Genomic DNA, 227,749 nt, shown 5'->3' on the forward strand with positions numbered 1-227,749 from the left:
TCCAGTAAAATACTTTTAAGTTTATTCAAGAGGGGGAAAAAAAGAATAATTTTAATTGTATTTCTCTTTTCAGGACCACCCAAAGACAATGGTGGGACATGCATTTCAAGTTATACTTTAGAAGTTAGTGCAAATTCAAATGGTAAGGCATCATGATTTTTTAAAGTTTTTATTTTGAAATAATTTTATATCATCCTAAGAGTTGCAAAAACAGTATAGAGAACTCCCATGTATAATCTTCACTCTGCTGATTCTAATACCTGATATCTTATAGAACCACATGCAATTACCGAAACCAAGACATTGGCATTGGTATAATACTATCAACTGAACCCCAGAACTCACCTGGATTTCCCCAGTTTTGGGGTAGCAAATCGTGTTAACTTACTGATCTTTTATGAGTTCATGATTAATTCTACAGGGAATATAAATTTTTCACTATTATAAATAGGTCATTGGACCACAGATAATTTCCAAAACAGTCATCTCTTTGTATGTACATGAAATAACAGCAGGAAGCCACAAAATGTATAAGCTACAAATATATTAGATAAGTTTGCTTTTATCTCTTCAGTGAATTTCTGGAACATAATCTGCAACGGAACTACAAGAGAATTTCTACATGATCACCTGCAACCTGATACTACATAGAAACAGAGAGTCTTTTGCGCTTCTTCTATAAGCCAAAGCCAGGTGAGGAAACAGAGACAGAAAAGTTTTTGAATTGAGAATTGAAATGAACTGTATCATACTACCAAATGTGTTTACAAAAGTAAAATTGAATTCATTACAGTCACAAGGTGTTTGCCTTCAGACATACGGACTATGCAAACAGCACGCTTTCTCCTGCTCATTGCTGTCCCCTACCCTTGAAGGGCGAAGCAGAGTCCACACAAACCAACGTCCAGTGTGGTCAAGTGTCTTGTGTGATTTGCATAATTGTACCTACATTTCCTGTATTGTAGCCTCTGGTTTGTATACATTAAATGTTATTAAAGCAGAGCAAATGGTTTCCTTGTACAACAAAATCAAATAATGTTTAGAAAATTATTTCTGACACGGTCTTTAAAATTCGAAATTTTTTTAAATGTCCGGAGCTGAAAAAGTAAATTGATACAAATCAAGTTCAGTTCTATGTTATTTTATTGTTTCCGCAAAGAGTCTTAAATTATTTTGTACTAAAGAAGCAGCCTTAAAATTATTTGGAAAAAATGTAAATTTATTTTGTGTATTTTTATAGAGAACCCTCCTGCTAATGGAAACTCTGAAGCACTTGCATGTCAAAAAAGTGAAGGAGAACCAAGATGACACCAGAGGGCGCTCTGGCTCCAAAATGAGATGCCTGGTGAGAAAACTGGACTGGGAAGGTTACATTGTTCCGCTGATACACTTGCAGTTCGTTTCCCTTTGGATGAGTATCAGGTGTACAGATTCCCCTTCCTGTCCACGTGGGGAGTGAGCACGCCTGCACAATAACGTGTGCATTTGCTTATTTGTAGTTTGGATCTCACTCAACAAAGTGTGAAACTGCCAAGCTCAGGCCCTCCTTCTCCAACCCATGTTGTTGTTACCTGGGAAGTATGTTATCAATTTATCTTATTATTTTATTTTATTTTTAAAAGATTTTTATTTATGTATTTCTGAGAGAGGGGAAGGAAAGAAGAGAGGGAGAGACACATCAATATGCAGCTGCCCTTCATGCACCCCCCACTGGGGACCTGGCCCACAACCCAGGCATGTGCCCTGACTACGAATCAAACCAGGGACCCCCTGGTTTGCAGGCCAGCACTCAATCCACTGAGCCACACCAGCCAGGGCTCAATGCTCTTAATTTCACTTGAGCCTTTTGATGTTAATTATGGCTTTCTTATGTTTATTTCTACACTTGTCTATATCTCAGAGCATTTAATGCACTGTAATCTGTGACATTGAAAGAAACATGTCACAACTCTCCACAGTATCTAGTAAACACTGGTAGAAAAAACTCAATTTCTGTTTGCTGCATCTTTCAGACCCTCATGTAATGGTGCTCAAATCACTGGTTACAGGCTAGAATAGTGACAAATTGAAGAATCGATGCTCTTGATTCACCCTGCCCTTTGTCTAAGCTATGAGGTGCTAGGTCTCACTCCAGCAAGTACATATTTTTGCAGAGTTCAAGTAATCCTAACAGTTCTTCCAATGTAAGTGAGGCAACAGCTGGTGACTTATGTCATCCACATTTATAATACTGGTACCATTTCCAGTATAGATAGCAAGAGGGAGTCACACACTTCTAAACCTTAAAAATGTCCGATATTTAGCAACAACATTGTGATCTTTTTTACTTGGCACTTAAAGCCCCGCCTACTTTCTATTCCAGCTTCATCTGCCATTATTTCCTCTACATTTCCCTGTTTCCCAAATTTCCGTGAGTTTAACCGCCGCCACCTGAAATGCTTGTTTAAAAACATCAACTCTTGCACCTCCAGCCAGACCTAATAGAATCAAAAATTCTAAGCCAAAGATTTGCTAATCTGGTCTTTAAAAACCACCCAAAGTGATAATTATTACCAATTAGGAAAAACTGCATAAACTATTTCATGCAAACAAGTTTACGCTACCACCACCCCTAAGTATGCCTCGAACATGCATTCGCGCTGTGTTCTGCCTGTCTTTTCCCATAAAACCATGTCTTTGCATGAATGCTTCCCTGAAAAACGTTAGCCATCAGGGTCTTCCTCTTCTGAACTACTGGAATTATGACTCATAACTTTGAGGTTTGGGGAGATAGTGTTACCCAACAGCAAGTGGGGTCCTGCTGCCCCAGGCCACCCTCCAGGCAAAGTTCCAGAGGCAACAGTTTGGGGATAAAGGAAAGGAGTCTGTATTCAAAAGCTTCACAATTTTGGAATAACAGCTTTCCACAGTATTAGTCACTTAAGCCTATCACGGCTAAACTCTTTAACTCTTTAGTTCCAGCTTTAATCACTTAAGCCCATCAATTAAGGCTAAAGTCTTTAACACCTGAGTTCTCTTATCATCTTCCTGTTAGTTTTAGTTATCTTATTTCTTTAAGGTTAGATTACAAACTAAAACAACATAACACACAAAAGCTACCCGATTTTGGAAGAATAGCAGCCTTCTGCCTCAGAGCCCATCCCCTCTAGAACACCCACAGAAGAACAACCCTGCCACCCTCTGCTGGGCCAGCCTGGCCCTAGGCTGCACCCGGAGTCCCTTCCCATCCAAAACACCTTACCTTCCATTGGGAAATGCACACAGCTGCAGCACGATCATCCACGCATCCTCGAGGAAGAAAAGAGCCCCAAGAGCCCTTCTTTTAATTCAAATCTTCTGGCCCATAATTCCATGCACTCCGGAGGCATCCAGCTTCTCAGCCAATCCCGTCCTCAGCTGTTTACCGTTGTCTCAGGCAGCCTCCTCCTCCCCAGTGATCCTGTCAGAGCTCTCCATATCCCTAGTCCAAATTTAGAACAACCTGATACCTTTTCGTATAAAGTCAAGCCATCAAATCTTAGGAGTCCTAATACTGAGCATCTAAGATGCATCTCCCAGATTGCCTTTCACAACTGGGAGTAATTTTTTAAATCCTGTCAGATTTTTTCATTGTCCCTATTTTTTGTATTAGAAAAACGTCTCACGATATATATGTATTAGGTAGAAGGATAGGTAGGCTGCTGAAGTGGGAATGTGGAGATGAATGGATTTGAGAGATATTAAAGGTAAACATCAGTGGAATGGATTTATGCCAAAAGAGAGTATCGCCAACCTCCCGGGTCCTCCTTGTTACAACCAAAAAACCCTGACCGTGACACAAGAAATGAGCATAGGAAGACTCTGTACGGTGGAAAGGAAGAAAAATGTGAAAAGTAGAAGATCCTAGGGGCCTCACAACTTGAGAAACAACACAGGGGGAGCCTCCACCTCAAAACTGCCAACAGGGACAGACAGGAAAAATCCTCCAAGAAAAGTCAGTGCCTCCCCCAACCCCCGACCCAAGCAAAATGACTGTGAACATGGTAGCCCAACAACAGAAAATAATTTACATAACACCCACCTTATTGCAGCCAAACGTCAATGGAAAATCCACACACACCCCTGCCTTTCCCCACCTCTGAAGTTTTAACAGACGGAGTAGGAAGCTGAGCATCCAACTCACCCTAGAAGCAAGCAACATGCTTTAAGTTCTCCACCCAGGGGTTTCAGTTTTGGCAGAGCCACACAGGGAGTTCATCTTCTATCCCCTGCCTGGCAGAAGCATGCAGCACCGCTCTCCTTCCCCTGCAGGGATAGTGTTGGCAAGCTCAGCCTCCACTCTTACCCGGTAGCAACGGAGTGCACAAGACACTGTGGTTCACGCTAATAACACTCTACTTTCTTTCTACTCCTGTGTCAGTAGGCTCCAGTGAGAAGCTGAACCTGCATTTCGACCTACCCACACAAGACTGAAATGAGATAGGGGAAGCAGGGCTCGTTAGTACTGAGGTCCCCCGCTACCCGCTACCAGCAAGGGCCAGTGCAGAGCTTAACTTCCATCTCTACTCAACATCACAGAGAATAATCTAGATAGTTTTTTTAAAAAAAACAAAAAACAAACTATCTTGCCCTGGCTGGTGTGGCTCAGTGGATTGAGCATGAGCCTGGGAACTGAAGGGTTCATATCCCTATCAGGGCACACGCCTCGGTTGCAGGCCAGGTTCCAGGGGGTTCAACTGGGGTTGGGGGCATGAGAGAGGCAACTGGTTGATGTTTCTCTCCCTTTCTTTCTCCTTCCCTTCCCCTCCACCTCTCTCTGAATATAAATAAATTAAACCTTTTAAAAAATGCTTCGACAAACAATTATGGGTTATCTTGAAACCAATGACAAATATTTTTCAAATCTCAGCAAGGAACTATAAATTATAGAAAAGACCCAAATGGAAATTACAGAACTGAAAAACACGATAACCAAAATAAAAACTGTACTGGACAGACTCAACAGTAGAGTGGAGATCACAGAAGACAGAAGCAGAGAACTAACGGACAGATTAATAGAATTCACCCAATAGGAAAACAAGAAAAAACTTAGGAAAAAAGAAAAAAAATGAACAGTCTCAGGGACATATGGGACAATAATAAAAGACCTAATATTCCTGTTATTAAACCCCCAGAAAGAGAGAAGAGAAAGAGTGAGAATTTAAAATTATCCAAAGAAGTAAGGAAAATGTTAGGTTGGAGTCGCTCAAGAAACCAGAGGGACCCAACGAGCTAAGGAGCAGGGTTTATTAGTGGGGAGTATGAGGGAAAAGTGGGGCCAACCTAGGGGGATTGGGGAGCCGACCAAGAGAGGTTAAGATCATTCAGTTGTTCTTAGGGCAGGGTTTTTAAGTGCAAAACCCCACGAAGGGTAACTAACTGGTTGGGGTGTCAGAGTCTGATTGGCTGGAGCTGGTTGCTGGGCGCCATTTCTGCTGACCTTTGTTCTTGATGCATCTTGTCAGGCTCAAGGTAAAGCTGCATCCTGTTATGCTGGACAGGCCGACCCCGTACCCCAGTCTTAGCCGGGCATGTTTGTCCTGGGTAGGGTCGGCAGGCAGTGTCCCATGGAGGCATCTTCCCAGGCTACAGTTTCCCACGGTGTAGTTTCCCACCTGGCGATTTTCCATTCCTGCTAGGCCTACCCAGGTCTGTCAGAAAACATCCCAATTTGGGGAAAAATATAAACCATCAGATTCAAAAAAGCTGAGCCAATCTAAAATAAGAAAAAAAAAAAAAACAAAGAAATCCACACCACCAAAACACATCATAATTAAACTTCTGAAAACAAAGGACAAAGAAAAAAAAATCTCGAAAGCACCCAGAGAGATATGGTACATTACTTATAGGTGAAGCTAAGTTCAAATTAACAAAGATATCTCATCTGAAACCATGAAGTCCAGAAAGAAGTGGAACACCATTTTTGAAGTCCTCAGAGAAATCTACTGCCAACTGCAAACTACATCTAGCAAAATGATCTTTCGGGAATGAAAAGGAAATAAAGACATTCTCCTATTACCTTAAAAATCGCCACTGCAAATGAAAAAGAAATGATAAACAGAAGAAGGTTTGGAACGTCAGGAAAGTAATAACATCGGGGCTCTGTTCCAAGACGCTGACATAAGAAGCTCCAGGATGCAACATCCTCACTGACACACTGAAACTGTAGCTACACAAAGAACAATCCCTCTGAAGGAAATTCAGAAACTAGCTGAGCAACTCATAAACACTGAGCAAATGAGAAAAATACCCACATCAAAACAGGTAGCAAAGGCTGAGATACACACTCACCATAAGCACCACACACCGCAACTCCCATCTTCTCCCCTAGAAGTAAAGAGTTTGGAGCAAACATAGAGCACCTCAACTTTTAAGATTAATACCCAAGATTAATACCCTTTGATGAGCCACCAAAACAACTGACGCTGAAAGCCAATGAGGCATTTATTCAGGAGACACACAGTCTACAGTAAACAAAGAAACAGTCCTAATGGGCTTCTGAGGGTTCCCAGTGGCAAGTTCCTCAAACCTCAGCACAGAGAAATACCCACTTCTTAGTCTTTCCCCTAAAGAGGCCTATTTGCATATTTTTAAACCTATACCCTGAGGGTCAAGGTCCTTATTTAGCTCACATCTAAGGGCCAACTGCAATCTCCTTCCAGCCCACTCCAGGTCACCAGTACCTTCATGAAAACAGTTTGTGCACATGTCTGGCACCCCAGCATTTACAGGTGACACAACACTGGATTTTCTGGCTCTTGTGGCGGAGGAGCTGGCATTCCCAGAATACTGCAGCAAACAAAGAAACAGATTTTATCTGGCTATGGCCCCAGGGCTCAGTTCACAGGCAGCTGCCACGAATTCCCCTCGCCTGGTCTTCCCCCTGAAAGAAGCTGATTCCCATATGTTAAAAACTGAAGCCTGAGGTTCAACTTTCAATCGCCCCCGAATGTAGGTGCTCACTGAGATCTTTGCCTTTGGGACACTGACAGGTCTTAGCTCCCCTCAACTACTGAAAAGCACTAACAACAAAGAAGGTGGCTTGCTCAATCACGAAGGCTGGAAAGAAAAGAAGCTGGGGCCAGGCTGAACAATGAGGTCCATCTCCTGTATGAGGGCATCCCTGGAAGACCCACAGAGGTGGCTGATTTCCTTAATGCACAGAAAACAGCGCAGAGAGTCAGCGAAAACAAAGAAATCAAGGAACATGGTCCAAAAAGAACAACATAAACCTGCATGAAGTATGAAGTCCTGCATGAAATGAGAAGTCTTTTACATGATAGAGAGTTCAAAATAATTGTCATGAAGATGCTCATCAACAGCAAGAGAAAAACGTATGAAACAAGTGAGAAATTCAATGCAGAAAAAAATTTAAAAGGACCAAACAGAAATCACATAGGTGAAGAATATAATAATAGAACAAAGAAATTCAACAGAGCATTGAACAGTAGATAAGATGAAATGTAAAAAAAATGCTCAGCAAAGTTGAAACAGGGCAGTGGAACTCTTCCAATCAGAAGAGCAAAAAAGAGAAATGATGGAAAACAGTGAAGATAACCCTGGCTGGTGTGGCTCAGTGGATTGAGTGCCAGCCTGCGAACCAAAGGGTCTTGGGTTCAATTCCCAGTCAGGGCACATGCCTGGGTTGCAAGGCAACGTTTCTCTCCCTCTCTTTCTCCCTCCCTTACCCTCTCTGTAAGGATAAATAAATAAAATCTTTTTTAAAAAGTGAAGATAGCACAGAGGACTTATGAGATAACATCAATGAAATGAATATTTGCACTATATGAGTCCCAGGAGGAGAAGAAAGAGAAAAAGGCAGAAAGACTGTTCAAAGAAACAATGGTAGAAAACATCCCTAAACTGGGGAAAGAAACAGACAAGCAGATCTAGGAAGCCCAGAGTTCCAATGTACAAAAATCCACTCCATTACATTAACAATGAAATGTCAGAAAAAATGAAAAAAAAATGTCTTTTGCAGTTGCAACAAAAAATGAAATACCTAGGAATAAACTTAACAAAGGATGTGAAAGACCTATATACTGAGAACTAGAAAGCATTATTAAAAAAGATTGAAAAAGACACAATGAAATGGAAAGATATTCCATGTTCATGGACTGGAAGAATCAACATAGTTAAAATGGCCATATTACCCAAAGCAATATACAGATTTAATGCAATCCCCATCAAAACTGCAATGTCATTTTTAAAAGAAGTAGAACAAAAAATTGTCAGATTTGTATGGAACCACAAAAGACCCCAAATAAATATTCAAAGCAATCCTGAGAAAAAAGAACAAGGCAGGACTTATCACAGTCCGTAACTTTTAATTATACTATAAAGGAACAATAATCAAAACAGCATGGTATTGGCACAAAAACAGAAAACAGATGAATGGAAGAGAACTGAGAGTCCAGAAATAAATCCACATGTATATGGGCAAATAATTTTCGACAAAGGAGCCAAAAACATACAATGGAGAAAAGGAATTCTCTTCAGTAAACAGTGCTGGGAAAGTTGGGAAGCCACATGCAGAATGAATGAAACTACTGCTGTTTGTCCTCACATACTGGGTTGGCCAAAAAGTCTTGTACGTTTTGTCTACAAAGTAAAAACCACATTTTTCACTTTTACCAATAACTTTATTGACTTGGACATGTTGAGTGTGTCAGCTATTTCCTGCTATTGGGTTCCAGTGGTAGAGCCTAGGGGCGCTGCCAAACATCTTCTAATGCATAAGGCAGCCCCACAGCAAAGGCTTATTTGGCCAAAATGTCAATAGTAGCAAGAAACTTCACAAACCACTTTTGACATGTTCAATCAGTCACAGCACCTTCTCCATACACTGTACAAATCTTCTTTTGTATTTCACTTGTGTTTTTACCTTTCTTGTAATAATAAAGCATGATATGCCAAAAATGTTGCGTATTTTCTTCCATCTTCAATATTAAAATGGCTGCACAAAAATTCACCAATTTTAATAAGTTTTTTTAATGCATGCTGATACAACAGCTGTCACAATACTCTAACAAAACTTTTGAATTAAGTTAAAGACAACTAAGCACTACTAGAAACATCATATGGAAAAAAATGTAATGGGCTTTTTGGCCAACCCAGTAGAAAAATTAATGCAAAATAGATCAAATGCATCAATACAAGACCTGAAACAATAAATTCCATAGGAGAAAACATAGGTACTAAACTTATGGATGTTGGTGTTAGAGAACAGTTCATGAATTTGATCCCAAAGACAAGGGTGGTAAAGAAAACATGAAATGAATAGAACTACATCAAACTAAAAAGCTTCTGCATAGCAAAAGAAACTGTGAAGAAAGCAAACAGGCAACTAATCAAATGGGAGAAGACATTTACAAAAAACAGCTCCAATGAGGGTTTAATACGGAAAATATGTAAAGAAGTAATACAACTCAACACAAAGAATCCAATTAAAAATAGACAGAGGCCTTGACTGGTGTGGCTCAGTGGATTGAGTGCAGGCTGTACACCAAAGGGTCACAGGTTCAATTCCCAGTCAGGGCACGTGCCTGGGTTGCAGGCTAGGTCCCCAGGAGGGGTCACGTCAGAGTCAGCCACACACTGTTTCTCTCCCTCTTTCTCCCTCCCTTCCCCTCTCTAAAAATAATAAATAAAATATTTTTTAAAATATAGGCAGAGGATGTGAATCATTGTTTTATAACTACTTATTAATAACTGCTGTAGTGCCGGCAGGGCTTAACTGTGTTAATTCAATGGAGCAATTTGTTGTGATAGGTCTTGACTGGATGGAGCAATTTGGGGGAACATTTTATTGATTGTGGATTGTGCTGGGGGGCGGGGAAGAGCACAGCATGGCTGAGTGCTGGGTCACAGTGCCTTTTCCTGGGATGGAGAACTCTAGGGCATTGGTTGACCGTGGAGTAAGCAAGAGGCAGACAAAGTTTACGGACGGATGTTTTCCTAAGTTGCTGAGACTGTTCTCTAAAGAGTGAGGAAGGGCGGGCATTTGGGAGGCAAATAAGGGACAGAGAAAACTGATCAGGGCCAAGGGGCAAGGCTGGGGGGGCTCCGGTGGGGAATCCTGGTAATGGTTGTTAGGTCCGAGCTGCTCAAGAAACCAGGAGGACCCAGCGAGCGAAGGAGCAGGGTTTATTAGTGGGGAGTAAGAGGGAAAAGTGGGGCCAATCTAGGGAGGTTGGGGAGCCAACGAAGGGAGGCTAAGACTCGCTCAGTTGTTCTTAGGGCAGGGTTTTTAACCGCCAAAACTAGTGATTTTCCCTTCCTCCTAGGCCTACTACCTAGGTCCGTCAGTGGTGAAAGGCTTTAGCGTTTCATTTGTATAAAATGGGCGACCATGACAGGGCTTTCAGTGTGACCAGAGCTGATCAAAGGCCTGTTGTGTAGAGAACATGTTACAGAGTTGCCAAATTTAGCAACTAAAAGCAGAGAACGCCCTGTGAAATTGGAATGTCACATCAACAATAAATAACTTTGTAATAAAGTATTTGGGCTTATACTTATGCTAAAAATGTCCGTTGTTGATCTGATATATTCAAATTTAACTGGTGTTGTGCTCTGCACCAGGCAAACCTACCACAGCGACAGGTGGACGCGAGGCCCTTCTCTGCAGGGATTCCAGGGAAACCGAAGGGGCCAGAGTGGCAGCAGCGGAGGGGTGAGGGAGGCCCCACAAAAGACAAGGGTGGCCCTTTTGGTGCGCTTTTGCGGAGAACAGCTCTGGAAAGAGGAATCTCTCTCGGTTCTTCCAAGGGGTAGCCTCGGGCTCCGCGAGGAAGATGCACCCGCACCCTCCGAGCCCGCGGAGTCCCGAAGAGGCTGCGGGCAGGGCGGGGCAAGGCGGTCCCCACGCCTTCCGCACCGGGCAGGGGTGGAGCCAGAGCGCGCAGCCTGCCCGCATCCGTCTGTCCCCAGACGCCGAGTGGCAGGACGACGTGGAGTCGGGTAAGATGGCGCTGCCCAAGACCTCTCCGAGGGATGCCTTGGTAAGTTCCGACGGTGACAGGCGCGCGGGAAGCTCGGCGTGCCAGGAGCCGGGGCAGGCAGGCCCCGGCGGACGCCCTGAGGACGGTCTCGCGTGCCGCCTTCTGCCCGAGCTGGGCGTCCTCGAAGGAGTGGGATGCGGGTATCTGGCTGCGGGGCTCTCTCCCGCCATCCCCGCAGTCCCGCCGAACGGCGTAGGCTAGCCCGCCGGCTTTGCCTGCGGGACCTCGGGTCCCGGCCGCCGCGTCGTCTCTGCGAACCCTGACCCTGACTCTCGAGTCCACAGTTCTCACGCTCACTCCCCCCATCACATGCCGGAATGACAGCCAGCTGTAGCCGCCCCTACCTCCGCCGGGAAAACCGACCCCGACCTTTTTCTTCTCTCTTTGACCCCACCCCCGCCCCCACTCCCCGCCAAAAAAATAAAAGTTTTCAGCTAAGAGGGTTCGACGGCATTTGGTGTGTTCCTCACTCACGGGGGACGGTAAGGATAACTAAAACTTTGTGGCCCAGACAACGGGGAGCTTGTATCATAAGTATAAATACTACCTTGGGTCCAGTCTGGATTTCTAGTTCCCAGATTACACAGCTGGCGTTTTTTATTTCAATCCACAGGTAATGGCACAGATCCTGAACGATATGGGAATTACAGACTACGAACCAAGGGTTATAAACCAAATGTTGGAATTTGCTTTCCGTAAGTTAACAAAACATCAAAAAATTTGCCTAAGTTGTGAATTTCAGAAGATTGCTTTAGTCTAACAACATTTTCAACTACATTACTTTAACAGTATCATCAAATACAGCCTACAGTTGTAAAAAAAAAGACATCATCAAATAGGGGAAGATAGTATTTATACTGTGACATATTTTTAAGAGTTGACCATACACATACAGCAACTAGATACTAAAACCAAAATGCATAAACTTTCTAGAAATTAATGGACTCTTCCATTAAGAAAAGTACCCATATACCATATTATCTCACGTTTAACTGGAACATAATCAACAAAAGAAAAAAGCAAACAAAATGTAACCAGAGACATTGAAGTTAAGAACAATGTAACACTAGCCAGGGGGGAGTGGGGAGGGGATAGTGGGGAGAGGGGTTTACAGAAGCTACTACAAAGGACACATGGACAAAATCAAGGGGGAGGGTGGAGGTGGGGGAGGGAGGGGGTTCAGCTGAGGTGGGGTGGAGGAATGGGGAGAAAAGGCAGACAACAGTAATTGAATAACAATAAAAAATTTTTAAAAAAGAAAACAAAACAACAAAAAGGAAAAGTAGCCATAAATGTTAAGATATTGTCATATCTGTAAGAAAATAATGTCTTCTTCTTCAAGGATATGTGACTACAATTCTGGATGATGCAAAAATTTATTCAAGTCATGCTAAAAAACCTAATGTTGATGCAGATGACGTGAAACTGGCAATCCAGTGTCGTGCCGATCAATCTTTTACCTCTCCTCCTCCGAGAGATGTGAGCAAACTTTTATTTAAAGTTCATTTTACTTGTGATTTATTCATTGTAGGTCTAATAACAATGTTTTGTTTTTAGTTTTTACTGGATATTGCAAGGCAGAAAAACCAAACCCCCTTACCTATGATTAAGCCATATTCAGGACCCAGACTGCCACCCGACAGATACTGCTTAACAGCTCCAAACTATAAGCTGAAGCCCTTACTTAAAAAGGTAAACATTTTTTGGTCAATTGAGCTTTTGAAAAACTGAAAATGTGTTAGGGCCATTTGTAAAAAGCCAGTGTCTGTACATAGATTAAAAGCTAATTTACTAGAATTTTTGAAAGTTTACTGCTTTGCCACCGAAAGGTTGCTGCTTCCATCCCCAGGCAGGACACATGCCTGGGTTGCGGACCAGGCCCCCAGAAGACGCAACCTATCCATGTATCCCTTGCACATCAGTGTTTCTCTCCCTCTCTTTTCCCCTCCCTTTCCCTCTCTCTAAAAATAAATAAAAATCATTTCAAAAAAATATAATTACTGCTTTGAAAATACCATGTATTTTAGCTGCTTTATTAAAATATAAAATATAAGGTTTAGAGTTAAAAGGAATCTCAGTGTTTAATACAACACTTATTTTTCACATCAGGGAACTGACCCTAAGCTTATCTATTGAGTTAGTACTAAAGCTAGGACTGATTCTCAGGCCTCATAACTACCAATCTTTCCACTATACCATAGGTTTTGTAGCAAAGCCTGATAACAGACTAAATGATACACTGTCGGGAACTGGACTTGTTTTCAGAAGTACGACCTAAGGCTCCCCCACCACTGAGAAAGTTCTCACACGGGGACGCATTTGATGTCTGAAATTCCACTATAGGAGAGTTTATTTATTTGAGGGGCTTAAGATGTTGATTAGTTAATATTTTAAATTACAACAAATTTAGTTGTTACCCTAAAAAAAAGTCTACCTTAAACCAAATACTATATAAAATTATATATATATATACATACATATACCCTCATATCCGCTTACGAAAACCCTAGTTTTAACGTCCAATTTAGAACACTAGAAGGAAAAAAAGAAAACACAGGACATTCTTCCCATGCATTATCCGTGAATAATTCACATCAACAATCCTGATTTCATTCCTGGTAAGTTTAGGTGTCAAATGTGAACATTGAAACTAATTTGTTTGTTAAATCCCCTAGGGACCTAACCAGGGAAGACTAATTCCACGGTTAAGTGTTGGTGCTGTTAGTAGCAGACCTACCACCCCGACCATAGGTAAGTGAGAAAGGGAAATGCCTTTTCTGGCGGGTAACGAAGAAGTGCCTCAGCACTTGATTTTGAGCTATAATCCAAGTGGAAAGGTGAGTCAGAAATTCCCACGTGTATGTCGCCATCATTATGTTTCTTCGTCCTCTAGTAAAGCTGTAGACATACATTTTACCAGACTTGAAAACGAGAAAGCCACAAAGAGGATCCAATCCCAAATGAGTGTAAATTTGGACATTACCCAACCTTGTTGTTGGTATAAACTGCGATGCCAAAAACAGGAGTTTAAGTTGTGTTTTCAAAACATGTGACGTTGCCAAACACGCTGATGGCGGTAGCCAACTTATCAGAAATTAAAGAAATTTCAGAATATGTTGGCGAGAGAATGCAGTCAAAACAGAGTTCAGAAATGTACAAGAAGCTTAAGAATATCAAAGGGAAAAAATTCTGTTTTTAATACTAACCTTTTCAAAAGTGGTATTGATGGTCCTGTATTGCCTCTTCGTCTGTGCTTATCTGTCTCCATCACTCTGTGAGCATTTCTTGCTTTCTGGCACAAGATGTTCCAAGCTCATCTTTATTTTTAACCTCAGTCCTAGAATCAGCCATTTCTCCAAACAGCTCTGATTCCTCTCCATGGAGAACGGTGTTTAGAAACTCATTATTTCTGTCTTTTTAATGTCATTGTTTAGGTAATAAGAAAAACATAAATAATGGACTTAAGAGTTCCTGATTTTTTTTTTTTTGTCCTAAATCCTTGCTGGATTTCTTTCACAAAGTGTTTTTTTTGAAAACAGTTTCCTTCTCTTTGATCAGCATTGTTTTTTGGCTCTTACTGCTTACAACTGCGTCCTGTAGATTTCATACAGCTCTAGTGCAAGCAACATTTGATCTTGCGGGTGTGTAGGTAATCTCTCCATATTCTCAGGACGTGAATTTACATTTCAGCATTTTCAAACCAGCCTGGTATAGTATTACTTAACACACTTCTAATTACCTGCATGTGACCCTTGGGGACAAATTTGCATGTATAATTTGTGTAACTTGGTGGTCATAAACTTTATCTGTGGATTCATATTAAGCGAATACCAATTTTTTTAAAAATCTAGACTGTGGTAATCACATACACATGTTGGCAAGGTAACCAATTCTAGCTGTCAGTCATGATTTTTATTCCCAGTTAGAGCGCTTCTCAGTGTTTTTGCTGAGATCAGTAGTGTGTTCCTAGTTGGTTATTGTACGTTTTAGATATTCTTAAATCCGTAGTTGAGGGAGCTGCCAAAAACTATTAAAGGTAGAGTTTTTAACTTTAAAATTTTTTTCACTGAGTTTTATAATGCGGAAGACCTAAGCATCTACCCTGTTGGATTTTAAAGTCTCAACTGCATACTTACCTAAATGATAACAATTCCTTATAAGTAATGGCCAGGAAAACAACTACCTACCATGAATTTCCTTGACCAAATAAAGTACTTATGTCGATTGCTTCATTAAGCTTCGCCGGATTCTTTGGAGCACTCCTTAATACGTGAGAAAACTTGCCTAGGGATGGAGATATATTAAAGTCTCACTTCCGGGTTTGGGAAAGAAAGCATTAGAGACCAAGATTCCCCGAGGACCTTTGGGCTTCCTTCCCCTGGTTAGGCTTTCTTCTCCTTTGTACCTGGTGAGGAGGACAGTTGTAGGGTCGTAGGGTTTTTTCAATGATAGTTTTAGGGTTTGGGGTTTTTTTGTTGTTTTGTTGTTGTTGTTGTTTCAGTAACTCTATCTCTGGGCAGACTGCTGGTTCCAGGGGGAGGGGGTGTATGGAAAGCCTGCATCCCCAAAGGAAAAACTAGGAACATACATGTTTTCCAAAAATGCATTTTTTTTGAGGGAGCTGTGACATCGGTGTACATGCTGAGTCTTGAAAAATTCATTCATTAAGCAAATGTTCCTTGAGTGCCTGTTAGAAGCAAGGCACAAAAGACATGTGGTCACAAGAATAAAAAACACTCGCTAAACCTTATAATTTAGTGAATAATATAAGACACTACTACTAAGGCTCCTACATCGGGTTAAGGGAATTTCAGAGGTAGGCAACGACTTAGGAACAAGTCAAACATTTTATAAAACGGTGGTGGTATTTGAATTTTACCTTGGAATAAAGGGTAGAATTAAAATGAGGGGGGCTTGGACTAGTTTTATCTCCAAGATCCCTTTCTGTTGAAAAAAAGAAAAATCTAGATATAGAAAAAAACATCGTTGTGCCCACTGGGGACCCCTGTCGGCTGTATTTGGTCGGCTTTCGTTAGACACGTGTTGATTTAGCTTCATGGGCATGTGGACATCATCTAATTCTCACAAGTGACAAAGATTAAAAGTGCCACGTAGCATAATTGATAGAAAACTTGGGTCTTCATTCTGCTAGCTTATTTCAACGCTTACCTTTATGACTTCCTGTCACTAAAATTCAGTGCCAGCAGCTGTTTGAAGAGCTTTCCATGGATGGATTTTTTTGTTTAATTCTCACAAGAATCCTATGAAATAGGTACTGTTGTCCCCATTTGACAGATGAGAAAACAGAGGTACAAAAAGATTAAAGAACTGGCCCAAGGACACTCAGCTAGTAGATGATAAAACCCTGAATTTGAACACCAGGTAGGCTCCAGGGCCTATATTCTTTTTTTTTTAATCCTCACCCAAAAATATGTATATTAATTTTTTTTAGAGAGAGAGAAACATTAGTCAGTTGCCTCCCGCACCCGCTCTGACTGGGGTTCAAACCCACAGACTTTTCCTTGGTGCACAGGATGGCTCTCCAACCCGCCGAGCCGCCCAGCCAGGGCCAGCCTACATGCTTTACCAGTATACTGTCCTAAACTTTTAGCATCTAAAAGCTTATAAACACTTTTAAATCGACTTCACTCTTATATTTCTAATGATTTTTTTCTCACCTTTTATTAGTTTCCTGTGCTTTGAAGGTAGTTTCTGGTAAGCTAAGGAGGGCAGAATGTGAACCTGTATAATAAGTCACCTAACTAATACGGTCTGTTAATTACAACTACAGCAACCCCACAATCAGTGTCTGTCCCAAATAAAGTTGCACCTCCCGTGTCAGTGACAAGCCAAAGATTTACGGTTCCACCTTCTCAGCCCACACCTGTCAAACCAGGTAACGTCATATACGGGGGTGGGGGGAGATAATGGTGTAAGTGGTTCTTTTAAAATACTTTTTCTGAGTTCAAATCTCTGAGTAACATGTGATTATAGAACAGTTTGTGTTCCTGTAGCAAGAGTTAAATTGTTTTAATATCATAACAGGAAGGTGGCAGTAATGCTGCAAATCTTCAGAGGGGGGGTCTATGAGCCCACTAAAATTGTATCAAATTTTAAATATACGTACCATTTGGGGGGAGGGAGAGTATATAGTGTGATCATCAGATTCTCAAAAAACACTGAACGAAACTAAGTTAGGGCCCACAAATCTAAGGCATCTTCAGGGAAAAGCACCTGGGGCCACGTGTTTAGGTTCACATCTGAAACGGAACCACACACGGTAAACTGCTTGTATAAAATATCGGCCTGTAAGGGAAGCGGGACTCCTTACCTGAACATAAGTGTGCCTTCAGAGTGCGCTGCTTCCCATGACTAAGTACTAAGTAAAATTTTAGGTGGTTAAGTTAAAAAAAAAAAAAGCTGACAGAACTCCTTTAACCTTATCCTAGATACTAATTTGAGTATTCAAAAATTTAATTCAATTTTTAATGCAGCATAATACACAAATTTCTTCTGTGATGTAGTTGTACTTCCTGCTCTTGAAATCATTAATTATGGTCAGTCAGCTCTGTTGAATAATTTTTACCATATATTTCTGATCCTGGGTAATTCATACCTTGGGGGTGTTTCTCCTCTGTTTACAGTTCCTGCAACAACTGCAGTTCCAAATGCTCTGGTTAATCCTTCAGTGATTGGGCCCAAAAATATTCTTATTACCGCCAACATGGTTTCATCACAGAAAGCGGCCAATGAATCAAACCCATTGAAGAGAAAACATGAAGATGATGATAATGATAATGTGTAAGGAATACAGTCTAGATGCACTTCAGATGCGTAGTTGGTTTTGAGCCCAATATACTGAACTAGAACGTTCTAGATCTCAAGTTTCATCTTAGAAAACTTAAAGGTAGCCGCAATATTTTTCATATTCCTGTAAACCGTTAGATTTCTTGAGTAAGGCTGCCAATGTTTTTTCATTAGGCTTCAAGTAGAAGAAATTAAGCACTTGTTTCTTAACAGTGTCACTAATGTCCAGTCCTGCTGTGGCAGCTCTGTTTTTGGAAGCAGTTTTCTGCCATGTGTCACTGACAGCATGTACGTTTCAGTCTCTGCAGCCTGATCAGTGGACTAATCTTTAAAAGCATAATTTCTAATCTGCATTGAAATACTTCTTTCTTTGGCAAGGTAAAATAGTCACTTTTCTTGTCACCAGCTTTTTAAACCAAATCTCTCGATTTAGAAGACATTTTTGGAGAGGATAGATTTAGAAGGATTCTAAATCCAATTTTGATGTACTTATGTTGTTTTTTGGCATTTCCTAACCTCCTACCTCCTCAACCCCATACACTTTCTGCACCATCTCCTCCCCATAAGCTTGAGTTTTTGTCCATTGCTCTTAAATTTTAAAAGGCCAAAACTGGAATTTTAAAAATATCATTCCTCTAATACACTTTAGCATCACTTTTATATTTTTAAAACCTACTTGATATGCCTGCTGTTCTACAGTTCACTTTACCCTGAATGTTTCCATTTTTCCAGAGCATTTTGAATTTTATCCCTTGTTTTTTGTGCCCATTCTGCTTTTGACAGGTAGTTTTGGGTCAGTTACATTCAGTTTCAGTCTTATATTCCCAGCTGATAACCCCACCATATTTCACACTTTGAAACCTCACATAGGTGACACTGTCGCTTAAAATCTGCCTTGATAAGTATATTTGCACTAGACCGAGGCAAAACCACTAAAGAGCAAGAGTTTTTTTCCTTCTTACCACGCACAGATAGGCTTCGATCATTACTGCTTGAACCCTCCTCCTATTGGTATAACTCAGATCAATTTTCTAGCTGGTTGCTGAGGGTGTCACACTTAAGATGGGGTCACACCTGAAAGTTTTCTACTGGTTTTCCTTCCTCTAGAAGGAAAAACTACAAAAACTCAGTAGTGTGACGCGAATTGCACTTAGTAGATGCCCTCTACCTAGGGCCCCCAGTGGAAACCCATCTATAAACACCGTATTGGGAATGATTTCAAAGCTTTCAAAAACATAAGCAGGTTTGTGCAGTTTTTGTTTAATTTTAACCTATTCAACATAGGAGTACTTTTGCAGAATTTTCTAAGATTAATTTTCATATTTGAAGATGCTCCAAATTTAAAACACAAGTAAATTTCATCTTAGGATGGTGCTTAATACATCTGAGAAAAACAGTCCAGTAACAGAAGAAATGTCTCATCCTAGGTAGAGTGTTTGGGGGTGTTAGGAAAAGGCGGTAAACTTACACAAACAGATCTGATCAGCATCACAGGAGAGAAATGTTCATTATTTATAGTGTAGGATGTCATTACTTGAATGTTCTCAGGGAGGCAGCATGTCACAAGGCCTAGGTTGTAGCCCTGGCTCCATCATCTACCAACTGTGTGACCTTACTTCACCTCTGAGCCTTGTTCTCCTTACTAGGAATAGCAAAGTAACACCGACCCCGCCTACCTCACAGGGATGTTGTGAGGGTTGAACGGGTGTATGTGAAAGTTCTTTTGAGACTGTAAAATGCTGTATAACTAAGGAATTGTTAATGTGTCTTCCAAGATTATTAATAAAACTTGATGTTTATCATTTATCTTTCCTTTCTGACTTCAGAGACTCAAAGAAGATGAACAAGGCCCACTAATCCTGAGGTCCAAAAAGCAATTAACATATGTTAAATAGATGAATTAATTATAAATCAGGGAATTGCTTGCTTTTATTTAGAATCAACAAAGGACTCATAGTGAAACAAAAACGAAAGAATATACGTTTAAGTCTGTTAAAAACATGGCATGCTGTGCTCTATCTTTCATGGGAATTTGTCCGTGTACGTGAGTGTTCGTTCTCTTACTGCGTCAGCCAGCCAGTCAGTGGTTTGCCCTTTCAGATGCAAATTACATGTCCTCCAGTTTCCAGGTGGAACTTTTTAAAAAATGTACTGACGGTGACTGCGGTGAGGACATTCCTTCTACAAGGAGGAGACAAGCACCTTTGATCTGAGTATAGGAATGCAGCCACCGTGCCGGGGAATGGAAGCTATAGTTCACACTGGTCTAAGGAGTCCAGAGTGAAGGGAAGTACTCAATAGTAAAGGAAGAAAACACTATCAGAGTAGCACAAAAAAAGTTGTGTTTAATATGCCACCATATAGTATAGGGGACCGTTCTGCATGGCATGCGGAATGTAGCCCAGCCCGACTCGGAAAACCAACAGGGAGCTAGTCAGCACACAGGAGCCGAGCCCACGGATCGGTTTTCCCATGGGGAATCAGGCCTGCATTGTACCTAGGCTGCTTTGAGGCTTGCTTTTTGCTGAAACTCCCTCACCCTGAATTGAGGCAGCTTAGACTTAGAACCGGTGCAGACCGGACGTCTGAAGGGGAGTTCCAGCCAGGTCATCCCTGAGATAAGGGACAAACAGCCCCCGTGCTTTCAGAGGCCCCAGCATGCTTAGTTTTGAAAAAGGGATTTCTATTTTGTTTACATTTCTATAACTGGAATAGGGGGCATTTCTCAACCCCAAAAAGGTGTGTGGTCTCTTAAATGCATTGGTCCAAATGGGCAAGTTGCACGAATTCAGCCTTACGTCCTTCTCACCCGATTTAATATCTGGGGCAGGGACCTCCTCACTCTGGGGAATGCAAATCCCCTTACTCTAGGTGTTAACCCCAGAGAGTTGCAACCTCAAATAACTTGGCAAACAGATGTTACTCACTAACCCCCTATTCGTTTCATAATATACTCCTTAAGTCAAACATTTGGCAATCTAATCAGGCTTAAGTTTTAAGACTTATGCTTATTTTGGAATATGTGGATTATGTATGTTGTAGAAAGTTCAAGTAAGTCGTAGATGTCTGTAAGGAAGGAATTAAGATTTTGAAGGAAAGGAAAGTATAGGATTGTGAAGAAGGGTAAGAAGGAATAAAGGAAAAAAATACCACATTCCTGTGTGGTGTGGGAAGTGGACGTGGAAGGGAAATAAGAGGAATAGTAAGCATCTAAGTCTTTGAAACACTGCACATTCTAGACCTAGGAACGACCAGGTCCTGAGAACAATAAGGTAATGAACTCGCTGCTCAAACTCACTGCAGCTTGCAGAAACAGCAGGGACCTGTCTTTCCAAGCAGACACTAACCCAGGTGCTCCACAGGCCCCTCCCCTCACTGGGCAATCAGCAGAGAATGTTAGAGCTGGAGGCCTTCAGCCACTTAGGGCATCCACAAGAAATCAAGACTAATAATGGCCTGCGATATATTACACAAACCACTCAGGCTTTCTTAGAGAAATGGGGAATTCGGCATAAAACAGGTATCCCCTATAATCCTACAGGTCAAGCAATTGTTGAGAGAGCTCACCAAACCTTTAAAACATTAAACAAACAAAACAGGCGGAGTCAGGAAACATCCCCCAGGATTTTAACCATGCTGGCAATATATACGTACCATTTTTTGAATTGTGATGACAATTTAAAGTCACCCACAGACAAACACCTTGTGCAAAACAGGCCTGCATTCCCACACTCCTTGTTCTTATACAAAGACCCACTGGGGGAAGGAAAATGGGAAGCCCCAGTTGAACTATTAACTTGGGAAAGAGGGTATGCTTGTTTACTCTCCAGAAGGACCTTTGGAACTGCGGGCGAAGAGGCAGCCTCAAAGCAGCCTAGGTACAAACGCAGGCCTGATTCCCCACGGGAAAACCGATCCGTGGGCTTGGCTCCTGGGTGCCAACTTGCTGTCCTTCAGTTTTCCAAATTGGGCTGGGCTACATTCACCATGCTACGTGGAACGGTTCCCTATAATATAGTTTTAAATATATACGTAGTACACACACGCATATGCTTCTTATACGCATTAAGTAGCTCCAGCTTGAAGGAAACCAGTCTTAGATTGTTTCTAAGGTAGGAAACGCGCAGCGAGGGGACTGAGTTACAAAGGAGTCCTCTCATTCTGTACCACTTTTTAACTTTCTTATCATGTGCCACAGGGAAGGTTTGGACATAAGAAAAAGAAGGGATGCAGAAAACACTGAGCCAGAGACTGAATTAGTGTAGGACGCGACGACTATAATCTTTTCTGTGTGCAGGCATGCTCATATTATCTACGGTTTAAAAGTAAATGTGCTACACTTAAACCTAAGCATGTCATGTATCAGTAATTCATAATTCTATATTAAATCAGGAAGCACATCCTTGCACTATTCTACTTAAAATGCTCATAAATTATCCTCCTAGATAGGTTGTAAATTTCTTCAGAACATAAATGCTATCTTTTTTAAAAGATTTTATTTGTTTTTAGACACAGGGAGGAAGGGAAGGAGAGGGGGAAACATCAATGTGTGGTTACCTCTCGCACGCCCCCTACTGGGGACCTGGCCTGCAACCTAGGTATGTGCCCTAGAATGGGAATCGAACCAGCGACCCTTTGGTTCACAGGCTGGCACTCAGTCCACTGAACCACACCAGCCAGGGCCCAATGTCATTTTTTTTAAAAAATAAAACAAAAAAGCCATCAGATTTGTATGGAACCACAAAAGACCCCAAATAGCCAGAGCAATCCTGAAAAAGAAAAAAAAAACTAAGCCAGAGGTATCACAGACTTCAAATTATACTACAGAGCTACAATAATCAAAATAGCATGGTATTGGCAGAAAAACACAGACCAATGGAACAGAGTCAAAAGCCCACAAATAAAACCAAATGTATATGGACAGATCGTTTTTGACAAGGGAGCCAAAAACACACAATGGAGAAAAGAAAGCTTCTTCAATAAATGGTGCAGGGAGGTTTCCAGATCTTAGCAAGTAAGTGCCTATCAGTAGATGAGCGAATAAAAAAGATGTGATACATTTACACAATGGAATACTATTCAGCCATAATTAAGGAAATCTTACTCTTTGCAACAACATGGACGGACCTGCACAGCATTATGCTAAGTGTAATGAGCCAGTCAGAGAAAGACAAACACCAATGACCTCACTCATATGTGGACTCTAATGAACAAAATAAACTGATGAACAAAACCAAACCAGAGGCATGGACACTCGGAACTTACTGACATCTCAGAGGGGAGAGGGTGAGGAGATTGTAAGAGATTAGCCAAAGGACATATGTGCACATATGCATGGCCCATGGACACAGACAACAATGTGGGGGTGGCTGGGCAGGGTGGGGGGTGGGGGCAGGTACTGAGTACCTGGGGGACCAGAGGGGTGGAATGGGGGTATCTGTGATAGTGTCAACAGTAAAAATAAATAAAATGGTACTGGGAAAATTGGAAAGCCACATGCAAAAGAATGAAACTGGATTACACTTTGTCCCCATATACAAAAATTAATTCAAAATGGATCAAAGACCTAAATATAAGATTTGGAACAATTACATAGAAAAATAGATACTAAATTATGAACTGTAGGCTTAGAGAACATTTTATGAATTTGCCATCAAAGGCAAGGGAAGATAAAAATAAATGAATGGGACTATATCAATCTAAAAACCTTATGCAGAGCAAAAAAAAAAAAAAAAGCCAACAAAAAGGCAACCAACCAAATGGGAGATGGCATTTGTACACAGCTCCTACAAGGGGTTCATATCCAAAGTATATAAAGAACTCAACACCAAACAAACAATCCAATTAAAAAATGGGCAGAGGACCTGAATAGACGCCTCTCCCAAGAAGACAAATGGCAAACAGATATATGAAAATATATTCACAGCTTCACTAGCTATTAGGGAAATGCAAATCAAAATCACAATGAGATACCACCTCACACATTAGAAGGGCTATTCTCAAGAAGGCAAGTAGTAACACGTGTTGGAGAGGTTGTGGAGAAAAAGGAACCACATTCCCTGCTGGTGGGAATGTACACTGGTACAGCCACTATGGAAACAGTATGGAGGTTCCTCAAAAAATTAATAGTTACCACATAACCCAGCAAATTCTTCTGGGTATGTACCCAAAAGTTTGTTTAAAAAATATTTTCAAAGACATATATATGCACCCGTGTTCCATGCAGCCCTCTTCACCGTGGCTAAGACGGAGAGAAGCAAAGTGTCCTCCGATAGATGATTGGCTGAAGATGTGGTACGCATATACAATGGAATACTATTCATTCGTAAGAAAAAGTGAAATACTGTCATTTGTGACCACATGGATGGACCTTGAGAATACCATGCTAAGTGAAGTCAGACAACCAACCAGGGACCATGATTTCACTCATGTGGGACATAACACTGAGACTCATGGACACAAACAATAGGGTGGTTGCCAGAGGGAAGCAGGGATGGGGTGGTAAAGGGGTAAATATTTGGTAACGGGAGATGATTTGACTTTGGGTGGCGGGTACACAGGACAATATACAGATGATTTATTCCAAAAATGTTCAGTTGAAACCTATATGATCTTAATAACCAATGCCAGCCCAAGAAATTTTACAAAAAGGTACGTAAGTATATGTAATCGTAGCTTATGACATACATAGATCAGCTGTGAATAGTGTTTACAATCACAATGTAATCTAATCTGGAATTATGAGAAAACTGCGTTGGGAGAATGAAGAATGGGTAGTATTGTGGAAGAGGCTATAAGAGAGCTAAATCATCCCATGTAAGAAATAGATAACTTAAAAAAATCAAGAATTTAACAACATAAGCATGTTACTTAGAAACATGGCGGAGGGAAATGCCAGAAAAAGGCTAAGTTACAAGTGGTCCCTTGTGGGGAATGGGAATCACAAGTGGGAGGAATGGGATGAGGCCTATTTTTTGTTACAAGCCTTGACTTTTTAAATTATATTCATGTGTAAAAGGTAACAATAAAACTTAAAGTATCTATCACAATGTCGGGCATAAAGTAGGACCTCGATAAGAGAGTAGACGATGTTCTAACCCCCCCACCTCCCTGTCGCTGCGGCGCCATTTCTGCCATTCAGCAATGTAGTTGGATTTGATCCTTTTAAGAGTCTGTTCTCACCCAAACTAAGAAAGTACGGCGAGGAAAAAATAACCCCAGTTTCAATGAATACTTTTATTATTTATTTAATAGATTTCCAACTTCCTGTTCCTCCCTCCTTACAACTGGAATTTTATCTTGTTTTCATGCCGAACAGCAAAACAATGACAATGCTAATCAGAGTAAGTTACTCTAAGAAGAGAAATTAAGCTAACAGGTTAACAGGCAAAATATAAATATATGCGCTCTAGTGTGCACAACAGTGTAGCCACTAGGAAATGCAGATGGGACCCTGAAGAATGTAGTCAGATCCACGGTGCAGTGAGGGCGAGCTGCTGAGCTGCTGTGCTGCTGCTGTGCTGCTATGTTACGTGTTCCTGGGCTGCATCTCTTGGCCACTAGCTGAATCTTGCCAGCGGGGGAAGACTGTAGCTAATACCAAGATGTGGAAAGCACTAAGCGCAGTTAGAGGATGCGCACAGGAACCAAAAGACGGAGAAGTACTAGACATTGCTGAGAGCATCCACCCCAGGAAGGACTTTACCTGGTTTTGAGAGAGCACACACACAGAGACAGTGTTACTGTAATAGGGTCCACTAAGCCAGATCTGTCACCTTCTATTTTCCCCAATAACATGTCGGCTCTTCTTTAGCATTTATGGCCAGGAGTTGGGACCCTTTTACATTTTGGGTCCCAGGTCTATTGGAGCATAACGTCTTTGAGAAGAAGTCTTCCTATGGGCCCCTCCCCACTTCAGCCGGATGCCAGGAGCTTTAGCTTTATTTGAAGTTCCTCCATTTGTGTTGCCCAGCTAAAAGTGACTGCTAATGACAACACTGCCTACTACTACCTCCAGTCCACTACCCTCCTCTCGCTACATAATCCCCATCCTTCCCCCAAAGAGGCCAAAACACATGGAAGAACCTCACCTTCCAGGAGCTCCAAACTGGCACCACCCCCGGTGCTGACATGGCTGACTTTGTCCTCCGTGTTCCATTTGGCGCAGCAAGTGGCAGTGTCTCCACCACCTGTCGAATGAAAGCCAAGTAAAAATGGGGAAGAAGGGGAAAAAAAGGGTCGGCACCAAAACTTCAGGGCAGTACACTCTCAAGCCCAAACAGAAGCCGATGAATCCCCAACTCCATCCCGTGAAGAACCTCCCCCATGAATTATATACCTGTTTAGCTCAAGACACACCCAGTGCCAATAAACCTAGGAAGACGTGCCCATCTCCCTCCTACTTTCCTCTGACTAGAGCTCTGCCGACTCACATGTATTAGGCTCATAGAGGACCACTTACCTATGATGGTGATGCAGCCCCTGGCAGTGGCTTTCACCACCTCGTCCATGAGGGCTTTGGTCCCTCGGGCAAAAGCTTCCCATTCAAATACGCCCACAGGTCCGTTCCACACAATCTGCTTGGCCCTAGCGACAGCCTCGGCGTACTTCTTGCTGCTCTCAGGCCCACAGTCCAAGCCCTGTGGCATACAGTTAGTTAGCAGAGAGGATGAGCCACCAAGAAAAGCTACTTAGAGGAGCAAACCTCCGCCACCTGCACCAAGACTGAAACTCAAGGCTAAATAAACACCAGAGTGTCTTCTAAAACCGAGATACCCTTCAGTCTTTTAAAATTATAAACCTGTTCATGCCCCTTATGGAAGACCAAGTCTAAGGGAGAAGCGCAAAAGTTCTTTGATAAACACATTTTTAGCCACACTATTATTATGAAGTAGAGACTGGTGGTTTTCAACCAGGGTCAGTTCTGCCCCTCTCCAGGGGATATGCGGCAACATCTGTAGACATTTCTGGCTGTCACAATAGGGGTGAGGGTGGGGGGTGCTGCTGGCACCCAGCCAGAGATGCCTAAAACATCCTATAACACCACAACAGCCCTCCACAACAAAGCGAGAACCATCAGAGAAAGCAATAGTGTCGAGTGTTCAATGTTGAGAAACACTGAACAAATCAGCGCTTCGCAAACTTTCTGAGCATCAGAATCACCAGCGGGGCTTGTCCAAGTGTAACTGCTGGGCTCCACCCCCAGAGTTTCCCATTCAGGAGGTCTGGGCCCTGGAACTGGCGATTTTTTATTAATGAATTCCAAAATGGTGCTGATGCTGTTGTTGTTGGGACCACACTTTGAGAAACACTGAACTAAATAAAACCTACATGCCCCATGAAAGAAAATGACTAGGCAAACTAGCATATCAACATGCTATAATAGAGCTTGGGATGTCAAATCATGTAACTCAAATTGTTTCAGGAAAAAGGGTCACCACAGTTATATTAATATTAGGAGTACATTGAAAGTATGTTATCACTTGTGTAGATTCAAAGCCTTCACCTACTTAGTATTTTACATAGCTCTTAAAATTGAGAACACTACAATCAACTAAATTAGTCACATATATATATACACACACACACACTTCTCCCTGTTTGTAATCACTATACTTTTACTACCTTTATGTTTTTTCATAGGAGAAAGATCTTTTTTAAAAAAAGATCTTATTTAGTTTTACAGAGGGGAAGGGATGGAGAAAGAGGGAGAGAAACATCAATCGGTAGTTGCCTCTTGCGTGCCCCCTACTGGGGGCCTGGCCTGCAACCCATGCATGTGCTCTGCCTGGGAATCGAACCAGCAGCCCTTTGGTTTGCAGGCCAGCACCTAGTCCACTGAGCTGTATCATCCAGGGCAGAAGAAACATTTCTTACAGTTTTCCAGGTAGCAACATAATACAGAACGGCTCAAACCAAGAATGTACACAGCACCTCCACAGCACATAGTTAAATACGTAATAAACAATAAATAGATGAAGAAACCAAAACAATGGTAGTACCCACATTACTTACGAAGGCAACAGTGATCTGATACCACTGCTTTCCCCCCATCCTGTAGAGATTCTTTTAAAATGCTTTTTGGTTGGTTGAATGAATGATACCCAAATATTTTGGTTCACTCACACTACCAAGCACCCAAGTGACTCACCATCCAGCCAGCAGTTATGCCAGAGGCCACAGTGGCTTGGCCAGTCTTCGCATTCTCATCAAACTTGTCAGCAGTGACGAAGTCAACCGGCAAGGTAATCTTCACACCGTTCTTCTCAGCTTTGGACATCAGATCTTTGACGATCTTGGCTCCCTCTTCATCAAACAGAGAAGTGCCAATCTACACAGGGGACCAGGATGATGGAGATCAGCCTCTACACTAAGAACGTGATTATCTCACAACAATACAACATAAAGGAATAATTCCAAGCCAAAGGGCAAACAACTTGTCAAAATGAATAAAAATGGGAGTTTTTACGGCTCACACTAAAAGCTGGTTTTCTTTTAAAATTTAAATCAATTTCTCTCTCTCATCAAGAGCCGTTTCACATCCACGTGGGACTGCGTTCCTACCTCCATGTTGTTGAGCACCTTAAGGAAGGTAAAAGCCATTCCACCACCAATGATCATCTCGTTGACTTTGTCCAACATGTTATTGATCAGCTGGATCTTGTCTGCAACTTTAGCTCTAGAAGGGAAAGCGAGAATCATCACCACAAGAACAAGGGGATATCGAGGCACAGAAACAGCAAAATGTCCCACAAAGTGACAAAAGCATTGGCTAAATAAATCTGCCTATGTTTCTCTAACCCCAAAGGCCAGTTCATTACTAAGAAATCCAGTTAGCTCACAAAGAGCTAAGAAGACCTACTATCATCTAAAGGAACCATGATTTCCAAATTGGTCTATTCTGCCTCTTCCCCCCCCTCCAAAACAGTCGAGATTAATTATGCCTGAGCAAGATTGCTAACTGTGGGATTCCCAGAGCTCACTCAGAAGTGTCTTAACTCTAAAGTAAGGATCAGATTATATGAGGACTGTCCGGAAAAAGTCCAGCCACTATTAATATAATGAGAACAGTTTGCACAGCGTCGATGTAACCTGGCAGCCAAGGAGAGTGGACTGTAATGCACATGCATGAATAATGACAACTCCACTGTACTAGTCAGTGGGGGCGGTAGACGCTGCTGAATGAGCATGTGTACTGTGTGGCCATCAGATTCAAAATGACTGAGCCAGTGAAGCAACGAATCTGCATCAAATTTTGCGTTAAGCTTGAACATTCCTCCATGGAAACTATTGGGATGATTCAGAAGGCCACAGCTATGGGCAACTGGTGATTGGCAGCTTCATCAAAACAATGCACCAGCTCATGCATCACGTCTCATGAAGTTTTTTGGTGAAGCATCAAATCACCCAGGTGAGTCAGCCTCCCTACAGCCCAGATTTGGTGCCCTGTGACATCTGGCTTTTCCCAAAACTAAAATCACCTTTGAAGGGGAAGAGATTTCAAACCATTGATGAGATTCAGGAAAATATGATGGGGCAGCTGATGACAATTGGGAGAACTGTGTGAGGTCCCAAGGTGCCTACTTTGAAGGGGGCTGAGGTGTCATTGTCCTATGTACAGTGTCTCTTCAATGAATGCCTGTTTTTCATATTACGTGGCTGGATACCTTCTGGACAGACCTCGTATACCAACTGAATACATACAGAGGAAAAATAAAAAGATACCCACACTCTTAAGTCTATTCTCAGTGAGTGGAACATTCACTTTATGGCATTCATTATTCTATTGGACCATAAGATTCAATGTATTTATGAGCACCTACTACGTGCCAAGCACTGTTTTAGGTCTCTAAGAACAACCAGTTGGCAAAACCAGAGATCCCTCTGCTTTGGAGCTTATATTCTAATAGAGGGAAATACAGACTTCCCTTCACCTTCCTGTGAAAGACAAAAAAAATCTCAACTAGAGAAACAAATCCACTTGAAACACAACCTTTAAAATCTGTCACATAAAACTTTGCTTTCCACACACATTTCTATATATCAAGAATGGAGTGACTATTATATGGGGAGGGGAAGGGGAGTGATAGAGCGGGGATAAAACAAGTAAGAAAGAGTAAAGAGACTCAACCTCTTCTATACAATGTAGGATATCCCATAGCTCCAATTCCCTACTTCTTCCATAAATCAATGGCATAAAAGTACTAAAGGACAGGGGACTATTACAGAATAAAAGATACCAAACAACCAAAGGCAATGCATGGACTTCTTCTGGATCCTCATTCAAACAAACTATAAAAAGACATTTCTGAGATGATCAGTAACTTCTGAACACATTAGTAGTAATGTATAATGAGATAAAATTATTAAATTGTATTAGGCGGTTATTTAAAAGAAATTGTCTTTTCAGTGATGAGATGTATACATAAGTATTATATGATATCTAAGGCTTACTTTAAAATAACTCCTGATAACAAAGTATTAGATGATAGATGAAACCAGATTGGCAAAAATGTCAAAAATTGTTGAAGCAGAGTGACAGGTACCCAGGGGTTTATTATACTATTCTCTCAAGTTCTGTGCATGTCTGAGTGCTTCCACAACAAAGTTTTTTAATAAAAATGCAAACATTTCCCCCAAATCGTTAGTGAAGACTACACTGCAAGAAAGGTGGCAAACTTCCCCAAAACAGCTATTTCAGGCTGCGCTAAAACCTAATCATGACCACTAGGTGGCACTCACTCCCATATTCCAGGTCTACAGAAGGTTGGAGAACAAAGATCAGAGGGCTTAAATCCTCATCTCCAGGGAAGCAAAGATCAATCTGACCTTTATAACCCAGTGCATAAGAGGGGCAATGCTCCCAGGACACAGATAACTTGTCCCTGACTGAATTATTTTTAGGACCCTGAAACTGGGCTCATGAAGCCTGGAGAGCAACTATGCTCCGGGAAATTGACACCCAAGTCCAGAGTCGGCTTTCAGAGGGGAATGCTGAGTGTGTTCATTCCCATGGGGGAAAAGCCCTGCTCACAGAAGGGTCCGAGGCATCCAGTCACAAAGAGGCAGCTACCTACAGAGCCAAAGCAAGTGATAGGAAGTTGTCTTTTCCAACCAGTACCAGGTCCCTGTCCGTACTCTATCGCCTAAAGTGTATCCTGCTAGCTTCCTGACCCACAATTATTATCCACATGATACCTTTCAAATAGAAGATATAAAATGGTACATGATCTGGAGAAATGAGTTCTAGATGATATATTAAACACAAATGAGCCCTGGCTGGTGTGGCTCAGTGGATTGAGTGCCAGCCTGCAAACCAGAGGGTCGCCAGTTCAATTCCCAGTCAGGGCACATGCCTGGGTTGTAGGCCAGGTCCCCAGTAGGGGGCGCGTGAGAGGCATACAATTGATGTCTTTCTCCCGCACTGATGTTTCTCTCCCTCTTTCTCCCTCCCATCTCATCTAAAAGTAAATAAATAAAATCTTTTAAAAAATTAAATAAACACAAATGAGGAGATTCTCCTAGTTGTCCCTTGTCAGACTGAATGTATGTGAAAGCCTCAAATGCTTCAAACACTGTGGGATGAGCACCTAAGGTGGGAGTTTCCCACTGTTCCCCGCAGAACCACCTTTTATTCCTCCTCGGCCCTATTCTGTCCCAGGAAGTTGACCTGCATGGACTTCATCAAGGGACTCCCTTGCCCTGTGGCTTCCAGCTGGGTTGTAGCCAACTGGGGAGGGGGGGGCGGGGGGTAGTACGTCAGGAGGAAACTGAAGGGACATCAGAACATTTATGTCCCTGTTCCCTCCCTGCCAGATGACTGCCCCGATGTCCTTTGAGCAAAGGCTACAGTTCCTACCAGAGAGCCCTCTCCACACTACCACCCTCTCTAGATTCTCGTAACCATTCCCTCCTCCCTTTGCCCCTGCAGGCCTGGGGATGGTGACAGCTGTTGCCAACGCCAGATTACCAAAGTGTCCCTTTTGAGTTTCCCTAAAAGCCACCTACACTTTTGGAGGTAGCCCCTTCACTAAATTCTCCTGTTACCCAGTGTGATTGTGCTGTCTGACAACGAAGCACCCACGTTACGGCCTCCTGCGGGCAAACACACTACAGAAAGCATAACTGTGAAGAGTTCTTCATACCCGCCCAGGATGGCCAGGAAGGGTCGCTCCGGGCTTTCCAGGGCCTTGGCAAAGTAGTTCAGCTCCTTCTTCATCAAAAACCCTCCAGCTTTCTGGGGCAGATTGACTCCCACCATGGAGCTAGAAAAGACCAGAGACATTCGAATCATGTACCAATTCTCCCAATCCTAGAGACCGTCGTCTCCTTAGCACTGAAATACCTTCACGGTGTGTCTTCAGAGAGTATGATTTTCATCCCGAAACTGCCACAAAAATACTTAGGTGCAAGGTAAACATTCTGACCCACCAGTGCAGTGTCCAGGGGAACTAACGAAAAGCAATGACCTCACATAGATAGTAACGGACCCAATTATTAGTAGTCTCCAGGACAAGGGTTCAACCCCAATAAATAATCAGCCAATTGATGACGAGAGGATTCCTCAATTTGCTTCCTACTGACAGCGTCAGACTGATTCCACAGCATTCACAGAGGATGAGCGTTACACGCAATATCCCAACTGAGGAAGAGCGGCCACTTACGGCAGCTCAACCAAAAGCTCCACAATTCTCAGGTTTTACTTTTATTTATTTCCTCTTTGGATCAGAGACACTCAACAAGAGCCACGGTTGAATGAACTGGTAGCTCCAACTAGAGTTAGAGGTCAACAGGACCACGCTGTAATACAGAAATTTCTAAAAAGCAACCCAGAGCTTGGCCTGCTTGATAAAGAGAAGCCTTCTGCGCCCAGCTCAACATCAAACAAGACTCTTGGTACCTGTGGGCTCGGTGAGCAGTGCCAAACGCATCGTTGACATAGACATCCCCTAGCTTGGAAAGTGAGGCTCGGAAAGCTTCTATTTTAGCTGGCTCGGCTTTAACCTGCACAGAACAAAAAATGGAAAAAGCAACGACAGTAAATTTTGATGGCTGCAAAGACAACTACAAAAGCATGTCATACTGAGAGTCCTTTTGATCATCTCTAAAGACCATGAGTTGGTGGGACATCAATTTTTACAAGTAGCAACAGGGCCCGTTCTTTCTTTAAAATATTCCAGGTCTTTTGGTCATTTCTGCATGTTTCTGCTCTTCTTTGCCTTCCCTCACGTTGCAAACCAAAAATTCCTGAACCGTGACTTAACCTCTAATTCCATAAAGCTAACCACATCCTTTCTTTTTTACATCATCACCTGAGAACATTTTTTCCATTGTTTCTGAAGAGAGAGGGTGGGAAGGAGAGGGAGACAGAGACAGAGACAGAGATATTGATGTGAGAGAGAAACATCAACTGCTTGCCTCCCGTAAGCACCCAGACCGGGGATCACATGCACATGGGCCAGAGATGGAACCCGCAACCTAGCTATGTGTCCTGACCGGGAATTGAACCCACAACCTTTCAGTGTACAGGACGATGCTCCAAAACAACTGAGCCACTCGGCTAGGGCACATCCCATTTTTCACCAGCCTCTCTGCAACTGCTACAACAAAACTGTGATTATTACTGCCCCTCCTTATGTTTATTCATCTCCTCACTTTTAACATATTCTCCTTGTAAAAGAGGTGGAAGAATGCTGGCTACCAAGGCCTTTCCGCAAATGAGGCCTTCACACGTACTCATGAAAGCAACAGGGGAGGCAGATGGAAACAGGACATGAAAAAAGGACCTCAGAAACAGTTTATGTTGATTAAAAGGAGGCATTTTATACCATGAGTTCACGCATAAGTGGAATCTAATGAACAAACTGAACTAATAAGGAAACTGGGGACAGGCTGATCGATACAGGGAGGGGACATTAGGGGGTGGAGGGATTGAGGAAGAGGGCTCATGGTCATGGACAATGGCGTGGTGATTGCGGGGCGGGGGCGTGGGAGAAGGGGTATAAGGGGACTAAATGCTAATGGAAAAAATACAATAAAGGTTTAAATAAAAGCCCTGGCTGGTGAGGCTCAGTGAACTGAACACTGGCCCGTGAACAAAAAGGTTGCTGGTTCCATTCCCAGTCAGGACACATGCCTGGGTTGCGGGCCAGGCGCCCAGTTGGGGGTGTGCGAGAGGCAACCACACATTGATGTTTCTCTGCCTCCCTTTCCCTCTCTCTAAAAGGAAATAAATAAAACCTTAAATAAATAAACAAAAGGAGATATTTTATATGGTCTTTCCTGAAGTTAGGCACCTGAAAACAAACAAGAAATCATTTCTCCAAAAAAGAGAGGAACAACAAGTAGAGGTAAAACATAGGGCTTTGAAGTGTCATCTCACTATGCAGGGATCCCCCCAAAGCAGACAAGAAGCAGGATGGCAGGAGACTTAGTGAAGATGTACGGGAAGCCAGATGAAGGGAGACGTACAACCAGAGCGCACACAGCACAGAGCAGATACTCCTTTTAGTCACGGCCCACTCCCCGCCTCCTGGGCTTCGGGACGAAGGCAGTGGACATAAAGACCAGGGTGCTCCCTCTAGCAACCCAAAGAATGCGGGGCGCACTGATGCTAAAACTGAAGACTGCAGCACCCCCATAATCTCTCTAGAGAATGTCATCTGCCACTGGTGACTGAAGATGACTCGTGTAGTAATGAAACTGCCCAAATGGCCCTGGTTGGAGTGGCTCAGTGGATTGAGCACCCGACTGTGGAGCAAAAGGTCGCCAGTTTGATTCCCAGTCAGGACACATGCCTGGGTTGTAGGCCATGTCCCCAGTAGGGGGTGCATGAGAGGCAACCACACATTGATGTTTCTCTCCCTCTGTTTTTCTCTCCCTTCCCCTCTCTCTAAAAATAAATAAAACCTTTATAAAAAACCCTGCCCAAATGGCAGGAGACCTGGGCCCTAGGCCCAGCTCTGACATTAATTCCTAGTGTAACTGTTGGCAAGTTACTCTCTATCCCTGAAATCTCCCCATATAACAAAAAGACGTAACTCCTCTAGTCAGACTGTTTGGGGAAAAATGGCAAATTGAAAGCTCTTCATGAAAAAGATGGTATAGAAATTAATAGTAATAATCAGAATCAATTTCTCATTTTTTTTATTGTATGTTATTTTTTATGCTATCGCAGTTGTCCCTGCTTTGTCCCCCTTTGCCCACCCCCACCCAGCCCCCAGCCCCTCATGGTTGTCCGTGTCCATGGCTCGTGCATGTCCCTTTCTCAGTTTCCCCCTGCCAATAACCAGGAGAGAATGCTCCTAAAAGACCAATGCAGGGACGCTGGATAAAGAAAACATTTTATGCCCTCACTTTGTTTTTTTACCCATTTTAAACTCGCGGCTGGCTCCTGAAACTTCAACCATTGAAAGCCACTGTACAACTTAAATGTCAAGTTAACTAAGTCATGGACTAGCGTGGTTGGCTCATCCCTTCCTAAATGAAAGGTTTGGACTCAATTTGCCAGCCGCCTCCTGCCGTGTCTAAGCCCCAGAGTCTATGCAGCTTGAGTTTCAGTCTAAAAGGGCACCAACTTTTCGGTCAGCACTTGACTGTGACAATTATAGCAAGAACATGCCAAAGGCAGGCTAAGGCAGGAGCGGGGCCCGCAGTACTAAGAAAAGAAACTGCTTGAAAGCAGGCGCTCTGACGATCTTAAGCAACGTCAGGAGTACCATAGGGGACGGAGACACTGGCCTCAGGACATCTTGTTCCCAAGACACTGAGGACCTAAACAGTGTGAAGTACTCAGAGGGTGCCTTCAGCTTCCCTTCTACCAATAAGGCGAATTCCAATCATCCTCAAAGAGCTGGCTGTATTTAACAGCTGAATTCCAGCTGTCTGCTCAGAATAATCTGTTTTGTGGGTTACCTATGGTTGTTTTTGGATTTTGGTTTGTTTTAAACATTTTATGTATTTATTTTTAGAGAGAGGGGAAGGGAGGAAGAGAGGGAGACAGACATCAATGTGTGGTTGCCCCTCACACACCCCCGCACTGGGGACCTGGCCTGCAACCCAGGCACGTGCCCTGACCAGGAATCAAACTGGCGACCCTTTGGTTCACAGGCTGGAGCTCAATCCACTGAGCCACACCAGTTAGGGCAGCTTTCGGATTGTTTTTTGGTTCCATTTTCATTTTTATTTTTTTGTGTTTCCCCCCCTACCTACGGTTGTTTTTGTGTGACAACAGCCAAGTTGAGTAATTCCAACAGAGATCACATACGGTCGTTATTGAGTGTGTGACCCACAAAGCCTAAAATATTTACTGTCTGGCCCTCTACAGAAAACGTTTGCTTCTCTAATTGACTGAGCTACACATAAACCCCGGGACAGAAGCAGCGACTCTAACTGTAGTCAAGTGACTGCCTTTCTGAGGCTTAGTTTCTTTATGAAATGATGGTATTTGTACTTCCTTATCTTAGGGAAAAATTCGAAGAAAAATACTTTGTACTTCTTAGGAAAAATACCATCATGTACCAAAGTACAATCAACTGACCCTTTCCACTTGACTTAGTTAAGTACTTTTTCCTGCTTATAATTCTTTTATAAGGAAACCCAACTTATACCCTGGCTGGTGTGGCTCAGTGGATTGAGCGCTGGCCTGTGAACCAAGGGGCTGGCAGTTCGATTCCCAGTCAGAGCACATGCCTGGGTTGCAGGCCAGGTCCCCAGTAAGGGGGTGCACGAGAGGCAACCACACATGGATGTTTGTCTTCCTTTCTCCCTCCCTTCCTGTCTCTCTAAACACAAATGAAGAGAATCTTCAAAAAAAAAAAAATGACATAGAAGAAAAAAAATGCCAAGCTGAAGCCTTAAGTTTATTCCCCTTCTAAATAAGAACTGTCCTTCCATTAACATACTAGGGCCTATTGCTTAGAAAAGCTGTTCTAGCCTCAACAAACAACAGATGAAAAATGGGGTCTGCTGGAAGGACCCCCGAGGTAGCACGACACTGCCCCCCACAACCACCTATGAGCATCTGCTCGCAGCACCTGGGAATCACAGCCTACACCTCTGTAGGATTGTCACATACTGTCAGAAAGAAAACTCTTATGTGTGAAACAAAGGGACAATTAGAAGCAGCATGTTCACCGAATGCTCTTACAGCCAAATGGTGTTCACATATTTTTTTATCCTTACCCAAGGACACGCTTAGTGATTTTAGAGAGAGGGGGAAGGGAGGGAGAGAGAGAGGGAGAGAAACATTGATCGGTTGCCTCCTATGTGTGCCCCAATCATGGACCAAACCTGCATCCTCGGTATGTGCTCTGACCGGGGACCGAACCTGCAACCCTTCGGTTTCCAGGACAATGCTCCAACCAACTGAGCCACAACAGCCAGGCAGGGCTCAAAGGTATTTTAAGACCACCTGAGCATATGGAGGGCTTCTAAGATGCTGGCAATATTACATTCCTTGACCTAGGTGGCAGTTACCCAGGTGTTAGTTTACTTTTTGATAATTTGTCAAGTTGTACAGCTGTGTATTCATGAATTTTTATGTATTACACTTCAATAAAAGGTGTCTAAGGAAAAATAAACACGAGCTTCCTCTGTTCTTCAATCACAGTCTCTTACAGACTCAGCCCTCCTCACACCACCAACGTCAAACACCACAGGTCCTACCTTGTTCCCAGAAGCGTCTTTTCCCTTCCCTTCCTCCTCCACGTGAAAGCGAAGGTTCTCCAGCAGGATGACAGACCCGGCAGCTGGGTCAGCACAAGCTTTCTCCACTTCCGGGCCCACGCAGTCCTTCAAGAACAGGACATCCCTGGGGAGAGCATGAGATGGGGAGACGTGAGCAGTGTGAAAGTGAAGAACCAGTCACAATGTGCTTGACACCAACTCCAGTGACAGAGCCCGCCTGCGCCAGAGCTGCCACTTACTTGCCCAGCAGAGATTTGAGCTCTACAGCAACTGGCCCCAGGGAGTACTTGTCAGGCATGGGGACACCATCAGGCCGACCCAGGTGGCTCATGAGAACAACGGACTTGGCGCCATTGTCCAAGCAGAATTTGATGCTTGGGACGGCGGCCTTGATCCTGCAACCAAAAAGAGACAGCAGGTAGAGAGCAAAGTCACTCCTAGGAATTAGTGGGAAATAGTTTATCCACAACTTCATAAAACATAAGGCCCCTTTTCTTCTCCCAATTCCTTTGAATCTCCTTTCGGCAACTCAACGATGGTCCTCAGGTACGTGCTCGGGGAAGCAGTTCATTATAACGCCAACCCTCCATCTAGGATTGTACATTCTCACCATGCTTTGCCCCTGATGCAGACAACACAACACTGCTAGCAGGCCTGGAGCTGAGATCTTTAGAAGGACCTGCTTGCAAGGTTGACCCTTGGTTACTGTCTAGAACTTGGCTTTCCAAGTGGTCCCTCGGTTCTTTAACCAGCAAGGGCTGTTCACTCTTCCTAGACTGCCTATAAAAACGGCAATTTATGCTGGACGCCTGTTTCCCTCTAGGGGTCTGGCATTTTAATAGTTGCTAGGCAGAAGGTACCTATATCACCAGCTCCCAATAAAAACCTTGGAGGCCAGGTCTCTAATGGGCATAAACATTACACACAGTTGCTGCGTTTTTTTCACTGCTAGAGGAAGGAACACACTCGGTGTGGCCCCGCATGGGAGGGAGAGAGCATCAGAAGTCCATGCATAGATTTCTCCACACTCTGTCTGTCTCTTCTCGTTGCTGACCCTGCCGTGCATCCTTTCAATGTAATAAACTTCAGCAGTGAGACGATGTGCTGTGCCCTGTGAGTCCCAGCAAATCACCAGATATGTGGCTGGTCCAAAACACTACTCTTATATGACTTTGGAAGAAATACAAAATTCCTACACCCTGAAACCATTAAAGGAAGTGTAGGGAGAACTGTAGTAACTTTTCTGCACCCATTACAGATCCTAAATCACTTTTTTATTTAGGAAAAAATATATGCATTATACAGAATGTTATTTATATAATGCATCATTTACTATATTACAGTTTAACTAAAATATTATTAAACTTCTTTTAAACATTTCAAATTTTCATTACAGAACTGATTCTAACTTTCCAGTTTTGCCAGTCTTTAAGAAAGTAAAACTGATAATTAACAAAACTATTCATGTATTCAACAAATATTATTGAATACTTCTTTTATGCCAGGTCCTGTTCCAGATTCTGAGAATACAACAGAAAATAAACGTTTCTGCTCTCATGGAAGTGAAATTCTAATGATGGGAGAGATAATAGACAATAAACAAATATGACATATCTGTCTCAGATGGCGATAAGAGCTATGGAGAAAAATGAAGCCAGGTAAGGGAGGGGAATGGTGGTGGAGGGTATGTGAGATGGGGTGGCCAGGGGAAGGCTCTCTGATAAGGTGCCATTTCACCAGAGTACGGAACAAGGAAAAACCAAGTTATGTTTCAAAACTAACCTCTATTTGGCACATATAAATACTCATTTCTGCCAAATAAAGAGGAAACCTTTACTAGGTATAAAGTTTGCCCAATGAAACCAATTAATCTTCATGGCTATCCTTTATTGCCAAGTTCTATTATTTCTTTTCTTACTGCTGTTCAAATACAGTTGTCTCCATTTCCCCCCTCACTCCCCCCTACCCCAGCCATACCCACCTCCCTTGGTTTTGTCCATGTGTCCTTTATAGTTGTTCCTGAAAACCCTTCCCCCCTTATCCCCCATCACCCTCTCCCACCTCCTCTCTGGTCACTGTCAGTTTGTTCTTAATTTCAATGTCTCTGGTTCTATTTTGCTAGCGTCACACAGTTCTATTTTTCTAATGCTTCATTGTTAATCGACTCCATGGGTTTCCAAAAACGAAGAGACCTACTCAGACATGTTTCTCTGCCTTTTATTCATAAAAGACCTTCACAGGCAGGCACATTTCCAATCTTTTCTGTGTGCTACAGAAAATGATGTAACTCACGTAGGGTCAGAGCTGCCTGTACAAAGACTTTCCACGTCAGTGCAGCAGGAATGTGCCTGTCAGGCTGCCAGGCGCTACTCTGGGGCCAACATTCAAAAACGTTCTGGGTCTAGACCTGCACTGTCCAATACGGTTCCTCTCAGCCTCATGTGCCTCAAACGCTACCGATGTCACCAGCCCACACTGAGATGCGCTATAGTAAAAACACATGCAGGATCTCAAAGACTTAATACCAAAAAAAGTTAAATGTCCATTTGATTATTTTATCGAGTACACACTGAAATGATTATTTTGGACTTTCTGGATTAAATAAAATATATTATTAAAATTAAGTTCACCCATTTCTTTTTACCTTTTTCCAGTGGCATCCAGAAAATTTTAAATTATATGTGGCCCATATAGTATTTACATTAGACAACACTGGTCTAATGATTGGAAAGCGCCCTTCCAGCCCAAACCTTTCATTTAAAATTTAAAATAAAATGTTCTTTTATAATCTAGTCAAAAGCAAGACCAGAACTGTCACTTAAAATTTCTGCTTCTGAATCTAGGAGCCAAAACATTTGAAGCAGGTTAAACAGACTGAAGATATTACTTCTGATGCCTTTTCCCTTAAGTTAAAATTCTCAAAAACTGACTTTTATCTGGACCATCTGGAATAGGAGCTTGTAAAACTACATGTAAGCTTAATAATTACTCATAGTTAAAAAAATCCTTCTCTTGCAGTTTTTCATTTTGCAAATGAAGCCAAAGTACCCTGAAACTTTCACATTCTTTAAACATACATAACCCCAGCCCTTGCTGGTGTGGCTCAGTTGGTTGGAGCATCATTCTACAAATCAAAAGGTTGTGGGTTTGATTCCCAGTCAGCATACATACCTAGGTTGCAGGTTCGATCCCAGGTCGGGGGCATGGGAGAGGCAGCCAATGTTTCCCCACCTCTTTCCCCCTCCAGCTCCCCTTCTCCCTGTCTCTAAAATCAATAAGCATGTCCTCAAGTGAAGATTGAATAAATAAATAATAAATAGAAATAAAAATGTATAATCCCCCTAAATTCTTCAAATTTTCCAAACATGGAGGCATAAAAGAATCACTTTCTTAAGATGATTTTTTTCAATTTCTACATTCTCATAAGAAAGCAGACCAAGGAGCTATTGAGATCTAGCTCCCCGGCATATGTTATCAGTTTGGCTCAAATAAACTCTTATTTTAAAATCTCAGCCCTGGCTAGTGTGGTTCAGTGGATTGAGCACCAGCCTGTGAACCAAAGGATCACCGGTTCGATTCCTAGTCAGGGCACATACCTGGGTTGTGGGCGAGGTCCCCAGTAGGGGGCATGCGAGGGACAACCACACATTGATGTTTCTCTCCCTAAAAATAATTTTTTAAAAATCTAAAAAAAAAAAAAAAAAAAAAAGCAGACCAGAGGATAGGTTGGTAAAAAATCCAAGATGATATATCTTAAGTTACCACAGTTCCACAATAGGAAAGGAAAAGCATTTCATTCCATAGAGCCACACCAACGCACATCTTAAACCTAACTCAATGCTCAGCGGGGACCTTACCTCTGGTTGTTCGTTATCTGGTTGTTCTTCATAGGAACATTGAAGTCCACTCTAAAAAACAAAGAAAGTTTCAGGTTCAGAGCCATGATCAATGTATTATTCCCTTAAAAATAAGAGAGGCAGTTTTTGTAAACCAGTTGAATTAAGTTTAAAGTTCAAAATCACCTTAAAAATAATCAGTTGTATTATAAGCCAAGACAGCGACTGAATTAGGACCTCAGAGTGGGTGTCTGGGGTTCAGATAATGTTCTATTTCTTGACCTGGGTGACTGCACAAATATGCTCGTTTTGTGATAATTATTTAAGGTTATGATTTGTGCCCTTTTCAGTACGTATCTCATCCTTTAAAAGAAACTATAAAATAATTAAAAATAACACCTAACTTAAATCACAGGAACTGGCCCTGAAGACCTGGCAGCTAAATACTTGTTCTATCTAAAAAGATTTCGTGTGGGCCTCGCATGAGAGTATGGAATAACACGGGCAGCTGGAGACGTGAGGGATGAGAAGAAACACATCTTGATTCTGATTCCTTTGACATTATTTCTGGGTCCTAGTGAAGCGAACATCACTCAAAAGAAAAAAAAATTATCTGGAAAAATAAAACCCATCAAGCGAACATCTATTTTTTGGAGAAAACCTGAGGCCTCGAGACCAGAAGAAACCCTGTGTTGAAGACCAAGTTTACACAGTACCTTTTAAGCAAAACAACAGACAATAAAAATCAGATAAGCTCTTTCAAAAAGCCTGAGAGGAGTGGAGCACGTGACCCTGCCCACCAGACAAATGGGCAACGACAAAGGGAGCGGGCAATGACAAAGGGAGCGAGCAGGATGGCACAAGCAGACACTTACTACAGTGTCTCCTCTCTCACCCAAGAGATTACTGCTGTACCATTTTTAAGAGCCAGTAACCACTTCCCCCTTCTTCTGAACTCCCCGGAACCTCGGGTCTACTTCAACCCAACTAAAAACAACAAGGTGTGGTAGGTCTTCGTAAGGTCTAAGTTTGCCTGCTAAGATCCTTTTCAGGGGATTTCTTTCTCTGTCTGCAGAATGTGGATGACATTGTCCACCTCAGTTATTGTGAGAATGAAATGAATTAGTGATTTGTAAAGTGCTCAGAAGATACCTGGTGTACAGTAGGTACCATACAAGCGGTAACTATTATTATATACGTTAATGCTTCTCCCAATGGATAAAGGCAGACCAACCATTATTAATGTTAATCTAAAAATAAGAAACATTTCAAAGTGAGAGGCAACAAGCATTCACAGAGATCACTAGGAATGCTATTCGGGACTCACTCACTAAGCCGAAGCCCAGTGTTTCGATTAGGAGACAGAGGCAATGGGTGATTTGTAAGAAACAGAAGGGGAACGATTACATCAACAGAAGGAATGCATCTCTCGGTGCGCATAATACAACATAGTGATGGTAATTCTAAACAATGCTCTTAATTTTCACTGCAGTGGTCATCAGCCCCTAGCCACAATAATTGACTTCTTGTTATCACTGCAAACAGTTTTTGGGAACAAAATGTTGTTCTAGGTCCAGTCCAAAGGTTACTGTGCCCTGGTTTACACTCCAAAGATTTGAAGCACAGGAAGCGCAAGGAAGTTCCCCTGGCATGGCAGCTCCAGCTCCATTTTAAAGTGGTTCTGTTTGTATTACTCTTTACACTAAAAACAGCTGGCATCACATGCTGAGGGGCTACAGGGAAGGTATGACCCACCAGGGGTGTCCAACCTGCGTCCCATGGGCCGCAGGCGGCTCAGGATGGCTGTGAATGCGGCCCAACACAAAATTGTAAATTTACTTAATGAGATTTTTTTGGTGTGATTACGTGTCAACAACGTATTTAATGTGTGGCCTGAGACTACTCTTCTTCCAGTGTGGCCCGGAGACGCCAAAAGGTTGGACAGCCCTAAATGCTGCCATGCCTCACCATAAAGCTCCATTCCTAGTCCTTCCACTCAAAGACCGAGGCCTGGCACATGATTACGAGATCCTACACCCAGTAAGATGCCCACCCATACCCTACTCCCTAGTCCTGCACAGGCATACCTCGGAGATTGTAATGCGAGTTCCGTTCCAGGCCATCACAACACAGTGAGTATTGCAATCAAACGAGTCTCACGTTTGTTGGTTTCCCACTGAATATAAAAGTATGTTTATACTATACTGTCATCTATTAAGAATGCAATAGCATTATATCATTTTTAAATAGGGATATTTTATTTTTTAAGATTTTATTTATTTATTTTTAGAGAGAGAGGAAGGAAGGGAGAAAGAGGGGAAACATTCATGTGTAGTTGCCTTTCGTGTGCCCCCTACTGGGGGTGGGGAGGACCTGGCCCACAACCCAGGCAAGGGCCCTGACTGGGAATTGAACTGGCAACCCTTTGGTTCACAGGCCGGTGCTCAATGCATTGAGCCACACCAGCCAGGGTCAATAGCATTATATCTTAAAAAACAATGTACAAGCCTTAATTTAGGAATACATTACTGCTAAAAAATGCTGACCACCATCTGAGCTTTCAGCAAGTCATACTTTTTGCTGGTAGAGGGTCTCGCCTGGATGTAGATGGTACTAACTGACCAGATGGTGGTTGCTGAAGGCTGGGGTGGCTGCGGCAGTTCTTAAAATAGGACAGCAATGAAGTCTGCCACACTGACTCTTCCATTCATGAAAATTCCTCCGTAGCATGCAGCGCTGCTTGACAGCATCTTAATCATAGTAGAACTTCTTTTGAAATTGGAGTCAATCCTCTCAAACCCTGACCTGCTTTATCAACAAAGTTTGTGTAATATTCTAAGTGTTTTGTTGTCATTTCAATAATCATCACAGAGCCCTGGAGGGTGTGGCTCAGTGGATTGAGCACCAGCCTACAAACTAAAGGGTCATTGGTTCAAATCCCAGTCAGGGCACATGCCTGGGTTGCAGTCCAGGTTCTCCAGTGTGGGGCGCATGAGAGGCAACCACACATTGCTGTTTCTTTCCCTCTCTTTCTCCCTCCCTTCCCCTCTCTCTAAAAATAAAGAAATAAAATATTTTTTAAAAAATCATCACAGCATCTTCACCAGGAGGAGATTCCAAATCAAGAGACCACTTTCTGCCCTGGGTAGGTGGCTCAGTTGGTTGGAGCATCATCCCAAAAAGTTCTGGGATCGATTCCCAGTCAGGGCACACACTTACATTGCAGGTTTGATCCCTGGTTGGGGAGTGTAGGGAAGCAACCGATTAATGTTTCTCTCTCTAAAAATCAATAAATATATACCCAGGTGAGCATTTAAAAAAAGAAACCAGTTTATTTGCTCATCCAGAAGAAGCAACTACTCATTCATTAAAGTTTTAACATGAAATCACAGTAATTCAGTCCCATCTTCAGCCTCCACTTCTAATTCTAGTTCTCTTGCCATTTCCACTATAGTTTCCATCCATAGTTACTTCCTCCACTAAAGTCCTGAGCCCCTCAGTCATCTCTGAGGGATGGAATCAATTTCTCCCAAAATCCCATTGATGTTGATATTTTGACCTCTTCGTATGAATCATGAATGTTCTTAATGGCATTAAGAATAGTGAATGTTTTCCAGGTTTTCAACTGGCTTTGCCCAGATCCATCAGAGGAATCACTATCTATGGCAGCTGTAGCCTTGCAAAATGTATTTCTTAATAAGCCCTGAAAGTGGAAATTACTCCTTGATCCATGGGCTGAAGAGTGGATTTTGTGTGGGCAGGCGTGAAAACAACACTAACCTCACTGTACATCCCTGTTGGAGCTCTTGGACGTCCAGGTGTATTGTCAATGAGCAGTGCTGTTTTGAAAGCATTTTTTTCTGAGTAGTTCTCAACAGCGGGCTTCAAATATTCAGTGAACCATGTTGTAAACAGGTGTGTTGTCATTCAGGCTTTGTTGTTCTATTTATACAACAGAGGCAGAGTAGATTTAGCCTAATTCTGAAGGGCCCTAGGATGTTCCAAATGGTAAATGAGCCCTGGCTTCAACTTAAAGCCAACAGATGCATTAGCCCCTAACAAGAGAGTCAGCCTGTCCATTGATGCTTTGAAGCCAGGCACTGTCTTCTCCTCTCTAGCTCCGGAAGTCCTAGATGGCATCGTCTTCCAATGTAACGCCATTTCATCTGCATTGCAAATCTGTTATTCAGTGTAGCCACCTCCACTAGTTGTCTTACCCAGGTCTTCTGGAGAACCTGCTGCAGCTTCTACATCAGCACTCGCTGCCTCCCCTCGCACTTGTATGTTATGGAGACTGGTTCTTTCCTCAGACCTCATCATGAAGCAACCTCTTCCAGCTTCAAACCTTCCCTCCTCCCCTCTGGCAGCCTTCAGAGTGGAAGAGAGTTAGGACACTGCTCTGGATTAGGATCTGGCTTAAGGCAATGTTGTGCTGTGGCTGACCTGATCCCTCCAGGCCACTACAACTTTCTCCCCACAGGCCATAAAGCTGTTTTGCTTTCCTATCATCCATGTATGTGTTCACCGGAATGGCGCTTACAATTTTCTTCAAGAACTTTGCCTTTGCGTTTACAACTTGGCTGGCTGGCTGGCACAAAAGCCTAGCTTTGGCCCTATCTCAGCTTTCAGCATGCCTTCCTCACTGAGCTTAATCATTTCTAGCTTTGGATTTAAAGTGACAGGTGTGTGACTCTTCCTTTCACTTGAACACTTCGAGGCCACTGCAGGGTTATCAACGGGCCTAATTTCAATATTGCTGGGTCTCGGGGAAGAGGGAAGCTCAAGGAGAGGGAGAGAGATGGGGGAACAGCCAGTTGGTGGAGCAGTCAGAACACACACGCTATTAAGTTCACTGTCTTAATATGGGGAGTCTGTGGCACCCCAAAACCATCACAATGGTAACATCGTCATGACAAAAATAATCATGAAAATGCTTGAAATATTGCAGGAATTGCCAAAGTGTGACAGAGACACAACGTGGCCAAATGGTGTTGGCACACGGCACCCGTGTGCTTGCTCAATGCCGATTGCACAGATCTTCCATCTGTGAGGAGAACAGTGTCTGTTAAGTACAGCAAGACAAAGCGCAATAAAACGAGGTTTGCCTGGACCTCAGGCTACCTAACTGGTGGGCAGTCTTTCCAAAGGTGGGTTGAGGGGATAATTTCATATTCAAACATTTTAAATAAAGAAAGTCTTCAGAAACGAAGACAGTATCTGTATGCCTCTGAAAAAAAGAACTACGCTCTCCTTCGCTTCAAGCTACCTGATTCTGATTCGAAGCATCTTTAAATATCTTGCCAGCCAGAAAGTGCATTCCAAAGGGGAGAGAGTATCCCATTACCATGGGTCATCTTCTCCCTCTGCACCCTCCCAGCAAGCCTGTGGTCAAAAGGGCTAAGAGCAAGAGGCAGAGCACAAGCCACCCCTCACAGGGCTTACTCCCTAACCCAAGCCCTTTAGGAGGAGGAAATTCTTTGGGCAGAAACACCCAAGATTCTGTCTTATCTATCCGAGCTTACACAGCTTACTGGTGAGAACCGGGCTTGTCTTGTCTTCTCACCGCACATAGATTTCCCCTCTTATCAGCTCCCGGACTCTCGGCAACAGCTCTCCTTTTAGCCCCTCCTCTCTGTGGACCGCACCACAGAATCTGCTCTTGCCTACCCCCCCCTCCACTTGTTCCATCCTATGTAAAATCTGCATCCCTTCCTTTTCCACTTCCCTGAACACTCAGGCATGAAATCAGGTATCGCTACACACCTACCAGAATGGCTGAAATAAAAAATAATGACAACACCAAATGCTGGTGATTAATCAAGAGACTGACCACTCGCATACTGCTGGTGAGAATGTAAAATGGTGGGGCTGCTTTGGAAAACAGTGTGGAAATTCCTCAAAAGGTTAAGCATAGGATCCAGCAATTCCACTCCTAGGTGTTTACCCAACAGAAATGACAGCATATGTCCATATGAAGACTTGTGCCTGAACGAATGTCCAAGGTTCACAGAGCTTTATGGGTAGTAGCCCCAAACTGGAAACAACCCAGATATCCTTTAATAGGCTAAACTGGTAGAACACCCATACCACAGAACACTGTTCAGCAACACAAAGACTAACGGAACTACTTACTTACTGATGCACGAAACAACTTGGGGAAATCTCTTGGGGAAATCTCGAGGGCATTATGTTGAATGAAAAAAGCTAATGGCAGCCCTGGCTGGTATGGCTCAGTGGATTGAGTGCCTGCCTGTGAACCAAGGGTCGCTGGTTTGATTCCCAGTCGGGGCACATGCCTGAGTTGTAGGCCAGGTCCCCAGTTGGGGGCATGTGAGAGGCAACCACACATGGATATTTCCCTCCCTCCTTCTCCCTCCCTTCCCCTCTCTCTAAAAATAAATAAATAAAATGTTTAAAAAGAAGGCCAATGGCAGGTTAGTCATTAGCAGAGGTTAGGAATGAGGAAGAGGGACGGACCATGACTCTAATGGGGTGGCATGAGGGAGATCTTAGTGGTGATCAAAGGAAACAACCATGGTGGGAATTACACACATCTGCACATGCGCTAAAATAGCATAGAACTATATACACTTCACTCTAAAGTCAACTTTTGATACTGTACTATAATTATGTGACATGTATCCAAAGGGGAGAACTGGGTAAACACAGGACCTCTCTGCTACCTTTGCAATCTCCTGTGAATCTATAATGATTTCAAAATAAAATGTTAAAAATATTGACTTAGTAGAAATATCAAGTCTTTATCTCTTGAAATCTCAGGTGTCCAGGCCCAGTTCCATTAAAAGCTCTCAAAGGAACTATGTCCGCCCTTGCTTCACCGCCCCTGACTGGAAAATTGGGATATTATGGCTGTCTTGGAGACTTTTTAAAATCTGCTGTCCGTTTTTCCTGTTTCTTTTTCTACTACACCAAAGCTGTTGCTTAACAAGTTACAACAGGTCTGAGAACAGTGAGGCTTTTTTTTTTTTAAGTGGGGGGAGGGGCAAGCCAAAGAGAAGCGTTTTACAGACAGCAAAGGGGTGTGACTGGCATCCTATGACAGGAAGAAAGAAAATGACATCGCAAAAATAAGCAGAAGTTTCTTCAAAGGTAAGGTCAGCTGATGTCCTAAAGAACTGAGGTGGAAGCTGGTAATTATTCCATCAGGTTTCTGGCTATCTAAAGCTTTTCTCTACAACAAAAAATTTCCCCTGGCAATCAAAGCAGGAGTCAGAAGACCCAATGAACAGGAATGCCCATTTGCAAGACAAAGAAAAGAGTTAAGTGCAGCGGCCATTACTCCAGAGACCCCATTTCCAAGACACTGCCAGCAACCACCACCTAAGGGCATTGAAACAAAAAGAAATTTGAGCTGCCAAGGCATGGCCACCACGGATCCTCCAAAGAGTAGCGCTACAATGTGACTGTGTTCAAAAGAGGCCGTTAATAATCAGGGAACAAAGCGACTTCCTGCCCTCAGGCCAAAAAAAGCACAATTTACCCAAATTCCACAGGAAAAATTATAGATTGCAACCGCAGGAAACAAAAGGTCTCTTTTAATTGTCTTTGTTCACTATGTCCCAGGATTAAGAGGATCTGGTCAGTTGCCAAGGAGACCCAGTTCTAGTCCTGGCTCTGCCACCAACTTGCTAGTTCAGTGACCTTGGACAGGTAATTTTCCATTAACAAAACAGGACCAGCCAATCATTTCAAGGCTCAGGGTTAATCTGTGTCGAATGAAACTGAGTTCTTGGGCAGGAAGAGATTTCGTATTAGATCTACAGTGAGAAAAGATAAGCACCTTCTCTACTCCCACTCCCAGCCAACTCAGTGAACTCCTCAAGCCAGTTTCCCAGGGGGGAGAGCAGGTAAACCCCAAAACTGAAATTGTAGGAAGGTGACCAGTATGATGCCCCAGCATGCACCTGGAAAGGTCGGGCTTGAGCACACAGGAGAGGGGAGGAAATAATTAAAACCTAAGATCTAGTTGCCAACGTCCACCTGTTTTCCAGAGGATCTGTCTCCCCTTTCCTTAACATCCTCTGAGGGGTAGAAAGGGCCCTTGTCTAATACCAAGATGACTAATACCTACTTTGTCCAGATTGCAAAGGCCTCGGTCATTTGGGAAAATGTGGACACCAGGCTTTTTCATGGCCATAAGCTATTGAGTTCTTTTGACTATTTTCACAGCAAGGCACAGAAGGTCACTTGCAAACTCATAGTGGCCATAGAGAAATTAGAGGGAAGAGCCACGTGAATTTTAGGATACCCATAGTTTTCTAATTAATATTGCCTTCATAGTGCCTAGGGTAAAGGGAGATCTCCTATTACTTATGTGTCTGTTAATGTCCAAAAGATGCCTTTGCTTGAACCAATCCAAGTTGGGAAAGGGGCTCAATCACACCATTTACATGGCTGCCCATCAATCATTTCCCAAAAAGGACAAGAGTGCACAAGCTATCATAGCAGGTCCTTATGGTCCCCCAAAAGCACCATACTTGCATCCTCTTGAGTTATGTAACAGTCAAGTGCATCAATCACATACCTAACTCCTCATGCACTTTGCCTCTGGCATGTACATTTGTATCACGCGTTACAAGAAGAAATGTAAAAGCTCCACACACCATACTAGTAATGGAGGCAAATAAGGGTGAAGCTATATTCATAAGTGACCAGGGATCAACATGTGCAGATTGAGAGACCCCCAAAGGGCATGGGGAGCTCTCCACATTTCTAATATCCTGCTTCTCTAGCCACCTGTGGGTTGAGGCTGGAGAACAGTAAGAATGAGTAGCCACACCCTGTCTGCTTTTACGCAGCATGTGTCACGATGCTGATGCAAACCCCACTGCCTGGAGTCCAACGACCAGGTAGGGCGCAGAGGCCTGTTACATAAACTGGGAAGGGCCGCCTACGGTGCATACCACCCCTCTCCACCCTTCTATCCCCGATGTTTTAGGGGGTTCTACTCCTGAACATCTAAATCAGAGCTCTCTAGGATATACTTCCTTTAACGCATGGACGTTTGAAATATGGGCCGTTCTTCATTTGCTTGGGATGGTCTAGGGCGGCGGGGAAGGGAAAGTAACCAAATGACCTTTCAAGGTCCCTGCCTTGGGGCCTAGGATTTTGTAGACTAAGTCTTAGGTACCAACTCGCCGACTGGGAACTGGAAGAGACGGAACTGCATCGCAGGAATAGGAAAGAGGTTAAAATGGGCCCCGGCAATCTGAGCTGTGCCTCCGCGGATCCACCCCAAAAGGGCAACTACAACTCACTTAGTGGATTGAGAGAAATAAGGTTAAAAACCGTCCAACCCGGGCAAAGCCTCAGCCACAATGGTCAGTAGCCTCGCCCCGCATGATCAGAACCCAAAAGACCGAGTCCAGGACTTAACGCAACTTTGGGCAGGTTGGGAAGCATGTGGGCCCTGGCCAGAGGGCTTCGGGAGAGCCCCGAGGGCGCGCGGGCAGGTGTACGAATTACCTCATGACGACACGCTTCCCCTTCACGTCCAGCTTGTCCAAAGTCAGCTTGTTAGAAAGCGACATCTTGGCAATACAGCAGTGGCGAGCGGGCGAGAGATCGCACAACGAAGGAGACAGCAGCGAGTGTGCGCTGGGGAACGCGTGCAGACCGCTGTGATGCTCCCCGGGCCTCATCACCCGCCCCCAGCCCCGCCCTAGCCCCGCCCATTCTCGGCAGCACTACGCCGCGCGCCACTTACAGCTGCTGCTATTGGACGCAGCCGAAAAGCGCCGGCGCGCTTCCATTGCTCCAAATCTCTGTCAGTCTGTGAGAGAGGTGGTCGGACGTGTGCCTACCATTCGTCACGTACCGCACGCAGCGATCCGGAACATTCCTGACCAAGGGCACCACCGGCAGGTGGCGTCGCAAGGCCCCTGTGTAAGGAGAACGGACCCCGGTGGCGCCACGTGAAGAGAGTAAAAGGCGACTAGCTGCCGCCTCGCCCGGAGTAGCTGCATCTCCGCGCAAACCTCCATTCTGGGGAAAAGCGCCACCCCCAAGCTCATGGAATTCCCGGCAGGCATACTGGGATCGATGCTAATGGCACCTCCCTTTGGAAAATTTCTGATTTCCTGGCTGCCCAAAATAGTACAACCTATGTGGAAAACAGCTTGGCAATTTCCTATAAAATTAAACCTACACTTACAATATGACCCAGCAATCCCACGTGTTTATAGCATCTGTATTCATAATTAGTGAAAACTGGAAACAATCCAGATGTCCTTGAATGGATAGACAAACTAAGGCACATCTTACTGCTCAGCGATACAAACGGATGAACCATTGACATAAGCAACTGTTGGCGTGGCAATCATTTTGAATAAGAGAAGGCATATTCCAAGAGTTACATATTGTATAAGATTCCAAATGTATGATGTTATGGGAAAGGCAAAACTAGATGAAGATCAGATCGTTGGTGTCCAAGGACTAGGAGTGGAGGGAATGTGTGACTACAAAGAAATGCATGAGGCAGATTTTTGTGGTCATGAAACTATTCTGTGTCCTGAATGTGGTAAGGGTTGCATGAATCTGTACATGTGTTAAAACTCATAGAACTGTCCCCCAAATAAATCAAGTGGAAAAAAGAAAAATCTCTACAGGCTAGTATTGCATGACTCAAACCGAACATGTATAGCAAATGGATTCACCCCATGAGCCCTGAGGTTGTAAGTTCTGCTCTTTAGTTTGTAGTGCTGGCATTAAAGTACAGCATCTCAAAATAACCTATGGTGTTAGAAGTCAGGATAATGGTTTCTGTTGGAGAGGAGGAGTGGGTAGTAACTGACGATCTATATGAGGGCTTCTAGGGTACTGGCAATGTTCTATTTCTTAATCTGGATGGGTTAGGGTAACCAGCTTTCTGGTTTGCCCAGGACCAAGGGGTTTCCCAGGTTGCAAGACTTTCAGTGCTAAAAACAGGAAAGTCCTGGGAAAACTGGGAGGGACACTGGGCCACCCGAACAGTTATATGAGTGTGTTCACTTTGTTAAAATTCATTGTGCCATATATTTATGATTCATGCACTTTCCTGTGTGCATGCTATACAATACTTTGCCTTAAACTGGAAACAGATGAGCTCTGGTTTGCAGAGCATACAGTAGAACTGTTATTTACAGTGACCTGGACATCTATTAACTCAGCTTAAGGTTGTATTAGCACTTTCCTCAGTCATGTTGTACAACTAAACCTTGTGGTAAATTAAACCATTTTTCACATAAACTGCTATTTATTTTTTAAAAGATTTTATTTATTTTTGGAGAGGAAGGGAAGAAGACAGAGAGGGAGAGAAACATCAGCGTGTGGTTGCCTCTCGCACGCCCCCTGCTGGAGACCTGGCCTGCAATCCAGGCATGTGCCCAGACAGGGAATCAAACTGGCGACCCTTTGGTTTCCAGGCAAGCACTCAATCCACTGAGCCACATCAGCCAGGGCATGAACTGCTAAATTTCTAAACCTAAAGACAGGATTTTAGATTTTCCCTATTAAAGTTCAGCATCCTTCTGCTCTTATTCTATTACATTTTACTGAAACATATAATGGCTTTGGGGATTCAGTGTTTTACCCTGGGCCCCCACGATCTTTTGCATGCTATGAAAAGGTATGGAAGAGCTTTCTAGCCACCCAACTCTATCCCCCTTACCCACCCTTGACATTATATATCAACACCATTTTCCCCTAAGTAACACCTCCCAAAACACCAATTCAAACAAATATATGCACCCCTATGTTCATAGCAGCGTTATTTACAATAGCCAAGATCTGGAAACAACCCAAGTGCCCATCAGTAGAAGAGTAGATAAAAAAAAAACTGTGGTACATCTACACAACGGAGTACTGAGCAGCAGTAAAAAAGAAGGATTCCTAACTTTTGTGACAGCATGGATGGATGAACCTGGAGATTATTATGCTAAGTGAAATAAGCCAGTCAGAGGAAGACAAATACTATATAATCTGACTTATACATGGAATCGAATGAATGAAATAGACTAGCAATCAGAATAGAGGCAGAGGCTTGGCTGTGTGGAACAGACTGACAGCTGTCAGAGGGGAGAGAGGAGGAGGGGGACTATATGAAAGAAGGTGAAGGAATTAGCCAAAGAACATGTATATATGACCCATGAACATGGACAACGATATGGGGATGGCCTGAGGGAGGCGAGGGGAGGCTAAGTGGAAGTGGGCAAAGGGAGAAAAAGCATGGACAATTGTAATAGCATAAACAATAAAACACAATAAAAAAGAAAGAGGCAGAGATTGAAGTGATGCATCAATGAGCTCAGAAATGGCAGCCAACAGCCACCAGAAGCTGGAAAACTCGGGGTACGAACATTCTCCTCTAGAGCTTCTGCAGGGATCATGGTACTGGTCACACCTTGATTTTGGACTTCTGGCCTCCAGAACTGTGAGAGAATAAATCCCTGTTGTTTTAAGTCACCACTCTTATAGTAATTTGTTACAGAAGCCACAGGAACCGAATACAATGCATCACCCTTTTCTCTCAGTTAACACATTAGGACTGGACCGTGGGAGAGGGCAGATGTGGGTCGGAGGAAGAGGGGAGACATTGTGACTAAATAACCACCAGGTGGCAGTGTTGTGTAAGGGAGCGCATAAAAACCTGTTGTGTTACATCACGTTCTCTCTCTTCCCTGGGATATCAACTTTCATCATTCCAACCCACTGACCCCGAATCTTCTTTCTGGCTCTAAAAACTGCACGCTTGGGCCTTGGACATCCACAGGTTAGATGATAGATGTTAGGTTGAGCATGTCAGGGATTGGTAAGCAATGAAAGGAAAAATCGGACTTTTGGTATTCTATAGTTTTAAGCACTGTCAACACTATAACCTTTGGGAAAAAAACAACCCAGGATTCCCTGCAGGAATGGCCTTTAGCAAATGGTGAGGTGGACAAAGCTGGTGGCCTTTATTTTTCTAGCTGCTTCTCTTCAGTAAGCCCATCTTCTGACACCCACTGCTCTTTCTACCCCTGGTCCTTCAATCATAAGGAAAGAGAATTTCATAGCAAACATCTATGGGCCAGGCATCCTGCTAAACCCACCTGTACTTTATTCCATTTAATCCTTAAGCTGGGCTAGAAAAAGCTATTATAATTATTCTGATTTTACAGAATGAAAAACAGGTTTAGAGAGGTTGGGTAATAGGGTTATAGTTCCTAAGCGATTGAGTCAAGCTTCAAACCTTAGTTAGCTGATGTTAATTGCCATACTTAGTGCTATCTGGCTTCGATCTTTCAGTGTTAAGGCCCAGTTTCAAGACCAGGAAAGGAACAAAGGTGTGCTGTTTCCTTGAGTGGTGGGATCCAAGACACACTCCATCTCCAGGGAGGTGACAGCTCTTCAGGAAGGAACGGCTGTGTCCAGTTCAGCAAAGATGCCGTGCCAAGCATAGCTGGGGGGGGCGGGGAGCCCTCAGATTCCAGAGATCCGGCTTGGACAATGGGCATGCAAGTGGTTATTAATGAGGACCGAAGACTGGAGAAACTGCCCCAGCTTTTTTTTTTTTTGAAGAATGTCAAAAAATAAAAGGTCAGTTTTAGTTTTTGAAAACTCCTGAACGCTTCTTTTCTACAAAAGCTCTCCACTTTTTTTCCTTATGCAAGAATGTGATGGGTTAGTGTGCAAGGGTGAGGAGCCCACACCGATTTAAGGTTGAGTTTTCCACCAGTCTAGCAGAACAGGGCCTCAAAATCAGATATCATTCAATTTGAAGAAAATTAAACAATGTGATCTTTCTTGCATGGCCCATATGGCAGTTGTGAGTTATGTCCTGTTACAATGTAATATTTACCCCGTAAGCATCCAGCTGATGACATCATTTCCCACACAAATGCCCTCGCATTATTGTTTACGTTTTTTTCCAAATATTCATCCATTTCTATGCAATTCAGGAGACTGGGAAGTGTTGGAGTACACCTTGAAGGATGAACAAGATCAGCAAAATATAGGATATCAGTTATTTGGATACAGGGAATACTGAAGTGATATTTACTGTATTTTGCTGTGTCCAATGTGTACTTTTGTGCCCAAATTTTTGAGGGAAAAATAAGGATGCGCGCTATACATGGGCATAATGATTATATACCATGGGCATGATAATGCCGTGTATGATGCACACAAAAGCGTGGATGCGCGTTATACATGGCACAATGCAGTACTAATGCAGGGCTTGGATAAGCAGTTTCATTTTTGAGCCAGTTCTTCAGCTCTCACAGAACTTCCCACAGGAGGACAGTGAGAGGACGGCAGCCGCTGGGCGAGCACTCACCGAGTCTGACACGATACCAGTCTCCGTGCCCCGGATTGTTTGCTCTCAGTTTAACAAAGGTTTTGTCCAAAACATGCCGACCCCTCTTCGTTGATGTTACAGAGGCTTGGCTGGGGTCCACTGAGGTAATCATTCAGTTACCCCTGCTACTAAATATTCTCCCCTTTCGGGCCTTTTCCTCAACAAACTCTTCCCAGAGCCTTAGGGATCAGGAGAGGACTGGAGGAGGCAGCCAGCAAATAAAGACCAAGTCCTTGCGGACAGACAATCAGAAAAGTGTTGGTATGCTGCCACTTGCACTACAGGCTGACATCCTTTGGGTCCCTATGGTCCCTCTTGCTCCAGGAATCTGTAGCACTTTTCCTGAAGCGAATCCTTCCTACAGAAATTTGAAGCACTTTTGCTTAACACAAGAGCCACGGCCCCTAAGCTGGGTGTTGCTTCCACCAGGCATCACCTGCTATGGAACACTGGTTTGTGTCTGGTGCCTGAAGCACGAAGTCACTAGAGACCACGCCCCTGACGGAACTGCTCTATGAAGGCTGTTTTATCACAGCCAGGTGATCCTTTCTGCAGCCATCATTGCAGTGCTAGTTCATCAAGGCTGCTTTCCACGGGGTAAGTTGATGGGCCCAGACTAGGACTCCCTTAACTCTTGGGCTCCGATTTAAACAGAGGAAAAAGCTGACCTTTGGAATCTTATGCTCTAAAGAAGAATACACCAGAATCTTTTCTTCTCTTTGCTTTTATTGAGGTCTGTATGTGGTCTTTCTATTGTTACAGATTCATAGAGGAAGTACAATTTGTTCTATCTTGACAGGAACTGATTTGGAGAAACTAGCTGAACAATGTTCTCAAGCACCTATGATCGCCAGAGTTTCAGATGACGTGTCTCCCAAGTCTTCCCCTTTAATGAAACAGATATGCTTTCCAGAAAACTAATCCCCTAGAGTGCGGACCCCATTCCTCAAGCAGCCCCCTTCACTCTTCCAACTGCCCAATGGACGTTCACCACGTAATCTTGGGTGTGATGGCCATAAGCAGCTCAGGTCCTTTTCCCTGCAGAACGCAAACACTCTGTCACACCCTTAGTCTCTGCACACCTTGGACAACTTTGCACTTGAGGTCACCAAAACTTCCAGTCACTCAACCACAATTAGCTGCGCACTGTCCTTCTCCACAGATTTGTTGCCCAGCGCGTTTCTAATACGAGCCCAGAAGAGCGGCCTCTCATGGACGCTGTCTGGCCAGGTGATAAACGTCTGCCTGTTCACAAGTTTCCTGAGTCGGTGGTAGCTGGATAACTTATAGTTTGGGATCTCTTCCAGGAAGATCAGGATGATGACGTCCTGGTGCTCGTAGAACATCTTGATGCTGGCCAGCTGCACTTCGAGGCGGCACCATTCGCTGTGCAAATACTGGTTACTGACCACACACAAAGTCTTCCTGCTGGTGTTGATGGCGTTCTGAATGTTCTCAAAGATGTCTATCCCAGGTTCAAAGTCCCGGTGGTGAAGACAGAGCTTAAAGGTGGGCTGGCCATCTTTTTCGAGGGCTGGAACAAGCTCTTCATACACCCACTGCTCATCAGTGGCAGTGAAAGAGACGAAGGCGTCATAGATGAACTCCTTTTCTGTCCTGTGCCACTTGGCCAGGTACCAGGCTCGGAATATGTAGAGCCCGTACCATAGAGATGAAGTTATCTTGGCACCAAACCACGACAAGACCATCGTCGTGAGGACCAGACTGAAGGAGCAGAAGAAGCAAACCTTCGCCAGGTCAAAATTGCACATAGCGTCATCAAAATCTACCAACAAACTCTGGGTGTTTGGCTGCTGACAGGGGTAGCTCCGGAGGTAAGGGATGTGGACACTCGCTGTGTTTATTGACCAGTTCTTGAGCCACACGTTGTCACAGCTGCACCGAAGTTTGTTCCCATAGAGATCAAAGTATCTCAGAGACTTCAGATTCTCCAGATGACTTTGATTAATGACTTGTAGGTTGTTGAATCTTAAAGAGAAGACCTGAAGGCTTTCTAAGCCAGAGAACATGCCGGGGGTCAGTGACTCAATGTTGTTGTTCTCCAGGCGCAGCATTTGTAGTCTTTTGAGTTTTTGGAATAAGGAAATATTTAAATAGAGACCCCGGTCTCCAGATTTTGTTCCCGAGATATCCAGCTTTGTGAGATTAGTCAGGCAGTCAAATTGGAGATGGTCCAAGAATACCATGGAATTTTTGCCCAGGAGCAGCTCCTGCAAGGCGCTCAGCCCTTGGAAGAAGTTGGTTGGCACAACCTGAACCCCATGCATTTGTCCTTCTAGGTTGAGTTGTTTCAAAGACTTGAGGTTCATAAACGGGGGAAAGCTTAAGGTCCTGGTGGTTTCATATGTAATTTTATTAAAACTGAGATTCAAAACTTCTAGATTCTCAAGGCCCAAAAAAACACTTGCACTGAAGCTTGACAAGATATTGTATGCCAGGTCAAGTTTAGTAAGGTAAGTAAGACCCGAAAATGCGTTCCTCTCTATAATATTCAGGCGGTTCTGGGAGAGAATCAGAATTTGGAGTTTCTTCAGCAAATGAAAGGTTTTGGATTTTAGAGTTCGAAGATTATTGTATCCAAGGTCTAAAATCTCTAAATTTGGAAACTGAGCAAAGGAGTATTTGTCGATCTGCACTATCCAGCATCCAGCCACATTGAGCTCCTTCAAAGAATACAGCCCGTAGAAGGCCCTATCACTCAGTTCCGTGATGGGATTTTTAGAGAGGAAAAGAAACTGTAGGGACCTCAAGGGTGAAAATGCAAAATCTGGAAATCTTTTAAACTTGTTGTGACTCAGATCTAGGCTTGTCAAGTTCTGGAGGGCACTCCAGGTCTGGTTGGTGACAAAGGAAAGTTGGCAGCTGTCTAGTTGCAGCCTTTGGAGGCTGGGCATGCCATTGAACTCACTGTTATTGAGGTGAACCAGATTATTGTTTTGTCTCAGGTCAAGGGACAAAAGCCTGGTACAGTTGGCGAGGTGCTTTATGTCCCCTGCCTTAGTGACCTTTTTCCTAAAGACCAAAGCCTCTAACATGGGCAAGTTTCTGAGGAAACGACACACAGTGTAGATGTTTGAATGACTGCCTCTAAAATCCTGGGTGCTAAGGTCCACTTCTCTTAGATTCTGTAGGTGTTTGGCTGGAATCATCTCCAGTCTCACCAATGTCCCACTCAGATTCAAGCTCCTCAGCTGGGGCAGAGTTTCCAGAGACACATGCTGGATGACTGTAAGACTATTCTGAGAGACATCCAGAGTGGTCACATTAGGCAGTGACAAAGAAGAGAAATTTAATTCCATCAGCGCGTTCCCCTGCAGGCTCAGCTGGGTCAGGGAGACCAACAACCTGGGGCTGTGGTCCAAGATGCTGATGTTGTTGTTAGTGAGATCAAGGTATGCCAGGCGTGGAAGATGCTGGACTGCTTCGAGAACATTTGAGAAATTGGTAATATGGTTTCTAGACAAGCTTAAGTGTTTCAATTTGAAAAGAGGGACAAAGGCATTCTTGTGAATGTTGGTAATTTGATTATGGCTCAAGAGCAAAGTCTCCAAGTTGGACAGGCCCTCAAAGGAGTCGTTCACACTGTGAATATTGTTTTCTACCAAGTTCAAAAGGGTCAGATTTTCAAGTCCCCAAAAAGCCCTCTTCTCAATCTTCCAAATGGAGTTCCACTCCAGTCGCAAGTCCACCAGAGCGGACAGATTAGTAAAGGCATAGGGAGGAAGGGTTTGGATTTGGTTTTGTGTCAGGTTGAGGTGAGTAGTGTATCCTGGGATGTCAGCAATGGCCTCTGTCAGGTTGGTGATCTTCTTCCGAATGCAGAAAACATGGTGAATGTCCAATTCATACTGTGTACATTTACTGAATCCGTATGTCTCTGCCAAAGACAGCAGAGAAAATCCAATGAAAACGAGGCAGAGCTGCTGAGGAGGCAGGGGGCTCTCTAAGCCCATCTTGTCAGCCCTAGACTTCAGAGTTACCATCAGAAAAAATATCCCTTCCCGTGTGTGATGCTCAGTTTTGAAGAGTCACATGGTCCTTCCATGTGACTTTGCTGCAAAGAAAAAAGAGAAAGTTGTTTTGTTTAAAGTTCTCTGTCAATATCTCCTTGTTGTTTCAAGAAAATGAAACAAAAATTCTCGGCAACTTAACTTCCAAAACAAATCCATTTCTAAAGCAACTCTATGTATATCAGCAAAGACCAGTACTATTACTCCCATAATAAAAATTGTTAGCATACATACACGAATAACAATAAAATTAGAGAAGAAAAAAATTGTTAGCATACAGAGGCATAGAAGGCAATTAATTGCATATGTGATTTAATTTAGAGAATTAAGAAACTTCCCAATGCTCCTCTCACCCCTGCACAATAAAATACCCCCCTTGGTGTTTGGGCTGACACCTGAAATTCCACCACTGGAGATGCACTTTGGGTCTGTGGATCTCAGTCCAGTTAAAAGAATCATCCATGGTAGGGGGGAAAAACAGCAAGGTTGACTAAGTTTAAAGGTCGCCTCTGTCTGGGGTTTTTTTTTTTTTTTAGATTTTTATTTATTTGTTTGTTTATTTATTTATTTATTTTTAGAGAGAGGGAAGGGAGGGAGAAAGAGAGGGACAGAAACATCCATGAGTGGTTGCCTCTCACACAGCCCCAACTGGGGACCTGGCCCACAACCCAGGCATCTGCCCACACTGGGAATCGAACTGGCAACCTACCGGTTGGCGGAATAACCCTTAACCCACTGCACTACATCAATCAAAAGTAATCCTGTGCTTTTGACAAACAATTTCACCCCTCTGAACCTCTTTTCTTATCCATACGATGGGAGAATGATACCTACTCCCTCATAATGTGGTACAGATTCAACAAGACAACTTAAAGTGCCCAGCTTGCTGCCTGGTACACTGGCTAGTTCCATAAAAGGCTATTCCCTTCTTTTCACCTAAACTCTAGGCCACCACTAGCACGCCACTGTGTAGATCTAGCTTTTGTCTCAAAAACACTGCTAGTCACAGAGGAAGAAAGGAAATAGCATAGCTGCATTGCATTGTTGCCTTTCCTTTGTATGTATGTATTTTTATGGGCACACACAAATATATGCCATTGTCTAGCACTATTTTGTAAATCTAAGAATCACAAAACAAGCACCCATTATAGAAATATATACCTAATAACACAGGACTTTTTGGGATGGGTGCAATGATGATCAGCACAGCATTACAATGAACAGAATCGCAAAGCATGACTTTAAAAAGCTTTTGTAAGTGAAGTAAGCTCCTTACTGCTTACATCAGTAACCCTTGGTGCTTTCCACTTTTACAACGTTTGTAATTCTTGTGGTAGTAGGTGATATCTCATTGTCTTTGATTGACATATTTGTGAATATTTGAGATTTTAAGAGTCTTTCCATATATTTGGTAGCCATTTGGACTTTTCTTTCAGTGACCTGCTTAGGTATATCCTTTTTCCATTTATCTATGGGGTTTCTCGTATATTAATCCCTTGGTGGTTTAATGATTTAAATATCTTCCATCACTTAACATTGTCTATGATATTCTTTGTTGATCAGAAATTTGTCATCACGATGTGATAAAAGCCTTTTTTTTTTGCTTTATGATTTTGCATGTGGATTCTTTTTTTTTAATTTTTAAAAAAGATTTTAATTATTTATTTTTAGACAGAGGGGAAGGGAAGGAGAAAGAGGGAGAGAAACATCAATGTGTGGTTGCCTCTTCTGCGCCCCCCACTGGGGATCTGCCTGCAACTTAGGCATGTGCCCTGACCGGGAATCAAACCAGCAATGCTTTAGTTTGCAGGCCCACGCTCAATCCACTGAGCTATGCCAGCCAGGGCTGTGGATTCTTATTTTTTAAAAAATCATTTCCCTCTTTAGATCACATTAAGTGCTGTACACTTCACTTTACCACTTCCATTTATGTCTAGTCCATCTAAATCCCACCTTTGTATATTGTGTAAGGTAGGGATCCAGCTTTAGTCTTCAATTAGCAACATAGTTCACTAAAAACTAAAAAACAATCTGTTCCTTTTCTGATGCTTCGAGGAGCATCTTTATCATAAGGCAAATTGCTATATATACTTGAATGTATTCCTGAGCTCTTTTCTTTTTTTCCCAAGGCGCCATTGTTTTATCTATTTTTCTTTTTCAATTAAATTTATTGGGGTGACATTGCTTGATAAAATCATATAGGTTTCAAGTGCAGAATTCTGTAATACTTCATCTGTACATTGCTGAACTCTCTTTTCTGTCCCTTTGTTTACTAATTAGTTCCTAGAAGGGTACCATGCCATTTTATTACTATGGCTTTAAAGTATATCTTAATATCTAATAGGGTGAATCCTTTGCCTTTGCCCTTCTCCCTCAAGTTGATTTTTAAAGCGATAAGCAATTCATGAAATATCTCCCATTATAAACATAATTCAGTCTACCGGTTTTCCCCCAAAGTCTTGCTGGAATCTGATTTTGCACTGGATTTGCAAGTTAATGAGAGGTGGATTGATACAATTATCATGTTAAATCACCCCAAGGATGGACATGGCATATCTTCATGTAGTCAAAACTTCCCTTAATTTTAAATAGTTTTTAAATATTCCATGCACAATTGTGTGTTTTTTATGTTGTTTTCTAGAAACTTTTACATTTTATTATTTTAAGGGATATCTTATTTTTTTCCTACTTAATTTTCTAGTTAGGTATAGCAAGGGTACCATAAGTTTTGAATTCTTTGTGTTATTGTTAATCCTAAGTAATAGAAAGCTTTCTGAACTGTGTTATTAGCTTTTTAAATGTGACTGTGCAGTCTGTTAGGTTTATCTGTTAATGATTATATTCTCTACAAGTAATGGAATTTATATATCTCTTTTGAAAATTCATATTGAATACATTTCCTATGCCTTTCCTTTATGTTGGTCTTACATAATATTGGCCGCAACCTCCAATGCTATATTAAATTATAGTGATGATAGAAAATGTTTTTTGGTTAATAGGATGGCATCTATAGATTTTTCCATTAATTATTTTATTTGCTGTAGGTTTGGGTACATATCAAGTCAGGAAAGTTCCCTCCTACTCCTAATTCTTAAAGGAAGAATATAGCTGAGTTTGACCGGAACACAAACAAGGGAGGGGAAACAGAGCCATTAACTGCGGGAGACTGTACGGGGAAAAGAATTTTCTTGTACAAATGATACACTGGCTCTAATATGGCAGCATGAACATGGGCATCACTGACTCATGACACAACTCAGCAAGACCAATAATCTTAACCCTAGTTCATTTTATTTATTTTTAAATATTTTTAAAAGACTTTACTTTTTATTTTTAGAGAGAAGGGAAGGGAGGGGGAAAGAGAGAGACATAAACATCGATGTGTGGTTGCCTCTCACACGCCCTACTGGGGACCTGGCCCGCAACCCAGCCATGTGCCCTGACTGGGAATCGAATCGGTGACCTTTGGGGTCGGAGGCTAACATGCAATCCACTGAGCCACATCGGCCAAGGCTTAACCCCATTTTATACACAGGGAAGTGAAAGTTCTGAGAGAGGAACTTGCACAATATTGCACAGCTAATATGTGACAGATTCATGATTGAAATCATCTCATAACCTCATGTTCTTTCCACTATATCCTGCCACCCTCTAATTCCAAAAGGAGTCACCAAACATTTGTAACAGTGATTTTATCATAGAGATATTCGTGTTACCCATCTTGGTGATTGCTTTGAAGAATGTAAATTTGGTGTACAAATTCTAGAATATTCCAGAGAAGATGGTGTCATAAGTTTATGCTTACATTTTATATTCATGCCCATGACGGATCAAATGGAAAAGCAATGCTCTAGTGAGAGTTTCAATTTCAAGTTCAGGGGAGCCCACTGGCATAATGACTGAGAAGAATAGATTGGTTTAATGCTTTAAGGCATTTTGACTTTGTTAGGCAACATGAAACAATGGGCCAGAGGAGGAGAGATTTTACTGTAAAAGTAAATATAAGGAGAAAGAGGAAGAGGGGCAGAAGAGGAAGAAGAAGTAGTATAAGTAACCATGTCTTGCCTAAGTGTTGGGTGGTGCGGGAAACTGGGTAGAACATAGTACTGCCAGATGAACGTATTCTCTGCTCTCAGAGATGGCAAGGATACCAATATGACTCCTAAAATCTATCCCCATTTGTTACAGGAAATTTTAACTGAAGGAAAAATGTAAACATTCAAACTTGTCCAAACATCGAAATTTCCTGCCCTGATAAGAGACAGAAAGGGACAAGCCTTCTTGGTCAAGTTTCCCTGAGGACAGGACTAGTGGGAGGGATTTCTTTTACCTGCAGCTGCAGGTGTGACTGAAATCAAAGAAGCATTGAGAGCCAGGCCCAGAGCAAGCGGCTGAGCCCTATCAGCCAGAGGAGAGAAGTTCCTGAAGGTGGTCAAGATGATGGGCTTCTGGAAGAAGGTATAGAACTAAAGTTAGCAAGCTGGGGAGACGAGACCAGAGAGTAGACGGTCAAAACAGTGAATAGTATGGGAAATGGAGAAGCCAAAGAACTTATATGTACGACCCATGGACATGAACTAAGCGGAGAGGTGTGGGTAGGAGGGGAAGTGCAGGGCAGAGGGGAATAAAGGGGGGGGAAATGGGACAACCGTAATAGCATAATCAATAAAATATATTTTTAAAAAACTTAAATGTACATCTTGATACCATAAAAATCCTAGAAGAAAACATAGGCAGTCAAATCTCTTACATTACCCATAGCAATACTTTTTCTGATATATGTCTTCATGCAAGGGAAATGAAAGAAAAAATAAACAAATGGGACTATATCAAACTAAAAGGTTTTTGCACAGCAAAGGTAACCATCAACAAAATGAAAACCTACTAAATAGGAGAACATATTCACCAATGATGCATCTGATAAGGGGTTAATAACCAAAATTTACAAAGTACGTACAAAACTCAACACCAAAAAAACAAACAACCCAATTAAAAAATGGGCAAAGGACCTGAATAGACACTTCTCCAAAGAGGACATACAGATGGCCCAGAGACATATGAAAAGATACTCAATGTCACTAATCATCAGAGAAATGTAAATTAAAACCAAAATGAGATACCACCTCACACCAGTCAGAATGGCCATCATAAACAAATCAACAAACAACAAGTGCTGGCGAGGCTGTGGAGAAAGGGGAACTCTAGTGCATTGTTGGTGGGAATGCAGACTGGTGCAGCCACTGTGGAAAACAGTATGGAATTACCCAAAAAACTAAAAATGGAACTGCTTATGACCCCATGATTCCAATTCTGGGAGTATATAGGAAGAAACTGGAAACACAGATTTGAAATAATATATGCACCCCTATGTTCATTGCAGCATTAATTATAATAGACCAGATTTGGAAGCAGCCCAAGCGCCCATCAGTAGATGAGTAGATAAAAAAGCTGTAAAACAGCTTTTACACAACGGAATACCACTTGGCTGTAAAAAAGAAGGAAATCTTACCTTTTGCAACAGCATGGATAGACCTGGAGATTATTATGCTAAGTGAGATAAGCTAGTCAGTTAAAGAGAAGTACTACATGATTTCACTTATATGTGAAATCTGAAAAGCAAAATAAACTAACAAACAAAAGAGAAACAAACTCACAGATACAGAGAACAGACTGACAGCTGTCAGATTGGAGGGGGTTGGGTGACTGGGTGAAAAAGGTGAAGGGATTAAGCAAAAAACAATAAAACAAACAAAAACTCAAACACACAGACAACAGTACGGTGATGACCAGAGGGAAAGGAGGGTGGGGAAGGCAGAAGTGGGTAAAGGGGGGATAAATGGTGAGAGAGAGAGACTTGGCTTTGGTGGTGAAACAAAGAAGAAGAAAAAGGAGAAGGGGAAGAAGAAGAAGAAATGCAAAATATATTTTTAAAAAAGAAATGAAAGCAAAAGTGCCTGGTGCAAGGTCATAGACTATGTGCCCAGTGGATCTGAGAATAATTGGGAGATGATGAAGGAACTGAAGGAACTAGAGATACCTGGTTTGAAATAGAGAACAGTCAGGGACTACGGTAGTTGTATTTCAGCAACCACCACCCTCATTCCTTCTCTCTGCGGAGCCTCCGTTCCTAGGCCTGTATACAGTAAGCAGGTAATTGTTTCTTCAAGACCTCTAAGGGAGGAGAGAGAGAAGAGCGTAATAGGTAGAGACAGTCTAGCTTTCTTACCGAGAAACACGGACTGCATACTGTGCCTAGGCATTGATTCCATCACAGAGAGCGCCCTGGAGCCAGGAAATGCCTTCTAACCCAAAAATCGTAGCCTATAATCCAGGCAAAAGGGTGGAAGGTCCATGACCAAAACTCAGCGTAGTCCTGAGTAACTTGTCCGTGAGGAGAGAATGTTCTTGTGATTCTCAATCCTGCCTGAGCGGTGGAATCATCTAGGGATTAAAAACAGGTATTTCCTGGGCCTCTCTCAAGAATCTGTGTTTTAAACAAATGCCTAAGTTATGCAGCCAGGGATGAGAAGACCTTTACCCAGTCGTTCTTCAGCTTGAATCAGAATCACCTGGGGCCTTTTTTTTTTTTACTTTATTTTTATTGTTGACACTGTTACAGCTGTCCCCATTCTCCTGAACCCCCATCTGCCCAAGGCTTTTTAAAGCACGTGTTTTGGGACCAACCCCCAGAGTTCTAGATTCATTTGGTCTGAAGAGGAGCCCAAGAATTGGAATTTTACCCAGTTTCCCAGGTGATGTTGAGTTATTGGTTCAGGGACCACATTCTATGAATAACTGGCATAGCCTATCTTTTTAGAAAGATTTTATTTATTTATTTGTAGACAGAGGGAAAGGGAGGGAGCAAGAAAGGGAGAGAAACATCCATGTGTGGTAGCCTCTCATGTGCTCCCTATTGGGGACCTGAGCTGGTCAACAACCCAGGCATGAGTCTTAGACCAGCAATCGAACCCACAACCCTTTGGTTTGCAGGCGAACACTCAATCCATTGAGCCACACCAGCCAGGGCTTGTTATTATTATTTTTTAATACATGATGTTTTCTCTGTGAAATTGGGAGGAGTAGATGCTTCCATTTCTACTCTTGAAAGTGTTTTGACAGTGCTATTTTTTGAAAATGTGGCTGGGGATAGCAGAGGTGACAGAAGGGGTGATCCACAGTGCATGCTCTAGTTTGAGGGGGTCTATGGAACTTGATGCCCAGAAAAGACATCTCAAAATTGCTGAGCACTTTACAGTTTACAGCACTGTCACACAAGCTCCGTGAAGTTCTACAGAAGAGGAAAGGAGGGCCAGAGAGGTAGCGTGATGGCGCTCAGTCAGTAAATGGTATGTCTGATCGAGATTCAAGTGCAGACCTCTTGACCTCCAATCCAGGGCTCTTACCACCTCAGCACAAGCGGTCCAGGCACAGACCTTCGTGCCTGATCCCCAAGGCCGCTGCGTGGTCTGGGGGTCATGTGGGCCCAGACTACTATCTAGAATTCCACCCCTTCCTTCCAACTGCTTCCTTCTGGAATTTCTGAGGCGTGAGGAAACCCAATCACACATCCCTGCAGCGCTCAAAGCGAACTTAACTCTAAACTTCCATACGTCATCTTAGAGAGCTTATGAGATTGAGAGTGGACGTTTCAGAAGCATAGTGACAGTTCGCACAGCATATTCTGTGCCGCAGTGACGGCAGCACCTAGCTGAGGCCGTACGGGCTACGCCAAGCTTTTTTCTCGAGTTTATTGAGATATAATTGATGTGCAACGTTGTATAAGCTCGAGGGGCAGAACACAATGATCTGGTGTATGTATGTGTTTGGAAAAGATCACCACAATAAGTTCAGTTAACACCCGTCACCTCACAGTTATAAAATTATTTTCCTTGTGATGAGAATTTTAAGATACATTCTCTTAGCAACTCTCAAATATACAAAACAGTATTGTGAGCTAGGGTCATCCTGTTGCACTTGACATCCCCGGGACTTAACTTGTAACTGGAAGTTTGTACCTTTTTACCACCTTCACCCCATTCCCTCACCCTCACACCCCCACCTCTGGCAACCACAGATCTGATGTCTGTTTTTATGAGCTTTTTTTTTAGATTCCACATATAAGCAAGATTATTCAGTATTTGCCTGTCTCTGTAACTGATTTCACTCAGCATGATGTCCTCAAGGTCCACCCATGTTATTGCAAATAGCACGACTTCTGTGTTTTTTATGGCCGAATGATATTCCATTGTGCAAATATACCACATTTTCTTTATCCATCCACCCACTGTCGGACACTTAGGTTGTTTCTATGTCACGGCTATTGTTGATAATGCCGCAGTGAACCTGGGAGCACACATCCCTCTCCAGATCCCAAATTCTTAAGAGCTGCTTTAGTCACGGGGAACAAGTCTTGTTGGCCGATATGAAAACAAGTGCTATACCACCTCCACGTGGTACCACCATGTATGGTGAAATTTCTAAATAAGTTACTTTAAAGAAAACATATTATTTTCTTGATCCCTCACACTCTAGTAATGCCATCTATCTCTTGGGACAATTCTGGGAAAGGGTTTCTTTTATGACACAGCAATATACAACGTACTAATCAATGTTCAAAGAAAATGACATACCTGCAAAAAGCTCTCGGTCCACACTCCTGCCGCTCATCTTTCTGTACTCAGATTTTCTGTAAAATAAGGAAATTCTTTCTTGGGAAGTTTCAAAACTTCGAGATGATCGCTCTGAGCTCTTAAGACATGTGACCAACTAAGAAGCTTTTCTTCCTCTTCAGACTTCATGGTTTTGTGGTGTTGTTTGATTTGCTCATTTTGGGGGATCACTCAAGGAGTGTCCTCAGAAGTGCCAAAATCCTGCTTGGTGTGTGTTACAAAACACATTTTTTAGTGTGAACATGTTATCTTGTGCCCATCACAAGTTCCTCCAGATTTCTTGCTCCCTGGGAGCTCAGGGGGTTGCCCAGCTGGTTCAAGCCCTGTGTTGGGAGCAGTTCCAGCAAACTTGTCTGGAATTGCACATGGGAATGGGTGCGGAGAGGCCTCTTTTCTTCCTGGAACTGGTGTGCTTCTCCAGCTAGGTCTCAGCTATGTTTGAGCTTTGGGGTCAGGCTGTGTGACCCTGCTTATTTCCCCTCTGACTCCTCCTTTTGGCCACAAACTTGGCTGCCTGTTAAAGAGATTACCCATGTTGCACTGCATTCTCTTTACTTTGGGGTGCGGAATTTCTTCCTTCCCCTAAATTATAGTCAAGAGAAGCCTGTGAAGAGATTGAATTCTGAAGAGATTGAAGCCACACTATTATGAACTGATGCAAACCATTTATGCTTTCATTTTTGTGGGAAGAAGTAACACCACACAGAAACCCATTTCCAGGGCCAGCCTTTGCCAGAACTGAGGAATTTCTAGCCAGGCCTTGGTAGTTGAACTTCAGTACTCTGCCCTTCACCCACCTCTATAGTATCGGGGGGCGGGGGGGCGAGGTGGCCATCTACCATATGTGCCACACTCCAGAAACTTGGGTATCCACCTTCTTTTCACAGCCCAGTGCTCTTTATGTTTAAGTACTGAAACCACAACCTTTAGGTAGAGGTGCAGCTCATAAAAAGAGAAAAAGCAGAATAATATATTTTACAGTAACATCATACCGGGGAAGGGGTGGGCTATACCTGAACAGTCTTTTTTGTCCGGAGGAGGAGAGATTTCCCCCTAGCAGGATTCCTGAGACTTTTTTTTTTAATGCATAGTCCTCTCTTTTGGCTTTTTCAATACTCTCACTCATACTATGGAGCATCTGTTGAATAATAATAATAATAATAATAGTAATAATAGTTGCTGGAAAAATTAGGGAGCATTTATCCTATCCCAGGCATTGTAATAAGTGCTTTACATGTATTTAAACAGGTAACAAAAAACTTTATGAGGTATTATCACTTCTGCAGTTTTTAGATGAGGAAACTGAGACACAGAATAGTTACATAATTAGCCCAAAGTCACCCAGCCGGTAAGGAATAGAGCTGTGACGGTATCTCTGTTCCACCAGGCACACGTGTCACTTCCCTCGAGCCTGTGTACTTTCTGCTGCCGGGTTGAACTACTGTCTCCTCTTCTGGACCCTCTTGATGTGCTCTGAGGCCTCTACCTTTAAAAATATTATTTATTTTAGCTGAGACAATTTAGAAAAGCAGGGGAAAAAATGTAAACAGAAAGTCACACTAAGTTACACCACTCCTGAAACAGTCTTTTCATTCATCTTTCTGGGAGTACTATTCCCAGGAGATTTTTCCTAATAGAAAGGTCTTTATAAGGCTACCAGCAAGATAGCCTCTCCTTCCTGGCCCCTCAGAGACGGCTTCTTTACATATTTCTTTCCAGAAACCATGTATGACCAGTTCTCTCAACTGAGTTGCAAGGAAGGCAAGGGTAAAGCCTCACTCTGGCTCATCATGTAAGTAACTTATAGAAGAAATTCATGGTGCTAGTAAGCGCTGTTTTTGTGGGCAAACATACCCACAAAAACTGGTCTGGATGCTCTCTGAATCACACAAGCTCTATCAGCCAAATGGCCTATAAACCAGGGGTGTCCAACTCATTTTCACCGGGGGTCACATCGGCCTCGTGGTTGCCTTCAAAGGGCGGAATGTAATTTCAACTCCTTAACAGTTAAGGAGTAGTTACATTTATACAGTCCTAAAATTACATTCTTAAATAACAGTTTCATTCCTTTCTTCCTGCATATTGTAGCTTAAGTTGGAGGGTACCAAAAGCCTCCTCTATTCAAAACTGTTCCTTCTGACACATCCCTACAATAAGGTGTAAACCATTAATTAGTCTTTTGTGTTAAGGTGTTGACCATAAACATGGTGCCTACCTCTCATCTGCACGTTATGTGCTCAACTAAAAAATGGGATAAATGATGTCTGTCTTCTTCACAGAGTAACTGTAGGAGCCAGTGAAATGTTAAAAGCTGCATTGATGTGAGGGGTATGAAGGTTCTATCATTTGTGCTCATTTTTATTAAAAGAAAACCTTCTGGATTGTTCTCCATCAATACTGCATTTAATTATTGTAATATATTAGAAGTTCGATGTTTACTTTTCAAAACGAAATGAAATGTTAACATGTTAACAAATTACAACGCTTAACATCTATTCGTAAGGGCATGCTTTTTAGTGCCAAACCAAACTGGAAGTGGCTTTATGGGTAAGGGAAATGTACTCTCTTTCTCACACGGCAAAGATTCCTGGGAAGGGCAGTTCCAAAGCTGATTATTGCTGACATCGTCAAGCGCGAGATGGCTGTAGTAGCTCTTGGAATCATATCCTCATTTAATAACATTCAAAAATCTTGTGTCATGGTTTTTTTAACCCTCTTATTTAAAAAAATTACTTTTTAAGGGAACATGCAATAAAATTGGCTGTTTTGGTATACAGTTCTATAAGCTTTAATACATGTCAACACACCGCCATAATCAATAGGTTCTCTCACCCTCCCAAAGCCCCTTGTGCTGGAAACCACTGATCTGCCTTCTATTGTTTTAAGTTTGTCTTTTAAAAAAATGCCGTCTAATGAGTGGATAAAAGCATTGTTGTACATGTATATAATGGAATATTACTCAGTCATAGAATTGAATCTTAGCCTCTGCAACAGCATGGATGGAACTGGAAGCTATCATGCTAAGTAAGCCAGTCAGAGAAAGACAAATACCATATGATCTCACTCATATGTGGAATCCGAAGAGCAAAAGAAACAAAATGAAAACAGACTCATAGATACAGAGAACAGACTGATGGCTGCCAGAGCGGAGGGGGTTGAGGGGACTGGGTGAAACAGGTGAAGGGACTGAGAAGTACAGATTGGTAGTTCCAGAGTAGTCACGGGGATGTAAAGCACAGCATAGGGAATATAGTCACTAACACTGTGATAACTATGTACGGTGCCAGGTGGGTCCTGGAAATATCAGGGGGACACTCTGTAAAGTGTATGATTGTCTAACTTCTATGCCGTATACCTCAAACTAATACAAAATAATATTGAATGTAAACTGTAATTGAAAAAAGGTTATCTAAACAGAATCAGTCTGTAAAATTTTGAGACTGACTTCTTTCACTCAGCATAATACATTTCTGATCCAATAAATTTTTTGTGTATATTAATGGCTCTTTCCTACTTATGGCAGAGTAGCATTCCATTGTATGGATTTAACTGTTTACTTACTCACTTGCCAATTGAAAGACACTTGGGTTGTTTCTTGTTCTTGGCAATTATGAATAGAACTCCTGTAAATACTTTATTTGAACATAAGTTTCATTTTTCTATGGTTGTGGATCTCAGCCAGGGACTGTTTTGCCCCCAAAGGGTATTTGCCAATGTCTAGAGACATTTTAATTCTCAACTTGGGGCGTGGAGGCAGTACTACTGCCATCTACTGGATGCTTGTACCAGGGACGCTGCTAAACATCCTACAATGCACAGGACAGCCCCTCGCAACCAGGAACTAGCTGGCCTGAAATGGCAGTAGTGTCAAGGCTGAGAAACCTCCATCTAGTGTAAATGCCTAGGAGTGTGATCACTGGGTCATATGGTAAGTGCATGTATTCAAGAACTGGCCAAACTCTTCTCCACATTGGCTATGCCATTTTAGATTTCCACCAGGAATATAGGAGACTTCCTGTTGCTCCGTATCTTTGCCAGCAAACTTGGATAGTTTAAATAGGTATATAGTGGGATGTCACTTGTGCCACTTTTTAGGAGTGAGGAAACAGCCCCATCTGGTGTGGCTCAGTGGATTGAGTGCTGGCCTGCGAACCAAAGAGCTGCTGGTTCAATTCCCAGTCAGGGTTGTGGGCCGGGTTCCCAGTAGGGGGTGTGTGAGAGGCAACCACACATTGATGTTTCTCTCCTCCTCTTTCTCCCTCCCTTCCTCTCTAAAAATATATTTTTTTTAAAGAAAGAGTGAGGAAACCTTTCCAGAAGCCCCAAGGAGAATCCACCTCATGTCTCATTGGTCAGAACTGCATCACACACCTCTTCCTAAATCAATCACAAGCTATGGAGAAGAAAATTACGATTCACCAATGAGAATGCTTGCTGAGACTTCAAGATGTATGTTTTGTAATTTCGTTATGCCTTCCCGTATTTTCTCATGAAACAAAACAAAAAAGCATTACTTATAAGAAGCCCCATACTTTCATGCTGCTCTTAGAAGACTGTGTAGTGACACTTGCCCTGTCTGTGATTACTGTAGGGGACAACTCAGGAATTGGACACTTCCCATGTTCTTCCTGTTCCCAAAAGGAGTTATTGCAGTACCATAAGCAAATCAATTGTAAATCTGCCTTTCCCTTCTGCTTTCTTCTTCCAGATATTTGTCCAGTAGTGCAGACTTGGAAAGTGGATGGTCTCATGTCAGACTCAGGAAATGGGGGGGAGGGAGTTGCAACTGATTTAAGAAAAGGATCTGACAAAATGAATTCCTTTTATTATTTTAGGTACATAATAAAGTGCATAAAATAAATGTTCTTTGTAGCACCACACTTCACTGGTTTATAGCAGGGGTGTCAAACCAAACTCATTTTAACCGGGCCCACATCAGCCTCCTGGTTGCCTTCAAAGGGCAGAATGTAACTTTAGGACTGTGTACACGTAACTACTCCTGAACAGTTAAGCGAGAGCTCGGTGCTGCTGCCGGGACAGAAACAAGGTGCCGAGCCGGATAAAACAAGGTGGAGGCCGCATTTGGCCCGCAGGCCTTGTTTGCCACCTGTGAAGGAGACAATCTATCAAGAGGACAATTACATTCCTTTCTTTGATTCTCATCCTCACTAAATGATACATGAGTGGAGTCTGAAGGAAAATAGATTTCTTCCCTCTCACTCTCAGTGAATAAATGGTGCTCCCTCTAATCCTGCCTCATTGTTAACAGTAAAACGCCCCTCAAAACACTACAAAGGGTAGTTTGAAACTGCTGGTAGAGGTGGATGATTTAACAAACGAGACACAAAAACCATTTTTTTTTACAATACTATAATTATAAAGTTGAAGGCACATCCTTGGCAGATCAAAATATGATCAATTACATGCTCATGGAAAAACAAACTACTAAATATCTTGACTGTAGTAGATGATTATTGCACAACATCGCCCACTGCTGTTTGGGTAGCAAACAATCAATGTTTAACAATGTTCAGTTAAACATTTCTTGAACCAAAAAACATAAGGTTGAGACGCCTGGTTTTGGCTACAAAAGGCATTTACTATCGATGCCATTACAGAAGCTCTTTTGATTGAAGAACAAGAATTCGTGCTTGTGTGCTTTATCTGGCTAGTCATACCAGATAAACTTTCAGAAGGACTATGAACATTTAGTGTAAAAATAGCTAACCATTTGGCATGAATCTATATATTTTTATATTTGGTAAAATAATATTTTTAATGATAGAAAAGTAAGAATTAAACAACCAAAAAATCCAAAGGGAGTGATTCCAGGAATGTCTTTATTCTCATTAAAATAACCAGTAACCAGATGCCTCAGCCAAAGAAAATAACAGAGTAAAATAAATATTAAGAAAAACAATTTTAAAGCAAGATCCACAAGTAATGGAAAAAATTCTCTAAGAACATACATTCTTGATTTTAAGCTGTGTACATGAAAGATACGCACGCTTAAATTTTTGGAAACATCTGTCTACAGTGTTATTTAAGCACTCTGAACAAAGGAATAACTTTTAAAAAGTTACAGCACAATATAAAAGTATTTGTTCACAAGGCATCAAATGTAACACTCTAAAATGTTGACACTAAACTAGGAAAAAGAACATTTCTAGTTTCACAAATGACAACCGCACTTCTGTAGAGTACAACACTAAATACTTTAGGTGTGTTTTAACCTCTGAAGTTCAAAAGGCATCTTTGGATATTTAAGAGAAAGTGTGCCCCATAGTTGAGTCTGAACAAGCACTGAATATCAAAACATCCTGTTCACTTCAGCCTGAGGACGTGGCTGCTGAGTGAATACAGAAGAATGATACATGAATAACAAATGAAGAACTTCAAATATCAAATTCAAATACACAGCAGTCCCTACTTACCTGCGGTTTCACTTTCCCCTATCAGTTATCTACAGTCAATTGTGGTCAGAAAACCTTCAATGAGAAATTCCAAGAAAAAAGACAAGTCGTAAGTTTTGAATTGTGTGCCATTCTGAGTACCGTGATGAAATCTCACGCTGTCCCAGTCTGTCCAACCTGAGACCTGAAGCATCCCTCGGCCCTGCATCTCTGCACTGTATCCGCTCCCCACCCAGGAGTCCCTTAGTAGTCATGTCATCCATCGGATTGACGGTCATGGTGTCACAGTGTCACAGTGCTTGTGTTCCAGTCACCCTCGTACTTAATAATGGCCCCAAAGGACAAGAGTAGAGACACTGGCAATTCGGATATGCCCAAGAGAAACCATAAAGTGCTTCATTTGAGTGAAAAGGATGTATGATAGGGAAAAGTGTAGTATATGTAGCGTTCAGTATTATCCACGGTTTCAGGCATCTATGGGGATCTGGGGACATGTTCCGCATGGGTAAAGCGGGACCACTGTCAATTTAGTTTCTTTCTATATGGTAGTATGTGTGTATACATGTGTTTATATTTGTGTTTATATATATGTATGTTTATATCTGTATATGAATAGACATACACACATAGACACATTTATAAACTTTGTTCTCACTAGTAACTAGTTATTTAGCGCTAGTTACAACTGAAAGCCATGTTTTGGGTCCCCTCCATGAATTGCCTCTCTCCCCCGTGAATACAGCTGCTCTGTGAAGCTAATGGGAGTTCAAGATTGCAAACAAGACTTGTGGGAGAAAACTCAAAGATGCCTACAGACATTTAAAGCCGGATTCCTTCTAAAGAGCACGTTTTCTGCTCTGGTAGTAAGGGCTGAAATGAGATCCTTAATTTCCCCCGGACTACAGGCTGCTCCTCGCACTATCCTATGACTTGGGTCCCTTGGCAGGTGGGGCTCAAACATACAGAACAATAAAAGCACTAACCAGCTATATTCAAGTGCTTTAGAAAGAGAAAAAAATAAGAGAGTGAGTGATAGAGAGAGAGAGAGAGAGGTGGGTTTCTTTTTTGAAAAGTCTAATATATACCTGTCATATTAAGTGTTTCTTCTAGGTATGATAAGCCATTGGAATGAAAGGAAGAAAATATTAAAACTCAAACCGGCAGCATGGAAGGTAGCATCGGCATTGGTCTAAGGAGAGGCCTGGACGTACAAACTCATTCACGCTTCATTAAAATGGGTTTGCCTTTCTAGATTAATAGCACCTTCAAGAAGTTTCAGTTCTCTCTAAAATAGCTGAGATAAAAATGAGATCTTTTCCAAATCTACAAAGACAGCATGGAATAGTGTTGTAAACTTTGTGCGCGCGCACGCGTGCGTGTGTGTGTGTGTGTGTGTGTGTGTAGGAAAAGATAAGAGAAAGGAAGGAGGCTGGGAAGACACCCATCCCCCACTCCCACCTGACTGCAAACTCTGTCCTATGAAGATGATTTTTAATCTTTATTACCAACCTCAAGCAGAGAGAAAGAACTCACATGTACTGATTGCCAACTGTATGTGCAAGCCACTGTGCTAGCCACTTTACATGTGGCAGTGGGATCAAAATATTGGAAATTCGTTTATGAGGTCTCGTCACTTATGTATTTTACATATGAAATCTACCTCACAATTAACAAGGGAATTTCAATAGCAAGACAAGTATCAGATCTCTGGCCAGTAGTGTATTAACTCCCAGGCACTTACAAGGGAATCTCTAAATTTTTATGGAAATGAGAACAAACCCCTAAATTTGCCAATCACACTAATTAGCGAGTACAAATGTTTCAAACTAAAGAAAAGTAAAGATTTACCTGAAAGGTATCACAACGTAGGGAAATTCTCATTTCGGTATTACAATTTATTGTATTTTTGGTAAAAGCAGTTTTGTGTAATAGCATTATTTTAAAGTCATTTTGAGGGGTTACCTAAAACACTAAAAGACAATGAAAATCTATTAAATTATATACATCAGCTAAGGTCTCATAAAAAAAAAAAAAGGGACAAATTTAGTGAGTCCAGGTAATTTTATGACCCGTATATGTTGAACATGGTTTAAAAAAATCTTTGAAAAATCTTTGATCTTTGAAAACAACAACTGTGGAAGAGGCTCAAAATGTTCAGTTTGGGGACTGACACTGACAGAACAACCTAGCGCTGAACGCAAGAGGAGTGATCGAAAGCTTGCACTGAGCTCGGGAGTCACTGCAGGAAGAAGCTGCTACGCTTTTTACAACGGAAGGATGAGAAGCAGGGAATGCTACCTTGAAGGACATTTGAACTACAAGATAAAGAAAAGAACAAGATATTGGAAAAATTGTCAGTTATTTTTATCAATGAAGAAACCACCCACACTTAGCTTCCTCAAAGGAAAATACAAAAGAAAACATACCAAGTCATCTACGAAAGCAACCGCAAGGATAGCCTAGGTGCAGGGAGAATAAGGCGGGGGGAATCAAGCCGGTAATAATTAAGGCACATCTATGTCTAAACAGTTTGTACTGTTTTCTTTCTAAATCTAGATGCTTTATACAAGGCTTCGAAAGCCGCAGTTCCCCGATCTGGCAGGGGGATCAGGGCTTGAGAAGTTCCTCGGGATCATACTCTGAAATTTTCAAAGATTTAATTACCGTTTCTTTCAGCTTTTTTTTTTTTTTTGTCAACTAAAACAAATGATCTATCACTTTAGCAGCAGTTTGGCAATCTTCAACGGCAGGGCTTGCTGGCTTGCTGTAAAGCTCACTGGCTTACTTTACCTGTTGCTAGGGAAAACAAAACAAGAGATTGGAAATTCACTCTAAATAAAGCTGGGTTCAGAGCGCTGCTGTCCTGAAAAAGATATTGTTGCCCTCGGAAAAAATGTGATTCCAATAAAATTCCTAGTATAAGAGCATGAGACCAACAGCTAGTCCTTCCACAATATTTTGCAAGGCGAAAGTGACGGTGGCGAGTGCCGCGTCAGTGCGTAAGGACAGGTGCTCCCGGCGTTGCTGCCGCCCGTTACAACGCAGTGTCATCGTCTTCCCTGCATTCTCCCACCAGGAGTGAGTGCTTGTCGGGTTCACTGGTAGCGATGCTGGTTAGGGACCGTTTATCCGACCACAGGGAGTTGATGGAGGCTCTGCTGTAATTCACAATGCGGTGCAGCAAACCCAGTTTCGGAGAATTTCTTGAGGTGTCGTCTATTCCGACATGAACGCTGATTTCTGAAGGGCTTTTCTGTCCCATCGGGCTTCGGGCACGGGGTTCGTAATTCTCGTAAGTCGGTTTCCTGTAACTGGACACAGGCAAGGACACACCGGTTTGAAACAACCGAATGTGGACTAGATGCTTGCTACATTCAAAAATGAAAGATTTGCCCAGTATGAAATGTGCAAAGGTGGTCCCTGCTAGTAAAGCAGCTCAAAAGGCATTGTGTGGAGTCATGTGATCAGTAGTCCCGCCTCTCAGAGCCCACATACTCAATTTTACCCAACTTGGTCTTTGTGCTTGCAACGTGATAATTACGTAGCTAACATTTATATTAAGACATTTTGGGCTTAGCATTGATCAACGCAAGAACAAAACCTACCAAGACAGACTGTAGATAATAAAAGGGATATAAAATAGGAACATGAGCAAGCCATCATACTTACAGTTTCAGGAAGAGAGAAGAAAGTACTACTGAGACAGACGAAGCAGCCATTGCAGCAGACCCCATCCAGGGCTGCAGAACCAAACCAATGGGCATAAACACTCCTAGGAAACAAGGGTGGCTTAGTTAGGGCAGATACTACTAAACAGATCACTGATGTGTTTCCAGTGCTTATTTATAAATCATCTCCTTGTTTGAAATTTAGCTTCCTGTTGCTGGAGATTTGTGTGGCTGCCATTTGCCACTAGTTCAGTGTTGCTGTGAACATTCTTGGGAATGTCCCTCTGGGCATGTGTCTGAGAATCACCCCAGAGCACATACCTGCAGGGGAAGCTGCTGCCTTATAACATGGACACATGTTGAGCTTCCGGTGGATATTCCTCACTTGTTGCCCCAGGTGGTTGTACCGCATCATAATACCATCAACAGGAAATGAGAGTTCATGTTCTACAAACTCGTCCACACTTAGTTTTGACAGACATGTTAATATTTGCTCACATGATAGGGGTGACACAGACTTATGGTACTTTTAATTTTTTATGTACTTATATGTATTTTCTACTTTTTCTACAGTGATCATGTATTACTTAGATGATGTTTAAAAAATCGCTTGCTCCATGAATTAATGTCTCTGGATTTTGACTGTTCTTTGACTCTTTGTCCTCTCAGCATTTCTGTTTATCAACAGCTTTGTGATTATTCTCATGTCATTTTATGTCTTTCTTTGGCTCCCAAATCAGAGAACAAGAAGAAAGTGACGACTATTTCTCTTATGTTATTGCTAACTTCTACCAAGCCCCTAAGTAGAGGAGATTATCACGTGTTTATCAAACAATTCTAAATTGGTTTTTCTTGGTCATATTCTTTATCTCTCTCTCTCATCTGGTCCCCAAACTGAAAAAACAAAAAACAAAAAACAAAAAAAACCCAAACCTCTTGGCTATTATAACATCACACGAAGAGCAGGAATTCTCTGTAGGCTGCAATTACAAGCACGTGGCAATACAAAACCCCATGCAGAGGAAAAAGACCGGAACTACACAGACTAAAATGTTAATGGTATTTGTGTTTGGGTAGTGAGATCAATGGTAAATTTGTTCTCTTAAGCAAAAAACATATAAATAAATAGATATATATGAGTATGACAGTATATATAGAAAGAAATGAGCTAAGGTAGCAAAATATAATTAATTGATGAATTTAGGTTAAGGGCATAACCTAAATTCATTGTATCATTTGTTTCCTTGTCTACGTAAGTTTGGAATTTTTCAAAATGTAAACTGGGAGGAAAATGTAAAGTAAGATAAAATAAACCTGTCAGAATACTTATGCATTCTAGATTATAATCAACACTGCTGAAAATTAAAATTGTTGATTTTGCCCTGGCTGGTGTAGCCCAGGAGATTGAGTGTGGGCTTGTGAACCAAAGGGTCACTACTTCGATTCCCAGTCAGGGCACATCCTGGGTTGCAGGCTGGGTCCCTGGCAGGGGGGCGTGCGAGAGGCAACCACACATGGATGTTTCTCTCCCTCGCTTTCTCTCTCTCTTCCCCTCTCTGTAAAAATAAATAAATAAAATCTTTAAAGAAAAAAATGTTGATTTTAATATTACCTCTCAGTATACCAGCAGGCTACTTGCAAAACTAATAAAAAGACTTTAAAACTTCCAAAATGACAGGTCTCTAATGACTCCAGAGGAAAAAGCGATACTTGTTAACAGTCACGTACCAGCAGCTATGGGGATTCCAACCAGATTATAAATTAGAGCGAAGACAAAGTTTATCCGAATCCTCTTGACTGTCTTCCTTGATAAATCAATACTTGCCACTACGTCCAGAAGATCATTCTGAGAACAGAAATATTTGTAATATTAGTGAGAGACTCTATCTTGACTAGTAGCTTTTGCACATGCTACTGTGTATACTGAAGGTGACATGTATGCACTTTAGGTGATATGTGAATTAACTACAAATCTCAGATATTGCCAACAATTCGAGTCAGCCTTGGATGATGTTGTTCGAGAAACTTTCTCAGGGTTCTGAAAACACATTTAGGGTTGAATGCTGGAAGAGGGATTAAATGCTATTAAAATAACCTCAGTATTCATTGAAGATAATTTTATTATGTTCCCAAGTCTTGCTCTTCACTTTAGAAGCTTGTCGTTCTCATTTGCTTCACTGGATTAAATCTAGAAGTAAGTAGTAAGACTTCTCATACAACCACCACGAATTCTCCCAGACTCAACAGCTGGGAGCAAGGGAATTAGAAGAACAGAATCGTCGTGCTGGATGTACTTTCTGACACTATCCCTGAGCATGGAGAGCAGACTTACACTCTGCAAAGTTCGGGCTCCGGCACTTACCCTTATCAAAACCACATCGGCCGCTTCAATGGCTACGTCTGTGCCCGTGCCGATGGCAATTCCAACATTGGCCATGGCCAGAGCGGGGGAGTCATTGATTCCATCGCCTACCATTGCTACCCGTTTCCCCTCCTCCTGAAGTTGCTTCACCTTAGCAACCTTGTGGGAAGGTAGAACTTCAGCAAACACCTTAGTAATGCCAACCTACGTCAGGAAAAATAAACTCCAGTCAAGAAAGATGACTGAGTACCTGAAACAGAACTCGGCATTAATGAGCTATCATTTTCCACCCACTGGATGTCCAAATTTTAAAAGACTGATAATATCCAGTGATAGTGAGGACAGGGAGAGAGGAGCTCCCTTACACACTGTTGGTGAATGTGTACATTGGTACTGTCTTTTGGAGGGCACTAGAGAGCATCTATCAAAGTTTGTACATCATTTGGTTCAGTAATTCCACGTCTAGCTCTATTTTGGACATGTACACACACAAAAGAAAGGTATATCCAAGGATGCACAATACTACCCCGTTGTAACAAAATTTTCAAAACCACTGAAATGCCCATCATTAGAGAAATAGTTAAATAAATTATGATACATGCCATACCATGCAATTCCATGCACCAATGTAGAAAAATAAATAACTCTATGTTCAGACATGGATGAAGCGCCAAGGCATATATATTCTTATGTAAAAAAGCAAACTGCTAAACAATGTATATAACAATGATCCAATCTGTGTTGAAAATGCCAGAACTATACATTTATATATGAACATGTACACATATGAAATACAGTGGGGGATAAGACTTGACAGGGACCTTGGGAAAAGGGCAACAAACTTTTCACTTTAAAATCTTCTGAATTTTTTATGCAAGAATGTATTCATATATCATTTGAGTTACTTAATAGATGAAAAGACTGACATGAGAAAAGTTTTGAAGGAAAGGCAAATGTGGGGGTCAGTAGCAGAACAATTATATTGGCTTGGCCAAAAAATCCGTTAGTTTTTCTGTAAGATGGCTCTAGTGTGCTTAGTTGTCTTTAACGTCATTCAAAACAGTTTTGTTAGATTGTATTCTGACAGCTGTCATATCAGCGTGCATTTTCAAAAAATATCAAAATTGGTGAATTTTTGTGTAGCCTCTTCAATGCAGAAGATGGAAGAAAATTCGCAACATTTTTGGCATATTATGCTTTATTGTTTCAAGAAAGATGAAAAATGCAACTGAAATGCAAAAAAGCTGTGTGCAGTGTGTGGAGAAGGTGCTGCAACTGATCGAATGTCTCAAAAGTGAATTGTGCAGTTTCGTGCTGGAAATTTCTCACTGGACAATGCTCCACGGCTGGGTGGACCAGTTGAAGTTGACAGCGATCAAATCAAGACATTCACTGAGAACAATCAACGTTCTACCATGTGGGAGAAAGCAGACATACTCAAAATATTCAAATCAATAAAGTTATTGGTGACAATGAAACATGTGTCTTTTATTTTACAGAACAAACCACACGGACTTTTTGGCCAACCCCGTATGTCAAGTGGTGCATTAGGAAGTGGTGTTCAGCGTGGACCAGAGAGGGAAGTGCATGGAGCCGGCGCTGTATTTTAGGCATGAGAGGATCAGAGCCTGGCTTAGGCTGGCAGCTCTGGTGAAAACAATATGAGCAGCATTTGAAAGGAAGCATCAACAGAAACTGGTGCACAATGTCACTTAAGCATGTCATGAACTAAGCAAATAGATTTTTATTTATTACAGTAGCACACAGAGCCCAAACTCCTGCCTCAATAGCATGTTGATTCTTTAGAGAACCACATACGTCTACTCGGGCATAATGTAAGTAATAGATAATCTAAATTTTTTAGCACTGAAGGGAGGCAAGAAACGAAATGGATATGAAGAGTTAGAATTTACCGCATACCCCACCCTGACAACTAAGTAAAGCGATTACCTGAGAAGCAATAGATCTAGCTGTCTTACTGTTGTCTCCAGTCATGAGAACGACTTCTAAGCCCATAGATTTCAAGATATGGACAGCCAGCTCTGCTTCGGGCTTCACTGTGTCAGCAATAGCTATCAAGCCGCATAGCATGTCTAATATAGGAGCACAAGAAAATGGGAGTTTGGAATACAGAGAAAGCAGAATAATATTCTGAGTTCACATTTCAAAAAGAAAAGAACTTTGTGAAGATTGTTCAGGGCTTGCCTTCACTCAAAGTATCACCAAACCCACACAGAGTTGATACCGCAAACTCTGCAACAAAGCTCCCTATTTGGCCACGAAAATTTCACAGAGTAAGGGAGGGATTTTTAATGATGGTAGTCATAGGAAAATAAAAGGGCAAACCTTAGTGGATACTACAAGACCCCTTTTCTTTCCTTTGAGGAATGCTGGCCAACAGCCCAAACACTTTAGCTAATTTAAAGGCAAATGAGCCAAAGAACCTATATGTACAACCCATGGACATGAACTAAGCGGGGAAATGCTGAAGGGTGGGAGGGTGCAGGGAGGAGGGAGTGAAAGGGGACAAAAAAATTGGGACAACTGTAATAGCATAACCAGTAAAACAAATAAAGGCAAATGAAATTGAAAACTATTTTTTTTCTGATAACATTATTAGAAGTCTCTCAAAAATGCACATAAAACAGTAACTGACATCACGACACCGAGTCACAGTGTACCTCTGCAAAATCTTACCATCAACTGCTACCAAGACGGCAGTACGACCCTTTTTCTCATGTTCAGTCATGCAATCATCGACGTCACTATTAATGACGAGACCATTTCTAATCATCCACTCCCGGTTACCAATAAAGACTTTGTACTGCTGAGCATTAACAACATCTGAAAGTACAGAAGTAACATTAGTGACTCACTTAATATAATATTTATAACAACCCCATGAGGTGCATTCTTCCTGTCTAACTGTGCACACTCACTTTATTTGGTAGAATGCAGCCTACAACACAGATTTCCCAATTTTCAAGAAACATATTCTGCTCTTCCATGCCTCTGGGCCTTTGCATATGCTGTTCCCTTTGCCTGGAACATCCTTCTTCCCCCTCCTCCCCAAATACCAAATTCCATCATGTTCTGCAGGAGCCAGTTCAAATGTTTCTTTCTTGGTGATGCTTTTCTTTTGGCTTTTCCCTCTGACCTTTCAAAGCAACTGAATTAAATATTTACTGTGCATCAGCAGCTGAACGTGGTTGAACAAAACTATACAACCACACTGATGTCCCAGTGTAAACGTGTGACCATTAAGCTTAAGTGGGCCCTTAGTGCTGTCTGGCAATTCTACTATGTTTTCCTGGTCCAGGGGTGTCCAGCCTTTTGGCGTCTCTGGGCCACACTGGAAGAAGAAGAGTTATCTCGGGCTATGCATTAAATACAGAAACACCAACAAAAACTGATGAGCACAAAAAAGGTCCGTGCGTAATTTTCGTGATATCCACCACCACAGATAAGCAAAAAAGTCCTCACATAATAACCCTAATTATGCAGCAGCCCTTTCAATAATCTTTTAAAATCGTCAAATAGGTCCCAAGTTTGTCATCACTAATAGAGAAAAATGTACATATCCAAGTAATAATATGCCATTTTTTATTTTTAAAAAGATTTTATTTATTTATTTTTAGACAGGGGAAGGGAAGGAGAAAGAGAGGGAGAGAAACATCAATGTGTGGTTACCTCTCGTGCGCCCCCTACTGAGGACCTGGCCCACAACCCAGCCATGTACCTTGACTGGGAATAAAACTGGCAACCCTTTGCTTCACAGGCTGGCACTCAACCGCTGAGGCCCACCAGCCAGGGCTGATTTTTAAAATATTTTTATTATAAAAGTAAAAGAAAAGAGGGCAACCTAAAACTAGTCAGATATTTGCCATTGTATTTGAGAAACTAGTCCATCAATATCTAGTTTGACAGAAGTAGTTGCAATTCTTTCTGAGTGAGTTTTCAAAGTGCTCATCAGGTATTTTGGTTCTAATTTTACTCTTAATATGTTTCATCCTTGAAAATAGTTGCTCGCAAATGTAGGTGCTGCCAAATAGCGATGACATGAATAAGGCGTGATCATGAAGCAAGGATATCTGTTTCTGGGAAGATAGGACCTATAAAAGTCCAGTAAAGAGACACAACCAAATGTTTCTTTTAAGTTGAACGTCCATAATGTTTTAAGTTGAAAATCCCATGTTTTAAGTAAATTTACGATTTTGTGCTGCACTGTATGCAGCCCATGGCCCGCAGGTTGGACATCCCTGCCCTGGTCCATTGATTCCCCATTCCTTCTAGATGTCTTCTCCCATCCTCATTCCAGAGGATGACTCTGCCTCCTACTTCAGAAAGAAAAGCAGAAAGAAAAGCAATCAGAAGAGAACTTCTACAAGCCCTCATTGCCACATCTCCTCAGTCCCCTGTGCCTGTGTACACATGAATCTAGCTTCCCTTCTCTTATTGTAAACTGCCCTGCTCCTATTCAAGGCCAACCTCTCCACTTGGACACCAGCTCCCCCCCTGTTGCCTAGTCTAGAACATCTCTCTAACAACTTACCCCTCTCTCTCCTACATAATCAAATTTTCTGTCTCTACTATACATAGTCCTATCTTTTTAAAAAAGCAAAACCCTCTCTTGATCTCACTTACCTTTCTAGCTACCGTCCCCCTTCTCTACTTCTGTGCATATGGCAAAATTTCTCAAACGTGTTGAGTCTACTGGCCAGATATCGCCAATTCATACCTTCCCATCCTCTTGTGAATCCACTGCAACAAAGCTTTTGTTTGTGCCACTTCAAAGAATTGTTCATACAGTAAACCAGTGTGACCTTTACTTTTATTTTCACTTCTTTATGTGTTTTACCAATGACCTTTACTTTAATAAACCTAATGGCAAATTATTAGTCCTCATTTCACTTGCCCACTGGAAGCATTCTGCAGTTAATCACTCACTGCTTGCTGAAACACTTTCTTCACTTGGCTTCTAGGACACCATGTTCTTAGGAGTTACCTCCTTACTCATCAATTCTTCGCAGTCTTTTCTGATTCTTCCTCATCTCCATGACCTCTTAACCCATAAAGCTGCGGAGCTCAATCCTCCAACCTCCTTTTCCCCTCTGTCTGCTCTCACTTCTTGGCCATCTATCCAAGCTTTAAATACTTTTTATACCAGCGCTGTCCGATAGAACTTTCTTTGGTGATGGAAATGTTCTCTATCTGCTCCATTCAATGCAGCAGGCACTAAGGACACGGGGTGACCGGGCACTGAAAACGGGGCTAGTATGATTGAAGGGCTGAATTTTAAATCCGACTTAACTTTACTTAATTGAAATTTCAGAAGTCACACGTAACCAGTGGCTGCCATGTTGGACAGCATGGACCTATATATAAGTGGATCTTCCAAATCCACATCTGCAACACACTCAGTTTCCTTTAACTCCAGACATGTGCAGCCAACTGCCTCCCTGATAGGCCCTTTTATATGACACCTCCACTGCAATATCCAATAGCCACTCAAACTTCACATGTGGAAAACTGAACTCCTGATCAGCTGTCCTCTACAGTACCCACCCCCCGCTGTGGTCTCCCCATTTTATTTAAAAGGTAACTCTACCCATCTGTGTGTGGTTGGCTCTCACGCACCCCCCACTGGGCACCTGGCCTGCAACCCAGGCATGTGCCCTGACTGGGAATTGAACTAGCGACCCTTTGGTTCACAGGCTGGCGCTCAATCCACCGAGCCACACCAGCCAAGGCTCTACCCATCTACATTGCTTAGGCCACAGGCCTTGGCATAATTCTTGAGTCCTGTTTCACTTATACCCCATATGCAGTCTGTGAAAAAAAATCTGTCAGCCAGCTTCAAGACACATCTCGAAAGTGACCACTTCTTATGATCTCTACTGTTACCACACTGGTCCAAACAACCATTAGCCTTCGCCTGGACTATGCACTAACTCATCTCCCTGCTTCTGCTCTCGCCCTTCCCCCAGTAGTGTATTTTTATCACAGCAGCCAGAGCGACAATTTAAAAATGTTAAGTCATATCCCGACACTCCTACACTCCAAACTCTCCAGTGACTACATCTCAGGGCAAGAACACAAGTCCGTTCAACGTCCTTACCCGATCCAGTCCTGCACTCCCTGCCTCTCCGGTCTTATCCCCATCCCACACAATTCCTGCGCTCCAGCCACACTGTTCTTCTTGATGTTAACGTTAACTCACTCTCCTGGCTCCAGGCTTTCGCACTTACCACTCCTGTCTGGGACGCTCTTGTCACGGATACGCATATAACTTTCCCTCACCCGCCTCAGATTTTTGCTCAAATACCACCTTCTCAGCATTACCCTGCTTTATCTTCTTCCATCGGACATGCCATATACATACATACATATACACACACACACACACACATTTAAATTTCATAGCTCACTGCCTTGTGTTCTCCCCCCACGAACATAAGTTCCATGACACAGGGACTTTGTCTATTCTGCCCACCGCTGATTCTTCATTGCTTCAAACAGTGCTTAATAAAAGTGGTCACGTGAAGAAAATTTTAAAAAGTACAGGGCAGTAGAATCAGACATGTAAATAAAAGATTTTTCATGCAGAGTACCTAGTACAATAACAGAGACTGAGTATGGTTATGATTTAACAGAAGAGCAAAGAGCTCTACCTGCGTGTGTCAGTCAGTGACGGCGTCACTGAAGAGAGATGTGAGCTGAGTCTTAACAAGTTCATCAGGTAGATGCCATTGTGGCCAAGGACATTACCCAGAGAAAGTAGCAAATGAAATGATCTAATAAGCATGAAATGACATGATATAAGGAGCAGCTATAAGTAGCTTCATATGGACGGAACACAGATGCCACGGGAGGGGGAGGGGCAGGCAGTGGAAAAGACAAAATGGGTGGTGCGCGGAAGCAGGAGACGTACCATTACAAAAAATATTGTGAACAAAGTCCAGAAAGACTCGGTCCTGCAGGAGACAAAGGGCCAGGAAAGCTGGGATCATTAACACAATTCCTTGGATGAGCCCTGGCTGGTGTGGCTCAGTGTATTGAGTGCCAGCCTGCAAACCAAAGGGTTGCCAGTTCGATTCCCAGTCAGGGCACATGCCTGGGTTGCAGGCCAGGTCCCCAGTAGGGGGCACACAAGAGGCAACCACACATGGATATTTCTCTCCCTCTTTCTCCCTCCCTTCCCCTCTCTCTAAAAAATAAATAAATAAAAGCTTTAAAAGAAAAAGAATTCCTTGGATGGGCTTTAGGATGTATGCAAACCTCCAAGAAGAAAATTTTCTGACAGGTGAGCATAACTATTATCAAATTCGTCTAAAGGTAGATGATTTAAAATGGGTTATAAGCCACCACAATAAAATGTATTAGAAATTAGTATCATCAATCAGATTTGTATGCTAGGAAAATCACTTGAGCACAAATGGGTGGGGAGGTGCTGGAATACTTAGGTGGGTGTATCATGTTTTGGAGGAGATGGATATACCAACAAGAAACTCAAGAAACGGGCTTTGGCTAGAGATACGGACTGTGGAGTGGGAGTGGAAGCGCACATGTGGCACAGTAACCAGTACGCGTGCATTAGGTTGGACAGAGAGAACATGTAAGATGAGAGAGAGGCAAAGAACAAAACCCTGACAGCAGGAGAAAAGAGGCATCCGAGGAGGATTAGAAAGAACAGCCAGGTAAATGAGAGGAGAATCTCGAGAGAGCAGGGTCATGGAATAGGAGGAGGAAAGAGATTTAGGAAGGAAGAAATGGCCATCACTGTCACGGCTTCAGCAGTATGGATGGGGCAGAATCCAGAGTGTGCAGTGAATAGGTGAACTCAGCGAGCCTAGGCTACTGTTTCTAGACGCTTGGCTATAAAGGTGAAAACAGATAGGACGAAATGCAGATGGAAATACAGTGATTTTGATGGAAGATATGTTTATATGTTTAGGAGAAGAAGCCACTACAGAAAGAGAGTTGAGAAATGAAGAAGCAAGGGGACATTAAAGAGAGGGAGGTCCCTGAGGAATCAAGAGCGGGTGGGACCCTGAGCAACAATGAGGGGATTCATTAGACAAGATGGGGGATAAATCTTCCCCTGAAAAAGGAATAAATGTGGGCCAAAAAAAAATGGAAACAGCAAGTGCCTCGGAGCCTTAATTTTCTATGTGAAAAGTAGTAAGTCAGATAATTTGCTTGAGAAACTAGGGGTAAGGGCCACAGGGTCGTGTGAGGGATATAAATGGTTTGGAGGAGCTGCAGGGAGAAATAAAAGAAAGAGAACTGAAATAAGATGGCAGCTAAGGTTAGACTTCATCACCCTATAGGGGAATCAAGGAGCACAGCTGGAAAATGTTTTCCAGGAACTCGAGCGAAGTGATCAGAGGCCTATGGTAAAATTGATTGGCGAGGATGAAACCAAAAGGCCAAGGTTTGTGTCTTACATAACAGGTCAGGATTATCAAGTTAGACATCGGTTAATAACTGCCCCGTAATTGGCACTACAAAGAAAATCAGCTTACTTGCGAGCTGGGCATCAATAATCATGGAAGACGAAGTTGATGACTGTTCATTACTTGCATCGATCTGAACCAGGGATGCATTTTTCACATTATTTTCCTCGATCTTCCAGTTACTGTTTTGTAGCAAGCCTTCGATATTGGTGACTTTACAGCTAATACCACAGCCTGGCACAACCTGGAAGTCTATGCAGGTACCCAAGGTTTCAGTGGCCAGCTCCTAACAAATAGAAACAGAAGAATTTCTCTGCTGTTCTAATAATCCAAGGTCATCATTAGCAAGATCAAAGATTACTGCTGGTTAGCTATAAATGTTTAGAATAAAATGATCACTTAGCACTGTGTATTTGATAGCGCGTTTTAATAAGCACGGAGGACCGGAGTGTGGAGTATAACGTTCAAAGTTACAGGCGAACTTCAGAATCGTTTGTTTTAATCCCACTCTCTAAAATGTACGCCAAGCTCAGGGAAAGAAAACATGGAAGGTTATCAATATTTTCTGCCCTTTCCAGTGGAGAATGACAAGTGAAAGATTCAATTCTACTGTCATGTCAGATTTTCTGTTCAGCAGAGGGCAAAGGGTAATGAAGAACAGGCCTTTATCACTAGAGCGCCTCTCTAGAACAATTCTGTGTCCTCGGTCAGCCAGGGAATTCTGGCTCTTTGTATCTTCATCCTCTCGGTTGTTCCATGCGGGTGTAAAGAAGCCCAGTCAGTAATAGTTAATAGGTAAAAAGGAAAAAAAAACAAAAAAAAGGCAACGTCAATGGTAGAAATCGCCACATTTTAACTATAAAAGTATGTGGATAACTTGCAAAGAACTTGTACAGAGCAATGAGAAAGAGGTAAACAATCGTTTGGAAAAACGGGCAAATGGTTCAAGTAGACAGGTTACAGAAAAAGAAATTCACATGGCTAATACACATATGAAAAGATGCTCAACCTTAGTCATAATTAAGGAAATGAAAAGCAAACCATCAATGAGTTAACATTTTGTACTTATTACACTGGAAAAAAATAAAGTGTTGGTAGGAATGTGAGGAAATGGGCAGTCCCAACTTCTGGGTAAGTACACACCAGTACAACCTTCCGAGTGGGCGTTGGTAATAACACCCGGCACATGTGCATTGGAAATACTCATCAAAATTTAACTGCAGGTATTCTTTATCCTTTGAAGTAGCAATTGCATTAACAGGCATTTAACAGAGAGATAAACTTGAAAAGCTGATAAGGATGTCAACTGTACATTATAAGAGCCAAAAACCATCGTACAATAGAATAGAATGTAGCCATTAGAAACAATGAGGCAGATCTGTATGTCCTGATATAGAAAAATCATTTAATAAAATTACAAAACAAGGTACCAAAGATGAATCATTGTGTGACCTTTGCATGTGAAGCTCAAAAAACAATAAATGCATATATTTTGTTAAATGCATTAACAGTGGTTAACAGACATACACCAATGAATATATTACAAAGTACTGAGTTGTACACTTTACAAGGGTAAACTTTATGGTATATGAATTATATCTCAATAAAGCTGCTATTTAAAAATATCAACAGCTTAAGTCTTGTTAAACTTTGGAGAGAGGAATTATGGAAGTGAGCGGGAATGAGGCTCTCCCTTTTCTTTACGTAACACTCTGAACTACCTGAGGTTTCCTATCATAAGTATGTATTACTTCTATTTTAACTTTTTAGTCAACTGGGGTTATCTGTGTAGGATTATAATTAATTTCTGTTTTCATCTTCATATTTTTCTGTATGAAGAAACTAAGGCACATTATAAAGCAAAATAACAAAATACAAGTCTCTCTAAGCCTCATAGCAACTAGTATATACGTAAATCAGAGTCAAGCACCAGTTTGGATTTGGCCTGAATAATCCCAACAGCAGATGAGTTCATTAATATACAAGGCGGAAACCGTACCTGCTTGCAGTATTTGGTCACAGCTGCTCCCAGAGGGTGCTCACTGTGACTCTCAGCAGTTCCCACAATGGCCAGGATCTTAGTGCGTGATATTCTGTTACTTTCCACTAGAACCTTTACTTGACTCACTACTGGGGTTCCATGGGTAATGGTTCCAGTCTTATCAAACACCACTACCTTCACCTGTAACAAAGGTAAAATACAATGCACCTATGTGACTTGATAATCCTTAATATCACCGAGAAAAAGGTTTCCTTCTTAATAAACTTTGACTTCATAAACTGCCTTTGGGAGAATAAAAGGAAGGGAGAGAATAAGGGAAGAAACACTCTCAGTTACACTTAACGCCCCCTACTGTAGGCATATGTTAAAGAACTAGAACTAATTGTTAAAAGGTTGGCTGTTAGTAGTTAATTAAGAGATGCCTGTAGTGCCTCCAGAGAAAGACACAGGCTTTAAGTAGTAATGAATTACAGGTCTATAGGGGAAATATGGGCATGGGGAACATAATTACAAGAGAAAGGTAAATAATTAAGTTGAAGTGAGTGCCAGATAAGACTTGCTGGGTGGCTCTGAGTTTATTGGGTGCAGGTGAGAAGCTTGGCCTGGGAACAGACAGCTTGGGAATCAAGGAAGGAAAGGCAGCCTAGAGAGGAAAACGGAAGAGTCTGGAATTAGAGAACAGTCACCTCAGAGTCAACTGAGAATGCAAACCTTGAAAAATGACTAGCTTGAGAAGATGAGATGAAAAGATATGACAACTGAATACGAAGCATGATTCCAGACAAGAGGGGAAAAAGCTATAAAGGAAACTACGGAGACAACTGATGAGACTGGAATATGGACTGCAGATCAGATAATAGTACAGTATCAACACCGATTTCTTGATTTTGATGTTTGTACTGTGGTTTTATAAGAAAGTGTCCTTTTTCTTAGGAAACGAGCCTGATATCTGTAGTGAAGGGTATACAGAAGTTCTTTATACTATTCTTGCAATTTTTCTTTGAGTTTGAAACATGCTTTTAGTGGAAGTCAAGCAGCCTTGATTGAGGTTGTTATGAAAATCCTAATACGAGAGAGGTCAGGGGTAGGATTATATTCCTGAAGTCAGAGTTGCAAACTGTCCTCTGCTGACAGAAAGGCAAAGTCACTGCAATGGAACCACAGGCGCTGTCTCACGGCAAGGAACAAAAACAGGGAGTCACACACAGACGGGTTAGAAGTCTGAGAGACCTGGGCGAACACCTCCTCTGTCCTCCTGCCCTAAAGACTTTTCTAGTCTGAGCTGGGGTGGGACTTCCGCTTTTCCACATTGGCATCTGCTTGAAGAGATGAGGTGTCTAGCAGTTTTAGAGATCTTGGATAACTAACGTGGACCTGGAGCAGAACCAAAATAACGCCTTTCCTACCCCGACCCTTAGGATAGCGGCAGAAGAGGCTTAGATTATGGACCGGGTGGAAATAATTCAGGACTCTGTGTTCCTTAGTGGAGGTGCTACTGCCAGTTTAGATGGGACAATTTTTAGTCTGGGATATCTTACCTTATGAGCCATCTCCAGTGGCTCGCCACCTTTGATTAGTATGCCATTTTGAGCGCCTACTCCCGTGCCCACCATCACAGCAGTTGGGGTCGCCAGGCCCAGTGAGCAGGGGCATGCAATGCACAGAACTGTGATAGAGGCTTGGAAAGCAAAGCGTATTATCGTTTCGGTTTGGGAGATACTTCTGTTGTAGCCCTTTAGAAGAAACGCATGAATTTTGGTTACTGATTTAGAGCTGAACAAAGCAAAAGGAATAAAGGTTCACCATTTCAATAAAACCTCAATTTTGTAGTCACACATAATCCTACTTAGCCACCAAAGTATATGTTGTACTTACTAGTAAGAAAACTCTTTAAATTTTATGAAGATATTGTGACATAATTGGTAAACTAAGTCACGGTACCAACATCAAGATTACCATTTTACTGATTCAGAGTTACAAACTATGGAGTGAATATAAGGAACATAAAAGTCGGCCTTCTTTTGCCCCATATCGAGAGGAAGTATTTTTATTAGGAACTTTCAAAAATAGCTGCAGCACTGGCTGGTGTGGCTGAGTGGATTGAGCGCTAGCTTGTAAACCCAAAGGTTGCTGGTTCGATTCCCAGTCAGGACACATGCTTGGGTTGTGGGCCAGGTCCCCAGTTGGGGGCACGCGAGAGGCAACTAATCAGTGTAACTCTGGCACATTGATGTTTCTTGTCCTCTCTCCCTCCCTTCCCCTCTTTCTAAAATGAAGTAGATAAAATCTTTAAAAATATCTGCAACCATGGAACCTAATTCTCAACAAATTTGATCCTAAACCAAAGGAATTCTGAACCTCTATACACTGATACCATAATCTGCCTTTCACACTATTCCTGAAGACAATAGAGAAAAATCATCCAGCATGCAAAGGGAGTTTAATCATATCTCAATAAAATTCTTTAGGATGTAATAATGTGAACTGAGTATATCAGGTAGTATAGCTCTTAATGGCATTGAATACTTGCTTGTGTAGGTAAATATGATGGATTGTATTAGGGAAACACTTCTAAGATTCCCTGAACTCATGATACAAATTCCTAAATACCTCCCAGCAATCCTCTTGTCCATGTGTGCTTAACCGACATGAATCACTTAAAGAAACTTAAATATTATAGTAATAACCATGTCACGGAATGGATACACAGCTGTTATGATTCTACTTGTTCTTTAATTGAAGGGACAAACAGCATAAAAGTAGTGTGTAGAACAGGACTTTTTAAAATAAAGAAACAACAATAAGATTTTCTTAGCAGTACCTGTTTTACAGTGCTAGTTTCTTCCTGAGTTCTTAAATAAACTAAGTGATATACAGAATGGTATATATGTACAGTATATATACCATCGCTATACATAAGCAATGGTATATATACCATTAACAGAGTTACAAGGATTTTCATAAACATCTAAGTTGATGCTTTCATATATGTCAAATGTGCACGTTTTCACCTACACTGATTCCAATGTTGCAAGTTAGGTGTTATTGTCACTATATCACGGATGGCAAAACTGAGGCTGAGAAGTGACTTAAAAATTATATCTCTAGCCCTAGCTGGTGTGGCTCAGTGGCTTGAGCTCCGGCCTGTGAACCAAAGGGTAGCTGGTTGATTCCCAGTCAGGGTGCGTGCCTGGGTTTTGGGCCAGGTGCCCAGTAGGGGGCGTGTGAGAGACAACCACACATTGCTGTTTCTCTCCCTCTCTTTCTCCTTCTCTTCCCCCTCTCTATAAATAAATAAATAAATAAATAAATAAATAGTTTAAAAAAATTATATCTCTAAAGTGAGGCACAGTCCAGGTCTACTTACCCACCTTATGACACCATACTTTAGAGAGTATCAAAGGACTAGAGAGAAGCAGGAACCAATATTACCTTATATTTATAAAGCATTTGATAAATTCCTAAGTGTTTTTAATATATCATCTGATTTAACTTTCACAACAACCAGAAGTTATGCAGGATGGGATTATTAAAATCTCATTGTGTACATGAGGAAATCGAAGCTCGGAGAGAAATTAAGTTGGCTCAAGATCACGCAGATGGTGTGTGGCAGAGCTCACATTGCGAGATTTTCCTCAATATGTCTACAGTCCTTTGTGAAAGCAAAATCATGCTGGAAATGAGCCTAGGTATGAAATGTAAAAGTTCAGCACTTGCTTTGGGGAAATAACAAGTCATAATAAAAAAATTCTTTGCAAAAGGAAATCTTTTATATTTACAGAAATGCAGATGCTATTCTTATCACTCGCCTACTCCACTCTCTTAAACATAGTAGGGATTATTAAGTCTATTTTCCAATTAATGACTTACGCAAAAAATTCACAAACTGTTTAACATATGGTAAAGTATTGTCACATGTCACTTACAGGAAAGTAGGTTTCGACAACTTGAAAATGCAGAAATCCAATTATAATCCAAACCAAGAGGGTAACAATGGAAATAATAACAATAAAAGGAACAAAGTAGCCACTGAGTTTGTCTGCAAACTGCTGGATAGGAGCCTAGAATTAAATAATAATATAATAATAACAGCAACAAAAACAACAACAATATGTAAATCAAGTCTCCTTTTTATAACGAATAGAGCAAAACAGAACTATTTTAATAAACTCCATACTAACGCAAACAGAATTAATCAAAGGAAAATACAAAAACTAAATAAACATTTACACTGAATGGCCTTTAAAGAAAAGACTTTGTTTCTCCTAGAGAGGTAAGTTACCTTTGAGGTTTGTGCCTCCTCCACAAGTTTGACAATTTGAGAAAGGGTTGTGTCCGCTCCAACATGGGTTGCGCGGATGAACAGTGACCCATTCTGGTTGATGGAACCAGCAATCACTGTGCTGCCAGATTTCTTGGCCACAGGCATTGCCTCCCCTAGATGAGGAGTAAAGATAGATTTGGGGAACATAAATAAGCAGTATTCTGAAACATACCACCACTTGTTATCTGTCAAAAATATGTAGAAAGGATATTCTTTTTTCAAAAAAAGATTTTATTTATTTTTAGAGAGAGGGGAAGGGAGGGAGACAGAGAGGGAGAGAAACATCAATGTGTGGTTGCCTCTCGTGCACCCCCTACTGGGGGGACCTGGACCGCAACCCAGGCATGTGCCCTGACTGGGAATCGAACTGGTGACCCTTTGGTTTGCAGGCCAGAGCTCAATCCACTGAGCCACACCAGCCAGGGCTAGGAAAGAGATTCTGAATTTATGAAATAGAATCTGGACAAATGCCCAGGTGAAAGTTGCCCTCCTATTTCCTTATGTTAGTTCTGGACCAAATGCAGGCAGACATATCTTACACTGAAAAAACCTAATATGCTAGAAACCTAATATGCTAGTTCTTGTTGAAAGAGCCTTTTGGAGCTTCCCCCAAGCCTCAGATCTTGTTCTCAGCCTATTCCCAAGGAACATTTAGAAATGTAGGAGGGAGTTCTCATCTGTAATAACTACTAATACGGCTGCTACTCCAATTTAGTGGGCCAGGATCAAGGATACTAAATGTACTACAATGTGGAAGAGAGAATCCAGAACTCAGAACTGTCCCATCCAAAGTCGCATTAGCACCCCTTCTGAGAAACACAGACCTAAATTATTTCCTCCTTGATCTATAATCTAAGCCTCTTTCGACACTATCACTGAGGCTTGAGGTAGGAAAGGTGTTATTTTGGTTCTGCTCCAGATTGGCCTTAGTTATCTAAGATCTCTAAACTAGTACAGGTCTACTCTCCTTCCTAGGGCAGACACTGATGTGGAAAACCTGGCGTCCTGCCCCAGCTCAGACTAGAACAATGTTTAGGGCAGAAAGACAAAATAGGTATTGGGTCAGGTACATTTGCCAAAGTCTATTGGGTTCTACAGCAGAATTACACAATTTCCTTTGGTTATCCATTCCTGTAATTAACAATTCTCAGCAAAAGAGCCTTCACTAGCATAACTAAATCCACAAAGTAAATCTGCAGAAATTGATTTAGTCTTGAAAAGAAATCATATTGTCTTGGCACATTATTTACTCATTCCAGTTTCTACAGAAAGCTCTTCAACCTTCCATGCCTATTCTTCATGAACACTTTGGATTCGCTTCACTTTCATGACCTGCTGACAGAACATACCTGTGATGAGGGACTCATCTACCATAGAATGTCCTTCAATGACACGTCCATCCACTGGAAATTTGCCTCCTGGGACCACTTTAATGATGTCTCCACGTTGTACAAGTTCCACATCCACTTGTTCTTCACTGGATATGAGTGAAAATGAAAAGCATTATGACAATATGCTTCTCATGTTGATTTTCCCATGCAAGCTTTTTAGTTCATATCAAGCTTGCAGCTGCATCGTTGTTAGCAATGGTAGCTCAAACCAGCATCTGAGCTGGGAACCGCAATGCCGGTCCTGTCCTCTGGTGAGAAACAGCTTAGTGCCTGGCGTGAAGTAGGTGCTCTAAATATTTCTTACATAGTCACTGAACAAATAAATGAAAACTTTAGAAAATAATGTACTGGGTTTTATTTAACTGAACAATTTATTTATTGTATAAATCTGCCTAAATAATTTTGTAAGTCTACAAATGAGAAATACAAAAGAATGAAATCTAATCAACACTTCAGCTCTCACTTCCAGTTTACAGGGAACACAGGAGCTATAAAACAAGGTAAGTGACAACAGAAGGGAGCAAAGAGACAAACCTGGACTGTGGCATATTATATGGACAATTGATGGATGTTTCTTTAACAAGTCAACTGTATGGATATGGAGAACAGGGGGAGGACAGAGGGAGGGGAAAAGAGAAGGATGAGCTGTTCTAGAGTAAAAGAAACTATAATGACTATGGCCTTGTTTGAATTCCAGTGCAAACAATGAAACTTAAACCATTTTGGAGACAACAGGAGAGATGTGAACATGAACCGCATATGAGATGATATTAAGGAGCTTTTGTTCATCTTGTTAGATGCAATATGGTGTGACAGTTATATAAGGAAATGTTCTGCTCTGGCTGCTGTGGCTCAGTGAATTGAGCTCTGGCCTGCAAACCAAAGGGTTGCCAGTTCAATCCCCAGTCAGAGCACATGCCTGGGTTGCAGGCCAGGTCCCCAGTAGGGGGTGCACGAGAGGCAACCACACATTGATGTTTCTCTCCCTTTCTTTCTCCCTCCCTTCCCCTCTCTCTAAAACAAAATAAATAAAATCTTTTAAAAAAAGGATATGTTCTTTTTTTAGAGATACTACAGGAATATTTAGCAGTCAAATGATACGACTGGAATTTACTTTAAAATACTATTGCAACAAGAGAAACAAAAACAGAATGTACAGATGAAGTAATGGGTGGTGCATGTAAGTGTTAAATCTGGGAGATGAATTATGTACATGCATTACACTCTTCTCTCTAATTCTGTGTATATTTGATATTTTCATAAGGAGTTAAAAAAGAAAAGTGGAAAGAATGAAGATAAATACCTCAATAGGATATTATCAGAGTCAAGAGTTACAATAGTTGCTTCTGTAGCTTGCAGTGAAATTAGCTTGGCAAGAGCCTCTGATGTCTTTCCCTATAAATTAAAAAGAAAAGTCAACAATGCTAAGGAAGGAAAAGCCCAGGTCTTACCTAAAATAAAGATATAGTTCTTTAATATTTATCCAAGAGACAGGTTTAGGAATATTAATTAGTTCAAATCAGAAAATATTTCACTTCAAAAATATGAAGTAAACAAAATATAAACTGTATAATTAGCTCTAATTCATAAATAAATAATGTACATTAATAAGAAAAACATCAGGAACCCACGAGGTACACAGGCAAAGGTTATGAATAGGCAATTCACATAAGAAGAAATAAAATCCCTGGTGTGAAAAAATGTTTATCCCTGTTATTAATGGAATAAATGCAAACTAAAGCAACTCTATGATACCATTTCATGCCTACTGACTTGGCAAGAATTTAGACAGGAGTCAAAACTGATGAAGCGGCAGTCAAACTACTTCACTGACACACCTTTGCTGGCAAAAATTGTTTCACCTTGTAGCATAAACCACAGAAAGAGTTTTGTCTTTCAACCATATGCTTTGTAATTTATCCTAAGACACTGATTCAAGAAAAATGACATTAAACATGAATATGTTTAATGCAGGGTTATCTCAAATTAAAAATTGGAAACAATCTAATTGAGAACAAAACTAAAATGATTTAGTAAATGACAGCACACTTATTTGACAGAATATCACTCAGAAATGCCAAATAATTATCTAGACTGAAAAAATGGGGGGGGATCTTTATAGTGTTAAGCGTACAGAGTGGCATGGAATACTATGTTTGCCAGTCTGGAAAATATAAATGTATGTGGAACAGGATTAGAAAGTGATTTCCATTAGAGCATTAGATTATGGGTAAAAATTTTCCATCATTATTTTAAATCCTGCAGTCACATCAATTTTTTCCATTAATCATATGATAGAAATAAATAAAATAAGTTTTCAAATGCCTCTCTCAAAATAAACACAGATGTACTCGACTATCTACAATACTAATTCCATAAACGTGGTAAATCTTCTAAAAAGGAATACTTAAAATATTGCCAAGCAAAAACAAATACTTCTTTAAGTAAATGATTAGATACATAAATCAACATATATATTTCTACTAATTGGTCTAGAAACTATTATGGTCATTTATTCACCCAAGATTTTAACAAATGTCATGTTTTGTGACTTTACCTTTGCTATATGTTCCAGCCACCTGCCTAGCGCAATAAACACAAATAGCATAGGAGGTGTGTCAAAGAAAGTAATAGGGTTCACTTTGGCTCTCTCATACATTGCGACAAGAAGAATAACCAAAGAGTAGGCGAATGCAATGGTGGTGGCCAGCACGATCAGCACGTCCATATTCGCAGTTTTATGCTTTAGTGCTTTGTAGGCCTGAATGTAGAAGTACCAGCCTCCGAAAAACTGTAATAGAGAAATAATAAATCATTGCTTTAAAAAAAAAATGAAATTCAAATATATACCTCAATAACTAAGGTACAGTATCAACGTTAACTTCCTTTGCCTTCTACTTAATCCATAAACACTATAGAGAAATTTTAAGCTGAAACAACAGCTCGTATTTGAGCAGATATGTGTGTGCAAGGATTCCAGTCAGTGCATAACCTCGATGGTCCAATGGATAGTCCATAATAGAAACTCAGAAGGTTCTCAGAATTTCCTCTTTGATTCTAGCAAAAACAAGAACTAGGAAAAGAATTACATTCTTTTGAAAAGGCTTTTTTAAATATAAAACTCATCTCCACCTTTCCAAAATTCAACCTAAGTGGTATATCACAAGCTATTAGATCTGTTGGCTGGTTTTGTTAGTAAACATGACCCAAAAGTTTGTTTTTCTTATAGAGAAATATGCTAAGATTTTAAAGAAATCATTATTGCATTTTACAAAAATCAGAAAAAGGGATACATTTATCAGATGGAAGTGTTCCACAATAAGAGTTTATCTCAAAGGAAGCTTTGAAACCATACAAAAAGCAATAAATTTAAGTGCCAGGGAAAAACAATAGAACTAATAATAAAATAATTCCCATGATGATTTTATTTTATACAATAAATTAATAAAGATGTTAAAATATATTTAATATCATTAATATAAATAGAATTAATTTAAAAATATTAAACACATATTTTATTATAATTTTAAATATAAACTTATATACAATAGGAGATACGAACACCAAATTCATATCTGAATACAAATTAAACTCTTATTGTCTGCTTTATTATTAAATAATGTCTTTATGGGTTAAGTGGAATATATTATCTACTTTAACCACTCAGTTTAACATTATTTTTGTAAAACATCCAGCATAAAATGACCGCCTTCTGGCTAACATCTGCTTTCCAACTGAAAACAGCCTTGCCTGCCACATCTTAGCTATTTTTCATTATTAACAAACATACTTGTTAACATTTCACTTGCCTGCACAGGTACACACAATAAAAAGGATAGCAAATTCATAATGGACAATCCCGGCAGGATCTGGCGCTCCAGGAACATAGAAGAATGAATATTGACCATTTCTTCTTGACTCATGTTCTGATTATGGTGAAGGGAGGCAAGGTGGTGGTCCACAACCATCATATATATCATCAGCCCCATGACAGGAATACAGAAAAACAGGCTCACAAGGAAGGACCGTCTCCATCTTATGTAGAAAAAAAAAAATCATTTTAGTAAGTGGCTAATGGTTAAAGAGTGTATGTATATACGTAAACACAAGTTATGACTACTCGCCCAAGTCTAAGGATGCTATTGTAAAAACTCACATGCTCACAGGATGTTAAATTTCTAAAAAGGAGTCAAAATGTATTTTTCACTGACACCCCAACAGTACTTACTGTCTTATCTCTCGTTTATGGTCTAGGTGGCTTGCTGACCGATCCTTCTTGACCAAAGATGCTTCAAAACCTAAGCTCTAAAAGAAATCCATGAGAAAACAATTATTTCACTGAAAATATAAATATGATGTGGAGAAATCCTAAGCCATGGTATTGTCATTAAGAACAATTCAGCTGTGACCAGTGTGGCTCAGTTGGTTGGGCATCATCCCGCAGGGTGAAAGGCCACCAGTTCAATTTCTGGTCAGGGCACATGCTTGGGATGTGAGCTCAATATCTGGCCGGGGCATGCATGAGAGGCAACTGATCAGTGTTAGTCTTCCACATTGATGCCTCTCTCCTGCTATTCCTCCTTCCCTTCCCCTGTCTCTAAGAATAATTTAAATCTTTTGAAAAAAAAAAAGAAATCACAATAAACAAAGCTCAGAGCAAGTAGAAAAAAGGAAATAATCAAGATCAGAGCAGAATTAAATTACATAGAGATTAAAACAACAATTCAAAGGAACAATAAATCCAGGAGCTGGTTCTTTGAAAACATAAAATCAACAGGCCTTTAACCAGGATCATCAAGAAAAAAAGAGAACTGAAATAAATAAAATCAGAAATGAAAGAGTAGAAATTACAACTGACACCAAAGAAATACAAAGGATGTAGGAAATTACTACGAACAACTATATGCCAAGAAATTTGAAAACCTGGGTGAAATGGACAAATTTTTAGAACCTTAGAGACCTGAATCAAGAAGAAGCAGAAAGCCTGAATAGACCATAACAGCTAGTGAAATTGAAGCAGTAATTAAAACACTCCTGGCACACAAAAGCCCTGGACCAAACAGTTTCACAGGAGAATTTTACAAAACATTTAAGGAAGAGCTAACCCCTATCCTTCTCAAAGTACCCCAAAAAATCCAAGAAGAGGGAAGACTCCCAAACTCTTTTTATGAGGCCAGCATCATCCAAATCACCAAACCAGACAAAGACACAACAAAGAAAGAAAACTTCAGGCCAATATCGCTGATGAACACAGACACTAAAATCCTCAAGAAAATATTGGCAAACCGCATCCACCAATACATTAAAGAGATCATACACCATGAACTGGTGGGATTCATCCCAGGGATGCAAAGATGGTACAATGTTCACAAACCAATACATATAATACATCACATAAACAAAAGGAAAGACAAAAATCACATGATCATATCAATAGACGCAGGAAAAGCATTTGAGAAGGTACAGAACCCATTTATGATAAAAACACTCAGGAAAGTGGGAATAGAGGGAGCATTCCTCAACATAATAAAGGCCATATATGAGAGACCTACAGCCAACATCATACTCAATGGACAAAAACTTAAGAGTGTTCCCACTAAGATCAGGAAGACAAGGACGCCCTCTCTCACCACTCCTATTCAACATAGTACTGGAAGTCCTAGCCACAGCAATCAGAAAAGAAAAAGAAATAAAACGCATCCAAATTGGGAAGGAGTAAGTAAAACTGTCATTTGCAGATGACATAATAGTGCACATAGAAAACCCTATAGGCTCCACCAGAAACTACTCAACCAAATGAGTGAATTTGGCAAAACAGAAGGATACAAAGTCAATATTCAGAAATCAAAGGCATTTCTGTACGCCAACAATGAAATATCAAAAACAGAAATTAGGGAAAAAATCCCATTTACAATAGCAACAAGAAAATAAAATACTTAGAAATAAACTTAACCAATGAAGTAAAAGACCTATACTGAGAAAATTACACAACACTGAAGAAAGAAATTAAGGAAGACACAAACAAATGGAAGCATGTACCATGTTCATGGACTGAAAGAATCAATCTCATTAAAATGTCCATACTACTGAAAACAATCTATAGATTCAATGCAATTGCTATCAAAATACCAATGACATATTTCACAGATATAGAACAAATATTTCAAAAATTTATATGAAACCATAAATGACCCCAAATAACCTCAGCAATTTTGAGAAAGAACAAAGTAGGAGGGATCAGAATACCTGATATCAAACTCTATTAAAGGCCACTGTAATAAAAAATATATGGTACTGGCATAAGAACAGACACACAGACCAATGGAACAGAATAGAAAGCCCAGAAATAAACCCATTCAACATGGTCAGTTAACATTTGACAAAGGGGAGGAACCTAAAATGGAGTAAAAATAGCCTCTTCAATAATGGTACTGAGAAATCTGCACAAGTACATCCAAAAAAACGAAACTCAACCACCAACATATACCATACACAAAAATAAACTCAAGATGGATAAAAGACTTGAATGTAAGCCATGACACCATACAAGTCCTAGAAGAGAACATAGGCAAGAAAATCTAAGACATCCCACACAGCAATATTTTCACTGATATATTTCTAAGGGCAAGGGATATAAAGGAAAGAATAAACAAATGGAACTACATCAAATTAAACACCCTCTGCACAGCTAAAGAAAACATTAGCAAAATGAAAGGGAACCAACTGTATGGGCAAACATACTTAGCAATGATACCTCGGACAAGGATTTGATCTCCAAAATATATAAAGAGCTCATACGACTCAGCACCAGGAAGCCAAATAATCCAAATGAAAAATTGGCAAAGGACCTGAACAGACACATCTCCAAAGAGGACATACAGAGGGCCTAGAGACATATGAAAAGATGCTCAGCATCACTAGCCACCAGAGAGATGCAAATGAAAACCACAGTGAGATACTATGTCACACATGTCAGAATGGCTACCATCAATAAATCAACAAACAACAAGTGTTGACGAGGATGTGGAGAAATGGGCACCCTAGTACACTCTTGGTGGGAATGCAGACTTGTGCAGCCACTGTGGAAAACAATATGGAATTTCCTCAAAAAACTAAAGATGGAACTGCCTTTTGACCCAGTAATTCCACTGCTGGGACTATACCCTAAGAATCCAGAAACACCAATTTAGAAGAACCTGTGCACCCCAATGTTCATAGTAGTGTTATTTACAATAGCCAAGTGCTGGAAACAACCTAAGTGCCCACCCATGAATGAGTGGATCAAAAAACTGTGGTACATTTATACGATAGAATACTACACAGCAGAAAGAAAGGAGGAGCTCCTACCCTTCACAACAGCATGGATGGAACTGGAGAGCATTATGCTAAATGAAATAAACCAGGCGGTGAAAGACAAATACCATATGTAAGATCTCATCTATAAGTGGAACCTAATCAATAGAACACATAAATGATCAAAATAGAACCAGAGGCATGGAAATAAGGAAAAGACTGATAGGGACCAGAGGGGAGGGGGAGGCAGATAACAGGAGAAAGAAGGGAAAGGGTCAAGTCAAGGAACATGTATAAAAGACCCTCGGACATGGACAGTGCTGTGGGGATTGACTGTGGGAGTGGGTGGTTGGTCAGGGCAAGGAAGAGCAACGGGGAAAAATTGGGACAAATGTAATTGAACAATAATTTTAGAAAAAAGGAAATCTGCCCTGGCTGGTGTAGCTCAGTGGATTGAGTGTGGGCTGCAAACCAAAGGGTTGCTGGTTCGATTCCTAGTCAGGGCACATGCCTGGGTTGTGGGTCAAGTCTCCAGTGAGGGCCACGTGAGAGGCAACCACACATGGATGTTTCTCTCCCTCTCTTTCTAAAAATAAATAAAATATTTTTTTTAAAAAGGAAATCTTACTCTTAGCAACAGCATGGATGGACCTGGTGAACATTACGCTAATTGAAATAAGCTAGTCAGAGAAAGACAAGTACTATATGATCTCACTTACACGTGGAATCTAATGAACGAAATAAAGTGATGAATGAAATAGAGACAGAGACATGGATACATGGAACAGACTGACAGCTGTCAGAGGGGAGGCGGGGGGGGGGGGGGACTAAATGAAAGGAGAGGGGACTAACCAAAGAAAAGGTATGCATGAGCCATAGACACGGACAATGGTGAGGTGATGGCCAGAGGGGAGGGGGGCTGAAGCTGGGTGGAGATGGGCAAAGAGGGGAAAATGCAGGGGGAACTGTAATAGCTAAACAAGAAAATAAAGAAAAAATTTACTAAGAATTTAGATCTTACGCTAAGTGTTTTTATCAAAAAATGATGATAATGACAAATAATAATAATAATAATAGAGCAGGAAGAAACTTTGAAGGTGATGGAGAGGTTTATGGCATAGATTGAGGTGATGGTTTTATGGGTGTTTACTTATCTCCAGATTTATAAAGTTGTACACATTAATTACGTACAGCTTTTTGTACATCGAAAAAATTTAAGTAACGGTTTGAGAAAGCCATGTGATATCCAAGTGGAGCTTACAAGAGACATCTCAACTGGAAGATAATTTGGAATCAGATAAGGACAGGTATTATTTTAGTTCAGAAAAGTAAGCTAGAGGTCACATAGCAAATTTGGTCTCAAATCCAGGGTCACCCTTGAGAAACAATAAATCAGAATTCACTAATTGCTTTGTGACTTCCTCTCCTGCTAGTCTCTCCCTGCCTTTGAGAAACCTGTTCCAGCAGAGAGCAGGGCAGGGGGGCATGGTGATGACGTGGAGGCACTGTCCAATCACTGCTGGCGCAGCCATGGGATTATGACACAGAGCTTGGTTGCCGGGTTACTGCTGGAGGCATAGAATTCTCTCAGATCACAGCAGCCCCTGCCAGAATCAGATGGTGCCTGTGAGGCTGAGAAACAGACAGAGCTCAGAGGGGGCCTAAGAAAAGGTATGGATGAATAAAATGGGGTCACGTGGAAGTGCCTCAACATTTGTACTGAACTAAAACATTTAAAATGTCGGTAAATAAAGAGGAAGATGAGGGAGATGAGGGGCATCCCAATACATTGGCGATACCCACAAATACTGAAGAGGAGTTAATTGAAGTAATCCAGACGACTTTATACAATATAGTTACACGAGTAAATTATCTGAGTAAATGTGCTGAAGATATGATTGACGAAATGTTCGAGGAGGCTGACAAGCTCTCTGTCAGAGTTACAGTTTTAGAAGAACAAGTAATCCAGAAGACGAGCGGTATTATCTACAAAGATCAGAAGGGAGGATTGTCCTCGAGAATTACGGAATCACAGACTTTTCAAAGTACAACTATTCAGACACAGCAGGTATACTCCTCCAAGCAAGCACCTGTTCATATGTGTGAAACGCACGATACTCATGAACTGACATTACCTATGTATAGGTCTCCTTTTTGCCCAGATGATACAGGAGGTTTAGAAGTGTCCCCTGATGCTTCACACCGCTTTCAAGTTTATAAAGAAAAGACTGTCCCTGGGAGTGAAGAAGAAAAGGGGGCGAAGCGCAAGCAAAAGCAGCACAAAGATCATCCCAGTAAACCAGCAAGCGTGCCTCAGACTCAACTGATGGAAGACCATGTTTCAGTGTACCATGTCCCAGCTGCTTGCAGAGAGGCCTCTCCTTCATATGTGGATCAACCAGATGAAAGTTCCTCATTTTCCAGTTTGCCACTGTGTGAAATCAATAAGCTTGTAACGAGAGCTGTAGGAAAAGTGATATCCAGCTCTCCCTATCTGCCAACGCAGAATGGAGCCAGAGAGGTGAAAAATTCACTTACATACGTTAGATACGGAACTGGAAGGGGAGAAGAATGTAAACCCCAACCTCGAAATCATTTTAAAACAAAGGTGTTTGTGAGCCCTACAGCCCCAGCCTCAGCACCGGCATTGCCAACTGATTGGTTAGCTGCATTGAAAGCTCCGAAGATGGAAACTCCTTCCTCAAGCATACATCTGCCAACTCAACTGCCATCACCTGTTTTGAGAACCCCAGCAGCAACATCTGCTGCTGCTTGCCTCCCAGGTGTTCCTGACAGAGCTGTTCCAATTACTGCACCTAAAGGGGGCTTCTCCACTCCAGCATCGGAACCTTTTCCGTATTATGAACTGACAACAGATAATCTACTCGCACAAGCTGAAGATCAGGGAATGCCTCCACCTGTCTCTTCTTCGGCAGTCACCTCACTTAGTGTTCAAACAAGGGCCACAGTTACACATCTCGTTGGCCCTACGTCTGCTGTACAATCACCAACACCTACAGTTACAAAACTATCAAAGTCTTCAATTCCATCATCGGCAAGATCTTCACTTCCATCATCACTGAGCTATCGTATTCCGCCACCAAGACATCCGGTTACACTACTGCCAAGATCACCAATTCCACAAAATTCAAGTCCACTCTCATCAATCTCTTCACGTCCACAAACATCAAGATCTTGCATTCCATCACCAAGAAATTCACTTTCCCTGTCCACAAGAGGTTCAGACACCACACGGTCAAGGTGTTCAGAGGCACAGTCATTAAGACCTTCAGCTGCTCAGGCACAAAGGTCTTTGACGGCACAATCGACCAGGCATTTGATTCCACCCCAACGAAACTCTTCAAGTTTGAAGTCAGGTCTATCAGTGACCCCAGCTGCACGAGCTCCAGTGAATGCTACCTTCAAGCAGACTCCACCACCTCTACCAGTAATGACTAGAGTAAAGAATGCGGTAATGGCAGCAATAAGAAAAAATGTTCTGCTCTACAATGCTGAAGATCAGTGAGTGCCAAAAGCCAAAATTGTAATTCCTAAAACTGAAGCAAGTTATACTGACTTATCGTTGAGCTGTGGGACATAATTTTGGTCAATCAGTGAGAATAATTGGATGGAGAAAATGAGCAAATAAATCCAATTAAATTGAAACTAACTCTCTACTGTCTTATTTTAACTGCTAGTTAAGTCACTGATAATGATTTGCATTTTCTTCAGAATGATTCATTATCTTCTTTGTCCAAGAAAACTATTACCACTTTCTTCACAGTAAATATTTAAAAGTTTTCTTAAATGGCATCATTTATTCAACAGAACAAAAATGTCTGCACGGGCAGTTCTTAAAATATTTTTAAGATGACTAATATTGAAATTCTGGAGTTGTCAAGGTCTTTATTTCTGGTGCTGTTTAATAGAAGTATCCAAAATGATTGCTTCAGTTACAGAGTGTATTCAGAAAGTATGTATGACACGTACTTATCTATACCTCAAGAGACAAGAACCTCTCACCTTTCATTTCTGTTAAATAGCATTATTGTCTGGAGAGATTGAGTTATCTCTAGGAATTTAACGTTTTCTAAGTGAAATATTCAGAGTTAATAACTTTGATTAAATACTGTTAAAATATAGTAAGTTTTAACACATTACTTTTAAAAGTAAAAAGAAGCCATAGGATCGAGTGAGCCATCAAAGTTAAGAATATAAAGAAGGGATTCATTGAAATTAAGAACACTGTAACAATAGCCACAGGGGAGTGGGGAGGGGATAGCGGGGAGAGGGGTCTATAAAGGACACAATGACAAAATCAAGGGGGAGGGTAGAGTTGGGGGAGGGAGGTGGGACTGGCTGGGGTGGGGTGGAGGGATGGGGAGAAAATGCAGACAATTGTAACTGAATAAAAATAAATAAATACATTTTAAAAAATAAATAATAAAAAAGAAGGGATTCAAGACCTGAGCTCTGAGTAACTCTACAATTCTGAAATACGAGAGCTGGGGGATCCCCAGACGAAACTGAAGATAGATGTTCAGAAATATAGCAGGGGAACCAGGAAACTGGGTGCCAGAGATGGATCACAAAAGTCAGGTGTGAGTACTTCAAGGAGGGAACTGTATCTAACATTGCACAGAATTCAAGTGAAATCAGAAATACTGGTTTTAGCAGCACAGAGATCTATTGACTTCGAACAGAAGAGTCTCAGTGGGGAGTCAAGAGGAGACAGTAATACATTTGGGATGGTTTGAGTTAAGGCACCAGGAGGAAGAGGGCAGACGCGCTTTCCACCAGGCTGGGTTGTGAAGAGATGAATAGAAGATGGTGCCTGGATGGGCAAAGAGTTCATTGGGAGGATGGGAGTTCGGGAGGCTTTTGTGTGTGGTGTAAGAAGAGAGGAGGGGAAAGTTAAATCCTCAGATCCGATGCTGATATGTCAGTGAACAATTCCTTAAACTGAAACATCAAGGAACAAATATTTAGAGACATGGAGAGAAATATCAAAATTTAAACACTTAAATTTACCTACAAGAGAAAATCTAATGCATAAACAAAGGAATTTTAAACTACCAACGAGGAGCAATTTGCCCTATCAGATATTAATGCATTCTACAAAGTTAAAGTAGTTAAAACAGTACGTTTAGCACCAAACTTGTTAAAATATTTCACTAAAACAATAAGGACCCCAGAAAACATAGTCAGGTATATACGGGAATTGAGTATTTGATTAAAATATCATTTGCAGTCAATATAGAAGGAATGAAAATTTCATAAATAATATTGGGGGAACAGTATAATTTCTTTTTTCAAGTTTATTTTTTACAGAGAGGGGAAGGGAGGGAGAAGGCGACAGAGAGAAACATAAGTGCAAGAGGGAAATATCAATTGGTGCCTTTCACACGTGCCCCAGCAGGAACCAAACCTGCAACCCAGGTGTGTGCCCTGACCAGGAATTGAACCTGCGACCTTTCAGTTCCAGGACAACGCCCAAGCAAGCCACACGGGCCAGGGCAGCATATCTACCTTCTAACTGTATTGTTTGATGCATTCACATTCAATGCTATTTATGTGGTTGTGTTTACTTTCGCCATTTTGCCTTTTCTGGGTCTCATGACTGTTCTGCAGGAACCTTACACGTGTTAAATAATATTTTGCCACTCTGGGTACGGACCCCTCCAACCCAGGGCCTGTTACTGCTCTTTGCTTGTTTGTTTACTGTGACTGGCTGGATTATTGTAGTGAGGTCTTTCTCCCCCCTCAGGTGAAGAGTCTAATGTTGCTCCTCAGGGGGGTTCAGCTTTGGTATGCCCACTGTCACCTGGGATGACAGGTTTGGAAAGGGAACTCCGCCTCTCTCTCCCTGACTGCACCCAGCTGTGAAATCACTAATGACACACTGACTGATTGCTCAACTGTTTTCCACGGTGCTCTGTGCCACACGTTGCTCTACAAACGCAAGTTTTCGAGGCCACTGCTTGATACTCGTTCTGACCTTGGGAGGGGTCCTCGCAAATATCTTACTCACTGGTTCTGTCCTGCAAACGAGCCTGTCACGGTGCAGCCTGCTTCTCGTGTCTCCTCTGTCTTGCCTTTGACCACAGTCACCACTGTCCTTAAGAGCATTCTTAGCTCTACCACACATTCAGTTCCTTTGGGAAGAGACTAGCAGCTGCTTCTGCCAGGAACAATGGGAGCCAGTGCTCTGCAGCACGTGGTGGGGCGGAGCTCAGCACTCAGTGGAGGGAGTGGCAGCAGCCTCAGCAGCCTGAGGTCTTCTAGCTTAGAACCAACACTTTATGAACGGGGTTGACAGTGATTAGGGCCTCAGCCTTCCCGGCTCACAACACCCAAGTAGAGCCTCCATTCCATGAGAGGGGCTAGAGAAAAGAAGAGAACCCCATCTGTCAACTTTACTCACTGGGGCTTAGCCTCAAAAATAGCCAGCGAGGCTTCCAGTCAAATGATGACGTAGGCAGACATAGCTCACCTCCTCGCACAATCGCATCAACATTACAACTTAAATATAGAACCATCACTCAGGAACATCAGAAATCGAGTTGAATGGAAATCTGACAACTACAGAATTAAAGTAACCACATCCCTCCAGACTGGTATGAGGGGGCGGAGACACAGAACGGGCTGGCCCCACACCCACATGGATAAAAATTCAGGAGGGATATCGCAGGAACGAGGAGACCCAGACCCAAAACAAACCAGGCCCCCAGCCAAGGATTCCAGTGACAAGAAGAGAAGCCCCCACAACTTTTGGGTGCCAAAACCAGCGGGGATTAAGTCACTGGAGGAGGCTGCTGGAGCCCTAAGCAGTTCCTCTTTGGGAACCCACACATGGACTCACCTACTCTGACTCGCTCCTTCTGAGCTCCAGCACCAGGATGGCAGCTTGAAGGGCACCAGTGGTGTACGGGGAGAGACTGAAGTGTCTGGCTTCAGGGTGAGCAGAGCCCATTGTGCCTTTGCTGAGCTCTCCCTCCACATAGCCAGTAGGCTAGTGCCCTATCTGAGACTCCATCAACCTGGCTAACACCCGTATGACCCACCCTGGAGATCTCCAGAGGCTCTGCCCCACCCAATTTATGGGCCCAACCAAGCTGCTTTTCCGCAAGAATGGCCTTGGCTCCTAAGTCCTCTCAAACAAGCAACAGCTGGCCTCAGTGAGCCCCAGGCCCAGCACTAGCAGCAGCCAGCTTAGATTACTTTACAGCTCAGGCAGGGGGGCCCCGGGAGAAACACAGGTGGGGGCTGGCCTTGGCCTGCATCACCTGGGAAACCCCAGGGCCAGCACACCTAGTGGACAGCTACAGACCACATCGGATTACCAGCATCCTGCCCTGGCACAGCTGATCCTACACAGAGGGTGGAAGTTGGTGGTCAGTGGTCAAAGCCAATCCTTGCACCTGATGGGCCTGGGTAAATCCCTCCCATTGATCTGCCAACAGCAACCAAGGCTCAAGTACAAGAGGAGGTTGTGCTCAGCCCACACGAAGAGTGCACCTTGAGTTCCCAGCTTGGGTGATTCCCAGCAATGCCTCTCCTGAGTATTTACCCAAAGAACTGGAACACATGTATTCATACAGATACATGCACCCCTATGTTCACTGCAGTATTATTCACGGTGGCCAAGACATGGAGACAAGCAAAGTATCCTTGATAGATGTCTGAAGAATGTGTGGTACACATATATAATCAACTACTACTCCGCCATAAGAAAATAGAAAATACTGCCGTTTTTGACAACATGGATAGACCTTGCAAATATGCTAAGTGAGATAAGTCAGTCAGAAAAAGCTAAGAACCATATGATTTCACTCCTATGTGGGATAGAAAACTGAAACTCATGGACAGAGATAGCAGTGTGGTGGCGACCAGAGGGCAGAGGGTGGTTGAGGGGTCTAATATACGGTGACAGAAGATGGTTTGCCTCTGGGTGGTGGGTGCACAGTGCAACACACAGATGATGCATCACAGAAATGTACATTTGATACATCTATGATCCTATTAACCAATGCCACCCCAATGAATTTAATAAAAAATAATGTTAACTAAATCCTCCAATAAGTAATTTTGGAAAGAAGCCGAATGTTATCTGGCCATACTGACCGGGTGTTTGATGACTTAAAGACAGAATTCAGCAGTAAAATCATAAATCTTACATTTAGACAACAAGTACTAGTATTGATGTATACGAATCACTTTTAGCTTTGACATCTATCCATCCATCCACTCCCTGAACCAGTACAGAAAACTGAGTAATAATAGGCCACAAAAGCTACCACCATACTATATACAGGGTGCAGCAGAAGTAAGGCCTGCTTGAGTGTGCTTGGTAGGGTAATAATATGGGTGTAATAATTTATAGTTTTAATTTCAACATTTCACCTAAAATGTCATATGGTGTGCTTGAGTGTGATATTGCTATGTTACAGAATTCCATGCTTATGATTTTGTAAAAAAAACTTTTGTAATAAAAGAAGGGCATTATTTGTGTTGGACCCCTGTATATTACTCAAGGTTTGGATATGCAGCCTTTATTCTTGTTCTATCAGAAAAAGAAAAAAAAATTGATAAACCTTTAGGCAGAGTCATCAAGAAAAAAAAGACATCCCCAACAAATAAAATCAGAAATGAACAGGATATATTACAACTGACTTCACAAAAATACAAAAAGTAATTTAAAAAATACTAGGAACAGCCCTGCCTGGTGTGGCTCAGTTGGTTGGAGCATCGTCCTATAAAGGTCACGATTCCCAGTCAGGGCACATGCCTAGGTTTCAGGTTTGCTGCCGGGTAGGGGTGTGTGCAAGAACCAGCCAATCAATGTTTCTCTCTCACATCAATGTTTCTCTCTCTCCTGTTACCCCTCTCTCTAAAATCAATAAGCATGGCCTTGGGTGAGAATTAATAAAAAACAATACTATGAAAAATTATATCCCAACAAATGGGACAACCTAGAAGAAATGGATAACTTTCTAGAAACATACAGCCTTCCAAGACTGAACCAGGAAGAAGCAGAAAACCAAAACAGACTGATTACTAGCAACAAAATTGAAACAGTAATTAAACAAATAAAACAACTCCCACCAAATAAAAGTCCAGGAGCAGACAACTTTACAGATTCTGTCCAGCAGTTAAAGGAGAATTAACGCCTATCCTTCTCAAACTACACCAAAAAATTAAAAAAGAAGGAATGCTTCCACACTCATTCTATGAGATCAGCATTACCCTGATAGTAAAACCAAAGACACTAGCAAAAACAAAACTACAGGCTAATATCTCTGATGAATATAGATGTAAAAATTCTCAACAAAATATTATGAAATTGAATTCAACAATACAGTAAAAGGATTACACACTGTGACTGAGAGGGATTTATTCTTGGGACACAAGGATGATCCAATACCCACAAATCAATCAACGAATGTGATATACTACATCAACAATACCAAGTATAAAAATCACATCATTTCAATAAATGCAGAAAACACATTTGACAAAATTCAATGTCCATTTATAATTTAAAAAAACTCAACAGAATGGGGATAACAGAAACATACCTCAATATAATAAAGGCCATATATGACAAACCCATGGTCAACATCACACTCAGTGGGAAAGCTGAAAGCGGTTCCTCTAAGATCAGGAACAAGACAAGGATGCCCACTCTCACCACTCTTATTCAGCACAGTACTTGAAGTTCTAGCCACAGCAATCAGACAAGAAATAAAAGGCACCCAAGATGGAAAGGAAGAGGTAAAACCGTCATTATTTTCAGAAGACATCATACCATATATAGAAAGCCCTTATAGACTCCATCAAAATCTATCAGAACTATTCAATGAACTCAGTAAAGGTGCAGGCTACGAAATTGAAATACACAAATTTGTTGTGTTTCTACATATAAGTAATGAACTCTCAGAAGAAATTAAGAAAAAAGAACATGAACAAAAATTTTGTTAATAAAATAAGGTATTAAAAGAAAACTACACCTAAGTAAGACTCATATGAGCAAAGACAGCAACACACTGTATTTTCAACCGCTAGAAACAACGCTGCCGTCCATCACTCATTGGCAATGCAGTACAATGAAAAGAGTAGGCATGAGTTTGGAGTCTGAAAAATGAGGCTCAAATCCCAGCTATGATATTTACTAGCTATTTGACTTTGGACCAGTAACTTAACTTCTCTTATCCTGAAGTCCCTCACCGCCAAAATGAAGATGACAGCGTTGCCGTGAGAATCAAATTAAGGGCTGAAGCTTGGCTATCTTGGTAACTGACACATAGTAGATACTCAGTAATTCTAGCTTCACAAAGATGCTAATGGTACTATTATCTATTCTAATATGATCTTATCTGAACTATTAATATGCTTTATCAGGGGTGTCCAACCTGCATCCTGCGGGCCACATGCATCTCAGGATGGCTATGAATGCAGCCCAAGACAAAATCGTAAATTTATTTAAACCATTATGAGATTTTTGTGTGTGAGATTACATGTCACAGTGTATTTAAAGTGTGGCCCAAGACACCTCTTCTTCTTCCAGTGTGACCCAGAGATGCCAAAAGGTTGGACATCCCTGCATACACTAGAACACCAATGGTATACGACATTAAAACCTTTAAAGCACTTCCACGTGTACTACCACATAAGATATGCTGAAGAACATAAGATGAATTTATCACAAAAGGGTTTGATCTTTTAAATTTCTTACTTTAACATAAAAATACATCTTTTGCTTTGACCTAACAAACAATAAAGCATCTAGCAGGATGCCTCACTTCTTAACGATTAACATAAATCTTACTCATAACAAATCGTATTTCAATTACATTATCTAAACACTTTTTGAATATGGTGTATTTCTACTTTAAATCTGCTCCTGATTTATAGTGCTGTATCATCCCTTTGGCTAACTCTTCCTGACAAATACCAAAAAAAAAAAAAAGGCAGACACATTTGCATTACATTTTGAGACAGATGATGTCTAGAGTAACCAAAGATGTCAGATTTTTTCATTCTCTCTCTCTGATACAAACCAGAAGCAATTCAAAGGAGTGCTGATTAAATAGGCAAGAACAAAGAAAGTGGCACTTACTTCAACTGTATGGATAATATCTCTGGGACCGATAATTTCTGGATCATATTTAATATGTGCTTTGTTGGTTGCCAGGGCCACAGAGCAGTAGAAAATCCCTCTGTGCTTTGTGAGGGTAGATTCTATTTTATGTACACAGGAGGCGCACGTCATTCCTCTCACCTGTTAAAGACAAATGCATTGTTATTCAGAAATATACTTTTCCTCCATTAAACATGAGTTATTATTGTAAATTTTTTTAAAATGTTGCAACATGGGATAGTCACACAAGATCTTTCTGCACTAGGATTATGCTTTAGATATCATCACTAGGCCACTTTCATACCACGTGGAACAAGGATATGGTCCAGCTGCCACAGGTTACACTGAAGAGGGTCTCATGAAAAGTCTTCCTCTTCTTGTCACTACTTCTTGTAGAGAATTTGACAAATCATTGCTTCTTTTTTTATTAATTGATTTTAGAAAAAGAGAGAGGAAAGATGGGGGAGAGCAGGGGGAGAGAGAGAGAGAGAGAGAGATCGATTTGTTGTTCCACTTATTTATGCTTTCATGGGTCGATTCTTGTATGGGCCCTGACTGTTGATTGAACCTGCAATCTTAATATATCAGAACAACGCTCCAACCAACTGTGCTACCCAACCAGGACTCACTGTTTCTTGTATTTAATGCCTTGCTTCCCTCTAGATTTTTCATTATGCTAAAATCATGTAACTGTTAGTATTACTTTTAGTGAAGGTTAATAGAAGACAAAAGTGCTCTACATTTGTCTAAAAATATATTTTGCCCTATGTGTTGGCTGACATTAAATATAGTTTAGTTGGGCACTAAATTCTAAAGGCACGGTACCGGAAATTTGGAATGACTGTGTAAGGAGCGCATCAATTCATCTCCCGTAAAAAGCAATGATAAACCTGGGGGAAAGTTTCCACAAACAACTATTGAAAATGGTGTTGGAAAAAACTCATCAGATACCTGCAAAATAATGAAACTACACCACCATCTCACAACATACACAAGAATAAATTCTAAATGGATTAAATGCTTAAATGTAAGACTCTAATCCATAAAACTCCTAGAAGAACATAGGAAGTAAACATAGGCAATAAAATCTCTGACATTTCACTTAGCAATATATTTTTCTCATTATTTCCTCAGGAAAGGGAAACAACAACAAAAAAATAAACAAATGGGACTACATCACACTAAAAAGTTTTTAGACAGCAAAGAAAATCATCATCAAAATGAAAAGACAACCCACTGAATGGAAGTAGATATTCGTCAATGATCTATCTGATAAGGGGTTAGTATCCAAAATTTATAAAGAACTCATAGAGCTCAACACCCAAAAAGCAAACAGTCCAATTAAAAAATGGGCAAAGGACCTGAATAGACACTTCTCCAAAGAGGACATACAGATGGCCCATAGATATATGAAAAGATGCTCAATATCACCAATCTTCACAGAGATGCAAATGAACACCACAGTGAGATATCACGTCACACCTGTCAGAATGGCCATCATAAACAAATCTACAAACAACAAGTGCTGGCCAGGATGTGCAGAAAGGGGAACCCTCATGCACTGTTGGTGGGAATGCAGACTGGTGCAGCCACTGTGGAAAACAGTATGGAGAGACCTCAAAAAATTAATAATGGAGCTCCCTTATGACCCAGCAATTCCACTTCTGAGAATTTATCTGAAGAAACCCCAAACATTAATTCAAAAGAATACATGGACCCCTGTGTTCATTGCAGAGTTATTTACAAAAGCCAAGGCATGAAAGCAACACAAGTGTCAGTAGGTGAGTGGATAAAAAAGCTGTGGTACATTTACACAATGGAATTCTATGCAGCAGAGAGAAAGAAGGAGCTTATACCCTTTGCAACAGCATGGATGGAACTGGAGAGCATTATGCTAAGTGAAATAAGCCAGGCGGTGAGGGACAAATACCATATGATCTCATCTTTAACTGGAACATAATCAACAAAAGAAAAAAGCAAACAAAATATAGCCTGAGTCATTGAAGTTAAGAGCAATCTAACAATCACCAGAGGGGAGGGAGGAGGAGACAGTGGGGAGAGGGGTTTTCAGGAACTACTATAAAGGACACATGGAGAAGACCAAGGGGGAGGGTGGAGGCGGGGGAGGGAGGTGGGTTTGGCTGGGGTGGGGTGGAGGAGTGGGGAGAAAATGCAGACAACTGTAATTGAACAATAAAAAAAAGAAGAAGAAGAATGAAACTTTACCATTTGCAACAGCATAGATAGACCTAGAGAGTATTATGCTCAGTGAAATAAGTTAAAGAAAGATAAACATCACTTGATTTCACTTATATGTGCAATCTAAAGAACAAAATAAATGAACAAAAAAAATTGAAACAGACTCATGGACACAGACTGACATAGACTTATGGTCACCAGAGGAAAGGGATGTGGGGCACTGAATGAAAGAGGTGAAGGGATTAAGAAGTATAAATTGGTAGTTACAGAATAGTGACAGGGATGTAAAGTACAGCACAGGGAATATAGTCATTAATACCATAAATAACTATATATGCTGCCAGGTGGGTACCGGATATACAGGGAGAACACTAAGGTATATGATTATCTAACCACTATGGTGTACACTTGAAACCAACAGAAAATAATACTGAAAGTAAACTGTAATTGAAAAGTAAAAACACATCAAAAAAAACCCTATTGAAATATTCTGAGAAGTGACTAAAAAGTATACAACAAATCACAAAGCATTTATGGTGATATCAGTAATGGTGGAGTAAGCATCTCTAAAAAATTGCATCCTTCATAAAAAGCAGTAAGAAAACTGGGAAAAATTTTGAGAACCAACTTTTTCAGAAATTTGGGACTGAAAAGCTTGCGGCAACCCAGGAAGCATTTCTTCAAGAACATGAGATGAGCCCTGCCTGGCTAGTGTGGCTCAGCTGGTTGGAGCGTCGTCCCCAAACCAAAAGGTTGTGGGTTTGGGTTCCTGGTCAGGGCACATGCCTAGGTTGCGGGATCGATCCCTGGTCCACGGCATGTGCAGGAGGCAACCTGTCTATGCTTCTCTCTTGCATCAGTGTTTCTCTCTCTCCTTTCCTCTCTCTAAAAGCAATACACAAATGTCCTCAGGTGAAGATGGAAAAAAAAGAAAATCAGATGAATCTCAATAAAACAGCAACCTATGCAGCATTATAATTGTCCCTCCCCTCCAGCTCTGTGATAGTCATAAACACCACCAGCTCACAATCTTGGTAAAAAACAGCATCAAATGCAACCAGTACAGGCAAAAAGGGTTGGAGCTCCTTGAAAGCCTCTTTGTCAGTGAACTTACATTATTTGAACTATCTGAGGGTTGTATGAAATATTTCACTTGCCCTGACTGGAGTTCAGTGGGTGAAAAAGCTTTTTCCTCTAGAAAAATTTGTCCAAAACAACCACAGAAGCCCTGGCTGGTGTGGCTCAGTGGATTGAGTGCCAGCTTGTGAACTGAAAGGTCGCCATCTGATTCCCAGTCAGGGCATATGCCCAGTAGGGGGCGAGTGAGAGGCAAACTATCAATGTTTCACACCTCGATGTTTCTCACCCTCTCTTTCTCCTTCCCTTCCCCCCCCATAAATAAATAAATAAATATCTTTTTAAAAACTTAAGTCTTTAATGTACCTGGAACTTATTTTTTTACATGCTATAGGTACAAATCTTATTATATTTTTAAAACTTGATTTTCATTTATTCATTCCAACCCAAGTCTTTTGTGGTTTCTAATAGAAATATGATGATTATCTTCTACATTCCGTGCTTGAAAGTCCCCATAAAGTCTTATCTTATCCTACCATTTTCCAGGTCTCTTAATTTTCCTTTCATGTCTTATTTTTCCAACTTTAATTATTTTTGGAACTCTTTTCTGAATCCTCATTAAATCTTTCTGGGAAGTTTATTAATCACACTAAAATTGTTACTTACAACAAGTTCCAAAACGCCATCCCCTTCATCGGCATTTTCTATCACAGTGGCTCCAAATCCCAGCTCTCGGATGAACTCGGCTATCATCGGGGGTTGTATAATAGCAGGATTATATCTTACTTCTGCCTTGCCAGCCATCAGAGCCACAAGTACAGAATATATTCCTAGGAGCATGGATAAGAAAAACAATTCAGATAGCACTTCTTATTTTAAAAAACAGTAATGGCCCTAGCTGGTGTGGATTGAGTGCCAGCCTGTGGACCAAAGGGTCGCTGCTGGTTTGATTCCCAGTCAGGGCACATGCCTGGGTTGCAGGCCAGGTCCCCAGTAGGGGGTGTGCGAGAGGCAGCCACACACTGATGTTTCTCTCCCTCTCTTTCTCCCTCCCCTCCCCTCCCCTCTCTCTAAAACTAAATACGTAAAATCTTTAAACATAATAAAAAATTAAAAATTAAAAAATAGCCTTGGGTGGTGTTGCTCAATGTATTCAGTGCCAGCCTGCTACCCAAAGGGTTACTGGTTCGATTCCCAGTCAGGGCACATGCCTGGGTTGTGGGCCAGGTCCCCAGTGGAGGGCTCATGAGAGGCAACCACACACTGGTGTTTCTCTCCCTCTCTTTCTCCCTCCCTTCTCCCTCTGAAAATAAATAGATAAAATCAAAGAATAAATAAAATTATAAATAAAAATTTTAAAAAGTAATGCAATAATATTGTTTTCAACTTAACTGGGAAAGGATTAAAGTGAATCTGGAGAAATTGGTTAGTTAACTTTTATATATAGTGTTAAACCCAAACCAAATAAAACTATTTGAAAAAAGGGCCTTAAATTCTTAAAATTTTTATTATACAATTTTTCAATTTTATACTTATGTATATATACACACACAAAGAACATTAATAAACTTGATAGACTGATTACCCAGTTTCAACAATTAAACAGTTATCAATAATACCAGCTGACCTTGTTTCATCTATATTCCTAGCCAAGTAATCCGTGCCCTCTACCCTGCTTATTTTCAAGCAAATCCCAGGCATCATATCATTTGTCTTGTAAATATTTAAATATACATTTCTATTGGGGGTGATGGGGATAATGGTGGAAAGAAGGGGCAGAGATTAGACAGAGAACATGTATGAATGACCCATGGACATGGACAACCGGGTGGGGATGGACTGTGGGAGGGGGGGCTGGGATGGGCAGAAGAGAGCAAAGGGGGAAAATTTGAGACAACTGTAATAGAATAACAATAAAATACTTTTTAAAAAGGTATTGTTCTCTTTATAATAACCACAACACCATTATCATACCTAAAATAATTCTACAATATCATCAATTATCCAAGCAACATTCACATTTCCACAAGTGTCTTATAACTGTTTGTTAGTTCATTTAACACAGTTCTTTTTTGTTTGAAGCAGGCCCATGAATTGCAGTCAGTTGAGATCTTATCATGTAAATATAAAGCATTTTTAGAAACTAATGAGACAAGAGTCCTAGAGAAAGGAAACTATGAACATAGGAAATCACTGTGGTTGTAGCAAAAATTCCAAGAATGTGCCAACATACACATGATAATATTATCAAATAATAGTCATTTCTTAAAATTCTCAAGTTTTCCTGTCTGGCACACACTAATCTAAACTGCTGTTATTCCTCAAATGAAAAAGTGCCACACAACTCGGTAGCAGAACAAAGGAGTTCATTTTATGACAGTCACGCTCTGTTCTGGTGAAAGCCTTTTGTTAACAAGCGTTCCTCTTCTGTAGGCCAGCTATCGCTGTCCTTGCCAGGAAGAAAATTAATTACACATAGCAGAAATGGCAGCTCTATCTAGGAATCTGTGGCACTTTGTGGCTATGTGACAGGGAATGAGGGTCAGCAGTTAATAAGACAGCTTGGGGTGGGAAGGTGATACAAAGAAAAAATAATAACCAAATATTAATTTAATACTTTTTAATAAGAAAACAAAGTACTTCATATAATCTAAGCTTTCTAATATAAAATGTTTCTCTGGGCTAATAATTCAGAGAAACAGTTCATAGGGAAGTATCACTAATAAGAGGACAGAGAAAGTATGAAAAGATCTTTTTGCTTCAGTTGAATGTAAATCTATAGGCAAACAGAAATGCATAGGAAATTCTGATTTTTTAAATTTCAAAAATAGGTTTCAAACTTATATAAATTATGGATAATTAAAAAAAAATTCTTACTTCAGCCCTGGCTGGTGTGGCTTAGTGGATTGAGTGCTGGCCTTTGAACCAGAGGGTCACTGGTTCAATTTCCGGTCAGGGCACATGCCTGGGTTGCACACCAGGTCCCCAGTAGGGGGCGCACAACAGGCAACCACACGCTGATGTTTCTCTCCCTCTCTTTCTCCCTCCCTTCCCCCTCTAAAAATGAATAAATATTTTTAAAAATTTCTACTTCAAACTATAATTAGAAGTCATTGTCTTCATTTTTAGAAACATAATGTGAAGACCAGTGTTACCTGGTTTAAAAAACAAAAAGGTCAATGTGGTAACCCAAACTCAGCCAATGATATTCCTAACTGGGTTAAAAGGTGGTAAAGGAGTAACTGGGAGAATCAGCTTAACAGATTTATTAATAAAAAGATTTGTAGCCCTGACCAGTGTGCCTCAGTTGCTTGGGCATTGTCCCACAAAGCGAAAGGTCACTGGTTCGATCCCCAGTCAGGGCACATGCCTGGGTTTCGGGTTCAGTACCCGGTCGAGGCATGTAGGAGAGACAACCAATTGATGTTTCTCTCCTTCTCTTTCTCCCTCCCCTCCCCTCTCTCTAAAAATAAATAAATAAATAAATAAATAAATAAATAAATAAATAAATAAAAATAACATCTTTAAATAAAAGATTGTAATTCACACAGGCACTGCTTGTCTCATGAAAAAGGCTATTTCTGAGTTGCCCCAGAATAGTTGATTATAAAATTAGACAGGAGACTTTTTTTAACTTTCACTTGCTTGCAACCTTCCATTTTTTCTTTTTCAGTCAATCAAAGTGTAATATAAGCTTTAGCCTTGACTGTATTTTAATTAGATGTAATGGAGGCTGAAATGGAAGATGCAGAAATGACAGAATGAAGACAAGATAATATTGAAATGAAAATGGCTCTGTATAACATACATTTGGTTATAATGTTCTGGCCTTTATAAGGTGATTCTACTAGCCAGAAGCCTACATTATTACTATACATGTTTTGAGTTATTTCCCCAATAGTAGGGATAAGCTTATACTAATCTTATTTGGCCCTTGTAACTAACAACATATATCTTTAAAATATGTGGGGCTAGGGCTACCTAAGTACTAAGCCTATGACTTCAGTCTCACTAAACATAATCACACATCTCTATGGTTAACAAATCTGCTATGTCATACTGTGTAGTAATATGAATGTAAATTTGTAAGCTAAAACATTCCATAGAAAACTAAAAATAGAACTGCCTTTTGACCCAGCAATTCCACTGCTGGGATTATATCCTAAGAACCCTGAAACACCAATCCATAAGAACCTAAGCGCCCCAGTGTTCATAAATAATGTAGAATTTCTAAGACTTTGTAACCTAGGATTAAAAGTTGCACGTATTAAGTAACCTTTGAACATTTTTACTGCAAGCAAAGATCCAATTGTTGAAAGAGAATATACAGGGTTGGCAAACCTAGGTTTACAGTTATGTGTACTCAAAACAGTTTATTCTTGCATTATTTATTAATTACTGTGTTATTTATTTGTATTATTTGTTTTATTATTGTTATTATTTCATATCCTTACTTATGATTTATCTTGTAGATAATGATGGCTGGTAATTTAACCTACTTTTGCCCACCCCTACAATTCTAAACAAACTTGGTTTTAGTCTCATGCATGGGCTGGGTATAGTAATACTGAAATTTATAAATCCTAGTTATTAGTTTTAAACATAGCTTTATCAGGAAATTTGTATGCTTCTTAAAATACACTGCAGCCAAGATCCATAAAGAATGCTAATGTTATATATTTCCTTCTGCTATTTTCCTACAAATGTCATTGATATTACAATGTGCTTGTGAAGCAAATGAGACAGGAGCTATATCTAAGGGCATAAAACACTAACAACCACCAGCTGTCAGAAAGTCAAGGTTGTCCTGAACATAACTGACAGGGTTTATGAGGTCTTGTTAAGAATCACACACATGATAACAAAACACGTATGAAAGGACAGAGTCCTCAAACTAGAACATAAAACAACAGGCTTTATGAGTGTCTCACCTTCTTCTCGTCTTAAGTTCCGTTCAATGTTTGCTACACAGGAAGCACAGGTCATACCAGTGACCTGTATGTAACACTTAGATGAAGTCTTTGCATCCTCCTTGTCATGAATTGGTGTCATCATTTTAGTATGAAATTCATTCGTTGAGGTCAAATGTGGCATTTCCAACGAGGGCTGAGCTATTACCACCAATGGCTCATTTGTTTCTGGTGGACAGAGAAAGAGTATTTTTATTTGAGGTGCTCTCCAGCCTAATCCTAGTCATTCATCACAATCCACCCCTAAGCACTGTCAATCTGTGCCTTTAAAACCAGCTGGTGTGGCTCAGTGGAGGGAGCACCATACTGTGAACCAAAAGGTCGCCAGTTCAATTCCCAGTCAGGGCAGATGCCTGGGATACAGTCTAGGTCCCCAGGTGGGGCGTGTGGGAGAGGCAACCAGTTGATGTGTCTCTTGCATATGGATGTTTCTCTCCCTCCCTTTCTGTCTCTCTAAAAATAGTATCTTTAAAAAATGATTTCCCTTGGGGAGTGGCAGAGAGTAAACAAAACTTTGGTTGTATCAAGTTCTTTCAGCCATTATCTCCAGCCCAAACCCTAAGTAGAGAGCAGTTTGTTAACGGACAGCTTTTATATTTAGAACAAATTTTTAACATCATGTTAACAATTTGCATTCTCATAGTAACGCATTTCATGGTGCAATAAGTGGAACAAGAAGCAATTTACAAAATAGTTTTGCAGGGTCAGAAAATGTGCTATTCTGTTTTACTCAGTGCAGTATTATCAATCACCTGCTAAGAAAGAAAAACTGTTTCTCTCTAGCACATCCAAGCACCTGCAAAAATAAAAGCTAAAGATTTTCAACTCTCCTGCAGAGATAAGGAGGAAAAGAAGTGATGTGGAAATTTCCACTAACCTAACTTGTTCTTTCCTCTCCTTGAGCAAGAAACTGGTTCGGGTCTATAAGGACGGCCCACAGAGAAAGCCCTACGTGACTAGGTTGGTTTTCAGGATGCTGAAGGAGGGCATCTTTGAAGAAACTTTAACAAAAGCCTGACCATTTCCCTAATGGATAATGATATGAACTCCTCAAATCAGTATAATAACGGCTCTGAAATTTTATTTATTTTTTTCATCCTCTTGCCACACCACCGATTGAAGCGAAACAACACGACATGCTGCCACTTCACCCAAAAGCGGTATTTTCACTTTGCCCTTTCTGGACGACTCAGTGGGTCATCAGCGAAAGGCCCAATGAGTGTTTTTCAAAGGGGTCGGCTCTGAAATTTTACTGCATATACAGTCACCTGGGGAATCTTGTTAAAATGCAAATTCTGATTCAGTACATGGAGGGTGAGGCTTGAGATCCTGGTTTTTCACCAGTCTGAGTACAGCAAAGGCCACTTTGAACAGCAAAGGATTAGATTCTCCCAATTCTGAAACTACTCAGTCGCTGGTCTTGAGTGAATCACTCAAGATTATGAAAGCATCAATCAGAACATAGAGGGCAGAATTTGCCAAAGAGCACGGGAATCTTAAAGAACTCAAAAAGGACGCTGGTTGGCCCCAAGGAATAGCTTTGACTTTGGAAAAAGGATTATTTTAATCTAGCCAGATCTTACTTAATTCTCTCATAATTACTGTCAAGACTTAATTTTGAACCTGGAATATGAAACAAAAGTTCATCCTGCAAATTCCTTTATGTCTTGTTCCACAGTAAGTTAGTTATTTCAGGCACAAGAGGTCATCTGCAATCCTCACACAGTACACTATTCAATTAAAACAGGTCACAGAGGTAGTCCCTTTTAAGTTATCTCAGCCAGACTTCTCAACAAAGATCCATAAAACTGGGACCTTTGCCCCAGTTAGTATGGGAAGCAGAAGAGCAAAAGCTTCCATCTTCTACTTTCTATAGGCTATAGCAACAGTACTTATGCCTAAACGAATGTAAAAGAAAGGTTAACTTTCCTGCGCTTGAGGCACCGATCAGAAAAGATTCCAAAAATTTTAAGAAAGGATTTCCAATCTGATCCTCAAAGCTGGTAGGTTCACTGTCTAAATTAACGTGAGGAATAAATGCATAATAGAAAATGGCTTAAAAACAATTACAAACATCAGGTCTGCAACTTACTCTCAAATGATTCAGAGAAGGGTATGTATGTGTGATTTTGTATATGTGTGTATATATGTATGTCATAGAGAATGAGAATGGTAAAACAAATGTGGTGAAATACTGATACCTGGGGAATTTGAATGCAGTAGGTCAAAAAAAATTCTTTGTTCTGTTCCTGTGGCCTTTCTGTAAGTTTGAAATTAAAACGAAGTTTAAATAAAATATTTTTTAAAAATTAAAAGGCCCTGGCTGGTGTGGCTCAGTGGATTGACTGCCAGCCTGTGAACCAAAGGGTCGCTGGTTCGATTCCCAGTCAGGGCACATGCCTGGGTTTCAAGCCAGGTCCCCAGTGGGGGGCACGTGAGACACACCCACACATTGACATTTCTCTCCCTCTCTTCCTCCCTCCCTTCCCCTCTCTCTAAAAATAATAAATAAAATATTTTTAAAAGAACGGAAATTTATAAAGAATACTAAAATGTTAAAGAGACCCCAGTATTAAAAGTCTAAACAGGGAGAACCAAGATGGCAGCGTAGGTAGATACACTGCGCCTCCTCGCACAACCAGAACTGACAGAGAATCGAACAGCAAGGGGGACCGACACCAAGAAAATAGAAAATAACCATTCATCCAGACTGGTAGGAGGGGCGGAGACGGCACTGGGGTGGAGAGGACTCGCGTGGCTGTGGCGGGACTGAGACTGGCGGAGTGTGGGACAAATGGCGCAGGCAGTCTGAGCACTAGCAGACCCTGCAGCCCCACATTTGCACAGATAAACCCAGTGGGCCGGACTCAGAGTGGCGGAGAGCGGGGCAGGCAGAGCAGCGGGTAGCACCCCGAGGCCCCACATTCGCACACAGATAAACCGGACAAATGGCAGGGAGCGAAGCAGACCGAGTAACCCAGGGCTCCAGCTCAGGGAAATAAAGCCTCAAACCTCTGATTGAAAACGCCCGTGGGGGTTGGGGCGGCAGCAGGAGAGACTCCCAGCCTCACAGGAGAGGTCGTTGGAGAGACCCACAGGGGCCTAGAGTGTGCACAGGCCCACTTACTCGGGAACCAGCACCAGAGTGGCCCAGTTTGATTGTGGGTATCGGAGTGAAAGATTGAAATCCGGAGGAGAGTGAGGCGGGCGCCATTGCTCCCACTCGGCCCCTCCCCCACATACTGCCTCACAGCACAGCGACCAGCATTACCCCGCCCCGGTGAACACCTAAGGCTCCGCCCCTTAAAGTAACAGAAGCGCCAAGACAAACAAACAAACAAAAATGGCCCAAATGACAGAACACTTCAAAGCTCCAGAAAAAATACAACTAAGCGAGGAAGAGATAGCCAACCTATCGGATGCACAGTTCAAAGCACTGGTTATCAATATGCTCACAGACTTGGTTGAATCTATTCGAAAAACAGATGAAAAAGTGAAGCCTATGCTAAGAGAAACAAAGGAAAATGTACAGGGAACCAATAGTGATGAGAAGGAAACTGGGACTCAAATCAATGGTGTGGACCAGAAGGAAGAAACAAACATCCAACCAGAAAAGAATGAAGAAACAAGAACTTGGAAAAATGAGGAGAGGCATAGGAACCTCCAGGACATCTTGAAACGTTCCAACATCCGAATTATAGGGGTGCCAGAAGGAGAAGAGGAAGAACAAAAAATTGAAAACTTATTTGAACAAATAATGAAGGAGAACTTCCCTCATCTGGCAAAGGAAATAGACTTCCGGGAAGTCCAGGAAGCTCAGAGAGTCCCAAAGAAGCTGGACCCAAGGAGGAACACGCCAAGGCACATCATCATTACATTACCCAAGATTAAATGCAAGGACCTACATCCAAGATTACTGTATCCAGCAAAGCTATCACTTAGAATGGAAGGGAAGATAAAGTGCTTCTCAGATAAGGTCAAGTTAAAGAAGTTCATCATCACCAAGCCCTTATTATATGAGATGTTAAAGGGAGTTACCTAAGAAAAAGAAGATAAAAAATATGAACAGTAAAAATGACAGCAAACTCACAGTTATTAACGACCACACCTAAAACAAAAACGAGAGCAAACTAGGCAAACAACTAGAACATGAGGGTTGTCATTAAGGGAGTGGGAGGGGAGAGAGGGGGAAAGGTACAGAGAATAAGTAGCATAGATGATAGGTGGAAAATAGACAGGGGGAGGGTAAAAATAGTGTAGGAAATGTAGAAGCCAAAGAACTTATAAGTATGACCCATGGACATGAACTATGGGGGGGGGGGATGTGGGAGGGAGGGGGGTGGGCAGGATGGAGTGGAGTGGGGGGGGTTAATGGGACAACTGTAATAGCATAATCAATAAATATATTAAAAAAAAAAAAACAAAAAAAAAAGTCTAAACAGAGTATAAGAAATACATGATTGCTAAAGGAAGTAACTATGAAAGCAGAAGAAAATTTAAATTGGAGATATTGGAAGTGAAACTGTATGAGTTACCCATAAAAAATGACTGAAATTAGTTTCAGCAAATTAATAATTCATAATAATTATGAATAATTCATAATTCAACATCATGAATGTGTGAAGCATCAGTTTCACATATTGATGCTTCCCTCTTTCTTCCTTTTCTCTTTAAAAATAAATATTTTTAAAAAGTAGATGATAAAATAGTTACAAAAAGGGAAAGGAATGTAATCGAGTATTTTGTTTGCTTTAACTGGTTAGTAAAAACTTACAGATATTATATTTTTGTTTAAGAGAATTATGTGATTGATGGTCATTAAAAGCACCCCCTCCATTTTTCTTTTGTTGTTTATCAAATATATTTTATTGATTATTCTATTACAATTGTCCCATATTTTTCTCCCCTTTATTCTCTTCTGCCCTGCACCTCGCCTCCCACCACCATTCCCCCATAGTTCATATCCATGGGTCATACATGTAACTTCTTTGGCTTCTCCATTTTCCATACTATTCTTAACCTTCCCCTGTCTATTTTGTACCTACAATTTATGCTCCTTATTCCCTGTACCTTTTCCCCCATTTTCCCCCTCCCCCTCCCCATTGATAACCCTCCATGTGATCTCCATTTCTGTGATTCTGTTCCTGTTCTAGTTGTTTGCTTATTTTTTTTTTTGTTTGTTGCAGGTATAGTTGTTAATAACTGTGAGTTTGTTGTCATTTTACTGTTCACATTTTTTAACTTCTTTTTCTTAGATAAGTCCCTTTAACATTTCATATAATAAAGGCTTGGTAATGATGAACTCCTTTAACTTGACCTTATCGGGGAAGCACTTGATCTGCCCTTCCATTCTAAATGATAGCTTTGCTGGACAGAGCAATCTTGGATGTAGGTCCTTGCCTTTCATGACTTGGAATACTTCTTTCCAGCCCCTTCTTGCCTGTAAGGTCTCTTTTGAGAAATCAGCTGACAGTCTTATGGGAACTCCTTTGTAGGTAACTGTCTCCTTTTCCCTTGCTGCTTTTAAGATTCTCTCCTTATCTTTAATCTTGGGTAATGTAATTATGATGTGCCTTGGTGTGTGCTTCCTTGGGTCCAACTTCTTTGGGACTCTCTGAGCTTCCTGGACTTCCCGGAAGTCTATTTCCTTTGCCAGATTGGGGAAGTTTTCCTTCATTATGTTTTCAAGTAAGTTTTCCACTTCTTACTCTTCCTCTTCTCCTTCTGGCAACCCTATGATTCAGATATTGGAATGTTTAAAGGTGTCCTGGAGGTTCTTAAGCCTCTCCTCATTTTTTCAAAATCTTGTTTCTTCATTCTGTTCTGGTTGAATGTTTATTTCTTCCTTCTGGTCCAAACTGTTGATTTGAGTCCCGGTTTCCTTCCCTTCACTGTTGGTTCCCTGTATGTTTTCCTTTATTTCAATTTCCATAGTCTTTATTTTTTCCTCTATTTTGCAACTATACTCAACCATTTTTATGAGCATCCTGATTACCGGTGTTTTCAACTCTGCATCTGATAGGTTGCCTATCTCTTCATTGCTTAGTTGTATTTTTTCTGGAACTTTGATCTGTTCTTTCATTTGAGCCTTTTTTTGTTTTCTTTCGGCACGCTTCTTACCTATTAAGGGGAGGAGCCTTAGGTATTCACCACGGAAGGGCAACCCACGTCCCTGTGTTGTGACACTGTGTGTGGAGGAGGGGCCTGAGAGGGAACAGTGCTGCTTATTTGGCTCTCAGTGGACTTTCAGTCACTTTCCCCACCCCCCACAAGCAAATTGGGCCCTTCTGGAGCTGATTCCCAGGTGGGTGGGTTTGTGTGCATTCTAGGACCCTGTGGGTCTCTCCAATTAACTCTCCCGTGAGGCTAGGAGTTTCTCTCACCACCTCAATCCCTGCAGGTTTTTTCAGTCAGAGGTTCTGAGGCTTTATTTCCCCATGCTGCAACCCTAGGTTGTGTGGTCTGTCTCACTCCCCAGTTTATCTGCACACAAATGTGGGACTGCTCGCTCTGCCAGCCACCTTGCTATGTGTCCTCTCCACCCTGGCCGCCTATCTTTGCCCTCCTACTGATCTGGATGAATGTTTCTTCAACTCCTTGGTTGTAAAACTTCCATACAGTTCCATTTTCTGGCAGTTCTGTTTATTTTTTGTTTTTAAATTTGTTGTTGTTCTTATTTTGGTTGTGCAAGGAGGAAAAGTGTATCTAGCTACGCCTCCATCTTTGCTGGAAGTCTTCACTATCGTCTTTAACGTGTATGGCTTATCCAGGACTAGTACGGTATGAAAGTGAAATACGCTGATCCCTCTCTTTTTGGGTCACGTCATAGAGCTATGCTATGAGGCCTGGATGCGCACTGCCACTGCCATTCAGAAAATGGGCAGCAACAATTCTGGCGGCAGACTCAGAGAGAGAGAGAGCAGGATGACAGCACGTGGGGATTAGGCTCATAGATGGAGAGTGGGATGACAGCTTTTGGGAGGTTAGAGGATGGAGGGATCGAGCAAAAAGGATAGACTCATTGACATGGATAACAGCGTGGTGATTACTGAGGGGAAGGGTGTATAAGGGAACTAAATGGTAATGGGGAAAAATACAGTGAAAAAGCAATTTTGGTGGCATCTTAAAACACTGATTGATCTGTAGCAGAAACACAGAATACGGTCACTTTGATGTCCACCTTTTACTCCTATAGGTAGCTGTGGTCACAATTCTATCTGGTCTTGTATGGTGACATTCACTGTGGCAAGGTTTTTCTCACCTATTTATTCATCGTGGCCATGACTGTGTTTATGAGCCCTAACAGATTCAGGGCACAGAACAGCCTCCTGGTAATTATTTGTTGAATAATCAAATCCTAGGACCCTTGACAAGAGTAGGTCGACATAAAAGACATTACTAAAAGTTACTGACCATGTTGTATTCATGGTTCCAGGGACTAGGCAGATGCTAGGCATGGTGCCAGAGACTATCAAACACTCTGGAATTCATCTACAGCAACTGGAAAGTTCTACTTTTGCTCTTCCCACATTTGTTATATAAAATCTCATAAATGCTAGCTATTTTAAATTCTATCATTTAGTGTTATATAATTATTGCATTAAATGAACAATGCTAATACAGGTTTAATTCAGAGACTTTATTCAAAGAGGTCAATGCAGCAAATTATTTAGACCAGTGCTTCTCAAACTTTAGTGTTATATGAATTTCCTAGAAGATTATCAAAATACAAATGTAGACTCTGTTGCAAAATATAGGCCCAAGTGAAAAGGACAAAATCTGTTTTGGGATCCAGTCTGAAATTTGGTGAGGTCCTTGTTTATGGTATGACAGACACCAGATCTGATCATGAGAAATATTTGTGTTTCATACCATATGTGACATAATTTGGGTTTCTATGTATGTAGGAGGCATAGCAATATCACAGTGTAATTTCTTTGACTGATACTGATGTGAACTAAACTTATTTATGTAGTGTTCATCATTGGCAACATAATGAATGTATCATGTATGCCGAACTATTTTAACAGAAACTTGTGAGGAATAATTCAACATTATGAATTACTGAAATGTGAATCAATATATTTTCAAATACTGTCATTCTGAACATTTTAAAATTATAACTGATGACAGATACAAGTAAATTTTTGCTGAAACTAATTTTAGTCATTTTTTATGGCAAACTCATAGTTTCACTTCCAATATCTCCAATTTAAATTTTCTTCTGCTTTCATAATTACTTCCTCTTCCAATCATGTATTTCTTATACTCTGTTTAGAGTTTAGAGTTTTAGTACTGGAGGATCTTTAACATTTTAGCATTCTGTATAAATTTTTTTTAATATTACTTATTTATCCTTAGAAAGAGGGAAAGGGAGGGAGAAAGAGAGGGAGAGAAACATCAGTGTGTGGTTGCCTCTTATGCGCTCTGCACTGGGGACTTGGCCTATAACCCAGGGATGTGGCCTGACTGGGAATTGAACCTACAACCTTTTGGTTTGCAGCCAGGCAGTCAATCCACTGAGCCATACCAGCCAGGGTGTATTCTGTATAAGTTTTCTAATAGGGAATTATGTATCTCTTTTTAGAGCACAAGAACCTTCGTCTGAGGTTGTCTTTATCAAAGTGAGAATTCTAGGTAGGAAACTAAAATGGTACAGCTACTTTTGAAAAGAATTTGACAGTTCCAGAAAATGTTAAACATATTTACCATATGACCCAGAAATTCAACTCCTAGGTATACACCCAGGAGAAAACATATATTCATGCAAAAGATTATTTACAAATTATTTATAGGACCACTATTTATAATAGCCAAGGGGTGGAAACATATATTTCCATCAGCTGATGAATGGAGAAACGAAGTGAGGTATATAATACATACTAGGGAATACTGTAACAGTAATTAAAATGAATAAAGTTCACGTTATGAACATCACTGAACATTTGCGTACCCTGAAAACAATATGCTCAGTGAAAGTACTTAGACACAAAAGCACAAATATTCTAATGACTTCACTTCCACGGTACCTAGAGTTGTCAAATTCATAACAACAAAAACGGAACAGTAGATAACAGCGGCTGGGGCAGGGGGAATGGGGAGTGATTGCCAACGAGTACGGGGTTTCTTCTGCAGGTGATAAAATGTTCTAAAATGAGACAGTGGTAACAGCTGCAATACTATGTGAATATACTGACAACCCGTGGATTGTGTACTTTAAAAGGGTGAATTTTATTGTATGTGAACTCCATCTTGACGTTAAAAGGTGAGAATCCTATAATTTCTACCTTTTGCCCTGAATATGAGAAGAATGTTTAATATGTCTCGTCCTTTTCCACTGAGAGTTATCTACCATAATAATTTAAGCATGGGTTTAATATAATTTTTTATGCTTCTCAGGTTTAGTGAGCTTGGAAACAATATGCTATTATTTGATATCCTTCATGCTGAGCAAAAGAGCAAAGGTTAAGAGCAAAGGTGACATGGTCTGCGAATTAGTTACTGTTATTTACAGTAAGAAGTGTCATTAGGGCATTTCCAGTTTAATGCAAGGCTATGTTCAATTCCAGTTCCAAACAACTTTACACAGGCAAGTTCCACTGCATATACATTTCTGGTTTCAGTTCAAGATAAGAGCTGTCAGGAAACAGGAAGACTTTGAATGCCTAAATTCAAAACTGTGGTTTAAACTTTATGATTTATTGATACCTTGTTTCTTTTTAAAACAACATTTGCCTCTCCCATTATACAGGGTCTGGCAGAAGTAAGGCCTGCCTGAGTGTGGCTGGTAGGGTAATAATATGGGTGTAATAATTTATAGTCTTAATTTGAACATTTCACCTAAAATGTCAGATGGTGTGCTTGAGTGTGACATTATGATGTTACAGAATTACATGTTCATGATTTTGTAATAAAAAGGGGGCGTTACTTGAACTGGACCCTGTATATATATAACTACATGCAGCCTTGTCATAAGAAAACTTAAAAGACATGCAGAAGCACAATGGAAACAATTATCATTTTCTTACCAGTTACAAATAACCACTGTCAAAATTTTAGCTCATTTCCCACCAGGAATTTGATTCATATACATAAATAACATATACATGGCATACATCTTTATACATGTGTTTATAAAACTCTGATAAAACTGAATATACCGCTTTTTAGCTTATTTTCCTTCACTTAGCAAAAATATCTGACACTCTCCTGTGGCATTAAGTACCTTTAATACCATAATCTTTACGGCTTCATAACATTTCATCCCATGGATATATCAGGATTTATTTAAGGTTTGTACTTTTAAAATAATTATGCAAACATCCTTATGCATCTCTGTATATATACATCGCTGAATACTTACATTGGACTTATCTCCAAAAGGTGGAAATAAAATGCCTATTAGTCCTTTCTCATTGATAAAAGACAAAAGAATCAGCAAACTGGTGAGAAAAGAACATTAGGGAAATCAAAGAAAAAAAATCGATAATTACCTGGCAAGGTAGCATCAAATCCCATGTCTTCTATTGCTTTCCTCAAAGTTTCTGGAGAGGTTAGTAGAGGATCATATTCTACAGTGCCGTTGCTGTTTGCAAGGGATACTAGTATGGATTTTACCCCTGTCTTTTTTGATATGACACCCTCAATAGACTGCACACAAGAGTTACAAGTCATGCCATCGATGTTTATCACGGTTTCTTGAGTCAGGGGCTGGCTAACTACGTTCAAGGGAATCTTCTGAAGACAGGAGCCGGAAGGAGAGTTTGAGGTACCGTCAACTCCACTTGTAATACTAACTCTATATTGTCCTGGTGGTACGGCCTCGATTGCTTTTCTCAGGGCTTCTGGAGTGACTAAGTTTGCATTGTACTTTACGACAGCAGATCTATTCTCTAAAGAAACTACTATGCTGCTTACATATTGGAGTGTAGATAAAGCACTTTCAATATTTGACACGCATGATTTACAATGCATGCCATCTATGGTGAAAATGGCTGTGGAATCATCGGCACATACTGGACTCCGTGGCTGTGCTCCTTCTGAGGATTTGACTGGTGTGTTCTTTAGGCGTTCTATATCAATAGCTCCCAACTTGGGGTACTTGGGCTGTTTTTTGATGAATGCTGGAAAGCCCGCAGCTTCAATCTGCTTCTTTATTTCCTCTCCTGTGATAAGATGAGGTTGATAAACAACAGTAGCTTCTTGGTTGTCCAGGGAGACTAATTAATAAAAAGAAAAATAGTTATTTAATTCAGTTATTCCTGGCCTGCTTCAGGAAACATTCTTTAGACCGAATCACTATCACACAAAATCACTTCTCTCTCACTGTTATTATCCTTTCTTAAAATAATTCTGTTCTTTTCAGAAAATGTTAATGACAGAGACTAGAAAAAAGTTAAAGATATGACCACTATATCAATGGTCTCCAAGTTTCTGAATGCCTGAATAGACATATATTAGACATAAAGAAGACCACAGGCATGTTGTATTAAGAATCCTGAACTCTCCCTGGCTGCTGTGGCGAATCAAAGGGTTGCCGGTTCCAACCCTGGCACATGCCTGGGTTGCGAGCCAGGTCCCCAGTAGGGGGCACGTGAGAGGCAACCACACACTGATGTTTCTCTCCCCCTCTTTCTCCCTCCCTTCCCCTCTCTCTCAAGATAAATAAATAAATAAAATCGTTAAAAAAGTAAACCCTGAACTCCATGAAATGCCGCCCCAACTGCATTTTCTGCTAGTTCAAAACTCATGTAACTTTTAATCATTCTCTTTGCTGACATTAATCCTAGCAATGCACTGTACTTCAGACTTTAGTGAAGCAATAAGCATTCCATTCCCACAAATTCAAATCCCATGCTTAAGAAGAAGAAAAGGCCAAGAAAGGTTGAAAGGCCAAAACAGAAAACTAAGCCTTAGAAAACACACAAATACCACCTGGCACGTTACCTTTAATTTGCTGAACACCCTGCAGTTTCCCTATTTTCCCTTCAATGGTGCTCGTGCACGAATGGCAGGTCATCCCCTCCACTTTCATCTTCAGCTTGACTTCACCCGCTGGAGCCACCCTGTAATCTTCACAGGTCCCTGGCTTTTTCTCCACAGTTCCAGTATCGAAACTGAGATCTGGAACCAGCTCCGTTATCTGACTGGCATTCACTAAAGAAGGGATTATGGTTACCACTGCAGTTCTTTGCTGAGGGGAAATATTAATGTCTGTGACACCCTTAGCCTTGAGCAATGTGCTCTGGATGTGGTCCCACGGCACAGTCAGTGAACCAGGAACTCTCAGACACACGGTGTCGGTTAAAACTGGGATGGGGTGGGGATTGCGGAGAATAGCATCAAAGCCCATGTCATCGATAGCTTCCTGCAGGGTCTCTGGAGTCTGTAGTTTAGGGTCATAAATAATAGTTGCATTTTTTTCTTCCAGTGAAACCTTTGGAAGGAAAGTTCACAAGTTACTTTAATTACATTACATGACAGAGAGCCTGAAAGCAATCAGCACACCACATTTAAGAATGAAACAAATAGTTCAGTCTAATGGAGTTTGTCTATTACTTCTCATCACTACTATTATCTTTGGAGAGTATATCTTGCGTACTGATAAGAATGGCAAAGCTGTATATAGGTGTAAGTGACTCAGGTACCGATCAGGCATTTGAAATACTGTAGACAAATACACCAAGAACTACTACCATGACTGCATCTTATACAAAATTGTGATGTAGTCTCACATGTGTGTTCTCTCTCTCTCCCTCTCTCTACACACACACACACACACACACACACACACACACACACACACACACACACACACACACACACACACACACACACACACCCAGGTTGGAAGTCACAAGATTTGACTTGGAGTTTCATTTCTCCATTTATAGCCAACCCATACTCCTTAGTTCTACCATCTACAAAGTGGAAAATATGCGCTATCATCATCCAGGGTTGTTATAAGGATCAGAGGAGTGAACAGATAGGAAAGCAGTTCTTTGCAGCAGCAAGTCATAGAAGAGTAAACACCGAACAACTAATATTTATTGAGCACATATTATATGTGCTAGGGACTGGGATTCTCGGAATACAAAGCTGAGCATGACATAGCTACAAGCAATAACAGTAGGAGAGACAATACAGAAAATGGACAGCCACTTATTCCTGCAAGTATGTGTGAGAAAAGGCTTCTCAGTGGAGATAATGCCTGAATGTTATAAGACAAACACAAATCAGCAAGGACATATGAAGCAGCGAATTCCAAACGAATGAACGCACAACAGTAGAGGAAGATGACAGGCTGGAGAATTAAACAACTGCTTTATTATGGGGCCTCTTGTATGCCAATAATGGCTTCTAATTTATCCTATAGGTAACAGAGAGCCATGGAAAGGTTAGGCAAGGGGATGACATGATCATATTTGCATGTTAGAGAAGAATCATTTGGGAGGCACTGTGGGAAATGATGTTGGGGTGACACAGGAGAAGGGGAGACCAGCCAGAAGGCTGTTGTAAATGCAATGATGGTGCAACAGAAGCTCTGAATGAAGGCTCGACACTAGGGGTGAAAAGGGCAGCACCAAGAGACATTTTAGGAGGGCGACACCTAGCAAGGAGACTACAGAGGGTAAAGGAAACAATAGAGCTCAGGTGGCAAACACAAGGCCCGTGGGCCAAATCCAGCCCTCCACCGTGTCCCTACCTGGCCCTCCACCTTGTTTTACCCGGCCCAGCATTTTGTTTCTACCTGGTGGCAGCGCTGAGCTCCTTGCCCCTAGTTAAGGAGTAGTTACATGTACACAGTCCTAAATTACATTCTGCCCTTTGAAAGCAACCACAAGGCTGATGTGGCCCCTGGTAAAAATGAGTTTGACACCCCTGCTATAGGCTATAAATATTCTAAAGGTGGTTCAGGATGAGGAAGATGATGATGATGATGATGACTGATTCCTGGTGAGAAGTTTTGTTCCACAAAATAAAAACAACTCCAAATACAATTATAAGTAACTCAGAGTAGGAAATCTCACTTTAAATCATCTACGATAGCTATGTAGTCAAATCTTTCTCTTATTTTAATGTGTTATATGTTTATTTCTCCTTCATCTTGGTAATCAATGGCTACGTATTTGGTAAAATCTTGAGATGTGCCCGAAGTGTGAAATATCACAAAGACTGATAATCCTAGTTGGTCAGATTGCTCTTAGTTTAGTCTCCTTCAGTCATTCCATATTTTGACCCCCTTTACCCTGTTCATCTGCCTCCCACCCATTGAGCTAATTTCTCCCCCACAAAAATGTCAATTTACCAACAAAGCCAATGAGAAATTATTCTCAAAACTGATTTTAAAAGCAACATTTACTTTGTCACTAGGCAGTTTGCTGTGCTTTCTACTGCTTTAGTCTCTCTTCTTTTTAAAGACTTTATTTCTTAGACACAGGGGAAGGGAGGGAGAAAGAGGAGGAGAGGGACATCAATGTGTGGTTGCCTCTCGGGCGCCCCATACCGGGGACCCAGCCCGCAACCCAGGCATGTGCCCTGACTGGGCATCGAACTGACGACCCCTTAGTTCGCAGGCTGACACTCAATCCAGTGAGACACACCAGCCAGGGCGACTTTAGCCTCTCTTCTACTGATAAAAAGACATAAGGAAAAAAGGCAACTATGGATATAAAATAATATACAAAAGAGTTTATTACCCAATGATTGTTTCACGCTGCAGCCTGGAAAACATTTCTTTATTTAGTAACTTCTATGTGTGTGTTTTAAAACTGGCCAGTCACAAAAATGTCCCCCTGGTTCCCCTAATGGCAACTTAACTTTTCCTCTGAATGTTCGATATCAAAGAGACTTTTCAAACCTAAGGTCTCAAAGGGAATAAAAATAAGCAGCTCCTTTGTTTCCATTGAAAGGAAATTCATACAGTGATTCTCACAATACAGTTGTGGAGGCCAAATCCTCGGGCAGGAAGCTAAAATAGCATTTATTTATTCAACAAATATTTACCGCGTGCCTATTACATGCCTGACACTGTGCTAGCTGCTAGGCACACAACGGTGAACAAAAGCAGGCTCCGGCTCCAGGCTGGTTCTGCATCTGTCCAGCTCTTCTTTCCCATGACCCCCACCACCAACAACCACCTCTGCCTATTCCCCACATTGTTCCAAAGTTTCCACAGCTTGTCTTTGTCTTGGGAGTCTTTCATTAGCAACCAAAGCTGTTATTTTCAGAAGAACTATTTTTCCACTGTATCAATAGTACCTCTGAAAACAAACAGTCTAGAACAGGGGTGTCAAACTCATTTTCATCAGGGGCCACACCAAACTCCCGGTTGCCTTCAAAGGGCCAAATGTAATTTTAGGTCTGTATCAATGTAACTACTCATGAACAGTTAAGCGAGAGCTCGGCGCTGCCGCCGGGTAGAAACAAGGCGCTGGGCCGGATAAAACAAGGTGGAGGCCGGATTTGGCCCGTGGGCCTTGTGTTTGCCACCTGTGGTCTAGAAATTATGAATGTGGCTCATAGGAAGGACTCAAGGTGGAGGACTATTTGTTGTATTTCGATGAAGGCGGGAGTGGGACAGTACAAAAGAAATCAAATGCACCCTGTGGCCTCAACAGCATTAATCGTGGTGTAGAGGTGCTAACTGTCCACATGGATTGTGAAGATCCATTATTTTAATGAGTATGGTGTTCTTTTTCTACTGAAATGCCTAAAGCATGAATTTCAGGCATAGCATACTTCATCTGCCTGCGATTTCTGTACAATTTGCATAAACAGACAAAGGCTGCACAAGCTGTTCTCAAGCAAGATGAAAGCTAGACCTTGGAGAAATCTCCCTAATTCAAAGAGCTATAGTTTCTTGACAGACTGAACCAGATAATCCTTTTTAGCTGTAACTTTCCATAAAAGCTACTGTCTTACTACCAATTCTTGGGTTGTCATTAGCACATTTTTCTCCTTTGTATTCCTTCTCATCTGATAATGAAAGGTGATCCAGTGTCATTTATGAAGCCTAGCAAACTGAACACATGCCCAGAAAACCCAGCAGGAAAATGAAAGCTATGATTTAGATGCAGGTTTATGCAAACCCAAAGTCCATGTCCTTTCCATCTATAAGTGAAAAGGCTAGATGACCTTTAATTTCCTTGAGTAACTAAAATTCTATGCCTGTAATGTGAGCAATGTGAATATAAATTGTTTTCTAGAGTCTGAACAAAATTTTAGTGCTGTATTTGTCTTCCCCCCTACATTTCCTATCTTCTCCCCTACTGCTTTAAGTTAAAAATGATTTAGAGAATATGTTTCTTTGGGCTTTTACGAGGATTGACAATCAGTATAATGTAAAATTTCCCCATTTTTAAAAGTGAAATGATTCATCAATTATCTTGAATTTCTAATGGTTGATTCACCACTTACAACATATTTTTTAATTTTTTTTATTGACTTGAGAGACAAAAAGAAACACTGATTTTTTTGTTCCACTTAGTTATGCATTCATTAGTTGATTCTTGTATGTGCCCTGACCAGGGATCACACCTACAACCTCAGTGTTTCAGGACGACACTCTAACCAACTGAGCTACCAGGCTGGGGCTACACTATATTTTTGACTCAACTAAAAACTATTTTAATACATAATAGGAATCCCATTTATAATATATATATCTCAATACAAATTCTATTGTTTGTTAAAATATGTGTGTATATTAATCAAGGAACACTCTACTTTGATGTTTCAGTATAGAATACTAAAAATTATAATATAAAGTGAAACATCAAGTTCTACTTACACATACTTTTTGAGCAACCTCAATAAATGTTACCAGTTAAAACAATTAAATCAATTTATTAACTAGCAGAAGACATTCTTAACAATATAAAAATTCAAAACCCAACTATTTTAAAAATGAAAAAGATACTGAGATTTTGTTAGTCTTTTTAAGATGTAACATTAATTTCATGAATTAAATTATCTGTAAACCGAGTGCTTTGTCAGAATTTCATTGCTAAGATATTTTGTTTTTGCTTCCAAAATTATACAACTAATGTATAATTATTGATTATAAAAATTAAATAAAAGTGATAAAAAGGAAATAGTGAAAGTCCCTCTTCACACCATTCTTCCACTGTTAGATTTTTATCTTGTATTGGACCTTTTGATACTTGGCGTGAAGTTCAACTAAAATCAGAAACCTAAGCCTCCTTGAATAACTGATTCTACATCTTTTTGTATGGATGGTTATTACCTAGGAATCTACATTAAGCAAAATGCCTATATTACTCTAATGTGTGTTCGAAAAAGGGATGTTCAATGTTCAATATACTATCATTTGCCATAGCAAAAATTAAGAAACAAAACAAGTTCCAAATAGAAATCAAAAAGACCAATCACTATATGTCGATATGGAACAATATCTAACATATATTTGCTAAGCAAAAAACCACAGTGCAGAACAATATCTATAGTGAGATTCCATTTATGTAAAAAGGTGATATATTTAAATATACACATACAGATATACATATATACATATAAACCATTTTATAGTCACAGTCTATTTCTGGAAGGATATATACATTGCAAACTGATAACTGCTTTCCTTTGAGAGAAAGATTTCACTCTGTACACGTGTAACCTTTTCAAGAATTAAAAAAAAGTTAAATTTAAGGGGAGCAAGCAAAGTATTGATCCACAGGATGAATTGAGTTACTGCCAGCATGTGGGTGGTCCTTTTGTAAAAGGATTGTCTATATTAGCAGAATGGATGGCAGCCTTTATCTACATGAAGGGAAAAAGCACTCAGAGTTAGCAGTTTAAGTTTCAAGGACAAAGTAATTTCCTAATAAAGCATTAACCTTTGGAGTCATTTAGTACTTATATCTAATTAAATTTGTTTTTACATTTCTACTTTCAAAAAGGCCAACCAATCGCAGAGAAAGACCTTCACATTATCTGCCTATTTTATTTCCCCCCTGAACAGACCACTGGGGTGATTAAATTAAACTTCAGGTTAATCCCTTTAAAGTCTGCAGTCTTGACATTGGCAGAAACAAACAAGAGTATTACACTCACAAACTTTACAATTTAAGACAAAATTCCCCAAATGTATTTAAGTGCTGAAGCTGCGATGAGAAATAATCATCCATTCTACTTATTCTACAATTAGAGACTCCTTGACTATTCACTCTCCTTGAATTTTGTTAAAGCTCTGATCTGTTCCACTGAAGCATATTTTCCATAAAGCAACCACACTCAACTTAATGTCACCATTATATCACTTCATATCAATTTTATTCCAAATACTACCAGAACTTTTTGACTTAAGTCAAAACAATGTCCTCCCCAAATCTGATTTCTAAATTCACTGCACATTAGTCTTAGTAAATGTAATCTCAGAAACTAGGATCTAGAAATGTTAAACCTTGACATTCTCTAAAAAGTAACCAATATTTATGTATTAACATTTCGAGGTAAATTCTGACTATAAATTACATTTGGACATAGACAATTTTCTATATGATTCCTAGAAAGAGGTGCATCTACCTTTTGTAGCCACTGAAACTTAAAATATTTGGGGGGACTTTAAGAAAAATAATCCAGTCCTGGCTGGTGTGGCTCAGTGGGTTGGGCACTGGCCTATGAACCGAAAGGTCACCGGTTTGATTCCTGGTCAGGGCACATGCCCACGTTGCAGGCCAGGTCCCCAGTTGGAGGAGTGTGAGGGGCAACCGATCAATGTTTCTCTCCCTCTCCCTCCTTCTCCTCTCTCTAAAAAATAAATAAAATCTTAAAAAAAAAATCTAAGACTCAAAAAAAATTCTGTTCAAAAGTAAATATTCTGAATAAGTAATAAAGTTACAATTTACAAAATTTTAAAAGCTAATAAATACCATAAAATCCATAAAAATAACAGATGTAATACTAATGCCTGATACACGCCTACCTCTATATTTTATTTTCCTATGTTTTTGCCTGTGTACTCTGCTGCTTCATTTAACAATGCTTTTGTAAAAACATTTCAACTGAGAAAAGAAAGATAACTGTCTTTCCCACTCAAAATTATTTTTTATTAATGAGAGTTTAGAAAAGTTCCTTTCAACATCATGGCTAGGTATTGCCAAATTTTTAGACCCGCTGTCTGTGAAATTTAGAAAAACTATCCAGTTTCTTTCATACAGGAGCTATAAGATTTCAGGGAGTTTCTGAAAAGCTTACCTGTGCAGAGATTAGTTTGAAATCTTCTTTGACCTGATAACAGTCACTTACCATTTTTACACCGGGCCCTACAGCTTCCTGCCATGGCCCTGGGTGAGTCGATGGGCAGTAGTATTGCTGGAAGCAATTTCGAGCAAAAATGTCACTGTACACACAAGTGACTAACAACCAGATATAGCTAAATACCCTACTAACCCCAAACTAAATATATCCCAAACTCAAGCTCCCCTTGAGCAGATCCTCCAAGTGCCCGTGGCATATCCAGTACCACCCAACACCAAGGGGAAGTCTAACAGGGAGGGGGAGTCAAAGTGGCATTAGACAATAGACTTAAAGGATTGTGGTTGAAATATTTTATATTTTTTAAAGATTTTATTTATTTACTTTTAGAGAGAGGGCAAGGGAGAGAGAAAGAGAGGGACAGAAATATCAATGTGTGGTTGCCTATTGCACACCCCAGCAAGGACCTGGCCCGCAACACAGGCATGTGCCCTGACTGGGAATCGAACCGGCGACCCTTTGGTTCGCAGGCCGGCACACAATCCACTGAGCCACACCAGCCAAGGTGAAATATTTTACTCTTGCAAAAACATGTAACCATGTGAACCCATTGCTAATACTCTGTCCAGGGTGTCAGAAGCTGTCACTCTAAGTGAGGGGCTGTGAAACTTAAGCTCCCTTAACTTCACAATAAATCTGTTTCTGGGCCTAGAAGACTTAACACTTAGTAAAATATTTTCTATTAAATATATTGGGAAACACTGGGTAGTAACATCATATAAATTTCAGGTTACAATTTATAATTTAGCACCCATATATTCCACTGTGTGCTGACTACCCAAAGTCTAGTCTCCTTTAGTCACCTTGTATTTGACTTTCTTTGCCCTCTTCATCTGCCCCCACCCAGCAAAATATTTTTTAAAGGAAGAAAAAAAGAAGAGATATTAAAATTATACTCTATATGGGTTTTTGACTAAAGGAGGAGAGGCGAGCTGGAAAAGGCAGAGAAAGTGTGCTTCCTTTTGTTTTTGGCAATCAAATTGCGAGCATGCCCTGAAAAGCATGGCCTTAAGCATCTGTCACTGGGATCCCTATGAATCACTGTTGATAAGACAAAGTGCTTTCATGTCACATCGCTGCTACTTTCCCTTTACACTTAATCTAATTGAAATGCATTTTTCTGACCTTAAACAGGCTTTATTAACAGAGGTGAGTTCTGGGAAGATGCAGTAGAAACAGCAGCCTTACAAACGAGTGTGATGTAATAGGCTATACAGGAATTACCTGCAAACATCAAAGCAGGATTTAGCCCTTCATTTATACATGGATATGTCGGCAAAACAGATATTAACATAAAATAGTTTGCCAGACAAAGAGTAAGTACCAAAGTCACTTGGAGAAAAATGATGTGAACTAGTTTTTTGGTGGTAAGTAGCTTTACTGCAATTAGCACAGACAATTAGTAAGATTTACCTTCTGTTCTTGCGCCCAGCACCAGCCCCTTAGATCAACTGGAGGATGTTTAATTGGTTTCATTTGAGGATAAAATCAAATGCAGGTGTCAGTTACTACGCACTGAAATTAGACTCGTTTTGAAAGCTTTGGGTCGGAAGGCTGCAGAGTCACTTTGGCCATCCACTTTTCAAATCAACAAACTGCAAATGTCTGCCTAATTTTGGATAGTTTACAAATTAATGAAAAAATCACGAAATTTTTTTTATAAATTTGAATTATTTTGAAGGTAAACTAGTTTGACAAAACCTTTGATGTCGTAAATACTGTCACTTCTCAGCTTCTCCAACTTGGAATTCTCCCCAAACCAAATGAAAGAAAGCAGCATCCTTGGGGGGCGGGGGCGGGGAGGCGGGGAGAGACAATAAAAGAGCCTCTAAGACTGGAGTTACCTGAAGGTAGATGGTGAATACAAAAGAAAATCCTACTTGTGGAGCATGGGAAAGTGGAAAATTTATATCTAAGTATTCCTAGGGGCAGAAAGCTTTGCAGAAGGCTTACCATATTATGTAAATAAAGCTTTTTTAGCCACAATCAGCAACACAGTGTTAGCTGACCAGAGTGTGTGGTACAGACAATAGATGGGAGCAGCACTGCTTTCCCACCGTAGAAATAGTAAGAATGGGTCCAAAGCTCACTTTGCTCTCTCTCGTCAAGATGAATATGAAACTCAGACAGGGGAAAAAAATCACCTATCGTTTCAGACGTGGCAAAGAATTACCCACATATTGCCACCACACTTCACAGGACTCTTGAATTAAGGAAATTTTGTATCAAACTGCATAAAGAATCACCGTATACCAATTTGCCATTTTTTTTGTCATGGAAACAAGGCAAACTGAAGTCAATTTGCTCAAGATCTTATGAGCAGTTTGACTCACAGACAAGAACATGGTAGAGACAGGAAGTGTAAATAAATTCTGTACTTCACTGAGAAGTCAAACCCATTTTGAAATCTCCGACTTCACTGATTCCCGAAGAGTAACTTACTTGAATGTGATGCACACCGTTCAGTTTTCCAATCTGCTGCTCAATGGTCCAAACACAGGAACTACATGTCATCCCCTCAACAGAGATGTTGACACAACTCGCACTCATATTTGGATCCATTTTGATTTCTTCTTTACATTCCTGTGAGAAACAATGAGCTCATTAATTTCAGCCACGGAAATAGTACTTCCTCAACTTCCCCCACCTCCTCGACTGAAAATAGGCTACTAATAAAATATAGTCAGTATTCTTTTCTCTCACGTCATGTTGTTCCCATTTCTGGGCCTTTGCTTTAGGTATTCCCTTGGTTGCGGGCTTTCTTCTTCCAGATTATCTGCTTTGCTAACTTCCTTGTCTCTTTCAAATCTAACCTGACTGAGTCTTACACTGACCACCCTGTTTTAAATTGCAACCCACATCCTTCCACAAACACACACTCTGATTCCCAGTACCTCTGCTCTATTTTCTTTTTTCATAGAACTTATCACATTCTAATGTATTCCGTAATTTACTTATTATGTTTATTGCTTATTATCTGTCTTCCTGTGATGGTTTTAAAATATGTTCACAAATTCTTTGTTTCTCCTTCCTTCCAGAGGTGGAATTTTTAACTCCCTTCCCCTTGAGTGTGGCCTGGATTCAGTGACTTGCTTCCAACACACAGAATATGGGTAGAAGCAAGGAGGTGTGACTTCCTAGACTAGGTCATAAAAAGCACTGCAAGGCAGGGGGAGGAGTCACTGTAGCTCCCTCCTGTCCTCTCTCTCTTGAATCACCAGATCTGGCGAAAGTCACCTGCCATGTCACGAGAATACAGCATTACGAAGAGGTTTAGAGGTTTATGTGCGAAGAAATTGAGGTGTCCTGTCAACAACGAGCAAAGACCTGAGTCCTCCTGCCAATGGCCAGGTGAGTGAACTGTCTTGGAAGTTGATCCTCCAGACTCAGTTAAGCCTTTAGAGCACAGCTGGCAAATACCAGGCCCACGGGTCGAATCCGGCCCAGCCCCTTGTTTCTACCCGGCAGCAGCGCCAAGCTCTCGCTTAACTGTTCAGGAGCAGTTACATGTACACAGTCCTCAAGGTTACATTCGGCCCTTTGGAGGCAACCACGAGGCTGATGTGGCCCCGGTGAAAATGAGTTTGACACCCCTGCTTTAGATGCCTGCAGCCCCAGGCAACATATTGACTACTACACATCAGAGACCTTGAGCCAGAATCACACAGCTAAACCACTCCCAGATTCAGGACCCACAGAAACTTTGAAATAATGTTTGTTGTTTCAGGCCACTAAATTTTGGGATAAGTTAACACTGAAATCATTAACTAATACACTTCTCGCCACAATGAAAATTCCATGGAAACAAGAATCTGTGTTTTTCACTGCTATTAATTTACACTGCATGAAGTTGCCATTACTGCCCATCAAAATAGTTGAATATTGCCAATTTAATATGGATCAACCTAATATATCCCAGGGAAATAGTAGTTTCCTTTAGTGAGGAGAACTGAATGGTTAGGGGATAAGGGTGAGAAAATTTTTTTCACAGTATAACCTTTTATCCCTTTTTTACAAATTGAGACGTAACTGAGATAACATTGTGTAGTTTGAGGTGTACAATGTGTTGGTTTGATACACATTTTATATTGTAATGTGACTTCCACCATTACTAACACCTTTCTCGCCACTTACCATTTTCTATGGTGAGAACAATTAAGATCTAGTCTCTTTTGTACTTTCTGAATTTTATACCATGAGAATGCACCGTCTATTCAAACGCATACACAGACACAAACACACATAAACGAACAGTGGACCTGAAATACTAGAAAACAATAATATGGATGGGAGTTTGTAATTAAGGCATTCTAAGGCCCTTGGTTTTATTCAGAATATATAGAGAGAAACACATAAAACCTAGACTTTCTTAAAAATACATGTTAAAAACTTAAGGATAATTGGTAAGGGACTAGAAAACCATATATAGCTTCCAAAACAGAAGAGTGAAAAAGGGAACAAAGAAAATTAAACAAATAGCCCTGGCTGGTGTGGCTCAATGGATTGAGCACCAGCCTTCCAACTGAAGAGTCACTGGTTGAGTCCCAGTCAACGGGCACATGCCTGGGTTGCGGGCCAGGTCCCCAGTTGGGGGCGCGTGAGAGACAATATATAAACTGAAAATATATAAACGCCAACTGACTTTGTAATATAGTTATTGTCCATCTTTTGAATTTTTAATGTCTCAAAGACAGGTACAAAGTCAGGAACATTTTGTAACCTCCCACTGCATTTAGCAAAATGACTCAGAAAACAGAGTAAGAGCATCAACAATTTCATGGTGGGGAAAAAATGCAGGCTTCTGAGAGGTCACAATATTAAACACACCTGGCAAGCAGCTATTAGTAACGAGGCGACTCTGAGAACAAGAGCATCCAACAACATTGTGGGAAATAACGTCTAGATATTAAAGTGTTTTTGAGTCGCTCCCTAAATACAGATGGTAATCACCATTGGTAATAACATTCCCCAAAGAAGGAACAGTATTATGACTAGATCATCATCTCCGGTCTCAAAACAGAAACAGCTGAAGTTGTGTACAAACATCAGATGCATGAAGTCTGACTGCTCCAAACCATTTCATAAAGCTGATCACAAAAGTTCAAACATTACTCATACAATCCCCCTAAAAATAGTTCCCATAATTTAGGAAAGGTTTCTGAATTTGCAATAAATTTTACAGTAAAACTTAAAATTCTTTTTGGATACGGTTCTACCTGGTACAGTTTTTATCACTATAGTAATCAAGAAAATGCAAATTAAAACCACAATGAATATGATTCATACCCATAAGGTGGACAAAAAGTTCTAAATCTGACAATAACAAGTGTTACTGAGGATGTGGAGGAACAGGATCCTTTAATTCAGCTGGTCAGAGTATAAGTTAGTTGTATTTTACTCGCTTATTTGTTCTGTTGATTAGGATCCACTTATAGGTGAGACCATATGGTATTTGTCTCTCACTGCGTGGCTTATCTCACTCAGCATAATGCTCTCCCGTTCCATCCATGCTGGCACGAAGAGTAAGATTTCCTTCTTTCTTACTGTTGCGCAGTATTCCATTGTGGAAATGTACCTTTTTGGATGCACTCATTTACTGATGGGCACTTAGGCTGCTTCCAGCACTTGGATATTATAAATTGTGCTGGAACCTAATCAATAAAATAAACAAACAAGCAAAACAGAATCAAAAACATGGAAATAAAGAACAAACTGAGAGTACCCAGAGATGTAGGGGGAGGGGAATAACAGGGTGGGAGGGAAGGGTTGTCAAGGAACATGTATAAAGCACACAGGGACAAAGCCACAGGGGGTAGGCTTGAGGGTGGGAGAAATAGTGACAACTGTACCTGAACAACAATAAAAAAAAGAGTATAAATTAGTACAACCGCTCTGGAACCTACTTGGCAATACCTGGTAGAGTTGAAGACAGGCACACACCAGAATACAGTATATTCACTCCTAGGCATATTTATTACCCTGCAGAAAGTCTCACACATGTGCACAAGGAGATATGAACTACAATGCTCATTACAACAGTGTTCCTAATAGTAATTAATGGTTAACGTGTCTTAGGTTATGTCCAGCTCTTAGAAGCGGAAACTGGAATGGTGGTTACAGGGGCTGGGAGGTGGGGGAAGTGGAGAGATGTTGATCCAAGGGTTCAAAGTCTCAGTTCTGCAGGATGAATAAACTCTGTAGGTCTAACGTACATACAGCAGGGTGACTGTAGTGAATAGTAATGTGTTAAATACTTGAAATTTGGCAAGTGAGCTCAAGAGTTTTTAACAAAAATTGGAAACTATCTGGGGTGATGGATATGTTAAATAGCTTAATTGTAGTAATCATTTCACAATGTATATGTGTATCAAAACATCACGTTGTATGCCTTAAATATATACAATTTTTATTTGTCAGTTACACCTCAAAAAAGCTGGAGGAAAGAGATTTTTAAAAATTAGCCCATTTTAGGGCAGAATAAAGAAGAACAATATAGGGAATGTGCAGAAATTAAGAGAAAGGTTATCAAAATTGAAATAATTCAGTAAGTGAGACCAATAATAAATTCCAACATATAAGCAGTCAAAATCATCCAGCCTATTTTACCAGGGCTTTAAAAGTACCCGTTTGTTAAACAAATTGATGAGTTCAAGTTATGCAAACACCACTGACGTAGTTCTGTAGTTCTGCATTCAGGGTAGCTACATAATATTTCCAAATCAATTTAACTTTTTCTACCTGTTTGCTTTTATTTAAAATCATGACCACCTCTAAATGGAAAATCAAAGGGGAAAGCATTAGCTTATCTATTACTTTATATAATTCATCTAATTCATTTAAATTGTGTAAGCCTTTGAAATGAAAATTGATCTTAGTAACCTGTTTCCAAAATACTGAGCACCTAATCTCTTTCATCAGACAACTGCCATTATATAAACACAGGACTAAGCTTCCAGATGAAACAGCTGGAGTGGACAAGTGTATGTTTTAAAACATAATTGTTCTTTTCATTTGATCATTTCCAAAAGATTAGGAGCCAATAAAGACACGTTAGTGAGGTCAAAAAACAACAGAACATTAAAAATTAAGAAAAGGCAATGTGCTTTGCTGGCCTTTTTTTTTTTTTTTTTTGGCTGTTGGTGATCACTGCCTTTCTATAGGAGCTACTATAAAGGACACAAGGACAAAATCAAGGGGGAGGGTAGAGGTGGGGGAGGGAGGTGGGACTGGCTGGGGTGGGGTGGAGGGAAGGGGAGAAAATGCAGACAATTGTAACTGAATAAAAATAAATTAATTAATTTTAAAAAAGTCCTTGTGATAATACAGATATTTCATATTTCTATAGCATCACAGAGTTGACAAAACTTTCATATACGTGAATTTCACGACAACCCTGCCATGTAAAGAGGGTAGGAACCTCCTTTTAAAGTTAAGGAAGCTTAACACTCAGACTTACCCACGCTCATACAGCCAATTCAGGCTGGAGTCCAAGCTAACAATAGCCTCCAGGGGATTAACTTAATAGGGTAGTGTTTGCAAAAGGCATAAAATAAAACCAGCCAAAGGAAGGAGGAGAGTAGGGGAAAAAAATGCTCGAAAAATAATGGTCCCCTGCAATAAACACTGGCGGGGACAAGTTCCTCAAAACTGAGAAACAGCCCTCCAGCTACTAGTCTCTTTCCCACCAGGGGCTGAGTATCTGCTGCCATGTCAATAATAGACTGGAGGGAAAAACATGCTTTATTTTATTATTATTTTTTTTTAATAGAGGAAAACTTGTCTTGCCCCAGACAAGGCCCTTCTAATTTCTGGGAAGTAGGATTCAATTATTTGACATGAAAATGTGGCAGCTCCTTTTCAACCATAGTATGGGTCAAAAATGGTCTTGGTGCAGTTGTCTACCTTAGGTTCTAAGAAGACTGGTAGTTGGAACGCTTTTCCCCATGAAAACCACCACCAAATTCAAGCGTGTCAGATATAATCTGTAGGTAAGTCGTGGACTACTTGTAATGCTATGGCTTTCTTCGTAAGGAAAAATCCATCTTATAATTTTAGCTCTAAGACAAAACAGTACCCCAAGCCACTGATAAAACTTTAAAAACCTATGAAAACTAAAACCCAAAACTGTCAGTATTTAACCTTTTTATGAAGTTGAGAAAGCACTTATTTTACATTTGCTGTAACTGATTAAGGACAAGTAAACTGTAAAATAAACGATAAAAGTTTGGCAAGGCTGAAAATGACAACTCAGTTTAAGCAAACTTTTCAAGTATGTCATTAATTTTATTTTAAAAATTACTAACAAATAATATGAATTACCCTAGTATTATTTTTTAATTTTAAATTATTTTATTGTTGTTCAGTTACAGTTGTCTGCATTTTCTCCCCACCCCTCTACCCCACCCCTCCACCTCACCCCAGCCAAACCCACCTCCCTCCCCTGCCTCCACCCTCCCCCTTGGTTTAGTCCATGTGTCCTTTATAGTAGTTCCTGAAAACCCTTCTCCCCACTATCCCTTCCCCCATCCCCTCCGGCTATTGTTAGATTGTTCTTAACTTAAATGTCTCTGGTTATATTTTGTTTGCTTTTTTCTTTTGTTGATTATGTTCCAGTTAAAGGTGAGATCATATGGTATTTGTCCCTCACCGCCTGGTTTATTTCGCTTAGCATAATGCTCTCCAGTTACATCCATGCTGTCGCAAAGGGAATAAGCTCCTTCTTTCTCTCTGCTGCCTAGTATTAATTATTAAAAAGTCTTATACAGATGTCAGAATAGACAGATCCTTGCAAGAGTAGGAAGTCCAAGAAACAGACGTGTGTGTATACATGAGAATTTAGTACACACAGACAATAGTACGGTGATTACTGGAGGGAAAGCAGGGTGAGGGTGGAAGAGGGTAAAGGGAGGATAAATGGTGATGGAAGGAGACTTGATTTGGGGTGGTGAACATATAATACAATACACAGATGATGTATCATAGAATTATACACCTGAAACCTAATAATTTTATTAAGCAATGTCACCCCAATAAATTCAATAAAAATGAATAAAAATAAATTTTAAAGAAGAATTTAGTATACAATAAGGGCACCATTTCCAATCAATGGAGAAACCAGTAAGTGGTGTTAGCATAACGTGCTAACCATTTTGTTTCGATGAAAAAGGAAACTTTATTCAGTGCAAACAGGTTAATTGTGATACAGCACACCTGTGGAGCAGCTCCCAACGTGCTAACCATTTGAGGTGAGCACTTTTATGGGGGGGGGTGGGGGGGAAAGACAGAACACTGTACTGGAACAACAATAAAAAATGTTAAAAATTAAAAAAAAAACTTTTAAATCACATCATACACCAAAATTAATTCCAACTGAGTTAAAGAGTGAAATGTAAAAAGACAATAGAAAATGCTACAAAGATGTAAAAGTGAATATTAATTAACAACAGCAACAACAAAACTTGGGCTGGGGAAGGTCCTTCTAGCATAAACCCAAAGCAGAAAACATAAAGGAATAGATGTTAAAATTTAATTATGTAAAATTTTAAAATTTCATGTGGCAAAATACACCATGTGAACAAACTACAAAAACATCTACAAATGGAGTTTCTTTAGGGAGTGATGAAATGTTCTGGAATTAGATAGTGTATGTGAATATACTTTAAAAAAACACTGATGTAACTTCTAGGATATGTAAATTATATCTTAAGAAACCCAAACAGTAATTTGTAGTCAGGCAACTGACAAAGTAAGAAATTCGAAATATCAATAAACACATGAACATTTTTGTTTAAAATTATAAATGAAAACAACAAAAATAAAATAATTCCTCCCTACCAGGTTAGTAAAATGTGACTATTACCATATAGCTTCAAACAGAACAAAAATAGGAAACCACCTCCATTTCTGTACTAGGGCATCACTGCCCCCACTACTGAACACAAAGTGGCAGTGAGGTATTTTCTTACCCTTCATCCTTGAAGCTGAGATGCTGCTAAGTGATTCTAGACCTGGCTGGGCAGATGCTTCGGCCCAGGGTTTTGAATCCTGAGGAAGTTACACAAATACACAGTGACAGACACAGAGCATTCGCAGCAGTTGCAGCAGCAGAGTGAAGAAGCCAGCAGCGGTGATGGCAAAAGTACTGAGCAAGCCAGTGCCTCTGGAGAGGTCCTCCAGACTGTTCCTACGGGGCAACCTTGCCCTGTTTTAGCCTCGCTGGGTTCCTGCCCATTTTCCAAGCCGGGGTGACCATCTTCCCTGTTGACTCTGTAAGCAATCCTAATAACCTACCAACAAATTCCTTGTCTGCTTAAATGAGTCAGAACTGTTTTATATTGTTTGCAAGCAAGAACTTGGACTAATACATGAATAATACCACGTGGCCATTAAAAACAATGATGTAGCCCTGACCAGCGTGGCTCAATTGGTTGGCCGTCATACCACAAAGGCAAAAGGTCGCCAGTTAGATTCGCAGTCGGGGTGCATGCCCAGGTTGTGGGTTCGGTTTGGTAGCTGATCTGAGCGCGTGCAAGAGGCAGCCAACTGATGTTTCTCTCTTTCTCCCTCCCTTCCCCTCTGTCTAAAAATAAAATTTGTTAAAAACCATAATCTAGATCTCTATTTACAAACAGGAAAAATGTTCAGGGCATTATATTAAGTAAGAAAAAGCAAATTTGCACTCTGCAAAAAGTTCTCTTAACCAACCTCCAATGGATTAACTGATGGTCTCTCTTCTACCACTGTAATATTCGATGCCCACAATATGCTTACATGCACTCGTCTCACCAGGAGTATGTTGGCATACTTAGCTCAGCTGTGTTTGCTCCCAAGCCTGTTTATGGCCACTGAACTTATAATCATGTGATTCAATTAAATATTATGTAAACTGGTGAAATCTGAGTATAAAAGAGAGCTATTCTTTCTATGAAAACAAAGGTAAATCCTTTTAGAAACACTCACTAAAGGTGAGCAATAAACTAATGAAATAGCTATACATAAAACAACTTAAAGAGATTAGGGGAAATCATAAAAATCTAAAAGAATTCTATTCTTTACTTACAAGAAACTAAACTAGAAGCTGGAAATCTGGAATAAAGCAATATGGATGTGGAATGTGTAAGAAAGAAAAGGAAGAATCCCAGAGGACCCATATACAAAGAGCGAGCTTTGGCCCTACATATAAGTATTAGAAAATGAATAAAAATGTTCTAGGTTTTAAAAAAATGAACAAGCCACATACACAGTTTTTATGGTTTCCTTCTTCAATGAGCCACCACTGAATGGTTAGGAAAGTTTTTAGCATGGTTCCATATTCTGTGAGGGAAGACGCTGCAGTAAACCATAGAACAAAGAGGAAAAAAACTGATTCCATTTTGTTTTAAAAGGGCCCTAGTAATTTACATTTTCAGCCTTGACTAAAACTTGTGATAAGACAAGTTTTATACACAGTTAAATAATAAAGTAGGATTGAGCCCTGACTGATGTGGCTCAGTTGGATATGGAGAAAAGGGAACCCTCATGCACTGATGGTGGGAAAGCACAGTGTGCCAAACAGTATGGAGTTTCCTCAAGAAATTAAAAATGGAAGTACCTTTTGGCCCAGCAATCCTGCTTTAGGGGTTATATCCAAAGAAACCTGAAACACTGACTCAATAGAATATATGCACCCCATGTCGACTGCAGTGCTATGTACGATAGCCAAGATTTGGAAGCAGCCCAAGTGCCCATCAGTAGATGAGGGGATAAAACAGCTGTGGTACATTTACACAATGGCATAATACTTGGCCGTAAAAATGAAGGAAATCTTATCTTTTAAGACAGCATGGATGGACCTGGAGAATATTATGCTAAGTGAAACAAGCCAGTCAGAGAAAGACAAATAGGAATGAGCTCACTCAAATGTGGAATCTAATGAATAAAATAAACTGACAAAATAAAACCAGAGGCATGGATACATGGAGCTGACTGACAGGCCTCAGAGGGGAGTGTTGAGCGGGAAACTGGAAGAGATTAGCCACAGAACATCATGCATATGTGCATACACCATGGCCACAGACAATGTGGTGAAGGCTGGGGGGAGCTGGGTGGAGGGGAGAAAAGGGAGGAATGGGGGACATCTGTAATAATGTTAACCATCAAAAATAAATTAATTTTAACAAAATAAAAAAAAATCTTGAGGTGGGGAATAATGGTCCCCATTCCAAAGCTACACAGTTCAGTCATTGTCTGAGTCTTTGCCAAGAGCTACTCCAGAAAAAAGAGGACCCGTAAGGTCCCTGCTGGGAGCAGCCAAGCAGCTCTCTCTGCAGGACTCAAACTTGGCAGGGTGGTGTCACCAGTAGTTAGAAGACGGCACAGCACACTCCCCAGGCTGGTGCTGTAACTGTAAGGGTGCACGACCCTGGGAAGGTGGCGTCTGGGTCGCTAGCAGACTCTTTTCTCCCAGGCAGACTGAGTCCCCACTGACTTTCACCACAGCATGCTACATGGGCTCCTCTTCCCATCTCTGTTGCTCTGGGTTGGGGATCCCTGCCTGGGGTGGAGACCACATGCTCCTGGGGAAGGGAGTTCTGCAGCCGAGATATCCCTCCAGCTTCTCAGCTGCCACGTGTAGGTGCAGGAGCTAGCACTTTCTGCATCTCCGCCCTTCTTACCAGTCTCTATGTGGTTTCTTCTATAAATCCTTGGTTATAATACTTCAGTTCAGCAAGCTTTCATTTGGTTATTCAGATTGATTGTGCTATAATTTAGCTGTAAATCAGGCTTGGCACCAAGAGGAGGTGAGCGTAGCTACCTACTCTGCAGCCATCTTGGAATCCAATAGAAAATAATATTGAATGAAACTAACAAAATTATATTGAATGTAATTGAAAAATTGTTTAATTAAAAAGTTGTAATTAAATCAGGCATTGGTATTCTGCTTAGAAAAGTGATAAAGAAGTGAATGAAATACTTGATGCATTTTATAAGGTACTTTATAAAAATCATTAATATGGAATATCCATGCCCTTTAACCCAGTAATTCTACTTCAAATAATATATCCAAAGAAAAGAGTATAAGCAACTCTACTAAGAGTGCTTATAACAACATTGTTTAGAAAAGCTGGAGCCAATCTAAATATCAATATGGATTTGATCAAATAAATTATCATTATTTTAAAAACACAGTCGTGTCCTGGCTGGTATGGCTCAGTGGACTGAGCACAGGCCTACAAACCAAAGGGATGCTGGTTCGTTTCCCGGTCGGGGCATGTGCCTGGGTTGTGGGCCAGGTTGAGAGCATGTGAGAGGCAACCACACATTGATGTTTCTCTCCCTCCCTTTCTCTAAAACTAGATAAATAAAATCTTTAGAAAAAACAGGAAATTATAAAATCAAGTAGTGATAAATATTATAAAGATAAAACAAAGCCTGTTAAGGAAAGAATATATTACCTGGATTTTGTTTTACTAATTTTCTAGTAAGAAAAAAGGTATTTTTATTTTAGAAAATGTAAATGTATTTCCAGGATACTTTTGAAGGATTCATGTATTTAGATAGGAGACTGGTCCAGGTCACCTGTAAGATCTCTGAATGACAAAATAATAATAATAATACAATAAAAATTAAATTGAAAAGAAGATCTCTGAAGGACTACAACTTAAAAAGGTAGACTTCAGTTACCTGGAAAATTCAGTTTTGCAAAATACCTCCTTCCTCAGTGAAGGTCACTAAAAGATACCATAGATCAGAAAAAGCTGCACCGAAGGCCCAATTTCATGGGATTCCCAGGGGCTCACCTAAAACCTCTCTACTTGATCTAGAAGAGCCTATTCACCCCTCCAAAGTTGTTTAGTTTCAAGTGCAAAACTGTAGATGTGTAATGCTAGACATATCTGTTACGATCACTTTATGGAGATGAAAAAAAAAGCCTTATTTCTTTCTCCTAACATATAGGCTTTCCTTGGTTCTCTGAAATCATAAAGTTTTGGGACAAAAGCATCTGGAGATAAAGGCGAAACGGTTTCTATAGTTGAAATCACAAAGATACTTTGTGAGCAGAATATTCCAGATGGCCAAAAGAATAAGGTTCTAAGTGCAGCCTCCACTGATAAGTGATAAAGTAAAAATACGTATGACATATTTGAAAGCCTGGATATTACAGACCCCCCTCTCAGGGGGACAAAAGCATGGGTACTGATGATGGTTTGCTGAGCTACCTTTTCTCTGGACAAGTCTCCCTCTTCATTAACGAACTGCCTTCAGAAATTCGTGCATCAGAGGTGGAAGCACAAGTAGTGACTCCAGAGGACAAGCGCCTCCCACAGAGATAAAGTCTGTAACTTTGGCTTCGTTGAAACTATTTAATCAGCTAAACTGAAAGGAATCAGGTAGATTTATACCAGCAACCAAATACACACTAGCATTTGACTTGTGTTGGAGGAAATGGTAATACTCAGTATATGTGGTTTATTTGGGTAACCCATCTTGCTGATCATGGAAAGGTATCTCCCCCATCAAGTAAGAATAAAGTCAGTTTTGCCAGTACTTAAAAAGAAGCAATTAGTATATTGGTATACAAACTATTTTCTCTTAATTTTTATAGTTGAAAGTTGAAATAGTTATGTGGTATGACTGACACCTAAAAATTAATACACATATATATTTTCCAGAATATTTTGACTTTTCCTAATGTCCATATTTTTAATAAATTTTTTCTTTTTAGCAAACCAAGGTCCAAAGAGCAATTTTGAGCATGAAGTGAGCAAACATCCCATAAACACTGGTCATATCTATACCCCCACCCACACCCAACCCCTCAATTCCTTTAATATCCTATTTTATGGACTTTGGTTAATAAAGGTTAAAATCTGATAACATTCTCTTCCATTCAAAGTTGAATCACTATCAGAACAGATAAGAATGAAAAGTTATCCACTGGAAATGTGTGGGAGCTCAGTTTTTAAAAAGGAACTAGCAATTAAAAATTGTTAAGGACAACTGTTTAACCAGGTAATTTAATATGAATGAAAATGAATTCAGAGAAGGCCTACATCATTCCAGACCTTGAAGAGTTTTTTTAAATACACTTTTCTTTTTAAAAAAATTAATCTGGGGGCAGGGGAGAGAGAGAAAGAGGGAGAGAGAAACATCAATTTATTGTTCCAGTTATTTATCCATTCAGTGGTTGCTTCTTGTATGTGCCCTGACCGGGATCAAACCCGCAACCATGGTGTATCAGGACAATGCTCTAACCAAGTGAGCTACCCAGCCAGGGCAAGAGTTCTTAACTGGCAAGTTTCAAGTTATCACAAGCAAGCAAAAGCCCTAATACTGATGGCTCTATAAAATCCACCTAATTTCTGGGAAAAATATTAATTGAAATTCATTAAACATTTGTTGAACAATAATCTATCAGCAACATTTACTATTTTGGGAATTTAAAGTGAAAATTCTGCCTGGTTGGTATGGCTTAATGGACTGCATGCTGGCCTGTGAACCAAAGGGTCGCCGGTTCGATTCCCAGTCAGGGCACATGCCTGAATTGTAGGCCAGGTCCCGAGTGCAGGGCATATGAGAGGCAAGCACACATTGATGTTTCTCCCTCCCTTTCTCCTTCGCTTCCCCTCTCTCTAAAATAAATCAATAAAATCTTTGACAAACCGTAATAACGTGCAAAATCATTATGATTTAAGGGAAATTTTTTTTTTCAGAATTCATTCCTGAGTTCTATGATTCTGTGCTTTCTTAGAAAACACTAGGATGAATTTTGTCATCTCACAAAACTAAGACTCTAAAATACACAGAAATCTTTAGAAAGTAGTTCTCGTAGAGTAAAAAGTGTGCTTTATCTACATGGAATCTATTTTTTCCCCCATCTTAGACATGTAATTTTCAAAGTGAATGCTTTCCTTCAGTTAGTTTGCTTTAAAGGGGATTCACCTTTTTAACTCTGAAAAACCTGTGAGGAGTCAAGCTGTAACTAATTTCTAAATTTTGGTTTAGTATATTCTATTGGGTTTTTGAAATAAATTGTTAAAGTGCCTCTTCTCTTCCCTTATCTGCCTTCTGTCTCTATTTTTGAAGGGTTCATGTGCACAAACATGCATACAACACAAATAAGATAGACTGAACTTAACTAATTAATATGTTCCAGCTAAAAGCTAATGCTGATAACACCTCCTACGAATATAGGAAATTAAAGCTGGACAAAGCCCAGAGAAAAGTAATTAGAGACTGAATTAGGAAAAGTGTAAACATCTATGTTCAAAGATGATACTCCCATACTTTTCTCATGAAACAAATTGTATCTGGCCAGATCTTTGCAAATCAGTCTCTTCAACATGTACACACAGTAGTGAGTCTGATGGAAATGGCTGAATTAATCTGAAAAGCTTAATAATTATGAACCAAGTTCCTAAAGAGTGGGTAGAACCTGGGCAATATTAAAAAAAACACAATTAAAAATAAGTATGGACCGGCCAAGATGGAGGTGTTAAGTAGACACGCTTCACCTCCTCTCACAACCAAAAGAAGGACAACAAATTTAAAAACAAAATACAACCAGAACTGCCAGAAAATCGAACTGTACGTAAGTCTCACAACCAAGGAGTTAAAGAAACATTCATCCAGACTGGGAGGAGGAGCGGATACGAGCAGCTGGGGTGGAGAGGACACACAGTGAGGGGGTAACTGGCAGACCAGCCAGGAGAAGCAGTGGCTAGAGGACCAGGTAGTCAACCATTCATGTGCAGATAAAAATCAGGAGGAACAACTGGGGAGCAAAACAGACTGCCCAACCCAGGGTTCCAGCTCAGGGAAATAAAGCCTCAAAACCTCTGGCTGGAAATACCTGTGGGGGTTGGGGCAGTGGAAGAAACAGTCTCTCAGGAGAATCCACTTAATGAGTCCACGGGGTCCTAGAACACACACAAGCCCACCCACCGGGGAATGAGCACCAGGTCAGCACCTGGAAGGGTGCCATTCACTTGAAGCGAGGGAAGTGACTGAAAGCAGGGCAAGAACCGAGCAAGTGGTACTGTTCTCTCTCTGACCCCTCCCCGACACACAGCACCACAAGCAGCAAAGTGGGTTGCTCCACCCTTTACAATATAACCAGTGCGCTGAGACAAAGAAATATGGCCCAAATGAAAGAACAGATTAAAACTCCAGAAAAATAGCTAAGTGATGAGGAGATAGATAACCTCTCTGGTGGAGAGTTTAAAACAATGATAATCAGTATGCTCATAGAGCTCCATAGCAAAATGAAGGAAGAAATGAAGGCTACACAAAATGAAATAAAGCAAAATATACAGGGAACCAACAGTGAAGAGAAGGAAACCGGCACTCAAATCAATTATTTGGAACAAATGGAACAAATATTCAACCAGAACAGAATGAAGAAACAAGAATTCAAAAAACTGAGAAGAGACTTAGGAACTTCTGGGACAATTTTAAGAACTCCAACATCCGTATCGTAGGGGTGCCAGCAGGAGAAGAGGAAAAGCAAGAAGTTGGAAATTATTTGAACAAATAATGAAGGAGAACGTCCCCAATATGGCGAAGGAAACAGACTCCCAGGAAGTCCAGAGTCCCAAACAAGTTGGACCCAAGGAGGAACACACCAAGGCACATCATCATTCAGTTACCCAAGATTAAAGAGAAAATCTTAAAAGCAGCAAGAGAAAAGGAGACAGTTACCTACAAAGGAGTTCCCATAAGACTATCAGCTGATTACTCAAAAGAAACCTTACCGGCAAGAAGTATTCCAAGTTGTGAAAGACAAGGACCTACATCCAAGGTGACTCTATCCAGCAAAGCTATAGTTTAGAATGGAAGGGCAGATAAAGTGCTTCTCAGATCAGGTCAAGTTCAAGGAGTTCATCATTACCAAGCCTTTATTGTATGAAATGTTAAAGGGACTTATCTGAGAAATAGATCAAAAAGTACGAACAGTAAAATAACAACAAACTCATAACTATCAACAACTGAAACTAAAACACAAAAACAAAAACTAAGGAAACAAGTAGAGCAGGAACATAATCACAGAAATGGAGATCACATGGAGGGTTATCAGTGGGGAGGAGAAGAATAGGGAGGAAAGGGACAGGGAATAAGAAGCATAATTGGCAGGCATAAAATAGGGGGGAGGAGGTTAAGAACAGTATAGGAAACAGAGAAGCCAAAGAACTTAAATGTACAACCCACGGACATGAACTAAGGGGGTTGGGGGAAATGCTGGAGGGTGGAGGGGTGCACGGCGATCGGGGATAAAAGGGAGAAAAAAACTTGGGCAACTGTAATAGCATAATCAATAAAATATACTTTTTAAAAAACCCAGCTGAACCTAAAAAAAAAAGCCTAAGCAAACAACTAGAACAGGAACAGAATCATAGAAATGGCAATCACATGGAGGGTTAACAGCTGGGATGGGGAGGGGGAGGAGAGGGGAGAATAGGGGAAAAGGTACAGGGAATAAGAAGCATAAATGGTAGGTACAAAATAGTAGGAGGTTAAGAATAGTATAGGAAATGAAGAAGCCAAAGAACGTATACTTATGACCCACGAACATGAACTAAGGGGTAGTGGAATGCCTGAGGGAATGGGGGTGCTGGGCGGAGGGGGACAAAGGAGAGAAAAAATAGGACAACTGTAATAGCATAATCAATAAAATATACTAAAGGAAACATATGGAGAACGAACATGCCATCTGAATAGAGAGAGGAAATACTGTGCATGGGAGCAGGAAAGCCGGTTTGCCTAGTCAGGATCAAGGGTGTGGGTGGGAATGAGGCAGGAAAGGAATAACAATACCATATTTTTGCATTCATAGAGCATACTTCTGTTTACAAAGGGACCTTTCATAAATTATTTCATTGAAGATAGCAGGTATATTCATTAGGCAATTCATTAATTCGATACACATTAAAGAGAACATTTTTGGCATCAGACAAACTTAGACTTGAAGCCAAATGCTGCCACTTTGTAGTTGTGTGACCATCAGCAGATTGTTTGATCTCTCTAATGCTCAGTTTCCTCATCTCTCACCAGATAACTCTTACCCAGGGACTATTGAGAGGAATATATCAGATAAAATACGTAAAGTGCCTGGCACATAATTCCATCTCGTCTTTGCCTTACTAATATTGCTGAGAGCCTAGTGTCTCTTAGGTTCTGTGCCAGGCCCACCAAGGTGAGTGAATATGACATAGGCTCTGCTTTTAAGGGGCTCAGGGACGCATGGTTAGTATGGTGACCTAAAAAAATAAAGGGAGTTGAGCAAAAACTTTGTAGAAGGGATGCTTTGTCTTTTTCCCCTTTTAAATATAAGAAAAAATTCGATTGGAGAGAGACAAAAAATATAGATAGGCAAATACAAAAAGAAACAACAAATCAGTCTACCAACGAGAGATAACTAATATTAACATTTTGAGGTAGGAGTGTACATGTGTGTCTGTGCATGCATGTGAGTTTATAAGGTTAGGAGGATATTTTATATATATATATATATATACACACATACAGATTTTTAATAAAATGATATACCACTGTTTTATAACACACTTTTTATTCAATGCTATAATGAATATTTTCTATTTCAGTAAATAGTAATATATAATAACACCTAATGCTTTTTACTATTTTAACCTTCACAACCGATGAGATAGATAGATAGCAATACTATGTCCATTTTACAAATGATGAAATTGAGACACACATAGGGTAAGTGACTTTCCCAAGGCCACACAGCTAGGCGGTAACAAAACTGAAATTCGAACCCAGTAAGTCCAGTCCTCAGTCTATGCCAAAACTTAAAAAGGCAAAATAGAAGTCCATCATATATGACTGCACCATAATTTAACCAAACTAGTATTGTTAGGTAAACTGGGTCTTGAAGGTTTAGCAGGAGTTCTGCAGAAGAACAGAAAGAAATTCCAAACAAAAGGGCCATGAGCAAATTATAGGTGTCACAGTGTGTGGCACATTTGAAGGAATGCTTTTACTATGACTGCGAATATAACATGAGTGCAAAAGACAAGGAGGTTGAAAAGGTAGGTAAAGTTACACCATGAAGGATAAATTTGAAAGGGACAAGACTAGACTCAGGAAGATCAGCTAAAAGTCTGTCGTCCAATAATGGAATATTATTATTCAGCCATAAAAGGGAATGAAACTCACGTACACTTCATCATGGATGAATCCTAGTGACGTTATGCTAACTAAACTAAGCCAGATAAAAAGGAAAATTATGCATGATTCCAGTTATAAGAGGTACATAGAAGAGGTAAATTCATAGAGACAGAAAGCAGAATAGCAAAATAGAGATGCAAAGTGGTGGCCTTTGTCACTAAGGACACCTCTAGCACCTAATATAATGGTGGCGACTGGTACCTACAGGAAAATTCAGCAAGTGGCTGTGATAAGAAATGAAAGGTGGAGAACCAAGATGGCAGCGTAGGTAGACACACTGCGCCTCCTTGCACAACCAGAACTGACAGAGAATCGAACGGCAAGGGGGTCCGACACCAAGGAAATAAAAAATAAACATTCATCCAGACCGGTAGGAGGGGCGGAGACGGGCACCGGGGTGGAGAGGACTCGCGTGGCTGTGGCGGGACCAAGTCTGGCGGAGTGTGGGACAAACGGCACAGGCAGTCTGACCCCTAGCAGACCCTGCGGCCCCACATTCATGCACAGATAAACCGAGAGGGCCGGACTCATAGTGGCGGGAACGGGGCAGGCAGAGCAGTGGGTAGCACCCCGAGGCCCCACACTCGCGCATAGATAAACCGGGATGAAGGGAGGGGAGCAAAGCAGACGGCGCAACCCAGGGTTCCAGCGCGGGGAAATAAAGCCTCAAACCTCTGATTGAAAACGCCCGTGGAAGTTGGGGCAGCAGCAGGAGAGACTCCCAGCCTCACAGGAGAGGTCGTTGGAGAGACCCACAAGGGCCTAGAGTGTGCACAGGCCCATCCACTCGGGAACCAGCACCAGAGGGGCCCAGTTTGATTGTGGGTATCGGAGTGAAAGATTGAGATCCGGAGGAGAGTGAAACGGGCGCCATTGCTCCCTCTCAGCCCCTCTCCCACAACAGCGTCACAGCGCAGCGACCAGCATTACCCCGCCCCGGTGAACACCTAAGGCTCCGCCCCTTAAAGTAACAGAAGCGCCAAGACAAAAAAAAAAAAAAAGGCCCAAATGACAGAACACTTCAAAGCTCCAGAAAAAATACAACTAAGCGACGAAGAGATAGCCAACCTATCGGATGCACAGTTCAAAGCACTGGTTATCAATATGCTCACAGACTTGGTTGAATCTGTTCGAAAAACAGATGAAAAAATGAAGCCTATGCTAAGAGAAACAAAGGAAAATGTACAGGGAACCAATAGTGATGCGAAGGAAACTGGGACTCAAATCAATGGTGTGGACCAGAAGGAAGAAAGAAACATCCAACCAGAAAAGAATGAAGAAACAAGAATTCGGAAAAATGAGAAAAGGCTTAGGAACCTCCAGGACGTCTTGAAATGTTCCAACATCCGAATTATAGGGGTGCCAGAAGGAGAAGAGGAAGAACAAAAAATTGAAAACTTATTTGAACAAATAATGAAGGAGAACTTCCCTAATCCGGCAAAGGAAATAGACTTCCAGGAAGTCCAGGAAGCTCAGAGAGTCCCAAAGAAGCTGGACCCAAGGAGGAACACACCAAGGCACATCATCATTACATTACCCAAGATTAAACGCAAGGACCTACATCCAAGATTACTGTATCCAGCAAAGCTATCATTTAGAATGGAAGGGAAGATAAAGTGCTTCTCAGATAAGGTCAAGTTAAAGAAGTTCATCATCACCAAGCCCTTATTATATGAAATGTTAAAGGGACTTACCTAAGAAAAAGAAGATCAAAAATAGGAACAGTAAAAATGACAGCAAACTCACAGTTATTAACGACCACACCTAAAACAAAAAGAAGAGCAAACTAGGCAAACAACTAGAACAGGAACAGAACCATAGAGATGGAGATCACATGGAGGGTTGTCAATAGGGGAGAGGGGGGGAAAGGTACAGAGAATAAGTAGCATAGATGATAGGTGGAAAATAGACAGGGGGAGGGTAAGAATAGTGTAGGAAATGTAGAAGCCAAAGAACTTATAAGTATGACCCATGGACATGAACTATAGGGGGGGAATGTGGGAGGGAGGGGGTGGGCAGGATGGAGTGGAGTAGGGGGTTAATGGGACAACTGTAATAGCATAATCAATAAATATATTTTTTTAAAAAAGAAATGAAAGGAGGGTCCTGGCTGGTGTGGCTCAGTGGACTGAGCGGGGTCTGTGAACAGAAAGGTCGCAGCTTTGACTCCCAGTCAGGGCACATGCCCGGGTTGTGGGCCAGGTTCCTGATTGATGCATCTCTCGCACATTGCTGTTTCTCTCCTTCTCTTCCTCCCTCCCTTCCCCTCTATCTAAAAGTAAATAAATAAAATCTTTTTTTAAAAAAAGAAAGAAAATGAAGGTGGGAAATCAATCAAAGATACCAGTCACTTGTTTGCGATGGAAATATTAGTGGAGTAGCTAGGTCTCCACATCTTCTGACTCAGGAGTATCGTATCCAAAGGGCTATGTCGTGCTTTGTGTGCACGTAGCTCCAGACTGTCTCTCTGACTCTCCAGAGTTCTGCTTGGATGTCACCTGCAAATGTGAGATAAGTTGAGGCCTCCAAAGATATCTGCATGAAGACCAGACTTAGAAGCAGGATGTAGTAAAACCCTGACATTTGGTTTTTCCTTTTTGTAATGCAAATGATTGGCTTAAGCTTTGATTGCTGAGAAATCCACTTCAAAGAGGGCTATCTCTAGTAAACACACTGCCAGCCACAGGACTAGATAAAGCTCCACTCCCCTCCACAACCCAGGCTGCTTTTTAAATTTTTTGAAGATTTTTTTCTTTTCTTTTTTTTTAATTAATTAATTTATTTTTATTCAGTTACAATTGTCTGCATTTTCACCCCACCCCAGCCAGTCCCACCTCCCTCCCCCTTGATTTTGTCCTTGTGTCCTTTATAGTAGTTCCTATAAACCCCTCTCCCCACTATCCCCTCCCCACTCCCCTCTGGCTATTGTTACAATGTTCTTAATTTCAATGTCTCTGGTTGAAGATTTTTATTTATTTTGAGAGAGAGGGGAAGGGAAGGAACATCCATCAGTTGGCTCTCACATACCCCCAAACAGGGACCTGGTCTGTAACCCAGGCATGTGCCCTGACTGGGAATTGAACCAGTGACCTTTTGGTTTTGCAGGTCAGTGCTCAATCTACTGAGCCACACTAGCCAGGGCTAATTTTTTATATTTTTAAAATAATGCAACTCTTTCTTTTGTTGCAAAATTTTGTAAAGAGTTTATTTATTTTGGAGAGAGAGAGGAAGGGAAGAAGAAAGACAGGGAGAGAAACATCAATGTGTGGTTAACCCTCATACACCCCCAACAGGGGACCTGGCCTGCAATCCAGGTATGAGCCCTGACTGGGAATTGAATGGGCAACCCTTTCCTTCACAGGCCAGCAACCAATCCACTGACACACACCAGCCAGGGCATCAAATTTTCTTTGAAACTCTCCCACTTATCATCTTCATTGAGAATATATTCAAAACTTAATACTGAGTTGCTGTTAACTTTTTCTGGCTATGATGACATCTCTGTTTATTTTATTCACTTTTGGAATTTTTAAAATTATTATAGATTAACAGGAATTTGCAAAGATATTAAACAGATCCTGTGTATCCTTTACCCAATTTCCCCAAATGTTACATTTTGAATACCTTATAGTACAATATCAAAGTAAGAAAATTTACATTGGTATATGTTTATTTTTAGGTCTCTGTTTAGAAATCTTGGTTGATTTAGATAACTGATCATTGGTCTGCTTATTTTTCTCTTCTGTGCTTTAATTTCCACTCATATATTTTAAATTTACCAATAAAGAGTGAATTTACAATACGGAAAAAATTAAACAAGAAAGCAGAACAGATGTCACCAGGGGTGGGAGGAGGGGGAATGAGAAGCTATTGTTTAGTGGGTACAGAGTTTCTGCTTGGGATGGTGAAAAACTTCTGGAAAAGAATAGTAGTAATCAGGCCCTGGCCAGTGTGGCTCAGTTGGTTGGAGCATCATTCTGCAACTGAATGGTTATGGTTCGATTCCCAGTCAGGGTACAAAGCTTGGGTTGCAGTTCGGTCCCCTGGTCCAGGCGCACGCGATCCCTGGTTCAGGTGTGTGCGGGAGGCAACCAATCAATGTTTCTCTCTTGCACTGATGTTTCCCTTTCTTCCTTCCTCTCTCTCTAAGGACAATGAAAAAATGTCCTTGGATGAGGATAAAAAAATAGTGGTAAGAGTTACACAACATTGTGAATGGACTTAATGGCACTGAATTGTACACTTAAAATGGTTAAACTGGTAAATATTATATTATATACATTTTACCACAATGAAAACAAAAACCATTGCCAAGAAGGGGAACAATTAGGGTCTGGAGATAGAAAGGAGAGGAGAAATTTGAGATATATCAAGAACTCAACAGATTTGTGATTGACAATGTGAGGTGAGAAAAAAAATAACTCCCCAGTTTCTGGGTACACTGGAGTGGCATTTTAAATTTCCTTTTATATATAAAGAAACAAAGGCCCAGAAACACAAGGTAATTTGTCCAAAGTTAGTTTGTTAATAGCAGAACTGGCGTGACTCCTGATTCAAATTCAGTACTCCTTCCATTACAACACGACACATCAAGAAAGAATATTATACATCACATCAATAACTGCAAAGACAAAAATCACATGATCGTATCAATAGATGCAGAAAAAGCATTTGATAAGATACAGCACCCATTTCTGATAAAAACACTCAGCAAAGTGGGAATGGAGGGAGCATTCCTCAACATAATAAAGGCCATATATGAGAGACCTACAGCCAACATCACACTCAATGGACAAAAACTTAGAGCTTTCCCGCTAAGATCAGGAACAAGACAAGGATGCCCTCTCTCACCACTCCCATTCAACATAGTATTGGAAGTCCTAGCCACAGCAATCAGACAAGAAAAAGAAATAAAAGGCATCCAAATTGGAAAGGAGGAAATGAAACTGTCACTGTTTGCAGATGACATGATAGTGTACATGGAAAATCCTATAGACTCCACCAAAAAACTACTCAACCTAATAAATGAATTTGGCAAAACAGCTGGATACAAAGTCAATACTCAGAAATCAAAGGCATTCCTGTACACCAACAACGAATCTGCAGAAACAGAAATCAGGCAAAAAATGCCATTTGATATAGCAACAAGAAAAATAAAGTACCTAGGAATCAACCTAACCAAGGAGGTAAAAGACCTGTACTCAGAAAACTACACAACACTGAAGAAAGAAATTAAGGAAGATACAAACAAATGGAAGCATGTACCATGCTCATGGATTGGAAGAATTAACATCATCAAAACGGCCATACTACCCAAAGCAATTTATAGATTCAATGCAATCCCTATTAGAGTACCCATGACATATTTTACAGATATAGAACAAACATTTCAGAAATTTATATGGAACCATAAACGACCCCGAATAGCTGCAGCAATTTTGAGAAAGAAGAACAAAGCAGGAGGGATCACAATACCTGATATCAAACTGTATTACAAGGCCACTGTAATCAAAACAGCCTGGTACTGGCATAAAAACAGGCACATAGACCAATGGAACAGAACAGAGAGACCAGAAATAAACTCAAGTCTATACGGACAATTAATATTTGACAAAGGAGGCAGGAGCATAAAATGGAGGAAAAACAACCTCTTCAACAGATGGTGTTGGGAGATCTGGACAGCTACGTGCAAAAAATGAAACTCGATCACCAACTTACGCCATACACGAAAATAAACTCAAGATGGATAAAAGACTTAAATATAAGTCGTAACACCATAAAAGTCCTTGAGGAAAACATTGGCAGGAAAATCTCAGACATTCCACGCAGCAACACCCTCACAGACACGTCCCCTAAAGCAAGGGACATAAAGGAAAGAATAAACAAATGGGACCTCATCAAAATAAAAAGCTTCTGCATGGCTAAAGAAAACAGCACCAAATTACAAAGAGAACCAACAGTATGGGAAAACATATTTGCTAATGATACCTCAGACAAGGGCCTGATCTCCAAAATATATAAAGAACTCACACGACTCCACTCCAGGAAGACAAACAACCCAATTAAAAAAAAATGGGCAAAGGACTTGAACAGACACTTCTCCAAGGAAGACATACAGAGGGCCCAGAGACATATGAAAAGATGCTCAGCATCACTAGCCATCAGAGAGATGCAAATTAAAACCACAATGAGGTACCACCTCACACCAGTCAGAGTGGCCAACATAAACAAATCCACAAACAAATGTTGGAGAGGATGCAGAGAAAATGGAACCCTAGTGCACTGTTGGTGGGAATGCAGACTGGTGAGGCCACTGTGGAAAACGGTATGGAATTTCCTGAGAAAACTAAAAATGGAACTGCCCTTTGACCCAGCAATTCCGCTGCTGGGATTATACCCTAAGAACACTGAAACACCAATCCAAAAGAACGTGTGCACCCCAATGTTCATAGCAGCACAATTTACAATAGCCAAGTACTGGAAGCAACCTAAGTGCCCATCAGCAAACGAGTGGATCCAAAAACTATGGTATATTTACACAATGGATTTCTACGCAGCAGAGAGAAAGAAGGAGCTTATACCCTTTACAACAGCATGAATGAAACTGGAGAGCATTATGCTAAGTGAAATAAGCCAGGCGGTGAGGGACAAATACCATATGATTTCACCTTTAACTGGAACATAATCAATAGAAGAAAAAAGCAAACAAAATATAACCAGAGACATTGAAGTTGAGAACAATCTAACAATAGCCGGGGGGCGGGGGGGGCAGTGGGAAGAGGGGATTACAGGAACTACTATGGAGGACACATGGACAAAACCAAGGGGAGGGTGGAGGTGGGGGAGGGAGGTGGGTTCAGTTGGGGTGGGGTGGAGGGATGGGGAGAAAAGGCATACAACTGTACTTGAATAACAATAAAAATAAAAAAAAGAAAGAAAGAATATTATCTTACATTTATATAGCACTCTGTAATTTAAGAGTACTTTCACATGCATTAGTTTGTTTGATACCCATCACAACCTGTGAGTTAGAGCAGGTTTCATCATAATTTTACGGATGACTACACTTAAATACAGTAAGAAAATTGATGCAACTCCTTAAAATCTTCAAAGATCTAAATTTCTTCTGTCTGAGTACAGGAGAGCCTTAAGGTGGAAAGTGAGATGCAAGTGATGAACTTGGGAGTACCATACTGCTATATGTAGCAGGTACTAAGGGATAATTGGGGTTAAAAATAGAAGTGGTGTCAGTAGGTTTCCGGACTGCCATATTGCATAACTCCGTGTCATAATTTTTATGGACTCATAATGTGACTGCTGCCCCCTGGAGTTGTGTAAGAGCCCTGGATGAAGACACAGTGGGAGTCTCCAACCTGCAAATCAGGATCTACTGGTAGGTTGAAATCTCACCTCATGGAGCGCCAAGCCGGTTCCCAATAATGGCTTGTCCTCTCTGGCACCCACCCTTTCTGCCACAAGTCTCAGCTAACATTCCCAGAGGGGAAAGGGAACCAGCAGAGCCAGCGTCAACTTCTCTAGGACTGCGATGCTTGTACCTGTCCTGATCTCAATCAAGACTCACATTAAAAGAAGCTCCCCATATAATAACGTTGGACATCACCATAATAAAGGATTGGGCCCTGGCTGGTGTGGCCCAGTGAATTGAGAGCTAGCCTGAGAATCAAAGGATTGCTGGTTTGATTCCCAGTCAGGGCACATGCCTAGGCTGCAGGCCAGGTCCCCAGTGTGGGGTGTGCGAGAGGCAACCACACATTGATGTTTCTCTCCCTCTCTTTCTCCTTCCCTTCCCCTCTGTCTAAAAATAAGTAAGTAAATATATTCAAAGGATTGGGAGGAGACGAAGATGGTCTTGCGTGATCATTTCTACTTGTCTGGTGTGAAAAAAATTCTAAAAAGTGACAGGATATTGCTGTTAAACCTTCTTAGAATATGATCATACCAACATCAAATCCAAGGGTAACGAGAGAATAACGCAGGTCATAACAGGCAGTCATTTGGCAAACCACTCATGCCTTAAGCCAAGTTGAAAGAATACTAATACAGCTTACAAACAAAACTAACTATAAGACTTCTGACCAACTTGTATTGAGGTACCACACAAAACCAGAATACAAATGGTCCAGCCAGATGCTTCAACTATAGAATACAATCTAAACCTGACCTGATGCTTCAAATGTAGAACAGAACCTAGAGCGATGACCACTGGGAGTCCTCAAATGGCCCAAATAACTGCAGTTACGTTTCTCTTCCTTACAACCAAAACCAAAAGTTAGGCCAATGTAGTCTGTTTTGCTCGAAGACATTTCTGATGACATGCCCCCAAGCATCAAAGAATGCATTTCCTTTCCTGCCCTAACCTTCTACTTCTCCCAACTTCTCGCACTTCCCACTGGCACGTCATGCTACGTTGCTCTCCACTGTTACCTAGTGCTGCTTGGGTTACTGACCCCAGCTGCTCTGTGTATATATCATTTTATTGCCTTTATAGTTGTGTCACTAGGAAAACTGAATACAAACTTCTCAACTCAGGAAACACATTAGAGTAGAGATGGTATGAAACTGAGTCAGTATGACTCCGAAAACCATGCTCCTAACTCTCCCCAAAACAGGGTATCCAAGGAATTTAGCACAGATTCAACAGCTGCTGAAAGCATTCAAAACACGATGGGCTGTACTGGAAAAGCCCAGCCTTCCCTCCCGTGTTTCTCCTTTACTCTCATACTACTACCACACTCACAACACTTCTGACACCACGTGTGTGTGGATTTTCCCCACCAAGCATCAATTCTGTGTGACACCAGCTGAGTGCCCCACAATTCAATGAACTCTGACACTGTCTACCTGGAGATAGTGTCAGATCTCACGAGTTAAGGGCTGGTTCCCACAAAACTGCTCTACCCTACTTTGCACAGACTTAAATAGCTGTTTAAATCATTCCAAAAATGGTCCACATCTATTATTTTCAATACTCTTCTCCAACATAAACCTCTACTACAATCAGGCAAGTGCCCTCCCTGCCACTGCCCATGCTTGCCATTTCTTTCTATGATTTTGTTGAGATGGTTCTCCCCACCTAGAATGTTCCTTCCACATATTTAAATCCTATCCCATTACTTGTCTGGAAACTCCACAAAGCAGGACCATATCTTCTGTGTTCACTACAACATCCCCAGCATACTGCACATGGTAGTTACTCAAATAATTGTTGAATGAATAAATGAACCCAAGTCCCACCCCCTCCATGAAAAGCGTATCAAATACTCATACCCACCTTCTTTTTGAATGCTGAATACCCTCGGAATAAGCATCATAGTTTAGTACCTAATTCCTCTGTAATTGTTTGGTATTAGACTTCTTTCTCTGGCTAGACATTAGAGCAAATGCTTTATGCTTCTTTGTGTATGTAAGCACTATGTGCACAAGAACATAATAAACATTTATTAATTGGAGTGCTGATGTAATTCAATATACAACTTCAATTTGCACTCAACTTTGTAAAATTTAGTTATTTTGCAGAGTTGGTTAGACATGAATAAAGCCTTTTCCACTGCCTACATTTTACATATCGGAAGTCATTCAGTAGAAGTATGGCTGAGCATTTGGCAATTAGAAAAATAATCTACAAAATCTCAATAGCCCAGAGTCTGTCTCTCACTAATTCTACAAGCAGACTGGTAGAGAAACAGAATGAATACATCAGGGTGATGTGACCTGCTAGCTGTCACAGTGAGTTTTGAGATGGCATGTCAGCATACTGTGGGTGTCTTGTAGGTTACTGTATCCTCCCAGTCTGAGTTTTCCATTTTCTTTGGTGCGATGCAGAAATTATTGGGTTGGCCAAAAAGTCCATATGGCTTTTTTCCATGAAATAAAAGACATATTTTTCATTTTCACCAATAAATTTTTCATTTATTGGTTTGGATATTTTGAGTATGTCGGTTATCTCCCATATGGTATAACGTTGCTCGTTCTCAACTAATGTCTCGATTTGATCCATATCAACTTCAACTGGTTCCCTGACCATGGAGCATCGTCCAGTGAGAAATCTCCAGCTCAAAACTTCACAAACCACTTTGGACACATTTGATCTGTCACAGCACCTTCTCCATACACTGTACAAATCTTTTTTTGTGTTTCAATTGTGTTTTTATCTTTCTTGAAATAACGAAGCATAATATGCCAAATATGTTGTTTATTTTCTTTCATCTTCAATATTAAAACAGCTACACAAAAATCCACCAATTTAGATTGTTTGTTTTTTAATGCACATTGAGCTGTGGCTGGTATGGCTTAGTGGATTGAGTGTCAGCCTGCAAACCAAAGGGTCACCAGTTCGATTCCCAGTCAGGGTACATGCCTGGGTTGTGGGCCAGGTCCCCAGTAGGGGACGTGTGAAAGGCAACCACACATTGATGTTTTTCTCCTTCTCTTTCTCCCTCCCTTCCCCTCTAAAAAATAAATAAATAAAAATCTTTTTAAAATAAATGCACATTGATATGACAGCTGTCACAATGCAATCTAACAAAATTGTTTCCAATGAAGTTAAAGACAACTAAGTGCCACTAGAGCCATCTTATGGGGAAAAAAAAAACCCACACGAACTTTTTGGTCAACCCAATAAATACTGCTTGCAGGTACTGATTGATTAGTATATTGCTCCTATAGTCTACTTATTAATGGTACAGCAAAACTGTAATTTAAAATTTTGTTATGCAGGTTGCTAAAAACTACATTTACAATAAAAAATGGATTTAAAGAGTAATAGTAAGTATACTTTGTGTGTTTACTACCCACCAGGCACTGCTTTTAGGGCTTTACCTGTATTAACTGACTGGCGATACTAAGAGGCAGGTATTGTTATTGACCCCATTTCAGAAATTTGGAGGAACTGAGGCAAACAAGATAAGAAATCTGTCTGGGGTCATACAAGCAGTAAGCAGAGGAGCTGGGTGTGATTCCCACCCAGGCAATCTGGTGCCACAGACCCCGTCCTTAATTCTATGTTGTGGTACCTCTAAATTAGCACATCACAATACAGTGGTGAAATTAAGATGCCTTGAAGTTATCAGGGAAATAATATCCAGTAGTCCGGAAACTGTAACCAGCAATGTTCCAATTTATGGTCACCAACTTTTATTGCATAATCTCTTAGTACAGTTTAAATTCTAAACATATTATTATAAACACCAAAGTCTAACCAAGTTCAAAGATGTGCTCACTTTAAAGATGATAAAACAGCCCTGGCTGGTGTGGTTTAGTGAATTGAGCGCCGGCCTGCAAACTGAAAGGTTGCTGGTTCGATTCCCAGTCAGGGCACATTGCCTGCGTTGCAGGCCAGGTCCCCAGTTGGGGGCATCAGTGTGAGAAGCAACCAACTGATGGATCTCTCACACATAGATGTTTTTCTCCCTCTCTTTCTCACTCCCCTCCCCTCTCTCTAAAAGTAAATGAATAAAAATTTAAAAAACAAACATAAGCCATTTCTTTTCTCTTCCTGGAACACTCTGGGAATACAAATAAAATAAGACTAATACCATTTTAAACATTAGAAAACAAAACTTTGGCTCCTTACTTTTGAATTTACTTTGAAACTACCAAGGGAATTTTGAGCTACCAATACTTTAACTTTTCATCATCAAATCAATTTGTTCATACTTTCAAAGAAGGTAACCGGGCATTTCTCTCGTTAGGACAAACAAGACACTTAATTCATTAACCCGAATTCTGCTTGAATGTCTATGTTCTTTTAAAAAATGCAGTTCACATGGAAATAAAGAACAAACTGACAGTGACCAAAGGGGAGGGAGAGGGGGAAGGAAAGAAGGGGAAGGGTCAAGTCAAGGAACCTGTATAAAGGACCCGTGGACAAAGACAATGGGGGGGCAGGATTGAATGTGGAAAGGGGGTGGGTAGAGCAGGGGAGAGTAATAGGGGAAAAATAGGGACAACTGTAATTGAACAACAATAAAAATTTTTTTTTAAGAAAAAAAAAATTCACTTCGTTTTTTTGTTAGATAGAGCGTAGGTTCTCAAGCCAGACTGACTAGCTAGTCTCAGTTTAGCCACTTGCTAGGTCTAGGAATAAAACTTTTGCCCTATGAAAGAATATGTCAGCTCTCACCAAAGTACAAATAACAGACAAAGTACCAGATTTATTTTTCCACAACAGACAGACAAAGGGCTCTGGTCTTCACTTATCTGCAACAACAACAGAAACAGTAAAAAACTCGGGATTCCATAACTTACCATTTGCTCTGAAGTTAATAAGAAAGAGGAATCTGTGGGTACTTTTGTAATAACACAGTGAACAATCGTAATCATAACCTGACACTCGAGGTCAGATAATACACTGTACTAAACAAATTTTTCCATCATCATACATGAATTTAAGGCTTTAAAACTATCTGAAGACTACGAAGGTTTATCCTCTGATCACGGAAAAAGCAAGAAAAAACACTGCTTTAGATGGACAATGCTTGAAGACCCGCGACAGCAATCTGATAGCTAATACATAAAAATGAACCTACAGTTGCGATTAGAAATTAATAGTAAGATATTGTGGCTATAAATCCAAACTCAAAAGTGATATTTAGAATTAACAGTAAAATGGTACAGTAAAATAAGGGAAAGCCTTTATTGACCAAAATGAAACCAGTTGCATACGAGGAAATTAATATTAGTTTTAATGTAATCAATATATTTATAAATAATGTATTTTATTAAATTAATCATTAATAATTCAATTAGAATTCTTAGCGCAAAAAATTTTAGCATGGCCAAAAACAATGAAATACCTTCTTTTTTCCCTACTGTTGTCTAAGTGCAAGGGTCAACAAAGGAGATTACACTTGTAACTCTTTAATAACCAAGCTCTATGTTTAGCTTTCGGTAGCTGAAAAAATCAACTCTTTTTTAAATTGATTTGAGAGAGAGAGAGAGAAAGAGAAACGTCAACTTGTTGTTCCACTTAGTTATGCATTCATTGGTTGATTCTGCCTAAAACAAAATGCTTTAATTTTTACAAACAAAATCAACTAAGGTAAAGGGGCAAACTAAAACAATTTCCCTAAGATGTGAACTAACCCATTTACTCCGATCAGTTAATTGTTAAAATGCACTTCTGATTATAGGTTTGGGAAAGGGAAATTCTACACTAGGGAATTCTAAAGTAAAAAACAGGTTAAAAAATCCTTGAACCACACAGCTGTATAATTCTAAATGTGGATGGAAAACATGGGACAAAGTGCACCTAATTAGTACAAAATGGGGATATTTTTCTGTTTCCTTCAAGGAAAGAAGTATCTGTGAAAACTGCTGTAACCTACCAATCAATATCCCACACATTTGAGCCCACAGGATAAGGAAATCACTTAAATTTTCTAACAATGCTGAAGAAACTGAGAACATAAGTATGAAACCAGAAACAATCTACGCTTTCACTTTAATGAAACACATTCCAAAGGTATTGTGATGTATTTCCTGCCATATTATCTCAGCAACTCAGTGAGTTATATCACATTAAAGCAACCTGAAGTCAAATTTGTAAGTGAAAAACGTGACTGCTGGGATGGTAAACTGAAATGAATAGGCCTGACTGTCGCCTGCTTCCCTCCTCCCTGCCCCCATCTTGATTTATGTCCTAAGAGTGATCACCGAGTAAAACAAAACTGTGAAACCTTTAAATGCTCTACTGCCCTTTAACAAAGATGAGTAAGGTTTGAGACAAAACTCCCAAATGTTATTCTTCACCTATGTTAGTACCTGTATCTTCTCAGACAAACCTCTTCTCAAAATTTACCAAGTGACAAATAAAGATTATTTTCACTCATTGAGATGTCAAAAGTAGTGATTAAAGTTTGTCAAATATGTGTATATGTTCATTTATAACAAGGACTTATAAAAAAGGAATGTATTGCCTCAGAGCCCTTAGAGAAGTAAAGGTTGTAGTATGTTAAGTCAGGGTTATTTTTCCTTGCTCTCTTGTTGTCATTGTCAAACAAATTTCACTGCTTCTTGCATGTACTTTTAAAAGAAGTACATGCATTACGGACCAGAGATTTTAACCTATCCTCGGGATTACTGTTTAAGCTAACACTACCTAGAAGCCACAAATCTATGATTGGAGGGAGGGGGGGTGGAAGAGGTTATAAGGGAGATAAATGGTAATGGGAAAAATACAATAAAAAGGGGGGGGAAAGACTTGATTGGAAAAGAATAGTTTCTATGAAGTTAAAAAGACTAGTAGAGAAATCAGTTTAGAAAAGGAAATGCACAAATTCCTTGGGGGAAACCTGGAACAGCTTCTGACCTCGGACAAAGTTGTTATTCATTCCCAACAATTTAAAAAAATGACTCCATGGAGGGAGAGGGGTATAAGGGGACTAAATGGTAATGGAAAATATACAATAAAGATTAAATAAAAAACCATAAAAAAATGATTCCCAATTATATTTTGACACAACATTCAATCAGAATTGAAGTAAGTATAGCTAGCTTCACTTTTTCCTCTTTTAGACTTGAGTTTACATTAGAAATAAATATCAGACATTAACACTGTCTTTGTCATCATGTATTTTTTCTCTATATAAGCTTTTCTATGGATTAAATGTTTAATGTTAACAAGATTACAAAATCTCACCAATACACAAGAACAACAACAACAACAAAAAATAACCCTTAAAACAAAAGAGTGGATATATTGTGAGGTGAAGGAATTATGGGTGATTTCGATTTGTTTTTGTTTTTCAATTCTACTCCATTCTAGTCCACCATCTTGACTGGATGTACATAAGCTTCTGGTTACGAGTTTTGTATTCTGTATTTTTTTTTCTCTTAACCAGTGAAATCTAGGAAGATGTGGCTATGTTAGAAATAGGGATGTTGAAGTAGAGTTGCGTTGCTGGATGTCCTGCATGTTTTTGGCCCCCCCAAGTCTTTGCTCACATTATTTTTTCTACCTGTCCTGCCCTCCCCTACAAAGGTAAATGCTATGCATTTATCAAGGCCTAGTTCAAATGCTCCTTTCCCTCTACTCTCATAATACCTTTCTGTTGCTAATATACGTGGAGATTAAAAGGGTGTATCAGTCTTTCCTACTACATTGTGAGACCCTCCAGTATTTTAAAAAGCCCTCTCATGTCATGACTGTACATATAAGAAAGTTTGAAAGATAAAAAACAAAATCTCAGTGCAAAATATCCTTTAAAAAGTGTGAGATAGGTAGCCTAATTATTCAATTAGCGGGGCTACTCTAACCCATGATCTTCACAACTAAATTCAACTATTCAGTGCAAACTCTTCTGAGGCCAGGGTCTCTGTCGTATTTTTTGTGTGTGTCCCCCACCTCCCCTCAGACATCAGTACCACCTAATTAAATGTTGTGCACACACTCTCAATACAAAGCCACTGCAGATGAAGAGGCTGTAACTTAAACAAAGACGAGATGCTGAAAACTACTGACTTGGGAAACAATAAGAGTTGTTGATTGAGATAACCTCACCGCCTACAAGAAAACATGACAAAGGTAAAGATGCCACAGGGTGCGACAAGGATGGCAAGTAACTTTACCGGAAGGGGGCAGAATGAACAAAATGGAATGGAGGGAAACAAGAGCGTTTTCTCAGTTTAGCTTATCCTCGCAGAGCGACACAAGCAGCAAGATATTTTTATATATTAGTTCATAAATGATGATCAGTCTATGTAACTTCCGATACCGGGCACAGCCCTTTTTGTACCTTCAGTTAATTAGGTATTAAGATAGGCCACGGATAATCAGGAAAGTACCCCAGAAGGGTACAAGAAATTAACACAGGTCAGGACCTAATTTCCCATCTGTATTCCCGTGTAAGAGGAGGTAAAACATGTGTGATAAACACCGGAGTTGTAAAGAACTGAGAGTTTGGAGACTGCCCCAGATTAAAATGACCTTCTTGCCCCACTCAGTAGTAGAGACTGACAGTACAGTACACTCCTCCAGTAGAAGGGGAAGACTGGAAGCCGATAAAGGACTAACCTGGTTTTTGTCCTACGGTTAAACCTCCGGAGCTACGCAGCCCGTGACAGCGACAAATTCACACGCGGAGGCTCCAAATCTCACACATCGGGAGAAATCAGAGCAGCGCCGGCGGCTGTGGCCGCGGTAGTCGTCTCGGCGACGGCGGCGGCGGCGGCAACTCCTCCCTCCGCTGCTGCTCTTCCTCCACCCTCAACTGCCCGCCGGCAGTCTTCACCCCTCCTTCTCACCCTCCCCCCACTTCCGGGTGATGCCCGGGCCGGAAGCGAGGCGGATGAGGCGGGGAGACCGACGCGTCACGTGAAAGGGAACGCGACGGGTAGACGTGCTTTCCGGTCCTCTACTGCCCCCTGGCGACACACAGGCTCGGTAGGAAGTCATTTTGGCGCCGCAGGGTGCCTGCTTTCCCCTTCACCCAACCCAAACAAAACAGAACATTTTCTTAAAAACCCACTCAAACTTCTGTCATTTGTAGTTTCCTAACCTCAGCCAGGAAGTACTATACAATTGTAAATCAGTCATCTTCCCAGTAGTTAACAGCCTTACCGAGCATGAAATTAACGTGCTGCTGTCGACCGTACAGCCTAACGCCAGATGTGAATGTTGGAACTATAAACTTGCTCTCATCTCTCCACTGAAAAATGAGTTCCAAAAATTCTTAATTCATAAATTTTATATATATTTAGTTCATGCATCTAAATTTCTAATCTTTGAAGTGCAGGAATCTCACCGCACAGTACCTTCACACCACCACTCCAAGCTCTAAATCACTTCCACATTTATTCTTTCATTTATTCGGCACTTAAAAACCTAGGATTCCAAGGATGTAAAAATATTACAGTATATATCACCATGAGTTTTAGAGAGAAATGAGATGCAAAAAATGTAACAACACTGCAATAAGTGCTACAGAAATCAAGTAAGAAAAATGTATTACTTTTGTTTTCCAATTTGACTTTTCAAAAAGCAGCAAAATCCTACCATTTTTAAAACCATGAAAGTTAAGAGTAACAGGTGAGGGTCCATCTCACTAACTTCAAATAGACATATAGTCTACATGTTTTGTCTCATTAAATATGTCATAAGATGCAGGGGGAAAACTAATCACATGACTATATTTTCAACAGCAACCACTTGAACCCAGTTCTCATAAAAAGACTATCGTGTCTAATAATGTTGTGGAACTCAAAATAGTACAGAAACTAAAAAGATTAAATAAATTAATATGTGTAAAAAGGCTTACAAGTGTCTAACACACAATAAGCATATGTAACTTTGAAATAATTTTCATCCTACCTGTTGTCAGATTCCTATTAAGCTTTGACAGACACCTAAACTGCCCACAGATGGAAATTATAGGCCTACAATTATTTCAGAAGGAATTATTCCTTCCCCCTCAACACCGATACACATAAATTACCTTCAAAACTCCTTATCTTCCCAGACAAGAACTTCTAGTTGTCAGTGTGCACAGCCTTAACTATGAAGATACAAATTTACCTGCAATTTTAAAACATTAAAAACACATCACGAGAAATTGAAATAGCTCTTAAGTGGATTTCCAATTATAAGCAAGTTACTTTTTAACTACAAAATTAACACTGCACTGAGCTTCCAAAAAAATGCTTAAAGGCAGAAATCCAGGTTTATCTTCTGGAAAAATTCTATCAGAATATCAATCTACTAGCTCTCTAGTTCTGTGAAGTTTATCATTATAAACTGCAAGACCCAAGGCATGTACATCCTTAGTCATCAACCCATTCATTCTAAAACACCTCCTGTCTCTACAAGGATCAACCCTAATATTCCTTGTCAATGCACAAGCTTATTACAATGTTATGATTGTATTATTTTTAAATTTATTTTTAGAGGGGAAAGAAGGGAGAAATAGATGGAAACACCAAATGTGAGATGGCCCCTCACGCACCCCTCCCCGACCAGGGACCTGGCCTGCAACCCAGGCATGTGCCCTGACTGGGAACCAAACCAGTGACCCCCTGCTTCACAGGCCGGCACCCAATCCAGAGCCACATCAGGAAGGGCTGATTGTGTTATTATTTTAATTGAGATTTCAAATAGAAGGGAATGTTTCAAGAAGAAATCAAGTTTTTGTGTGGTTGAAGTTTGCAGGTACCCCCAAAATGCTTACAAAGTGGTATCAACATCTCCAGTAAGTCACGAGGGCGAGAACTCAACATTTATGCCTTTGTAACTACCATGGTACCTGGTTCTAAGTTTAATGAATTTAAAACACATCCACTAAAATAAAATAATTTTAGGGTGAAATTAATAATAGGACTCATGACATTCACCCTAATTTAAAACACTTGGTAGTCCTTCAGTAACATTTTGATATTGGCCATGCTTTTAATCACATGCCTAAATTCTACAGACACAGATCTTTTATATTTCTTTACTTTTCAGTTAACATTCAGTATTTTTCCACAAGAGCTTCAGATGTAGAGCAAAGGAGCCAGAAAAGCCACACTATTGCAAAAGGTAAGACTTCATTCTTCTTTTACAGCCAAGTAGTATTCCATTCTTATCCACTCCTCTGTTGATGGCACTTGGGTTGCTTCCCTATCTCGGTGACTCAAAATAACGTTGCAATGAACATAGGGTGCATATATTCTTTCAAATTAGTGTTTTGGGTTTCTTTGGATATACTCCCAGAAGTGGAATTACTGGGTCATAAGGCACTTCCATTTTTAATTTTTTAAGGAACCTCCACACTTTTTCCCACAGTGGTTGCACCAAGCTGCGTTCCCACCAACAGTGTACTACGGGTATATTATAGAATTGTACTTCTAAAACCTACATAACTTTATTAACCAATGTCACTCCAATAAATTCAGTAAAAAATAAATCAACAGTGCAGAGCTCAGTGATAGTAGGTTATGTGAACAACTGTATTCAACAGATCCTCTAATAACACCATAAACATCTCAGATAAGTATACTGAAAAACCTAAAAGTCTTAACTAAAATAAATGTGCCAAGGGAATCAAGAAGCTAATGTCTTGAGACATCCTAGTACATTTGATAGGAACGCTCTTACCTTGAGCTGAGTGGCACCATAAGTTCTCTTGGCAGAAGTGAAAAAGACTAATAATGCCAATTTCAAATATAAAAATAAGTGAGAGGTAGAAAGTAATAGGCATAACCAAGATCCGGGTATCAAATTTTTAGCTCAAAGATGACCTAAAATAATGCTGTGATCACTTATTCATGAACTATAATTTCAGTCTACTATAAAGTCGACCTCCAGGTGATAACCATATTTTACTTTCACACACTCTCATATAGAAATTCTATTTAAGAAGTTGTATAACATTTTGATTTTATTAACACAAAGGTTAAATAAATGAAAAGTCATTAAGCTTGGTTTCATTCACAAAAGAAATAAACAAACCTACAACGAAGGTTTCAAATGCACTTTATTTAATCAATCATGCCATATTTTAATGGGTACACAGTGCTTTCACTTGGCATCCACTGTGAGTTCATTTTGAGACAATTATACCAGCTGCGATGATTACTAATCTCTCCATTCCTTTGGGGTGACTCTGCCAACAGGGGACAGGTTCCATTCTATTCCAATTTGTGTTGCTGTCTGTAAGAATTAAAATGCTGTCAGTTATACATGTTTAAACCAGAAGCCATTCTTCCTTGGAGACTACTTAAAAGTGACAAAGTCATTCTTCTGCTCTATAGGTGAAAAACAAACGCGTGAACATACGGCGCCCTCTGTAGGCAAATCTAATTGCTGTCCTAATTCTCTAGAGCCATGCTGTTCAACAGAAGTTCCTGAGATGAAGGAAATCTGTGATGGGCACTGGCCAATACTGTAACCAGAGCCACACAGGTTATTAAAATGTGGCTAGTATGACCAAGGAAATGAATTTTTAACTTTAATTTACCAAGTTTGTATTTCACATTTTATACTACCTCCTCAAAATGTTGATTCACTCATGCACAACTACCTAAACACTGCCAAGGAGCACTTTTGTAATATCCCTTCACAGAGGAGCACTTCACCTCCGAACGTGCCCCAACACACACTTGTTCAACATGTTTACTCTTCTAATTAAGTACACACTTATTTTAATAGTATATCTGGTCTCAGGACGATCAAAATGAGAATGAAAAGGCCTATTAAAAGACTCTTTGTTTATTAGACTCCTATCTTTTAAAATCAACATATATTTATCATAACTTCAAGACTCCTACTTTTTTTAAAATTCTCATGCGAGGACATGTTGATTTTAGAGAAAGGAAGGGAAGAGAGAAAAACATCAATCGCCTCCTGCAGGCGCCAAACCCGCAACCTAGGTATGTGCTCTGACCTGGAATCGAACCCACAACCTTCTGGTGTACAGGACAACACTCCAAACAATGGAGCCTCCCAGCCAGGGCAAGATTCCTCCTTTTAACCAGCAAACACAGTGACTAGTAACTACAGTGTGGGAAAAAACCTAAAATATTGAAAGCAAGTCATTTTATATCTCACCCATCAGAAATGTTGTATTCAGTTCAAAGGGCAGAGTTTTAGAAGAAAAACTAATTAAGTGAAGGGAAGTGACCCATGATGGTGAAAACCCTGGAAACCATGTAACAAAACAAAACAAAAAAGATTGTTTTCCTGGCTGGCATGGCTCAGTGGATTGAGTGCCAGCTTGCAAACCAAGGAATCACAGGTCTGATTCCCTGTTGGGGCACATGCCTAGGTTGCGGGCCAGGTCCCTGGTTGGGGGCATGTGAGAGGCAACTGATTGATGTCTCTCTCCCTCTCTTTAAAAAAAAAAAAAAAAAAGATTGTTAATCTGAAAGATCCAAGACACATGATAGCAATGCTTCTAACATCTAATGGTTGATACATGGATATGAGATCAGAATCTGTTACAATGGAATGAGCGGTAAAATATGAAGGAAGCGGATTTTAACTCAATGTACGATCCTTTTAAAATAGCTACACATCATGGGAAGGGCTGGCTGCCTTAGGATCCAGTAAATAACTTCTTACTGAAAGCGTTAAGAACAGATGATGGATGAATGATAAATGCTGAGAAAGAAATTCCTGCACTGGGTGGTGATTACATGAGAAAATCTCTCCAGTCCCCCTAAACCAGAAATGTGTACTACTGCGTGAAAACGTTTTGAATACATAAGCTAAATGGGAATGAAAAACATCTAACCCAGAAATTATCAATCAATAGTACTTACATATACCCATGTAGCAATACAGAAAGTGGCTCCACCAGCTAACACAGCGTTACCATATTTGTCATGGAAATCCGGTGTCCGTTTCTGGTTGATTTGCCTTGCTGTTATTTGCTGAATGTTTCGAACTTAAAAAAAAAAAACCATACAGAAGCATATCTATGAATTATTAGGAAAAAGAGAACATGTAAAGTTGACATTGGTAAACAAGAAAGCCAAGGAAGTTAACTTTGCAGTATTAAGCAGTTCAATAAAATGTTAAAACATATTGTAGCTAAAAGTACCATACTTTGAAAGACATCAAAATAAGATGGACAGATAGAAAGACATGTGACAAAACAAATATGCCAAAATGTTAATTATAGATTCTATATGGTGGATATGTAGATGTTCATCATACAACTGTTCCAACTTTTCTGTGTCTGAAAGTTTTCATAATGAAGTATTGGGGGGAAAACAAAGAACAGGTTATGTCAGTGATATTCACTACAAACTGGTATTTTTATCACCTCTGGAACTTGGCTCCTATTCATTAATTTGAATATTTATGACTTAAAATTTCACTAAAGTTTATTCAGCAGTGCTCAACATTAAAAAAAGGCTCAACATGGACGTCAAATTAAACCACACTAAATGTTCATGACCTTAAAATTGAAAAAAAAAAAAAACCCTCCAAGAACTAGAGTAATCTTGATTTTAAAAAAATTACTAACAAATACATCACTATACTAAAGGAAATGGTGTATATTAAAATGTGGAAGACATAGACCCTGAGCTCAGGTAACTTCTGGTCTAGAGGAGGATGTTAGGCATGTAAACACAAATCACTGTAATACAAGGAAGTAGAATGTTAACAAAGCGCTTTGAATACCGGGCAGGATTTTGTTATATAGATGTGGGAAGGGGGAATCTGAAGAGGCAGACAGAAAAACCCAGTATACTAGAACACTAATTCCCTCGTTTGTATAGACAAGCAATGGGGGGTAAAACTGAAAGGATCATGGAAGGCCACTGTTTTGGTTAAGGTAAAGGTTTTTATGCAGAAGGACCACATTAAAACTTTGCTTTTACTATCACTGCCTCTGGAGGCGCTTAGGAGGGCTTGGGAAAGAGCCAAGACTGGAAAATACATATTCCCAGCTGTTTTTAAATTCCCCTCCAATCTAAGTGGCAAGTTCTTATTGTTTAAGAGCCCCCAAAGGTACTTATGTACTAATGGAAAGCATATTAAAGAAACAGCCCTGGCTGGTGTTGCTCAGTGGATTGAGCGCCGGCCTGCGAACCAAATGGTCACCGGTTGGATTCCCAGTCACATGCCTGGCTTGCAGGCCAGGTCCCCAGTAGGGGGTGCACAAGAGGCAACCACACATTGATGTTTCTCTCCCTCTCTTTCTCCCTGCCTTCCCCTCTCCCTCTAAAAATAAATAAAATCTTCAATCTTGACCATTCACTAGCTTAAGAATATAATTACTTCTACATGGTACAAGGTGTTATTTCAGGATAGTTACTTATTAATGGTTTCTTACCTGCCTTACAATTTTTTAACTGTTAATCACACGTGGATGAGCAATTTTACAAGCATTACACAATATATTCTGCTCTAGAGCAGTTAAAAAGTGAGTTTGTGAATTCCACACTGGAGAAAAAAACATAAACCAAAAAGAAACCCTTTCCTGACTTATAACAAGGCCCTACCTGCTCAAAGGGGAAAAAAAAAAAAAATTAAGATTACCAAACAATTCTGCAGCACCTCATGACCTGAATGTGCAGGTCGCCCAAGTGGATTTCTTTAGACTTCTCTGTGACAAGAAATGGTTTAGTTACCACCTATTAGTAATCTCATAACCCTCAAGAACTCGACAGGATAAGTTTTGTTTAATAACCCCGTATTTTACAAAGGAGGAAAATGCGGTTCAGAGAGGTTTGCCCAAAGTGAAACAGGTAACAGATGAGGATTTTGGATAACAACAACAACAACAAAAAAACCCAGCTGGACAACTATTTTTTTGGTTATTGTCAAAGCTGCTTGAGTGTTCAGAACACAAGCTAGTTATACATCTAGTTATACCTCCAACTGCTCTGTAAACTGAAAATAAAAAGGTGGCTAAAATAGCTAAATAATTGCTTAATGTCACTTTCATTGTTTAAAAAAAACTACTCACTTTACTCAAGGTCGCCTTCAGTGCAAATAAATCATGGAAATGACTCCTCTCTCCAATCTAGTGCATCGCAAATACATAACCCTTGTGTCAAAATTATCCTGCACCTTCCTAACTTTTCAATGACAAATAACCCAAAAATAACAAAAAGCTGCTGGACTACCACTTAAGATTGTCTCCCTGTGATAAAACCACATGAAGAGCTAGATTTACAGCTTCCTTCCATTATGGTTACAGGAATTCTATTTGGGGGTAAATGTACCCACAAAGCTAAGAATTAACGAAATTACTTGATGGAACAAAGGGGTGTCCATCAAGCGTATTCTTCCTTGAAATCGTAGGTTACTACTGAACAATAAAAAAGGGCTAAGGTATGATTCCGGTAACAGAAAGAGCTGTGAACTGCAACAATAACACTGGGTGATTAAGCTAATAATGCTAAGGACATCTTTCCAATTAGGGTGAGAGGCCACGCATTTAGAATAGAAGGTCGGGATGCAGGTGAACGTAAAGGGAAGGAAAGACTACAAGGACAAAGGGATAAAAAGGTCGTTGGAAATGATTTGTTTACAATTTTTCTCACCTGGGAGACGACTTAGCGCGTTTTTGGCCATCGGAAACATCGTGAAGCTGAAGAATGAACTGCAGCAACTGTAGCTGCCGGTTTGCTGGAACTTCGCGTCAATTACCCTTGCAAAGAAACCTTGCAAAGAACCCTGAAAAACAAAATGGCTTCCGGCAGGGTGTTTCAATGAGATTTAATGAACTCTCGCGCGATCTGTGAAAACCTGTAGAAATTGTAACCTCTTTAAAACACGGAAGACAAATGCCTTTTGGGAAACGTAGTTTCTGGCTTTATAAATGACATACGATGATATTTACTGAAGATGGAGATACCTCTCCTCCAACCTTGAATCTAGGATTAGGTCCAATTAGAGGAAAGCTGAGACACTGCTTCGAGATACGTATTGTTCCGGAGGCCTGAGTTTGTGCCCCGCTCCGCACTGGCAATTGTGTTCCAACCAAACTTCCTTCACTTCTTTGATTTTTTTTGTCTCCTATTACTACATACTAAGTCGTTTAACTTTCACTTTTGAAACAATTTCAAATTTAGAGAAAGGTTGCAAGAATAATAAAAAATTCGTAATATGTGGATAAATATGTGAAGCCAATTTAACAAGTTGTTGATCGTAGAATCTTGCTGGGTGTTCGGAATACAATTCTTACACTTTTTAAGATTTCATTTATTTTTTTACAGACAGGGGAAGGAAGAAGAGGGAGAGAAACATCCGTGTGCAAGAGAAACATCAACCGAGTGCCTCTCGCAAGCCCCCAACAGGGAAGGAACCCTCAACCCAGACTTGTGCCTTGATTGGGAATCCAATCAGCGACCTTTTCTGTTTGGTGGCCGATACCCAACCAACTGAGCCACACCAGGGAGGGCTTGTCCACTTACTTTTAAAAATCGCCCTCAGTGATACTAAGTATGTTTTTGCTTTCCTGCTTTTTAAAATTATTTTTATTTGAAAGAATTTGACGGCAAAGTGAGGGACTAAGAAAGATGCTATCAATCACATGGCTAAGTCCAATCTTTCTAGGATATTACACGAAAGAGGTGGATTTCAAAGACTTCTAAACGAGTCTCCGTGAAAAAAATTCTATCAACCTTAGACCAGCTTGGACTTGGAAAAGTCGCAAAACTTCACGAGTGCGCACGCCCGATTGGAGAGCCGCAAAGCGCGACCTCTTTACGTAAAAGGAAGGGGCGAGCCATTATCCTTAGCGGACCAATGAAAAACCTCCAGATTATCCTTTTTCTATTGGTTAACGGAGACCAATTAGAAGCGAGCTGTCTTTTAGCGGGCGTCTCACAGTAGAGCGCCGTGACGTAATGTGAAAGGTCGCCCAGTAGGGCCGAGCTGGACCAATGAGGAGGGCCAAGGGGTTGGGTGGCTTGTTCTCTCGTCCAACCCGCAGACTCAGCCTGAGGAAAGTTTCGCTTTTAGGAGGGAGAGGAGCAAACATGGCAGCGCATCCATGGCCTTGGTGTGTCTCTGCAACCATTGCGTTGGCGCTGCTGCTGGTTTATGAGGTTCCCTCAGCCTCTGCCCAAAGAAAGAAGGAGGTAAGGACGCTGTTTCCCGCAACACGGGCTTTTCCCAATAAGTGGGGCTTGAGAGGGTCTGTTCTCTCTTGCCCGACCCCCTTTCCCCGTCGGTTCTGTGTTTTGGTGGCTCCAGTTTCGCTGTTTTTGGAGCTGTAGGATTTGCTAGATAAGAAACTAACTCCTTGTCTCTGGGGGATGTAGAGTCTGACAGTGGGGTGGGGTATGTGATAACCTGATTTCTCTAGGCCTGTGCGTGTGTATGGGCCCCATCAGGTGGTGGGGGAAGTTAGACTTCAGGTCCAGCGGGTAGAAATCTGAGTGTTCTGCTGTCAGTAGATGTCACTCCGTTTTAGACACGTAAGAACAGATTATATAGCTTTTGCATTTCAGAAATAGAAGAATTAAACTGAATTGCGAAACTATGCCAGGTTTATTACATTGTCCAAACAATTGATTCAAAGTAACTTACGGACGTGGGAGCTATTAAACCATTTACAGCCATTTACCAAATACCAAGCATGCCAGGCACTGTCCTAGGATCTTAGTATTCATAAATGAGCAAAACTAAGATCCCTCCTTGTGGAATTTACTGGCTTCAGCAAGTGGAGGGGATAACAGTATTCTTTACTCACAATTAAACAATACAAACAGGAATTTCAACACTGTGTTGAAACAGTTGTGACAGCCCTGGTTGGTTTGGCTCAGTGGATTGAGCGCGGGCCTGCTAACCAAAGAATCACTGGTTTGATTCCCCCTCACGCCACATGCCTGGGTTGCAGGCCAGGTCCCCAGTAGAGGGCGCGAGAGGCAACCACACATTGATGTTTCTCTCCCTCTCTCCCTCCCTTCCCCACTCCCTAAAAATAAATAAAATATATATTTTTAAAAAATAGGGAAACACTTTAACTTTTTACCTTACGTACTGGTATTGTCTGAATTTCTACAGTGACCATTTATTCTTTTTAAATAAAAAAGTGAAGATTTTTAAATACTTGTATTTCTACTAGTTAAGTTATATTTATTCAAGAGAGGGGAAGTGGGGAGACAGAGAATGGGAGAAACATCGATGTGTGAGAGAAACACCTATCGGGCTGCCTCTTGCAGAGACCTGGCCCGTAACCCAGGCATGTGCCCTGACTGGGAATAGAACCATGACCTCTCGTTTGCAGGGAGGCGCTCAATCCATTGAGCCACACCAGCCAGGACTATATGTATTCGGTTAATCTCTCACTGAACTAGAAGCAGAGGGGCCTAGCAGGAGATAAATTATTTTAAAAATGAATCAGCAATGGGTTATATACTTTAAAATAGTTAACATGGTGGATTTTGCTCTGTGCATCTTATCTCAAAAATTTTTAGAAAGTTACCAGATTCTAACTCCCTCATGCCCACTGTTTGCACCCTTATCACTCTCAAAAATTTTGACTGGTCATCCTTGAATCCATCCTTCATAGTGTTGCCAGAGATGAAAATGAAATTCTGAAAACCTTTTCACCTATTTTGCAAAGTATAAATGGGCTTCTGTAGCCTATCCCTGGTCTACTCCTTCCAGTCTTGTCTTAGTCCCAAATCCTCCTTATACTAGTCATACTGAATTACCTGCCTTACTTGATCTTCTGTATTCTCTTGTATCTACTTGCTTGACTTTTGCTGGGGTATCTCTCTCCTCTCTCAACTCCAGCCTCTCATTCACCTGAGGCTTCCTGCTCTTCAAGTCTTAACTCAAACATTATTCTCTTCTTAACTAAGCTTTTCCTGGTTTCTCCAGGTGAACTGAGATCAGTTCAGCACATTTTATTATCATTTTTCATGTACCAGTCTTTCCCATTAGACTGTGAGCATCTTAAATACAGACACTTATGAGTTAATTTTTCTTTCCCTAGCAACAGCAGTGTCTGTCAAAAAGGACCTCAGTAAAGACCTAATAATTAATTAATTAACTGAGTGCATATAGAGTCATGATTCTGTTTTTCACTTGCAGGTTTCACAACCTAAAATTGGATTTTCTCGTCAGTAAATGAGATAAATATAGGCTGGTAAAGGTGCTTTAGGCTTTACCCCTATACACTCTAACTGAGTATGTTTTAGGTTTTAAAAAAAAAGATTACTGTGGTATTCAAAACTGTAGAGTTTAAAAATGTATGTGTTCTGCCTTGGCTGGTGTGGCTCAGTGGACTGGGTGCCAGCCTGCAAACCAAAAGGTTGTCAGTTCAATTCCCAGTCAGGGCACATGCCTGGGTTGCAGGCCAGGTCCCCAGTAGGGGGGCGCAAGAGGCAACCACACATTGATATTTGTCTCCTTCTCTTTCTCCCTCCCTTCCCCTCTTGCTAAAAATAAATTAAAACTTAAAAAACATATACATGTTCTGTCGCAGAACACTTTGGGTTGTCTTTGTCAATATTTTAAAATTTTAATTTAACAAAATCCCAGGTCTGTCTACCATAGTAGGTTTGGCTTTACACAGAGGGTAATATTTGACCTTATAAGTATTCTTTTTTAAAAGACACGTCTCCTAAATGAATATAATTAAAAATCACTCAAGTTCCTCATGGGTGTCTGTTGTTAAATGGAATGGTACCCTACTTCTCTGAGTATTTACACCTGTAACAGAGTTTTCACTGGAATGTTTACTTATTCTCTAATATTTATTCAATGCCTTCTCTATGTCAGGCACTATGGTTAACATGCATTATCTGTAATCCTCACAGTAACCCTGCAGAGTAAGTATTAACCCCTTTTGAAAGACGATGGAACAAGAGAGACCTTGGGGCTTTGCCCAAAGAAGCACAGCTCTAGAGGCTGAGCTGGGATTCCATCCCTGGTCTGACTCCAAATCCTATGCTCTCTACCAGGCACGAAGGTTTGTTTTGCAGTGACTTGTTTTATTTTTGTGGTGAATTATTTTCTCCCTGTAGTAGAAGGCAGATTGCTTATCCTTGCATCTGGTGGTGTTTTTGGGAGGCAACATGATAAAAATGAAAAAGCATGGTCTTTGGGAAAATTGTCCATTTTTTTTATGTTTATTGATATTAGAGAGAGAGGGAAGAAAGGAGATGGATAGAGAGGGATAAAGAAACATTCCTCAGACCAGGGATTGAACCCCAAACCTAGATACCATATTTTGCCATGTATAATGTACACTTTTTTGCCTAAATTTTTGAGGGAAAAACGAGGGTGCACATTACATATGGGTATAATAACAACTATAATAATCCTGTGTATAATGTGCACCAAACGTGGGTGCGCATTATACATGGGAAAATATGGTGAGTCTTACTGTGAAAATTCTTTGTGTTTTAGAACTGTTCTCAATGAGGGAGGGGGGGAATTTTGTTCCCCAAGGGTTATGTGGCAATGTCTGGAGACATTTTTCGTGGTTGTAGCTGGAGGTAGGGGTGCTACTGGCATCCATTGAGTGGAGGTTAGGGATGCTGCTCAACATCCCGCGATGTGCAGCGCAGGCCCCCCCAACAAGTAAGGATCTGGCCCAAGATGTCAGTAGTGCCGTTGAGAAACCCTGGTGTAGAATGATCACAGGCAGCTTGAGTCCTAGCTCTGTCTTACTAACTTGGGGCATTTTCACCAAGTCACTTAACCTCTGTGATTCTGGTTGTTCAACAGATAAATGAGCATAAAAATAGAGTGCCTCATAGTGTTGTTTTGAAGTTTGAATTAAATTCTGTACTCTCTTTAATGAGAGAAGTTGTTGCCTGATACATACATACTAAGCGTTGCAAATACAGCAGGTTCCTGGATAATGTCCTTTTGTTGTTTCCTTATAACAGGAACTTAACTCTTGTTTATATCAATTAGCCTATGTTAAAATTGGGTTTATTATACTTCGTTTTACGTAATGTCACAGAACCATTGAACAATGTTAAGCTACTTTAGTAGCTGCTATTTTCTAAAAAAAAAAAAATCAATTCAAGAGAGGCATACTTTAAGATATATTAAAATATTAGATCATTGTGAATAAGGACTGTAACTTCTGATTATTATGTTCCAGGCTATGTTTGTATAATTTTATTGTAAAAGTTTAAAACTAGTTTATCTTTCATTGTGATCTATCTTCAATTCATTTCAAAGAAAATAAACTCAGAAATTAACCTCATGGCCCCTGTATTAAGGAGTCTTTTGCGGTAATAATCTCATAAAAGCTTTAAGAGAATTTGTAATTACACTGAACTAATTTCTTCTACTAGATAAATTCTTTTGAGATTGAATAGCCAGAAATCAGGTCTTTCCAGTCTATTAATAAACAGGAGCAGGAATATTATGAACGTTTTACATAGACCTAATTAAAAGTTTATTCAGGGCTTTTATTTAAGAAGACTCCACATATTTATAACTAGTTCAAAGTACATACACTTGTTTTGTTGGAATGATCATGTACCTCTGTGATTGAATAGACTATATAAAAAAACTATTTCATTACTTGTTGCTGCTTTATACTTTCTGTCTAAAATAGCCCCAATTAGAATCTGCAAACTATGGTGAGTAAAGTAGGCAAATTATGTTTGGCTTCTCATCCTCTTCACAGGTCTTTCACAGAGCAAAAGTTTTTAATTTTGATGATGTCTAGTTTATTAATTTTTTCCTTTTATGAATTGTGCTTCTGGTGTCAGATCTAAGAACTTTGCCTAGCCCTTGATCCTGAGCATTTTCTCCTAAAATTTTTTTTAGTTTTCGTTTTTACATTTAAGTATGCGATCCATTTTGAGTTAATTTTTGTATAAGGTATGAAGTTTACTTCAAGGTTCATATTTTTGGCTATGGATGTCCATCCAGTTACTCCAGTACCATTTGTAGAAAAGGCTGTCTCTCTACTTAGTTGCTTTTGCACCTTTCTGAAGAATAGACCTATACTTGTATAGGTCTATTTCTGGGTTCTTGGTTCTGTTCCGTTGACCTATGTGCCTATCCCTTCATCACTTCCACCCTGCATTGCTTACTGTAACTATCTATGTAATAAACCTTAAAATCTGGTAGAGTGATTCCTCCCACTTTATTCTTTGTTTTCAAGATTGTTTCAACTATTCTAGTTTCTCTGTAGGTATATGTGTGTGTTTTGAGAAGCAAAGTATTACATAAAACCAGCCAGTTGGGCCCTGGCTGGTGTAGCTCAGTGGATTGAGTGAGAACTGTGAACCAAAGGGTCACCAGTTCAATTCCCAGTCAGGGCGCACACCTGGGTTGCGGGCCAGCTCCCCAGGATGGGGTGTGTAAGAGGCAACCGCACATTGGTATTTCTCTCCCTCTCTTTCTCCCTCTCTTCTCCTCTCTCTAAAAATGAACAAATGAAATCTTTAAAAGAATTTTTTTTTAAATCAGCCATTTGGTTTAACCACACATTCTTTGGAATCTTTGGCAAATGTGAAAGGGTTTATGATTTGATACTATTTGTTCATTAGTAAATAATAAGCAATTCACATCAAAAGTATAGTATTTGATTAAAATTTCATCATGAAATAGTATAATTTTAAGAATAGTTATCATCAGGCCCAACTCCTAAAATTTATATTTAGGTCTCTCACATTTTCTATGTACTTCTGTTTGTTATTCTTGGTGTAAAGTTGCCTAGATATAAAGGATCCTTAAATGACAAGTTGAGAGTAGTAACAGCACTCTCCCTTTGTGTTTTTTGTTTGTTTTTTTTTTAGATGGTGCTTTCTGAAAAGGTTAGTCAGCTGATGGAATGGACCAATAAAAGACCTGTGATAAGAATGAATGGAGACAAGTTCCGTCGCCTTGTTAAAGCCCCACCAAGAAACTACTCCGTTATTGTCATGTTCACTGCTCTCCAACTTCACAGACAGTGTGTCGTGTGCAAGTATGAACCTTCAACTACGTTTTCAAATTAAATAACTCGTGAGATTTTAACCATTTTGCAATCCCAGAAGAACTAAATTAGTTCAGTGGGTACATGATTAATGTGTATACCTTCCTTAGTACTACTGCTTTTTCAGTCATTTCTTGATTGTCCATGTTAGTGGGAGGAACAAAGAGGAAGGGTAAAGTATTGTAGCAATCATAGGAATAAATCTAAGAATTATCTTCTAAATTGTTATGAACTTATAAATATATGCCAGTAGCATTGATGTTGTATTATTTGTAAGTGTTTTCAACTGTTTCATTATTTGTAAATGTTTTCAACTTCATACTCTTGTCTTATCGCAACAACCACAGAAGATAGTAAAACAAATATACTCTTAGTTTGGGGAGAAACAAGTTCTAAATTTTAACTAGTTTACCCAATGCTAGAGATAATTTATTAATGCAATAATGGTTGCTACAACCAAGTTTGGAATTATAAGAGAACGTTTTTAGAAAACCAAGATGTATGATTTAGAGATGTTTCTTTTTTTTATCCTCAACCAAGGATGTGTTTATTGATTTTTAGACAGAGAGGAAGGGGTAGGGGGAGAAAAAGAGACAGGGAAACATCGATGTGCAAAATTAGTTCCCTCTATGCTCCCTAACTGGGGATCGAACCCGCAACCTTTTGGTGTATGGCATGATGCTCCAACCAACTGAGCCACTTGGTCAGAGCGAGATGTTTCTTTTTTCTCTACATTATTTGGTAGTGATGGTTAACCTTGAAAATAGAGATTAATTTCTCTTAAACTTCCATCAAATAATGGTTTATTGATTTTATTTCACTGTTCCTGAATGATCTTAGGAAGGAAGATTGGTTTGTATTTAAATAAATGCTATGGATAATTAAAAATAGTGGATACTAAAAAATAAAATGCCTTTTGCCTTTCGGTGTTTTGGGGTTTGGTTTTTTTACTTATATTTTTAGATCACTATGTGTGATCTGGGAATTTATTTTAAATGAAATGACAAAGCTGCCTTGTGGCGAACTAATTCACTAAAACCTTGGAGGCTTTCCAAATTCTGGCAGCCTGGGCCCATGTGAAGAAATAGACAGCCTCCTTTCACAGTCCTGTGTTATGCTACCCCAAGCCTTGCTAATTCTTAAAGGATTTTCTCCTTGGAGGTAGGAGATAGTCAAGGTATTTGATGCCGGAGTGCTTGCTTCTTTTATGGGCTATGTGCTGAATATAAATTGAAAATAAGTAGAAGAAGGAAAAGGAAATGTGGGTGTTAACTATGAATAAACTTAAAATCTAGAATTACTTATAATTCAGTCAGTTCACTCACTGGCAGTCAACAATGTACAAAAATGTCAGGAAATAAACACAAACGCCATGATACTGTATTAAATGCAAATTAATGGAATTCTTACTAACCTAAGTTTTTATTTGTCTCTTACTTTCTACAAGACCAAATTAAAATTAGCTCACATTTTTCTAAACTCACAAAAAATAAAATTAAGCAACAGCAGTATGTGTGATACTATATATTTGGTGTTATCGGGATGAGAAGTATAAGAAAAATGACGTACCCTCATCATCTGGCTAGGGAAATGAGTTCCACACATGGAAATTTTACTGGCAATATAAGACAATCTATGATTTAATACCTTGTGACTTGTGTACATAGTAATTACTGTAAAATTTCAGGAAGGACATGTAACAGAAGTGTTAGGGTTGGCCTAAGGAGAAGATAGTACATGTACTAGGACTAGACAGATGAATCAGATTTAGGTAGAAGTAAGATATTCTGGTTAGAAGCAATGACGTGTACAGGGGTACACAGGTAGGAATAAATAAAAAGCTGCAATTAAGATATTCTCTTTGAGCCCTGGCTGGTGTGACTCGGTGGATTGAGCACTGGTCTGCGAACTGGAAGGTCACGGGTTCAATTCCCTGTCAGGGCACATGCCTGGGTTTCAGGCCAAGTCCCCAGGTGGGGGCGTGTGAGAGGCAGCCCATCAATCTCACACATGTTTCTCACCCTCTCTTTCTCCTTCCCTTCCCTTCTCTAAAAGTAAATAAATGAAATCTTTAAAAAAATATTCTGTTTGAGATTGATTAGTAGAAAAGCTACTTAAAAGCTAGATGCAGCCCTGACTGCTGTAGCTCAGGGGGTTGAGCATTGTCCTGCAAACCAAAAGGTCACCAGCTTGGTAACCAGTTGGCAGTGTGCTAGAGGCAATGGATCGATGTTTCTCTGGCACATCAATGTTTATCTCCCTCTCTTTCTCCCCCCTTGCCCTCTTTCTAAAAATAAATAAAATCTTTAAAAAACAAATAAAAGCTACGTGCGTTATTTGGAACTAAATGATAAAGGACATTGAATAACCAGTGAAAGAGCTCGGAGACGGTGTTCTGAAGGTAACAGAAAAGCAACAGGTTCTGAGGAGTTTATCATCTGTATAGTTACTTTCTCTGGGAAAACACTTCAACCTTGTCTTTGAACTCTTAGAAGTAATTTAGGCTGCCCTAGCTGGTGTGGCTCAGTGGATTGAGAGCCAACCTACAAACCAAAGGGTCACCGGGTCGATTCCCAAACAGGGCACATACCTGGGTTGCAGGCCAGGTCCCCAGTAGGGGGTGTGTGAGAGGCAACCACACGTTGATGTTTCTCTCCCTCCCTCTTCCTCCCTTCCCCTCTGTCTAAAAATAAATAAAATCTTTTTAAAAAAGAAGTAATTTAGGGTATTAAAAATTGTTGTAGAGACAATTAGCTGCATTTTCCAGTGACTGCTGAAGGGCTTCAAGGTAAGAAATAGGCACAAAATATGAGGTATAGACAGGTAATTACTACTTTCTATTGAAAGTCTCAACACTTGGGTATGGCTTTCCTTATGCCGAAATAATGGCAGAGTTTGCCAAAATTTGTCCTAACGCTGTCAGCAGAGCCTGACTTGCTTGTCCACTCTCCCACCCCCATTGGAAAAACTGCTATTCCATCCTTGGGTCTGTTTTACTGCTGATGAACTAGCTTTTAAAAATGTTTTCTATTTTATCTTCACAAATCTGATGGCATCCAGGCAAGCTGATGAAGAATTCCAGATCCTGGCAAATTCCTGGCGATACTCCAGTGCATTTACCAACAGGATATTTTTTGCTATGGTGGATTTTGATGAAGGCTCTGATGTATTTCAGATGGTAAGATCTTTGGTTTATTCTATTAAGTAGAAATAGGCAAACCATGGATAAAATATATATCTTTTTCAACGGCCACAAGAAGTTAAATAGGACTTGTCTTATGTAAGATCTAGACCACAGGTAGCAAACACGAGGCCCACGGGCTGAATCCAGCCCTCCACCTGATTTTATCTGCCCAGCACCTTGTTTCTACCCAGCGGCAATGCCGAGCTCTTGCTTAACTGATAAGGAGTAGTTACATTTATTTGGCCCTTTGAAGGCAACCTCGAGGCTGATGCAGCCCCGGTGAAAGTGAGTTTGACATCCCTGCCCTAGGGCACTTAGTGAAGTAAAAGTTAAACTTGAGCTCACATGAAATGTAATGGTCAATGCTTAACCTATTAGAATATAGAAACTGGGCAGTAATCAAGTCAATTATATAGATGTGTGTGCATATATATAATTGTAAATATACATAATAAAAATTACCATTTTAACCATTTTTAGTGGACAATTTTTCAATTAACTTTGAAGAAAAAGTTTGAGTCAGACTGACAACATATGCCAGGGAGCAAGATCTCAAATACTCCTCAAGTAACTTTTTAAAAAACATTTGATTTATTTATTTTCAGAGACAAGGGAAGGGAGAAAAGGAGAGACACATTGATTGGTTGCCTCTTGCACACCCCCTACCGGCCTGTATAGGCCCTGTATCCAGGCATGTGCCCTGAGAATAGAAGTACAGCCTCTTGGTTCACAGGCCGGCACTCAGTCCACTGAGCCACACCATCCAGGGGTCAAGTAACTTTTTAAATCACACCACTAATCCATCATTACGCCACCAGTGTAATATTGAAGTTATTAGTAGAGCTAGGTACTTGTCTTTACTCCCATCCTTCTTGTTTTAGTGGAAAAGCTCCTTCTCGTTCAAAGTTTGACCCTTTTCCTGTGCCCTAAATCCCATATGTACAGGCTCTTATCAATCATGACCTCTCTAATCTGGATTTTTTCAAAACTTAAGACCATTTTTAAAGAACAGCTTATGGTTCACAGCAGAATTGAGGGGTAGATACAGCGATTTCCCATATACGCCCTGCTCCCACACATGGATAGCTTCCCCCACATTTAACATCCCCCACCAAAGTGGTACATTTTTACAGTTGATGAACATACATTGACACATCATAATATCCAAAAATGCACAGTTTACATTATGGTTCACTCTTGGTCTTGTACATTCTACTGATATGGACAAATGTATAAAGACAGTTGTCCATTAATATGGTATCATCCATATCCTGCCACTTCATCCCTCCCCCCCTAACTTTTGGTAACCATTGATATTTTTACTGTCTCCTTAGTTTAGCCTTTTCCTGAATGCAGTATAGTTAGAATCATACAGTATGTAGAATTTTTAGATTGCCTTCCTTCACTTATATGTACTAAAGTTCCTCCATGTCTTCTTTTTATTTTTTATTTATTTTTATTTTTTAGAGAGAGAGGAAGGGAAGGAGAAAGAGAGGGAGAGAAACATCAATGTGTGGTTGCCTCTCGCGCATACCTCACTGGGGACTTGGCCCGCAACCCATGCATGTGCCCTGAATGGGAATCAAACCAGTGATTCTTTGGTTTGTAGGCACGTGCTCAATCCACTGAGCTATACCAACCAGGGCCCTCCATGTCTTCTTATGGCTGGATAGCTCATTCCTTTTTATTGCCAAATAACATTCCATTGTCCGGATGTTCCAGAGTTTGTTTATCAATTCATATACTGAGGGACATTGTGGTTGCTTCTAATTCTGGCAGTTACGAATAAATTGCTGTAAACATCTCTGGTCAGGTTTTTGTACAGACAAAAGTTTTTAACTACTTTGAGTAAATACCAAGGAGCATGATTGTGGATCATATGGTAAGAGTATGTTTAGTCTTGTAAGGAACTGCCAAACTATATTCCAGTGTGACTGTATCATTTTGCATTCCCATCAGCAATGAACTCTGTCTTTACGGGTTTCTTTGCCTGCTGGATCTGTCCATTGGGTGTTGTAGGGGGTGGTGAAATCTTCATTATGATAATAGATTTATCTGTTTCTCCTTGCAGTTCTATTAGTTTTTGCCTTATATACTTTGACACTCTTGTTAGGCGCATACACATTAAGGATCGGTATGTCTTCTTGGAAAATAAACCTGTATCATCATGTAATGCTCTTTTTATCTCTGATACCTTTCCTTGTTTTAAAGTCTTTTTCTGAAGTGAATATAGCTATTCCTGCTTTCTTTTGATTACTGTTAGCATGGTATATTTTCCTCCATTCATTTACTTTTAATCTATAAATGTCTTTATGTTTATTCATTTTTAAACAGTTAGCAATGATTGTGCCTCAGGTAAACCTCATTGCCTACAATACTGCCACTGCACAAAGCTAGGTGTCTTTATATTTAAAGTGAGTTTCTGCCCTGATTGGTGTAGCTCAGTGGGTTGGACATCCTCCCACAAAGTGAAGGGTCACCAGTTTGATTCCCAGTCAGGGTACTTTCCTAGGTTGTGGGTTCAGTCCCCAGTCGGGGTGCATGCAAGAGGCAACCAATCAATGCTTCTCTGGCACATCGATGTTTCCCTCTCTTTCTCCTTCCTCCTCTCTGAAAATAAATAAGTAAAATCTTTAAATAAATAAATAAAGTGGGTTTCTTGTAGGCAACAGATACTTGGGTCTTATTTTATGAATCATGCTGACAATTTGTTTTTCAGTTGGTGCACTCAAACCTTTGATATTCAAGGTGATTATTGGTATAGTTGGATTAATATCTGCCATATTCATTACTATTTTCTATTTGTTGCCCTTGTTTTTTGTTCCTACAATATTTTTCTGCCCTTTGTGATTTTAATGGAGTGTTTTTGTATGATTCCATTCTCTCTCCTTTGTTTGCATATTGGTTATACTTTTTTTTTTTTTGCTTTTTTAGAGGTTGCCCTAGAGTTTGCAGTATACAATTACAACTAATCCAAGTGCACTTCAAATTACACTATACCACTTCATGGGAAGTGTTGAGAACCTTATAATAACAAAATAATCCTAATTCTCCGCACTTATACCTTGTATATTTCCTGTCATTAATTTCACTTATATATAAGCATACATGCACACACACCACTGAAAACATCGTTCGTGTTATTTTGAACAAATTATCTATTTGATTAATTAGGAATAAGAAAAATAAAAGTGTTTTTATTGTTCAATTACAGTTGTTCCAATTTCCCCCTTTGCTCTCCTCTGCCCTGTCCCCCCCACCCCCAGTCAGTCCCCACCCTGTTGTTCATGTCCATGGGTCACTCATACATGTTCTTTGTCTAGACACTTTCCTTCTCTATAGAACTTCTTTTAATATATCTTGTGAGAAGTTCTCTCAGTTTTTGTTTGAGAAAGTCTTTATTTCTCTTTCATTTTTGAAAAATAATTTCACAGGGTACAGTATTCTAAGTTTGTGGGGATTTTTTTTCTCTCCACACTTTAACTTTCACTCCACTCTCTTCTGGCTTGCGTGGTTTCTGAAGAGAAACTGGATATAATTCTTAGATCTCCCTTCTTGTATTGGTAAGATGTTTTATTTCTCTGGCTTCTTTTAGAGTTTTTCCCCTTATTTTTGATTTCCTGCAGCTTAAAAATTATATGCCTGCATATAGTTCAATTGACATTTATCCTGCTTGATGATCTCAGAGCTTCCTAGGTCTGTGATTTGAAATATGACTTCAGTTTGAGGGAAATTCTCAGTCATGACTATTTTACTATTATTTTTTAAAAGATTTTATTGATTTATTTTTTAGAGGGGAAGGAAGGGAGAAAGAGAGGGAGAGAAACATCAATGTGTGGTTGCCTCTCACATACCCCCTACTGGGTTCCTGACCCACAACCCAGGCATGTGCCCTGACTAGGAATCGAACCAGCGACCCTTTGGTTTGCAGGTTGGCACACAATCCACTGATTCACACCAGCAAGGGCTATTACTGTTTTAAATATCGCTCCTGCTCTTTTCTCTCTGGTATTTCCATTATGTGTATGTTATGCGTATACACCTTTTGTAGTTGGCTCACGGTCCTTGGATAGTCTGTTCTATTTTTTAGTGTTTGTTTTCTCTTTGGTTCTTGAAGATTCTATTGATATATTCTCCACCTCAGAGATTCTTTCCTCAGCCTTGTCCAGTGTACTAATAAGCCCATCAAAGGCATTATTCATTTCTGTTACACTGTTTTTCATCTGACATTCCAGTTCTTAGGATTTCCATCTCTCTGCTTACACTGCCCATCTGTTTTTGCATGTAGTCTATTTTATCTATTAGATCCATTAGCATAGTAATCATAGCTTTTTAAAAATTCCCAATCTGCACTTTCGGCCAAGATGGAGGTGTAGGTAGACACACTGTGCCTTCTTGTACAACCAGAAGAAGGGCAACAACAAATTCAAAAACAAAAAACAACCAGAACTGACAGTAAATTGAACTCTATGGAAGTCCAACAGCCAAGGAGTTAAAGAACAAACATTCATCCAGACCGGTGCGCCCAGACAAAAAAATGGCCCAAACAAAAGAACAGATCAAAGCTCCAGAAAAAATACAACTAAGCAATGAAGAGATAGCCAACCTATCAGATGCACAGTTCAAAACACTGGTAATCAGGATGCTCACAGAATTGGTTGAATTTGGTCACAAAATAGAGGAAAAAGTGAAGGCTATGCTAAGTGAATTAAAGAAAATGTACAGGGAACCAACAGTGACGGGAAGGAAACCAGGACTGAAACCAATGGTGTGGACCAGAAGGAAGAAAGAAACATTTAACCAGAACAGAATGAAGAAACAAGAACTCAGAAAAATGAGGAGAGGCTTAGAAACCTCCAGAACATCTTTAAACATTCCAACATCCAAATCATAGTGGTGCCAGAGGAGAAGACGAAGAGCAAGAAATTGAAAACTTCTTTGAACAAATAATGGAGAACTTCCCCAATCTGGCAAAGGAAATAGACTTCTAGGAAGTCCAGGAAGCTCAGAGAGTCCCAAAGAAGTTGGACCCAAAGAGGAACACACCAAGGCACATCATCATTACATTCCCCAAGATTAAGCAGAAGGACCTACATCCAAGATTACTGTATCCAGCAAAGCTATCATTCAGAATGGAAGGGCAGGTAAAAGTGCTTCCCAGATAAGGTCAAGTTCAAGAAGTTCATCATCACCAAGCCCTTATTCTGTGAAATGTTAAAGGGATTTATCTAAGAAAAAGATGATGAAAAATATGAACAGTAAAATGACAAACTCACAGTTATTAACAACCGAACCTAAAGCAGAAACAAAAGCAAACTAAGCAAACAACTAGAACAGGAACAGAATCACAGAAATGGAGATCACATGGAGGGTTATCAGTGGCGGAGTGGGAGGAGGAGAGAAGGGGGAAAGGTACAGAGAATAAGGAGCATAGATGGTAGGTAGAAGATAGACAGGGGGAGGGTAAGAATAGTGTAGGAAATGTAGAAGCCAAAGAACTTATATGTGTGACCCATGGACATGAACTGTAGGGGGGGAATGCAGGTGGGAGGGGGTGTACAGGGCAGAGGGGAATAGAATGGGACAACTGTAATAGCATAATCAATAAAACATTTTTAAAAAATCCCAGTCTGATAATTCCAACACTCCTGCCTTGTGTAGTTCTCATACTTGCTCTTTGTTTTCAAATTATTTTCTTTTTACTTTTGATATGCCTTGTAACTGTTTTCTTCATAGATAGATATGATTACTGGGTAAAAGGAACTGCTGTGAATTGGCTTTTGTGATGTGGTGGTGAGATGGGAAGGGCATGTTCTGTGGTCCTGTGATTAGATCTCTGTGTTTTAGCGAGCCTGTGCGTCTGAACTGTGAACTTCTCCAGAGTTTCTCAGTTGTTTTTCTCCCCTCTCTCCCCTCTTAAGGGTCAGGGCAGGTGGAGTGAACTGGAGTTGGGTGTTTCCCTTCTTCCAGGTCACTTAGGCTCTGATAATACCGCAGCAGGTTAGGTTCTGGCTAACTAGTTTCCACCGAGGACAGGCCTTGTTAAGAAAAACAGAGTGCTCTGGAGTATTTTATTTCAAAATCATGTTTCCCCTCCCCCTGCCAGAAGCATGAGAGCATTTTTCTCTACTGTGGGAACCTAGTGGAATTTCTGAGGTAAATCTCACAGTATTGTAGCTCCCCGCCCCCCACATGATCCTGTGCCCCTGGAGCTTTTAACTCTTGAGTGGTGCGCTCTGAGCCTTCAGCAATTCATCATTTACAGGCCGGGTTTTTCTACGCTGGCGATGGTTCCTCAGGCAGTTTCTACTCATAGCTCTCTTGGTATAAGTACTGACTTCCTGTTTTTGCCTGTTCGTCTCTCTTGTTTTGCCTGATGTTCTCCTCCTCTTAGGGATCCAAGAACAGTTGATTTTTTAGTTTCTTCAGCTTTTTTTTTTTTTTTTTAACCTGTTGTTACAGTGGAGTAGTGACTTTCAAGCTCTTTACAAGCACAACCAGAAACCATAAGTTTCAAATGTATTTTTAACTTTAGCCTCTGTAGTAGTCCTTTCCTGTTTGCATATAAAGAGGCAGATTCAATCAGTACCTTCAAAGACATAGGGTCAATTTTTTCTTTTTATAAATATGTCTAATTCATATATTTGGACATTTTTATTCAATAATAATTGTATAAAGTATGAAAGAAAAGATTTGGGTTTAACTTTTTATTGTAGAGCTTTACGTGAATGACTTACAAATCCAAAAATTCATTATGTCTCGGATGAAACTGTTTGCTGTCCCACTTCCACCCAAAGCTGTCCTCTTGTGTTCTATATCATTCGTGGTAGTTCTTTGTTATCTTCATCTTGCAGGGGTGTCCAACCTGTAGCCCGCGGGCTGCGTATGGCTCAGGATGGCTGTGAATGTGGCCCAACACGAAATCGTAAATTTACTTAAAACATCATGAGATTTTTTTTATTCCATGTTGCAATGTATTTAGTGTGTGGCCCAAGACTTCTCTTCTTCCAGTGTGGCCCAGAGACAGCAAAAGGTTGGACACCCCTATACCATGTACCCTTCACATTCCAAGACCCTTATCTTCTCTCATTCGAACTAATGCAGTAGCCTTTTAACTCCTTCACTTACCATCCATATATAGTACTTTCTCCATATTGCCTGCTAAAACAGTTCTCAGAATTTTTTTTAAAGATTGATTGATTGATTGATTGATTTATAGAGAGAGGGGAAAGGAGGTAGAAAGAGAGGTAGAGAAACATCAGTGTGTGAGAGATACATCAATTGGTCTGCAACCCAGGCATGTGTCTTGACCAGGAATTGAACCAGTGACATTCTGGTTCACAGGCCAGCACTCAATCCACTGAGGTACACCAGCCAGGGCAGTTCCCAGAGTTTTTTTATAGAGGGTATTAAGAATTCTTGGGGGGAAATTTAATTTCATAAACACTAGTTTTTTTTTTAATTTAATGTTATTTTCTACTTCAGAATATTAAGAACTGTGCACGGTCTAAAGTTTTACTCTACTTGCAAGCTAACAGGTTAGCCTGCCACAGTTTCATAAATACTGGCAGAAGACATAACACTCCTGGGCCAGAGTTAAAGGACTTTATAACTCACATCAACAACAGTAGCCAAAGTGTCAGTACTTTCTTGTACCAATTCCTCAGCCCCTACTTCCCATAGTACAGTGCAAAGAGGGCCAGTGGGTTGCATTATGGGAACGAAACTCCAATATTTGGAAAATCAAATCTTCTATGCCCCTGACTGGTGTGACTCAGTTGGTTAGGCGTCTTCCCACAGACCAAAAGGTCACCTGTTCGATTCCCTATCAGGGCACATGCCTGGGTTGCAGGTTTGGTCCCCAGGCTGGCACGTATGAAAGGCAGACAATTGATGTTTCTCTCCTTATCTCTCCTCCTGCCCCCTGTCTTTAAAATAAATAAATATATATATATATATTTTTAAAAGCTATGGCAGTAATAAATAAGCATGCATGCTGTTTGCTTTGGAGAGAGACTCTATCTTCTAAGGCTACCCAAATGTCCTTGAGAAGATCATCCAGAATGAAGGCAGGCAGTGCCTCTGCTCTCAAGACAAGCAGAAACTCATGGAGAGTTGTCTCCCAACACAGGACTCCTCATAGACTGTAACGTGCTGAAATTTGTTCTAACTTTCATTCCAGTGGTGGACTGTAATGTGCAGAATTTCCCAAGTTAGTGGACCTTTCAATGGAGTATTTTGACTAGACTTTATGGAACGCACTCTTGGAAATAGCGGCATATAGACTAAAGTCAAAATTCTTTAGTCCTCCTCACTTCATGCACTCTGTACACCAAACACATAACTGCAGATTTTTAAAAAAGATTTATTTCTTTATTTATAGAGGAAGGGAAAGGGAGGGAGATAGGGAGAGAAGTATCTGTGTGTGAGAGAAACATCAGTCAGTTACCTAACAGGGAATCGAACCAGCAACCTTTTGGTTCGAAGGCTACAACGCAATCCACTGAGACACACCAGCCAAGGCTAGAGCTTTGTTTTCAATGTGTCATGAACTATTAAAAATAAAAAAAATAAAAAAAAGGCCCTGGCCGGTGTGGCACGGCAGATTGAGTTGCCGGCCTGAGAATGGAAAGGTCACCTGTTTGACTCCCAGTCGGGGCATATGCCTTGGTTGCGGGCTGAGTCCCCAGTTGGGGGGGTGTGGGAAAGGCAACCAATCCGTGTATCTCTTGCTCATCGATGTTTCTTTCCCCCTCTTTCTCCCTCCCTTCCCTTTTCTTAGAAATAAATAAAATCTGTTAAGTAAATAAATAAATAAAATTCTTTTTTTTAAATGTTGGCAGTATGGGAGGTTTTCCATTCTAAAAGAGTAAAATATGGGTTTCTTAGCTAGGGCTTTATATTTGGCCAGTAAAGTGTGCTAATTAAGGTCACGGGCAGCCTTGGACTTGAATCCTGGCTCCATCATTTACCACTTTCCTAAAGCAAATCACTCAACCTACCTAACCCTGGGCTTCCTCATTTTTATAAAATGCCTAATTTTCAAGATAATATTTGCCATTAAGATTTTTTTCCCCTCAAAAACTTATATTTCATGGACTTCTTTTTATTCAGCTGAACATGAATTCAGCGCCAACTTTCATCAACTTTCCGGCGAAAGGGAAACCCAAAAGGGGAGATACGTATGAGTTGCAGGTGCGTGGTTTTTCAGCTGAGCAGATTGCCCGCTGGATTGCTGACAGAACTGATGTCACCGTAAGTTTCCCTACTCTGTAGAAAGTTACTTTGCCGTTATCCACTTGGAATCTTACTGGAGAGGTCCCGATTGGTCTTGTCCACACATCACCGAGGTGGTAATCGTTGGGCAGTCTATTTCACAGAAGTAGCATTTCACACATGAGTAGCATTTCACGGAATCATCCTGATGAAAGCGTGAAATTACAAAACACCCTCTATCACTGAATTCAGCATGGAAACCACTCTTTTGACCTTATTAAGTCCATGGATTATCTAGTTGTACTTGGCAAATACTGTAATCTAAAAGATGTTATGTTGTGGTTAAACAGAATTTTGTACCCATCCCATCCCATTTCAAGATACACTGTAGATTCTTGATTAAGATGAGAATAAAGAGATGTAATCTTTCCTAAGAGCAACCACAGTGATTTCGATTGCTTTCATTTCAAATTACTTTGACCTGTATAATCAGTTTCATACTTTAACATGTTTTTCTCTCTTTCCCATTAGATTAGAGTAATAAGACCCCCAAATTATGCTGGTCCCCTTATGTTGGGATTGCTTTTAGCTGTTATTGGTGGACTTGTGTATCTTCGAAGAAGCAATATGGAATTTCTCTTTAATAAAACCGGATGGGCTTTTGCAGCTCTGGTGAGTGAATTTTAGAAGAAAATTGTATGAATAAAACTAGTATTGCATTGTTAGGTAGCATTTTGTTTATTTCTTACCTGTGGCAAGGATTTCATATATTATTATTATTATTTTATACCTTAAGATCGGTTTGTTTCCTCCATTATCTCATTAGGATGGCCAAAGCTTGGGAGAACTGATTGCACCCCCAGTTTTTTCAGCCTTAGTGATAGACTGTCACCTCTAGAAAATCTGCAGTTCTTTTGGAAATAATCTTCTAAAAGGCTTTTGAATATTCAATTTTAAAACTGTATCAGCTTATTGATAATTTTAAAATGGTGTTTTTCTTTCAAAGTAAGTATTTGGTCTTGTGATCCTTGTGGTGAAAGACAAGCCCTTAATTAAGAAATTATTTATCTGGAAAACAATGTTCTTCATGTATTACTTGAGTAGATGCACTTTTCATACACCTGTCGGTTTATTCCAGGTGGGAACGGCTGTACTATGTTATATGAGTATTTCATTATTTTTTGTTCCGTAGTGTTTTGTGCTTGCTATGACATCTGGCCAGATGTGGAATCATATAAGAGGGCCACCGTATGCCCATAAGAATCCCCACACGGGACATGTGGTAAGAGAAGCCAGGATTTCTTTCCATTGGATACCACAGTTAACCTTAATGCTTATGAGCCTGAGAGACCAGCAGTGAGGGAACTAGATTTTAGCTTTGGATTTTCATTCTTTTTGTTAATGAGCTTCAGTTGCCAAAAAGAAGATGCAGTACTCTTAAAAGTGGGGAGTTTCTTATCCCATTTGATGAATCCTTTTGAATAACCTAGCTAAGAATGAAAGTCAGCCTTCAGCTAAATATAACGTTTGATCAAGTCCTTGAGCGTCTGTTGCTTCTAGGCACTGTGCTAGGTATTATTAGATATAGTGATAAACAAGAAAAACACGATCCTATCTTCATGGAGCTACATTATGTACCTCCCAGTCTTACACACTGAAATACTAGTTTTCTCATATAATATTCTGTTGTTGAAAACATAGTATAAGTACAATGAAAAGAAAACATAAATAACAGAAATAGTTTTTATTTTAGCCAAATTTATTTACTGATGAATGCCACAGAACCGTTTATGAATGGCTACATTTATAAGGTGAATCAATCAGTTCGTATAGTTTGAAAATAGCCCATTTTAGGATTAGGATACCAAAATTCATTGTATATTTAAAGATTTAATTTTGTCTTTTTCCCCTCCAGAATTATATCCATGGGAGCAGCCAAGCCCAGTTTGTAGCTGAAACACATATTGTTCTTCTGTTTAGTATCCTCTTTATAAGTCCTTGGGCTGTGTTTTAATTTGCGTTTTTTTCTCACACTGAAGTATTCTCTCCACAGAATTTGGTTGTGGCTACTGTCTTATTAATGCAAGTAATAATATCTTTGGAATTATATTACTATGTCATAAGTCCTAGCCTAATCAACTAAAGACCATCGGGGACAAACCGGAGTCTGACAAAGCCAGGTTCTTTGGATCTTGCTACAAGGCAGATTGCATATGGGGGGAACCAAGGGACATCTTACCTAAAGAGAGACAGAGTTCTAAGATTTGAAGAAGGAGTAGGGCTTAGGTAAAATGTAAATGAAGCAATCTTATGATATGCTCAAAGCAAAACCAGAACCAGACTAAGTGTAAAGGGGTCAGCATCAGTCCTGGACTGTGAAGTGGACAGGGTTCTGTTTCCTGGAAACTACAAAGTTTAGAGAAATGTGGGATTTTTGTCTTCAGAAGCTCCTTATTTGAAGCTGTGTACTTTGCTTGTAAATTGTGGCAACTCTTAGAAATTGTACTTGTAAATTAAGTGACTGGGATCCTCCAGGCAAGAATGGAATGTTTAATTTGAATCAGTCTACGATTTTAAAGAACAGGAAGAAAACTGTTAAGTATAAAGAAAAAAATCAGCCCTGGCTGGTGTGGCTCAGTGGATTGAGCGCGGGCCTGTGAATCAGAGGGTCGCCCGTTTGATTCCCAGTCAGGGGACATGCCTGGGTTGCAGGCCAGGTCCCCAATGGTGGGGGGGCATGTGAGGGGCAGCCACATATTGATGTTTCTATCCCTCTCTTTCTCCTTGCCTTCCCCTCTCTCTAAAAATAAATAAAACCTTAAACAAGACTCAACTTTAAAAAGAAAATATCAAACCCCCTGGAAACTCTACCCTTAGTAAATATTTGTGCTGAAGCATGGACAAAAGTAGGTTTACAGTTGTAAGTATACGAAACCACTTGTATTACTTATTTATTATATTATTTAATATGAACAACTATAAACCTACTCATGCCCACGCCTGTATATCTTTCCTTATTTTACTATGTCAGTGATTTAATAGAGATAGTTTAAGGGAAATATTCTGAAAAAAATTAAGCTTTTGGTTGTAATTGAAGGGCAACATTTGGAAAAATGATATTTTCTTAAATAATATTCATATGTAATATGGAAAATAAATTTACTGCTTAAAATTCAGCCTGGCCCTGACTGGTGTGGCTCAGTAGGTTGGGTGTCATGCCACAAACCAAAAGGTCATCAGTTAGATTCCTGGTCAAAGCACATACCTGGGTTGCAGGCCAGGTCCCCAGTTGAGGGCTTTCAAGGGGCAGCCTATCAGTGTTTCTCCCCCTATCTTTCTTCCTCCCTTCTCCTCTCTCTAAAGGTAAATAAATGAAATCTTGAAAAATATTCAGCCTGGAGTCAGGGGATTTAATCTATTCAGCCACGGAATGGTGAGCTGAAAAGATTAATAATAAATAACTAGTCCCTATGATGAGAAAGAAGATTGAAAGAAAAATATTAACCTTTTTTTCCAAATTATAAAATTTATTTATTTGTATTCAATTTATTTAAACTAAAAAACAAAAAAACAGTTCACCTATTTCTCCCACTTCCCACCACTTACCTTGGGCAAGTGCCAATCTATTCTCTATCTGAAAGCTTTTATATATATATATATACCCCCAATATAGAAATATAAATTAAATATACAAATATATTTATGAATATATAATATAAATATATTTGTATCGTATACAATTATAAAATATATAAATACATATTTATAAATTTCTAATATATATCTATTTAAATTCCACAGTAAGGGAGATCAAATGGCAGCTGTGTTTTTAGGTCTGACTTATTTCAAATTTCTCCAAAATTTAAGTTGAAAATGTTTGTTTATGATTTGATAGATTAACCAATTATTGTACCTGGGTAATTTTACAGTATCTGGAAATGATCTCAATTAATTGTACTTTGAAATTGAACAATGGAGCAAAAGGGCAGTTAAAATTGTAACCTGTTATTTGATTTTCAGTCTCTTGGTTTTTAGCTTTGTCCTGAATTTTTTAATATAATTATATAAGTTTAAGAAATTAGAAGTTTCTTACTTTTTCCTTTTACCTAAAGGTTAAACATCTTAAGTTCTCATGTACATTTGAAACAGGATTGTAAGCCTATTGGAATACAGAGTTTCTTATAAATTTGGTTAATAGGATACACATTTGGTTAATAGGATACAAATAGGATGGGAATTTTTTTCATGGTGATTTTTTTTTCTCTATTTTGTTTTTGCTTTATTGGTAGTGGTTGGGAAGGTAATGTTTTCCGAGCAATTATTTTTCCAAATGCTGTGAATGCATTTTTCTAAGGAGCTTGTAGTACTGGGACAAACGATGTGTGCAGATTACAAGACAGCACCTTCTATACTGTGTGCTAGGTATAATGGTGAGACAATTAATAAAGCTGTTTAATTTTGTTAGATGTAGGGAACTTGGTAGAAGACATAAAACACATGCTTTTTTTTTTTACTGGACACAAAGCCTAAAGACTCAAATCTCAAAGTTTGATTAAGAATTTTTTTTTAAAGATTTTATTTATTTATTTTTAGAGAGAGGGGAAGGAGAAAGAGAGGGAGAGAAACATCAATGTGTGGTTGCTTCTCACGCACCCACTACTGGGTACCTGGCCCACAACCCAGGCATGTGCCCTGACTGGGAATTGAACTGGTGACCCTTTGGTTTGCAGGCCCACGCTCAATCCACTGACCCACACCAGCCAGGGCAATTAAGAATTTTTTAATTTTTGCCTGGCTGGCATTGCTCAGTGGATTGAGTACAAGTCTGAGAACCTAAGGGTTGCTGATTGGATTCCCAGTGTAGAAGCACATGCCTCTCTTGTGGGCCAGGTCCCCAGTAGGGGGCAAACAAGAGGCAACCATACTGATTTTCTCTCCCTCTCTCCCATCCCCTCTCTAAAAATAAATAAAATCTCTAAAAAAATTTTAATGTTGATAAGAACATTAATATAATGACTTAATATAATATATGAGACTACTCATATACATTATGAGTAGTAATTGATATAATAAGGCTACTAGTAGCAATGATTTTAGAAAATATCCACATACTGATCATTTTTAATATTTTACAATTTACTGCATGATTAATACAGCAAATTGTATGAGTCGCCTGATCTACTGAGCATGTTTTAAAATTATATTTTAAACTTTTTAATTTGAAGTATAGTATTCCAGCAGAAAAGTTTACAATTCCTAAGTGTACAGTTTGATGAATTTTCATGAAATGACCGCAACTGTGTAACCAGCACCCAGATGAAGAAATAAAACTTTACTCACATCTCAGAGCACCCCCCCACATTAGTTTGAGCAACTTTCAAACTTTATATAAATGGAATCATGCATTAAATATATTTAAATCTAAAAAATAAAGTAGAAGCTACCCTAAGAAATCAACAAGGTCTGTGTAACTACAGATTGATGTTGAACTCAGAAACGACTTTTTAAAATTGTCTTTACCTGTCTGATAATGATGTTAATCATAATCGTTATACTTGAAAAAATAAAATAAAGTAGCAATATAGAAATTGTTTACCTGTAATCTAAAACACTAGTATTAAATTCTATGTTCATTTTTTGCATATATCCCTGCATTCTTTGTTTATATGTATATTTGGGGGTAGGCAGGGGAGGAGTTCCCTTTTTTTGGTAAAGACATACTTTGCCTGTAGTTCAGTTTCTTAATGTAATAACATTTTCTATATCATTGTATGACCTTCATAGTTACAAAAGTGCATGAGAATTACAGAGAAATAAGAAAGTAATTAAGGCAAGGAAAAGAAAGTCATTCTTAATGTTTATATAATGGATATATCATAATTCAGTTATTCTATTATTGAACATTGCAAAGAATGTTTTCTTAGATATAAAAATAATTTGGCATACCTCCAAATTTCCAGCAGTAAGTGTATGAATCTGTCTTTTGCTCTTGATGTTTTGTCCAAATTGTTTCCCAAAAGGGTTTTGCTACAAAAAGGTGGGGGTTGCTGCCGGAAGTGTATGTGTGCACTGACGTCCCTGGCACATCGTCCCCGTTGTTCTGTGTCCTCTTTTTTTGTTCACTGCTAATTCAATAGGCCAAAAATTGTAGGTCATTTTTAAAATCTACCTTGGCCAATAGTAATCAGGGTTATTTAAACATTTTCCCAGAATTTTGTAATTAGGTTTCATTTTATGTAAATATCTTTTCCTTCATCATGTATTAAGGTACTTTGATTCTACTAGCTCTTTTAGTAGCCTAGTTCTGGAATGCCACCTCCTCTATTTCCTATTCAGTTATCCCAGGGTAACATTTAATCATGATTATTTATTATTTATTTCATTGTCTCTCCCTACTAAAGTGTAAACTTGTCCAAGGAAGGGTCTATATTTCATCCAGCTTTGTAACTCCAGCATATAGTGGGCAGTGACTGCCATGTACTAAGCAGTGTTAGTAAAAGTTTAAAGAATCAGTAAATGAAAGGAAACCATATACAAAGAAGTGCATCATAGCTCTTGGTAACTGAGAACAGCACACAGAAACCCTGGTGGTATATTGCGAGATGAAAAACTCACTCAAACAAAAAGCATATAGACCATGAAACAGAAATAAACCATTCCAAATATAAAAGTGTCAACCTTTAATCAGAGTACTCTGTAGACAAAGCCTAAAGAAATGATCGATCTTTACATGTACCTGGATTTAAGTAACTCAGGAAGAAAAAATAATTTCTGGAGAAGACGTTGTGGCCAAGCAACTAAAATTATGATGCATGGGCATCATTCCTAAGAAGAGGCTGTGGGAGAGAAAGTGCAAGATGGTAATGAAGGGATGAATAGACAAATTATAGAGCCACTTACTCATTTAGGCCTTATCTGAACACCTTTGTTTCCCTTTCTGCTTAATAACACCCACATGCAGAGCATACAGTGTGCATGCGTGTATGCATAATTAATTTGGGCACTTTTACCTGCTGTTTGTATTAACCAAACTGCAGGGTGAATCTCTTTTCTGTGAGAACACATTCTATTTGTTTTAAATAGATTTTGTTTATTTTAGCATTCAGCCATGGTATGTGTTGCCTATTTGCTTGATAGATCTATTTTGTATTTATGTAGCTTCTATAATAAGCTTCATAAAAGTGAGGTCATGCCATGTGGCGTTTTCTTTTTTAATTAGAATAGGACAAAATTAGATAAAGTAATTGGTACTTTAAAGGCTAATTGTTGAAATTCTGGAGAATCTTTGGGAAGTTATTTTTCAAATAAAAATTAGTTGCTATTCTATCTAAATGGTGTATATTTTAAGTATGTCCTTTTTTGGACAGTGGTTGAAATGTTATTCAAAATGTCTTTAATATTTTAAAATACGTATGAGGTTGAAGCAGAAGTTGTAAGACTATCCGGCAATGTTACATCAAAGTCCTATCGCAGGAAAACTCATAGTTCATCTGTAAGTTACACCGGTACATTTGTTTAAAATAGCAATTTTGACTTTTACAAATAAGCAATTTTTCAACCTTAATATTTTTGTTATATCTTCATAGTAAATGATTATGCTGTTTAGACCCAAGGTTACTTATTTGCAGTAATTAAATGTTGTGGATTTATATATCTAGTTTCATTTTCTTTGTGAAAGACTAGGACTAGGAATAGAGAAGTGGGATGTCTTTTGTGTCTGTGAGTTTTTCCTTAAACAGTTTTTTAAGATGGCGGGGTTACCTTAGGGATGGTGCTTTTGTGTGAAGCTGCTACATCTGACATGGATATTGGAAAGCGAAAGAGTAAGTCATATCATATGCCAATTCTGCCTTTAATAAAGAAAAAATGATGACCCCTTAATTACTTCCCCTCTTGTTTATAAGTAAGTTATTCTACTTCTTTACTATTTTAAAAGTAATATATCCTAATTATATAAAATGTGGAGAGAAATAGGATTATGAAACACTTGGGGGGAGAGTTATCCATTATTTCACCATTAAAAAAACTAATGTAATAACAGTTCCATTTGTAAAAACATCTTTAAAGCTCCAGTCTAAAATTTTGAATCTTGTACTCCCCCTTTTTAAATGGAGTTAAATAATTCAGTAATATTTTCCTTACATAATTTTAAGTTTATACTTTATCCTGTACTTTACTTAACTGCTCTGATTTTGTTAGGCATTTAGTTTTTTTCTTTCTTTATGATAAAGTCTTCTTTAGTGACTATCATGGTATATTAAGCTTTATCCTCATTTCATATTAATACCTTAAAGTAGATTCCCAGTAGTCGAATGACCGTGGTCCTGCGTGTATTTTCAGTTTTCTTGATGTTTTAAACTGATGATGTCAAATCTTTCCCTAAATGTGACCATTAGATTCCTACTAGTGGTATGTATGAATGCTTTCACTGTAATCTTATCAGCATCAGATAACCTTGTTAACAAAGTGTGTGTACAGGTGTGTTTCTTGTCTGATCAGATAAGGGGGAAATGTTATTTTATTTTGTACTTTGGTTATTAGTGAGCTTGTGAGGTTAAATATTTTCCAAAATGTTTATTAGCTGTTGTGCTTTTCCATCTATAAAGTGTCTTTTTATCTTTTGCCACTTACCTATTAGTGTCTTTGTCCTTTTCCTGTTGGTTTGCATGGATTTTTTATATATCAGAATATCCACACGTTGGTTATTTGTTGCAAAAAAATGCCAACAATGTAATTTTAATTTTACTTACATGAAGTCAATCTAAGAGTTTTTCCTTTTATGGTTAAAAAGTTAAAATTTCATCAAAATTAACCTAGGTAAATAAAGTCTATTTACTAAAATGCCCTGGCTGGTGTGGCTCAGTGGGTTGAGCTCCAGTCTGAGAACCCAAAGGTCACCAGCTGGATTCCTAGTCAGAGCACATGCCTGGATTATGGGCCAGGTCCCCAGTAGGGGGCGCACAAGAAACAACAAATGGATGTTTCTCTCTCCGTCTCCTTTTCCCTCTCTCTAAAAATGAATAAATAAAATCATTTTTTAAACTTAAAAAATAAAAAATGATGATGACATTGGGTTTGAAATTTGGAAGATGCTTATTTTGCTACATTAAAATGAAACTTTACACATTGGAAAAACATACCTAATGTATCAATTTTTTATTCAGTTAATATGCATCCTTTAATTGCGTGACTTTTAAAAAATTGCCTGTTTCAGTATTCATTACTAGGAAAAAAGCCATCTGGATGCTACACTGTTGGCATGAATTTAAGCTGTCACACATTTTGGAGACATTAAAATAATCACTCTTTGATCTATTTCTAAGATTCTAACCTAATGAAATTATCACAAATAATATTAAAAACTTCTATAGCACTTACTGTGTACCCTGAACTGATATATGAAAAAAGTAGAATACAAACATATACACAATGATACTGTATGTGTATATATGTGTGCATTTTGATTAGGGGAAAAAATACTTTTCTACAATGAGCATGCAACAGTACTCAGGAAAAGATTTTTGACTTTCATATTTTAGCCACTGATCATGGTATTTGAAAATTTAAAAGCGAAAAATTGTGGGGAGAAAATGCAGAAAACTGTGATTGAACAACAATAAAATAATTTAAAAATTGAAAACAAAATAATAAAAGCAAAAAACTCCTCCTTCAATATAAGAGAACTAAAATTGGTTTTTAGTATTGGCCCATAAGTGTATTTCCCTAGAGCATCCATTGCTGTAGCACGCATGCCTTCCCACATCCCTGCCTTTATGCTCCTTAGCCAGTCTTAGTCTGGGGCCTTAGAGTCTCAATGTATGGGAATCATACTTGGGCATTATGGGGCCAGTATCTAGAGTTAGGATCATTAACTGCTATGCTAAACCAGGGCATATGAGATTAATGGAGAGAACTATGAATTTAGGGCAAGGAATCAGGGTTTTTCCCCATCATTTAAAATGATGTGTCCAGCCCTGGCTGGTGTGACTCAGTGGATTGAGTGCCTGCCCGCGAACCAGTCGCTGGTTTGATTCCCAGTCTAGGGCACATGCCTAGGTTGCAGGCCAGGTCCCCATAGGGGGTGCACAAGAGGCAACCACACATGGGTGTTTCTCTCTCCTTACCTCCTCAAAAAATAAAAATAAATAAAATCTTTAAAAAAATTAATGCATGCTGCAATCAATGCTTATTAAAAAATAGCAACCCTCTGCTTGCTGTCTTCCATTCGTGACCTAAGCAAACATATTGAACAATTTCAAGCATTTAAAAAATAAAATAAAATGAGGTGTCCATGTTGAATGAGTACCTCACACAGGCAGTGTAGCTACCTGTGTGTGGATAAAGTACTTTCAAGGGAGACTGTCACATGTCATCAGGTGTCCTTAAGTCGGTATTTATCAGTAATGCAGTAAGGCCACTTTTAGGAATTTAAAAGGAGTTAATAAGTGTTTTTCTTGTCAGTAGCGAAATGTTTTAACACTAGATTCCTGACTGTCATGGCTTTAAAAGAATTCATTAATTCATATAATTAAATCGCACAGCTATGTAAAGGAAGCTACTCTATTATACTGTAATAGCACATATTAAAGGGGAAGGCAGAATCCTGAAGATAAAAGAATGGGCATGTAAAGTGTTGGAAAGTTGCAGTTTACCAGTAAGTTGTAGCCCTTCTGTTTCACTCTTTGAACTGTAGACTAAAATTTATGCCCTGGTTCTTCATCACACTTAACATGCTAATTTTACTCTGTTTTTGTTTTTCTGCAGTAATGTGCGTGGCTGGCATTGGACTTGTTGTATTATTCTTCAGTTGGTTGCTCTCTGTTTTCAGATCTAAATATCATGGATATCCATATAGGTATGATTATTGTTCAGTTATATAGCAATTACCTATACTTACAAAGATTAGAGTTGATGTTGCTTTATAATATTTTCTTACCTCCAGACTATTCTAGCTTCTAAAACAAAGAGAGTCTTTAATTTAAGTATGTTACATATAAAAATTTATTTATGATATAGTGGATATCATAATGGATAATAGTATGCGATTTCTCAGGAACATCTTTCCAGGGTTATTCTAACATCACCTCATTAGAGCTAGAAATGTATAAAACAATGTAGAGAACACCTTATACCATATCTAGTCAGCACAGTTCCTTGTCTACATGCTATACTACCTCTTGAGGAGAAAATTATTTTTTTAATGTTTTTGAAGACTTCTCACCTCTGCTTTTCAGGGCACTTTAGATGCCATAAACAGAACATTTGATTGAAATCCAGTTTGTAGAGAGCATGCAAAAGGATGTTTAAGAACATCTTGAAATGTTCATAGAAATATCTAAACCTCAGGGAGGAAATTACTCACCTGGTTGCAAATTCTTGATTTTACTCTGTTCATAGCCAAGAGAAATGTCCCTACATAGGAGGAGAGACCCAAAAGAAAACCTGGAATTACCTTCTGGAGGACGGGCCCCTTGTAGTACAGGCTTCCCCTGCTAAGTGACTGTTCTAGTAACCTATCTGCATCTGTGACCAACTGGCGTTGTTGTGAGGGGCTGCATTAGGCTTTGGTGAATTTTTCTTAAGACTTAGTGCATTTGCCCATTTCAGGATGGGTGATTTACGAGCACACGTGCCCATACCACGCTGACTGTTCAGCAGTTTTTTACCAAAACCAGCATGGCTGCCCCCCCCTCCAGACATGTTTGATCAGTCACAGCATCTTCTCCCTACACTGCCCAAATCTTGTTTTGCATTTCAGTTGTGTTTTTATCTTTCTTGAAATAATAAAGCATAATACACCGAAAATGTGTATTTTCTTCCATTTTCAATATTAAAATGGCTACACAAAAATTCACCAATTTCGATAAGTCTTTTTAAAATACACACTGATATGACAGCTGTCACAATACAGTATAACAACATTGTTTCTAATGACATTAAAGACAACTAAGCGCTACAAGAGCCATCTTACAGAAAAAATCCAAACGACCTTTTTGGCCAACCCAATACCTGCACTCAAACACTCTTTGCTCTATTACAAGTCAAGATATTTATTAGAAGTAAAGCCTACCTTTTTCCAGAGACTAATAGTTTGGTATATATTTTTCTTTCAGCTTTCTGATGAGCTAAAAAGGATCCCAGAGCTATGAAGACACTGGAGTAATGGAAATTGATAAAATGAAGAAAGGTGTGTGTGCGAAAAGAAGAACGAATTTGTGTATTTTGTATTACCTCTTTTTTTTCAAGTGATTTAAATAGTTAATCATTTAACCAAAGAAGATGTGTAGTGCCTTAACAGCAGTTTCTTGTCAAAATCATGAAGTATTTGGATACAGTCTTTTCTTTACTTTCCCTTCCCACTAAACTTTATGGAACATTTCATTTAATAGTATTAAGAATATTATAACAATTTTAAAACTATGGCTCCATTTTAATTAGAACAAGGTTGAAAACCATGTTACTTAACTTTTGGCCATATGATTTTATCTTATCCAAAGGTGGGGGGAGTCCTAACCAGGTGTTCCTGCATATACATACCTATACCTATTGCATATAAGTACTACATTAGGAATCCATTCTTAGCTTTTCCATTTTTGCATCGATGTGTATACTTTTGCACATTTTTCCTTTTGGGAAGAGAAATCATATATGCTGTGTGGTCTTCTGAAAATAGAACACTGTTCTTCCGAGTACATGTCTAGCCTTTAGGGAAAAAAAGACTAGCCAGTCCTTCTCCATCTTTCCCACTGAAATACAGTTCCGGCTATCTATGCCTCTTGGTAGCTGTAGATGTTACAAAAATATCTCTAAATACAGAATTATGATTTCTGCATGAGTATGGAAGTAACTACCTTGTATTTGGAAAGATTTCCGGTTCATTCTGTCTCCCTAGTTTTATTTAAGGCAGGACACTATAATAAAAATGTAGCTTAGTGCTAAACATCGTCACTTATTTCATTTGTACCTAAACGAAAAAAAATAGGCTTATCTAGGTAATTTGGTTTTCGTATTACAGTTACAACATATTTCAGTAATCTTTCTGTTTGGGAAAAGGACTCCCCTAGATTAGGAAAAGACAGTCATGAAATACTGAAGTGTTGCCTGTAAATAGCAAGTCAGTGCTTCTTGAAAGCTGTTCTTTGTTTGCTATTATTTTAGCTTTTATTCTCCACTTTAAGTGGTAAAACAAAGTAAGCATTTAAAGAGATTTAGTTTGAATTGTCTTTTTTTTTTTTTTTTGTCAGTGGGAATAACCTTATGTGCTAACCAAATTTCTGTGAAGAATAAAAACCTGATGGTTATCATTAGGTCTAGGTCTAACCTCTCCATAGTTATGAAGAGTACACTGAAATGCCACTCTTCCGGAAATAAGAGAATTATGATTGTGAAACAGAGAAATCGTAGAAGTATTGAATGAAGATAATACTGTGACTGCCTGCTACCATTTACTATCTAATAAATCTCCCATGTGATCTAAAAGTCCTATATAATAGAGGTTTGCAGAAAGAGATGGATATAAGTATCTAAGAAGAAATGTTTTATATGAGTTTTTTTGATGTGTTTTTCTTAGTACATTTGGTGGGTGGAGGGATATAGTCTTAACTCTTACCCTTTAGTGGAGCCACTTTTTGTTAATTACTCCCCTGTAAATTGTGTGATTCTGGACTCCCCCTCTGTTCTTGTACTTGTCTCAGGCCAAATAAACATGCTGTGATTCTTACGAGACTTGTATGAAGATGCCCTGATTTGTGCAGACTGGCCAGGGAAACACTACTGCCATGTAACCGGTGTTAGCTCCAGATAATTTGCCATGAGCATTGAAAGAATGACCGTTCTTCGCATTTGTTTTATCTCCCTTAAGAGCACATTCTTTTTATGTAAGGAGAAAAGTTGCATTGTGGCTAAAATCTGTACAAAGCAGATATTTACTACACTTAGAATAGTGTTGCTTTTGTGGAAATGTTGGAATTCGCTTTCATCTGAAGTGCCTTAAGTAGACTCTTTACTTTTCTAGTAATGGTTTAAATATTATTTGTTATGCATTGTTAAAATACTATTAAAAATGACACTTGTAGTGGCAAAAATAACCAAATGTCTGCCTGTTTGCTTTTTGACCATATCAATAAACTTTTACAATCTAAATTCTTGGTGTTTTGATTAACATCTAAAGAGGGGTGAACTTCAAACACTATACTAGTATTGTAATATTAGGATATTCCATTTTAAAATTACAATGAAATTTCTTATTGTCCTAATGAGAGTGAATTTGATAGGCCAGTTTCTTTAAAAATTTCTAAGGTGAGATACATTACCCAGGATTCCGTACGTTATCCTTCGTGAATATAGCCACCCATTAGATTAGTCAAAACAGCCGAGTAGATAAATAGGTTGAACTAGCTTTTGTCCTAGTGAACACCATGACTAGGTAATTCCCTTTTGATACTAAATAATTTATTTGAAACAGCCAGATGGATTATCAAATTAGACTGGACAGCAAGTAAAGAGATCTGGCTTTTTTTTTAAGATTTTTAAAAAATATTTTATTCATTTATTTTCAGAGAGAGGGAGAGAAACATCAATGTGTGGTTGCCTCTCGCATGCCCCCAAATAGGAACCTGGCCTGCAGCCCAGGCACGTGTTTGGGCGGGAATCCAACTAGTAACCCTCAGGTTTATAGACTGGCGTGCAACCCACTGAGCCACACCAGCCAGTACAGAGGGCTGGCTTTTAAATAGCTTTTAGTCCTTACTCTTTGTGTGGATATGTGACCATAGCCAAATCGCTTGAACATCTCTGGAACTACTTCTTTATTCTTATGTGAGTGCAGTGGACTAAATCATAAATCACCTCAGTGATTTATGTGCCTTCTGGCACTACTGTTTTGTGATGCAAAATAGTAAAGGTGTCTTTTAAGTTTTGAATAGATATCTGATTTTCAGGTTTGGTGTTGAATTAAATCAGTTGAAATGTAGGATGTTTTCGTAATCAGATTTATGAGAAAATTGTGAAATGCTTGTGGAGACCATTAAGCTGCAAAGTGTTTAATAATATGTATTGAAATATATTTTAGAAAGGATACACTTGAAACCAATATGTTAATATCACATCTTGATTTAAATGGGTTTTGCCCAATTGTAACCAAGGATGAGATCAACACCTGTAATAGGTATGCTAATATGATGAAAAGTTAAAACCACAAAGACCTTAATACCCTTTAATCAGCCCCTACATTTTGAATGCTAAAGAAAACCTGCCCTGGAGAGGTGAAACAATTTCCTGAAAGTTATTCCAAGGAAATGCCTACAGGTTTCCCATTTACTGCAAATTCCTTTTGGATTGGGTTTCTTTTGGAGATGTAAATTATTACTCCCCGGAGACAAGAAAACCATAGGTAATTGACCTTGGTTTCTTCCTGACCTTTAGATTGCTGGGAGAAAGGTCCTAATGAGAGATGCATTACCTGCATTAACCGCAGGGGCTGACACGTTGGAAGAAGGGAGGAGTGTTATTCAAAAGGGAGGCAGAAACAATAGCCTAGAGATTACTCTTCAGAATTTTGTCTTTTACATCTGTTTCACTGTGTCCTCAACTTTTCCTGGGTGTAATTAGGGGACAAAATACCACTGACTGTCAATCATAAAACAGAAATGCAAATCAAAACAATGAGATGGCCCTGACCTGTGTGGCTCAGTGGATTGAGAGCTGGCCTGCAAACCAAAGGATCGCTGGATCAATTCCTAGTCAGGGCACATGCCTGGTTTGCAGGCCAGGTCCCCAGCAGGGGGGGGGGGGCATGTGAGAGGCAACCACACACGTGTTTCTCTCCCTCTCTCCCTTCCCCTCTGTCTTAAAAATAAATAAAATCTTTAAAAAAAAAACAATGAGATGCTGCTTCACGCCTATTTAGGATGGCTACTATAAAAAAAACAACAACACATGAAATAAATGTTGGCAAGAATACAGAAAAATTGGAACCCTTCTGCGCCGTTGGGTGTGGGGAATCTAAAACGGTGCAGCCTCTATGGAAAACAGTATGGAGCTTCTTCAAAGAATTAAAAATAGAAGTACCGTATGATCCAGCGATCCCACTTCTGGATACATATCCAAAGGGATTAAAATTAGAATCTCAATGAGATATTTATACACCTACATTTACAACACCATTATTCCCAATCGCCAAAAAGTGAAACCAACACCTACATTTACACCACCATTATTCCCAATCACCAAAAAGTGAAACCAACCAAGTGCTCATGGATGGGTGAATAGAAAAACTAAAGGTATATACATGCAATAGAATGTTATTCAGCCTTAAAAAGGAAGGAAATTCTGACACACAACACAGATAAACCTTGTCCGGGCACTATGCTAAGTGAAATAAGGCAGTCACAACAAGAAGTACTGTATGATGCCACTTATGTGAGGTACCTACAGTAGTCAAATGCATAGTGTAGGGTAAGTGGAGGCAGCCTGGCTTCCTCACCCAAGTGTCTGGGTAACCAAGGGAAGCAATGTTCCCATAGCCTTGGAGGGGCCTGATAACCAGTGTTCTCATAGCCCTGAGACTGGGTCTGATACACTGTTCCCAAAGCATGAAGTGGGCTCGCATGCACAGAACTATGTTATGTTTTGTAAGGTTTTTGCAGTTTTCCAGCTTTGTTCCCCTCTAGTACTTAAACAGGTAGGGGCTTCCCACTAGTCAGGCATGCAGCTTGTGGCATGCATGGCTCGCCCACCCGTGAATAAAGGCATGTCAAGCATCCCTATGGCTCCGGGCATTTTCTTCCATCTCCCGGAGGCAAGAGTTGATCTGCTTGGCCTTGATCGGTTGCAACACACACAGTCAGAAAGTGTCGTAGAATGGTGGCTGCCAGGGGCCGGGGGAAGGGGTAATAGAGAGTTATTATTTAATGGATATAGAGTTTAAGTTTTGCAAGATGACAAGAATTTTGGAGGTTTGTTCCACAACACTGTGAATGACCTTAACGCTACTGAAATGTACATTTCAAAATTGTGAAGTAGATAAATTTCATGTATATTTTACTACAACTCAAAATTAAAGCAAATGCTAATGCCTCAGCTCCAACCTTATATTGGCATATCCTCACTGTCACTTCGTGTTTGATCATTTTTCTGAAAATGTGAGTACAGCTGGATAGAATGTGGCTCAGTGGTGGAAATATTGAAGCATGGTCTTCAGGCTCTTTTGGGTGACAACTGAAGGACATTCAGATAAGCCCTGCGTGCAGAGTCAGTGATGATCAGTGTGTCCCAATGAGTGTTTTGTAAATAATGATTTTCAGCTGGAACGAAACCTCATTAACATGTGTTGGCTCCACACAATATCCAGACTTAGAAATTGTCCATTTTGTCTGGTGGCAAACAGTTGTAGCTAGAGAACTTTGGGTCTTAAGTTCTCTTTATGATATTCAAATAAAATAAATGAAATGTATTCTCCCTGTCTTCTCATTTCTGGGAAACTTTCCTGACCCCCATTTTGGGCTCTATAGCCTTCCAGTCTTTGGTGCATGCTGACTCTGTTATTCTAATTGCCCTGGACTTTCCTTCCCTAAACTATAAGCTCCTAAGAGACAAGGGTATGTCTTACCCATTTCTGTGTGGTCATTTTCTAAAAAGCCTGCATAGTACATGCTCAGTAAAACTTCACTGACTAAATGAAGAAAAAAGTCTCTACTCTCAAATGGCTTACTGTGTTGTGCCGGGAACAAATGTGGAAGCAAATGCAATTCTTCGCACTAGTGGGAAAACGATACATTGTGAGCACAGAGAAGGGTTTGATTGCTTTTTTTGGATTGGGGTGGAAGGGAAAGAGAGAGGCTTTTGTGACAGGAATTGAAATTTTAAAGGATGGTTAGTTCACAACTTAGGTTTTTTTAAGTACTGAAATGCCAAAATATTATCAGTATAATATCATTTCATGACTGAAAAAAAATCTGAAGTCATAGTCATTTACATCCTGACTCATACTCAAAGAGTTACATGGTACTTACAAATTTCTAAATGAACAAAAATGCACTACTTTAAAAACATTCTTGTCCTGGTTGGTGTAGCTCAGTGGACTGAGTGCCTGCCTGCGAACCAAAGGGTCACTGGTTCGATTCCCAGTCAGGACACATGCCTGGGTTGCAGGCCAGGTCCCCAGTAGTGGGTGAGCGAGAGGCAACCACACATTAATGTTTCCCTTCCTCTCTTTCTCCCTCCCTTCCCCTCTTCTCTAAAAATGAATAAATAATATGCCCTGGCCCCTGGCTGGTGTGGCTCAGTGGCGCAATGAATTGAGCGCTGGCCTGTGAACCAAATTGCTGGTTCAATTCCCAGTCAGGGCACATACCTGGGTTGTGGGCCAGGTCCCTGGTTGGGGACGTGTGAGAGATAACTGGTCCATGTATCTATCTCACATACCGATGTTTCTTTCCCTCTCTTTCTCTTTTCCTTCCCCTTTCTCCCTCTTTCTCTAAAAAATAAATAAAATCTTTAAAAATAATAATAATAAAAATAAATGAATAAAAAAATCTTTAAAAAAACATTCTCACCACTGTTTTCTCTCTTTTTGTTTTAAAATTCTTCAACGGTATCTCATTTTGATTACCAATTCACAAATTATTAGTGGCTCTGAACATATTTTCTTATACCTATCAGTCATTTGTATTTTCCTTAGAATCAGTTTGGGACTCCATCTAATCCCAAAGGTCTCCTATAAGAATCTCCTTAGAATTCAGGTGGAGAAACCTTAGGGAAACAGAAAGAGAGGATAGTAGAAAAATTTGAAGAGAAAAGGAAAAGAGAGGAATCAGGTTTCTGGGACCAATTCCAGGACCCCTGAAAACCTAACTACTACTCTTCCTCAGTGATTACTGTTTCTCCTCTTCCCTTCCTTTTTTCCCTTTGAATGTCAAGTTTGTTCTCACAATCCTGATTAGCTTCAGTAATCACTGTTTGGAAAGACTCAAGCCAGAATTACAAAGAATCCTTAATCCTAGGTCCTGACTCCTTTTCAGGTGTAAAAACATCTGAAGACACGGTAGATAACTATGACAATTTTTTTCTCATGCATTTATAAAATACCAATGATTTGGTTGTATACAAAATAAATACTAAAATACCATCATTCCCATTTTGCTGCAGTATTATACATATTAGATTGAAGTCCCAACAGCTTATCAGGAGAAAGGAAGATGGATTCTCCTGATAGTAACCAGTTAGCTAGTTCTGCCAAAATTTTTTAAAAGATTTTATTTATTTATTTTTAAAGAGAAAGGGAGGGAGGGAGAATGAGGGAGAGAAATATCAATGTGTGCCTCTCCCGCGCCCCTACTGGGGACCTAGCCCGCAGCCCAGGCACGTGTCCTGACTGGGAATCGAACCAGTGACCCTTTGGTTCACAGGCCGGTGCTCAATCCACTGAGCCCCACCAGCCAGGACAGTCAAATTTTCATTCAAATAAAGATAGTATTAGGAATAAATAAAACAAAAGATGCTCGAGACATATACTGAAACCTACAAAAGGTATATCCCAAATTAAGGATACACCCTGTTCATAGACTTTAAAACTCAATATTGTAGCCCTGGGTGGTGTGGCTCACTGGATTGAATGCCAACTTGCAAACCAAAGGGTCACAGGTTAGATTCCCAGTCAGGGTACATGCCTGGGTTGTGGGCCAGGCCCCCCACTAGGGGGCGCGCAAGAAGCAGCAACACATTAATGTTTCCTTCTCTCCCTTTCCCTCTGTCTAAAAATAAATAAATAAAATCTTTAAAAACACACAATATTGTAAAACTCTCAATTTCTATGTCAAATCCAATAAAAATTCCAGCAGATTTATGTGTGTGCGCAAAGATTGAAATGCTGATTTTAAAATTTATATAGAGCCCTGACATTGGGCATCCTCCTGCAAAGCAAAATGTCGCCAGTTCAATTCCCAGTCAGGGCATATGCTTGGGTTGTGGTTTGATCCCCAGCTGGGGCACATAAGGAAGGCAACCAGTCGATGTTTCTCTCTCACATCATGTTTCTCTTTCTCTCTTTCCATCTCCCTTCCCCTCTCTCTAAAAATAAATAAATAAAATCTTTTAAAAAATAAAATTTATATAGAAATGTGAAGAGCCCAAAACAGGCAAGACAGAAAATAACAGAGTAGACAGCCTGGCAGGCCCATTCCTCCACAGAAACACTGTGAAAACGAGCGAGAAGCTTCAGAGTCAGCTTTGTTGTAACTCTGGAAAATAGTCAAAAGTTTGAAGCAACCAAATGAATCAAGAAAAGGGAACCATAAGCATGGTAGGAGAGTTTTCTGCTGTTTTAGCTTTGCCCCGCCTCCCACTTTGGTGTGGCAGAGTGTTTTTTAAATATTATTTGAGAGAAAGAGAGAAAGGAAGAGAGAGGGGGGGGTGAGAGAGAGAAGAGAGAAACAGCAATTTGTTGTTCTATTCTTCCATGCACTCACCAGTTGACTCTTGCATGCACCCTGACCAAGGATTGAACCTGCAGACCTGGCATGTCCAGATGATGATGGAATAAACTGAGCTACCCAGACAGGGCGTGTGGCAGAATTTTAAGGCCAGCAGTCAGTGTTCCCAGTGTGAGTAGCTGGTCCCAGAAAGAGTGGAACAGGCCTTGTTCCCAACAAATTGTATTTCCCCATGTTTGACCCCATCTGTGGGTTCCCTGAAGGAATGATAAAAGGGGCTTGCCTTAATTTTACCTAACTCAGAAATCTCTCAGGTCAGAAAAAGCAGCTGTGTATGGGATGTTCTCAAAAATACTGAACAACAAATGAGCTACCCACTGCTCCCTGGGGCAAAACATTGCAGTTGTGGCAAATAGATGTGCCAAAAGTCTGGAAGGA

At 40.3% G+C, this 227,749-nt stretch overlaps 6 protein-coding genes, 1 non-coding gene and 1 pseudogene across 10 annotated transcripts; 2 read left to right on the forward strand and 6 right to left on the reverse strand.

Moving 5' to 3' along the window:
• The first annotated feature begins 10,916 nt into the window (after nt 1-10,916).
• TAF9B (TATA-box binding protein associated factor 9b) lies at nt 10,917-19,627 on the forward strand. Its single transcript, XM_024574991.4, has 7 exons — nt 10,917-11,018; nt 11,632-11,713; nt 12,361-12,497; nt 12,576-12,710; nt 13,694-13,769; nt 16,810-16,914; nt 17,663-19,627. Exons 1-7 carry the CDS (start codon nt 10,983-10,985, stop codon nt 17,821-17,823), a joined length of 732 nt encoding a protein of 243 aa, XP_024430759.3. The 5' UTR covers nt 10,917-10,982; the 3' UTR covers nt 17,824-19,627.
• Nucleotides 19,628-25,046: 5,419 nt separating this feature from the next.
• Nucleotides 25,047-50,998, reverse strand: PGK1 (phosphoglycerate kinase 1). Its single transcript, XM_053917047.1, has 11 exons — nt 50,834-50,998; nt 41,369-41,419; nt 37,751-37,906; nt 37,491-37,635; nt 32,725-32,828; nt 31,970-32,089; nt 28,389-28,503; nt 27,976-28,155; nt 26,287-26,464; nt 25,916-26,014; nt 25,047-25,530 (listed from the first exon to the last, which is right to left on the reverse strand). The coding sequence occupies exons 1-11, from the start codon at nt 50,896-50,898 to the stop codon at nt 25,490-25,492; spliced, it is 1,254 nt and encodes a 417-aa protein (XP_053773022.1). The 5' UTR covers nt 50,899-50,998; the 3' UTR covers nt 25,047-25,489.
• A 5,392-nt stretch (nt 50,999-56,390) lies between these two features.
• LOC112317927 (toll-like receptor 13) lies at nt 56,391-68,430 on the reverse strand. 2 transcript variants are annotated; one of them, XM_045183806.2, is made up of 3 exons: nt 68,344-68,430; nt 65,940-66,154; nt 56,391-59,757 (listed from the first exon to the last, which is right to left on the reverse strand). In XM_045183806.2, the coding sequence occupies exon 3, from the start codon at nt 59,684-59,686 to the stop codon at nt 56,804-56,806; it is 2,883 nt and encodes a 960-aa protein (XP_045039741.2). In that variant the 5' UTR covers nt 59,687-59,757; nt 65,940-66,154; nt 68,344-68,430; the 3' UTR covers nt 56,391-56,803. The 2 variants fall into 2 exon arrangements, with proteins under 2 accessions (XP_045039741.2, XP_053773023.1); XM_053917048.1 differs by lacking the exons at nt 65,940-66,154; nt 68,344-68,430 and adding an exon at nt 65,223-65,419.
• A 5,775-nt stretch (nt 68,431-74,205) lies between these two features.
• ATP7A (ATPase copper transporting alpha) lies at nt 74,206-179,358 on the reverse strand. Of its 3 annotated transcripts, none has more exons than XM_045183804.2 (24): nt 179,158-179,358; nt 145,398-145,538; nt 142,947-143,012; nt 135,624-136,113; nt 134,171-134,896; nt 123,639-123,845; nt 119,374-119,537; nt 115,411-115,572; nt 101,227-101,303; nt 100,808-101,033; nt 99,556-99,789; nt 98,302-98,393; nt 96,957-97,084; nt 95,566-95,720; nt 95,210-95,344; nt 92,822-93,016; nt 91,281-91,463; nt 89,351-89,567; nt 83,523-83,669; nt 82,776-82,918; nt 80,826-81,029; nt 80,192-80,309; nt 78,465-78,567; nt 74,206-78,106 (listed from the first exon to the last, which is right to left on the reverse strand). In XM_045183804.2, exons 2-24 carry the CDS (start codon nt 145,515-145,517, stop codon nt 77,830-77,832), a joined length of 4,569 nt encoding a protein of 1,522 aa, XP_045039739.2. In that variant the 5' UTR covers nt 145,518-145,538; nt 179,158-179,358; the 3' UTR covers nt 74,206-77,829. The 3 variants fall into 3 exon arrangements, with proteins under 3 accessions (XP_045039739.2, XP_045039740.2, XP_024430747.2); XM_045183805.3 differs by lacking the exon at nt 179,158-179,358 and adding an exon at nt 152,921-153,134; XM_024574979.3 differs by lacking the exon at nt 142,947-143,012.
• Nucleotides 124,777-124,912, reverse strand: LOC112317965 (small nucleolar RNA SNORA21). Its single transcript, XR_002976171.2, has one exon. It is a non-coding gene; the product is annotated as a small nucleolar RNA SNORA21 (small nucleolar RNA).
• A 3,217-nt stretch (nt 179,359-182,575) lies between the features above and the next one.
• Nucleotides 182,576-187,277, reverse strand: COX7B (cytochrome c oxidase subunit 7B). Its single transcript, XM_024574978.3, has 3 exons — nt 187,119-187,277; nt 184,380-184,504; nt 182,576-182,769 (listed from the first exon to the last, which is right to left on the reverse strand). Exons 1-3 carry the CDS (start codon nt 187,156-187,158, stop codon nt 182,695-182,697), a joined length of 240 nt encoding a protein of 79 aa, XP_024430746.2. The 5' UTR covers nt 187,159-187,277; the 3' UTR covers nt 182,576-182,694.
• A 1,107-nt stretch (nt 187,278-188,384) lies between these two features.
• On the forward strand, nt 188,385-221,024 carry MAGT1 (magnesium transporter 1). The gene is made up of 10 exons (XM_024574977.4): nt 188,385-188,660; nt 194,304-194,473; nt 197,543-197,660; nt 206,781-206,921; nt 207,414-207,554; nt 208,075-208,164; nt 208,798-208,861; nt 214,631-214,705; nt 217,647-217,737; nt 218,996-221,024. The coding sequence occupies exons 1-10, from the start codon at nt 188,463-188,465 to the stop codon at nt 219,009-219,011; spliced, it is 1,104 nt and encodes a 367-aa protein (XP_024430745.2). The 5' UTR covers nt 188,385-188,462; the 3' UTR covers nt 219,012-221,024.
• On the reverse strand, nt 199,980-200,061 carry LOC139440561 (U4 spliceosomal RNA; annotated as a pseudogene).
• Nucleotides 221,025-227,749: the final 6,725 nt, after the last annotated feature.

Source organism: Desmodus rotundus, chromosome X (assembly GCF_022682495.2).
Source record: "Desmodus rotundus isolate HL8 chromosome X, HLdesRot8A.1, whole genome shotgun sequence".
NCBI classification, from domain to species: domain Eukaryota; kingdom Metazoa; phylum Chordata; class Mammalia; order Chiroptera; family Phyllostomidae; genus Desmodus; species Desmodus rotundus.

Bases quoted from the DNA above. Each gene is read 5' to 3' on its own strand.
- TAF9B (XM_024574991.4), top strand. From the start codon at position 10,983: ATGGCGCTGCCCAAGACCTCTCCGAGGGATGCCTTG. The intron at 11,019-11,631 runs GTAAGTTCCGAC...TTCAATCCACAG, and splicing joins CCTCTCCGAGGGATGCCTTG to GTAATGGCACAGATCCTGAA. The intron at 16,915-17,662 runs GTAACGTCATAT...CTCTGTTTACAG, and splicing joins GCCCACACCTGTCAAACCAG to TTCCTGCAACAACTGCAGTT.
- LOC112317927 (XM_045183806.2), bottom strand. From the start codon at position 59,686: ATGGTAACTCTGAAGTCTAGGGCTGACAAGATGGGCTTAGAGAGCCCC.
- COX7B (XM_024574978.3), bottom strand. From the start codon at position 187,158: ATGTTTCCGATGGCCAAAAACGCGCTAAGTCGTCTCCCAG. The intron at 184,505-187,118 runs GTGAGAAAAATT...TTTTTTTTTAAG, and splicing joins CGCGCTAAGTCGTCTCCCAG to TTCGAAACATTCAGCAAATA. The intron at 182,770-184,379 runs GTAAGTACTATT...TAATTCTTACAG, and splicing joins GTATTGCTACATGGGTATAT to ACAGCAACACAAATTGGAAT.
- PGK1 (XM_053917047.1), bottom strand. From the start codon at position 50,898: ATGTCGCTTTCTAACAAGCTGACTTTGGACAAGCTGGACGTGAAGGGG. The intron at 41,420-50,833 runs GTAATTCGTACA...TTTGTTTTTTAG, and splicing joins GGGAAGCGTGTCGTCATGAG to AGTGGACTTCAATGTTCCTA. The intron at 28,504-31,969 runs GTATGAAGAACT...TTTCCCTTCTAG, and splicing joins TTCCTGGCCATCCTGGGCGG to AGCTAAAGTTGCAGACAAGA.
- ATP7A (XM_045183804.2), bottom strand. From the start codon at position 145,517: ATGGATCCAAATATGAGTGCGAGTTGTGTCAACATCTCTGTTGAGGGG. The intron at 119,538-123,638 runs GTGAGACACTCA...CCATGCTCCTAG, and splicing joins GAACTTAAGACGAGAAGAAG to GAATATATTCTGTACTTGTG. The intron at 101,034-101,226 runs GTAAGTACTGTT...TTTCTACATAAG, and splicing joins CATAAACGAGAGATAAGACA to ATGGAGACGGTCCTTCCTTG.
- MAGT1 (XM_024574977.4), top strand. From the start codon at position 188,463: ATGAGGAGGGCCAAGGGGTTGGGTGGCTTGTTCTCTCGTCCAACCCGC. The intron at 206,922-207,413 runs GTAAGTTTCCCT...CTTTCCCATTAG, and splicing joins CTGACAGAACTGATGTCACC to ATTAGAGTAATAAGACCCCC. The intron at 207,555-208,074 runs GTGAGTGAATTT...TTTGTTCCGTAG, and splicing joins GATGGGCTTTTGCAGCTCTG to TGTTTTGTGCTTGCTATGAC.